Raw genomic sequence first — 288,358 nt, 5'->3', positions numbered from 1 at the left:
CCATCGGAGGGGTCTCCGATCGGGGGGTTTTAACCCCTTCAGTTCCGTGATCAAACATGATCATGGAACTGAAGCGGTTCCGTGACGGTGCCGGCTGAATCGGCACCCCCCGCGGCGAGATCGGGGGGTGCCGACGTCTCTAACATGGAGCCTGGGGTCTGGCCAGTGACCCCAAGCTCCAAGAGACCCCCAATACCTGGTTGATCCTGCCGCTTTAAGAGGAAGTCAGACGCAGGCAGCCCCTGCGTCTGACTTCCTCCAGATGCTGCAAGACACTGACAGCTGTGTCCTGCAGCGTCTAATAGAGAATTAATGATGCTTTTATCAAAGCATCACTAATTCAAGTGTCCTAAAGGGACACATGAAAAAGTAAAAGAAAAAAAGTGAAAAATAAATAAAGTGTCTGATAAAAATGAATAAACTTATAAAGCCCCAAAATTCCCTTTTTTCTATAGAAAATGAATTATATTAAAAAAAACCTAAAAGTTAATAAAAACAATACATATTTGGTATCGTCGCGTCCGTAACAATCTGAACAATAAAACTGCAACAATATTTAATGTATACGGTGAACGTCGGAAAAAAACCCCGCAAAAAACCCGCCGGAAGTAGTGATTTTTCGCCATCTCACCTTACAAAATATGCTATAAAAAGTGATCAAAAAGTCATAATCACCGCACAACAGTACCAATAAAAAGCGCACATTGTCCCGCAAAAAATAAGCCCCCAACCAACACTGTCAACCAAAAAATAAAAATGTTACGCCTCTCAGAAGATGGCAATACAAAAAACATTGATTTATGTCCCTAAATGTGTTTTTATTCTACAGAATTAGTATCGCATTAAAAAATAACATAAATGAGGTATCGCTGTAACCGTACCGACCCGCAGAACAAAGGTCACATGTTACTTATACTGTACGCTGCATGGCGAAAAATTTAAGAGGTAGAATGCAATGCCAGAATTGATTTTTCTTTAGAAAATCCAGCAAAAAAGAGTTAATAAAATGTATTCAATAAGTTGTAAGCACCCAAAAATGGTGTCATTACAAAATGTATCTCATCCCGCAAACAACAAGCCCTTATATGGCCGCGTCACCAGAAAAAATAAAGAAAATATAACATCTAGTAATGTGAAGACAAACAACCCCAAAATCGCCAAATTATTAGAACACAACTGGCTGCGGCAGGAAGGGAATATATAAGCTGTGCGAGCGGATATCAGGGGACACCTCAGATTTAGAGCTTATGAGCAAAAAGACAACAGAAGTGACCTCCAGAGTGACCCCCAGAGTGACTCCCCCAATCATAGGAGCTACTGGGACATAGTAGGGAATTTGGTGTTTGCAATGTTCTCCGCACAGCTTATATATTCCCTCTTCGCCATCCGCTGTGCAGTCACGTCTGGGATACTAATACTCACTACACCCCCTGAGAAATTCTTTGAGGGGTGTAGTTTTCAAAATGGGGTCACTCCTTTGGGGAATCCAATTTTCTGGTACCTTACAGGCTCTACAAACATGACATGGCATCCAGATACCAAACATCTGAATCTGTGCTCCAAAAGCCGCATCACGCTCCTTCCCTTCTGCGCCCTGCTGTGCGCCCAAACTGCAGTTTATGACACATGTATGACACATGTATGATACTGGTGTACCCGGGATAACGTACGTAATGTCATATGTGGGTATAAACTGATATTAGGGTACAGCCGGACACAGAAGGGAAGAAGGGTTATTGGGTTTTTGGAGCACAGACGGTTTGGTTTTTGAATGCCATGACACTTTTGCAGAGCTGAAGCGCCAGTAAAGTGGAATCCCCTGATATGTGACCTTATTTTGGAAACTACACTCCTGAAGGATTTCTCCAGGGGTACAGACAGCATTTTAACCCCCAAATGTTGCTATAACTTATTATCCATAAATGAATACGAAGCTGATTGTGAGAAGTGAAAATACCAATTTTTCCAGGAATCCGTCATTTCAGTGCGTAATATGTTGTGCCCGCCTTGTATCAGAGATGAAAGCTCTAAAAGCTGTTGTGCCCGGGATACCCGCTTACCAGTGTTTGGAGTGTGTATCTCTGCTGACATAAGTCGGGCACAACATATCAGATACTGAAATGGCGAATCTCTGGAAAACTTCATTTTTAACTTCTCATTATCAGCCGCAATTTCATTTCTGGAAACCAAATAAATGCAACACTCAAGGGTTAAAAATGCTCGCTACACCACTTGATAAATCCCATCTGTGGGCTAGTGTCCAAAATGGCGTGACATGTCTGCAGATTCCACTTTATTGGCAATTCAGGGGCTTTGCAAAAGTGACGTCCAAAAACCAAACTGTGCTCCAAAAACCAAAATAGCGCTCCTTTCCTTCTGTGCCCGGCTGTGCCCAAACAGCCATTTCTACCCACATATGGCATTAAGTCCGTTATCCAGGGTACACCAGTGTCATACATGTGGGCATACACCGCCATTTGGGTACACAGCAGGGTGCAGATGTGAAGGAGCGCTATGTGCTTTTGGAGTGCAGATTTAGATTGTTGGTGTTTGGACACCATGTCATATTTGCCGAGACCCTAAAATTTCCCCTACAAAATGGGGTCACTTCTTGGCGAATTCCAGTTTACTGTCACCTCCAGGGCTCTGCAAAAACAACATGGCGCCCCAAAAGTCCCTCTAACTCTGTACCCCAATAGCTAAAAAGCGCAGTGCTCCTTCCCTTCTGCGCCCTGCTGTGTGCCCAAGCAGCAGTTTACACCCACATATATAATTTTCTGCCCCTCGGGATGGCCCCTTAATAGTTTTAGGAGTGCAGGTCTCTGACAACACAAAGTGGGTGCAACGTATTGGGCACCGAGATGGCAGATTTCTTTAAAAATTTCAATTTTCATTCTGTACATTAATTTTTGGGAAGCATTTTTAGGCTCAAAATGATAATACCCCTTGATACATTCCTTGATGGGTGTAGTTTTTAAAATGGGGTCACATCTGAGGACTTTCCATTGTATTGGTACTTTAGGAGCTCTGCAGATACGACATGGCACCTGAAAACTATTCCAGCAACATCTGCCCTCCAAAACCCAAACAGCGCTCCTTCCATTCTGAGCCCCACCATGTCCCCATACAGCAGATTATGGCCACATATGGGATATTGCCGTGTTCAGGAGAAATTGTGTAACAAACTGTGGGGGGCTTTTTCTCTTTTAACCCCTTGTGAAAATGAAAACTTTGGGGATAAAGGGACATTTTAGTAATTTTTAACCTACACATCCCAAGGTTAGTAAAATCTGTGAAACGGCTATAGGGTCAAAATGCTCACTATACCCCTCAATGAATACCTTAAGGGGTCTAGTTTATAAAATGGTGTCATTTATGGAGGTTTTCAATTGTTTTGGTAACTCAAATCTTGTTTGAATGTGCAATGGGCCTGAAATATCTGCAAGCAAAATGTGTGTCTTGAAATCCAGTTGGTGCTCCCTTCTTTTTGGGCCCTGCCGTGCATCCGTACATAGGATTAAGGCCACAAAGTGTACATTTTTGAACACGGGAGAAATGGGGCCATCTATTTTGGGGTGTTTTTCTTCATTTTCATGGCTTGTGTGCAAAAAAACTGCCTTTAAAATGACTCTTTTGTGTAAAAAATATGAGAATTTTTTGTTTGACGCAAATTCTTTTAAAACCTATGGGGTCAAAATACTCACTATACCCCTCAATGAATACCTCAAGGGGTCTAGTTTATAAAATGGTGTCATTTATGGGGGTTTTCAATTATTTTGGTAACTCAAATCTTGTTTGAATGCGCAATGGGCCTGAAACATTTAGAAGCAAAAATTGTGTCTTGAAATCCAGTTGGTGCTCCCTTCTTTTTGGGCCCTACCGTGCGTCCGTACATAGGATTAAGGCCACAAAGTGTACATTTTTGAACACAGGAGAAATGGGGTCATCTATTTTGGGGTGTTTTTCTTCATTTTCATGTGTTATGTGCAAAAAAACTGCCTATAAAATGACACTTGTGTAAAAAATATGATTTTTTTTTTTTGTTTGACGCAAATTTTCTCAAAACTTATGAGGTCAAAGTACTCTCTATACCCATCAATGAATACCCTAAGGGGTCTAGTTTATAAAATGGGGTCATTTATGGGTTTTAATTGCTTTGGTAACTCAAATCTTGTTTGAATGTGCAATGGGCCTAAAATATCTGCAAGCAAAATTTGTGTTTTGAAATCCAATTGGCCCTCCTTAACTCTTAGGCCCTACTATATGTGTGTACATAGGACTAAGGCCACAAAATGAACATATTTTAACACGGGAGAAGTGGGGTGATATATTTTGGGGTGTGTTTCTTCTTTTTGATGTGTTGTGTGCAAAAAAACTGGCTTTAAAATGACACATATTTGAAGAAAATGAAAATGTCATTTTTTTCATCATTTGTAATAATTCTTGCAAAACAATATTTATTTGATCAAAATACTCACTATACCCCTCAAAGATACCTGAAGGGGTCTAGTTTTACAAATTGGGTCATTTAATGGGAGGTTCTGTCATTATTCCACCAATTCCTGTCTGCAAACATCGCTTGGTACAGGAAAAAATGACAAAATCAAAATTTCCAAAATTTGCTTATAAACTTGATAAACTTGTAAATTGTCTAAGTTACTCAAATATGCTAAAATTATTTCAAATATGCTTGAAACACAAAAGGAACATTTGGAAGTATATAACTACTAACTTTTTTGCCCTGTATTATTGTGTATATGTGAGATATTGCAGCTAAAAATGGAAAACATTGAAAAATTTTCAAAATTTTCAGCATTTGCTAGTTTTTAAATAAATTTATGCAAGTTATATCAGACTAATTTTATCTTCTCAGTAAAGTACAACATGTCACGAAAAAAGAATATCAGAATCGCTTGGATGCGCTATACTGTTACAGAATTATTCACTGATAAAGTGACACAGGGCAAATTTCCAAAATTTGTCTTGGTCATTAAGGTCCAAAATAGGCTTGTCACTAAGGGGTTAAATAGCTCCACAACTTTATCTCTGACCTGTCTGGTTAGTTCTTTGGTCTTCACTATGCTATTTGTTCACTAGTGTTCTCTGAGGCCTTTACAGAACACGTGTATTCATACTGAGACTAAATTACACATAGCTGGACTCTATTTATTACAATTTATTACACTGGATTTTATTTCGGGGTATCAGAGTACAGGGGGCTGAATCCTTTTGCACTTCCCACTTCTCAGATATTTATTTCATTCAAATTTTGAAAACCATGTACCATTTTCGTTAAACTTCACAAATATGTGCTACTTTGTTTCGGTCTATCAAAAAAATCTCAATAAAATACATTTAAGCTTGTGGCTGTTTGGTGACAAAATGTGAAAAAATTCAAAGGGTATGACTATTTGTGCAAGCCATCAGTCCTGTATGTTTGCACAAATAGATTACTAAACAGCTAGATAATGTAAAATTGAGTTTCAATATTCCCAAATAACCTGTAATAACCTGTAATCTCAAATGGCATAACAATCCAAAATATCATGATGCTTTGTCATATCTATAAGTTTGGATCAAAACTTCATTTGTAGGAATATATGTGGATTTCCAGTGATGAAGCATTCTCAACCTAGTTATAATAAGTATCTTACATGACCAAATTTTGAGAGGTATTAGCGTATGTGGCACCTTCAATAACAAAATAAATTTCATGTGGGATGTTTCAGATATCACCGTAAACACTTCATTCCCATAAGTTACAAAAAAACAGGGAGTTGCGTTAGATCCAGTAGATCCCTGCAACCACAATTCCTCCAGCATAACATTGAGGTGGTGGCATGCATTGAATGGATCCTAACTAGGGTATAGTACCATCTAAGATATACCTTCATGCTCGATCAATTATGGGTGCTGCATTTGGAGAATATATGTAGTAGAGTAAAAGCTGTTTCCCATTGGTCTTCAAAGAAATGCATGCCTAAATCTTAGTCCCACAGTTTATAAGGGTATGGCAAGTGAAAATTATTATAGTCATGTAAGAGGGCATAAAGTGGTTTCAGTCGCTTAACTTGGCTGTTCATTAGAAGCAATGCCTTCAAGCAGCGCATTGCTCCTGAAGTGTTTAATTGAGCCAGAAAATGAGAGATTTGTAAATGTTTAAAGAATTCCCCCACGGGAACATTATATTTTTCCATCACTTTGCTAAATTGAAGAAGGCATCCCCCTTCATCAACTGAGCTAATGATATAATACTTTTGGTTATCCAAGGCTTCAGATTCAATTCGGGCATAGCGTCTTGTATAAATGATAAAGACAACTCCTAAATCTTAAATGAATGTGAAGGACGTGGTAATGAGCGAAACTCCTTCTAGAATTTGAGTAACACCTAAGAGAGACGTAAAGGCTGATGCTGAAGAGGAGTATTCCATAACATTAATGTCATCAGTGTGGAATGGGAAGTCTCCCTCACCTGTTCGTTCTCAAGTTGCATCCAAGGTTTCATTGGGTTACTTCTCCACCATTGTTTTGCTTGAGATATCACAGTAGCTAGTTAATAACTCTGGATTCCGTGAGTCCTAGCCCCACAGCCAATTTGTGTTTACACGTATAGTATACATAGTTTACATATATAGTAGCTGTTTTGTCAATCTGGGTTTCTTTTCCAGAACATTAAGAGTAATAGGAAATAGGAGTTCGGGAGGGCAAAAGAGAGGGTATAATAGTATAGCCTAGGTAGTCATTTTAAATGCTGCTACTCTACTCAACCACAACATTTCAATCTTATGAAGCAACAGAGTTTCTGCCTTAAAGAGGTTTTCCAGGTTTTTTTTTTTTTTAAATATGTTGAGTGAAAAAAAGGTGGGAAAAAAAATCATATTCATCTGTCCCCAGTACCTCGGTGTCCTCCAAGCGTGGTCCGGTTCGTCTTCCCCTTCTTCTCATGGGTCTCTTTCTGAGTTCCGCTGAAGCTATTAGTTGGCCTCAGTGGTCACATGACTGCTGAGACCAATCAGTGGCCTCAGCAGGCCTCAGGAGGAGACCTGTGATGTTGCAGGTAGCAAAATTGCATGCTATTTGCTGAGGAATCTGATTGACTTCAGCAGTCACTGAAGGCACTGTGGCACTACACATCAACATTGGACTGAGAAGACTGGACCATGCTAGGAGACACCGATGCACTCGGAAAAGTTGAGTATGATTTCTTAACAAAAATTTTCACCTCCCCCAGCAACATTTAAATAATTAATTAATGTCCATTTTTCACAGGACAACCCCTTTAAGAGAAGACACCAAGGGCATATAGTTATATTTAAACAAAGTACTGTGTCACAGTGTAAGTTGGATTCGCAAGTTTATGATCTTTTTTTTTCAAAGATTTTTATCCAAAATATGTAGAAACATACAAGAGAAAATAACAGTGAGAAGTAAGCATTTACAGAGTGACACAACGAAAATCAAACATATTCTGTTTAGTAGAGAGCATAGTCTCTGGTGACTCAGGGAGATGAAGCGGGTTCAAGGGACTAACCATGATATACCTGGTGCGTATTTCAATCGGATGGAAATTAAAATGATATCTAGTGGAGGGTGGGGGGAGGGGCATGAGTGAGTGTGAGGAATCTTTTATTCGGTTGTGATGTAGGTGGAGTTTGTGTGAATTCCAAGTGAAGTGAGAGCAGACTGCAAGTTTGTGATCTTGTCATGATGCCATAGTGATCATGTAATAGAGTAATAGATGGCTTCACCAGACATGATTAGAGGAAGAGACTGTGTCCTTTGTGTGTTAAGTTTATAGTATGGATTTGACCGAAGTCACCTATGATGACCATTGCTTTTTCAAATGACCTCTCTGGATCAGTTAACAATAGTATCATATCATATCTTCTGCATCATTGCCCACTTGCACATCTTTAACTCCCTCTTGTGTCCTCAGAGCCTGTGCCTATGGTTCAACTGATAATATAAAAATTAACTTAATTGAAATGCATCAGAAAGCTCTCCATTAAAAAAACTTAAGTTGATGGAGCTGAGTAACAAGCCTTTATCAATTGCAAAATAGAACCTCCAAAATCCATGTTCTGCAGTGTCATGAATGTGTAGTTGCAATTAATCAGTTCAAGTGCCTTCTTGGTATCAATGGGCAACAACACCGTAGCAGTCCCTTTCATGTTCACCCTTCTGAAATTATAGGGCAAATGTCTTTCTCCTATAAACCACACCTGATCACCTAATATTTAATCAGGTAAGTAGTAGAGATGAGCGAACAGTGTTCTATCGAACACATGTTCGATCGGATATCAGAGTGTTCGCCATGTTCGAATCGAATCGAACACCGCGTGGTAAAGTGCGCCAAAATTCGATTCCCCTCCCACCTTCCCTGGCGCCTTTTTTGCACCAATAACAGCGCAGGGGAGGTGGGACAGGAACTATGACACCGGGGGCATTGAAAAAAATTGGAAAAAGTCATTGGCTGCTGAAATCAGGTGACCTCCATTTTAGACGAATAGTGGATTTCAAATCCGGGTCATATGAGAATGTGAACTTTGTGACTATGAGACAGGGATAGCTGTACAGGCAGGGATAGCTAGGGATAACCTTTATTTATGGGGGAATGTTATTAAAAATAACTTTTTGGGGCTCTATCGGGTGTGTAATTGTGATTTTTGTGAGATAAACTTTTTCCCATAGGGATGCATTGGCCAGCGCTGATTGGCCGAATTCCGTACTCTGGCCAATCAGTGCTGGCCAATGCATTCTATTAGCTTGATGAAGCAGAGTGTGCACAAGGGTTCAAGCGCACCCTCGGCTCTGATGTAGGAGAGCCGAGGGTGCGCTTGAACCCTTGTGCACACTCTGCTTCATCAAGCTAATAGAATGCATTGGCCAGCGCTGATTGGCCAATGCATTCTATTAGCCCGATGAAGTAGAGCTGAATGTGTGTGCTAAGCACACACATTCAGCACTGCTTCATCACGCCAATACAATGCATTAGCCAGTGCTGATTGGCCAGAGTACGGAACTCGACCAATCAGCGCTGGCTCTGCTGGAGGAGGCGGAGTCTAATATCGCTCCACACCAGTCTCCATTCAGGTCCGACCTTAGACTCCGCCTCCTCCGGCAGAGCCAGCGCTGATTGGCCGAAGGCTGGCCAATGCATTCCTATGCGAATGCAGAGACTTAGCAGTGCTGAGTCAGTTTTGCTCAACTACACATCTGATGCACACTCGGCACTGCTACATCAGATGTAGCAATCTGATGTAGCAGAGCCGAGGGTGCACTAGAACCCCTGTGCAAACTCAGTTCACGCTAATAGAATGCATTGGCCAGCGCTGATTGGCCAATGCATTCTATTAGCCCGATGAAGTAGAGCTGAATGTGTGTGCTAAGCAGAATGCATTGGCCAGCGCTGATTGGCCAGAGTACGGAATTCGGCCAATCAGCGCTGGCTCTGCTGGAGGAGGCGGAGTCTAAGATCGCTCCACACCAGTCTCCATTCAGGTCCGACCTTAGACTCCGCCTCCTCCAGCAGAGCCAGCGCTGATTGGCCGAATTCCGTACTCTGGCCAATCAGCACTGGCTAATGCATTGTATTGGCGTGATGAAGCAGTGCTGAATGTGTGTGCTTAGCACACACATTCAGCTCTACTTCATCGGGCTAATAGAATGCATTGGCCAATCAGCGCTGGCCAATGCATTCTATTAGCGTGAACTGAGTTTGCACAGGGGTTCTAGTGCACCCTCGGCTCTGCTACATCAGATTGCTACATCTGATGTAGCAGTGCCGAGTGTGCATCAGATGTGTAGTTGAGCAAAACTGACTCAGCACTGCTAAGTCTCTGCATTCGCATAGGAATGCATTGGCCAGCCTTCGGCCAATCAGCGCTGGCTCTGCCGGAGGAGGTGGAGTCTAAGGTCGGACCTGAATGGAGACTGGTGTGGAGCGATATTAGACTCCGCCTCCTCCAGCAGAGCCAGCGCTGATTGGTCGAGTTCCGTACTCTGGCCAATCAGCACTGGCCAATGCATTTCTATGGGGAAAAGTTAGCTTGCGAAAATCGCAAACTGACAGGGATTTCCATGAAATAAAGTGACTTTTATGCCCCCAGACATGCTTCCCCTGCTGTCCCAGTGTCATTCCAGGGTGTTGGTATCATTTCCTGGGGTGTCATAGTGGACTTGGTGACCCTTCAGACACGAATTTGGGTTTCCCCTTTAACGAGTTTATGTTCCCCATAGACTATAATGGGGTTCGAAACCCATTCGAACACTCGAACAGTGAGCGGCTGTTCGAATCGAATTTCGAACCTCGAACATTTTAGTGTTCGCTCATCTCTAGTAAGTAGCCAGAAAGTCTTATGACTCTAATTTTGACATATATGATATCTGTTAAGCAGAGATATGGATGGATGGAAGTTCTTAGGAGCTTCAGGGGATTTCCCTGGCTTAGGGAGGGTAACAAAAAGAGCTTGCTGGTTTTCCTCAAAGAAAGAACTGGTAGAGACCACCAACTGTATCATGGTGCACATATATGGGCAAAGGGTCTGTTGAAACACTTTATAATATTTATTGGTCAGGCTATCTGGGCTCAGTGACTTCTTGGAAGTCACAGTCCGTATATCTCTGTTCCAGAATAGGTGCATTAAGAGGAGCAGAATGTTCATCTGAAAGATTACATAGGTATACAGAAGACAGGAAATCTCAAATTTCCTTGAATGTATGCAAGGAAAAGGGATCTGATATCAGGTTGTATAGAGAGGAGTAGAAATCCCTATACCTATTAGCGAACTATAGTTTCCCTCAAGTTTGTAAATGAATAAGATAAGGTATTTTTGTTTTTTAATTGTGGGGCTTGAGACAGGATGTAAGAGCCTTACTATTAGGAATATAATACATAGATTTAGTTGTTTGTTTGTTTGTTTTTAAAGCTTTCTCATAGCTATGGAATAAGAAATGTCACAGATGATGCTTCACGGACATTCACTGTTGTTCCTGGACTACAATTGGGGATTTCTTATTAAGCTCTTCCAGGCCTTGACTGTCTCATCAATGAGAGCAGTCCTGTGTTTCTTTTCAATGTGCCCAATTTGATAAAGGAACCCCCTATAAACAATTTGTGGCCATTCCACAAAATGAATTGAATAGGTGTCAAGTGGACATTCAGCTAAAACAGTCCTCAATGAGTAAGGCATTAGCTGCTATCTGTGAATATACAGATATTAAATTTATGGAGTGCAGGGTAACATCTATCCCTTAACATTTAAGTAGCCAATCTTTATAACCATACTGTCAATGAGTAATTGCAGTTGGCTGGCTAGAATTTAAAATGATAAAAAATTCCAATCTATCATGGCCTGCAGTAAGAAGTGATCTACATCTTTCCACTCAGGGGAGTACAATAATATAGTAGTAGCAATGGTGCACACCTAAATATGAACACATTTTCCCAAAGCAATAAATATATGCTTAAAAGCCTAAATTTATTACAAAATAATAGCGTAGTCCCGTTACATTTGTTTCAAGGGTACCAAATCAGACAGAGAAGAGAGCCAAGTACCATCTGGATTGGAAGAATTTAATCTCTTCAGGCCCACAGGAAACCCCTGACTGTAATCCTCCCCAGATGTAGCAAACAAGCGTTATGCTTGTTGCAGCACACTAGTTGCTGCGCCATTTTGGCCATGATCTGAGGGAAAAGTAAAAGTCAAGCAATTTAGCAAATTTAACCTCTGGGTTTCCTTCACTTAGCCATGGCTGAGAAGACAATACCGGGTTTTTGACGGGTTGAGATTACTTCCTCCTCATATTTTAATGCCATCTCATAAGGGGTTCCCTTCCTTTCATCCTTTCTCCATGCTCATTGGAATGCCAGTAGAACCAGAAGATATAGATCACCACGTTTCACCATATGTTATAGCAAATGTTCTTTATTGATGTCGAATAAAACACAACACATTTTGGGCTATCTGCCCTTTTTCAAGTGTATGAACTTATATAGTTAATTATGAAGTCTGTCATTCCGATAAATCAGAACGACAGATTTCTTAATTAACTATATAAGTCCTGGAGCAGAACAAAGCCATGGTGTCGTGTTGGCGTTCATACACTTGAGAAAGGGCAGATAGCCCGAAATGCATTGTGTTTTAACATATGGTGAAGCGTGGTGATCTATATCTTCTGGTCCTACTGGCATTTCATTGACACCCAGGGTGGCACGAGTCCTGCAGCTCCAACACTTAGGGAGGAAGCCCCTTACAAAGTGGTTCAAAGGCTCTATAGTGGTTGTGGTCATCACAACCACGTAAGCTGAAAGGCTCTCATTTAATACCTTTATCCACTTACCTTATATTACGTCACCATATACAGCTCGGTGCCGTTCGCTGTTTTTGTCGCTATTTCCCCATGCACATGTTATGGTGATTGCCATGGAAGACAAGGACCCTCAGCCTTATCCAAGGTACAGAGCAATCTTGCTCATACACACGATAAGTTTTTTGTGACATTACTGGAAATCAGATTAGGCAGCATTCTAAGGACTTCATCCATCTGGATCAAGTGGGATTTGTCCTGACAAGAGAATCTTTACCTGAATACTCTAGACTTTCTCTAACGAACACCATGCAATAAAACATTGGGTTCCACTGATCCTACTCTCCCTGGATGTGGAGAAAACTTTAGACTAGGTGGATTGGAACTTTCTTGGGACTGTCCTATCTCAGGTAAGGTAAGAGCATAATAGGATGAGTCGTATTAAAGCCCTCTATGATTCCCCCTAGGCACAGATAAGACTTAATGGCACCTAATCACTACCTTTAACTGTTTATACAAATCATTATAAGTCAGCTCTTCTCTACATATGCCTTGTATAATCCTGGAGCTGTTTCTGAGTGAGAAACAGATATAGCGCATATTCATTCTCCACTTACTTTGCAGTGTTTGGTGGTTAATTTCCACCCACCATCTCGGAGAGTAATGAAAACTACAGATAGAGCCTACAGAAGAGAAAGTGCTAAAAACTGCAAAATATAAGTCATAAAATAGCCAGATATGTTATTTCTCATCTGCACACAGCCGCTCATCCTGATAATTCAAATCACATTTTCTTATTTATTTCTACCTCTATTTGGTTTACACTACTTGCGTTCAGCATCATTTTCTGAATCTTTTACATTATTTTATCCTACTCTAGTTAGTTAAGTTATTTTAAGCTTACCCTTACAATTTGCCTTGTGACCTGAATGTCAGGAGAGTCTATGAAAAGAAAGCAACCGCTGCAGATTTTATACTTTGTACAACTTGAAGTCAAGAAAAAATATATATATAATTCCAGATTGGCATAAATTCCAGATGGTCTGTTCTAATTAAATAATTCATTAGGGCCTCATTTCTACTGCAGGCAAAGCAAGATATCTTACTTGCTGCATAAGATGAACATGATCATGGTGAATATTTTCCTACTGCATGCTAATTGCTTGATTAACCTGGAGAGATGTAATCTTAAGAACTAGTAAGCATTGTTAATCTTTAACAATGAACTCCAAATAGGCTTACTGAAAAGAACAATGCAGTTAAAAATGTATTTTATGCACATGGGACATTTTTTATAAATTTTTCCTTTAAAATTTTAAAAAGTGAATTCAAATAGTTTATAGAAAAATAAAAAGTGCACAATCTGCCAAGTGTAGTCCCTACTTAGATTTACCCAATATTTTTATAGTCATTAACTAGGTAATAAAATCTCACTATAAAAACTCAAAGGAAATAAGTTATATTAAGAATCATTAACTTGTATGTTTCCTTCGTAACTGTTGGCTTTAATTCTTTAATTACAATAATGTTTATCTGATGTAATTTATAGAGAAAATTTTGTAGGAACACGAATAACAAACTAAAATTATTGGAGGAAAAATAAAAACATGAAAATGTTAGCCGAATTAGTGCTGGACTTTGCAAAAACTTTGAAATTGAATGAATCTGAATTTAATTTTGGCAGGATCAAACTGGTTAAAATTCTAGCTGCCATGTTAATGCACTGAGAAAGCAGAGAAGAAAAGTGACATGACCTTGGGAATAAGGCAAGTTTCCCTGAAATTCCTTACTAGCGAGCTTCATGACAAGGGACGTCCATCTATGGGGAAGTATAAGAGTATAAGTTTGGGGTCACTAATGACTCAGAGAGGAGATATCATATTCATTTTATGGGGAGAGATAGGAGCAAGTCAGACTGGGAGAAATAGGAAATACATACAGTACAGACCAAAACTTTGGACACACCTTCTCATTCAAAGAGTTTTCTGTATTTTCATGACTATGAAAATTGTAGATTCACACTGAAGGCATCAAAACTATGAATTACCACATGTGGAATTATATACTTAACAAAAAAGTGTGAAACAACTGAAAATATGTCTTATATTCTAGGCTTTTCAAATTAGCCACCTTTTGCTTTGATTCCTGCTTTGCACACTCTTGGCATTCTCTTGATGAGCTTCAAGAGGTAGTCACCAGAAATGGAGTTCACTTCACAGGTGTGCCCTGTCAGGTTTAATAAGTGGGATTTCTTGCCTTATAAATGGGGTTGGGACCATCAGTTGTGTTGTGCAGAAGTTAGGTGGATACACAGCTGATAGTCCTATTGAATAGACTGTTAGAATTTGTATTATGGCAAGAAAAAAGCAGCTAAGTAAAGAAAAACGACTGGCCATCATTAGTTTAAGAAATGAAGGTTAGTCAGTCCGAAAAATTGGGATAACTTTGAAAATGTCCCCAAGTGCAGTCGCGAATACCATCAAGCCCTACAAAGAAACTGGCTCACATGAGGACCGTCCCAGGAAAGATCTGTGTTAAGGAAAGTGCAGATTCTGGAGATGTTTTTTCAGGTGACAATGACGTTTGCATGTGAGACATTGGATATGCAGGGTGAAGGAAAGGACTTAGTCAAACATAACCCTGGGGAAGCGGGCATACTGCCTTGGAGTTATGATAAGGCCTGAGACTTCAATGGAGAAATCAGGGACAGATCTATTAGATGGTGGAAACAGCAGTAGCTCCGTATTTGAGAGATGCAGTTTCAAATAGAGCCAAGCATGATATTTGAGACAGCAGAAAGACAGTCGCTGGTGTTCTGTATTAGTACAGTGGTGATGCCAAAGGATAACAGATATAATTAGGTGTCATGAGCATAAAGATGGTATCGGAAGCCAGATCTGGTGATGGTTTGTCCAATGGGAGAGTGTAAAGAAAGAAAAGGGGGCCTAGGACCAAGCTCTGAGGAACCCCAATGGCAAGGCAAAGAGACAGAGCCTGCAAATGATACACTGAAACTGTGGTCTAAGAGATAAGAGGAGAACCAAGATAGTGCGGTGTTCATGAGTATGATAGAGCAGAGCATAGTGCTGAGGAGTTGATGGTTAACACTGTCAAATGCTGCTGAGAGATCCAGAAGAATATGAAAAGAATGGTCACCACTAGAGATGAGCGAGTAGTTAAATACTCGATATTCGATATTCGTTTCGAGTAGCCCCTCAATATTCAACTACTCAAATTGAATATCGAATCCTATTATACTCTATGGGGGAAAAATGCTCGTTTCAGAGTTAGGCAACATTCGATCAAATTGAACTTACGAAGTCCACGAGTGAGGGTCAGGCTGGATTCTCCAAGAAGTCTTCAAAGCGGCCATTTTCTTGTAGCGCGGGCATGCGCAGTTGGCTCTGCCCAGGCCCGATGTCTGGCCAAGTGAATTCAGAGCCGGAAGATGCCATGGGGATTCTGCGCGGAGAAGACTTCTAAAGGTAGGAGAAGAACCAGCATTGATTGGCCGACTGTATAGCATTCGGCCAATCAACGCTGGTTCTGCATCAAATTTTTCCATTCGAATAGCGAGTGGTACTCGATCGAGTACGAGTATTTCGAATACCTACTCGATTGAATACTACTCACTCATCTCTAGTCACCACTAGATTTAGCCATCAGGTGATCATTGGAGAATTTTGTCAGGGCCCTTTCAGTAGAGTTTGGAAGGCAGATTGTAAGGGGTCAAGAAGAGAATTAGCAGAGAGATAGCAAATTAGACGAGAGTAGACAAAGCAATCCAAGATTTTTGAGATGAAGTGGAGGTTAGAGACATTTGATAGCAGCATAGGACGGGTCAAGGGAGGAATTCTTCAGCGGGGTGATGACAGCATGTTTGATAAAGGATGGAAAATTTTCAGAAGAGAGAGAGATTAAATATTTCAGTAATGTGAGTTGTAACAGCAGGAGACAGAGCCTGGAAATGGTTTGAGGGGAAAGAGTCACTACTGCAGGTCGTAGGGCGAGAAGAAGAAAACAGTTGAGAGACTTCCTCTTTTGTAACTGGTTCAAAAGAAGAGAATGAACAGTCTGAAATGTGATAGGTGAGGGGATCAGTACTATGGTAGGTGAGGGAATCAATGTCACCTGTGGATTGGGCAGTTATTTCCTGATGGATCTTATCACTTTTTAATGGAAATAAGTGGCCAGGTCATCTGCACTTAGGTCTGTGGATGGCGTCTGCACCTTGGGTGTGAGTAATGAGTGAAATGTTTCAAAGAGCCTTTTAAGGTTACAGGTGAGAGAAGAGATGAGAGCAATGAAATAGGCTTGTTTGGTGAGGCGAAGGGCAGAACTATAGGTTTTCAGCATAAACTTGTATAGGAGGAAATATGCAGGTATAAGCGATTTTCTCCACAGACATTCAGCACACATAAAGCTGAGGAAAACGTGTCTGTGACGTGTGCAAGGGTTGCTGCCTCCTGCATCAAACTTTTCAAGTGTAGGGGGGAGCCACCTCATCCAATGCACTTCTAAGGGTTTCATTATAGTGACTGGTGGACAGATTGGGACAGGAAAGTGAAGAGATGGAGTACAGAGAGGACTGTAGAGTATCTGAGAGGCGCTGGATGTTAATAGCATGTAGATTCCTGCATGTAGGATGGGTAGGTGTATCCTGTGAAGGGGAAAAAGTACTGATGGTGAAAGACAAATAATATGATCAGAGAGGGGTGAAGAAAAGTTATTGTGATAATGTGATAATTTCTTATTTCTATTCTGCAGATAATTCCATGTCTTATAGTAGGCTGTCCACTTCTTTTCTGTTTGGCTGTTTTTTGATGGTTCTGCAACTATTCCATACAATAAAAATGAAAAATCAAATGTTATCACACTATCACACTGCTGTTTCTTGAAAAAAACAATAGATTTAGAAGCAAATGATTTTCGAAATGATTTTGAAAGCACAAAATATGGATTTTATCCAACTAAAATGTACTTAATAAAACATATATGCAGTTTCTAGTTGTCTTTAGTTCGTTCATGTACAACTGGTAGCGTTAATGGCATATAAAGTGTTTAGCAATTTCTTTTACTTAAGTTATCTAATTTATCATCTTTTGTTTCTTAATAAGATGAATTTGTTTGAGTCTTATACATTTTTGCATCCCAGCTTGGAATACTTGCGCATTAAAAAATAATAACCATTTGTACTAAATGATTTATTTGCAAAGTACACTTATAATTTGGCTCCATCTGCTAGGGTGACAATAAGGGTTAATTACTTTTCTTGTATTGTTAAACAATACTGAATACTTATTCTTAAGGCTCACGTTGCAACACTAATTTTTATCAAAAGCAGAGATATACACTCATATAGATTGTATTTTGGTGCTAATTTGAACGACTTTGGATTTGCCTTAGGTTCTTAGTGTCTTAATCCAGCAATTACAGAGCTAACAATCACAGTGTGATCTGCCTATAATATTATATTGTACTGCTTGGCAATTTATTGGAATTGTCAATCATTTCTTGCATTCATTTGAATTGTGGCATGTCCACACTGCAGTTTTCACTGCAAAGTGGGCATGGGATTCTCTAGAATCCCATCCACTTTGGCCTTACTGTAAAACGCTGTGATTTTTCCAGCAGTGTTTTTACCTAAGGCTACATGCTGTTCAGCTAAGAAACAAAGATCTGATGAAGGGGTGGAGCATCCTGTATACCCAGAAACAAGTCATCTGAATTAAATAAACTATTTATTCTCTTTAAAGAAGTATACCTCCTGACCATTGTTTACTTCCGAGTGAGCGCGTTTCCGATTATTGATTGTTATATCCAATACTTACCTGTGTACATCTCACCGACTGTATGTCGTGAAAGGTTAACACTGCCATATGTACTGTATGTATAAATTCCCTAGATCCAGAAGAAGCGCGGTTAATCTTGTCTTTTTCACTTGAACTATTTTTAGCCTTCGTCACATTACATTTAGTCCCAGAAAAACCCAGCAAACTACATTTTCCAAATCTGAAATTTCTCACTGTATGTGGTGTTTTGAAGGTGTTTTTCATGACACTTTGTACTTCATGATAGTGGTAAACTTCAGTTGATTTTGTTTGCATTTCTTCATTAAAAATAGAAAATTTGGAAAAATTAATAATTTTCAAAATCTAAAATACTCTTTCTAATATCTCTGCTTTACTTGAGTTGTAATTTTATTTGACACCATCATGATTATTTGCATTTTATTTTTACAACTTTTACTCTGCCTTGAAAATCACATGGTAATTTTGTCCAGCAGGTCATTAGGATTACAGTAATACCATATTTACAGTGGTTTTATTAAGTTTTACTGCTTTTACTAAGTGAAACATTATTTTTCAAAAATAAATAATTTCCTTAGGGTCACTGTATTCTGACGTCTACAACTTTTTTTATTGTATTGTTTATGGAGCTTTGGCAGGGATTTTTATTTGCAGGGCAAGTTGCAATTTTTATTGGTATTAACAGTCCTATGAAAAAGTTTGGGCACCCCTATTAATCTTAATCATTTTTTGTTCTAAATATTTTGGTGTTTGCAACAGCCATTTCAGTTTGATATATCTAATAACTGATGGACACAGTAATATTTCAGGATTGAAATGAGGTTTATTGTACTAACAGAAAATGTGCAATATGCATTAAACCAAAATTTGACCGGTGCAAAAGTATGGGCACCCTTATCATTTTATTGATTTGAATTCCCCTAACTACTTTTTACTGACTTACTGAAGCACACAATTGGTTTTGTAACCTCAGTGAGCTTTGAACTTCATAGCCAGATGTATCCAATCATAAGAAAAGGTATTTAAGGTGGCCAATTGCAAGTTGATCTCCTATTTGAATCTCCTCTGAAGAGTGGCATCATGGGCTACTCAAAACAACTCTCAAATGATCTGAAAACAAAGATTGTTCAACATAGTTGTTCAGGGGAAGGATACAAAAAGTTGTCTCAGAGATTTAACCTGTCAGTTTCCACTGTGAGGAACATAGTAAGGAAATGGAAGACCACAGGGACAGTTCTTGTTAAGCCCAGAAGTGGCAGGCCAAGAAAAATATCAGAAAGGCAGAGAAGAAGAATGGTGAGAACAGTCAAGGACAATCCACAGACCACCTCCAAAGAGCTGCAGCATCATCTTGCTGCAGATGGTGTCACTGTGCATCGGTCAACTATACAGCGCACTTTGCACAAATAGAAGCTGTATGGGAGAGTGATGAGAAAGAAGCCGTTTCTGCACGTACGCCACAAATAGAGTTGCCTGAGGTATGAAAAAGCACATTTGGACAAGGCAGCTTCATTTTGGAAACAAAAATTGAGTTGTTTGGTTATAAAAAAAGGCGTTATGCATGGCGTCCAAAAAGAAACAGCATTCCAAGAAAAACACATGCTACCCACTGTAAAATTTGGTGGAGGTTCCATCATGCTTTGGGGCTGTGTGGCCAATGCCGGCATCGGGAATCTTGTTAAAGTTGAGAGTCGCATGGATTCCACTCAGTATCAGCAGATTCTTGAGAATAATGTTCAAGAATCAGTGACGAAGTTGAAGTTACGCCGGGGATGGATATTTCAGCAAGACAATGATCCAAAACACCGCTCCAAATCCTCAGGCATTCATGCAGAGGAACAATTACAATGTTCTGGAATGGCCATCCCAGTCCCCAGACCTGAATATCATTGAACATCTGTGGGATGATTTGAAGCGGGCTGTCCATGCTCGGCGACCATCTAACTTTACTGAACTTGAATTGTCCAAAATACCTTTATCCAGGATCCAGGAACTGATTAAAAGCTACAGGAAGCAACTAGAGGCTGTTATCTTTGCAAAAGGAGGATCTACTAAATATTAATGTCACTTTTCTGTTGAGGTGCCCATACTTTTGCACCGGTCAAATTTTGGTTTAATGCATATTGCACATTTTCTGTTAGTACAATAAACCTCATTTCAATCCTGAAATATTACTGTGTCCATCAGTTATTAGATATATCAAACTGAAATGGCTGTTATAAACACCAAAATATTTAGAACTAAAAATGATTAAGATTAATAGGGGTGCCCAAACTTTTTCATAGGACTGTATTAGTATAGACTTTTACTGCCATTTTTGGGGGAGGCGAGGTGATGACATTTCATTAATTTGTTTATTGCAATATTTTTTTCTTATTTATTTTTAGATAGTGCAGACTTATATACACATGGGGGTTACCCAACATGTTTGTTTAATTTATTTTGCTTACATTATGTATTTTTTAAATTAAAATTGAACTTTTTATTATTTATTTTTACCTTTTTAAACATTTTTTTTTTTTTTACCTTTTTCCACTCCCATAAGGGGACTTGAACCTGGAAACTGCTGATCCCCAAAGCAATGTACTGCATTGTATTGTTGTACATTGTGCATAGGCTCCCTTTGCGCAACGGGAATAGGTAGCCAGAGGGGTATTGCTTGGTCTCTTGGCTGCCTTGAAAAATCCTCAAACCCTGCAATCTCATTGTGGGGGGGATCCAAAGGGTGGAAGGTGGGGGGTGAACTTTCCCCCAAACCACCAAGATTCCATAATTGCTATGAACATACCCATATAATACAGAATCCTCTCCTACTAAAATAACTTTTGGTGGCTGGAACACATAAAATAAGCATCCTCCTTGTTGACCTTCCAAACAACACTCTCTGACAGTGTGGTTCTCCCCAATGTTGTGTAGACACAACATATCTGCCTGTAATGGGTCTAAGGCTAAGGCCCCACATTGCGGAAACACAGCTTTTTTTGTTGCAGATTTTGTTGCGGTTTTTTGAGCCAAAGTCAAGAATGGCTACAAAAGGAATGGGTACTCTAAAAAAAGTTCTTATACTTTTCCCTTCTACTCAATCCACTCCTGACTTTGGCTCAAAAAAACTCAACAAAACCTGCAACAAAAACAGCTGCATTTCCGCAATGTGAGGCCCCAGCCTTACTTGGGTTTTTCAATTACTGTCTGTTATACAAGGTAACAAGACGCATATAGTATATATTCACTTTGATTTAATGACATGTTTACTATATAGTCACATTTATTTTATATGTTGTATTCATTGCATCATTATGATTGTAAATGGTATTTAATCATGTTTTAATAATTGTGGTGCTTAAAAGGTAAATGGACAACTCATTAGTGCAGGTCATTAGTACATAGTGCAATAGTGTGATTGGTAATAACATCTACACTCCTTGTAGTGATTGTCCGGACGCATGAAACAAATGTACATCATTTTCTAACAAGTGGTTAAAGAGGTACTTATAATACCGTAGCTCTTACTGAAACTATTCCTGTTGACTTTATATAGTCGCTCTGCTCAAATTAATCATGCTATTTTATTATTAATAATCCTGTTCTAATTTTTTTCCTACTCACTAATGACTTTATACAATAATATAAAAAAATAAATAACACTTCTGATCAAGTGTGTGAATAAGAATTAGAATGAACTGTAATAAAAACACGTGCATTCTGTGAATGGTAAAAAATCATAACTAAGCAAAGGATTGAAAATAGAGAGATAACTAACTTTAGTTTGATACTTAACCCATTAGATGATCATTTTCAATAGCTTTAGCTATTGTATTAGTAATTACACTGTGGTAAGTTATCAGACTAAGGGTATCAATCCTTAATATACAAGTTTAAGAAGTTGTTCTGTCTTGTGCGATGCCAAGCACAATCGCTATACAAATGGACAGTGCTGTGTTTGTGTTTTGTGAAGAAGCTACATCGCCCACTTGTACTTTGAAGTCTCTACAAATAGCTGAAAATCAGGAGTCCTGGATGTTACCAATTAATAAGCCTTGAAAACTCCTCGAGGGTAAGGGTAAGTTCACACAGAGTTTTTCAGTCAGGGTTTTGATGCTGTATCCGCCTCAAAACACTGACCAAAAAGACGGCTCCCATTGAAATCAATGAGAGCTGCTCAGATCTTTTTCCTGGGAGCCGTTTCTTCCGGCTCCCGGAAAAAAGAGGTGAGGTGCTCATTCTTCAGGCCAAGTCACCTCACAATTCAACCTGAAGACACATCCTCCTCCAGACTAGGCCCATTCATTGGGCCTAATCCAGAGCAGAGTGTGCAGCTGGATACTGGTGCAGTGCACCGGCTTTCAGTCGCGGCTACCCAGTTTTTGGATTGGAACCTGAGGCGGCCTCCAAAAAACCTGTGTGAACTTACCCTAATGCTGAGGTTGTGGCAAAACCAAAGTCTGGAATAAATTTAGCAGAAGGGAGAAGTTTGCATTCCTAGTACCGCCACTCTTGGCTTTGGCACAAAAGCAGCAAAAAAAGCAGTTTTTCCACAATGTATGACCCCAGCCTTAGGCTAAAGTGTTCCTCAGCAAAAAAAAAGCACTGCAGGAAAAACCACATCAGCATCGCATTGTGGTTTTTTGTGCTGCACTTTTTGCAGAAAGTCTGCAAAGTTTCCTCTGCAGACTTTCTGCTTCAATTATACCTATATGGAAACCGCCAGCATTTCCATAAGTATAACTGACTGCAATAGTTTTGGAAAACATAGCATGTCCGCTGCACGTATTTTATCACAGTGTGGGAATGGGATTTTCTAGAATCCCATCCACTACACAGTGACTATAAAAGGCCATGTTTTTTTCCTTGGCATTTTCCTTGCGGGCAAGCCATGGCATTTATGCCACATGGGGATGCAGCCTTAAAGAGTAACTATCATTTCAACTGCACGGTGAACGCTCAATTCACTGAAAAATCTCTCTTCAACGTGAAGACATTTAGAGTTCACAGATCAGGCTACATAGAAGAGGAAGGTTAAAGACCCATGTAGCATCCCATAGCAAAAAAAGACGAGGAAAAACTGGGGCTGCAGCACTTTCCACAGAAAATGCATAGAGGTTTCCATGGGGATGGGATTACTTTGCTGTAATTGTAAAACACAGATTTTTTTCCATTGGCGTTTATGCTATGTTGGCCCTGGCCAGAGAGGGAATGTAGAGAAGGAGGAGCCAAGTAAGTTAGATGCAAGCAAAGACACAATATACATGAAGATTTCTTGCACTTTTTATAGCAATTCTTAAGCAGTAGAGATGAGCGAGTAGTATTCGAAACGGCAGTTTCAAATAGCACACACCCATAGCTGGAAGCAAAGCTGCATTAATGCCACCTTGCCACCTTACATTGTACAGAGCCAAAAGCTTCTGGCTCCATACACTGTATAGTACTGATTGCATCAGCAGTCTCAAACAGATATTGATATCTTCTGCTAATGACAAGCAATAAAAAAAATCCAGGAAAATCCCATCCATATCCATATGTGAGAAATATTCTGCTTCCTTAACCTTGAGAAAAGGTTGCCTGAAATGGAATACTGTAGAACCTTTGGTATTCAAAAAACATACTGTAGTGAAAAATGAATGCTGGGTGTATATACTTAAATCTACAAACATATTTATTATCTTCAACTGCAGATACAATCAATAATGCTTTGAGGGAAAATTACTAAACCTATTATTCATTTTTTTCTAAGCTACAGACATTACAAGCCAAATTACTTACCATCTGTTTCTTATGTATGCAATGTTTTGTTTTCACTTTAGTCAAAAGCAACATCTGTAGGCTTCTAAATATTTGCTAAAGCATTTGATGATGATAATTCTTAAGAACAGAGAAAGATAGACTTGTGATGTACAGTATCGCTTCAGCTTATAAAACAATTACATACCAACCTATTTATATAACAAAAAAATGTAAAAAGTAAGTTTTGTAATTAATCTGAAGAATTCATGCTATTGTTAATAAGCAAGAGTAGAATCCGGAGATAGAAAAGTATATGTTAATTAAGCCCCAAAGGATAAATAGTTGAAGTAGTTCTTTTGACAGATCATGATTTCCAATTATATCACTGCAATATGATAAAATGTAACATTACCATTTACCAAAATCTAATTTTAGCATACAAAAAAGGTTTGAAAGATAGATATTTTGATTAGTTCAGAAAAATATATCTTAGTACTTTTGGCTCTACCATGATGTCATTGACTTTTTGGGGTAGTACTGATGTTTTTTGTACACATTCTCATTTTATGATTTTTATATACTATAAATATAGTGACTAGAGATGAGCGAACAATAAAATGTTCAAGGTTCGATATTCGTTTCGAGTAGCCCCTCAATATTCGACTACTCGACTCGAATATCGAGCCCTATTATAGTCTATGAGGGGAAAATGCTCGTTTCAGGGGTAGGCAACGTTCAATCAAATTATACTTACCAAGTCCAGGAGTGAGGGTCGGGCTGGATCCTCCAAGCAGTCTTCTCCTTGCAGCGTCCCCGCGACGTCTTCCGGCTCTTCATTCACTCTGCCAGGCATCGGGCCTGGGCAGAGCCGACTGCGCATGCCTGCACTACAAGCGGGCATGCGCAGTCAGCTCTGCCCAGGCCCAATGCCTGGCAGAGTGAATGAAGAGCCGGAAGACGCCGCAGGGAAGCTGCACGGAGAAGACTTCTAAAGGTAGGAGAAGAACCAGCGTTGATAGGCTGACTGTATAGCATTCAGCCAATCAATGCTGGTTCTGCATCAAACTTTTCCATTCGAATAGCGAGTAGTACTCGATCGAGTATGAGTATTTAGAATACCGTAGTATTCGATCGAATACCTACTCGATCGAGTACTACTCGCTCATTTCTAATGGTGATGTTTATTAGTTTACCACTTTGGTTCTATCTCTAATCTTACGTGGTTTTAGAGTAGGTCATTACAATGTAGTCGCTGTGATGATTGCCATATAAAGAGCACAGAAAGTAAAGAAAAATTTACCCCATAGTGCTATTATATAGGAGGTTACAGAGAGATAATGACCTGTATTAATGTGTACAAGCTACTTAGAATAAGATAAAAAGCTTCATACTTAGCTTATCACAGTCTCTGCTCTGCCTGTTTCTCTTCTTTCACTATTTCCTGCTCGCCCCTCCATCTCTCCATAGATTTCTATGTAAAGTTATTTTACACCTCTGAGACCTACTGTATCTCTTATTCTAGCAAGACACAATTCAGTAGATATTTCAGATTGAAAGTTAGTTCACTGGAGTTGTTAGATAACTGGAGAAAAAGGCATTTTTCTCTGATTAAATATATTACAAGATTTCTTATATTTGCTTGAAATATTAATTTATATGCAGTGGGTTTTTTTTAATTAGCTACATTAGTTAATGTAAAATCTACCTTATACTTTTTTTTTTTTTTGTTTTTTTGATTACTGAACTGAACTTTTACATTTAATTATCAACATAATGTGATACATAATGTGAGACATTAAGTAAACAATTGAAAAATTAAAGCACAGTTAATTGCAATAAAACTATAGTAGTTATAAATACCTGCTTCATAATAACAAGCAATGTTTCACTTAAACATTCTATACTGTATATTGTAGTCAGTGCTAATTAGATATGCTCACTGTCGAGTTACATGAATGTGTGTTATATGGTAGGTCCAATAGCTTGCTTTTTGGCCATACAGTACTGAACCTCTCATTTTCTCTTGGGGTCTTGGAATCTGCATGAGCCTTACCCTGCATTACTGTGTAGGTTAAAGTCTCATTCAGATATCAGAAAACTAAGAAAAATTGAGATAGATTCCGCCTCAGAGTTTGGCGTCTCCACTGTAGCTTACATTCACCGATCAATCTGAGATGAATAGGAATGAGCAGATGAGTGTTTCGCTCTGTGGGTTCAGCAGCTGTTCAGCGTCAGTATCTATGGCTAGATCAATCAGGATACTTATGTATCAAAGCTTCCTGCTTCAATATATAACTCCCATTGAAAATAATAGAAGGCAGAATTAGGCTGGAATCTGGAGCTGATTTGGAGGTGGGATTCATTTCAGAATCAGTGCCAAATTCCTATATGAAGAAATCCTAAAAAAAAATCTTCAAAAGGGTTATCCACTTTCTAATATTGAATGTGCCAAGGAGTATGTTTTTCTTTTTTTTATGCTACACTTTCCACCCGACCCTCTGGAGTTTGTTGTAATCCTGAGAGCCTTTAGATTGAGGAGTTAGTAGACTGTGAATTTAATGGCTAAATGCTACACCTATGGTTTAATTGCCACCCTGTCCCCATTGCCTTTAATTTTACTTATATAGGACTGCTGCTTTTACACATTAAGAAGGTAGCCCTGTATAACAGAAATGTCTGCTTTACATGGAGGAAGTGGAAGCAGTCGGTGTAAGTTACAGTTTCATTCAAATGTTAACTTACATAGCCGTGCTGCCTCTCCCTCTATGTAAAGCAATTCTGTGCAAAATTACTTTACATAGGACTAATGTACATGGAGGAGCTACTTGTGCTGGCCCTGACTATTTGTATTGACCCTACCTATAAAATGGGGCCACTATTTTTTTTTCCAGGGCCAATTTCAGGTACGATCTGCCCTTGCCCCTCAGTGCTATCGCCATGCTGTTTGCAGTTTACATGCTCCATTATTCCATACTGTACATTATGTCAGTTGCTATAGTTACTATCACTTCCACCACTCAGTCAGACATGTCCTGTGGTATGGTCTATCACAATATTCCATACTGTATTGCCAATCAGCCAAACATAACCATAAGACTAGTCCATAATGTTCTATTATTGCACACTGTTGGTGCCATACTGTTGGCATAAAGAAAAATTATATTTAAAAAGGTCTCCAACTAAAAAAAAAAGTGTCATTCCTTCTTTCAATAGCAAAGCCATTTTGAAACATAACACTGGTGAAATGAACACCTGAATTTCAAGCACTAGTAACGAAAAGGAGGTGTCCCCCAAAACAAACAATTAAAATTTAACCTTTATTGGGATCTTTAAAAACTTGTGTCCCTCAAAAACATCAGCCACACTGACAATACTATGTGACCCCTCCAGTGGATATGTTCGGAGAAACAACAAATAAATATTAAGGAATCAATATCCTCATGCAGTGCGGTCCACCTATCTCAACATCTAAGTCTCAAAGGGTGTGGTGGAATTCACTCTGGTGTATGTTTAAATCTCCCCATACACTACATCACACCCATAGGTAACAAAAGTGGGCCCACTGTTCAAACAATTCCACAGATAGGTATTAGGGGCCAAGTAGCTGCTTTACAGGGGGTGAATCAGCAATGCTTGACCTCCATGTTCCATCAATAAGTCTGGGTCGACTGGACAATCATTTCTAGTGAGGCCATATATAAAAATACACCTTTCCTAAGCGATTCATACATTCCCTGTATTAAAGCCATTGGCCCTTAAAGTATCCTAATAATGTTGCATTGGGTGTTCATGTTCTACGCGTTTCACCTCCTAACTTCTAGAGGCTCATCAGGAACAAAAATCTACCCTATGTGGATTAGATGTGGTAAAAACTGCTGTTCCTGGGAGTGTAGCTTGCGCATGGAGCTGAGCGGCCGCATGTAGTGTGTGCTCCGTGCTAAGCCGAACACATTATCCTGCTTCCAGCCTGCTGTCCTGGTCCCTGGGTCCTGCTACCTACGCTGCTCACCTCCGGCACTGCTCTGTTTGTCGGCGGTCCTCTGCGGCGCTGCTCCTCCAGCGTGGAACGTCCAGACAGCTTGCGGCCTGCTTCTCCAGCACAAGGCCGCTGGCTATCTTCCTCCTCAGCTCCTCTTCCGGTCTGTTGGCGCAGCGCGCTCTCCAGGATGCTGCAGGGACTCTGCGGTGGACTGTCTCCCGGCTTGTCTGCACACTGCTGCGGTGGCCCTCCCCCGCCTGGATTGTGGGACTCTGCCTGGGCCCGACGCCCGTCTATCTGCTGCCTGGTGTTACACTATGTGTGAATGCTCTGTGGACACCTATGGCTGATAGGGGTAATGCACAGCAGACAATAGTTACAGCAAAGAAGAGACGAACTTACAGTCAGTTGCAGCACAGCTGGGTAGCGTTCGGCCGGTAGTAAAAGGCAGGTTGTGTAGCACTAGAGGTTTTCCTGAAGAGAGACTGAATCAATCAGGGGGAGCTCATGTGCAGCTGAGGGGATAAGCTGAAGGGCAACAGCCGGGAGGAAGACAGGTATCTAGATGCAGGTATGGTAGGAAATGGCAGAACTCTGGAACAAGAGAACCACAGGACTCTTCACAATAGAGGCGGAGAGCTAGAGGCAGCCGAGACAAAGATCTGACTGATACTCAAGCAGGGAGGAACACAGGTGCATTCATTAATATAGCCTCAAGAGCAGGCAAGATGGCCACCGAAGCTATAGCGGCCATCTTACAACGAGGCAGACTTGCCCACAGACAGGTGAAACGTAAAAACAGAACTGGATCCTTACACTACCCCCACCTTAGGAGTGGCCTCCGGACACCCTATGGGCAGGCTTGCCGGGATGTCTTCGGTGGAACCTGGACACCAGACGGGGAGCATTTATATTATCAACAGGTTCCCAAGAATTTTCTTCAGGCGGGTACCCTTCCCACTTGACCAGATACTGTAATTGGTTCCTATGGATTCTAGAATCCAGAATCTCTTCCACCAAAAATTGTTCCTCACCATCAATCAATACTGAATCGGGTGGTTGGGCAGCGCGTCCCGGGAACGGATTAGGGATAGCAGCCTTCAATAGGGAAACATGGAATACTGGATGGATTTTCATGGTGTTGGGGAGCTTTAATCTAACGGCCACTGCACTGATGATGGCACTTATCTTAAATGGTCCTACAAATCTTTGCCCCAGCTTCGGGGAGGGTACTCTCAGTTTTAAATTTTTTGTAGAAAGCCAGACTAAGTCTCCAACTTTGAATATGGGTTCTGGTCTGCGGGACTGATCCGCTGATCTCTTATATCTCTCCTGAGCTGCAGTCAAGGTTTCCTTCAACACTTCCAAGTTTTGCTGAATGATTGCCACACGTTCCGTAACTGCCGGTATGGTGACATCACTTGGCAGCCTGGGAAAAACTTTGGGGTGGAACCCCAGATTGGCATAGAAGGGTGACACCTTTGTAGAAGCACTCTGGGAATTGTTATAGGAGAATTCTGCCAGAGGAAGGAGATCCAGCCAATCATCCTGCAAATGACTGATGAAACAACGCAGGTACTGTTCCAAAGTCTGATTGGTCCTCTCGGTCTGGCCGTTTGACTGCGGATGGTAGGCAGAGGACAAGCGGACTTTAATGTCTAATGCTGAACAAAATCCTTGCCAAAATCTCGCCATGAATTGCGCTCCTCGATCTGAAATGACTTCGTCGGGGACCCCGTGCAGCCGAAAGACATTTTGAATAATTAATTCCACAGTGTCTTTAGCAGTTGGTAGTCTGGGGTAAGGTATAAAGTGGGCAGCCTTCGTTAATCGATCAACCACAACTAGAATGGTATTCATACCCTTAGAAATAGGTAATTCGACAATAAAGTCCATAGATATGGATCCCCATGGACGAGAAGGCACTGGCAGAGGTTGTAGCAATCCAGTCGGAGCAGACCGAGGTGTCTTACATCTGGCACAGATGACACAAGAACGGACATAGTCTTTAACATCCCTCTGATACCCCGGCCACCAGAAGAATCGTGAGAGGAACTCCTGAGTCTTCTGCACCCCTTTATGACCTGCCACCTTGGAGTCATGCATCAGTCTTAGTACTCTTAGTTTGGCAGACTTAGGCACGTAGAGGCATTGGCCTTGGAACCATACTCCATTTTTAAAGGTCAGATGAACGTCATTAGCCGGCTGGGACAAGAGAGGATCAGTGACATAGGCTTCCTTAAAGGCGTTAATTAAGTCTTCATTCTGTATCACTCCCACCACATTGGCGTCGGGTACTATAGTCTCAAATGAGGGAGCCGAATCCGATTCGGTAGAGAACATCCGGGAAAGGGCGTCAGCCTTGCCATTACGGGAGCCCGGTCGATAGGAGATGATAAAATTAAATTGGTTTAGAAATAGGCTCCAGCGAACCTGTCGGGGAGAAAGACATCTTGCGGATCGGACAAACTCCAAATTACGGTGATCGGTGAGTACGACAATCTGCTGAGAAGCCCCCTGCAAATGATGCCTCCATTCTTTGAACGCGGAGATGATCGCCAACAGTTCCTTGTTTCCGACATCGTAATTCCTCTCAGCAGAAGATAACTTTCGGGAGAAGTATGCACAAGGGTGCAAGAGACCCTTCTCTCCCGTTCTCTGAGATAAGACAGCTCCCACGGCACTGTCTGAAGCGTCCACCTCTATTATAAATGCCAACTCCGGATCAGGATGTATTAATACTGGGGCGGATGTGAACCTTGACTTAAGGCGAGTAAATGCCTCCTGGGCTTGGGGTGTCCAACGGAACACTGTCCCCTTCTTGGTAAGTTGGGTAATGGGACTGACAATCTCTGAGAAGTGCTTAATAAAGCGCCGGTAAAAGTTGGCAAAGCCTATGAAACGTTGTACCTCTCGGGTATTCTTCGGGACCGGCCAATCCATGATTGCTTGGATCTTACTGATATCCATATACAATCCTTGTTGTGAGATTACATAGCCCAAAAACTGGATCTCAGTCTTGTGGAACTCGCATTTTTCGAGTTTAATGTAAAGTTGGTTTACTCGTAGGCGGTCCAGAACAATCTTCACATGTTCCTCATGTTCTTGTAGAGAGCTGGAAAAAATAAGGATATCGTCCAAATACACCACCATGAACTGATCCAAGAGATCCCGGAAGATGTCATTAACCAAATGTTGGAAAGCAGCTGGGGCATTGCATAGACCAAACGGCATGACCAGATATTCAAAGTGTCCGTACCGACACCGAAAGGCAGTTTTCCACTCGTCTCCTTTTCTAATCCGCAGTAAGTTGTATGCTCCTCGAAGATCTAATTTGGAAAAAATCTTGGCATGGCGAACTCGTTCCAGAAGTTCGGGGATTAGAGGAAGTGGATAACGGTTTTTAACAGTGATTTTGTTGAGTTCCCGATAATCTATGCAGGGTCTGAGGGACCCGTCCTTCTTTTTCACAAAAAAGATTGGAGCACCTGCTGGAGATGAGGAAGGACGAATAAACCCCTTTGCCAGGTTTTCATCAACGTAGTCCTTGAGGGCCTTTAACTCCGGCCCGGCTAGAGGATAGATGTGGCCAAACGGTATTGCTGCACCGGGCAAAAGCTCAATTGGACAGTCATATGGCCGGTGTGGTGGAAGTTTATCTGCATTCTTCTTGTCACTCACGCCCAAGAAGTCAGAATAGACTGATGAAAAAAGGTTAGAAGGATTGTCAGGAACAGATGTGACCGGGCAAATGGCTGACTTCTTCTTTGCAGGGAAGCGTAACTCTCTAGTTTCCCAGTTGATAGCTGGGTTCTGCTTTTTCAACCATGGGAGGCCTAGGATTACTGGAAAATGAGGAGAGGAGATAAGCATGAAGGATAGTTCTTCCTGATGATCAGGCGGCATGGATACCCTTAGGGGTCTGGTTTCCTGATCTATTGGCCCCGATACCAGGGGGGAACCATCCACAGTCTCCATAAGCACGGGTGAGGCCCTATGTTGGGTTGCGATACCATGTTCTTTAGCAAAGGCCAGATCCATGAAGTTGCCACTAGCTCCGGAATCCACCATTGCTGAGGTGGAAATCCAACGAGTGTTGGTCCAAATCTGAATTGGCAGGAGGCAATGGGTCTCCTTCTTCCTCTTCTCCAGGTGTGAAGCCACCGACGACAGGGTCTGAATAACTGCATTCAAAGGCTGTGACGCTTCTGAGGCTTCTGATTCACAGTCAGACAAATCTCCTTCGGCCACGGCTGCGACAGTCCTGCGAGGTCGATTCGGGCAATTTATGAGAAAGTGACCGGACTCCCCACAATAGAGACATAGACCGTCACGCAGCCGGCGTTCCCTACGAGCATTACTCTCAGACCTCTGTACAACATCTAGTTGCATTGGCTCAGTCTCCTGTGGGGGCCTATTAGAAGGTTCCTTGGGAAATGCAGGAGAAAATGCTGGTGGGCTGTCCCTGCGATTCATTGCTGCCCATCTCTCTTGTCTTCGTTCGGATAAGCGGATATCAATCCGTATGCAATGGTGTACATACTCTTCAAACTTGGAGGGAGCCTCAGAACGGGCCAGTTCGTCCTTAATGGCGCTGGATAATCCTCTCCTGAACAACGGTAGTTGCGCCTCAGATTTCCAAGTCGTGTCCACTGCCCATCTCTTAAATTCCATGGCATACTCTGTGACCGTACGTCGGCCCTGTCGAAGCGCCAGTAAGTTGGTCTCTGCAGTGGCGCGACGATTAGGATCATCAAACATCAGGGCCATGCCATCAAGGAACTGAGTCAGACTATCTAGACAAGGATCAGCGGTCTCAATTAGCGGGTTTGCCCATGCTAGAGCCTTGTGTGTCAGAAGCATGATGATGCAGAGTACCTTGGCGCGATCATTTGGAAATTGACCGATATGTGCATCAAAATAGAGTTTACACTGGTTTACAAAGCCACGGTACTTGTCGCGGTCTCCACCAAACCTAAATGGTGGCAATTTTGGGGGGCTCAGTACTACGGGGGGAGCTGACTTCAAAGCCTCAACCGCGGTTGTCCGTGTATGCAAGTCCTGCATCGCTTTGCCAAGATCCTGCACATTTTTGTTAGCTTGTATCTCTAGAGAATTTATCTTGGACTTTAGCGACTGCAACTCTGTATACAAAGAAGTTGTGTATTGCTGTATTCTCTTAACATGGGTCTCCAAGTCCCCAGACTCAGCGGCCTCCATCTTGTGTGGCTTGAGTATCCTGTTACACTATGTGTGAATGCTCTGTGGACACCTATGGCTGATAGGGGTAATGCACAGCAGACAATAGTTACAGCAAAGAAGAGACGAACTTACAGTCAGTTGCAGCACAGCTGGGTAGCGTTCGGCCGGTAGTAAAAGGCAGGTTGTGTAGCACTAGAGGTTTTCCTGAAGAGAGACTGAATCAATCAGGGGGAGCTCATGTGCAGCTGAGGGGATAAGCTGAAGGGCAACAGCCGGGAGGAAGACAGGTATCTAGATGCAGGTATGGTAGGAAATGGCAGAACTCTGGAACAAGAGAACCACAGGACTCTTCACAATAGAGGTGGAGAGCTAGAGGCAGCCGAGACAAAGATCTGACTGATACTCAAGCAGGCAGGAACACAGGTGCATTCATTAATATAGCCTCAAGAGCAGGCAAGATGGCCACCGAAGCTATAGCGGCCATCTTACAACGAGGCAGACTTGCCCACAGACAGGTGAAACGTAAAAACAGAACTGGATCCTTACACCTGGCTGGCCCTGTTGGGTGAGTGTAGCCCTGACTGGGGCCATCTTTCCTGTTTCTCCTGCCTGAGCAAAGACTGTCCCCATAGTGGGGTGCCTGGTCCCTGCTAGTGATCGCATGCTGCTTTGGGCCCTCAGTTAGCTTCACCACAAGTTTTTCCTACCTCTGGCTGTCTGCCCTGTTCACCCCTGATCCTGGGACCACTGCTATCTGCTTCTGTGGGCAACTCTTCTTCAGTGTTTCTATCTGCTGTGGTCTCCATCCCAGGTCACCTGTTTTTACTACTGCCCTGTTGAACATTGCCCTTGTGGATTTTGTTTCCCGTAACCGCCACCATACCTACCTCCAAAGCACGGAAAAAAGGTGGCAGCGGACTCTCCAGGATGAGTCGCCCGCAACCGACCTCGACTTCTGAACGACTTAGGAGGTTCGCCAGGTCTACCACTCCACCAGCCTCCACCTCCCCTGCTGCCTCTCCTCCTCGCCCATTCGTGGAGGTCGCCAAGCCTACCCTAAAACAGGTCACTGCTTAGTTGTTGGAAGCCACCTTGGTCGGCACTTCCTCCCTGACTGGTAAAATTGAGGAGGTCAGGATTGATCTTGGCCTGCTCCGACATGACTTTCAAACTCTTCATGGCAGGGTAAGCGAAGTGGAGGGTCGTGTTTCCCAAGTGGAGGATTCTGTTCAACCCCTCCCTGCCAAGAGTCAGGAGCTGGAGCGAGCGGCGAGCCTATGGACGCAACAGGTGGACGCTTTGGAGAACAGACTGCGTTGCAACAATCTACGAATCCTGGGCCTCCCAGAGCGAGCTGAGGGCGCTGACCCCCGCTCCTTTATTGAGAAGTGGCTGAGAGATACCCTCCCGGAGGCACATTTTTCACCAATATTTGCTGTTGAGAGGGCCCATCGAGTTCCGGCTAAACCTCCGTGCCCTCTGCTGGCTTGTCTGATTAATAGTACTGATCGGGATGCTGCCAGGTGGGCGACATTACGTTCAATGGAGCTACGGTGGCGCTCTTTCCTGACTTCTCGACTGCTCTCCAGAAGACCAGAGCGACCTTTGTAGCGATCAAGAGACGATTGCAGGAAAAGACTGTACAATACTCCATGGTTTATCCGGCCAGGCTTCGAGTCCTTCATGGCGATCGTTCTTTGTTTTTCAACTCTCCTAAGGATGTGGAGGACTGGCTGTCTCTCCTGCCCGGCTCCACACGACGCTGATTGCATGTTCCGGTGTTGGGCAGTTCCCCTGGACTGTGCATATCCTTTTGCTATTGCTGTCTAGATGGACATTATCACTGTTTATCTTGCCCAGGGACTTCGGATGTTTATATATTGTTTTTGTGTTTTCGGCTCAGCCATATAATCGTATTTAGCTCCACTGCGCTATTTTTGACAGAGTGCCCGGACTTCCATCGGTATTGGGTGCACTTTCTCCCCCATTGTGGTAGCCACGGTACAGTTATGTCTAATGTCTTTTTCTGTTTGCACTATTGCTTGCACCTTTTGTGGGAGAAATGTTATGTTTTGTTTGTGTTTATGCTTGTTTTTTTATCTGCCCTGCGCGATCTTGCCTGTGTGTCCTGCAATGTCCAGCCTGTATTGATAAGGTAATGGGTTGTCATGGCGTCACTTAGTGTTCTCTACTGGAATGTGAGGGGGTTGGGTAGCCTGCATAAAGGCTCCTCTGTTTTTTCCAGATCAGGCAGTCTAATCCCCATATTGTGTGTCTCCAGGAGACCCACTTGGTATCCGAAAATTCCAGGTGGGTACAGAAGCCATGGATTCAGTTGGCCGCTCATTCTATGCACACTACTTTCTCCAGAGGGGTGTCTATTTTGGTACATCACAATCTCAGATGGGAGTTGGGGGTGGTTGAGCGAGATCCAGAGGGACGGTATGTGTATGTCCAGGTGCTACTGCATCCGACCTGTCTGTACTCCAGTCAGCGGCCCAATTTGTAGCCAAATTCCCTGGGGCACTAGTCCTATGCCTAGGTGACTTTAACAGGGTGATGAACAATGCTCTGGACTGGTTTCACACTGGATCCTCCGCCCTCCTCTCATCCCACTCCTTTGGCCAGATTGGTCCAGGAGTTGGGGTGGCAGGATTTGTGGAGGATTCTGTCTGCTGACTCTAGAGCTTTCTCCTACCATTCTGCCCATAGACATGTCCTGTCACGTATTGATTATGCTTTTGGGAATGTGAAGACGTTCTCCCTTCTTCACTCAGCATCTTACTTACCTAGGGCGGTTTCAGACCACTCTCCCCTCTTAATCATACTGAATCATGGAGATATTGTTAGATCACATTGAACTTACCGCATACACCCCTTATAGCTCAAGCTGTTTTTACATACTGACCGGAATCCCGATCAGATCCAGGTTTTTTTGGAGATCAACTGCCCTGGTACTCCCCCTTCTCTTTTGTGGGAGACCACTAAAGCATACCTCAGGGGCTGTATTAAATCCTCTATCTCCTACGTCAAGCGGGAGTCCTCATTGCTGGAAACTAGTTTAAAGGCTCAATGTACCTCCTTAGAGGCGGCTTATGTCACCAACCCAACTGATGACGCTAGATCCCAAGGGCTACACGCTGGTAGACAATACTTACATGCCTTGCACGACAAAGCCCGTAGGTCCCTTTTTTTAATAAGCAGAGATTTTTTGAATTGGGTAACCAGTCGAGCAGTTTACTAGCACACCTGGTGCATCAGAATACGGCTTCCCCTGCTATTCTTTGTGTGCGCTCGGCCGTGGGCAACACTATTTCTAATAGCCGGGACATTCGTGGTAGATTCCATCAATATTATAGTGAGTTTAATCGCTCCCAACTTAGGACTAGTGACCAGGAATTGTATGCTTACCCTGACTCCATCCCTTTTCCCACTTTGTCTGCCGACTAGTGTGCCTTTTTGGTCTCTTCTTTTACTTTGCAGGAGTTGACGGAGGCACTGTCAGGTATGGCAACAGGGAAATCCCCGGGCCCGGATGGCATTCCTGTGGAGGTTTACGCCCAGTATAAGGATGTACTTCTCCCTGTATTGCTAGAGTGTTATAATTCTGCTTTTGAGGGCCGCAGTCTCCCGGCATCCTTTTATGATGCTACTATTATCCTGTTACTTAAACCAGATAAGGACCCGCTGCACTTCGGCTCTTACAGGCCCATAAGTCTGCTAAATATTGAATACAAACTCTTGGCCAAAATTTTGACTAATAGGCTTAACTTGGTGGTCCTTGATGTGGTACACCCAGACCAGACTGTTTTTATGCCGGGCAAATCCACGTCCAGGGGGTGACCCAGATTGGTTCGGCCTGTTCGGAGAATTGGGAAATAGCTTCTTTGGATGCAACCAAGGCCTTCGATTCGGTTGAGTGGCCTTTTCTTTTGCAATCCCTATACAGATTCCCATTTTAGGATTAAATTCCGGAACTGTGCTGCGTTGCCCCTGTCTGTAGCGGGTCATATTAACCTGATTAAAATGGAAGTCTTGCCCAAGTGTTTATATGTCTTGAGTCACTCAGCCATGTCCATGCCTCTCCAGTTCTTCCAACAGATGGACTCTCTGATGAACTCCTTTGTGTGGGGCCATTCCAGGTCCAAGTTAAGCTTGTCTACCCTCCGGAGGCCGAAACAGCTCGGTGGTGCATCTCTCCCCGACCTGTTCCTCTATTATTTAGCTGGCCAGCTTTGTTTTCTCAAACCCTGGCTCTCCTTGGGACTGCTTTCGGGGCCTGAGGCCCACCTGGCTCACCATCTGGATTTGCGTATCTTGTGGCCTGTTTTGGAACATCCCTGACTGTTTAGGCGCAGACTTTTGCCCCTTCATTCTCTGGTGGCGTAGGTCTGGAAGCAAGCCCAGAAAGTGTCTTCTTTCTCTGACGTCCCTGCGGAGGCCCCACTATGGGACAATCTTGGTTTGCCCGACCTCCATAGATTGCCTGATGCCCATTCCTGGTCCCGTTATGGTGTGTCCTCCCTATCAGATTTATACGAGCAAGGTGTCTTTGTTACATTTGATTCCCTAGTCTCCTCACGCAAGATTCCTCGCCATCAATTCTTTTGCTTTCTCCAAATACGGCATGCCCTCTCCTCCATATTCCCCGCTCAGCCATGTACTATCTCTGAATACCCGCTTATTGGTGTGCTCCGTTCCCAGGGTCCAAGGGGCCTGATTTCCGCTCTTTATGAGCATTTAATTTATGCAAAGGTCTCATTGACTGAGGCCCCAGCCCTGGTATGTTGGCGCACCAATATCCTGGAGCTAACAGATGACACTTTTCAGGATGTTCTGGAGTCTTCCTTGTACGTTTCACCAGTCACAAGAAAGTAGACCCCTATAATGGGGTCCGTGTGCTTTCCATTCGGTTTCCACACAAATCATGTGGAGAGAAAAGTTCTGCAAGCAGCACTTTTCTCTCTGCGTGATTTGTGCAGAACCCGAATGGAAACCACACAGACCCCATTATAGGGGTTTATTTTCTTGTGACTGCTTACACATTAAGCTGGGGTAAGGGCCACAAGAAAATGACTGTGGGCATGCACAGTCAACCCTGCCCTACGCCCGACGGCAGAGCCGACTGCGCATGCCCAGAAGTTTGAAGCCAGCGCTGGAAGAAGACAGAGGGAGAGTCCTATCCAGGTGAAGATAAAGGTGGCACTGGAGAGTTCTCTCACAGCAATGGGGACACCCCAGTGCTGTTTGAGCACTGGAGACCTCCCCCAGTGTTGTGAGAGAACTCATTTGCATACAGAAGAAAGACAGTATTTTTTCTGACTGGTGGTGCGGAGAAGACATCTTAAGGTAGGAGAAGAATAGCCTTTCTTAAGGCTATTCCTATGTGTTAGGGACAAAAAAAAATGCTTTTTAATGATCAATCCCTTTAAAACATAGAAGATGCCCCTTTTATTATAATTACAGTCTTAGGTGAAGATGGCGGAACACTAGAAGACTAGTTTTATTTCTTTCCCATAAAGCAGAATAACATAAATCATGACACAAATTATATACTTCAAAAATAACTCTAAATAGTTACTTAAATAGTTATAAGAATAGCATCAAAGTTACTTGAAAGTAAAAACAGCTATAACATTGATATCTTTTGTGACTAAGCTAATAAGGTGATTTTTTTCCTCCTCTTTAGACAATAATTTATTTGAAGACATACACATACACAAACACCCCAAACAATAGCAGGTAAAATTGTCAAGAAAAGTAAGTAATCTTTCAGTAAAGTATCCCCATTAGACATATTTGAACATCTTTCATGTTTAATTAAGTCTCAAAGCAGCTGCAGTGATATTGCAACCCATTGCCTCTGGGCAACAGTAAGATGACCTTGTTCTGTAATTATGGATTTTATTCAAAGGCATTATTAAGAAATATTTTGACGTGCAATTCTGTCAGGGCAAGATGTTTCCTTTCAATTCTTAATGGATGTTAAAAAAAAAATCCACCTGTAAATGGAAAGCTATGAAAATTATAAAGTCAGAATTAATAACATAAAACAAAGTATGCTTTTTGATGTCACTGGAAAGTACATCACAGTCTAAGGCCAAATTTATATAGACAAGTCATTGAAAATCAAATACAATACAACATTACATTGCAAATGCAGAATAAGGAAGGGTTCACACTACCGTTGGATTCCATTATGAAGGTGTCCGTTTAACACAAAAAAAACAAAAAAAAAACCGGACACCTATCATAATGGACACAAACCGACACTATAAGTCCATTGCCAATAGACTTCAATGTTAAAAAAAATAATGGACATTTGCCACCCGTTTTTTCTAACAGACAGAAAAGTCCTGCATGTTGGATTTTTTTTATCCGCTGGAAAAAAACAGACTTGGGTGTAAACGGACACAAAAGGACACAATTGGACACTAACAGACACAAGATAAAATCCTAATGACATGAATGGAAATTTTAACGGATCACCTAGTGTTCATTGCTAAAATCTTGTAACGGACAATAGCTACGGACACTGCTGACAGTCACCAATGATAGTGTGAACGCCCCCTAAGAGAACACACATTTATTATGCAGTACTGAAAAATTAGGACTATTAGGACAACTCTTTTCCATATAGTACTGTATGTTTTATTGGACATATGGACATTGCTTTCTCCAATTACCACTGTAGAATACGTAATGGTTTACTTACCACATGTAGTATTAAATTAATTAAGGGAGGATTGAAATATTCAGTGCCAAATTTACCAATAGGCTAACTAGGCTTCAGCCTAGGGCCTCAAGATCAAGAGGGGCCTACAATCAAATTGTTAGCAACATTAAAATTACACTATTCTAAAAACTGTGAACACTAAAACACAGCCGAAAATAAGGAGAAATTCTACGCATATGACTAATAAACAAACATAAAAATGTATTGGTTAAGATTGTGGCGGAGCTACCACCAGAGGGCAAACAACTTGCCCGCGACATACAAAAACCGGAAGCTGACGTAAGTCACTCTCTCTTCTATTTTGTATTCGACGCAGTGAGCAGCAACGAAGGATCGTGCTCTCAACAATAAAGTATTTGTTCAGCTAATCTAAGAATGAGTAAAAGATTTGAAAGTGGCGCTTGCAAACGCAAAAAAAAAAAAGCTACAAGAGTATGAGGCAAAGAAGCGAATGCCGATTACTGCTTACATGCATGTGCCAACTAGTACTACTCAATTGGAAGCAATGCAGCACGTTGTATGTGAGGACACGGCTGTTGCACCAACTCGAAGTGAAAATATAGAACTAATTCAAGAGCAACTTACTGAACACGAATATACAAACGAGCCACAAGAAAATAATGCTAATATTCAGAATTTTTTTCAGACAACTAATGAGAAAAACCATGTTCAAGATGTTGCATATTGATATATATCATAGTAATGATGTATTTTATTATCGCTCATGTAATTTACAAACTTAAAAATGGGAGGTGAAAGGGTCTCATAAGTGGAATAGCCTAGGTCCTCTTTTCATCTAAATCTGGCACTGGTAATATTGATAATAATTAGAGATGAGCGAACACTGTTCGGATCAGCCGATCCGAACAGCACAATCCCATAGAAATGAATGGAAGCACCTGGCACGTACGCTTTTCCGGCAGCCGGTTGCTTAACCCCCCGCGTGCCGGCCGCTTCCATTCATTTCTATGGGAGCGTGCTGTTCAGAACGGCTGTTCCGAACAGTGTTTGCTCATCTCTAATAATAATAAGATGCGTCATCAATGGGGTAGGATACCTGGGACCTCCACAGATCAACTGGTAAATGCTGCTTCCATTTCACAGAACAGTGAAGTCTTGTGGCTTGTTTTCAAGTAAATTTGGCTGAGCTGAAATAGCAAGTACAACCCCTACACAGTGTATGTCACTATGACAAGTATTAATTGCAGGCTCTTCAAGCAGTTAATGAGTAAGGGGGTCCAGGGTGTTGGATCTGATATTGATGAAATCAATATTATAATCTCTGAAAACACATTTAATTTTTATGAAAACCCATTTAATTTTTCTGTAGGGCGTTATAGTCATCATAATGACATGGTGTAAGCAGATGAGAATAAATCGAAACAGTGGCAGTGGACAAATATCTCCCTAAAAGAGATGGCCACCACAGTGTCAAAAATAACCTCATTTCTTAAGGAATAATTTTTTTCTTACTATTGATCAGTTTTAGACCACTCACTGAACAGTTTGTGTTTATAATAAACTCCATATACACAGTAATATATGCAGAATACCCCCTTTAACATTTAAAATGCTCAAAAAGATGTTTTTTGCTTACACGTGAAAGTTATATTGTGAATAAAAAACAATTTTATCTAAAAACTAGCCCATTTTGATGGCTCATAAGTGCTACTGGCTTGTTATTTCAAAGAAATATTTGTGGTTGTGTGTCTAGTTGAAAAGTGAAGAAGTGAGTTTCCAAAACAAAAAACATCAGAAATAAACATGCAAATGTCTGAATATGTCAGGTGAAGATGAGATCAGAGTCAAATACAATCCCAAGATAGGTGATGTACCACCTTATTCTAATAGCAAGACCACAGACAGAAATGGAGAGATCAAGGTTAGTTTGGTTAGTAGACAGCGGAAACTCGAGAAGTTCAGTTTTTGAAAGATTCAGCTAAAGAGAAGGCATGATGTTAGAGACAGCAGAGAGACCTATTCTACTAGGCCTACCACTCATTATTGCCTGAGAGGTTGTCAGGTAATGCCATAATCCAATTCAAGTCGTGGCGGTTATTATAGTTCACCAGAGATGAATCGCAAGGTTTTGGTTTAATTAATAATCAAACATTTTGGTATACTTAGGTCGAACCCGACTTGAAGGAAATAAGTTCATTCAGTTCATGTCTATATATTAGTATATGCATATATAGATGGATATCTAGATAGAGTAACAACACTACAAAGTACAGTAGTAGTGACAACATGAAATATAATTAACATATATGAGTCTTTCTATGAGTCTCTACATCTCTATGTACACTACAGATACTTTAGTCCAGGTCTGGCAGGAGATCTGTCAGGAGACCATCAGCAACCTAATCAGGAGCATTGTAGGGAGGTCATACAGGCACATGGAGGCCACACACACACACACACACACACACACACACACACACACACACACACACACACACACACACACACACACACACACACACACACACACACACACACACACACACACACACACTACTAAGCCTCATTTTGACATGCTTTAAGGACATTACATCAAAGTTAGATCAGTCTGTAGTGTGTTTTTCCACTTTAATTTTGGGGGGACTACAAATCCAGACCTCCATTGGTTAACACATTTGATTTCCATTGATGATTTTGTGTGATTTTGTTGTCATCACATTACTATGTTAGTACTTAAGTACTAACAGCTAAAGATATCATTGACATATAGGATTTATTATAGGAGAACACTTTGGATTCGAGATTGAAAAAGAAGAGGATCAAAATGGAAAGAGCTTCACAAGTCTCAAAAAGAGACATACTTTATAGAAGTGTTAAGGATGGAGGTTAAATACATATTATGTTTACACAAAGAAACATAAAGGTCTTCTCCAGAAAATAAATGTTGTTTGTATAATGAAATATTATACAATTTTCCAATATACTTTCTATATTAGTTTCTCAGTTTTCTCTGCTTGCTTTCATTTATTGTTTATTTCCAGTGCATAACAATGAGCCCATGGTCATGCGATGGCCACACAGGTGTATACTTGTTATAGTCACGGCAGAATAATATGAGCTTATGAGCTCTGTCTTGTAATGAGCTATGCACTTGTGTGTTCCTCACATGACCATGGACTCTCCTATCACATGACCATGGACTGTCCATCACATGACCATGGACTGATTTGTATCAATTGGAAGACAACAATGAATTGCAGCAAGCAGAAATCTGAGGAAAAATATTGGAAAATTACATGACTTTTCTTATACACACAACAAGTTGTATAATTTATTTGTTGAAACTGAACAAATCCTTTAAGTAATTCAATGACACATATAATGTCAAACATAATGTATTTAATAGAAATGTATGTCACAAAAAGAAGATTTGTTAAACAACTTAGTAGTAGTAAAATTGGTAATAAAGCAAAGCACAACATTTAAGCATGAAACATAAGATGCAAAGGCAAATCAGTGAAATATGAAGGAGATTTCTACATAGAAGAAAATCATGCCAATACCAACAAGTTCTGAAGGTAATTGAAAGTGATAGTGAGGTTCTTAGTAAACTGAAAGGTTTGAAAAGAGCACAGTGAATAACTAAGTAAAGATCCTTAGAAGATCAACATGAATGATGGAGCAATTACAGTCTGGCAAAGACAGTTCTCAAGGGGCACAAGACTGGAATAAGTCACAATACTCAAGCACTGTGTGAGCTTCCATGTAGTCTTAAGGCAATTTACTCATCTTAGACATTTCTGGTATGTCCATAGGCATATCCACAAGGTACCCAGCTCTCTTCAATTTACTTAAAAGGAACACCAAACAGAGATAAATATGTAACCTGTGGATATGCCACAAATATCTAAGCTATAAATACCCCTTTAAGTAAGCTCAAACAGGAGGCAAGAAAGTTCCTGTTGGCAATAATTTTGACTATATTGACCATTGACAAATTACAGGGAATAATAGCAGCCCCCAATATAAAAGCGCTGCACATATTCTTCATAGTAAATGATTAAGTCTGAGAAAATAACAGTCCTAGGTTGGAATCTGTTTGCATAGGTTTCCTCCAGGTTCTCTGTTTCCTCCCATACTCCAGAGACATACTGATAGGGAATTTAGATTCAGAGCCCTATATAGGACCATGACTGATAATGTCTGTAAAGCGCTGTGGGATATGACGGCTTTATAAGAGAAGTAAGAGAACTAAATAAATAAATACTCATGCATAGGGTACTGATGTAGGCTATGTCAGAGTTTATGTTGCAGTTTCTGTCAAAAATAGCCAACAAAAAGTTTGGTCCAAGGTAAAAAAAAATGAAATTGGGTCAATGTGGTTCCTCTGGATCTGTTCCTGTCTGTCATATTCAGGATCTGTTGCTGTCTGGACAGCATATCATCACATTATAATTAATGATCCATGTTAATACAAAATTATTGTGCTATGTAAGTGACGGTGGTTGATAATATTTTTACCATTTTGGTGAGATTTCTTCTGTTACATTGAAATCACATGAAGAAAACATATCCTGTTAAAGAGAGAAACCATTTTGCATAATGCCCCTAAAATGTCCATTCTTCTACTTTTTTTATTTTACAGATTGGACTATAAAGAATATTCGTTTAGCATTGTACAGAAAGGCACCATGTCCACAGATGGCCAGGAAAATGGATTACACCTTGATTTATTATGTCACTGGATAAGAAAACAATACCTCTTCTAAATATTGATAAGTTGTATTTGAAATACAATGTTCTTTGCTTGCATTTATTTCATTTTTTTTCTGACAGCTGCTGCTCAGGAATTTATGTTCTGCACTTTTAAAGAAAAAACATAGATAAGACTACGACTACAAATACTAATATAACACAATGTACTGTGGAGCAGACTTATCAAGGGCAGCTCATCAGAGTTGGGGTTGGTTATGCAAGAAAAAAATTGTGCGCCTCTCATATATTATCTGTTTTAGACTTGTTTCTTTTTTGATACACTTTTTTTTTAAATTAATTTACAAAGTATAATAGAGCATGGAAACAATAGTATATCAGTCGAAGGCAATTCAGTTAAGTATGATACTGTGACCTGGACAGTTGTCTGCCACTATACATGGTACAGTATGGTTCATAAGAGAAAATTAACATCATTTACAAGTTGCAGATTTAAACTTATTGTACATAAGCAGTTACATAGTTGCATAGTTACACAAGTAGATGAGGTTGGATAAATACATCAGTCCATCAAGTCCAACCTATAACCCTACAGTCCCCTACAGTATTGATCCAGAGGAAGGCAAAAAACCCATAAGGCTCATACCAATGGCCCCATTTCAGGGGGAAAAAAAATCCTTTCTGACTCCAATCTAGTAGTCAGTATAAAAACCCTGCATCAACGTATCCTTAAAATCTAGAGTCCATAACCTGTAATATTGTTCTTTTCTAGAAAGGCATCCAGGCCCTCTTTAAACTTCCTGGTTCAGAGAGTTCCATAGCCTCACTGTTCTTACTGTAAAAAATCCCCTTCTATGTTGGCGGTGAAATTTACTCTCTCTCCTCCAGGATCTTCCACCAGATATATAGGAATGTTCCAGACTCTTGTTTGCATCTCTATCAGCTTTAGCTTATGAAACTGTAGATAGATTTTAGTGTAACTGGGGTTGAATACCAACTGGAAAGTACCTTGTAATATTTTTAATGAATCTGTATGCACCATAAAGTAGTCTTTAGAATAGTGTTGATATCTTCCCCAATATTGGTGAGAATCATTTGTTTTCTGGTCTTTGATAGCAGTCTTTTGCTAAGCTATTTGTGATTTAGAAACTCTTTGAACCATGAATGGATTTATGGCTTTGCATATTAGGATATATTTTATAATATTAAGTTGTTGGTATGATAGAAGGTTTTGCAACACTTTTAAGGAGAGTTCCTTTTTGCTCAAGGAAAGCTATGTGTGATCTGGTACTGGGTTTTATGGTTGATGCCTCCCTATGTACAACTCCAATTCCAATAAAGTTTAGACAATATAAAAAGTAGAGAAAACAAGAATGCAATGATGTGGAAATCTCTTCTTAGAACGAGATTTTATTCACAATAAAACAAAGAACAGAAGTTGAAAGTTTTTCCACTACATTAAAAAAAAAAAAAGTTAACTCGTGTAGAAATTGATGACATCAACGCATCTCAAAAAAGTTGGGGGAGGCCAGATGTACCATTTTGTAGCATTCTCTCTTCTTTATACAAAAGTCTATTAATATCTGGAAGTAAGGACAGCAATTACTGGAGTTTTGGGGAAGAATGTAAAAGTGTATTATGGAAAGGTGTACCTTACCTGTTGTACTATTAGATTCTGGCCATAGTACCCATTCAGCAGCCGATCGGGTGTCAGCTTTACACAAGTATGACCATGGCTTTCTACAGTGGTGGTAGCCACTAGGCAGCTGTGGAAACACATGTGGCAGAGCAGCAGGGCATAATATGATGGATCGGGCTACAGGACATGTCTCGTCTATGAATGAGTACTGTGAGCAGAGGGAGGGATCATTCCTCCCCGCTGACACAGCACAGCGCGATAGGCACTGCTATGCAGAAGGACGTTCCTTACAAACTGTCAGAAACGCCCTTATGCCTGTGAAGAGCTACGGTACCGGGACCAATAGCTCTTCACCCGGGGCACAGATTGGGAAAGCTGACAGTGCACTGAATTCAGTGCAGTGCCGGCTTTCTAGCGGTGTATAACACCGCATGTGCTCAAATCCATGAAAGGTCCTCTTTAAGCAACTATATATATATATATATATATATATATATATATATATAAATGTCTAATAGAATTTAAGTATCCACCTGTCTATTGCTTCACTCGGTGGTAATGTCTAATGCTGACTGTACAATATATGAACTTATTGTGATAAAAAATAAAAAAGTTGTGAGTTAATTTCTGATGTTTGGAGGTTTTGCAAATGATAATATGCTTGAAAAAGGACATAATACATTAATAGAGGGCAGATATTCATGTCAAGTTAGGGAAATAATGTCTATAGACTGTCATAAATATTGTGTGGCTAGATATTAAGTGGTTAAGCAACCATAAAATACTGTTCGGCAGAACTGACCATGTTATTATTTGTTCATGCACTGATGGAGAAATTGTTCAATGGTGAAGCTATAAATTGTGTGAGTAAGTGAAGTAATCTTCACTTAAGCTTTGTTCATGGAGTTGTTTTTTAGGATAAATTACAGTTAATAGTGTGACAATAGACATTCACTTCTATATAAGATCAGGAATATAATATTTTCTTATTAAGACGTTGATCTATCAAGCACACTCAACTTCACATCAATAATAAAACTTCATCATATTAATACTTCTAACTAGTAGAGATGAGAGAACCTGTCAAATTCTTACATTTTTTAAAAATCGGTCCATTTTGGGCGCAGATGCCTGTAGTGTCCACATCAGCCATTGGGACATACAAGTAGAGGCAGGAACTTATCAGTGCTCATATTCTTAATCACATTATAAGTACTTACTCATTGTTTGTAGATATATTTGCGTTTGTACATGGAGTCAAAGGAAACATTTGCTGATTCACTCACCCATCATGTTTGCCAATCAGCCATATATCAGACTTAAGCTGACTTGGAGCTGCCACACAGGGGACAATGCCAAGTAATGACTATGGGTAACGAACAGTATCCGGTGTTTGTTAACCTCTTTAAAAACACATTTACTGCACTGTTGGATTTTTTATGCTTTTTAAAATTATAAAATGATCCAAATATGAACCTTCTTTAGGAGATGACACCTTCCAGTGTTTATACACACAAATTTAAAAAAAACAGACCCAAGCTTACTGAACAAATGAACAAATTTTAGAAAAAAACAAATTAAACAGGTGGTGTATATAACTACTATGGCTATGGAGTTGGTCAGTCAAACCACCAACTCTGACTCCTCCATTTTTCAACAGTCTGACTCACTTTTTAACTGCACCTCCAACTTTCAATCCTTCATAAAAAGGTGACATAACTATTGTTTATGAGTTTGTGTTACTTTTTTGGAAAATGTTAATAAAAAATCCTCGAATAAAAATATCTGACAGTCATAGTTAGTCAGTAAAGATCCACTAATTTGTTAAAAAGTAATTGGATTCCTATGAGATTAACTATAGAAACTTTACATCCAATGAGTTATACAATATTAATAATTGTACAATATAATAAAAAATAAACATTTCATTTTGAAACGGGTAGTTTTTTCAACTTCAACTCCACCCATCATTGGTCCATAACTACAACTCCACAGCCCTAATATATAATTCAGTTAGAAAAAAAAAAAATAGCCAGGTTATCCAAGATAAGCAGATAAAAAAAAGTATTTGGCTAGAAGAATATCTGTTACATAGTGGATGAGGTTGGATGAAAACACAGGTCCATCAAGTCCAACCTGTAACCTTACGGTGTTGATCCAGAGGAAGGCAAAAGAAAAAAAAAAAACCTCATGAGGATGATGCCAATTGCCCCATATTAGGGAAAACAGTACAAGTATTGTGGACGTATACTAATCTCCATGACCCCTACACTATATTATTTGTGTACTGTTTCCTATCTTTTTCAATCTGTCTTAGCCCTTCTCTGATTTCTCCATGATTTCTATTTGGTGGCTGGTTTGTGCAAAACAAAACACAAAAAAAAATTGATTTGTTTGAACCTGAATTTTTTGCAAAATTTTTAGATAATGAGAACTGTTCAACTTATAATCATAAATCAACTAATAATCAGAAATATAATATGACTAGAAATTTGATGAGCAATATTTGTGAATGCTTAGTACTGGCTACTACATTAGATATTATCTGTTTCCCTTGCTGATTTAAAATTCAGCAACCAAACTGTAATTTGACCACATATTTTGGTTCAAAAAATCCTAAATGTACATTTTACACCAATATTCTAAAATGAGGTTTCTATAATTATTATGTACTTATACTGTAGGCCATATTGTATAGCAGTAGGAACAAAAGTGCAACAATAGTAGTTCCATAATGTGTGTGAAACTACTGTGTTAACATAACATGTTCCAACTACATATCAGCTCCAGGGCAGAGAAATATACAATAGCTCATACTGTACATATTCTGGTTGCTAGTTTTGATTGAAAATGACATAGTTTGACTGATGCCAAGCTGATCTTTCATTGTCTGTTGTCACCGTTCCAAAAATTCAGTACTCTTTGACATTTTGAATAAATCTAAGTTGCTAAATAGCACTTTCTAAGCAATTAGTCAGCCGTAAAATACTAAAGTCTTGAAGCAAACCAGTCATTTCAGGATAGACTAATGTGTGTGTACATGAGAAGTACCTCTATTTCTGATCATTATATAACTGATATTCTGTAGTTTTTAGCAGTTCCCCTCTACCTGCTGTAAATGACATTTTTAGTCTTCTCTGAACTGATAAGTGGAGACTAGCTGCCTGTCACAACCTGAATTCTGGTAATAAAATTGTGTATTTTTCTGGTGGGGATTTGATCCGGAGTTCTGGGGTCTTCGGGTGGTTTCCTTGCCATTAGTCCATTCTGTTTGTGCATTTGGTATTGGCCTTCAGAGTATGCTTGAGGTTCTCTGGAGCGAACCTCAGGTGTTGTTCGTTGTCATCCTATGGGACGATTCTGGGGCCTTTATTAGGAGGAGGGCTGGCTTCACTAGTTGCCGGTTTTCGTTGTATCCTACATAGAATTCGTGGCTCAGGGAGGAGGAGTGTTTTTAGAACTTCAGCTGACTTGGAAGTGGTGTGAGTGTTGCTTTGTGTGTGAGTCTGGTTTGTCCCTCGACACTTCCACTCTGCCTTGTCCTACAGTTCTGATTGCCTGCCACTGTCTTGGTGTTTGTAAGGAAGTTTGGGTTCCAGTTTGTTTTGTCCCAGTCCTGTGTTAACCCTTTCCTCACCTCTCCACTGTTTCTCTCCTCATTTTCTTGTTACATATTGTGTTGTGCTGCATGTCTGTTGTCCAGCACTTCCCATCCTGTTTTGTCTCCAGCCGCACCTTGGTTTCGGTAGGGGTGACCACCTTAGTATCCCCAGTCCCTTACTCTCTTGTAGCTCTCGCCCTATCTGTCAGCTAGGCCTTCGTGTTAGAGAGCCAGGAGCTGTCGGGGCCAAGGCTAGCTTGGGAACAGCTGACCAACACCCGCAGGCAGGGCCTAGCTAGCCGCCGTAGTGTCAGGGAAAGTTTCCCTCCGCTGTTCCCTTAGCGGTGCAGTCTGCAGTCCGAATTTTTGGTCTAGACATAGACACGATCATATAGCCGTCTCTGTAACTCAGATATAGCCACAGGATCATGTAGGGCATATATAGAGAGCAATGAAGTGTACCAATGTGAATAAATTGCTTAGGCTGTGAGAAAAAACTCTAGGGTCAGATTAAAAGCTGTGTATATATATAAAACCCTTCCAAAATACATGACATGCAGAACGCAGACAAGTCAAAAAACAACAAGGGAGGTCAGCTAGCCAGGGGTCAGTAACAGTCGAGCAATACAGTGTCAAAATATAAATCCAAAAGAGTAGTCTATAGGGAAAGCCCGAGGTCAAGAATCAGAATACAAGAATAAAGAGCAAAAGAAAAGCCAGCATGCACAAGGCAATAGCAAGCACCAATGCAAATGTGGCCAAGAATAAATAGGGAGGAAGAACTCACCCTGGAGTTGATAGGTGGATAGGCAGTCAATCACAGGGCAAGGCTAAACTTAACCACTTAATGACAGAGACAAACAAGGGCAGAAGACGGGTGTGGAGGAAATTCAATTACAGAACTAGAGCCGTGTTCACACAGTGCAACCAAAAACTCTAAGCAAGGAATTAAACTGCACACGCCTCTTGTACCGCACCATGCGAGCAGAGGATAGTGCAGTGACCCGAACAGGCAGAGATGTTACAGCAGCATTTTTCACAGTGAATTAGCCTGAAAAGAGGAAAAGAAGTATTTCTCTCTGATAAGATATATTACACAGTTTCACTCATCTCTAAAAATTGGAATAAAAAACTGATTGATCAAAGCATTAGACATTCCTCAAAATGGTATAACTAAAAAGTACATCTGACTCCACAAGAAAAGATGCTCTATGCATTACTGTACACGGAAATATAAAAAGTTATGGGGGTCAAAATATTGCAAAAATTTTAGATTTTTGTAAAGGGATTAAAATGTAAATAAAACTATATATATATACACACTTGGCATCCCTGGAAACATACCAAAACATAGCATATAGGTGACATGTATACTATCTACCAATAAGTATTTGGACACCTGTGGTCCGAGCAGCACGAGCTGCAATTACAGCTTCAACCCTCCGAGGCATGCTTTCTACATGTCCTTGTATGATGGCTAGTGGTATTTTATTCCACTTGGCTTGGAGAAGACAGATAAGTTCTTTCACCAATTTTGGATGGCTGCTGCACCCCTTAGTTTGGTGATCCAACTCGTCCCAGAGGTGCTCGATAGGGTTCAAGTCTGGGCTCTGGGCAGGCCAGTCCAGTCGGTTAACCTGATTGTCACTGTACCAAGCCATGGTAGACCTCGCTACATGACAGCTGGCATTGTCATCCTGGAAGTAACATTGGTCCAACCCATAGAACCACCATAATGTAGGAAGCACATTGTTATCTAAAATAGTGCAATAGGCATTGGTATTGAGTTTACCATGCACTGGGACCAACGGTGCCAGTCAATACCAGGAGAAATACCCCCAGACCATAACTTCACCTCTGACGAATTTTACTGGGTGTCCAAATACTTATTGGTAGACAGTGTAAGTTAGCTGAGTGAATGTTGTAAAAGCAAAGTCCATAAAGTTCAGAAATGCAGTTTTTCTCTAATTCCATTCCTATTCTGAATTTTTTTTCTACCTTCAGAGGAGGATTTTGTCCCGCAAACAGTAAGCACAGTGGTGTAACTAATGTCTTGTGGGCCTGGGTGCAATCTTTTCTCCAGGCCCCCTACCTCATGCCTACAGTGAATTTTTGATAGTGATGGTTACGGGGGGCCAAGGAGTTTAATCAACCTTACTGTGGTTTGGGTAATCTGTGGGTCTCCTTGGCTTATGGGCCAGATGGAAGCTGCAATATCAATACTGATGCCAGTGCTTATGGGCCGCTTAAGGCTTCTGAGCCCCTGTGTGACTGCACCATCGGCACCCTCTCAAGTTACACCCCTGATTAAGCTCTCATATTGCTCTGTGAAAGGAAAAATAAAAATGCTATGAGGTTTAGAAGGCAGGGAATCAAAAACAAAAAATTTAAATTTAAAAATTCCTCCGGTGGGAAGGATATTCCATCTACTATAACATATAGGATGACAATGGTCAAACAATGAAGGAAATACTATATACACAAAATATCCTTTAACCCCTTAACGACCGGCCCATAGGGAATCTACGTCGGCACTTGCAGGTCCTTCCTGACTGCCCCATAGGAAAACTACGTCGGGCAGTCAGGGAAGGATTCCCTGTAAGTGCCGACATAATTGGATGGGATTTTAGCTGTATCTAACAGCTAAGACCCCATTCCATAACCCCCCATCGGAGGGGTCTCCGATCGGGGGGTTTTAACCCCTTCAGTTCCGTGATCAAACATGATCACAGAACTGAAGCGGTTCCGTGACGGTGCCGGCTGAATCGGCACCCCCCGCGGCGAGATCGAGGGGTGCCGATGTCTCTAACATGGAGCCTGGGGTCTGGCCAGTGACCCCAAGCTCCAAAAGACCCCCAATACCTGGTTGATCCTGCCGCTTTAAGAGGAAGTCAGACGCAGGCAGCCCCTGCGTCTGACTTCCTCCAGACGCTGCAAGACACTGACAGCTGTGTCCTGCAGCGTCTGATAGAGAATTAGTGATGCTTTTATCAAAGCATCACTAATCCAAGTGTCCTAAAGGGACACATGAAAAAGTAAGAGAAAAAAAGTGAAAAATCAATAAATAAAGTGTCTGATAAAAATGAATAAACTTATAAAGCCCCAAAATTCCCTTTTTTCTATAGAAAATGAATTATATTAAAAAAAAACTAAAAGTTAATAAAAACAATACATATTTGGTATCGTCGCGTCCGTAACAATCTGAACAATAAAACTGCAACAATATTTAATGTATACGGTGATCGTCGGAAAAAAAAACCGGAAAAAACCCGCCGGAAGTAGTGATTTTTCGCCATCTCACCTTACAAAATATGCTATAAAAAGTGATCAAAAAGTCATAATCACCGCACAACAGTACCAATAAAAAGCGCACATTGTCCCGCAAAAAATAAGCCCTCAACCAACACTGTCAACAAAAAAATAAAAATGTTACGCCTCTCAGAAGATGGCGATACAAAAAACATTGATTTATGTCCCTAAATGTGTTTTTATTCTACAGAATTAGTATCGCATTAAAAAATAACATAAATGAGGTATCGCTGTAACCGTACCGACCCGCAGAATAAAGGTCACATGTTACTTATACTGTACGCTGCATGGCAAAAAATTTAAAAGGTAGAATGCAATGCCAGAATTGATTTTTCTTTAGAAAATCCAGCAAAAAAGAGTTAATTAAATGTATTCAATAAGTTGTAGGCACCCAAAAATGGTGTCATTACAAAATGTATCTCATCCCGCAAACAACAAGCCCTTATATGGCCGCGTCACCAGAAAAATAAAGAAAATATAGCATCTAGTAATGTGAAGACAAACAACCCCAAAATCGCCAAATCATTAGAACACAACTGGCTGCGGCAGGAAGGGAATATATAAGCTGTGCGAGCGAATATCAGGGGACACCCCAGACTTAGAGCTTATGAGTGAAAAGACACCAGAAGTGACCCCAAAGTGACCCCCAGAGTGACTCCCCCAATCATAGGAGCTACTGGGACATAGTAGGGAATTTGATGTTCCCAATGTCCTCTGCACAGCTTATATATTCCCTCTTCACCATCCGCTGTGCAGTCACGTCCGGGATACTAATACTCAGTACACCCCCTGAGAAATTCTTTGAGGGGTGCAGTTTTCAAAATGGGGTCACTCCTTTGTGGAATCCACTTTTCTGGTACCTTACAGGCTCTACAAACATGACATGGCGTCCAGATACCAAACATCTGAATCTGTACTCCAAAAGCCGCATCGCGCTCCTTCCCTTCTGCGCCCTGCTGTGTACCCCAACTGCAGATTATGCCCCATGTATGCCACATGTATGACACTGGTGTACCCGGGATAACGTACGTAATGTCATATGTGGGTATATACTGCTATTAGGGCACAGCCGGACACAGAAGGGAAGAACGGTTATTGGGTTTTTGGAGCACAGACGGTTTGGTTTTTGGATGCCATGACACTTTTGCAGAGCTGAAGCGCCAGTAAAGTGGAATCCCCTGATATGTGACCTTATTTTGGAAACTACACCCCTGAAGGATTTATCCAGGGGTACAGAGAGCATTTTAACCCCCAAATGTTGCTATAACTTATTATCCATAAATGAATACGCAGATGATTGTGAAAGGTGAAAATGACCATTTTTCCAGGAATCTGTCATTTCAGTGCATAATATGTTGTGCCCACCTTGTATCAGAGATGAACGCTCTAAAAGCTGTTGTGCCCGGGATACCCGCTTACCAGTGTTTGGAGTGTCTCTGCTGACATAAGTCGGGCACAACATATCAGATACTGAAATGGCGAATCTCTGGAAAACTTCATTTTTAACTTCTCATTATCAGCCGCAATTTCATTTCTGGAAACCAAATAAATGCAACACTCAAGGGTTAAAAATGCTCGCTACACCACTTGATAAATCCCATCTGTGGGCTAGTGTCCAAAATGGGGTGACATGTCTGCGGATTCCACTTTATTGGCAATTCAGGGGCTTTGCAAAAGTGACGTCCAAAAACCAAACTGTGCTCCAAAAACCAAAATAGCGCTCCTTCCCTTCTGTGCCCGGCTGTGCCCAAACAGCCGATTCTACCCACACATGGCATTAAGTCCGTTATCCGGGGTACACCAGTGTCATACATGTGGGCATACACCGCCATTTGGGTACACAGCAGGGCGCAGATGTGAAGGAGCAATATGTGCTTTTGGAGTGCAGTTTTAGATTGTTGGTGTTTGGACACCATGTCATATTTGCCGAGACCCTAAAATTTCCCCTACAAAATGGGGTCACTTCTTGGCGAATTCCAGTTCACTGTCACCTCCAGGGCTCTGCAAAAACAACATGGCGCCCCAAAAGTCCCTCTAACTCTGTACCCCAATAGCTAAAAAGCGCAGTGCTCCTTCCCTTCTGCGCCCTGCTGTGTGCCCAAGCAGCAGTTTACACCCACATATATAATTTTCTGCCCCTCGGGATGGCCCCTTAATAGTTTTAGGAATGCAGATCTCTGACAACACAAAGTGGGTGCAACGTATTGGGCACCGAGATGGCAGATTTCTTTAAAAATTTCAATTTTCATTCTGTACATTAATTTTTGGGAAGCATTTTTAGGCTCAAAATGATAATACCCCTTGATACATTCCTTGATGGGTGTAGTTTTTAAAATGGGGTCACATCTGAGGACTTTCCATTGTATTGGTACTTTAGGGGCTCTGCAGATACGACATGGCCCCTGAAAACTATTCCAGTCACATCTGCCCTCCAAAAGCCAAATAGCGCTCTTCCCATTCTAAGGCCCACCATGTCCCCATACAGCAGATTATGGCCACATATGGGGTATTGCCGTGTTCAGGAGAAATTGTGTAACAAAATGTGGGGGGCTTTTTCCCATTTAACCCCTTGTGAAAATGAAAACTTTGGGGATAAAGGGACATTTTAGTAATTTTTAACCTACACATCCCAAGGTTAGTAAAATCTGTGAAACGGCTATAGGGTCAAAATGCTCACTATACCCCTCAATAAATACCTTAAGGGGTCTAGTTTATAAAATGGGGTCATTTATGGGGGTTTTCAATTGTTTTGGTAACTCAAATCTTGTTTGAATGTGCAATGGGCCTGAAATATCTGCAAGCAAAATTTGTGTCTTGAAATCCAGTTGGTGCTCCCTTCTTTTTGGGCCCTGCCGTGCATCCGTACATAGGATTAAGGCCACAAAGTGTACATTTTTGAACACGGGAGAAATGGGGCCATCTATTTTGGGGTGTTTTTCTTCATTTTCATGCCTTGTGTGCAAAAAACTGCCTTTAAAATGACTCTTTTGTGTAAAAAATATGAGAATTTTTTGTTTGACGCAAATTCTTTTAAAACCTATGGGGTCAAAATACTCACTATACCCCTCAATGAATACCTCAAGGGGTCTAGTTTATAAAATGGTGTCATTTATGGGGGTTTTCAATTATTTTGGTAACTCAAATCTTGTTTAAATGAGCAATGGGCCTGAAACATTTAGAAGCAAAAATTGTGTCTTGAAATCCAGTTGGTGCTCCCTTCTTTTTGGGCCCTACCGTGCGTCCGTACATAGGATTAAGGCCACAAAGTGTACATTTTTCGAACACAGGAGAAATGGGGTCATCTATTTGGGGATGTTTTTCTTCATTTTCATGTGTTATGTGCAAAAAAACTGCCTATAAAATGACACTTGTGTAAAAAATATGATTTTTTTTTTGTTTGACGCAAATTTTTTCAAAACTTATGGGGTCAAAGTACTCTCTATACCACTCAATGAATACCCTAAGGGGTCTAGTTTATAAAATGGGGTCATTTATGGGGGTTTTCAATTGCTTTGGTAACTCAAATCTTGTTTGAATGTGCAATGGGCCTAAAATATCTGCAAGCAAAATTTGTGTTTTGAAATCCAATTGGCCCTCCTTACCTCTTAGGCCCTACTATATGTGTGTACATAGGACTAAGGCCACAAAATGAACATATTTTAACACGGGAGAAGTGGGGTGATATATTTTGGGGTGTGTTTCTTCTTTTTGATGTGTTGTGTGCAAAAAAACTGGCTTTAAAATGACATATATTTGAAGAAAATGAAAATGTCATTTTTTTCATCATTTGTAATAATTCTTGCAAAACAATATTTATTTGATCAAAATACTCACTAAACCCCTCAAAGAATACCTGAAGGGGTCTAGTTTTCCAAATTGGGTCATTTAATGGGAGGTTCTGTCATTATTCCACCAATTCCTGTCTGCAAACATAGCTTGGTACAGGAAAAAATGACAAACTCAAAATTTCCAAAATTTGCTTATAAACTTGATAAACTTGTAAATTGTCTAAGTTACTCAAATATGCTAAAATTATTTCAAATATGCTTGAAACACAAAAGGGACATTTGGAAGTATATAACTACTAACTTTTTTGCCCTGTATTATTGTGTATATGTGAGATATTGCAGCTAAAAATGGAAAACATTGAAAATTTTTCAAAATTTTCAGCATTTGCGAGTTTTTAAATAAATTTACGCAAGTTATATCAGTCTAATTTTACCTTCTCAGTAAAGTACAACATGTCACGAAAAAACAATATCAGAATCGCTTGGATGTGCTATACTGTTACAGAATTATTCACTGATAAAGTGACACAGGGCAAATTTCCAAAATTTGGCTTGGTCATTAAGGTCCAAAATAGGCTGGTCACTAAGGGGTTAAAATGTAAACCAAGTGAACTCCTCACATTCACAACTGGAACTGAATTTGCTTTCAAAAATATAAAACAAATGAGAATAATAACATTAAAATCAGGGCTGCATTCTTTCAAAATGAATTCAGGAGCCTGATGTCAGAAATGTACTGTAAGCAGAATATTAAGTACATGTAGAACAGAAACCAATAAAGGTCAGGACAGCACAAGTCTAATTTTTATATTTTAGGTACATTACTTTGTCAAGCAAGATTTCGCTAAATAGAGGGTTTTTCTTTTTTGCAGTGTTGTTCTAAATAATGAAAGGATCATAATGTATAATATGCAGAACTTCAGCCAGATTGAACATCAGGCAGTACACAGAATGGTGCAATTTTAAACACATTTGGATGTTAACTTAAAGTAAGTGTAAACTAGGCGCCAGGCCAAAGACATTGGCAGAAAACAAGACCCACAGTTTGCCAAAGCACTGCCAATAGTTTAATGCAATTTCTACATAATGTGGCATTTTCTAATTTTAAATAAGATATAGAACATGGTCTAAAAATGATTGTAATAATAATAATAATAATCACATGACTTTTATATGTTCTTGTTACAAGACTTAGATATCCACAATATATTCATGATTATTTTGACAAGAAAGGTAAAGTAAATTGTCTGTGGAAATCACATAAATGATCCGAGTATCTGTTTTAATGTATCATAACTTACAAGGATATTCCTTATCTTTATGTTATTAGGGAATATAGCTATCGGTGGGGGTCTGGTGGACCTGGATGGTATATGTATTAAATGGTCAGCCTTCACTGTAGGTCAGCCGGTTTTTTAAAATCGGACACAGAGTCGGACATGCAGTACTCTGTGTCTTTTTTTAAAAAAACGGTTTCGCGGCTGAGAGCATAAAACGCTCACCACCGCTCACGGCCGGACCCGCTCTGACAGCTTTCCATCTTCTGCATGCAGAAGCCGGAAAGCTGAGAACGAAGACCCGAACGTTAGTGTGAACCTAGCGTAAGTTGATATATTTCCTTCTCCATTTAGGATCATCTCCTACTCCTTGCCTTTAATCTGACTAATTGTTTGCATTATATGAGTGTCCAAATTCAGCCTCATATATAGATAGATTGATAGATAGATAGATAGATAGATAGATAGATAGATAGTTAATTGAATACTCCCTCCCTATTCATGCATGCCTCAAAGTTGAAGGTGTTATTCCACCTCATTTTTTGCTTACCAGGACTTTGGGAAGGGACTTCAGGCTCCTTTGCAGATGCTGGGGGTATTTGTAGTACCTTGTGACAGAGGCCATTAGAAGCCAAGGCTGCTGTGTTTTGTTGCAGCTCCTCTTCTGTGTAGATGAGTGAAGTGGTTCACTTTCTGGTGCCCCTTGGGAATCTCTGCAGTCCTCCCAAGTCATTGAACAGTGGAGATGAATGGATAGATCGTCAATCCAACGGGAGTAAAGGGACTGTTAGTATATCATTCACCAAGTGAGGTGGTAAGGAGGAAAGGCTGGTGTCAACACCAGCGCCTTCTTGATTCATCAGAAATTATGTAAAGAAATCCATGAGCCATTTTGGGGGCCCTTTTTTCCACCTCTTAGTCATTCTAAAGAGGTGGGTGACCATGGTACTCACTGTCCAAGTCAGTTGTTCTGTTTGTGCAGGTGAGAGAATGCTGGGTGCAAGTAGATGCAGTGTGTGTAGAGGAGCGATGTTAAACTGCAGATATCACACATCAAGTTCAGGCTATGCCCCCCATGAGTGTCTTTTCTAATCTCCCTCCACTCTGTATAGACTAATATGGAGAAAGTAACTGCCTGAAAGTGGAGAAGAAAACATATTTCTTTAGTAAGATGAGTTACAAAGTTTCTTATAATAACCTGTGCTATTCTTTTAGCATACCTCCAGTTACTGATTATTAGAGATGAGCGAACACTAAAATGTTCGAGGTTCGAAATTCGAATCGAACAGCCGCTCAATGTTCGTGTGTTCGAACGGGTTTCGAACCCCATTATAGTCTATGGGGAACATATACTCGTTAAGGGGGAAACCCAAATCCGTGTCTGGAGGGTCACCAAGTCCACTATGACACCCCAGGAAATGATACCAACACCCTGGAATGACACTGGGACAGCAGGGGAAGCATGTCTGGGGGCATCTAACACACCAAAGACCCTCTATTACCCCAACATCACAGCCTAACAACTACACACTTTACACACTCAATACCACCTCTCTGACAGTAGGAAAACACCTTGAAACATGTGTATTTGGCACTTGCAGTGAGGAGAGCTTGTCACCAGCAGTGAATTTGGCCCTTGTAGTAAGTTGAGGTTGGCATCAACATTTGTTTTGAAAATCAGGGTGGATTGAGCCTCTAACCAGCAGAGTTGGGGCAAATTCATGGTGGAGGGAGCCTCTAAAAACCCCAGTTTGGACCAATTCATGGTGGAGGGAGCCTCTAACCAGCCCAGTTTGGGCAAATTCATGGTGGAGGGAGCCTCTAACCAGCCCAGTTTGGACCAATTCATGGTGGAGGGAGCCTCTAACCAGCCCAGTTTGGACCAATTCATGGTGGAGGGAGCCTCTAAAAACCCCAGTTTGGACCAATTCATGGTGGAGGGAGCCTCTAAAAACCTCAGTTTGGACCAATTCATGGTGGAGGGAGCCTCTAAACAGCCCAGTTTGGGCAAATTCATGGTGGAGGGAGCCTCTAAAAACCCCAGTTTGGACCAATTCATGGTGGAGGGAGCCTCTAAAAACCCCAGTTTGGACCAATTCATGGTGGAGGGAGCCTCTAACCAGCAGAGTTGGGGGAAATCAGGGTGGAGGGATCCTCTAAAAACCCCAGTTTGGACCAATTCATGGTGGAGGGAGCCTCTAAACAGCCCAGTTTGGGCAAATTCATGATGGAGGGAGCCTCTAACCAGCCCAGCTTGGGCAAATTCATGGTGGAGGGAGCCTCTAAAAAACCCAGTTTGGACCAATTCATGGTGGAGGGAGCCTCTAAACAGCCCAGTTTGGGCAAATTCATGGTGGAGGGAGCCTCTAACCAGCCCAGTTTGGACCAATTCATGGTGGAGGGAGCCTCTAAAAAACCCAGTTTGGACCAATTCATGGTGGAGGGAGCCTCTAAAAACCCCAGTTTGGACCAATTCATGGTGGAGGGAGCCTCTAAAAACCCCAGTTTGGACCAATTCATGGTGGAGGGAGCCTCTAAAAAACCCAGTTTGGACCAATTCATGGTGGAGGGAGCCTCTAAAAACCCCAGTTTGGACCAATTCATGGTGGAGGGAGCCTCTAAAAACCCCAGTTTGGACCAATTCATGGTGGAGGGAGCCTCTAACCAGCCCAGTTTGGACCAATTCATGGTGGAGGGAGCCTCTAAAAACCCCAGTTTGGACCAATTCATGGTGGAGGGAGCTTCTAAAAACCCCAGTTTGGACCAATTCATGGTGGAGGGAGCCTCTAAAAACCCCAGTTTGGACCAATTCATGGTGGAGGGAGCCTCTAAAAACCCCAGTTTGGACCAATTCATGGTGGAGGGAGCCTCTAAAAACCCCAGTTTGGACCAATTCATGGTGGAGGGAGCCTCTAAACAGCCCAGTTTGGGCAAATTCATGGTGGAGGGAACCTCTAACCAGCCCAGTTTGGGCAAATTCATGGTGGAGGGAGCCTCTAAAAAACCCAGTTTGGACCAATTCATGGTGGAGGGAGCCTCTAAAAACCCCAGTTTGGGCAAATTCATGGTGGAGGGAGCCTCTAACCAGCCCAGTTTGGACCAATTCATGGTGGAGGGAGCCTCTAAAAAACCCAGTTTGGACCAATTCATGGTGGAGGGAGCCTCTAAAAACCCCAGTTTGGACCAATTCATGGTGGAGGGAGCCTCTAAACAGCCCAGTTTGGGCAAATTCATGGTGGAGGGAGCCTCTAAAACCCCCAGTTTGGACCAATTCATGGTGGAGGGAGCCTCTAAAAACCTCAGTTTGGACCAATTCATGGTGGAGGGAAACTCTAACCAGCCCAGTTTGGACCAATTCATGGTGGAGGGAGCCTCTAAAAACCCCAGTTTGGACCAATTCATGGTGGAGGGAGCCTCTAAAAACCCCAGTTTGGACCAATTCATGGTGGAGGGAGCCTCTAACCAGCAGAGTTGGGGGAAATCAGGGTGGAGGGATCCTCTAAAAACCCCAGTTTGGACCAATTCATGGTGGAGGGAGCCTCTAAACAGCCCAGTTTGGGCAAATTCATGATGGAGGGAGCCTCTAACCAGCCCAGCTTGGGCAAATTCATGGTGGAGGGAGCCTCTAAAAAACCCAGTTTGGACCAATTCATGGTGGAGGGAGCCTCTAAACAGCCCAGTTTGGGCAAATTCATGGTGGAGGGAGCCTCTAACCAGCCCAGTTTGGACCAATTCATGGTGGAGGGAGCCTCTAAAAAACCCAGTTTGGACCAATTCATGGTGGAGGGAGCCTCTAAAAACCCCAGTTTGGACCAATTCATGGTGGAGGGAGCCTCTAAAAACCCCAGTTTGGACCAATTCATGGTGGAGGGAGCCTCTAAAAACCCCAGTTTGGACCAATTCATGGTGGAGGGAGCCTCTAAACAGCCCAGTTTGGGCAAATTCATGGTGGAGGGAACCTCTAACCAGCCCAGTTTGGGCAAATTCATGGTGGAGGGAGCCTCTAAAAAACCCAGTTTGGACCAATTCATGGTGGAGGGAGCCTCTAAAAACCCCAGTTTGGGCAAATTCATGGTGGAGGGAGCCTCTAACCAGCCCAGTTTGGACCAATTCATGGTGGAGGGAGCCTCTAAAAAACCCAGTTTGGACCAATTCATGGTGGAGGGAGCCTCTAAAAACCCCAGTTTGGACCAATTCATGGTGGAGGGAGCCTCTAAACAGCCCAGTTTGGGCAAATTCATGGTGGAGGGAGCCTCTAAAACCCCCAGTTTGGACCAATTCATGGTGGAGGGAGCCTCTAAAAACCTCAGTTTGGACCAATTCATGGTGGAGGGAAACTCTAACCAGCCCAGTTTGGACCAATTCATGGTGGAGGGAGCCTCTAAAAACCCCAGTTTGGACCAATTCATGGTGGAGGGAGCCTCTAAAAACCCCAGTTTGGACCAATTCATGGTGGAGGGAGCCTCTAAAAAACCCAGTTTGGACCAATTCATGGTGGAGGGAGCCTCTAAAAACCCCAGTTTGGACCAATTCATGGTGGAGGGAGCCTCTAAACAGCCCAGTTTGGACCAATTCATGGTGGAGGGAGCCTCTAAACAGCCCAGTTTGGACCAATTCATGGTGGAGGGAGCCTCTAAAAACCCCAGTTTGGACCAATTCATGGTGGAGGGAGCCTCTAAACAGCCCAGTTTGGACCAATTCATGGTGGAGGGAGCCTCTAAAAACTTCAGTTTGGACCAATTCATGGTGGAGGGAGCCTCTAAACAGCCCAGTTTGGACCAATTCATGGTGGAGGGAGCCTCTAACCAGCAGAGTTGGGGGAAATCAGGGTGGAGGGATCCTCTAAAAACCCCAGTTTGGACCAATTCATGGTGGAGGGAGCCTCTAAACAGCCCAGTTTGGGCAAATTCATGATGGAGGGAGCCTCTAACCAGCCCAGTTTGGGCAAATTCATGGTGGAGGGAGCCTCTAAAAAACCCAGTTTGGACCAATTCATGGTGGAGGGAGCCTCTAAACAGCCCAGTTTGGGCAAATTCATGGTGGAGGGAGCCTCTAACCAGCCCAGTTTGGACCAATTCATGGTGGAGGGAGCCTCTAAAAAACCCAGTTTGGACCAATTCATGGTGGAGGGAGCCTCTAAAAACCCCAGTTTGGACTAATTCATGGTGGAGGGAGCCTCTAAAAACCCCAGTTTGGACCAATTCATGGTGGAGGGAGCCTCTAAAAAACCCAGTTTGGACCAATTCATGGTGGAGGGAGCCTCTAAAAACCCCAGTTTGGACCAATTCATGGTGGAGGGAGCCTCTAAAAACCCCAGTTTGGACCAATTCATGGTGGAGGGAGCCTCTAACCAGCCCAGTTTGGACCAATTCATGGTGGAGGGAGCCTCTAAAAACCCCAGTTTGGACCAATTCATGGTGGAGGGAGCTTCTAAAAACCCCAGTTTGGACCAATTCATGGTGGAGGGAGCCTCTAAAAACCCCAGTTTGGACCAATTCATGGTGGAGGGAGCCTCTAAAAAACCCAGTTTGGACCAATTCATGGTGGAGGGAGCCTCTAAAAACCCCAGTTTGGACCAATTCATGGTGGAGGGAGCCTCTAAACAGCCCAGTTTGGGCAAATTCATGGTGGAGGGAACCTCTAACCAGCCCAGTTTGGGCAAATTCATGGTGGAGGGAGCCTCTAAAAAACCCAGTTTGGACCAATTCATGGTGGAGGGAGCCTCTAAAAACCCCAGTTTGGGCAAATTCATGGTGGAGGGAGCCTCTAACCAGCCCAGTTTGGACCAATTCATGGTGGAGGGAGCCTCTAAAAAACCCAGTTTGGACCAATTCATGGTGGAGGGAGCCTCTAAAAACCCCAGTTTGGACCAATTCATGGTGGAGGGAGCCTCTAACCAGCAGAGTTGGGGGAAATCAGGGTGGAGGGATCCTTTAAAAACCCCAGTTTGGACCAATTCATGGTGGAGGGAGCCTCTAAACAGCCCAGTTTGGGCAAATTCATGATGGAGGGAGCCTCTAACCAGCCCAGTTTGGGCAAATTCATGGTGGAGGGAGCCTCTAAAAAACCCAGTTTGGACCAATTCATGGTGGAGGGAGCCTCTAAACAGCCCAGTTTGGGCAAATTCATGGTGGAGGGAGCCTCTAACCAGCCCAGTTTGGACCAATTCATGGTGGAGGGAGCCTCTAAAAAACCCAGTTTGGACCAATTCATGGTGGAGGGAGCCTCTAAAAACCCCAGTTTGGACCAATTCATGGTGGAGGGAGCCTCTAAAAACCCCAGTTTGGACCAATTCATGGTGGAGGGAGCCTCTAAAAAACCCAGTTTGGACCAATTCATGGTGGAGGGAGCCTCTAAAAACCCCAGTTTGGACCAATTCATGGTGGAGGGAGCCTCTAAAAACCCCAGTTTGGACCAATTCATGGTGGAGGGAGCCTCTAACCAGCCCAGTTTGGACCAATTCATGGTGGAGGGAGCCTCTAAAAACCCCAGTTTGGACCAATTCATGGTGGAGGGAGCTTCTAAAAACCCCAGTTTGGACCAATTCATGGTGGAGGGAGCCTCTAAAAACCCCAGTTTGGACCAATTCATGGTGGAGGGAGCCTCTAAAAAACCCAGTTTGGACCAATTCATGGTGGAGGGAGCCTCTAAAAACCCCAGTTTGGACCAATTCATGGTGGAGGGAGCCTCTAAACAGCCCAGTTTGGGCAAATTCATGGTGGAGGGAACCTCTAACCAGCCCAGTTTGGGCAAATTCATGGTGGAGGGAGCCTCTAAAAAACCCAGTTTGGACCAATTCATGGTGGAAGGAGCCTCTAAAAACCCCAGTTTGGGCAAATTCATGGTGGAGGGAGCCTCTAACCAGCCCAGTTTGGACCAATTCATGGTGGAGGGAGCCTCTAAAAAACCCAGTTTGGACCAATTCATGGTGGAGGGAGCCTCTAAAAACCCCAGTTTGGACCAATTCATGGTGGAGGGAGCCTCTAAACAGCCCAGTTTGGGCAAATTCATGGTGGAGGGAGCCTCTAAAACCCCCAGTTTGGACCAATTCATGGTGGAGGGAGCCTCTAAAAACCTCAGTTTGGACCAATTCATGGTGGAGGGAAACTCTAACCAGCCCAGTTTGGACCAATTCATGGTGGAGGGAGCCTCTAAAAACCCCAGTTTGGACCAATTCATGGTGGAGGGAGCCTCTAAAAACCCCAGTTTGGACCAATTCATGGTGGAGGGAGCCTCTAAAAAACCCAGTTTGGACCAATTCATGGTGGAGGGAGCCTCTAAAAACCCCAGTTTGGACCAATTCATGGTGGAGGGAGCCTCTAAACAGCCCAGTTTGGACCAATTCATGGTGGAGGGAGCCTCTAAACAGCCCAGTTTGGACCAATTCATGGTGGAGGGAGCCTCTAAAACCCCCAGTTTGGACCAATTCATGGTGGAGGGAGCCTCTAAACAGCCCAGTTTGGGCAAATTCATGGTGGAGGGAGCCTCTAAAAACCCCAGTTTGGACCAATTCATGGTGGAGGGAGCCTCTAAAAACCCCAGTTTGGACCAATTCATGGTGGAGGGAGCCTCTAACCAGCAGAGTTGGGGGAAATCAGGGTGGAGGGATCCTCTAAAAACCCCAGTTTGGACCAATTCATGGTGGAGGGAGCCTCTAAACAGCCCAGTTTGGGCAAATTCATGATGGAGGGAGCCTCTAACCAGCCCAGTTTGGGCAAATTCATGGTGGAGGGAGCCTCTAAAAACCCCAGTTTGGACCAATTCATGGTGGAGGGAGCTTCTAAAAACCCCAGTTTGGACCAATTCATGGTGGAGGGAGCCTCTAACCAGCCCAGTTTGGACCAATTCATGGTGGAGGGAGCCTCTAAAAAACCCAGTTTGGACCAATTCATGGTGGAGGGAGCCTCTAAAAACCCCAGTTTGGACCAATTCATGGTGGAGGGAGCCTCTAACCAGCAGAGTTGGGGGAAATCAGGGTGGAGGGATCCTCTAAAAACCCCAGTTTGGACCAATTCATGGTGGAGGGAGCCTCTAAACAGCCCAGTTTGGGCAAATTCATGATGGAGGGAGCCTCTAACCAGCCCAGTTTGGGCAAATTCATGGTGGAGGGAGCCTCTAAAAAACCCAGTTTGGACCAATTCATGGTGGAGGGAGCCTCTAAACAGCCCAGTTTGGGCAAATTCATGGTGGAGGGAGCCTCTAACCAGCCCAGTTTGGACCAATTCATGGTGGAGGGAGCCTCTAAAAAACCCAGTTTGGACCAATTCATGGTGGAGGGAGCCTCTAAAAACCCCAGTTTGGACCAATTCATGGTGGAGGGAGCCTCTAAAAACCCCAGTTTGGACCAATTCATGGTGGAGGGAGCCTCTAAAAAACCCAGTTTGGACCAATTCATGGTGGAGGGAGCCTCTAAAAACCCCAGTTTGGACCAATTCATGGTGGAGGGAGCCTCTAAAAACCCCAGTTTGGACCAATTCATGGTGGAGGGAGCCTCTAACCAGCCCAGTTTGGACCAATTCATGGTGGAGGGAGCCTCTAAAAACCCCAGTTTGGACCAATTCATGGTGGAGGGAGCTTCTAAAAACCCCAGTTTGGACCAATTCATGGTGGAGGGAGCCTCTAAAAACCCCAGTTTGGACCAATTCATGGTGGAGGGAGCCTCTAAAAAACCCAGTTTGGACCAATTCATGGTGGAGGGAGCCTCTAAAAACCCCAGTTTGGACCAATTCATGGTGGAGGGAGCCTCTAAACAGCCCAGTTTGGGCAAATTCATGGTGGAGGGAACCTCTAACCAGCCCAGTTTGGGCAAATTCATGGTGGAGGGAGCCTCTAAAAAACCCAGTTTGGACCAATTCATGGTGGAGGGAGCCTCTAAAAACCCCAGTTTGGGCAAATTCATGGTGGAGGGAGCCTCTAACCAGCCCAGTTTGGACCAATTCATGGTGGAGGGAGCCTCTAAAAAACCCAGTTTGGACCAATTCATGGTGGAGGGAGCCTCTAAAAACCCCAGTTTGGACCAATTCATGGTGGAGGGAGCCTCTAAAAACCTCAGTTTGGACCAATTCATGGTGGAGGGAAACTCTAACCAGCCCAGTTTGGACCAATTCATGGTGGAGGGAGCCTCTAAAAACCCCAGTTTGGACCAATTCATGGTGGAGGGAGCCTCTAAAAACCCCAGTTTGGACCAATTCATGGTGGAGGGAGCCTCTAAAAAACCCAGTTTGGACCAATTCATGGTGGAGGGTACCTCTAAAAACCCCAGTTTGGACCAATTCATGGTGGAGGGAGCCTCTAAAAACCCCAGTTTAGACCAATTCATGGTGGAGGGAGCCTCTAAAAACCCCAGTTTGGACCAATTCATGGTGGAGGGAGCCTCTAAACAGCCCAGTTTGGACCAATTCATGGTGGAGGGAGCCTCTAAAAACCCCAGTTTGGACCAATTCATGCTGGAGGGAGCCTCTAAAAACCCCAGTTTGGACCAATTCATGGTGGAGGGAGCCTCTAACCAGCAGAGTTGGGGGAAATCAGGGTGGAGGGAGCCTCTAACCAGCAGAGTTGTGGGAAATCAGGGTGGAGGGAGCCTCTAACCAGCAGAGTTGTGGGAAAGCAGGGTGGAGGGAGCCTCTAACCAGCAGAGTTGGGGGAAATCAGGGTGGAGGGAGCCTCTAACCAGCAGAGTTGGTGGAAATCAGGGTGGAGGGAGCCTCTAACCAGCAGAGTTGGGGGAAATCAGGGTGGAGGGAGCCTAGTATTAGCAGAATTGTGCAACGCTTATGGTGGATGAGTATGAGGATGCGGAGGAATTGGAGAGGTTGAGTACAGACATGGAGTTTCATGTTGGGGTGTTTTACACAGGTGGGCACAAAAATGAAGGCTCTATCCAGTGGTTGTTCATTTTTATCAAAATGAGCCGGTCGGCACTCTCAGCTGACTGACGGGTGCGCTTGTCAGTGATGATGCCACCGGCTGCACTGAACACCCTCTCAGATAGGACGCTGGCGGCAGGACAGGACAGCACCTCCAAGGCATATAGGGCAAGTTCAAGCCACAGGTCCAACTTCGACACCCAATACGTGTAGGGCGCAGAGGGGTTGGAGAGGACAGGGCTGTGGTCGGAAAGGTATTCCCGCAACATGCGCCTATACTTCTCACGCCTGGTGACACTAGGACCCTCCGTGGCGGCACTTTGGCGAGAGGGTGCCATCAAGGTGTCCCAGACCTTAGACAGTGTGCCCCTCGTTTGTGTGGACCGGTGAGAACTTGGTCGCCTACTGGAGGAACTGCCCTCCCTGCCGCCAACGTCACATGCTGGAAACATCTCCATCATATTCTGCACCAATTGCTTGTGGCAAGCATTGATGCGATTGGCCCTCCCCTCTACCGGAATAAAAGAGGAGATGTTGTTTTTATACCGGGGGTCAAGGATAGCAAAGATCCAGTACTGGTTGTCCTCCATGATTTTGACAATACGCTTGTCGGTTGTAAAGCACCCCAACATGAACTCAGCCATGTCTGCCACAGTGTTAGTTGGCATGACTCCTCTGGCCCCACCGGAAAGTTCAATCTCCATTTCCTCCTCATCCTCCATGTCTACCCATCCGCGCTGCAACAATGGGACAATTCGAAGTTGCCCGGAAGCCTCCTGTATCACCATCACATCATCGGACAACTCTTCTTCCTCCTCCCCCTCCTCCTCCTCCATTAAACGCGATGAAGCGGACAGATGTGTGGACCTACTCTCCAGCTGTGACGGATCGGATGCTATCCCTGACTCCTCTGTGTGATCTGAGTTATCCCTGATGTCAATCAGGGATTCTCTCAGAACACACAAGAGCGGGATTTTAAGCCTCACCATCGCATCCTTAGAGCTCACCCTCCTTGTGGACTCCTCAAAGACCCGTAGGATGTCACAAAGGTCTCTCATCCATGGCCACTCATGGATGAGAAACTGAGGCAGCTGACTTTGTGGCACCCTAGGGTTTTGTAGCTGGTATTCCATCAAAGGTCTCTGCTGCTCAACCACTCTATTCAACATCTGAAACGTTGAGTTCCAGCGTGTGGGGACGTCGCACAAAAGCCGGTGTTGTGGCACATGCAGGCGTTGCTGGAGAGATTTTAAGCTAGCAGCGGCTACTGTCGACTTGCGAAAGTGGGCGCACATGCGCCGCACTTTCACCAGTAGCTCTGGAACATTGGGGTAGCTCTTTAGGAAACGTTGCACCACTAGGTTGAAGACGTGGGCCAGGCATGGAACATGGAGTCCGGCAAGCTCCAGAGCTGCTACCAGGTTTCGGCCGTTATCACAAACGACCATGCCTGGGCCCAGGTGCAGCGGCTCAAACCATATTGCCGTCTAATCGAGGAGGGCATCCCTCACCTCGGAGGCAGTGTGCTGTCTGTCCCCCAAGCTGATCAGCTTCAGCACGGCCTGCTGACGTCTACCAACGCCAGTGCTGCAACGTTTCCAACTCGTAGCTGGGGTCAATCTAACAGCGGAGGAGGAGGCGGTGGCGGAGGAGGAGGCGGTGGCGGAGGAGGCGGTAGAGGAGGAGGAGGAGGGGGGTGTTCTTCTCGTGTCCCTGCCAGGAATGTTAGGCGGGGAGACGAGGTAAACCTGGCCAGTTTGGGAAGCAGTCCCAGCCTCAACTACATTCACCCAGTGTGCCGTCAGTGAAATGTAGCGTCCCTGTCCGCATGCACTTGTCCACGCGTCGGTGGTCAAGTGGACCTTTGTGCAAAGCGCGGAACTAAGGGCCCGCCTGATGTTGAGTGACACGTGCTGGTGCAAGGCGGGGACGGCACACCGGGAGAAGTAGTGACGGCTAGGGACGGCATAGCGAGGTGCCGCAGTTGCCATCAGGTCCAGGAAGGCGGGAGTTTCAACAAACCGGAACGCCAACATCTCCTGGGCCAGCAGTTTAGCGATGTTGGCGTTCAAGGCTTGCGCGTGTGGGTGGTTAGCAGTGTATTTCTGCCGCCGCTCCAATGTCTGAGAGATGGTGGGTTGTTGTAAAGAAGTGCCTGATGGTGCCTTTGATGGTGCAGGAGAAGGAGATAAGACAGGAACAGGGGAGGATGAGGAAGAAGTCAACAAAGTGGCGGAGGCAGATGAAGTGGTGTCCTGGCTCGTCCTCTGGAGTGCATCGCGAGCACAGTCAGCAGTGGCAGTGGCAGAGGCAGAGGCTGTGGCAGAGGCAGTGGCAGTGGCGTGAACGGCAGGCGGCCTTTATCCTGCCGTTGCTGCCTGCCACTGATTCCAGTGCTTGGATTCCAAATGACGGCGCATTGAAGTGGTGGACAGGTTGCTTTTCTCAGAGCCCCTAATCAATTTCGAGAGGCAAATTGTGCAGACAACACTATATCTGTCCTCGGCGCATTCCTTGAAAAAACTCCACACCTTCGAGAAACATGCCCTCGAGGTGGGAGTTTTTCGGGGCTGGGTACGAACTGGAACATCTTGGGAGATTCCGGGTGTGGCCTGGCTTCGCCTAAGCTGCTGACCTCTGCCTCTGCCTCTAGCTACCCTTTTTGGTGCTGCACCTGCCTCAACATCCACACTACTTTCCCCGCTTGACATCCCCCCTGTCCAGGTCGGGTCAATGTCCTCATCATCCACCACTTCCTCTTCCAACTCCTGTCTCATCTCCTCCTCCCGCACAATGCGCAGGTCAACTGGATGCCCTGACGGAAACTGCATCACATCATCGTCGATGAGGGTGGGTTGCTGGTCATCCACCACCAAATCGAACGGAGATGGAGGAGACTCTAGTGTTTGAGCATCTGGACACAGATGCTCCTCTGTTGGGTTCGTGGAATCGTGACGTGGAGGGGCAGGTTGAGGGACAATGAAAGGAGCGGAGAACAGCTCTGGGGAGCAGGGACAGTTGGGGTTATTGTTCTGTGAAGCTTGGGAATTTTGGGAGGAAGGAGGACAAGACTGTTGGGTAATAGGAGGAGAGGAGGCAGAGTCTGAATGGCTGCTGGACAATGTGCTGTAAGCGTTCTCCGACAGCCATTGCAAGACCTGTTCCTGGTTCTCGGGCCTACTAAGGTTTGTACCCTGCAGTTTAGTTAATGTGGCAAGCAACCCTGGCACTGTGGAGTGGCGCAATGCTTGCTACCCCACAGGAGTAGGCACGGGACGCCCTGTGGCTTCACTGCTACCTTGCTCCCCAGAACCATTCCCCCGACCTCGCCCACGGCCTCGTCCACGTCCCTTTCCGGGAGCCTTGCGCATTTTGAATTCCCAGTCAGAAACTGGCACTGTATGGCAGTAGCAAGAAATGAGAGTATTTGTAACCCCAATATATTCTTTGAATTCACAGTCAGACAATGGCACTATATACCAGTAGCAAAAATTGTGGGTGCACGTTACCCCAATATATTCTTTGAATTACCAGTCAGAAACTGGCACTATATGGCAGTAGCAAGAAATGAGGGTATTTGTAACCCCAATATATTCTTTGAATTCCCAGTCAGACAATGGCACTATATACCAGTAGCAAAAATTGTGGGTGCACGTTACCCCAATATATTCTTTGAATTACCAGCCAGAAACTGGCACTATATGGCAGTAGCAAGAAATGAGGGTATTTGTAACCCCAATATATTCTTTGAATTCCCAGTCAGACAATGGCACTATATACCAGTAGCAAAAATTGTGGGTGCACGTTACCCCAATATATTCTTTGAATTACCAGTCAGAAACTGGCACTATATGGCAGTAGCAAGAAATGAGAGTATTTGTAACCCCAATATATTCTTTGAATTCACAGTCAGACAATGGCACTATATACCAGTAGCAAAAATTGTGGGTGCACGTTACCCCAATATATTCTTTGAATTACCAGTCAGAAACTGGCACTATATGGCAGTAGCAAGAAATTAGGGTATTTGTAACCCCAATATATTCTTTGATTTCCCAGTCAAACAATGGCACTATATACCAGTAGCAAAAATTGTGGGTGCACGTTACCCCAATATATTCTTTGAATTACCAGTCAGAAACTGGCACTATATGGCAGTAGCAAGAAATGAGGGTATTTGTAACCCCAATATATTCTTTGAATTCACAGTCAGACAATGGCACTATATACCAGTAGCAAAAATTGTGGGTGCACGTTACCCCAATATATTCTTTGAATTACCAGTCAGAAACTGGCACTATATGGCAGTAGCAAGAAATTAGGGTATTTGTAACCCCAATATATTCTTTGAATTCCCAGTCAGACAATGGCACTATATACCAGTAGCAAAAATTGTGGGTGCACGTTACCCCAATATATTCTTTGAATTACCAGTCAGAAACTGGCACTATATGGCAGTAGCAAGAAATGAGGGTATTTGTAACCCCAATATATTCTTTGAATTCACAGTCAGACAATGGCACTATATACCAGTAGCAAAAATTGTGGGTGCACGTTACCCCAATATATTCTTTGAATTACCAGTCAGAAACTGGCACTATATGGCAGTAGCAAGAAATGAGGGTATTTGTAACCCCAATATATTCTTTGAATTCACAGTCAGACAATGGCACTATATACCAGTAGCAAAAATTGTGGGTGCACGTTACCCCAATATATTCTTTGAATTACCAGTCAGAAACTGGCACTATATGACAGTAGCAAGAAATTAGGGTATTTGTAACCCCAATATATTCTTTGAATTCACAGTCAGACAATGGCATTATATACCAGTAGCAAAAATTGTGGGTGCACGTTACCCCAATATATTCTTTGAATTACCAGTCAGAAACTGGCACTATATGACAGTAGCAAGAAATTAGGGTATTTGTAACCCCAATATATTCTTTGAATTCACAGTCAGACAATGGCATTATATACCAGTAGCAAAAATTGTGGGTGCACGTTACCCCAATATATTCTTTGAATTACCAGTCAGAAACTGGCACTATATGGCAGTAGCAAGAAATGAGGGTATTTGTAACCCCAATATATTCTTTGAATTCATAGTCAGACAATGGCACTATATACCAGTAGCAAAAATTGTGGGTGCACGTTACCCCAATATATTCTTTGAATTACCATTCAGAAACTGGCACTATATGGCAGTAGCAAGAAATGAGGGTATTTGTAACCCCAATATATTCTTTGAATTCACAGTCAGACAATGGCACTATATACCAGTAGCAAAAATTGTGGATGCACGTTACCCCAATATATTCTTTGAATTACCAGTCAGAAACTGGCACTATATGGCAGTAGCAAGAAATGAGGGTATTTGTAACCCCAATATATTCTTTGAGTTCACAGTCAGACAATGGCACTATATACCAGTAGCAAAAATTGTGGGTGCACGTTACCCCAATATATTCTTTGAATTACCAGTCAGAGACTGGCACTATATGGCAGTAGCAAGAAATGAGGGTATTTGTAACCCCAATATATTCTTTGAATTCACAGTCAGACAATGGCACTATATACCAGTAGCAAAAATAGTGGGTGTATATAGCCCCAATCCTATTGCTAGGGCACTTGCAGGGTATTTCTGAGGTGAAGGTGGGGGGGGGGCACACCGTTGGAACGGGGATTTGGGGTGTATATATGGGGTATACGGGAATACACTGTCAGTGTATTCCATTCAGGATCCTGGGAAAGCTGGGTGGGAGGGGAATCGAGTAATGGCGCACTTTACCACGCGGTGTTCGATTCGATTCGAACATGCCGAACAGCCTAATATCCGATCGAACATGAGTTCGATAGAACACTGTTCGCTCATCTCTACTGATTATAACTGGAGAGATGCTTTACAATTAGTGACACCAGATGGTTGCAGTTTTGAGTTACAATAATATTGACTAATATTTCATTAAAATTACAAATATTCTATATTCTGTTTGAGCACAAATCTACATCATGCATCCATGACTACTGTTAAAGGGGCTCTATCAGCAAAAGTATGCTAATAGAGCCCCACATATGCGTGAATAGCCTTTAAAAAGGCTATTCAGGCACCGTAAATGTTATATTAAACCCCGGTCCCGTTTTTAAATAAAAGTGCACGATGGGCGGGGATAAACGATGCAACATCAGCTTCGGGCATGCCTGCCTCTTCTGTCTTCTTGGAGCGACGCCCTATGGTTCAGTGTCTTCTAGCATCTTCACTTTAAATCCCGCGCCTGCGTAGTAGAACTTCCCTCCGAAGCGCTACTGCGCAGGCTCACTCGCGAACTGCCATTAAGTAAAATGGCAAGTGATTCTGCGCAGTAGTGCTTTGGAGGGAAGCGCTACTACGCAGGTGCAGGATTTAAAGAGAAGAAGCCAGAAGACACGGAACCAGAGGGCGTCGCTCCAAGAAGACAGAAGAGGCAGGAGTGCCCGAAGCTGATGTCGCATCGTTTATCCCCGCCCATGGTGCATGATAGGTAAGTTTTGCATATATGTTTTAATACTTTTATTTAAAAACGGGACCGGGATTTAATGTAACATTTACGGTGCCTGAATAGCCTTTTTAAAGGCTATTCACGCATACGTGGCGCTCTATTAGCATCATTTTGCTAATAGAGCCCCTTTAACAGAATATATAATGTACTCCTATTCTCAGATTTAATTTGTAGATACATACCACACACAGGACCTAAATCACTAACAATAACTACACAAAGGAATAGGGAATTCTTTGTATTCTCTTTTTTCAATTGTGCACAAATTCAACTTTTCAAACTCAACTTACTGATCTTCTATAGCCAAGCCTCTCCGCTATGTCATTTGTGTAGTCTTCTTCTGGCAAGTCTGCATTTGGAATTTAAATTCTGCACATGCACAGTTGGTGTTGCCATTGAGCATACTGTAACATTAAAATGCCTGAAGGGGGCCACACGGTGGCTCAATGGTTAGCACTGACGCCTTGCAGAACTGGAGCCCTGGGTTCAAATCCTGACAAGGGCAAAAAAAACATCTGCAAGGAGTTTGTATGTTCTCCTTGTGTTTGCATGGATTTTCATCCCATACTCCAAAGACATACTGATAGGGGAAAAAAAAATGTACATTGTGAGCCCTATGTTGGGCTCACAATCTACATAAAGAAAACAAAAAAAGAAAACAGTAAAATGGCTGAACAGACATGTGCAGTTGGATCTGCCCAAAGCCCAATGGCAGAGCCGACTGCAGATGCACGGAATTTAGATTCTAAACGTAGACTCGCCAGAAGAAAACTAGACGAACGACGCAGAGAAGAGGCGAGGCTGTAGAAGGAGTCATTGCTGGAGAGTATTCAGGAAGAACAGGGGCCTCCCGTGCCATCTGGAGATTCATTTGTATACCAGGAGAAACCGGTATATCAATGGAATGGCAGGATGGAGCAGAAATATAAAGGGGACGAATAGCCTTTCTTAAGGTTATTCTGATGTGATATTACCTTAAAAAGGATTCTAATGATAGAATCCCTTTAATTTATTTAGAATTATATGTAATAAGCATCACACACATTAGAACAAATCTCAAAATGTATCCAATCTGAATGAATAATTTTAACAGATTAAGGGGAATGTGTGAATAAAAAGTATAGGCAGTTTTCTATAGGTCACTAGTTAATAGTTGTCCTTTTGCATCATTTTGCATAGTTTTCCATTGTTTTGAAACAGCTGGGCAAGTTTACTAATCCTAAAATGTAGACAATGCAAATATGTATTTGGAGGGGAACTAGTAAGCCATTTATGCTGTTCTAGAAATTTCAACATTTTGATATATGCAGTATTGATGTTCTTAGATACATAATCTATAGGTACAGTGAATACAGTCAGAAAACTGGAACAAAAAATATCCAGCAAAATGGATATTAAAAACTGAGACTTTGATGGAAAACGGACGATTCTATCAAAATTGATATTTTTGCTAGTTATTAATGTCTATTATTTATTTTAATAAAATGGTCAAAGTAGATTCTGTGGGAAGTGTTTATTGCATTAAAGAGATCTGAGTGTGTGTTTTAACTGTTTGCATGCCTGTGGGCTTATTCTGAAGTCCACTTTTAATAGATGTATGCTGTCTGTGTTCAAATTGTACAACATACAAATCCATTTAACCCCTTAGCGACCCATGACGTAACTGTACGTCATGGGTCGCATGGGGATGTATGGAGCGAGCTCACACGCTGAGCTCGCGCCATACAGGGCAGATGCCGGCTGTATCGTACAGCCAGGACCAGAGGCATCGTCTAATAGAAGTGCTGCGATTTTCCTATTCACTGCAATACTGTAGTATTGCAGTGAATAGTATGAGCGATCAGACCCCCTAGGTTTCAAGGTACCTAAGGGGTCTGATCATAAATGTATAACAAGAAAAAAAAAAGTTTTAAAAGTATTGAAAAAATTAAAAAAATATAAAAGTTCAAATCACCCCCTTTTCCCTAGATCAGCTATAAAAGTAATTAAAGAACATTAAACATAAATATATTATGTATCCCCGCGCTACAAAATGCCTGAACTATTAGAATATTAAAACATTTATCCATTACTGCGAACAACGTAGCGGCAAAAAAAAAATAAAAATAGCCAAATAGCGTTTTTTTCAACACTTTGCCTCCTATAAAAAATTGAATAAAAAGTGATAAAATCATCAGATCTTTCCCCAAATGGTATCAATAGAAACGTCATCTTGTCCTGCATAAAAAGACACCCCAACCAGCTCCATACATGTAAATATGAAAAAGTTACAGGTGTTAGAACATGATGACACAAATTGTTTTTTCTATTTTGCAAAGTTTATCATTTTTTTAAAAGTATCAAAACATTTCAAATACTATATAAATTTGGTATCACCGCATTCGTACTGACACGTAGAACACAGGTAACATGTCATTTGTACCAAACAGTGAACGCTGTAAAAATTAAACCCATAAGAAAATGGCGCAAATGCATTTTTTCTCCAATTGCACCTCATTCTGATTTTTTTTCCAGCTTCCCAGTACATTGCACAGCATATTGAATGGTGCCATTACAAAGTACAATTTGTCCCGCAAACAATAAGCCATCATGTGACTCTGTGAACTGAAAAATGAAAAAGTTATGGCTCTTGAAATGTGAGGAGGGAAAAACGAAAATGCGAAACCAAAAAATGGCCTGGTCCTTAAGGGGTTAATTTCATATTTCTAAAGGATTAAAATTGAGATTTTTCAGTAGCTACTACCTTTAAAACCCTTCCCAACGGAGGCATTTTTTGATTTTTGAATTTTTTTTTTTTGGCTCCCCATTTTACAAAACTCCAAATATGTAGGGATGTATTGGTATGCCCTCACTATGAATTCAAATCATAAGCAAAAGTATTAACGTGAGAACTAAAACATAGCTTTTATTAGTTGTGCAAATAAAACCGTGCATAAATAAATGCATAAGTGCAAGGCATAGGAGCTACCAGTTTACTCTGCCGCCAGCATCTCAACAACATCAATCTAAAAAATATATACATGGAAGGTGGTTGTTGAGAGACGGTTGTTTTTATGGATGCATAGGGCATTAGACTATGTACATGAGCATTGATGTGTATTTAGGGGAGGACGGGACCCAACAATAGGTAGATCCCCCTGACATCAATAGAGGCTGTGCCCAACTTAGTTCATCCGCATTTTTGCACGGTTTTATTGGCACAACTAATAAAAGCTATGTTTTAGTTCTCACTTTAATACTTTTGCTCCCCATTTTACAAAACCCATAACTTTTTTATTTTGCCATTCACAGAGCCATATGAAGGCTGGGAGGAAGAATCAAATACAGCAGGATGACAAGAAGTAAGAATCAGAGATTCAAGAAATGAAATTGAAAAAGTATCAACGAAACCTTCAAGACCTCTTCAATGATAGAGTTTACAAGTGGAGAAAACCAATGGGAATGAATCGATCTCTTTCAGCTTCAACCCACTCAATCGACAGAATCAGTGTCCAACAATCTGACATCTCCCTTAAGTGATGGTGAAAACATATGATTAACACGTGGCAATCAGTGAACAAGAGGAAACATGTGGAGAATCTGAGACCGGAAGAAAAGCAAGAAGTAAAGGTGATTAACCTGTCACAGCATCCACTTACTGATGATCAAATATCTGTCTTGGGACTGGGATTGACGTTTTGCCTGACTGCTTGCTTTAATAAATTTGTTGATAGAAATTATATCTTTTTGTTAGCTAGGAAGCCATTGTTAACTAAACATCTTTGTCTGTTTTCATGGCTCAGGAGGTGCTCCAGATATTAGAAGATCTACAGGGTTGACCATTTATATGGATACACCTAAATAAAATGGGAATGGTTGGGGATATCTACTTCCAGTTTGTGGCACATTAGCAGATGAGAGAGGGAAAACTTTTCAAGATGGGTGGTGACCATGGCAGGCATTTTGAACTCAGCCATTTTGGATCCAATTTTATTTTTTTTTCAATGGAAAGAGGGTCATGTGACACATCAAACTTATTGAGAATTTCACAAGAAAAACAATGGTGTTCTTCTTTTTAATGTAACTGTATTCTTTCATAAGTTATTAACAATTTTCTCTTTTTTTTCCCAGCCATTGACATGTCGCAGAGGTTAACACGTGAGGAGTGGATAAAAATTGTGTTGATGTCTGATGAACGCAGTACATTGCAGCAGATTTCAATGCAAAACACCTCCGAGACCACCCATATCTCATACAACAGTTAGCAAATCCAAAATGGCTAACTTCAAAATGGCCACCATGGTCACCACACATCTTGAAAAGTTTTCCCCCTCACATATGCTAATATGGCACCCTGTATTATTGAAACAGCAGGTGCAGGTGGGCAGTTTTCCTTTGCCTAAGAAGAAAAAAATCAACCACAGTTCAACCCTTGACACTATCCCTACACGTTGAGATCTTTGTAGGATTCACATGTGAGGCCATCATGCAAATACCTGAATGAGGGTATTCTGACAACTTACACAGATGACAAAAACATGTGCTGTCTGAACTGAATCGGATGAAAGACGTAGTATTTTAACCTGCTCACAAGGGTGGAAAAGTACTTGTATGGCTGAACAGAAGCTTTTCGTCAACTTAAGGACACCCACTGCTACAAAAGGCTGACTTCCAATCCAACAAAAACTTTTACAAGGGAGCATCAAATTATTTTACAGCAAACTCTGGATGACAGTCTCATTTCTAAGCTGATTTTTGTGGGGCTGCAATCCCTCTCACCCAGGGCTCTCAGTGAAAAATTGGGAATTGGATGTTTCCTATGGATGCATCTGGTGCCCTAGTTTATGCTTACCTTCATCATTTATATAATTTTATTTTTGTTTGTAGGAATATATAGTTGAATTGTTTTATGGGTTTTTTTTTCAAAATCTTTGTCACTAGAGATGAGCGAACACTAAAATGTTCGAGGTTCGAAATTCGATTCGAACAGCCGCTCACTGTTCGTGTGTTCGAACGGGTTTCGAACCCCATTATAGTCTATGGGGAACATATACTCGTTAAGGGGGAAACCCAAATCCGTGTCTGGAGGGTCACCAAGTCCACTATGACACCCCAGGAAATTATACCAACACCCTGGAATGACACTGGGACAGCAGGGGAAGCATGTCTGGGGGATCTAACACACCAAAGACCCTCTATTACCCCAACATCACAGCCTAACAACTACACACTTTCCACATTCAAAAGAACCTCTATCAAAGTGGGAAAATACCTGGAAACCTTCTTTACTCCCCAAATGGATGGACACAAACCCCAATTTAAGCTCAACAAACAGTAACAACCACCCCTTTAAACCATGACAACCACAGATGGAATAGGCAATGGGAAATCCTTTAGTCCTCACCCACAACTGTCATTGTGTGTGTGTGTGTGTGTGTGTGTGTGTGATGTGGTAAGACCTTCCAAAATTGACTTTTCTAGCCCTTAACATGAGCCCTTCCAAACAAAGTTACAGGACCTTAAGCTGAGCTACCAGTAGAGATTGAAGCCCTTGGCATGAGTAGAGCCTTGCACCAGCAGTGTTTTTGGCCCTTAGGGTGAGTTGAGCCTTGTACCAGCGTGTGTCCCTTAACATCAGGCGGGCCCTAAGTTCTGCGCTTTGCACAAAAGTTCCACATTAACTAGGCTGAGTGGTACAAACCTTAGTAGGCCCGAGAACCAGGAACAGGTCTTGCAATGGCTGTCGGATAACGCTTAAAGCACATTGTCCACCAGCCAGTCAGCCTCTACCTCCTCTCCTCCTCTTACCCAACAGTCTTGTCCTCCTTCCACCCAAAATTTTCAATCTTCCCAGAACAATAACCCCAACTGTCCCTGCTCCCCAGAGCTGTTCTCCCTTCCTTTGACTGTACCGCAACCTGCCCCTCCACGTCGCGATTCCACGAACCTAACAGACGAGTATCTGTGTCCAGATGCTCAAACACTAGAGTCTCCTCCATCTCCGGTAGATTTGGTGGCGGATGACCAGCAACCCACCCTCATCGACAACGATGAGACGCAGTTGCTGTCAGGGCAGCCAGTTGACATGCGCATTGTGCAGGAGGAGGAGGCGAGACAGGAGTTGGAAGAGGAGGTGGTGGACGACGAGGACACCTGGACAAGGCGGATGTCAAGCTGGGAAAGTAGTGCGGATGTTGAGGCAGGTGCAGCACCAAAAAGGGTAGCTAGAGGCAGAGGTCAACAGCTTCGCCAAAGCCAGGCCAGACCCGGAATGTCCGAAGATGTTCCCTTTTGTACCCAGCCCAGAAAAACTCCCCCATCGAGGGCACGTTTCTCGAAGGTGTAGAGTTTTTTCAAGGAATGCACCGAGGACAGATATAGTGTCGTCTACACAATTTGCCTCTCGAAATCGAGTAGGGGCCCTGAGAAGAGCAACCTGTCCACCACTTCAATGCACTGTCATTTGGAATCCAAGCACTGGAATCAGTGGCAGGCAGCAACGGCAGGACAAACGTCGCCCGCCGTTCATGCCACTGCCTCTGCTCACAGTGCTGGCGATGCACTCCAGAGGACGAGCCAGGACATCACTTCATCTGCCTCCGCCACTTTGTTGACTTCTCCCTCATCCTCCCCTTTTCCTGCCACTTCTCCTTTTGCCCACGCCATCATGCGCCTCTTCCCAGCAACTCCCCATCTCCCAGGCCTTTCATTTCATGCTAAAGTACAGCGCAACCCACCCACATGCCCAAGGCTTCAACGGCCTCATCTCCAAAAATCTGGCCCAGGAGATGCTGGAGTCCCGGTTTGGGGACACTCTGCCCTTTTTGGGCAGAGTGTCTACTGCGCCACCTCACTGTGCCGTCCACACCAGCACTTTCCCCCAAACATGAGGCGGTCCCTAAATTCAGCGCTTAGCTTAGCTGGGAAGAGGCGCATTATGGTGCAGGCCAAAAGGGCGGATGAGGGTGAACTCCCCAATGTGTCACAGACGGATATGTAGGTGTCCTTGCATCATATCCTTGCACCATACTTGGCTGGATTGGACTTTCATTTTGTGCCAAAAAGTGGTCAAGACAGCGATCCCTCAGCTAATCCCATTACACCATCCGTTGCCAACTGCAGCACTGAAATTACTATCTCTGGAAGTGGTCCAAAATCTTTCTCTGCATTTAGCCAGGCTCAATGCTATGGTAGGCTCCAGGGTTCTCTTAATGCATATTGCATGGGGGACTCAGATATGTTTCTCAGCACTGAGACCACCACTTCTGAGATCCCGAAGGAAGTAGGCAAGAGATGTGCAGTGCAGAAAAAAAGATGAGAAAATAAGTGTAGGCTGTAGAGCACAGAGGAATCGGAGAGGACAGAGCTGATGTCGGCCAGGTATTCCCAGTCAGAAACTGGCACTATATGGCAGTGGCAGGACTTGAGTGTATTTGTAGCCCCAATATATTCTTTGAATTCTCAGTCAGAAACTGGCACTATATGGCAGTAGCAAGAAATGTGGGTATTTGTAACCCCAATATATTCTTTGACTTCCCAGTCAGAAACTGGCACTATATGGCAGTGGCAGGACTTGAGTGTATTTGTAACCCCAATATATTCTTTGCATTCCCAGTCAGAAACTGGCACTATATGGCAGTGGCAGGACTTGAAGGTATTTGTAACCCCAATATATTCTTTGCATTCCCAGTCAGAAACTGGCACTATATGGCAGTGGCAGGACTTGAAGGTATTTGTAACCCCAATATATTCTTTGCATTCCCAGTCAGAAACTGGCACTATATGGCAGTGGCAGGACTTGAAGGTATTTGTAACCCCAATATATTCTTTGAATTCCCAGTCAGACAATGGCACTATATGGCAGTGGCAGGACTTGAAGGTATTTGTAACCCCAATATATTCTTTGAATTCCCAGTCAGACAATGGCACTATATGGCAGTAGCAAACAGTGGGTGTATATAGCCCCAATTCTATTACTAGGGGACTTGCAGTGTATTTCTGGGGTGAAGTTGGGGGGGGGCACACCGTTGGAACGGGGATCGGGGGTATATATAGGGTATACGGGAATACACTGTCAGTGTATTCCATTCAGGATCCGGGGAAAGCTGGGTTGCGGCGATTGAGCCCGTCAGTGCCACGTTACACTGACAAGCTTCTCCCTGGAATTGAAGTTATATGTAACCCCAATATATTCTTTGAATTCCCAGTCAGACAATGGCACTATATGGCAGTAGAAAAAATAGTGGGTGTATATAGCCCCAATTCTATTGCTAGGGGACTTGATCCTGGGAAAGCTGGGTTGCGGCGATTGAGCCCGTCAGTGCCACGTTACACTGACAAGCTTCTCCCTGGAATTTAGCTCTTATAAGAGCTGTTGGTTGTCTTCTCCTTCCTATCCTAGCCTGTCCCTGCCTACCCAGAATCTAAGCCCTAGCTAAATGGACGGAAACCTCCGTCCCCGGTGAATTGCAAGCTCAGAATGACGCGAACCTGGGCGGCGCTGTTCTTTTAAATCAGAGGTCACATGTTTTCGGCAGCCAATGGGTTTTTCCTACTTTTTTCAACGTCACCGGTGTCGTAGTTCCTGTCCCACCTACCCTGCGCTGTTATTGGAGCAAAAAAGGCGCCAGGGAAGGTGGGAGGGGAATAGAGTAATGGCGCACTATACCACGCGGTGTTCGATTCGATTCGAACATGCCGAACAGCCTAATATCCGATCGAACATGAGTTCGATAGAACACTGTTCGCTCATCTCTATTCGTCACTAATGTATCTTTTTGTCTGTATTTGAACCCTACAAATTGTGCAGTGCTGCAGAATATGTTGTTGCTATATAAATAAAAATTATTATTATTATAATAATAATATTAAATAATCATATACAAATTTTTCCACTTCCCCTTGAGACGTGATTTTTTTAATCAATTTTTTATCAATATATTTTTCACTTTTATCCTGTTATTTCTCTCCTGGTTATTATTAGGAGTGGTACTACTCGGGGACAACTGTGAGTACCTCTATAAATTTGATGTGTGCTGACCTCCATCTCACAGCCCGGCTGGGGCCATCCCTATAGTATACCTCTTTATTGGTGTTGATTACTATTCATGTGCATTTATTATCTATTGTCTAGATGTATACATACCGATATATCTTTACCTACTGTATCCTGTATTATTTATATTATATATGTAATTTGTACATATTTAATGATTTATTAATTACATTTGAAACTTATGAGTACTGTCTTTTTATTTATTTGTTTATTTATTGGAGTGCATGAATTTGGATTATATCGACATCTTTACAACTATTTATCTTTATCAGATTATTTTACTTATGTTCTGGGGTATCAATCTCTGCCCCTTCTGTGTTTTAAATGAAGGTGCTTTACTTGTATAAATATATTATTTTGCTATTTTAGTTATTTGTAAGATATTCGGTATGTTATTTTTAATAGATGCATGCACAGATATCCATTTCTTTTCATATTTTTAAAGTCTTAAAATTGAGAGTTTTCAGTAGTTGATACCTTTTAACCCCTTTCCAACACAATTTTTTTTTTTAATTTTTGCTTTTGCCTTCCAAACCCTATAACTTTTTTATTTTACCATTTACGGTGCCTTATGAAGGCTTAATATTTGCAGGACAAATTGTAATTTGTAATGGTACCACTAATATTCCATATGTATTGAGAGGCTGAAAAAAATGGTTTGGAATTGGAGAAAAACTGCATTTGTGTGATTTTCTTATGCTTAGTACACATCTACGTTAGTATTCCGTCCAGGGGAGTCCACATGGGAGCCCCCCAAATGGAATACCGAACGCAACTGCAAGCGCTCTGCACTGAAAGCAGACGGACCCCTGCGGAGATCTGGTGGCAAGCACACTGATCCCATTATAACCTATGGGGTCCGTGTGCTTTCTCTAGCACACCACTTGCAGTTGCGTTTGGTATTCCGTTTGCGGGGACCTCATGTGGACTCCCCCAGACGGAATACAAATGCTGATGTGAACGAGGCCTTAGTTTTTATGTCATTCAATGTGCAGCCAAAATGACATGTCACCTGTATTTTATGGGTCAATACGATTCCTTTGATGCCAAATATATATATAGTTTTATTAATGGTTTACCCACTTAAAAATATTCAAAAACTTTGAAGAAGAAATTTTTTCTTACAATTGACATAATCTGACCCATAACATTTATATATTTCTTTGTATGGGGATGAATCTTTTTTTGCAAGATACTTTTTAGTTATACTATTTGGGGAATGTCTGTTCCTTAGATCACTTTTTATTCAAATTTTAAAAGAGGTCGAAACAACAACAACAAAAAAAAGACAGTTTTGCTTTTTGATTAACCCCACCCCCCGCTACGGCATTCACCATACCACCTAGTAATAAATAATCCCTATATTCCCTTTTTGCTCTTTGCCATGCTATTACATTGCAGTTGGGGTTCAATGCTGTAAAAGTATGATCTGTAATGATACGGGCACAGGAGTTGTCCCAGCAGCATTACTTCTAGCACTCGGCTGTATTACACAGCCAAGGCCTGAGACTAACTGCCGAAGTTAGAAAATATTTGCAAGATCACAACCCCCTCCCACACCTCTACCCCGAGAGGCTGCCATGGAAATGTACAATATTACAGTATATGGTACTGCCAATAAAACATCTCAAGTTCAAGTCCCCATCTGGAAGACTTAAAAAGTTAAAAGTAAAAGTTCAAAAAGTTAAAAGTAAAATATAAAAAATGCACAAATTTTAATTTAAAAACACAAAAGAAAATAAACAAATGTGCATATCAATCAGCCATCCAAAAATAGCAATATTTATCCTAACATAAATATATATATATATATATATATATATATATATATATATATTATTATTATTATTATTATTATTATTATTATTATTTGTTGTTGTTCTTGATAGAAATATTGTCATCCCTTGGCATTTCAGACCTGGCCATTTCCTGGACCTCCTCATACCTCACCAACTGCACATTTGGCGTCTCCCACTCGCCATGCCCTCTTTCTGTAGATGTCACCCAAGGCATCCGTCCTAGGATGACTCCTGTTCTCGGCCTTGGCCAACTGATACAATCTAATCGTTTTCAATATATATTATATATAGTGAAAAATGTGTAACTGATGTAAGAAAAAAGAGGAAAATATTAATAGAACCAATGGTCCTCCTTAATCAATACTACAAACCACAACAATTTACAATTTATCCAGAAATGGCTACATCAGTATGTTCCAGACACACTCTTTTTAACATTACAATATACCTATACAGTATACAATAGCAAAAATCAAAGCTAACAACGTCACCCTTCTCTAAAATCTAGAGCTACATTTAGAAAATTGGATCACCTATTCCAAAAAAGAAATAAAACTAACCATCTCATTTAAGCCTTTTGTGTAAACAATTTGTAACAACATAATCCATCTACATTAGGTTTGAGCAAGACTTTTGTGTATATTACTTCCTTCAAATCCCTAAGGACACTTTATTAATCTCTCTAAATCTCAAGAATCTCCAATTCCCTTGATGATGAGCCAAGAAATGACACGATATCGGTTTAATTTGTAACAGTCCTGGTACTTCACTGCAGCTTTGATATCTTGTACATGTTAAAGTATCCTTACAAGTAATTCATGGGAGGTAAGACCCACATAAATTAACTGGCATGGATATACTAGTATATAAAATCACAGGAGAAGTACAACAGGTAATATGGTAAACATTCTTGTATTTCTTAGAACTACAGATGGAAGAACCTGTCAACATTTGTTTCATTTGAGTTTTGGGTGGTCCTGAACCAAAAATTGTTTCAGGAAAAAATAAGTTTAGTACGAACCACAGTTTAAAGGGAATAGATTGTGGTGATTTGGGGCACTAAACCACTCGCTGGCCCTTATGGACTGGGAATATAGTATCCCAAATAGCCTTGTTACAAAGTCATCTATGCCCACAATAAAAAGAAAAAGGCGTTATACTCACCCCTACTTCTGTACTCCTCATGCTGACACAGGTCTTTATTGAAGTCACCATACTTGGCAGTGAAGTATTGCACAGGCACTGAGAGCATCAGAGATGAGTCCAGTGAGATAGATCAGACTCATCTATAGGTAAGTATAAAGGTTCATCTCTCTATTTATAAAAATTAATTTCTGTCTGTCTGTCTGTTCTCTATTGCAAACCAAACAACTGTACCGATCTTCACCAAATTTGGTACAGAGATACTTCAGGTATACGGGAAGGTTTAAGATGAGACTCCCACTCGCTCGGATGTACCGTTGCTGAGATACAGCATTCCAAACACAATGCCCCCCAGCCAATACAAATCTGCAAGTCTTTCACTCATATTCCAACTGCAATACATATGGTCACTCCACATGCACAATACAACACTGATATCCAAACTGAGATACACGCATCAGAGGATTAGATACACAGATCAGCACACAGTATCACATGCCAGAGGATTAGATACACGCGTCTGCACACAGTCCCACACACCAGAGGATTAAATACACACTTCTGCACACAGTTCCACACACTGAAGGATTAGATACGTGTGTCTGCACACGGTTCCACATGCCGTAGGATTAGATACATGCGTCTGCACACAGTACCACATGCCAAAGGATTAGATATGCGCATCTGCACACAGTTCCACACACCAGAGCATAAGATAAGCACGCCTGCACACAGTACCATATGACAAAGGATTGGATACGAGCATCTGCACAAAGTTCTACACGCCAGAGGATTAGATACATGCGTCTTCACACAATACCACACACCGGAGGATTAGATACACACCACTGCACACAATACCACACAGGGAAAGATTAGATATGTGCCTCTGCACACAGTACCACATGCCATAAGGTGAGGATTAGATACCTGCATCTGCACACAGTACCACATGGGGCAGGATTAGATACATGCTTTTGCACACAATACCACGCACCACAGAATTACATACGCATCTCAGCACACAGTACCAAATGCCAGAGGATTAGATACGCACGTCTGCACACAGTACCACATGCCATAAGATTAGATACGCACAACTGCACACAGTTTCACTTGCCAGAGGATTAGATATGCGCCTCTTCACACAATACCACACGGGGGAGGATTAGATACGCACATCTGCACACAGTACCACACGTCGGAGGATTAGATATGTGCACCTGCACACAATACCACACCAACAAGGATTAAATACTTGCGTCTAAACACAGTACTACACGGGGAAGGATTAGACACAGCTTTACTCCAGGTATCCATAACAACTGATCACAGGTTTTTCACTGATATCCAAAATGAGATACACATAATCATATGACACTTATGGACATACACACAAACAACTGTTAGGATTGGGTCCCCTTTTAGCGCACAGCGCCGCCAATCTAACTCTCGCCCTCGGCCTCGGGTAGTGAGGTGTCTGGAGTGTAAGTCCAGCTTCCGGCCTATTGAGCATGCTCAGACTTTTTGGAGCTGCTCACAAGCTAAGTGCCACTTCATCCCTACTGAGCATGAGCGGTGAGGTCATGACTAGAGATGAGCGAACACTAAAATGTTCGGGGTTCGAAATCCGATTCGAACAGCCGTACACTGTTCGACTGTTCAAACGGGTTTCGAACCCCATTATAGTCTATGGGGGGAAATGCTTGTTTCAGGGGTACGCAACATTCGATCAAATTCTACTTACCAAGTCCATAAGTGAGGGTCGGGCTGGATTCTTCTCCCTGTGCAGCGTCCCCGCATCCTCTTCTGGCCTTGAATTCACTCTGCTAGGCATCGGGCCTGGGAAGAGCCGACTGCGCATGCCCGCACTACAAGTGGACATGCGCAGTCGGCTCTGCACAGGCCCGATGCAGAGCCGGAAAATGCCGCGGGGACGCTGTGCAGGGAGAAGACTTCTAAAGGTAAGAGAAGAACCAGAGTTGATTGGCAATGTATAGCATTCTACCATTCAACGCTGGTTCTGCATCTGCAGCTAGTAGTACTCGATCGAGTACAAGTATTTTGAATACTGTAGTATTCGATCGAATACCTACTCGATTGAGTACTACTCGCTCATCTCTAGTCATGACCACCGCCCCTATTGGGCGGGGACTTGCCTTTAAATAGTGAGCCGCCCGGTAGCTCCAGTATTCAGGCAGGTGTCAGACTAGGCCTCTGTTTGGGGTTTCCTTATCCTCTATCTGCTCTATAGTTTAGTACCAGTAAATCCTGAACTGCCAGCTTTACACCAGCAATAGACACTGTTCCAGCCTGTAGAGTTGCAGCAGGTTTGGTCTCTCAGATAGCCTCTCCATACTGTCAAACTTCCTTTACTCTCCTGGCTGTAGCAGAAGCATGTTTAGTTGCTGACCTGGGGTGACTTTTAACCCTTGGCAGCCTTGCTGTTTCAGCTGTACTGTGCACCTGTCCAGTGAGGTTAACTGGCAGGGCTTTCTTGCAGCTTCTTCACTTTAAGTATTGCGTCACTTGTCTTCCAGTGCAGTTTTAACTGGTAGCACATAGTTCAAACATACAGCCACCCACTATTGGGCCTGTGGACCTCACTACAATGTCTTGCAGACTAGAGGTTCTGTTGTTTAAAATTATTATTTTTTAAATATACACAGAACCGTAACAACAACATACAAAATATACCAGTGCAAAATTGGACAATTCTTATGGGGCCACTACACGAACATAAAATGTAAGATACCCGTGCAAAGCCGGGTCCTCCTGCTAGTAATTTATAAATTGTCGACACAAATGGTTTTAGAACAGGGCAATTTAGGACACTAAACCTCTGGTCTATAAGGACCTATGGATGGTTTAGTGTCCCAAATTGACCTAACAGGTTCCCTTTAAATTGGATGACAACATAGTGTATGGCACTGTTAAGCTACTAGGAACCTATAATTTCCAGCTTTCTAAGGCAAACACAGCCAAAGTTATGTAAAAGTGATATGCATGTATACGGAAAATTTAATGGTAAGCTGGGGACACAAACACCAAATTTAATCATACACAGCCCAGCCACTCAATTTTATGCATTTTAACATTTAAAGTGTTGCAAAGTTACACTTTTTTTGGGGGGAAGGGGGGGGGGGAGTCGGAGGTTAGACACATACATGGTAGTTATATTGTCATAAGCAATGGTGGTATAGAACAATTATCCCGTTTTGATGAGTTGTAAGTGCTACAAGATTGTTGTTATTTGGGAGACAATGTCTCAATGACTGTGTGCCTGATTGAAAAGTGATGAAAAAAATCTACCATGTCTGGATGAGTAGTGACAATGGCAGTAGCAGTAGCAGTGGCAACATGAGTGGCAGTAAGGTCCCCCCCCCCCCCCTTAAGTAAGAGTATGGCCCTCCCCTTAATTTGGTATGCAACAAAAAAAAAAAAAAAAAATGCTTATGAAAGATTTTTTTTCTTTTCAGATTAGTGGACTCCATCACACTGTTTATTTGGGTGAGCAAACAAAACAAAATTAAAACAAATAAATAATGGAGAACTGTGTTCTAATTCTACTCGTAGCTGTACTGGAAATTTTAGAGCATTCAGTCCTCTGTATCATACAGTGTTAATAATAGTAATAACACATCCCCTACTCTGAACATCCCTGATATGCCTCATGTTCCAGCCCACGCAAATATATACACTGAATATGACATCAGCACTGTATGTCAGGCGGCTCCAGAACATCAGTGTGACTCACAAGATATATATCTTTTCTGTATTTTTATTGTTAATTTTAAAAACCAAATAATTTGGAATATTCTGGTTAAATCCAATTCATGATGAATCAGTTTGCCCATTTCTATTTAGAACCTACAAAAATTATAAAAGGTAATAGTTCTTTGCATCATTGAATAAGCACCACAATGGCCACAAGGATAGATTTGTATTTTGAACCAATAGAACTAAAAATATGGCAGGGGTGTGGAGTCACCCTTGACCAAAAAATTCTACAAACTACTGGATCTATGTGGGGTAATCAAAGGAAGTTGCCAAAAAAGAAAATATGCACTCAGCCACTTTGGGTAATACAGTCCAAATATATGGTAGACTGGTAACTTACAGTTTTTGTAGAGTCGGTGTTCAGCTAGGAGTCTGAGTAGATGCGCAGGAAAAGAAGCTCCCTCCGGCTGGAGCCGTAGCACAATGCAGACAAAGAAAAGGAAATCCGGCACCCAATGAAGTGGTAGATTTAAAACTTCATTTTTATTGTAATTCTTTTAAAATGTGGACATGTCAGGTATGCAAATGGTCCAAGTGCAGAGGTGGTTTCAGCTACACTGATGCATTTCGGTGCTATAGAACCTTAATCATGGCATGCGCGTCGGCGTAGCTGAAACCACCTCTGCACTTGGACCATTTGCATACCTGAGATGTCCACATTTTAAAAGAATTAAAATAAAAACGAAGTTTTAAATCTACCACTTTATTGGAGTCTTGGGTGCCGGATTTCCTTTTCTTTGTCTGCAATCAAAGGAATTGCCAGACTAACCTCATTGTCAATATGTAACATAAGCCAGTAAATATACTGTAAATAAAAAGCCTGAAAATATCTCAGGCCATTGGGCATGATAATCAATAATCAATCTTACCTGTTGGTCCTCTTGTTTTTTCTTCTTGGGGTTGAGTAATAATTTTTTGTATTCCTGGCTCTCATCCATCCCTTGAAAATGTCTGTAAGCAACTAAGTCTATCAACCATATCTTGAGCCTCTTGTTCAAATGAAAATCCAGTTGAACAAATTCAATGTGCCTTTAATAATTGACCAGTTGACACAGCGCTGAAAATCAGTGGCATAACTAAAGTCTTGTGGGACCTGGTGCAAACTTTTTTCCAGGGCCTCCTACCCCCTCCCTGAAGAAAATTTGTGCGTGGCCTCAGGAGCCCAGAAAAGGTGAGTATATGCCAGGGTCCCTTTCCAATAGCAGTCCCCATTCCTGACCGCTATCATAGTGGTCCAGGGCCCCAGCCATTTGCAGTTGGCTGGGGCCCCATACCCCACCAGGCCCGGCAACGGTCACATCCCCTACGACCACGATAATTACGCCATTGATGATAATGGGGCGTAAAAATGAATTCACTGATGTTTCCTTCCTGAATACTGGGGTTGAGCGATCGTGTTTGGAAAAGATCGGATTCCGATCGGCGATCAAGAAAATTTCACGATCGCCATCGGAATTCCGAACACGATCTTTTTATGTGGGATCAAGATCGGTGATTTTTCCCACAATGCATTGCTTAGCCTTCACACTGAGTATACGCTGTATATTCAGTACAACTACATTTAGCCTAAAACAGGCCAACTACCACACAAAAGACAACATTATTCTAAAATGTATAAATTTATTGAAAAATATATTAATAAGTAATGAACAAGAATTCAGGGATAAGTGGTGCAACCACAGTAAGTGCAATGAGATACATACAATTAGGCTTCCATGAAACAATATGCTTTATACTGAGTCAATGCAATATTTAATACAAGGGAACTCTCCATGAGTCGAAGAAAAAAGTTGTCATTTACTATCTTTGAATTAATACATGGAGAGACCTAAATGGCTAACAATTACTAAGAACCAACAGCATCTTCATTTAGTATTGCAGACACATAGAAAAGCATTTGAAATGATTAGGCATTACCTTGTATGTATATCATACACCAGTACGCGCCCCGACGCACGTTTCACCACACAAGTGGCTTCATCAGGGGGAGAGACTGTATATTCAGTGTGAAGGCTCCACTGCAGTTCCATAGGAATGAATGGAAGCAGCCGACACACAGCCTTAACCCCCTGCACGCTGGCTGCCTCCATTCATTCGAATGGAAGGCTAAACTAAATCTCTAGCAGCTACTTACCTCTAGAGATGGCTGCTCCAGTGCCCTCCTTCTTCTTGCCTCGCTGCCCCGCCTCCCAGGTTAGTGTTTAAAGCGCTAGGTAGGCGGGGCTAACCTGGCAGGGAGGGGGCAGCGAAGGAAGAAAAGCAGCATGGAGCAGCAGCAAGGCGAAGAATGAAGGCACGGGGCACAGGACCAGCCATCTCTGGAGGTAAGTGGACACCAGGTGGGACTAAGTAGCCAGAGGATTAAAAAAAAATCCTCTGGCTACTTTAGTGATTCACTACACAGCGTGGATTCTAACAATTGTTAGATTCCATGCTGTATAGTGAATAGGATTGCTTTTAAAATCCGATCTCCAATTAATAAAAAAAATCCCATTGACTTGCATTGGGATCGGAATTGGGATCGAGATCGGGTTTGAATGAAAAATGATCGGAAATCGGATTTTAAAATCGATCCTGAAAAGTCAAAATCGGCTCAACCGTACTGAATACAGTATATCTGTCATAATAGAACCATCAACCATCTTACAAAGTTTCAGATCCAAAGATTCCATCTCTTACTGACTAATTTTAGATGTTAAATAAATATTCAATTAATTTTTTTGCAAGTTCATCAAGAATGTCTGTCTGCAATTTCATCAATTCCCTTTGCCAAACAAATATGATGTTGACGATGAAATATATCAAAACACAACCATTGTCAGCAACAGGGATCAATATGTCCTGCTCCCAACATCCTAAAAAGAGATTTGTATATGAGGGCCCATAAGTTGCCTCCATAGCCACTTGTAAAGTCTGTAAATAATAATGATCAATAAAAGTGGGATAGTTTTGGTTTTTGCATATGGATTTTTCTTATTGGGGTATACATAACAATAAGACAAGAATTATAAAGTTTTATGCGTTATTTTATTTATTTATTTAATTGTCTTGTTTCATTCATTCATTCATATGTTAGTATGTAGGTATACTTTTTGTTTATTTATATATTGCATGAATTATATATTATTTACTCAGTTCTATAGGTTATAGGGGACACCAGGGAGTGATGTGGAAGATAGCGCACATCTCTTCCATGTGCCCAGTAACAAGGATCTCTGGGTAATATTAATTAATGCCACTTGTATGGCAGTGTGTGCGGTATTTAAACCCTTCCCCAGCACTGTCCCAGGGCCCCTGATGAAGCGTGTTGTGAAATCTAAGAGGTGTTAGGTATATTGGACTAATATTCAACTGGTGGGCCAAGTGAATGGCTACACGTCCCACAGTTACTGCATCTCTTCCCTTATATCTATGTACCCCTGCACCTTCTCCAAATCTAAGTAAGGAATTGCCTACTGGAACCAAAATGAACCCCAATTAGTACCAGGATGACCTCCAACCATGACATTCTAGGTCCCCGCTGCCCCAGATAATGGTGACCATTAATCACCCTACGGCAGCCACTTTGTCAACCCCTCATGATTCCTGCTTTCCACTGCCCGAATTATGCCTTGGCCCTACCTATACCCCCTCTGAGGTTTTTACCTGAACTCCTGACCACATCCTGTTGGGTGCATCTGTCCCAGGTCATCGCCACTGAAGACTGAGGCTTTGCTCCCCACGCTTGACCCTGACCATCAAATCCATGCTTGCCTGTACCTTGACCTGGCTTTCTGTCCATCAACATCTCTGCACACTGGAAAGCGCTATGGATGCTGTGACCCCTATATATGATGCCTGCTACCAACCTCCAACCTCTTGTCCATTCATGCCTCTCCACACACCGTTTAGTACTCTGACTGCTGTGTCCCCTTATGTCTGTTACCTGTTACCTGTTACCTACTTTGAACAACTATCAAGCCCATGACCTCCCCAGAACCAGCAAAGTCCCTACAGGAGATTATGCCTTTGACCAGACAAGCCTGTTTTCTCTCTGATCTCAACTCCTCTCTGAGGACTACCCAGTCCTAGCCACATCAAGCTCCTCGGCCCTCCGCTGCCAGCTCCACCCAGGTGATCAATGTGGCCCTATGTACCTCATTCTGACCATATATGCTCTTCCTTTCAGACCCCCTCTACCTGCCTCTCTGCTCCATCTACCTTGGCATTCTTGTTGCTTCCTGCCTCCCTGATATGTGGCTATGCTCTGTTCTGCCTCACTCAACCCTCAGACCACTGGGCCTATGTTTGGTCATGACACAAAACGACGACAATGTAACCCATGTGACATTATGCTGGCATCACTTTAAGTCAAGACTCTGATGTGACTGCTGAGGCCCAGTCACAGGCTTCAGTAGTCTCTGACTTCAGTTACAATGTGTCTGTGAATAGAAGAGGCATGGAAGACCGGAGCCCAGGAGAGGTGAGCCCCACTGCTTATTATGTTTAATCACATCCCCTAGGACTCCGCTGATTATACTCTAGGGAGTGAAGGAACCAATCCTGCATTAGTGCCAGCTTGAATTTCGGCATGTTCACTTTAAAAGACGCACTGACTTTTTCCCTCCAATATAAAGTGAAAAATATGATAAATAAGCAGCATATACTGTAAGTGGTTTAGCAGTCATTTTCGTGGTGTAGACTGTCTTTAATTACCTCCAAGCTTGCTTTTTCATGTGGTTGAAGTTTCAATTCTTTTTTATCACTTTCACTTTTGCAACTTCTTTGAAAATTGTATTGTCAAAACAATGCATCAAACAATTCTCTATGGGCTATTCATCCCTTTTTAGCTATCACCAAGTCATGTCTGCCTGGTTACCAGCTAACATTCTTGGACAGCATGTTAATTTCTAACTGTCAGCACATGAATGGAACATGTTTTTATCACGGAAATGGCATGACTTGGCAGAAAGCTGAAAGCACGCGATCTCTGATGCATGCTGAATACTATGCTAATCTCTCACTTTATTAGAACAGCTGCAATAGAGAAAAATGTTAGATAAATGCAATATCTTATAATCACAGTATATATTTCTATATATGCTGAGAGCTGCATCAGTTATGGTTTTTCATATTTATATCTGTTTTCTTAACCTCTTTTCCGCAGCCAACTTTGAACTTTATTACAAATCTGACATAAGTCCCTTTATGTAATAACTAGCTGGTACCCGCGACTTCGTCTGCGGTGATTGTAGCAGTGGGTATATACAGGCGCGGGTAAGGTTTTCGTACTGTGTATAAGGTATGGGATATGAAATGTAACTTTGTATCTTGTTTTTGCTGTAATTCAGAGAATACGTGAGACTTTTGTGTTGCAGTTACTTTGTATTAGAGCTGCTATATATACGGTGTTGTGAGAAACTTTACATAGTGACTTTGGGACAGAGGTATTTGAAGTTAACCCCTTCCCGTCGATGGCATTTTTTGATTTTGGTTTTTCATTCTTGATTCCCCTCCTTCTAAACCCCATAATTTTTTTATTTCTCTGCTCCCAGAGCCATATGAGGTCTTAATTTTTCTTGGGACAAATTTTTCTTCATGATGCCTCCATTATTTATTCTATATAATGTACTGGGAAGCAGGGAAAAAATTCTGAATGGGGTGGATTTGACAAAAAAATGCATTTCTGCGACTTTCTTAGGGGCTTTGGTTTTACGGCGTTCACTATGCAACCAAAATGACCTGTCCCCTGTATTCTGTGTTTCGTTACGATTCCGGGGATACCAAATTTATATGGTTTTATTTACATTTTGACCCCTTAAAAAAATCCAAAACTGTGTTAAAACATTTTTTTTTTGAAAAGTCGTCATATTCAGACAGCCGTAACTTTTTTATACGTGCGTGTATGGGGATGTATAGGGCGTCTTTTTTTGCAGGATCGGGTGTACTTTGTAGTTCTACCATTTTCGGCAAATGTTATTGCTTTGATCAGTTTTTATTCAAATTTTTATCATAATCAAAAGAGTGAAAAAACGGCGGTTTGGCACTTTTGACCATTTTTCCCGCTACGGCGTTTACCAAACAGGAAAAATATTTGTATAGCTTTGTAGAGCGGGCGATTTCAGACACAGGGATACCTAACGTGTATGTGTTTCACAGTTTTTAACTACTTTTATATGTGTTCTAGGGAAAGGGGGGTGATTTGAATTTTTAATCCTTTTTATTTGTTTTTATTTTTTTTTTACTTTTTTTTAAACTTTTTTTTTTGCATTTATTAGACCGCCTAGGGGTATTGACATGGGTGGGGGGTGTCGCGGATTGTCAGAGCGGTGGGGGTCGGCAAACATGGCTGCTCCGGAGCGTTAAAGAGAGCCTCCTGGAGTATCGTTATGGGGAGGGGCAAAGTGGTAAAGTATATGTATATGAGATTGTGTGGGGTTAGGGGCGAGGCTGTAGAGGGTAATATGAATTTTGTGGCTTGCTATGGTCCAAAGTGTGTGAGATTGTAGAGATGGTGGTGTGTGTTTGGGATTTGTGGGGGTCCTGGCACAAACGTATGTGCGCTATTGTGACGAAAAGTAGCCTATTGCGCAATCGAGTGTAGTGACTATGTTTGTGGAAAATTTCAGCCAAATCGGTCGAGCGGGTTTTGCGCGATTGAGGAACAAACATCCAAACATCCAAACATCCAAACACACAAACCCACAAACATCCAAACTCACAAACTTTCACATTTATAATATTAATAGGATAACTTCATAATTAGAGATGAGTGAGTAGTACTCGATCGAGTAGGTATTCGATCGAATACTACGGTATTCTAAATACTCGTACTCGATCGAGTACTACTAGCTGTTCGAAGTTAAGATTTGATGCAGAACCAGCGTTGATTGGCAGAATGCTATACATTGCCAATCAACGCTGGTTCTTCTCTTACCTTTAGAAGTCTTCTCCCTGCGCAGCGTCCCCGCGTCCTCTTCCGGCTCTGAATTCACTCTGCCAGGCATCGGGCCTGGGCAGAGCCGACTGCGCATGTCCGCTTGTAGTGCGGGCATGCGCAGTCGGCTCTGCCCAGGCCTGATGCCTAGCAGAGTGAATTCAAGGCCGGAAGAGGACGCGGGGACGCTGCGCAGGGAGAAGAATCCAGCCCGACCCTCACTCATGGACTTGGTAAGTATAATTTGATCGAATGTTGCGTACCCCTGAAACGAGCATTTCCCCCCATAGACTATAATGGGGTTTGAAACCCGTTCGAACAGTCGAACAGTGTGCAGCTGTTCGAATCGGATTTCGAACCCCAAACATTTTAGTGTTCGCTCATCTCTATTCATAATGCATTTACCTATGCAAGAGAACATGGGATTGTTTTTCATGAACAGTGTACTTAATGTCTGTGATAAATTCTGTATGTTACACTTTTGCATTTTTAAATGTATTATAAAATGTAAAATAATAAAAATTTTCAAAATTCTAAAAGGTTTATGCAGAAAAATGACATCATATTAAATAATGGCATCTTTTCTAATACATGAATACATACTGTACATCACTTCTATCTTTGTTTTTTACAAGGTTTACCATGAAGGATAAACTATGTCCTTGTTTGAAAGTGTGGGTTGTATTGGCATGAAAATGTCGAATATGTACAATATATAAGGATTTTTTTTCACCAGGGAGTCTCACGGCTGAGAGAGTGACATTCCTCATTTTGTGAACCACTTAGCTTACATAGTTGCTATTGACTGTGGAATATCAGGGGTTAAACACCTGCTGTCAGGTGTAAAGGAAGATGACAGCTTATAATTGATATCCCGCTGTTGACAGAGATAGCTCAGTTCCTAAGGTGGCCCCGTCCTCCATCATATCTGCAAAGTGCAATGCAGGAACCTTTGTGTGTCTGTACTATAGATGTATGTTGCATTTCAGAAAGGGATTTAACCATTTCTGCTCATTTACTGTCCACTGTCTAAAGGTTATAGTCAAAAAAAGTAAAAAAAAAAAAAAAAATCAGAATTCAAACGAATTTATATTATAAAATAATTTAGCTAATTCATGAAATATAATTCATGGTATGCAAGTTATGAAGTACGTAGTCCTATGAGCAAGTCATTTCATCAATATTTGTTTAATAAGAGTTATGGCCAATGCATAATTGTGCAAATTTCACTCCAAGGAATCAGACTTGTTATTCATCATAACTAGGGTTAAGCGATCGGGATCGGAAAAGATTGGATTCTGATCGGCGATCGAGTAAATTTCACGATCGCGATCAGAATTCCGATCCCGATCTTTTTAGGCGGGATCGAGGTTGGAGGATATTTCCCACAATGCAACAATGGAACACATCAGCATATGTGAACCAGACATAACACTTACCTGCACAGAAGTGCTGCCGCTGGACCGGTCCCCCTGTCCTGTTCTTGCCTCGCTGCCCCCGCCTCCCAGGTTAGTGTTACAGACCTTGGAAGAAGGCAGGGCTTGTGGTTTAGGAGAGTGTGGGCGGGTACTGGGAAGGGAGCACTACACAGCATGGAGTCTAACAATTAAAGCGTTCAATTTTTAGACTCCGTGCTATGTAGTGAATAGGTTCGTTTTTAAAATCTGATCTTTGATTATTAAAAAAAAAATCCCATTGACTTGCATTGGGATCGGAATTGGGATTGGGATCAAGTTCAAATGGAAGCATTGGGATCGGAATTGGGATTGGGATCAAGTTCAAATGGAAAATGATCGGAAATCAGATTTTAAAAACGATCCTGAAATTTCAAGATTGGCTCAACCCTACTCATAACGTATTGCTACAACTTCTTTAGAGCACAGCTCTTGGGCTAAAAAAATGATGCATTTTTGGTTCTGATTATGCTGATTTCAAAAACCAGGAGTAGATTGAGCAGAAGGGAAACATTTACTATTTCTTTTGTAGCCACTGCTGGGTTTGACTCTGCAACAAATCAAAATCAGGCATTTCAAGCAAGGGTTGTATGGACTATAATTCTTCTCATGCGTCCCGTGGGGCTATGTCCATATACAACATGCTCAATGGTTCACGTCAACCTCAGTTGTAATGGGATTATTACTGTAACACACAGCAACAATGCTTCCTCCCTCTCCTGATTATCTAAAACAGGAGTTGATCAGATGTGCTCTAAAATATGGATTGGATGCCTATATTTGATTGTAGAGAGATTCTAGGTAGTTGTATCCCTCCTCAATTCAAACTATATTCCAGGAGATCCATGGCATGAGTTTTTTTGGCTGAATTGCTGCATGTTAGCTATATATCTCCTAGTGCAATGAATAGTATCTGATGGACTGGTGTAAATGACACCACAAATGGACTCTGGAGCAGAGGAACTCACTCTATGGGATGACCTTCATGCTTCTCTACCAGGCAGTATCTAAAGCAGACACAGATGTATAGTCACAATTTTTTAATTAGAATGCCTGCTATCTAAATCTTACACCTCTTATAGGGCTGGAAAATGCCTACACCAATAGGCAGATACCACATCACTGAGACATATCGGGCTGCCAACCAATCAGCTAACACCAATCCAGGGTGACACAAGTATTGTCAAAGATATATTATTGTCAAGGATATTATTTATACTTCAACATTTATACTTCTGTTGGGTCCTCCGCCATGGCGTTCATGTCCCAAAGTAAGTATACTCAGGTACCTACCAGCTGCTCCAGGGCCTTGGACAAGTCAAGTTGACCCAATTAGAGGATGTGCACTTCAGGGAGTAACGTTAGTCCCAACGCATTTTGTTTAGTACTGGATTTCATTGGAGTACATGATGCAAATATACATATCACAAGTTAAGCAGTGCTTGTAACCAAAACATGGTTTTGTGACAAGCTATCACAAAGTGATATGCTAACTATCCTATTTGTGTCTACGCGCGATCACACAATGGGGGATGGTTAATTACCACCTTTCCAAGATTTTCTTTGAGCATGTTGTGATATGCTGAACTGGTTTCAAGAGAAATTGGAATACTTAATGAAATTCAAGATCAGATAAGTATGGACACATTTAGAGATGTGTTCATCAGCCATAACATTAAAGCCTCATATTGTATTAGTCACCCTTATGGTGTTAAACAGCTCTAAAAGACTGGGGCATGGACTATATAAGACTACAGAAATTATCTTATGGTATCTGGAACCAAAATGTGAGATGCAGATCTTTTAAGACCTGTAAGCAGCTAAATGGGGTCTCAGTGACTTGTTTTTGCAGGATATACTTTTCAAATTTGATTTTTTTTTAATAAGAAACTCACAATCTATGGTCTCATAGCTGGTGAAATCACTTGAAAATCCTTTCTATTATGAACCCCTATCTAACTAATAAGAAGAGGAAATAATCATGTACACATGAAAGATATTGTACAATTTTTGGGACTTTCTAACAGTCCAATACGAAGACTTTAGGCAATTTTTTTGTTTAAAATCTGCATTACAATTTATTTTGTCTTGGGATAACATTAGACTTTAAAGTTAAAAGATACGTTTGCAAAAGGTTCTTATTCCTAAAAATTCTTTATCGTATTTCTACTGCATCATTTTGGTTAAGTATTGGTTCCTTGAATAGTGTCTTTAGAAGGAAAAATGGGCTTTTATTGCACTTAAGAAATTGTTGTTATAACAGTCCATGGAGTCTCATCTTCCTCTTCGTTGGTGACCGCTATATGGGGGGGTGGGGTGGGGCGGGTGTATTGGGATAAATATAACAGTCCATGGAGTCTCATCTTCCTCTTCGTTGGTGACAGCTGGACACATATTGGGCAGCGATCTCCACAGTGGCCTCTTCTTCTCCCAGTAGGATGTAGAGTTTCCTCTTCTCGTCTGCAGATATGAAGTCTGGGATGTGGGCAGAGAGTCTTTGGTAGTAGACGGCCCTCACAGCTGAGTATTTGGTGCAGTGTAGCAGGAAGTGGGTCTCGTCTTCTAGGGCCCCCTGGTCACAGTGCTGGCACAGTCTGTTCTCCCGTGGCTTGTACATCTGCCTGTATCGCCCCGTCTCTATCTCTAGGTTGTGGGCGCTCAGTCTGTACCGGCTCAGGGTCTGTCTGTGCTTGGGGTGGCGTATTCTCTCCAGGTAGGTGGCCATGGTGTAGTCCCTTTGTAGGGATTGGTACACGGTGAGTTTCTTGGAGTTATTTATTTCGTTTCTCCATTCTTCAATGTACCGCTCTTTGTTTGCCTCCGTGGTCGCCTTTATCTCAGCCTTGGTTATCATCTGTTGGTGTTTTTGGTTTGGTGGTTGGCTGTTGTTTGGTTGGTGAATGTCTGGTTTGCTCGGGTGGCTTAGCCAGGCTTGGTGGTGGTAGGAGTCGGGCTTGCTCCCCTGGATGTGTGCCTGGAAAGCTAGCGCCCTCTTCTGTATGGTGAGCCATAGGGGGAGTCTGCCTAGCTCTGCCCTGCAGGCTATGTTGGTGGTGTTGCGATGGACATGGAGCAGGTATTTGCAGAACTCCAGGTGGAAGTTCTCTGTTGGGCTGGAATCCCACGTTGACTGGTCTGGGTAGGTGGCTGGGCCCCAAACCTCACTGCCATAGAGAAGGATCGGGGAGATGACTGCGTCAAATATCTTCAGCCAGACCCTCACCGGTGGTTTGAGGTGGTACAGTTGTCTTCTGATGGCGTAGAAGGTTCTGCAGGCTTTTGCTTTCAGGGTTTCTATTGCTGCTTTGAAGCTTCCTGATTGGCTGAGCTCCAGCCCCAGGTAGGTGTAGCTGTTGGTTTTCTCCAGTGTGGAGCCGTTCAGTGTGAATTGTGGGGTGGTGGAGGCTTTATTGTGGCCCTTCTTCTGAAATACCATGACTTTGGTCTTCTTCTGGTTGATGGGTAGGGCCCATGTGGTGCTGAATTTTTCCAGCACTGACAGGCTTTCTTGGAGGTCTTTCTCGGTGGGGGCCAGGAGTATGAGGTCGTCGGCGTATAGCAGGAACTTCACCTCTCGATTGTTCAGGGTGAGGCCTGGGGTTGGTGAGGCCTCCAGGGCTGTAGCCAGTTCATTGATATAGATGTTGAAGAGCGTTGGGCTCAGGCTACAGCCTTGTCTCACCCCTCGGGCCTGTTGGAAGTATGCTGTCCTTTTCCCATTCACCTTCACACTGCACTGGTTTCCGGTGTAGGAGCTCTTGATGACGTCGTACGTTCTTCCTCCTATTCCACTCTCTAGGAGTTTGAGGAGTAGGCCTGGGTGCCATACTGAGTCGAATGCCTTCTTAAAGTCCACGAAGCAGGCGAATATCTTGCCTCTTCTGGTGTTGTGGACGTGCGTCTTGATGAGGCTGTGCAGGGTGTAGATATGGTCTGTGGTGCGGTGGTTTGGCATGAACCCTGCTTGGCTCTTGCTGAGGACCCCGTGTTGTGTGAGGAAGGTGAGGATTCTGTTATTGATGATGCTGTTGAACAGTTTCCCCAGCGTGCTGCTGACGCAGATCCCTCTGTAGTTGTTGGGGTCATATTGGCCCCCATTCTTGTAGATGGGGGTTATGAGCCCTTTGTTCCAGTCTTCGGGGAAGTGTCCAGCATTGAGCACGAGGGTGAATAGCTTTGCCAGTGCCGCGTGTATTGCTGGAGAGCTGTATTTGATCATCTCTGGTAGGATGCCGTCAGGGCCACTGGCCTTTTTGCCTTTCAGCAGGACTATTCTTTCCTGTATATCTTTTATGGTGATTGGTGAGTCCAGAGGGTTCTGGAAGTCTTTGATGACTTTCTCCATGTCCCTCAGTTTGGTGATTATCTGTTGCTGTTCTGGAGTTAGTTCTTCTTCTGGGATGTTTTTGTAGAGACCTCTGAAGTAGTTGAGCCAGATATTGCCATTTTGGATGTGGAGAGAGTTTTTCTTGGGCTTTGTGCCCATGTGGTGCCAGGTCTCCCAGAATGAGCTGTCCTGGAGGGAGTCCTCTAGTTGCTCTATTTTGTGGGAGAGGTATCTCTGTTTCTTCTCTCTGAGGGTGCCCTTGTATTGCTTGCATAGATTGTTGTAGGCTTCCCTCACCTCCTTGTTGTTGGGGTCCCTGTGTTTTTGGTTGGAGGCTGTTCTTAGGGTATGGCGTAGTGCTCTGCAGTCGCTGTCGAACCATTTGTGGGACTGTTTGTTGGTTTGTCTTATTGGTTTGGTTCGTTTCAGGCCTGCTAGTTCTGCTGTGGTCTGTAGGATGTACTTGAGATCCTTCACAGCTCTGGTGACTCCCTGTTGGTCTGGCTGATAGGTGTTTATAACTCAACTCATAGAATTTTTTTTTTTTCCTGCAACTAAAGTCTGTATGTGACCAGCCAAGAAGGAAAAACACATTTCTAAGGGGACATTCACACTAGCGTCACTGTCCGCCCTTTTTGAATCCGTTGAAAAGCCAGGCCAAACTGCTTGGAGAAAGCTTGCTGACTGTCATTTTTTGCAATGCATTGCAATAATCCAAACTCTACTGTCAAGATACAAATCTTGCTCACAATTACAATCAAGTCCAAAAAGAGCAATGAGAATGATAAAACTTAACCTTTAATATTCCTAGGTAAAAATATAATAAATATAGTGCACATAAAAAAGTCACACATGAGGCAAAGACCTAAAAAACGTTTAAATATCAAAGTCAAAGGAATGATCAAAAGGGACACGGCAGACCCAAAAGGTAACCAACCCACTTACCCCACTCCAATGTAATACTTAGAAAGGTCCGGAAGGGAATAATGTGACCTGGAAAAAATTCTTAGAAATAGGGATGAGCTATAGACCAGTCCCTATACTAGACAGAATTGGATAGGAGGGACTAAAATCACCCTAAAGCCTGTCACAGGGTCACTGCCCTAATTAGCCAGTGCCCTGTCTGGAACCTCACTCTAGGAAGGGGAGCACAAACTTTTAACCAGATGATACCACATTCCATCTAAATTGCACAAATTCTTCCCAATCGCTTCTCCGAGGTGTTGGCACATACTACTGCATGTCTTCTGGGAATGCGCTGGGGTGAGAGATTTTTGAGAGGGAGTCCATCAAGTGATTTGCAAAGTTTTCCAGGTTACCCCTCCTTGCACACTGGCTTTCTTCCTACTCCACCTCTTGGATTACTTGCTCCACACTTACCATAAATCCTCTTTACGGCACATGGGTAACGCTGCCATAGCATGCATTCCTTCCTTCCTCCATTGAATTCATAGGATGGAGGATATCCAGGGGATGGAGAATCTCACTGCATCTCTTCGGGACGTGCATGGGGCTTTCATCAATGCCTGGACACCTTGGATCTTCTTTCAGGGTACCCAGGATTATAGAGATCTGATGAGCTGAATCTCACCTGGCAGACCCTGCTTCCCTGGAATGGTTGCTGTGGTTCCTAGTTTCTGGACTACCCTGACCCCCCTGCCACCATGCTTTACTGTGCCGTATCCATTCTCATTTGTTTGAGATGTTTGTTTTTGGCACTTGTTTGCAGTTTGCGTTCATGTTTTCTATTGTGTGCTTCTTTGCTTTAAATGCTATAAATAAAGAATTTATACAAAAAAGGATTTTAGTGAAGTTGGGGATGAGGTGCGATAGGAGCAGGTCAAGCGCACATCTGTCGAGGTGGGATTTTTAAGTTAGGATGGTGAGCTTTTCATTTGTAATGGTGAGAAAGCAGGTTATGGAGGAAGAGCACTGAACAGTTGAGTACAGTGGTTGTAGGGGTGTAGGTTGAGGTTCCCTTTGATGGTGTCAATTTTGCTTTTGAAAGAAGAGGTAAAGACTTCTGCTGAGATAAGTAGGCTAATTTAAAGGAATTAAATAACAGTTTGATGTTGCAGAATAGGGAAGATATGAGTGTGGTGAAATAGGCCTGTTTTACCGAGGTGCGTGGATTCTTGAAGTTTAGATCTGCCTCTTTATAACTGATGAAGTCTTTCTTGGAGTGGCTTTTTTTCCAAAGACGTTCTGCAACCTTTGAAGCATGTCTCAGTTGTTTTTTTGTCTAGACTGCGTGCCAGGGTTTTGTTGTGTGTGTGAGGGTGGCTACCGAGTATAGGGCTAAAGTCATGGTGTTGTTGTAGAAAGAAGTGGCACCATCTATGTCTGAAGTGAGGATATGCCAGAAAAAAAGGTAGAATTGAGTCACAGGGTGTGTAGATCTCAATGTGGTTATGGTTCCTAGAGGAACATGTTAGTTTCTGGATTGGTGGGTTTACCAAAGATGAAAGGAATAGAAATGAAAGTAAGTTGTGGAAAGAAAGCTTAGTAGGAGTTGTAGAGAGGTTAGGATAGGAACATAGGAGGGCGAAGAACAAATCAAGTGTGTGTGACAGCTGAGGCAGTGGAGGACATTTGTTTAGTTGTAAGAAAAAAGCAATAGTACCGCACACTCAAGATTTGTTCTAGTGTGGTGCAAAGCAGATATAGGGTTCTTCAACCCCACAGTAAAATGTAAAAAGATTCTGCTGAACACACTTACTTAGATAAGGTGCAATAATTTATTGGAGAAGTGAAAAAACAAAAAACATTACAATTGTTACACCATGGACATAGGGCAAAACGGGCATGTAAGGAAAAACTAGATCGGAAGATAACGTTTCGGTCTTGCGACCTTCGTCAGTATGCTGTGGATAACATGTTTTGGGCTGTCCTTTATTAGATTGCTTCTGATGAAGGTCACAAGACCAAAACGTTATCTTCCAATCTAGTTTTTCCTTACATGCCCGTTTTGCCCTAAGTCCATGGTGTAACAATTGTAATGTTTTTTGTTTTTTCACTTCTCCAATAAATGATTGCACCTTATCTAAGTAAGTGTGTGTAGCAGAATCTTTTTACATTTGTTAAGTTGTGACATAGATAAGTCTTTCTACATAACAGAGAGTTACCTTGTTTTGGTGATTTTATGAATTAATAACAAATCTTTCCTTCTTGTCTTATAATATAATATAAAATTGACAAACATACAGTAACTGTAATCACTATTAAGACTCCTGCAGCGTTTTCCTGATTAGGAGTAAAAAAAAAAAGAAAAAATAGGAAATACCTTATTTTTCTTTTAAAATTCTTTTATTAAATTTTCCTGAATAAACAGATAGTGATCTAAAATGTGTTGCTGGAAGCACCAGACAGTATAATAAAATACAATGAGGAATGTGACATGAGATAATCAGTGGTTACCCAAAATAACAGGAAAACAATAAAGTAACATATTTGATGTAAGTAAAGCAGGAGAAAAAAGAAAAGTAGAGAAGAGAGGGCAAAGAGGAAGCGATAGTAGTCAGAACAGAATGAAAAGGTGAAGGTGGTGGGTGGCAGGTGAAAAGGATTTCCTGGCAAGTTTTTGAAGACCTTATTTTTTTTTTTTTATTCTGTTTGAATCAGCAGATACAGTGGAAGTTAGTCACACAAAATGTAAGAGTGGGATCACATTTTGTGTTTAATCATCTTACATTCATAGACAGTACCATAGTAGACATCTACCCAGTGACTAATAACGCTGCAAGAAATCACTGTAAAGTTGTACCATGGAAAAATCTTATAGTTTTATAATCTTATAACTCTAACATGGATTGAAATTTGATCAGTTGGTCACTAGATCTGAATAAATCTTCTTTGTGATCTTATCAGGTGACTGTAGGGGAGAATAAGCAATACAAAATCTGTTGCGAGATTTATGACACATAGCCTTCCACTTTCAGAAAGTAAAAAAAAAATAACGCTTTTATAGAAAATATTAGCAGTTGGTCAGAGGTATATAGTGAAATAGTTACATTGTGTTTAAGAGGTTATTCAGGGCTTTGTGCCAGGTAGACAGTTATTGTTTTTTGTAAAACAGTGGTTTTGTGGAAAAGGTTGCAACTTTGTTATATTAAAGTAGGCCCATCTGTTTAAGCTAGTCAATTTCTTCCACAACTGAGTGTCAAGCATACATCATTATAAATTTAGAAATAGTGAAAGCTTAGGGTAGGCAATCTTCAGCATTCCAACTGCTGTGAGACTACAATTCCCAGCATGTGTATTTGCTCTGCTGTTCTTGGAGCTCCCTTGGAAATAAATGGAGCATACTGGGACTTGTAGCTTCACTACAGCTGGAGTGTTTAAGGTCTCTTACCCCCTGTTCAATTTTGATCTCATTATTGATTTTCTTGTACGGCTGGTAGTATGTATATTGTAAATTTATTAAGTACTACTCTCTGGAGAGTTGGAGTGAGAAGATTAATAAAATACAGCCTTCCACTGTCAGAAAGGATAAAACATAGTAGCAGTTTATCAGCAGTATACAGTGAAGGAAGGATTCTGTGATGGAAGCTGTCATGATTACTATATGGGGCATCAAGAGAGTATATAAATGGTTCTAAGTTTATATACACTGATATGTTACACTGAACAAATCTTCACATAGGTCTGGTTTTGCTTTCATTTTTTTTTTTATCATTTGCATATCATAAACATATCTATTGATCCTATGGTTTTCTTACTTTATCCTGTAATGTTTCCAAGACTTTTCTTTATTGGTGTTTAAATTCCAATGCTGATGAATGTATTAATAGGATTCTTTTAATCTTAGGCAATTGCATCCACGTGTCATACATGTGTAAACCTTCCCCATAATGTACAGATGCTTCCACTAGCTTTAGTCTCTCTTACTCTTTATGTCACAGATGCCTTAGACTCTGTATATAGACATTGTAGTGAAACAGGAATAATTACATTTCTATTTTTTATGGGCATGATTGTCATATTTCATTGTAGTCCTGTATGTGCTTGTACTGAACTTTGTCTGATATTTATCTGATATATATTCCGCATTTGTTTTTTTTGTTTTTGTTTATTGTTTTTTAATTTGTGAATATTAAAGTATAACTCCCATTTTTTTTTTTTTTGCTATTACTTTTGGTGAACATTTTTGTTTTGCATTTTATTGACCTATCTAAAGTCTTTTCTAATAGTACACCAGCTGTAACATTCTATGCTGCATATTAAGTTCAAGTTTCCGACCGTGTATTTAACTACCTCTGTGTCAGGTTCTGTTATAGCTAATACTTCAATCTTGGCAGCATATGAAAGCTAAGGAGTTATAAAACTGAAGATAGAGCCATTTGACGTGACCATACTCTCTTTGGTAAATGCTCCAGCTCTACATACTGCATTGAGTACAGATGTACAAACAAAGTCTCCCTGGCAATACTAAGGCATCTTGAAGATGATGGAGGGATGACCGCTGGCTGTGAACGGAACGGATGGCACACAGGCTTCCGCAGCTTCATTCAAGCAATGAATTGGAGCCGCGGAAGCACGGCATTAAAAAAACACGGATAGTACACTGAACTCACACATGGTTATCTGCATAACCTTAGTTTGCATTGCTAATGGCTAGAGATGAGCGAGTAGTGAAATATTCGAGATTCGATATTCGTTTCGAGTAGAGCCTCAATATTCAACTACCCGATCGAATATCGAATCTCATTATAGTCTATTGAAAAAAATGCTCATTTCAGGGGAAACCACTATTCGACTAAAGGAGAGTCATCAAGTCCATGAGTAGCAGGAGGAGAGTGTTTAGGAGGAGCGCTGTGCAGTTAAAGCACACGGACCCCATTATAGTCTATGGCAGGGGTCCTCAAACTTTTTAAACAGTGGGCCGGAGGCAGAGCAGGTCGCACAGACATCGGGAGCGGTACCCTCCAATAGGTAAAGTGAAGTGCGCTCCATAGCCTGGCCCGAGCTCCCCAGGAGCTTCATTATAAATGCACGCCTGCCTGCGTTGTCAGTGGGGCCAGACAGAAGTGCTTGGCGGGCTGCATGTGGCCCTCGGGCCGCAGTTTGAGGACCCCTGGTCTATGGGGTCTGTGCGCTTAAACTGCACAGCGCTTGCCGTTGTGCTGATATTCCATTCGGGGGAGGGGTCCTCCTGAGGACTCCTTCCGGATGGGAGGCAAGCGCTAATGTGAACTGGCTTTGCTCAATCTGCAGAACCAGCATTGATTGGCCGAATGCTATACACTGTATAACATTCGGGAAATCAACGCTGGTTCTGAATCAAATCTTTACTGCGAATAGCGAAAGTATTCGAACGAGTATGAGCATTTCAAATACCGTAGTATTCATTCGAATACCTACTCAATCGAATACTACTCGCTCATCTCTACTAATGGCAACTTTACGTCCTCTTTTCTAGTAAATCATAGTACAAAATTGATGACCACATACCCCTTGACAATAACAAAAACTAAATAAAATAGGAGAAACACGTTAATAAAATAAATTATTGTCTTAACTAATTTTTCTTTGGATTGAAATTTATCAAATATTTATTGGGAGGAAATTTATTATAGATCACGTGGACTTTCATAACAAATAGCATACTTGTGTATTTGTTTTCCATTAACCAATCTGCATATTTAGAGTGACATTTGGCTAATAGAAGAGTACAAATATCCTGATACTTTGCTGCACTTAGACAGATGAGCATAGATTATTAATGTGTATGAGATATTACAATGCCATGAAAGCTGACCTGAAGTGCTGTTGTATGATTTTGCATGATCTAACAGTGTAAAATAATGCTAAATCATGAGACAAGCTCTAACTACTTCCCAACATTGCACTGCCTATTCACATATAATACATTTTTTTTTTACCTAGGACAAGAATAGGGGTTCTGTAATATCCCTGGAAAACGCAGTAGGGGGTCCCCTCTATCACTTGCAACATATGACTTCTTTCCTTGCTGAAACTTGCCTGGCTATATCTAAACTTATTAGCATGGCTGTCAGGCTTGTGATGACCAAGATTCATTTATTAAAGTACATTGCATGTGATCTCCTTGCCCTGGTGTTGTGGCTGTCATTGCCAGTAACAACAAAGCATAGGTCATTACCAGCAATCACACTCAGGACACCAGGGCAAGGAGATCAGAGATATCCCACTTACATTTATTACATAATCAGCCTAATGAATGTATGAAGGCTCCTCCGATCACGAGAGAGCAGATACATTTGATTATTATCTAGCATTGACAGTTGAAATACCAGCAGAAAGGGGAACTTTGGGGGCTAATTCTAGACAATCAGGGGTTAATCAATATGTAGATTACCTAGACCAGGGGTCTCAAACTCGCGGCCTGCGGGCCGCATGCGGCCCCCCGAACAATTTTGTGCAGCCCGCACAAGCCTAGGGACACCGGATCCGAGTTGAATACATTGCGAGATGATCATATCCACTAGCCGCTACGTTCCGGCTAGTGGACATATAGGCGCGATGTGATGACGTCACATCATCACATCGCGCCTACAGGTCTATTAGTGAAACTGCAGAGCGCGGCGGGGGAGCGTTGGATGGTGAGTATAAGTGTTTTTTTGTGTGTTAAAGAGGACCTTTCACCATTTTGCACACAGGCAGTTCTATATACTGCCGGAAAGCTGACAGTGCGCTGAGTTCAGCGCACTGTCGGCTTTCCCGATGTGGGCCCAGTGTGAAGAGCTTACGGTCCGGTACCGTACCTCTTCTATGGTCAGAAGGGAGTTTCTGACACTCGCGCTGTACTGTGGAGTGGGGAGGAACTCCCCCCTCACTCCCTGATAATACTCGTCTATGGACGAGTACTGCGAGCAGAGGGAGGGGGCTTTCCTCCCGGCTCTCACAGCACAGCGCGATTGGCTGTGCTGTGAAGAAGGATGTCTCTGACTGAGTGTCAGAAACTCCCTTCTGACCATAGAAGAGCTACGGTACCGGACCGTAAGCTCTTCACACTGAGCCCACATCGGGAAAGCCAACAGTGCGCTGAATTCAGCACACTGTCAGCTTTCCGGCAGTATATAGGACTGCCTGTGGGCAAAACGGTGAAAGGTCCTCTTTAAACATTGAGGTGGAATGAAGGGGCTCATGACACTGGAGGCAGACGAAGGGAGGGGGGAGAATGGCATGACACTGGGGCAGAAATGGAGGGACATGAATCTGGGGGAAGAGATGGGGGGACATGAATCTGGGGGCAGAGATGGGGGGACATGAATCTGGGGGCAGAGATGGGGGACATGAATCTGGGGGCAGAGATGGAGGGGACATGAATCTGGGGGCAGAGATGGAGGGGACATGAATCTGGGGGCAGAGATAGGGGGACATGAATCTGGGGGCAGAGATGGAGGGACATGAATCTGGGGGCAGAGATGGAGGGGACATGAATCTGGGGGCAGAGATGGAGGGGACATGAATCTGGGGGCAGAGATGGGGGGGACATGAATCTGGGGGCAGAGATGGAGGGACATGAATCTGGGGGCAGATGAAGGGTGTATATGTAACTGGGGGAAAGATGGAGGGGGGACATATAGTTTACGGCTGACTGTAGGAGGATTATACAGTGTGGGGGCACATGAAAAATGAATGGGCTGAGTCAACATAAAAGTGGGTGGAGCTAAATTTGCCACGGTGCGGCCCGCCGACAGCCTGAACACCAGGGAAAGGAGATTTTGGACAGTGTAGATACATTTATTACATAATCAAAGTTTGAGGTCTCCTCTATACATTCAAATAAAAAAATTCCAATTCAATCTGTACTGGACCAAGAACAGACAGTTTAGTCAATTTGCACAGAACTCTTTTTGTACGTATCTGGCATAATTTTTCCAAAAACTATCCAAAACCCAGTGAAGTTATAAACACTGTCTCTGTAATGCAGTTTTTGTTGCATAAAAGTGGTTCAGTACACTCTGGGGGTTTTTTTCCCCACACCAAACCAAAAAATCCCAGTGAAGTTATATACACTATACTAGTTCTACTACAATTATTTTTTTTGTATAAAAGTGGTGCGATAAACTTTGTCCTTTTTTTCCTTTGAAACACCAAAACCACCAAATATGTTACATTAGTAAATCTACAATTTTTGTTATTATAAGAAGATAGAGCTCTTGTGTTAACGGGAGGTGTCTATCAAAGAGCTCTCATAGAAGTTGCACCCAAAATGGGGTTATAAAGGGTATGGTCAGTAGTTATGTTATATGGAGCCATCTGGGGAATTACATCTCCTGCACACATTTTGGATTGTAGGATTCAGCTTATAAAGAACTTCTGGGGCATAGTACCATAGCATAAGGAAGTTAATTTGTTTTTCTTGGTACTGAGCACAAAGTGACCAAATGATTGATCATAGGCCCGACCATTCCACTGCTTTCACCCTACTTCCCCATCACCTTTTGATGTTTTTCTGATATAATTTCCTGTATGTAGACAATTTTTACTGATGTCACTGTTGGGAATTTTAGATTGATACAAAGATGACAATTTGAGTTGCATTAAGTGGCAAAACATAAATTGTGATATTTACTTTTAATTTCTGAAAATATTACTTCTCTTTAAGATAGCTACACAAAAAATACAATATATTAGTTTGTCTCAAGAGTAAAAAGAGGTGACATAAAACAGATATTGCAACTTTAACTGTTTGACAAATTGTCAGAAAATCTTAAAGCAAATGTAGGCACCTTACTTGAACTTTCTTTAATGTATTACAGCAGAATTTTCCTAATCAATAAAGATAAGTGTCAGCAGTATATTATTTACACGACTGATAACATGAAATCCTATTTTCAATATAGTTCACTCACAATTCATATTCCTAATTTTTTTCTATTTACCAGTCGTCCATGTATTATTCATACTTCAGCCTTTTGTTACCTTCATAACTATTTAGTGTACAATAAAATTTGTATAATGTGATTAGATTTGTAGATTCATTTTTAATTTATATAAAAATCAGAAAATGCAAATCTGAATAATAAAGTCATGTGACTATAATTTTCTTTGAATGCTAACTTTATTGTATTTGTCTCTATACAGTTATTTCCATTGCTGCAAACATTATATATGCTATAAATGTCTTATGTTATCAAGGTGTTAAGTGTACATGGGCAAATCATAAAAAAAATCTGTTCTACCTTGATTTTCCAATGTGCAATGTATTCAGATTTTCTGTAAAACTTCAAGAAAGTGGTTGCTAGTAACAATGGGGGTCTCATTTAGATACATTGACAGTAAACAGACAGAGCAAAAGAATGAGACGAAAATATGTGAAAGATGGGCTAGACCAGGAACAGAGGTAGGATGACAAACAACTGACAAGGTGAGAACATACCAAGGTCAAAAAACCCGTACAGTAATAGGCAGCAATCCAGGCAAGATAGAGAGGGGTCATGAGCATACAGTATACTTTATCTTGTACAGAGACAGGTACATGGTAACAAACAACTTTTGTAAAGTAAAGAGAAAAGTGAATGGTGTAAGATAATATAACAAATGTACAAATCTAAATCTGTCATTTTCTTATGAAATATTCCTATACGGACAGTTCTAAAGTAGATTGGACTGAAGTAGGCAGTAGAAAGGATGATGTAGCAAGAGCCCTTGGGGATGAGGATCAAAGTGTGTCTGAATGAGTGAAGATAGGATCTGGAAGTGATCTGGAAGACAAGGTTTGTGAATGTGAGTGGGACATTAATGCTGGAGACACATTGGACATTAAGGTCTTTGTAAGAGACTGTATAAGGTGTCAATCTCCTCCTGATCCCTATGAGATAAAACTTTCCTATAAGAGGAAACTTAAGTCATCCATCACTTTGTGCAACTCTTCACACAGAGTTTTTTGGTCAGGGTTTTGGTCAGGCGTTTTTTGAGGCGTGTTTTAGAGACATTTTTGAATGTGGCCATGCATTATCTTCTTAAAAACGCCTCACTGTTTTTGAGGTGGTTTTTGTCAATTCTGCATCAAAAAATGCACCAAATTCCGCGTCCCGATTTTCCAACTCCCATTGACTTGCACTGATTTTTTTCAGGTGTAATCGACCTGAAGAATGGAGATGTCGATTCTTTTTTCCGCTAGAAAAAAATTGTAGTGAAAATACTAGAAAATACTGCTAGTGGAAAACAATTACAAGCGGCTCACATAGGACTGTATGGTGAGGCGTTTTTTTAGAGTTTTAGAGTTTTCCTTAGAATAATTTTTACCCTTTTAAGGACGTTGGGTAGTTTGTCCGTTAATACTTGATGACTTTTTTCATATTTTCTTTCCCCGCCATTCATAACTTTTTGATAACTATGTGATAGCTTATCCTTTGCATGCTGAGTTGTACTTTCATTTGCCACCATTTTTGGGTACATATAATTTTTAAAATAGATTTTATTTACATTCTTTGGGGGTTCATGTTAAAAACCCACAATTCCATCTTTGCACTTTATTTTTATAGCTTTCACTCTGCATTGAAAATGACATTTGTCACAATGTGACTTTGTCACAATTCTACAATATAAAGAGAGAAAAAGAAAAGGTGGCAATACTAAGACCCATTCATAATTTATATTCACTATGGAAGGATCAAAAGCAGAATGAAAGGAGAGTATGGCATAGAACAAGAAATGTCTTAACGGTGGTGCTCTTCATCTCAAACAGATACACATAATGCTAACAAAACCCGGACATATTGTAAAGCAGTTCTTTATTCCATATTGGGGTAAAAACAATACACGAGGGAGAGAGTGGCTGCATAGTAGAACAGGCCAGGCATCAACCGTTTTGCACTCAATCATCTCTTCTTCAAGCCATACATGTGCTAACAAAAAATGAGCCCAACCGGTCTATTTATATTACATTCATTATCAAACTCAGATGTCAGAAGACACCAATAGAAACAACCAGGTTGGTGTCTCTGCTTCCTGCCTAGAAGCTTATATGCTGACTAGTAGAATACCTGCAGCTTCGCTCGCGGAAAATATGTAAAATTGTTGGTTATGATAAAGTAAAATTTTCAGTGTCACACATAAATTGCCATTTTCAGAGTGCTACAGTAAATCTTTTATTTTTTTCCACTTTAAATTTTTATTATTTTGGCATTTTACTAATTTGTCGTAACATTGATGTGAACATCAACTTTTTTTTTAATTTCAACATTGTTATTGATTTTATATATTCAATACATATTATGTAGTATAAACTATTACAACTATTTTTTAACTTTTTTTTATAAAAATTTAAATTTATGTCCCTTACACAAACATATAAAACCTATACACCCAATTAACAACATAGTGCAGCCCTCCCCCCTCCTTCCAAAGTGATCTAGAGCTCACAGACAAAAGACTAATTTACAGTTATATAAATATCTATTGTAGTTGCTTTTTGGTAAAAAATGTTTCCGATTTTACCTTCAGGTGCATACCTGTATACGAAAAGATTTTTGGTGATTGACCTTGTGCTTTGTTTAGGGTAAGTTCACACAGGCTTTTTGGACCTGAGGCGGTCCAAAATACGGATAGCTGCAACTGGATGCCGGCGCAATACAAGGGCATCCAGTCGCGCACTGTGCTCCGGATTAGGCCCAAATGAATGAGCCTAGTTGGGAGGGAGTGTCTTCAGGTGGATGCCATGAGGAGAAACAGCCAGAAGAATGATCATCTCGCTTCTTTTTCCAGGAGTTGGAATAAAACGGCTCCCGGAAAAAAGAACTGACCAGCTCACATTGATTTCAATGGGAGACATCTTTTTGGTCAGGATTTTGAGGCAGATATGACTCCCCATAGAGCTCTATGGGTTCCATTCGCTTTATTTCTCCACTTGCGGGAAAAAAAAAGCTTCCTTCAGGCGGATTGCGCCTGCAAAAAACGATACAGTCAATGGGTGGCGTAAAATCCATGTTGCGGATTTGGGCGCAGAATTGGCAAAAACCGCACGGAAAAAAAACGATGGTGTTTTTTTCAAGGCTCAAAACAAAAAAGACTCAAAAAAATGCTCCAAAAACCTCTTCAAAAAACCATTTTTTAATTCCTGAAGCGGATTTTTTCCTCGCCAAAAAACTCCGTTCTAGCAGAAAAAAGAAACCATTGAAGTCAATGGGAGGCTTTTTTTCAGCGCTGAAATTTCACACCAAATTCCTCACCATTTTCCTCTGTGTGAATGGACCCATACTATGACCTGAAGGAGCTGACATCTCAGTAATTAAAACCACCTCACAGGCAGACTTGTGTAGTTGCTCATAGCAACCAATCAGAGTTCAGCTTTCGCTTTACCTCAGCAGCTTCAGTGATGAAACCTCCCTGTATAGTCAGCAATAATGACAATCTCACTATCAGGCAGTTTTCACCTGACCAATATGGCTGCTCAGTAAGGCTGTTTGCTCACTACAGTATATTTTATGGGTCTCTGGGCCATGGATTCTACAGCTACATAGACTTATATGGAGCTGCAAAATTCACAGCTTTGTGCACAAAGAAGTCTATGGAACCGCCAAATCCATGCCCGGAGGCCCGTGAAAAATACTGCAGTGTGCAAGCAGCCACTAAGGAGACCAGACGTGTTTTGTCAGTGCATGCATGTATGTGTGTGCGCACGTGTGTGGTCCGTGTCTGTCATCGGGTCCAATATCATCCTCCTCATGAGCTATGAATACAGCACAGCGAAATGCGTTGAGGACAATCTATACGCACATGGGCAGAGCAACAAATAATATGCTATCTTCCCCTTTAGAATTGAGATTGCAGGCAGACATGCTATAGACAGGTAGACAGACTGCTACACAGTATAGTGAGTTCAGTCTATAGACTAAACCTGTTGATTTATCCGCGTCTGCTAATACATCATTATTGGCCACATCCTGTTCTTATCCCCTAGATACTATCAGCATTGGCTTATGTTTGTATTCTCAGCCCATAGATACATATATGCTGAAGTGTGTGTGTGGGGATATTTATGCCAATATAAACAGGCACAGTCAAACTATTGCCTATGTTGGGAAGAATCTTTTACCTGTCCATGCATGTCACCTTTATAGCAGGTGATATTTATAAACAATTTTGACATTAGTCATATGAGACCAGTCTGATGACTATAGACTATATGGAATATATATAGGAGTATTAATAGGCTTGGATGACATCATTCTGAGCATGTTCAGATCTATCCCATGTTGATGTTTTAATACACATAGGGGTTTTTCTTTATTTTAATAGACACTAATTAAAAGTTATGTTTTATTTACTCTATCTGTGATAGTGCCAATACTTTTGTCCACCCCCATTTTTATGTTTGCTGTGCAATTATATCCAATTTGGCTTTTTGACAATTCTTTTTGTGGTTTTCCATCGAAGACAAATTAAATGAAGATAATAATACCAAAGAATTTGTGATTGCAACCATTTTCTGGAAGATAATGAGTATTATAATGACAGAATTGCAGGGGCGCCAATACTTTTGGCTAACACTGTATAATGGACAGTAACTGATAGACATCAATTACTGTCCGTTTGTGTCCATTATGATAGGTATTCGTTTTTGTTTTTTTTAAACAGACACATTCTATGCGGACACCAATGGTAGTGTGAACCCTACCTAAGTGTTACATTTTCTGCTTTTAAATAATTTTTATCTCAATAACTGTTTTGCACAGTTTGTGTTTCTCTATAATTTTTTTATTTTTGAAACTGCTGTTTGTATCTTGCATTAAGGCCTATTTAATAGTTTAATATTTTCTACACATTATTATTCTAATTTTTTTTTAATACTTCCCCAATGTGGCTCCACGCACTAAGAAGGATCTATTGTCATGTCTGGGGAGCTAGATTTCTAATTTTCTCTTTGGTAGGATACAGCCATCCCTTCACCAAGATAATTTTCTGTAGAATGCTCTGGCATTGTCCAATCAGCAATGAACAGTGTTAGAGCTCCTTAAGGAAAACATAATGATACAGAACTGTGTCACAGAATAACACTTATATAATTACCTAGCTAGATTAATTGACTAATTAGTATACAGTTCACCGAAACTAATGCTGCCCCTAACAGGAGAGTTATAAATGTGTCCTGGCTTACCTGTACTCCTAACTGTACAATATACTGATGTTATGTGATATTTACTTTTTGAAGATATTATTTCTCAATATTGTATCACAAAATTAGATACTATATTTGTCTGTATACACCACCCAATTGTTATGTAGTGCTGTGAGCTGCATTGTTTCAAAGATTTGGTTAGTATGCTGCATTGAAATGGTATCATAAGAAACTGGAGTCATAACCAGTCATGCCCTTTTCTATCCTTTGGTTGAACTTAACTATGTAACTATGTACCTAATATGTTTTTAAAAATTAAAAATGCAATTATTAGTAATCCAGATGAAAGGTTCTAATTTATTATTATTCTTAGGCTGTATTCACACAGAGTAACGCCAGGCGTTTTTTGTGTGTTTTTTGCACATAGCGCCGCGTTTACGCCGCGTAGCGCCGCGTTAACGCCGCGTTAACGCCGCGTTAACGCCGCGCTATTTAGCGGTGGCGTTTCCCGGCGTTAACGCGGCGTATACGCGGCGTTAACGCGGCATAAACGCGGCGCTATGTGCAAAAAACACACAAAAAACGCCTGGCGTTACTCTGTGTGAATACAGCTATATTCTTATGGTAGAGTTGGAAGGGACCTCAAGGGCCATCGGGTCCAACCCCCTGCGAGTGCAGGTTTTCCTAAATCATCCCAGCTATATGTTTATCCAGATTCCTCTTGAAGATTTCCATTGATGGAGCACCCACCACCTCCCGTGGCAGCCTATTCCACTATTAAGATGAGTATAAATCACAAAAAATATAACAGTGGTACTAAATTATTATTAAAGTTGTTACAAAACTGGAACTGGAACTGGAACTCTGTTGTTAGGTTGAGACATCATTAAAGGGGTATTCTCATGTACATAATCTTATCTATATTTGTAATTAAAAATTCTGCAAAGTTTTAAAGATTTTCTCTAACTTTCTTAGTGGTGTCAGTCTGTTGTCTTGATCGGTTGCCAACGGATAAGAGCACTAATGCTGAAACTTTCTATGGTCTGGGACTTGTCAGGAACTCAGTTATGATTTTCTTATTGTAGCTGGGTTATCATTCAGGGACACTACATGTATCAGAAGATATCCTGGCCACAATAAAGAAATCATGGCTGATTTTAGAAAGTTCCAGCATTCATGGTCGTATCCACTGGCAACCGATCAAGACAACAAGACTGTGGCCACAAGCTATATAGAGAATATCTTTAAAACTCTGGGAAAAAAAACAGTAATTACTTATATTTGCAAAAATGTTTAACTTTTAATTATCTACAAATTTAAAAATAATTATGTACATGGGAATATCCCTTTAACTAACCCTAACATGATATGATTTAATTTTCACTGTTTCAATATATCAATATATCAAGAATAAATATAAGCAATCCAATCATACACTAAAAGGGGCAGAGATACAATTGATGCAAAAATATAACACACAAAATACTGATGTGGCCATAACAGTTGCAAATGAGCAGAAAAGATTTAATGCTATAATCCAAAAATTACATGTAGAAATATTACCGTGTTTCCCAGAAAGTAGGACACCCCCTTGAAAGTAAGGCATGCAGGGGGGGGGGGGGTTCTGTTAAATTGCCTAATATAAGGCACCGCCCGAAAATAAGGCATGCCAAAAATCTTTGCAGCCGACTGAACACTGTGCGATGTGCACAGGAAATCCGGCCTCTGCTGTTTTGTCCACTGTCCCTGATGCTGTAGGATGAGCTCTCGCAGCTCATCCCAGAGGCAGAGGCAGAAGCTGGCATACAGAAGCGGCAGTGGCTTTCCTATGCACACAGAGCACAGAGTACAGCATCCAGCCGGCTGCTGTCAGTGAAGTGAGGATCGCTAAGCCACGCCCACGAAATGCCTGCTAAGCCCCCCCCGAAGGCTCGCTAAGTCCCGCCCACCACTGCCGGGATGAACAGCAGCACCAGCGCTGCTAGGAAGATGGGAAAGGTAAGTATGATACCTCCCCCCCTACCCTACCTACAACCGGCAGTCATGCTGACGCTCTGCTAAGGAAGTGCCGGTATGACTGCCGGTTGTCATAAGACATCCCCCCAAAATAAGACAGGTCATATATTTAGTACGACAATTTAATATAAGACACTGTCTTATTTGGGGGAAAACACGGTACAAATGCTTTAGTGAATTCTTATTATGGTGAAAAGTGGGATATATTTTTAAAACATTCTATTATTCATTGGCAAGCATGTATTCAGAGGCAGAAATAGATACTTCTTCCCATATAAACTACCTTTTATTAATCATATTTTTTGGATTATAAGAAATACTTTTAGGCAATAAAAAAATCCAACAGTGCTATACCTCATGATTGCTTTAATAAAGTACCTTGCCAGATCACTGAATTTGACTTTGTGTAATAGTTCCCACCAAGCTAAGCAGCTCTGACACGACCTTTTGCCTCAGTTCTGTGTGAACACACATGGAGCTACGCATTTTATAGTAAAAGCTACTATTAACCCACACTCTTTTTTAGTAAAAGATTAAAACAATAGAATTCCTGGTGGTCTTTTAATAAGTGCGGTAGGGTGCAGCTACATCACCTTGTACACATGGCACACTGGCTGTATACTGATACTGCTAAAGAGCAGGGTTCTATTCAGTTATATATACGAGTAAGTATACAACATACACGATCCTGCTATGGGACATCTGTGGGTCTCTTAATTCATTGATTTTAGCTCTTAAAATTCCTAATAATAAAATTACATTTTGGAACTGCATACTCTTTGTTTCATTAAATAAATAAATAAATACTTTAATAGTCCCACCATGGGGAAATTCAGTGTGCATAGATAATACAATAATAATACAAAATGCAAATACAAAAGCTCCACAGTAGAGGCATTACAGTGATAATAGGTACAGATAAAGGTAAAGAAGATAGTAGGAGGGATATCACAACTTACGGATCTTTCAATTCTCTGTTTAGCGTAATCTCCACTTAACTCGGTGTTGGTCTTACAGCCTAACCACAGCAGGGTGGAAGGATCTCTGGTAATGCTCCTTCTCACACTTGGGGTGAAGCAGTCGGTCACTGACAGTACTGCCCAGTGCTATCATGGTCTCATACATGGGAAGGGAGTTATTCTCCAGCATGGAGATCACCATGAACAGTAACCTTCTGTCACCCACCACTTGTACTGGGTAAAGGGAACTCCCCAGGACAGATATTTTAGTATTACATAAAATAGGGATGAGATGTAGCAGCGCTGTGTCAACTCTGCTATACCAGAGATGTAGCAGTGCTGTGTCAACTCTGCTACATCTGAGATTGGACCACAATGGAGACTGCTGTTGGCCGATCTTAGACTCCACCTCCTCCAGCAGAACCAGCGTTGATTGGCTGAATGCTGGTCAATGCATTCCTATGAGAAAAAGTCAGCTCCTGCATAACGCAAGCTGACAGGGATCCCGACTAGCATATAATGGGCTGCCACGAGATAGAGCCCCAAAGAGCTGTTTGAGTAAGATTCCTACCTAAATAAAGGTAATCCTTAGCTAACCCTGCCTGTACATCTATCCCTGTTAGAGATGAGTGAACACTAAAATGTTCAAGGTTCGAAATTCGAATCGAACAGCCGCTCAATGTTCGTGTGTTCGAACGGGTTTCGAACCCCATTATAGTCTATGGGGAACAGATACTCGTTAAGGGGGAAACCCAAATCCGTGTCTGGAGGGTCACCAAGTCCACTATGACACCCCAGGAAATGATGCCAACACCTCTGGAATGACACTGGGACAGCAGGGGAAGCATGTCTGGGGGCATCTAACACACCAAAGACCCTCTATTACCCCAACATCACAGCCTAACAACTACACACTTTACACACTCAATACCACCTCTCTGACAGTAGGAAAACACCTTGAAACATGTGTATTTGGCACTTGCAGTGAGGAGAGCTTGTCACCAGCAGTGAATTTGGCCCTTGTAGTAAGTTGAGGTTGGCACCAACATTTGTTTTGAAAATCAGGGTGGATTGAGCCTCTAACCAGCAGAGTTTGGGCAAATTCATGGTGGAGGGAGCCTCTAAAAACCCCAGTTTGGACCAATTCATGGTGGAGGGAGCCTCTAAAAACCCCAGTTTGGACCAATTCATGATGGAGGGAGCCTCTAAACAGCCCAGTTTGGGCAAATTCATGGTGGAGGGAGCCTCTAAAAACCCCCAGTTTGGACCAATTCATGGTGGAGGGAGCCTCTAAAAACCCCAGTTTGGACCAATTCATGGTGGAGGGAGCCTCTAAACAGCTCAGTTTGGGCAAATTCATGGTGGAGGGAGCCTCTAAACAGCCCAGTTTGGGCAAATTCATGGTGGAGGGAGCCTCTAAAAACCCCCAGTTTGGACCAATTCATGGTGGAGGGAGCCTCTAAAACCCCCAGTTTGGACCAATTCATGGTGGAGGGAGCCTCTAAACAGCTCAGTTTGGGCAAATTCATGGTGGAGGGAGCCTCTAAACAGCCCAGTTTGGGCAAATTCATGGTGGAGGGAGCCTCTAAAAACCCCAGTTTGGACCAATTCATGGTGGAGGGAGCCTCTAAAAACCCCAGTTTGGACCAATTCATGGTGGAGGGAGCCTCTAAAAACCCCAGTTTGGACCAATTCATGATGGAGGGAGCCTCTAAACAGCCCAGTTTGGGCAAATTCATGGTGGAGGGAGCCTCTAAAAACCCCCAGTTTGGACCAATTCATGGTGGAGGGAGCCTCTAAAAACCCCAGTTTGGACCAATTCATGGTGGAGGGAGCCTCTAAACAGCCCAGTTTGGACCAATTCATGGTGGAGGGAGCTGCTAAACAGCATTGATTTTAGCTCTTAAAATTCCTAATAATAAAATTACATTTTGGAACTGCATACTCATTGTTTCATTAAATAAATAAATAAATACTTTAATAGTCCCACCATGGGGAAATTCAGTGTGCATAGATAATACAATAATAATACAAAATGCAAATACAAAAGCTCCACAGTAGAGGCATTACAGTGATAATAGGTACAGATAAAGGTAAAGAAGATAGTAGGAGGGATATCACAACTTACGGATCTTTCAATTCTCTGTTTAGCGTAATCTCCACTTAACTCGGTGTTGGTCTTACAGCCTAACCACAGCAGGGTGGAAGGATCTCTGGTAATGCTCCTTCTCACACTTGGGGTGAAGCAGTCGGTCACTGACAGTACTGCCCAGTGCTATCATGGTCTCATACATGGGAAGGGAGTTATTCTCCAGCATGGAGATCACCATGAACAGTAACCTTCTGTCACCCACCACTTGTACTGGGTAAAGGGAACTCCCCAGGACAGATATTTTAGTATTACATAAAATAGGGATGAGATGTAGCAGCGCTGTGTCAACTCTGCTATACCAGAGATGTAGCAGTGCTGTGTCAACTCTGCTACATCTGAGATTGGACCACAATGGAGACTGCTGTTGGCCGATCTTAGACTCCACCTCCTCCAGCAGAACCAGCGTTGATTGGCTGAATGCTGGTCAATGCATTCCTATGAGAAAAAGTCAGCTCCTGCATAACGCAAGCTGACAGGGATCCCGACTAGCATATAATGGGCTGCCACGAGATAGAGCCCCAAAGAGCTGTTTGAGTAAGATTCCTACCTAAATAAAGGTAATCCTTAGCTAACCCTGCCTGTACATCTATCCCTGTTAGAGATGAGTGAACACTAAAATGTTCGAGGTTCGAAATTCGATTCGAACAGCCGCTCAATGTTCGTGTGTTCGAACGGGTTTTGAACCCCATTATAGTCTATGGGGAACAGATACTCGTTAAGGGGGAAACCCAAATCCGTGTCTGGAGGGTCACCAAGTCCACTATGACACCCCAGGAAATGATGCCAACACCTCTGGAATGACACTGGGACAGCAGGGGAAGCATGTCTGGGGGCATCTAACACACCAAAGACCCTCTATTACCCCAACATCACAGCCTAACAACTACACACTTTACACACTCAATACCACCTCTCTGACAGTAGGAAAACACCTTGAAACATGTGTATTTGGCACTTGCAGTGAGGAGAGCTTGTCACCAGCAGTGAATTTGGCCCTTGTAGTAAGTTGAGGTTGGCACCAACATTTGTTTTGAAAATCAGGGTGGATTGAGCCTCTAACCAGCAGAGTTTGGGCAAATTCATGGTGGAGGGAGCCTCTAAAAACCCCAGTTTGGACCAATTCATGGTGGAGGGAGCCTCTAAAAACCCCAGTTTGGACCAATTCATGGTGGAGGGAGCCTCTAAAAACCCCAGTTTGGACCAATTCATGATGGAGGGAGCCTCCAAACAGCCCAGTTTGGGCAAATTCATGGTGGAGGGAGCCTCTAAAAACCCCCAGTTTGGACCAATTCATGGTGGAGGGAGCCTCTAAAAACCCCAGTTTGGACCAATTCATGGTGGAGGGAGCCTCTAAACAGCCCAGTTTGGGCAAATTCATTGTGGAGGGAGCCTCTAAACAGCCCAGTTTGGGCAAATTCATGGTGGAGGGAGCCTCTAAAAACCCCAGTGTGGACCAATTCATGGTGGAGGGGGCCTCTAAAAACCCCAGTTTGGACCAATTCATGGTGGAGGGAGCCTCTAAACAGCCCAGTTTGGACGAATTCATGGTGGAGGGAGCCTCTAAAAACCCCAGTTTGGACCAATTCATGGTGGAGGGAGCATCTAAACAGCCCAGTTTGGGCAAATTCATGGTGGAGGGAGCCTCTAAAAACCCCCAGTTTGGACCAATTCATGGTGGAGGGAGCCTCTAAAAACCCCAGTTTGGACCAATTCATGGTGGAGGGAGCCTCTAAACAGCCCAGTTTGGGCAAATTCATGGTGGAGGGAGCCTCTAAACAGCCCAGTTTGGGCAAATTCATGGTGGAGGGAGCCTCTAAAAACCCCAGTTTGGACCAATTCATGGTGGAGGGAGCCTCTAAAAACCCCAGTTTGGACCAATTCATGGTGGAGGGAGACTCTAAAAACCCCAGTTTGGACCAATTCATGATGGAGGGAGCCTCTAAACAGCCCAGTTTGGGCAAATTCATGGTGGAGGGAGCCTCTAAAAACCCCCAGTTTGGACCAATTCATGGTGGAGGGAGCCTCTAAAACCCCCAGTTTGGACCAATTCATGGTGGAGGGAGCCTCTAAACAGCTCAGTTTGGGCAAATTCATGGTGGAGGGAGCCTCTAAACAGCCCAGTTTGGGCAAATTCATGGTGGAGGGAGCCTCTAAAAACCCCAGTTTGGACCAATTCATGGTGGAGGGAGCCTCTAAAAACCCCAGTTTGGACCAATTCATGGTGGAGGGAGCCTCTAAAAACCCCAGTTTGGACCAATTCATGATGGAGGGAGCCTCTAAACAGCCCAGTTTGGGCAAATTCATGGTGGAGGGAGCCTCTAAAAACCCCCAGTTTGGACCAATTCATGGTGAAGAGAGCCTCTAAAAACCCCAGTTTGGACCAATTCATGGTGGAGGGAGCCTCTAAACAGCCCAGTTTGGACCAATTCATGGTGGAGGGAGCCTCTAAAAACCCCAGTTTGGACCAATTCATGGTGGAGGGAGCTGCTAAACAGCATTGATTTTAGCTCTTAAAATTCCTAATAATAAAATTACATTTTGGAACTGCATACTCATTGTTTCATTAAATAAATAAATAAATACTTTAATAGTCCCACCATGGGGAAATTCAGTGTGCATAGATAATACAATAATAATACAAAATGCAAATACAAAAGCTCCACAGTAGAGGCATTACAGTGATAATAGGTACAGATAAAGGTAAAGAAGATAGTAGGAGGGATATCACAACTTACGGATCTTTCAATTCTCTGTTTAGCGTAATCTCCACTTAACTCGGTGTTGGTCTTACAGCCTAACCACAGCAGGGTGGAAGGATCTCTGGTAATGCTCCTTCTCACACTTGGGGTGAAGCAGTCGGTCACTGACAGTACTGCCCAGTGCTATCATGGTCTCATACATGGGAAGGGAGTTATTCTCCAGCATGGAGATCACCATGAACAGTAACCTTCTGTCACCCACCACTTGTACTGGGTAAAGGGAACTCCCCAGGACAGATATTTTAGTATTACATAAAATAGGGATGAGATGTAGCAGCGCTGTGTCAACTCTGCTATACCAGAGATGTAGCAGTGCTGTGTCAACTCTGCTACATCTGAGATTGGACCACAATGGAGACTGCTGTTGGCCGATCTTAGACTCCACCTCCTCCAGCAGAACCAGCGTTGATTGGCTGAATGCTGGTCAATGCATTCCTATGAGAAAAAGTCAGCTCCTGCATAACGCAAGCTGACAGGGATCCCGACTAGCATATAATGGGCTGCCACGAGATAGAGCCCCAAAGAGCTGTTTGAGTAAGATTCCTACCTAAATAAAGGTAATCCTTAGCTAACCCTGCCTGTACATCTATCCCTGTTAGAGATGAGTGAACACTAAAATGTTCAAGGTTCGAAATTCGAATCGAACAGCCGCTCAATGTTCGTGTGTTCGAACGGGTTTCGAACCCCATTATAGTCTATGGGGAACAGATACTCGTTAAGGGGGAAACCCAAATCCGTGTCTGGAGGGTCACCAAGTCCACTATGACACCCCAGGAAATGATGCCAACACCTCTGGAATGACACTGGGACAGCAGGGGAAGCATGTCTGGGGGCATCTAACACACCAAAGACCCTCTATTACCCCAACATCACAGCCTAACAACTACACACTTTACACACTCAATACCACCTCTCTGACAGTAGGAAAACACCTTGAAACATGTGTATTTGGCACTTGCAGTGAGGAGAGCTTGTCACCAGCAGTGAATTTGGCCCTTGTAGTAAGTTGAGGTTGGCACCAACATTTGTTTTGAAAATCAGGGTGGATTGAGCCTCTAACCAGCAGAGTTTGGGCAAATTCATGGTGGAGGGAGCCTCTAAAAACCCCAGTTTGGACCAATTCATGGTGGAGGGAGCCTCTAAAAACCCCAGTTTGGACCAATTCATGATGGAGGGAGCCTCTAAACAGCCCAGTTTGGGCAAATTCATGGTGGAGGGAGCCTCTAAAAACCCCCAGTTTGGACCAATTCATGGTGGAGGGAGCCTCTAAAAACCCCAGTTTGGACCAATTCATGGTGGAGGGAGCCTCTAAACAGCTCAGTTTGGGCAAATTCATGGTGGAGGGAGCCTCTAAACAGCCCAGTTTGGGCAAATTCATGGTGGAGGGAGCCTCTAAACAGCCCAGTTTGGGCAAATTCATGGTGGAGGGAGCCTCTAAAAACCCCAGTGTGGACCAATTCATGGTGGAGGGGGCCTCTAAAAACCCCAGTTTGGACCAATTCATGGTGGAGGGAGCCTCTAAACAGCCCAGTTTGGACCAATTCATGGTGGAGGGAGCCTCTAAAAACCCCAGTTTGGACCAATTCATGGTGGAGGGAGCCTCTAAACAGCCCAGTTTGGGCAAATTCATGGTGGAGAGAGCCTCTAAAAACCCCCAGTTTGGACCAATTCATGGTGGAGGGAGCCTCTAAAAACCCCAGTTTGGACCAATTCATGGTGGAGGGAGCCTCTAAACAGCCCAGTTTGGGCAAATTCATGGTGGAGGGAGCCTCTAAAAACCCCCAGTTTGGACCAATTCATGGTGGAGGGAGCCTCTAAAACCCCCAGTTTGGACCAATTCATGGTGGAGGGAGCCTCTAAACAGCTCAGTTTGGGCAAATTCATGGTGGAGGGAGCCTCTAAACAGCCCAGTTTGGGCAAATTCATGGTGGAGGGAGCCTCTAAAAACCCCAGTTTGGACCAATTCATGGTGGAGGGAGCCTCTAAAAACCCCAGTTTGGACCAATTCATGGTGGAGGGAGCCTCTAAAAACCCCAGTTTGGACCAATTCATGATGGAGGGAGCCTCTAAACAGCCCAGTTTGGGCAAATTCATGGTGGAGGGAGCCTCTAAAAACCCCCAGTTTGGACCAATTCATGGTGGAGGGAGCCTCTAAAAACCCCAGTTTGGACCAATTCATGGTGGAGGGAGCCTCTAAACAGCTCAGTTTGGGCAAATTCATGGTGGAGGGAGCCTCTAAAAACCCCAGTTTGGACCAATTCATGGTGGAGGGAGCCTCTAAAAACCCCAGTTTGGACCAATTCATGGTGGAGGGAGCCTCTAAAAACCCCAGTTTGGACCAATTCATGGTGGAGGGAGCCTCTAAAAACCCCAGTTTGGACCAATTCATGGTGGAGGGAGCCTCTAAACAGGCCAGTTTGGGCGAATTCATGGTGGAGGGAGCCTCTAAACAGCCCAGTTTGGGCAAATTCATGGTGGAGGGAGCCTCTAAAAATCCCAGTTTGGACCAATTCATGGTGGAGGGAGCCTCTAAACAGCCCAGTTTGGACCAATTCATGGTGGAGGGAGCCTCTAAAACCCCCAGTTTGGACCAATTCATGGTGGAGGGAGCCTCTAAACAGCAGACTTGGTCGAAATCAGGGTGGAGGGAGCCTCTAACCAGCAGAGTTGTGGGAAAGCAGGGTGGAGGGAGCCTCTAACCAGCAGAGTTGGTGGAAATCAGGGTGGAGGGAGCCTCTAACCAGCAGAGTTGTGGGAAAGCAGGGTGGAGGGAGCCTCTAACCAGCAGAGTTGTGGGAAAGCAGGGTGGAGGGAGCCTCTAACCAGCAGAGTTGTGGGAAAGCAGGGTGGAGGGAGCCTCTAACCAGCAGAGTTGGTGGAAATCAGGGTGGAGGGAGCCTCTAACCAGCAGAGTTGGGGGAAATCAGGGTGGAGGGAGCCTAGTATTAGCAGAATTGTGCAACGCTTATGGTGGATGAGTATGAGGATGCGGAGGAATTGGAGAGGTTGAGTACAGACATGGAGTTTCATGTTGGGGTGCTTTACACAGGTGGGCACAAAAATGAAGGCTCTATCCAGTGGTGGTTCATTTTTATCAAAGTGAGACGGTCGGCACTCTCAGCTGACTGACGGGTGCGCTTGTCAGTGATGATGCCACCGGCTGCACTGAACACCCTCTCAGATAGGACGCTGGCGGCAGGACAGGACAGCACCTCCAAGGCATATAGGGCAAGTTCAAGCCACAGGTCCAACTTCGACACCCAATACGTGTAGGGCGCAGATGGGTCGGAGAGGACAGGGCTGTGGTCGGAAAGGTATTCCCGCAACATGCGCCTATACTTCTCACGCCTGGTGACACTAGGACCCTCCGTGGCGGCACTTTGGCGAGGGGGTGCCATCAAGGTGTCCCAGACCTTAGACAGTGTGCCCCTCGTTTGTGTGGACCGGTGAGAACTTGGTTGCCTACTGGAGGAACTGCCCTCCCTGCCGCCAACGTCACATGCTGGAAACATCTCCATCATATTCTGCACCAATTGCCTGTGGCAAGCATTGATGCGATTGGCCCTCCCCTCTACCGGAATAAAAGACGAGATGTTGTTTTTATACCGGGAGTCAAGGATAGCAAAGATCCAGTACTGGTTGTCCTCCATGATTTTGACAATACGCTTGTCGGTTGTAAAGCACCCCAACATGAACTCAGCCATGTCTGCCACAGTGTTAGTTGGCATGACTCCTCTGGCCCCACCGGAAAGTTCAATCTCCATTTCCTCCTCATCCTCCATGTCTACCCATCCGCGCTGCAACAATGGGACGATTCGAAGTTGCCCGGAAGCCTCCTGTATCACCATCACATCATCGGACAACTCTTCTTCCTCCTCCTCCTCCTCCTCCTCCATTAAACGCAGTGAAGCGGACAGATGTGTGGACCTACTCTCCAGCTGTGACGGATCGGATGCTATCCCTAACTCCTCTGTGTGATCTGAGTTATCCCTGATGTCAATCAGGGATTCTCTCAGAACACACAAGAGCGGGATTGTAAGGCTCACCATCGCATCCTCAGAGCTCACCCTCCTTGTGGACTCCTCAAAGACCCGTAGGATGTCACAAAGGTCTCTCATCCATGGCCACTCATGGATGTGAAACTGAGGCAGCTGACTTTGTGGCACCCTAGGGTTTTGTAGCTGGTATTCCATCAAAGGTCTCTGCTGCTCAACCACTCTATTCAACATCTGAAACGTTGAGTTCCAGCTTGTGGGTACGTCGCACAAAAGCCGGTGTTGTGGCACATGCAGGCGTTGCTGGAGAGATTTTAAGCTAGCAGCGGCTACTGTCGACTTGCGAAAGTGGGCGCACATGCGCCGCACTTTCACCAGTAGCTCTGGAACATTGGGGTAGCTCTTTAGGAAACGTTGCACCACTAGGTTGAAGACGTGGGCCAGGCATGGAACATGTTGGAGTCCGGCAAGCTCCAGAGCTGCTACCAGGTTCCGGCCGTTATCACAATCGACCATGCCTGGGCCCAGGTGCAGCGGCTCAAACCATATTGCCGTCTCATCGAGGAGGGCATCCCTCACCTCGGAGGCAGTGTGCTGTCTGTCCCCCAAGCTGATCAGCTTCAGCACAGCCTGCTGACGTCTACCAACGCCAGTGCTGCAACGTTTCCAACTCATAGCTGGGGTCAATCTAACAGCGGAGGAGGAGGCGGTGGCGGAGGAGGAGGCGGTGGCGGAGGAGGAGGCTGTAGAGGAGGAGGAGGAGGGGGGTGTTCTTCTCGTGTCCCTGCCAGGAATGTTAGGCGGGGAGACGAGGTACACCGGGCCAGTTTGGGAAGCAGTCCCAGCCTCAACTACATTCACCCAGTGTGCCGTCAGTGAAATGTAGCGTCCCTGTCCGCATGCACTTGTCCACGCGTCGGTGGTCAAGTGGACCTTTGTGCAAAGCGCGGAACTAAGGGCCCGCCTGATGTTGAGTGACACGTGCTGGTGCAAGGCGGGGACGGCACACCGGGAGAAGTAGTGACGGCTAGGGACGGCATAGCGAGGTGCCGCAGTTGCCATCAGGTCCAGGAAGGCGGGAGTTTCAACAAGCCGGAACGCCAACATCTCCTGGGCCAGCAGTTTAGCGATGTTGGCGTTCAAGGCTTGTGCGTGTGGGTGGTTAGCAGTGTATTTCTGCCGCCGCTCCAATGTCTGAGAGATGGTGGGTTGTTGTAAAGAAGCGCCTGATGGTGCCTTTGATGGTGCAGGAGAAGGAGATAAGACAGGAACAGGGGAGGATGAGGGAGAAGTCAACAAAGTGGCGGAGGCAGATGAAGTGGTGTCCTGGCTCGTCCTCTGGAGTGCATCGCCAGCACAGTCAGCAGTGGCAGTGGCAGAGGCAGAGGCAGTGGCAGAGGCAGTGGCAGTGGCGTGAACGGCAGGCGGCCTTTGTCCTGCCGTTGCTGCCTGCCACTGATTCCAGTGCTTGGATTCCAAATGACGGCGCATTGAAGTGGTGGACAGGTTGCTCTTCTCAGAGCCCCTAATCAATTTCGAGAGGCAAATTGTGCAGACAACACTATATCTGTCCTCGGCGCATTCCTTGAAAAAACTCCACACCTTCGAGAAACGTGCCCTCGAGGTGGGAGTTTTTCGGGGCTGGGTACGAACTGGAACATCTTGGGAGATTCCGGGTGTGGCCTGACTTCGCCTAAGCTGCTGACCTCTGCCTCTGCCTCTAGCTACCCTTTTTGGTGCTGCACTTGCCTCAACATCCACACTACTTTCCCCGCTTGACATCCCCCCTGTCCAGGTCGGGTGAATGTCCTCATCATCCACCACTTCATCTTGCAACTCCTGTCTCATCTCCTCCTCCCGCACAATGCACCGGTCAACTGGATGCCCTGACGGCAACTGCGTCACATCATCGTCGATGAGGGTGGGTTGCTGGTCATCCACCACCAAATCGAACGGAGATGGAGGAGACTCTAGTGTTTGAGCATCTGGACACAGATGCTCCTCTGTTAGGTTCGTGGAATCGTGACGTGGAGAGGCAGGTTGAGGGACAATGAAAGGAGCGGAGAACAGCTCTGGGGAGCAGGGACAGTTGGGGTTATTGTTCTGTGAAGCTTGGGAATTTTGGGAGGAAGGAGGACAAGACTGTTGGGTAATAGGAGGAGAGGAGGCAGAGTCTGACTGGCTGCTGGACAATGTGCTGTAAGCGTTCTCTGACAGCCATTGCAAGACCTGTTCCTGGTTCTCGGGCCTACTAAGGTTTGTACCCTGCAGTTTAGTTAATGTGGCAAGCAACCCTGGCACTGTGGAGTGGCGCAATGCTTGCTGCCCCACAGGAGTAGGCACGGGACGCCCTGTGGCTTCACTGCTACCTTGCTCCCCAGAACCATTCCCCCGACCTCGCCCACGGCCTCGTCCACGTCCCTTTCCGGGAGCCTTGCGCATTTTGAATTCCCAGTTAGAAATTGGCACTATATACCAGTAGCAAAAATTGTGGGTGCACGTAACCCCAATATATTCTTTGAATTCCCAGTCAGACAATGGCACTATATACCAGTAGCAAGAAATGAGGGTATTTATAACCCCAATATATTCTTTGAATTACCAGTCAGAAACTGGCACTATATGGCAGTAGCAAGAAATGAGGGTATTTATAACCCCAATATATTCTTTGAATTCCCAGTCAGACAATGGCACTGTATACCAGTAGTAAAAATTGTGGGTGCACGTAACCCCAATATATTCTTTGAATTACCAGTCAGAAACTGGCACTATATGGCAGTAGCAAGAAATGAGGGTATTTGTAACCCCAATATATTCTTTGAATTCCCAGTCAGAAACTGGCACTGTATACCAGTAGTAAAAATTGTGGGTGCACGTAACCCCAATATATTCTTTGAATTCCCAGTCAGACAATGGCACTATATACCAGTAGCAAGAAATGAGGGTATTTATAACCCCAATATATTCTTTGAATTACCAGTCAGAAACTGGCACTATATGGCAGTAGCAAGAAATGAGGGTATTTGTAACCCCAATATATTCTTTGAATTCCCAGTCAGAAACTGGCACTGTATACCAGTAGTAAAAATTGTGGGTGCACGTAACCCCAATATATTCTTTGAATTTCCAGTCAGAAACTGGCACTATATGGCAGTAGCAAGAAATGAGGGTATTTGTAACCCCAATATATTCTTTGAATTCCCAGTCAGAAACTGGCACTGTATACCAGTAGTAAAAATTGTGGGTGCACGTAACCCCAATATATTCTTTGAATTCCCAGTCAGACAATGGCACTATATACCAGTAGCAAGAAATGAGGGTATTTATAACCCCAATATATTCTTTGAATTACCAGTCAGAAACTGGCACTATATGGCAGTAGCAAGAAATGAGGGTATTTGTAACCCCAATATATTCTTTGAATTCCCAGTCAGAAACTGGCACTGTATACCAGTAGTAAAAATTGTGGGTGCACGTAACCCCAATATATTCTTTGAATTCCCAGTCAGACAATGGCACTATATACCAGTAGCAAGAAATGAGGGTATTTATAACCCCAATATATTCTTTGAATTACCAGTCAGAAACTGGCACTGTATACCAGTAGTAAAAATTGTGGGTGCACGTAACCCCAATATATTCTTTGAATTCCCAGTCAGACAATGGCACTATATGGCAGTAGCAAAAATAGTGGGTGTATATAGCCCCAATTCTATTGCTAGGGGACTTGCAGGGTATTTCTGGGGTGAAGGTGGGGGGGCACACCGTTGGAACGGGTATCGGGGGTATATATCGGGTATACGGGAATACACTGACAGTGTATTCCATTCAGGATCCTGGGAAAGCTGGGTTGCGGCGATTGAGCCCGTCAGTGCCACGTTACACTGACAAGCTTCTCCCTGGAATTTAGCTCTTACAAGAGCTGTTGTGGTTGTCTTCTCCTTCCTATCCTAGCCTGTCCCTACCTACCCAGAATCTAAGCCCTAGCTAGCTGGACGGAAACCTCCGTCCTCGGTGAATTGCAAGCTCAGAATGACGCGAACCTGGGCGGCGCTGTTCTTTTAAATTAGAGGTCACATGTTTTCGGCAGCCAATGGGTTTTGCCTACTTTTCTCAACGTCACCGGTGTCGTAGTTCCTGTCCCACCTACCCTGCGCTGTTATTGGAGCAAAAAAGGCGCCAGGGAAGGTGGGAGGGGAATCGAGTAATGGCGCACTTTACCACGCGGTGTTCGATTCGATTCGAACATGCCGAACAGCCTAATATCCGATCGAACATGAGTTCGATAGAACACTGTTCGCTCATCTCTAATCCCTGTCGCACAGTCACATAGTTCACAGTCTCATATGAACCGAATCTGAAATCCACCATTCGTATAAAGTGGAGGTCACCTGATTTAGCCAGCCAATTACTTTTTTCCGATTTTTTTTTTATACCTACATTGTCGTAGTTCCTTTCCCACCTCCCCTGCGCAGTTATTGGTGCAAAAAAAAGCGCCAGAGAAGGTGGGAGGGGATACAAATTTTTAGTGCGTTTGCCGCGTGGTATTCGATTGGAATCAAATATCTCAAACAGCCTGATATTTGATCGAATACCAATTCGATTGAACGCTGTTCGCTCATGTCTAACAATAATGTTATATTTTTATTTACATGCATAGAGATGCTGCTATATGAAATCATGCTGTTTTGTTACCTATTACATTAACCAATACAATTACTTAGATCATCCATAAAGTTTACTTAGTAAAAAAAATTTTTTTTCCTATTTCCCGTTTTCTAAAATCAGGATAAATCTTAGTGCCTGAAAAATCTGGTAATTTCTGATGATATGTAGTATGGACATATACAAAAATATTTCTCATCTTTCGTTTTTACCATAAAGCTACTATAAATGGAATTTCTGAAACTTGCACTGCTCTTTTTTATCTTTCATAACTGATTTTGAAGGAATGTCTTTATTTCTGTACTGATGGTGCAAGCCGAGGGATTATGAAGCATTATGTTGGGCTCAATGACTTTGTACTTCTCATAAATCAAAGAGAGCCTGAGGAGCAACCTAGTGTGTGGATTATACATCATTTTCTGAACTAACAGTTCACATTTGTCACTAAAAATAGAGGAAGGAGAGAAGAAAGAAAGAAAGAAAGAAAGAAAGAAAGAAAGAAAGAAAGAAAGAAAGAAAGAAAGAAAGAAAGAAAGAAAGAAAGAAAGAAAGAAAGAAAGAAAGACTATAACATTCAGCAATTTTAGCACAACAAACATGTTATTTTCCTAGTTGGTTATTAAACTCATAATGATCTGGACAGAAATATCTATCATGGATCAGTGCCACCTACTAAATTTTAGCTTGAACCTGTTCAAATAAACAATTGCTGCAAACTTAACATTCAACACCAGGGTGAAAACGTTGCATCTGTATGTTTTTCAATAAATAAAACCATCTGGATCCATTACTTTGGACTTACATCAACTCCCTCCTAAACTTTGCTACTGTCTTTCCTCCCATTTTTTTTTTTTTACTTTAACTGTACAAACTTTATTTTTTTTTTTTAATTATTTATGGATATTATTGAAATTTAACAGGAATTCAATCAGGAACAACATCTGCATGGAGTTTCCCAATTTTCTGGGTACTCTGGTTTCTCCCCACATTCAAAAGACATATCGCTAAGGGGTTTAGATTGTGAGCCTTACTAGGTACAGTGAGTGATGACAATGTGCAGCATTGCAGAATATGTTGGTTCTATATGAGAAATAAATATATGAGTATTGAATTCAGTCTTATGCATACGTCTAAGCACAAGGCTAAACATGTTCAGGCAAGAGAACCTGGTAAATCAATAACAATGTACAATAATATACTAATAACAATGTACAAATACATGAAGGGACAATACAAAGAACTTTCTAAGGATCTTTTTACTCCTAGGTCAGTGACAGTGACAAGGGGACTTCTACTACATCTGGAGGAGAGAAGGTTTCACCAGCAACATAGAAGGGGATTCTTCACAGTAAGAACAATGAGGCTCTGGAACTCTCTGCCCCAGGAAGTGGTGATGGTGGATTCACTGAACAAGTTCAAAGAGGGCCTGGATGCCTTTCTTGAAGAGAAAAATATAACGGGTTATGGTCTCTAGATTTTAAGGACACGTTGATCCAGGGTTTTTATACTGACTGCCGGATTGGAATCAGGAAGGAATTTTTTCCCTGAATTGGGGCAATTGGCATGAGTCTCATGGGGTTTTTTGCCTTCCCCTGGATCAATACTGTAGGGATTGGTGTTTGGTTATTAGCAGGTTATTAGCAGGTATGAGATCTACATTTTTGAGTATAATATCAGTTTCACCAATTATATTTTTTATCTTATCACAATCCTCCCATAGAATTTACCAATAACATTGTCCATTACATGATATACTAATTTAGAAATCATGTTCTTAATATTTTGTTGTTTTTTTAACCAAAAATAGTAGGTCCGCACTCCTCGGGTTCCATAAAATATAACTTTTAATAAACCATTAAAAACTCACACAACATAGAACACTTTGTGAAAAAAGTAGGAAAAAGACACATAGTGTTTAAAACCGCCGACGCGTTTCGAAGCTTAACAGCTCCTTAGTCATGGCATTACTAAACATTTTCGTATACCCTTATATACGTAACATAGCAGCTGTATAATCAGTAAAGTAGACACACCCATAATAACAGTCCCTTTCGCTTCCAACCATTTTCTTAAATTATAAAGACAATCCTTTTCTAGATAGATTTATAAGCTACATTCACATTCTACATTGCCTTTTTCCATTTACTTACATCATTCCTATATTTCCATTCTTTATTTGCTTTGATAAGCAGGCTCCTATACCTCAATCGTTCGTCTCTCCGTCCCACGTGACGCTTTACAACCTATCCTATTGCATCTTCATATCCAGCCCCTTGGAGCCTTACTAACTTGCTATTCTCCGGTCACGTGGTTGATTTTAACCAATTACCGTACATTTCAAACTATTCGCTATACTGCGGAACATATGAAAGCATGAAATTATTGTATACATAATAACTTTACTGTGCCGTTAGATTTAGTATAATACTACATAACTAATAAGGGAATCAGATTGAATCAATTTACCATCTAAACACAATTTATCGTATATGATATATTAAACTAATAAATGTAACTCAGATCCGTTCTTATATTGAGTCCCAACGGTATTCTACAGTTAAACTTGAGAATATAAAAAGCTTCCCTTTTCAACAACCTCTCTTTATGGTTGCCCCCTCTGATGTTATCCCTTACAATTTCCAACCCATAAAAACGCATGGTGTGAATTCTTCCTTGGTGCATATTGGAGAAGTGTTTTGAGGCTCCCGACATAAGTTCTGTTTCTCCCTTTTCACAATCTCGCATGTGTTCTAAAATCCTGATGCCTAATCTCCTCCCCGTACACCCAACATAATCCAACTTGCATTCCACACAAGTAATGCAATATATGACCGACACGGTGTTACAGTCAATCCTATCATATATTATTCCACTAAAATCAGACGCATTGCTTTTATATTTTTTAGTGACCCACATTTTCGCACAAGTCTTGCATTTTGGGAACCCACATTTCACATTACCACCTGCTGACTTTGATTTTTCTTCTATTTCAGTATAGCAACTTGGGGATAAAGATTGTCCTAATGTTTTACATTTCCTTGTTGTAAACTGTATTCCATCTTCTAATATTTTGTTTGTTATTGGATCTAACTCCAAAATCGGCAAATTTCTCTCCACTATATTCTTGATTTTCTTAAATTGGGGACTATAGGCTGTACTAAATACTAGCTTTTTTTCTTTTATAACTTTGTTTTCCTTTCTCGTACCCCTAATTAGTTCTTTTCTCTCCCTATCTTTAACTTTTTCCTCTGCTCTTTTAATCGTCCATTCTGGATATTTACGCTCCCTGAGTCTTTTTAGGGTTTCTTCTTTTTTATTTTCGTACTCATCAGCTTCGCTATATGCTCTTTTGGTCCGAATTAGCTCACCCACTGGCACACCTTTGATTGTGTGCAGTGGGTGGCAACTGTCAGCTCTCAAAATTCCATTCCCAGCACTGGGTTTTCTGAATAGAGCTGTAGTAACTTTCCCCTCAGAAACGGACCCTCTAAGGGTGATATCCAAAAAATCTATTTCTATTGTGTTATATGAAAACGTGAATTTCAGACCATGTTCATTCTGGTTCAAATACTGAATGAACTCTGGTATGGGCGCTACATTTCCGACCCACACAATGAGTAGGTCATCAATGTAGCGCCCATACCAGAGAAGAGAGGAGACGAAAGGGTTACTGTCAACCAATACATATCTCTCCTCCCAATGAGACAAAAACAAATTTGCCAAAGATGGCGAAAACGGGGCGCCCATGGGCGCTCCGCATATTTGTAGATAGTATTTATTATTAAAGAGGAAGAAATTATGACGAAGGAGGTAAGAAGTGACAGTAATGATGTATTCACAAACTGGAGCTACAAACCTACTATATTTATATAGGTGGAATGCTAGCGAGTTCAATGCGTCTGAGTGTGGTATGCTTGGGTAGAGAGAACTTATGTCACACGTCAACCAGCTGTAGTTCTCATTCCATTTAAATTCTTCAAAGCATTTTAATACTTCTCGACTGTCTTTGATATAACCAGCCGTCCTTGCCACCAAGGGTTGGAGTATACTGTCCAGCCATGCTCCCATTCTCTCATTGAGAGAATTATTGCTGGAAATAATCGGACGAAGCGGTAAAGGCAATGTATTTTTGTGAAGCTTTGGGAGCCCATAAAAGACGGCCGTAGTAGGCGTCTTATTCTGCAAAAATTCTCCTTCTATTTCACTAAATATTCCAAGGGATATTCCCTCATCAATCAACCCCTGCAGAGCCTTCCCAAACTCCTTTGTAGGATTATAGGTCAACTCCTTATAGGTTTTAGTATCTCCTAGAATGGTATAACAGCTTTCCAGATAGTCACTTTTCTTTAAGACAACTGTCTTTCCACCTTTGTCCGATTTTTTGATTATTAAATCTTTGTTCTGTTTAAGATTTTTAAGAGCTGTTCTTTCTTTATATGTTAAGTTGGAGCTCCTATAATTTTTGGTGTTGATGTCTAGTTTCTTTAGGTCATCTTCCATTTTACTTTGAAACAGAGCAAAGCTATTTGCCCTCGATTTTATGGGGTAGAATTTTGGATTGTTTCTTTCAACAGGAATATAATCCTCTACTTTTGATGTATTATCTTCCTCATATATTCTATTTATTAGCTCGTTTGTGACTATGTGTTCAACAACAGAACTATCTAGTGGCATAGATGTCATGTTTTCAGTTACTATATTATTACTTACTTTAATTCTATTCTCACCCTCTTGGTTCTCATCAAAAAAGTGTTTTCTGACCGTAACTGCCCGTACAAATTTATTAACATCCATGATGGTTTGCATAAGATCAAATTTGCTATCAGGTGAAAAATTCAATCCCTTTTCCAATAATTGCATTTCCCCAATAGACAAAGGTGATCCTGACATGTTAACTACTGATGATTCTCTGGATATATTATATTCATTTTCTGTTCTCTCTTTTATTTCAAAACTATCCTTTGAGTCATTAAATGTTGTTTCCATGTCCCTCAGCGTTTCGATCTTGTTTTGTAAGTATTCCTTCTTTCCGGTTCTATTGCGTTTTCCTCCTCTCCTCTTCCTTTTCTTAAAAAAGGTTTCTCTTTGGACATATGTACATTATTCCCATGATTTTCTGTAGAATCTGAAGAAAATTCCAATGTGTGTCTAGAGTTCGTAGCGTATGAAGTTTCAGTCGTATCTCTAGTTGAATTAAATGACACATTATATTGTCGATTTCGCCGTGCACCCGTTCGCCCCTGTGTCTTAAGTATTGACTTGGGATATGGTGAGGAGGTAAAAAATGAGGCAGACATAGTAGACATCGAAACTTTAGGATATACTTTATCATTTTTATAGTCCTCGATATCTCTTTGGAATTTCTTCTTTTTATTTTCCATTATTTTTTTCTCCAGATTCTCTATATTTACTGTAATTTTTTCATCCATATTTTTCAGTGTCATATTCAGATTAACCTTGTCAATCTTGTCTTGTAATGAAATAAGTTCTTCCTGTATTTTGATAATTTTCTTTTGTTCGAAACTTACTATAAGCTCCATTAATTTTAGGGAACAATTGGTGAGTATATGGTTCCACTTTTCCATGAATGTGTCATCATACACAAACGTCGGGAGTTTCCTGATTCGCAAGCCCCGCGGCACCATCTCTTTTTGGATGTATTGATTTAAGGTAGTATGGTCCCAGAAGATTTTAAGTTCCTGGATCAAAAGTTTTTCTTTTTTACGAATGCAATCTTTGATTGCTAAATCTGGTTCCATATTCTCTTCTACTTCCTGACCAAATACTGCTGCTATTTTTCTGTTACGTTTATCACCATTAAACTCCATTATACAGAGCTAATACAATCGGTGAATCCAAACTAACACAGTCCAATATATTTCACAAATGCAAAAGAAAAAAGTCTCGATCTCACCATATGAGTAAGCTCCAGGATAACCCTCCGGGTGCACGGCCTTTAACCTCCGGACTGAATGAGGCAACTCCACAGCTGAATCTTTAACCAAAAATAGTAGGTCCGCACTCCTCGGGTTCCATAAAATATAACTTTTAATAAACCATTAAAAACTCACACAACATAGAACACTTTGTGAAAAAAGTAGGAAAAAGACACATAGTGTTTAAAACCGCCGACACGTTTCGAAGCTTAACAGCTCCTTAGTCATGGCATTACTAAACATTTTCGTATACCCTTATATACGTAACATAGCAGCTGTATAATCAGTAAAGTAGACACACCCATAATAACAGTCCCTTTCGCTTCCAACCATTTTCTTAAATTATAAAGACAATCCTTTTCTAGATAGATTTATAAGCTACATTCACATTCTACATTGCCTTTTTCCATTTACTTACATCATTCCTATATTTCCATTCTTTATTTGCTTTGATAAGCAGGCTCCTATACCTCAATCGTTCGTCTCTCCGTCCCACGTGACGCTTTACAACCTATCCTATTGCATCTTCATATCCAGCCCCTTGGAGCCTTACTAACTTGCTATTCTCCGGTCACGTGGTTGATTTTAACCAATTACCGTACATTTCAAACTATTCGCTATACTGCGGAACATATGAAAGCATGAAATTATTGTATACATAATAACTTTACTGTGCCGTTAGATTTAGTATAATACTACATAACTAATAAGGGAATCAGATTGAATCAATTTACCATCTAAACACAATTTATCGTATATGATATATTAAACTAATAAATGTAACTCAGATCCGTTCTTATATTGAGTCCCAACGGTATTCTACAGTTAAACTTGAGAATATAAAACATTAGGACAATCTTTATCCCCAAGTTGCTATACTGAAATAGAAGAAAAATCAAAGTCAGCAGGTGGTAATGTGAAATGTGGGTTCCCAAAATGCAAGACTTGTGCGAAAATGTGGGTCACTAAAAAATATAAAAGCAATGCGTCTGATTTTAGTGGAATAATATATGATAGGATTGACTGTAACACCGTGTCGGTCATATATTGCATTACTTGTGTGGAATGCAAGTTGGATTATGTTGGGTGTACGGGGAGGAGATTAGGCATCAGGATTTTAGAACACATGCGAGATTGTGAAAAGGGAGAAACAGAACTTATGTCGGGAGCCTCAAAACACTTCTCCAATATGCACCAAGGAAGAATTCACACCATGCGTTTTTATGGGTTGGAAATTGTAAGGGATAACATCAGAGGGGGCAACCATAAAGAGAGGTTGTTGAAAAGGGAAGCTTTTTATATTCTCAAGTTTAACTGTAGAATACCGTTGGGACTCAATATAAGAACGGATCTGAGTTACATTTATTAGTTTAATATATCATATACGATAAATTGTGTTTAGATGGTAAATTGATTCAATCTGATTCCCTTATTAGTTATGTAGTATTATACTAAATCTAACGGCACAGTAAAGTTATTATGTATACAATAATTTCATGCTTTCATATGTTCCGCAGTATAGCGAATAGTTTGAAATGTACGGTAATTGGTTAAAATCAACCACGTGACCGGAGAATAGCAAGTTAGTAAGGCTCCAAGGGGCTGGATATGAAGATGCAATAGGATAGGTTGTAAAGCGTCACGTGGGACGGAGAGACGAACGATTGAGGTATAGGAGCCTGCTTATCAAAGCAAATAAAGAATGGAAATATAGGAATGATGTAAGTAAATGGAAAAAGGCAATGTAGAATGTGAATGTAGCTTATAAATCTATCTAGAAAAGGATTGTCTTTATAATTTAAGAAAATGGTTGGAAGCGAAAGGGACTGTTATTATGGGTGTGTCTACTTTACTGATTATACAGCTGCTATGTTACGTATATAAGGGTATACGAAAATGTTTAGTAATGCCATGACTAAGGAGCTGTTAAGCTTCGAAACGCGTCGGCGGTTTTAAACACTATGTGTCTTTTTCCTACTTTTTTCACAAAGTGTTCTATGTTGTGTGAGTTTTTAATGGTTTATTAAAAGTTATATTTTATGGAACCCGAGGAGTGCGGACCTACTATTTTTGGTTAAAGATTCAGCTGTGGAGTTGCCTCATTCAGTCCGGAGGTTAAAGGCCGTGCACCCGGAGGGTTATCCTGGAGCTTACTCATATGGTGAGATCGAGACTTTTTTCTTTTGCATTTGTGAAATATATTGGACTGTGTTAGTTTGGATTCACCGATTGTATTAGCTCTGTATAATGGAGTTTAATGGTGATAAACGTAACAGAAAAATAGCAGCAGTATTTGGTCAGGAAGTAGAAGAGAATATGGAACCAGATTTAGCAATCAAAGATTGCATTCGTAAAAAAGAAAAACTTTTGATCCAGGAACTTAAAATCTTCTGGGACCATACTACCTTAAATCAATACATCCAAAAAGAGATGGTGCCGCGGGGCTTGCGAATCAGGAAACTCCCGACGTTTGTGTATGATGACACATTCATGGAAAAGTGGAACCATATACTCACCAATTGTTCCCTAAAATTAATGGAGCTTATAGTAAGTTTCGAACAAAAGAAAATTATCAAAATACAGGAAGAACTTATTTCATTACAAGACAAGATTGACAAGGTTAATCTGAATATGACACTGAAAAATATGGATGAAAAAATTACAGTAAATATAGAGAATCTGGAGAAAAAAATAATGGAAAATAAAAAGAAGAAATTCCAAAGAGATATCGAGGACTATAAAAATGATAAAGTATATCCTAAAGTTTCGATGTCTACTATGTCTGCCTCATTTTTTACCTCCTCACCATATCCCAAGTCAATACTTAAGACACAGGGGCGAACGGGTGCACGGCGAAATCGACAATATAATGTGTCATTTAATTCAACTAGAGATACGACTGAAACTTCATACGCTACGAACTCTAGACACACATTGGAATTTTCTTCAGATTCTACAGAAAATCATGGGAATAATGTACATATGTCCAAAGAGAAACCTTTTTTAAGAAAAGGAAGAGGAGAGGAGGAAAACGCAATAGAACCGGAAAGAAGGAATACTTACAAAACAAGATCGAAACGCTGAGGGACATGGAAACAACATTTAATGACTCAAAGGATAGTTTTGAAATAAAAGAGAGAACAGAAAATGAATATAATATATCCAGAGAATCATCAGTAGTTAACATGTCAGGATCACCTTTGTCTATTGGGGAAATGCAATTATTGGAAAAGGGATTGAATTTTTCACCTGATAGCAAATTTGATCTTATGCAAACCATCATGGATGTTAATAAATTTGTACGGGCAGTTACGGTCAGAAAACACTTTTTTGATGAGAACCAAGAGGGTGAGAATAGAATTAAAGTAAGTAATAATATAGTAACTGAAAACATGACATCTATGCCACTAGATAGTTCTGTTGTTGAACACATAGTCACAAACGAGCTAATAAATAGAATATATGAGGAAGATAATACATCAAAAGTAGAGGATTATATTCCTGTTGAAAGAAACAATCCAAAATTCTACCCCATAAAATCGAGGGCAAATAGCTTTGCTCTGTTTCAAAGTAAAATGGAAGATGACCTAAAGAAACTAGACATCAACACCAAAAATTATAGGAGCTCCAACTTAACATATAAAGAAAGAACAGCTCTTAAAAATCTTAAACAGAACAAAGATTTAATAATCAAAAAATCGGACAAAGGTGGAAAGACAGTTGTCTTAAAGAAAAGTGACTATCTGGAAAGCTGTTATACCATTCTAGGAGATACTAAAACCTATAAGGAGTTGACCTATAATCCTACAAAGGAGTTTGGGAAGGCTCTGCAGGGGTTGATTGATGAGGGAATATCCCTTGGAATATTTAGTGAAATAGAAGGAGAATTTTTGCAGAATAAGACGCCTACTACGGCCGTCTTTTATGGGCTCCCAAAGCTTCACAAAAATACATTGCCTTTACCGCTTCGTCCGATTATTTCCAGCAATAATTCTCTCAATGAGAGAATGGGAGCATGGCTGGACAGTATACTCCAACCCTTGGTGGCAAGGACGGCTGGTTATATCAAAGACAGTCGAGAAGTATTAAAATGCTTTGAAGAATTTAAATGGAATGAGAACTACAGCTGGTTGACGTGTGACATAAGTTCTCTCTACCCAAGCATACCACACTCAGACGCATTGAACTCGCTAGCATTCCACCTATATAAATATAGTAGGTTTGTAGCTCCAGTTTGTGAATACATCATTACTGTCACTTCTTACCTCCTTCGTCATAATTTCTTCCTCTTTAATAATAAATACTATCTACAAATATGCGGAGCGCCCATGGGCGCCCCGTTTTCGCCATCTTTGGCAAATTTGTTTTTGTCTCATTGGGAGGAGAGATATGTATTGGTTGACAGTAACCCTTTCGTCTCCTCTCTTCTCTGGTATGGGCGCTACATTGATGACCTACTCATTGTGTGGGTCGGAAATGTAGCGCCCATACCAGAGTTCATTCAGTATTTGAACCAGAATGAACATGGTCTGAAATTCACGTTTTCATATAACACAATAGAAATAGATTTTTTGGATATCACCCTTAGAGGGTCCGTTTCTGAGGGGAAAGTTACTACAGCTCTATTCAGAAAACCCAGTGCTGGGAATGGAATTTTGAGAGCTGACAGTTGCCACCCACTGCACACAATCAAAGGTGTGCCAGTGGGTGAGCTAATTCGGACCAAAAGAGCATATAGCGAAGCTGATGAGTACGAAAATAAAAAAGAAGAAACCCTAAAAAGACTCAGGGAGCGTAAATATCCAGAATGGACGATTAAAAGAGCAGAGGAAAAAGTTAAAGATAGGGAGAGAAAAGAACTAATTAGGGGTACGAGAAAGGAAAACAAAGTTATAAAAGAAAAAAAGCTAGTATTTAGTACAGCCTATAGTCCCCAATTTAAGAAAATCAAGAATATAGTGGAGAGAAATTTGCCGATTTTGGAGTTAGATCCAATAACAAACAAAATATTAGAAGATGGAATACAGTTTACAACAAGGAAATGTAAAACATTAGGACAATCTTTATCCCCAAGTTGCTATACTGAAATAGAAGAAAAATCAAAGTCAGCAGGTGGTAATGTGAAATGTGGGTTCCCAAAATGCAAGACTTGTGCGAAAATGTGGGTCACTAAAAAATATAAAAGCAATGCGTCTGATTTTAGTGGAATAATATATGATAGGATTGACTGTAACACCGTGTCGGTCATATATTGCATTACTTGTGTGGAATGCAAGTTGGATTATGTTGGGTGTACGGGGAGGAGATTAGGCATCAGGATTTTAGAACACATGCGAGATTGTGAAAAGGGAGAAACAGAACTTATGTCGGGAGCCTCAAAACACTTCTCCAATATGCACCAAGGAAGAATTCACACCATGCGTTTTTATGGGTTGGAAATTGTAAGGGATAACATCAGAGGGGGCAACCATAAAGAGAGGTTGTTGAAAAGGGAAGCTTTTTATATTCTCAAGTTTAACTGTAGAATACCGTTGGGACTCAATATAAGAACGGATCTGAGTTACATTTATTAGTTTAATATATCATATACGATAAATTGTGTTTAGATGGTAAATTGATTCAATCTGATTCCCTTATTAGTTATGTAGTATTATACTAAATCTAACGGCACAGTAAAGTTATTATGTATACAATAATTTCATGCTTTCATATGTTCCGCAGTATAGCGAATAGTTTGAAATGTACGGTAATTGGTTAAAATCAACCACGTGACCGGAGAATAGCAAGTTAGTAAGGCTCCAAGGGGCTGGATATGAAGATGCAATAGGATAGGTTGTAAAGCGTCACGTGGGACGGAGAGACGAACGATTGAGGTATAGGAGCCTGCTTATCAAAGCAAATAAAGAATGGAAATATAGGAATGATGTAAGTAAATGGAAAAAGGCAATGTAGAATGTGAATGTAGCTTATAAATCTATCTAGAAAAGGATTGTCTTTATAATTTAAGAAAATGGTTGGAAGCGAAAGGGACTGTTATTATGGGTGTGTCTACTTTACTGATTATACAGCTGCTATGTTACGTATATAAGGGTATACGAAAATGTTTAGTAATGCCATGACTAAGGAGCTGTTAAGCTTCGAAACGCGTCGGCGGTTTTAAACACTATGTGTCTTTTTCCTACTTTTTTCACAAAGTGTTCTATGTTGTGTGAGTTTTTAATGGTTTATTAAAAGTTATATTTTATGGAACCCGAGGAGTGCGGACCTACTATTTTTGGTTAAAGATTCAGCTGTGGAGTTGCCTCATTCAGTCCGGAGGTTAAAGGCCGTGCACCCGGAGGGTTATCCTGGAGCTTACTCATATGGTGAGATCGAGACTTTTTTCTTTTGCATTTTGTTGTTTTATTTACAGTGTTAGTTTGTGATATACAGCGTTGATTTGTATTAAGTAGAAATAATGATTTTGATTACATAAAGTAATTAGAACACTATTTTATAATTCAATAATTGTTGCTGCTATTACATGCTCTGCTAATACGTCTTCTGCATAATTTTTTTTGATATTGTGTTCTTATTACAACTCTTCTCATAGCTTCATAATCTAATATAAAATAGAAATCTTTAATCAGTTCTTTGGAGTAGAAATGTATCAGGACTTAGATGACTACTTCTTATTTTTCAATGGCTATGTCATTGCATAAGACATATCTTAAATTTCTCATCAGTTTTCCATTTCAGCGTGCTAAGTTCCTCAAGAATTCTACACAATTCTGATCTCCAACTGTGATGGCCGCAGCTTAACACAGCTCCGCATCACACATTGCATCTAGTGACTCACAGAAGTCTTCCACAGTGAGTACCCTCAGCTACCCGCATATAGCCATGGCTAAGAAGGGGAAAAAAGGGCCTCCAAAGCAGCTCATTTTTTCATGGTGCCTACCAGGGGCCATACCAGAATCCGTCACTGTCAAGGAACTTGTTCCCTACCTAAACAAATTATTATGGTTTTGCTGCCCCAATGCTCTGATAACAACTTGATTATTGATAGAGATGAGCGAACAGCGTTCAATCAAGTACATGTTCGATCGGATATCAGGCTGTTCAAGATGTTTGATTCGAGTCAAACACCAGGTGGCAAACTCACTAAAAATTTGATTCCCCTCCCACCTTCCCTAGCACTTTTTTTGCTCCAATAACTGTGCAAGGGAGGTGGGACAGGAACTATGACAACAGAGGCATCGAAAAAAAATCGGAAAAAGTAATTGGCTGGCTAAATCAGGTGACCTCCACTTTATACGAAGAGTGGATTTAATATCCGGTTCATATGAGACTGTGAACTATGTGATTGTGAGACAGGGATAGATGTACAGGCAAGGATAGCTAGGGATTACCTTTATTTAGGTGGGAATGTCACTCACACAGCTCTTTGGGGCTCTATCTGGTCGGGATCCCTGTCAGCTTGCGATATGCAGGAGCTGACTTTTTCCCATAGGAATGCATTGACCAGCTTTGATTGTCCAAATGCCATACAGAGTACAGCATTCGGCCAATCAACGCTGGTTCTGCCAGAGGCTCGTCTGTGAGGAGGCAGAGTCTAAGATCGGACCAGAATGGAGACTGCTGTGGACTGATCTTAGACTCCGCCTCCTCTGCAGAACCAGTGTTGATCGGCCGAATGCTGTACTCTGTATGGCATTCGGCCAATCAATGCTGATCAATGCATTCCTATGCCGAGATGTAGTAGTGCCGGCCGTGCGCTCAGCACTGCTACACAGCAATCAATGCTGGTCAATGCATTCCTATGGGAAAAAGTCATCTCCCGCATATCGCAAGCTGACAGGGATCCCACGTAATACAGTGACTTGGGCATGTTAGATGCCCCCAGACATGCTTCCCCTGCTGTCTCAGTTGCATTCCAGGGTGTTGGCATCATGTCCTGGGGTGTCATAGTGGACTTGGTGACCCTCCTGAGTTGAATAGTGGTTTCCCCCTAAACGAGTATTTATTCCCCATAGACTATAATGGGGTTCGATGTTCGATCGCACAGTCGAGTATTGAGCGGCTACTCGAATCAAACTTTGAACATTTCATTGTTCACTCATCTCTAATTATTGATAGAGTACACCTACCAACACACCAAAGAGCACATACCAAGAGATACAATAGCTCATATACATTTATTTCATGCTAAACACAGTCTTATAATGTCATCCAGGAAAATCTTCTCTCTACTGCAGCCTTTCGCAGAAGTCAAAGTATTCACAGACTTGTCAAAGGCTACCATTGCAACCGTGCACTGATCACCACAATATTATGACAAAATAAGGGGCAACATGGTGGCTCAGTGGTTAGCACTACAGCCTTGCAGCGCTGGAGTCCTGGGTTCAAATCCTGCCAGGAACAACAACTGCAAGGAGTTTGTATGTTCTCCCTGTGCTTGTGTGGATTTCCTCCCATACTCCAAAAACATACTGATAGGTAAAAATTTACATTGTGATCCCTATATGGGGCTCCCAATCTACATACAAAAAAAGTAGAAAATTGTGAGACATGTGCAGGGGCAGCAAACTGTTTGTGGCAATCTAAATATTTATCATGATTAGAGATGAGCGAGTACTATTCGAAATGGCCGTTTCGAATAGCACGCACCCATAGGAATGAATGGAAGCAGCTGGCACGCAGACTTTGCTGGCAGCCGGCCGCTTAACCCCCTGCGTGCCGGCTGCGTCCATTCATTCCTATGGGTGCGTGCTATTCGAAATGGGAGTTTTGAATAGTACTCGCTTATCTCTAATCATGATGCCTCAACAGATTCTACCTACAAGGGAAAACACCATCCCCCACAGTAAATCCCATGGCTCAGACAGGAAGAGCTGTATGATGTATGGTGATACTTCAATGTGTCAGAACGAGGGTATACTTTTTTCTATACTAGGCATCAATCATACTAGGATTGATATGTTTTTGGAACATAAAGATCTAACGTCAGGTCACAGCTGTGACATTGGCAATATTACACGATCAGACCATGCACCGATCACAATCACTAGCAACTCTCCAAGGGATGGGGGCCTCTACCACTTGGTGCAATAACACTTATGGAATGTCTTTGAAATCAGTAACAGAGAGTTTATAGAAATTGAGGAATTTTTTCCATTAATGTCCCTTCAGTAGAAAGTCAGTTTAGTCTCTGGAACTCACATGAAGCATATACTGTATCCAAGGGCTCCTGATTCAGAATGCTTTTGACGTAACAGAATGCGTGCTCTGAAGGAGTTGCTCCTTTTAATTGAAACCCTAGAGAACCAGCATAAAGCCACCCATTCTTTAATTTTATCAGATTCTTTGAGAAAAGCTAGATAGGAACTGAAAAATCATTTATTGGTAGACTTTGAAAAACACACAGAGAAGTAAAGCATCTTGTTATTGCTGTCATAGTAAAGCCAGCAAACTTATGGCCCAAAAGAGTCAAAGTGGCTAGAGTTAAATCTAGAACCCCATTTCCAGTTGCAAAATCATCCAACACTAAACTATTTCATCCTCAACAGATGAATTTAGCTTGTTTTTTTCTAGGACTATACAATTTGAAAGTTGACCCAGAAATGTCACAATCTTCTGGTTCACAATTAAGTTAATTTCTAGACGCTTTGGCCCTACTGTCTCTCTTAGTGGAACAACTGTCTTCACTAAATACCCCAATCACTAACTTAGAGGTTGAGAGTACTATTAACAGACTGATATTGAAAAAAATCCCATGGACCATGGATGGTTTTTGGGGGGAGAATATTAAAAAAAATTTAAGTCCCTTCTCCTGACAATTGGTAAATTCTCAGCAGAGATGTTCTCTGCAACTATAATAACCCTCCCCAATCCTCCACCTCAAATTATTATCCGATATCCTTACTGAACATGGATGTCAAGTTGTATGCCAAGGACCTTGCCAATAAACTTTTATATATATTGCCCTCCTTTATTATGGGCAACCAGGTAGGCTTTACTAAGGGGAGACAGGCCCCTGATGGCACAAGATGGCTGGTGACCGGGGTGGAGTCTGACCGCGTGACTGAATGGCTGTGTTCCCTTAGGGCTCCGCAGTTCATAGCCTATTTCACCGCTTCTCTCCAGCATTATACACCCGAACATGGTCAAATATGGCAAAGAGAAGGGCCAGGATCTCCTGAGCACCCCAAAAACCGCTAAACAACAAGGTATGTTGCAAACTTACCTCAAGAAGAAACCCGCGCTGTCTCCTGCGAGGTCCTCTAAGATGGCGCCGTCTCTTTCTCAAAGCACGGAAGGTATGGAGGACTCTGATATGGAAGACCCAGCTGCAACGGCTAAGGCTGATGAAGGTACTGTGGCTATGACACAAGCCTTTTTCCAACGTGCACTAACTACGGCACTAGGTCCAGTAATGGAACAGTTGGCGGACATTAGAGGAGTGATGGAGTCATTAGGACTCAGAGTTTCGGGCCTAGAGTCAGCCTGCAATACCATCTCGGCGCACACTGAGATTGCTGCGTCACAGCTAGCTGTTCATAAGGAATACATTGATAGGTCTCTTCTACTAATAGAAGATCAAGAGAATAGAGGTAGAAGGAGGAATATACGTATCAAAGGGGTGCCGGAGTCTTGGGCTCCAGATGAACTAACTAAAATGGCGTCGCAGCTTTTCACTGACTTGCTGGGGGCAGAAAGAGCAGCACCAATTATCATTGAGCGTATACATAGGGCTCTTCGGCCGAAACCTCAAGTTGGAGACCCTCCCAGGGACATTATATGTGGCTTATTATCTTATCTTGATACAACAGCTATCCTGTCTGCAGCCAAGCAAAAACAAAAGATTTTAGTAGGTGAAGACGAAATTCTGATTTATCAAGACATAGCTCCTTCCATATTAGCCAAGCGCCGAATATTGCGACCTCTACTGGAAGTTCTGAGATCACAGGGAATACAGTACGCATGGCTCTATCCCTTCGGTCTTTCATTCTCCTGTAATGGGAAGAGACTAGTTGTTTCTACGCCACATGACCTACCGGCGGTGTCTAAATATAGACTCTATTGATATTCCTTCTTGGATGCCGACCCCTGATTTACAAGATTTTCCGACATTACCGGATGATTTTGAGCCGCAGACGCAATTGAGGCAAAAGTCTCCAAGGCATAGGAGACTTTTTCACAAAAGCCGTATGTCTCTTTCTCAATGAGTATTGGAATTTGTGGACATGCACACGTTCAGAATGTTTATTGGTCATCTTAATGCTCTGACCTTCTATAGTGTGACGTCAGGAATTGCTATTGAATACTCTGCTACTTAGTCCAGGTCCTCCTGATGTTGCAACTGGACCTTTATTCTTGCCTTAATCATTTGCATACTTACCTGCTTTCACTTTGCCAGTGTTCGGTTGTATTCTTCAGTTTACTTGTTATTTCTTCACTTCCATTGATATCCCAGCAATTATCTGTTTTGTATTTCATAGAGAAGCGGTGATGGGCGATACCCGATCAGATATTGTATACCCGCTAACCGTATTGTATCCATAGGTGCATTTATGGTCCTATTCATACTATAAATGGACATGTGATCTGATTTATAGTATTATTTGTTTTCATTACTGTTGTACACAGTTCCTGGTCTACTCTGTTCTATCTCTCTGATACTTGCTCTTCTTTTCTCTTTCCTTGCTCTCTCTCCGCCACCCCCCCCCCTCCTCTCCCCCCCCCCCCCCTTCTTTTTTGCTCCTCTTGCCTCCCCTACTTCCCCTGGGTACTATTTGATACTGTGGTACTATAGTACGAGATTTGCATTTAGTGGCAGAGATGACGGACATCAGGGTGACCTCCTTAAATGTTAACGGGATGCTGACCCCACAAAAACGGCATTCTGTCTTACAAATAGCAAGGAAACTGGGTTCCCAAATTCTTATGTTACAAGAGACGCATTGGAAGCGAGATAAGACACCCTCACTACCTAAAAAAGCATTTCCTCTATGGTTTTGCGGCTCTCACCCCACTTCTTCAACTAAAGGAGTGGTTATTGCTATTCATCATTCGGTTCCAGTCACCTTGACTCAGCAAATGTGTGACACAGAGGGTAGATATGTCTTTTTGAGAGGGAAAATTGCCTCTAGAGAGGTTACCTTAGCTAATTTATATGCACCCAACCATTCGCAAATACCTTGGTTAAAATCTACTCTCTCAACACTAGGCGCTTTTGCAGTGGGTGAGGTGATACTAGGAGGAGACCTGAATCTCCCCTTAAATTCCCTGTTAGATTCTTCTACAAGCCGCTCTGTACACTCTCAGAAGGCATTAAGGTCAGTCCATACCTCTTTACAATCTCTGAAATTGATAGACGCATGGCGTCAACTCAACCCGTCTGTGAAAGACTTCACCCATTTTGCCCTGAAGAATAACAGCTACCACAGAATAGATTACATTATGTGTTCCTCGAGCCTTTCATCTAGCGTAGTTAGAGCAGACATTGGATGTAGTGTGGTTTCTGACCACTCACCGGTCACGGTCTCGTTTGATTTTCGTGACATATCGCCCAAACAGTGGACGTGGCGCTTAAATGAGCACTTATTAGAAGATTCAAATTTTGTGACAGATTTGAAAGAGCAGTTGAAACACTTTTTCTCCATCAATATTTCACCGGATGTTGCCTTAGGCTCAGTTTGGGAGGCCCATAAGGCCTATGTAAGAGGCCTATTTGTAAACAAGGCCACTGCAGTCAAGAAACACACTAGGAAAGAGATAGATAGTATTATGCAACAGATAGCATTTATAGAAAAGACTCATAAGCAACATAGACTTAAATCTTTATTACCAGAACTTACGTCCCTTAGGGAACAATTGAATAGGATTCTACATAGACGAGTGACTAGAAGCCAATTCTTTTTTAAGTACAAACTTTATGCTCATGGAGACAAAAGTGGCAAGTTTATGACACATCTTATCAAGAAGGCTAAAGAGAAGTCATATATAAATAAGATTATGGATCCTGCTGGTGTCCCTCACCACTTCTCTGAGGAAATAGCAGAAACATTCAAGATGTATTATAGTGAGCTTTATAATTTGAGATCACAGGAAACACCGCTAGACATGGAAAAACGCTCTTCTATGATTCAGAAGTTTCTTAGTGAATTGTCTCTTCCAACTTTAGATGAACATTTAGCGCAGTCCTTATTAGATCCTATTTCGCATGAAGAGGTTAGGCTTGCCCTCGCGACGTTCCCTAAGGGCAAAAGTCCTGGACCCGACGGTCTTCCTATCTCTTATTATAGATGTTTCGCAGATGTTTTAGTTCCGCATTTCTCCACGCTCTGCAATGACTTGCTCACTGGAGGCTCCCTAGCTAGACAGACCTTAGAGGCTCAAATCACGTTAATCCCAAAAGAGGGCAAGGATGCTACGCTCTGCAGTAATTATCGCCCTATATCATTGCTTAATGTTGATCTAAAGATTTGGGCGAAGATCCTGGCTCTGAGACTACGACCCTTGGTACCTAAACTTACCCACAATGAGCAATCAGGCTTTGTCAAAGGACGTGAAGGGAGAGATAATTCTAGGAGACTACTCCATGCAGCACAGCTAGCGAAAAGTAAACGTATACCTCTCCTTTTCCTCAGCATCAATGCTGAAAAAGCTTTCGATCGTGTTGATTGGAGTTTTATGCAGTTAGCTTTGCAGAGATTTGGCATTCCCGAACAATTTGTCACGGCTATTTTGTCTTTATATTCGCAACCACATGCATGAGTCAGGGTGAATGGACTTCTTTCCAATTATTTTGAAATCTCCAACGGAACTCGCCAGGGGTGTCCTCTCTCGCCCACCTTATTTGTATTGTCTCTAGAGTCATTGTTATGTGCCGTTCGTCAATCGGCAGACATAAAGGGTCTCCCAGTAGGTGATAAGGAACTTCAATTGGTAGCATTTGCAGATGACGTATTGTTCTTGATCACTAACCAATCGGATGGCTTATTAGCCTTGACGTCTCTCTTACAGAGATATAGTGAGTTGTCGAATTATAACGTAAATTTTACTAAGTCTGAGATACTTAATGTTACACTATCTAATGACCAAGTCCAGAAGGCAAAGACTGGCTCTCCTTATAAATGGTCTTCTAAATCGCTCAAATATTTAGGTATTTATCTGACGCCTAATGTCAATGATCTCTATACTGTAAATTTTATTCCCCTGGCGCGAGAACTTCTGAAAATGCTATCTCAGTATGACCTTCCTTACATCCCTTGGTTTGGCAGGAAACATGTTTTGCAGACTTATGTTATTCCAAAATTGACTTATGTTTTGAGAATGTTACCCATAGAGCTACCCACATGCTTCCTCCAGAATTTGATTACTGCTTTCAGGTCATTTGTTTGGAAGCAGAAGTCTCCAAGAGTAGCGTATAAGACTCTTATTTTGAGAAAGGAGGAGGGGGGGATCCAGTTCCCAGATGTACTTACATTGTACAAGGCAAACTTGCTCAGCAATTGGATTGATCTGGTGTCACCACCTAAAGATTCTGTTTTATGGCATTTGGTTCTAGAAACTTATGGTGTAGACGTGAAACGTAAATTATGGCTTCCACACCTTCTTGTCTCCCTTCCTGATGATGTAAACTTGACGCTTAGAGGCCCCTGCCTTATTTGGAGAGAGATATCCAAAAAATTTAACCTCCTTCCGTCTAAAGCAATCCCAGCAGATGTTGTCCCATATTTATTTCCGGACCCTAAACAAACTTACCTGGACCTTTGGAGTGCGTTAGGTGAAAGGAGATTGGGGGATCTCTTCTCTCTATCCTCCCCGATTTCTAGAGATGATCTTCAGGACATGATCCCCAACGCGAAGCTTACCTTCTTGCATTATATGCACTTTGTTAAAACTCTCACTGATGTTCCTAACCGTTCTAATCTATTTAGGGACTCGTCACCACTAGAGAAAGCCCTCCTGACAACCTCAAAATCCATGCGGACACTAAAAGTTTGCAAACGATATGTTGAATCAGCGAAATCAGTGGAACCACCTGACTTCTTATTGTCCTGGGATAGGGAGCTTCGAACTTCTTTGTCTGAGGAGGACAAGTCGTTCATACTGAAACATTCACATGGATTTTCTTCATGTACAAGGTTGCAAGAGCTGCATTATAAAGTCCTTAGTAGATGGTACAGAACGCCAGATTGGCTGCACAGACGAGGTTTAACAGACTCAAACTTATGCTGGAGATGTGGAGTAGAAATTGGCACCTCTGCCCATATCTGGTTTGATTGCGCATTCATTGCACCCTACTGGGATAAGATTCGGGACATAATGTCTGAAGTCACTAACCAACCTGTTCTATTGACACCTGAGCTAGTCTGCCTGTCCTGTCCGTCACCAAATTGGAAACCCTCCAAGTCAAATCTAAACACACACTTAATAGAAATAGCCAAATCTCTCATACCGCTTTATTGGCTACAACCTAACGCACCGCCCATTCAACAGTTTCAGAACAAAGTTGACTTAGTGGTGCGATTTGAAGAATTATCCAGTTGGTCTACCTTCACTCATCATAAATTTCTCAAACTATGGTCGCCCTGGTTATCCTACCGGAAAACGACAATTCACGCGGATACACTCTGAAATAGCTACAATCTTCTTTGTCCCCTGAAAGGTCCAGATCTCCGTTGACATTATATGTGAGGCCTCCTACTATCTAGTAAATACACCATATCTTCCCCTCCACCCCCCCTCCCAATCCCTCCCACCCTTCTTCTTTTCTCTGTACCTCTAACCTCTTCTTATCTCTTTGCTTCTCTCCTCCATTTTCTTCTTTGTTTCCTCTCTCTTCCTTGTTTCATTCTAGATAGATAATACTTACCTCTATGGAAACCGTAATAGAGATAGACAGTAGAGACTTGTTTTCTATTTGATTGCACTCATTTCATTGTATTTGATATGCAATTTGCTTACCCTGTGGATCACAGTTTCTGTATTTACTCTACCTCATTTTGCTATTGTAAAATTCTGTAAAATGTCAATAAAAATTGAATATAAAAAAAAAAAAAAAAGATGGCTGGTGACCCTTATTGCAGTAGCGCGCTCGGGTTGGACACCATCTCTTCTTTTGTATTTGGCTGCAGAGAAGGCATTCAACAAGGTGTACTGGGGTACCTCTTTGAGGTATTGCACAGATTTGGATTCCCTATTTTTTCACCCATATCAGCACTGTACTACTTGGCTTCAGTGAAAGTTCTAGCTAATGGAGTGATCTTTAGACCCTTTGCAACTACAAATGTCACTTGGCAGGGGTGTCCTCTTTCTCCTCTAATATTTTCACTGGTCATGGAGCCCCTTGCCAAAGGCCATTCCCTCCTATGCTATTCTTTCTGGCATCCAGGTGGGTCCCAAGGACCACATGATCAACTTATTTTCTGACAACATGATCCTCTCACTATCCTATTTGGAACATACTTAACATACTGTTTTGCAGCTTTTGTCATGCTATAACCTGCTACAATGTCAACACATCCAAGGCCCAAATATTGGGGCTAAATCTTTAAGTTTCCACATTCTATACTCTATTTTGGAATTAAATCGACCCCAAAATCCCAGTGACCTGGTGAAAGCAAATTTTCTGGGACTAATATCCACCCAGCAATAAAGACTCAATAATTTAGCTAGATTTTAACATAGTTGGATGTGAAGAATATTACTTTATAAAATGTTGATTCCCAAGGATACTTTACTATGTAAGGGGGCGTTCACACTACCGTCGGTGTCCGACAGGTAGTGTCCGCTCCTAGTGTCCGCTCAAAATCTCGCACGGACATTAGGAGCAGACACTAGCTGTGTCCGTGACACCTGTCATTCATTTAAATGGGCATCGGGTGCGTTCTTTTGCACTCCGTGCCCTTCCTTCCCTCTCCGCATGTAAAGATGTCCGACTTCTCAAGCGGACAGAAAAGCCCGACGTAGGTTTTTTCTGTCCGCTTGAGAAGTTGGACATCTTTACATGCGGACAGGAAGGACGGGCACGGAGTGCAAAAGAACGCACCCTATGTCCATTTAAATAAATGACAGGTGTCACGGACACAGCTAGTGTCTGCTCCTAATGTCCGTGCCAGATTTTGAGCAGACACTAGGAGCGGAAACTACCTGTCGGTCACCGACGGTAGTATGAACGCCCCCTAAGAACTCTAGTAATACCAATAACTCAGTGTCTTTAACAACCTTCACAAACAAATGAACACATTTATATGGAACCACTCCAAAATGAGAGTAGCCTTCTCTTTAATGTCCAAAAGAGGAACCCATGGGGGTATACGGGTCTGTGAGTTCCAAGCTGATACAGTTACTACCTAGCCATTGCCTTTGGCAAGATGACATTCTGGACTACATCTGACCATGATATTCTTTGGCCCACTATGGAGGTGAGATGTTGGAGAGACTTATTATTATCTGTGCCTATTTCACAGATGCCCTCATCCACCCTGCCTGCAGTTATAGCCACCATGGAGGCTAGGTGTTTGGTCTGTTTTGTCAAAGATAAACCGGTCCCACTGGTGTCTCAAAATACACCACTGGCTATCTTGCTTTCTAAAATATTCCACCTTTCCCTGGATATATGGGATAAATGTGGTCTTCAATATCATGGACTTATTTCAGGTTGATGCACTTGTGCCTTTCCAAGCATTACAAAGCAAATTCTGAACTCCTTACCTTGGAAGTATTTTATTTATGCTAGAATCACATCATAACTGCTTAAAAACCCATTATGCCAATTTTTTCTACCACAAACGGCGACAGAATTTCTGCAATCATCTATGTCTATCACAGCAACCAAAACCCTATATTAAACGGTGACTAATAATTGTGTTTAAAAAACAAACAAAAAAACAATAATTTTTTTAAATAGACTTGTAAGCGCTTGCGAGCAGGGATCTCAGTCTCAATGTGTGAATTGACTATTTCTTTGCAATGCATCTTTACTAGAGATGAGCGAACACTAAAATGTTCGAGGTTCGAAATTCGATTCGAACAGCCGCTCACTGTTCGAGTGTTCGAATGGGTTTCGAACCCCATTATAGTCTATGGGGAACATAAACTCGTTAAGGGGGAAACCCAAATTCGTGTCTGGAGGGTCACCAAGTCCACTATGACACCCCAGGAAATGATACCAACACCCTGGAATGACACTGGGACAGCAGGGGAAGCATGTCTGGGGGCATAAAAGTCACTTTATTTCATGGAAATCCCTGTCAGTTTGCGATTTTCGCAAGCTAACTTTTCCCCATAGAAATACATTGGCCAGTGCTGATTGGCCAGAGTACGGAACTCGACCAATCAGCGCTGGCTCTGCTGGAGGAGGCGCAGTCTAAGATCGCTCCACACCAGTCTCCATTCAGGTCCGACCTTAGACTCCGCCTCCTCCGGCAGAGCCAGCGCTGATTGGCCGAAGGCTGGCCAATGCATTCCTATGCGAATGCAGAGACTTAGCAGTGCTGAGTCAGTTTTGCTCAACTACACATCTGATGCACACTCGGCACTGCTACATCAGATGTAGCAATCTGATGTAGCAGAGCCGAGGGTGCACTAGAACCCCTGTGCAAACTCAGTTCACGCTAATAGAATGCATTGGCCAGCGCTGATTGGCCAATGCATTCTATTAGCCCGATGAAGTAGAGCTGAATGTGTGTGCTAAGCACACTCATTCAGCACTGCTTCATCACGCCAATACAATGCATTAGCCAGTGCTGATTGGCCAGAGTACGGAATTCGGCCAATCAGCGCTGGCCAATGCATTCTATTAGCCCGATGAAGTAGAGCTGAATGTGTGTGCTAAGCACACACATTCAGCACTGCTTCATCACGCCAATACAATGCATTAGCCAGTGCTGATTGGCCAGAGTACGGAATTCGGCCAATCAGCGCTGGCCAATGCATTCTATTAGCCCGATGAAGTAGAGCTGAATGTGTGTGCTAAGCACACACATTCAGCACTGCTTCATCACGCCAATACAACGCATTAGCCAGTGCTGATTGGCCAGAGTACGGAATTCGGCCAATCAGCGCTGGCCAATGCATTCTATTAGCCCGATGAAGTAGAGCTGAATGTGTGTGCTAAGCACACACATTCAGCACTGCTTCATCACGCCAATACAATGCATTAGCCAGTGCTGATTGGCCAGAGTACGGAATTCGGCCAATCAGCGCTGGCTCTGCTGGAGGAGGCGGAGTCTAAGGTCGGACCTGAATGGAGACTGGTGTGGAGCGATCTTAGACTCCGCCTCCTCCAGCAGAGCCAGCGCTGATTGGCCGAATTCCGTACTCTGGCCAATCAGCGCTGGCCAATGCATTCTATTAGCCCGATGAAGTAGAGCTGAATGTGTGTGCTAAGCACACACATTCAGCACTGCTTCATCACGCCAATACAATGCATTAGCCAGTGCTGATTGGCCAGAGCACGGAATTCGGCCAATCAGCGCTGGCCAATGCATTCTATTAGCCCGATGAAGCAGAGCTGAATGTGTGTGCTAAGCACTCAGTTCACGCTAATAGAATGCATTGGCCAGCGCTGATTGGCCAATGCATTCTATTAGCCCGATGAAGTAGAGCTGAATGTGTGTGCTAAGCACACACATTCAGCTCTACTTCATCGGGCTAATAGAATGCATTGGCCAGCGCTGATTGGCCGAATTCCGTACTCTGGCCAATCAGCACTGGCTAATGCATTGTATTGGCGTGATGAAGCAGTGCTGAATGAGTGTGCTTAGCACACACATTCAGCTCTACTTCATCGGGCTAATAGAATGCATTGGCCAATCAGCGCTGGCCAATGCATTCTATTAGCGTGAACTGAGTTTGCACAGGGGTTCTAGTGCACCCTCGGCTCTGCTACATCAGATTGCTACATCTGATGTAGCAGTGCCGAGTGTGCATCAGATGTGTAGTTGAGCAAAACTGACTCAGCACTGCTAAGTCTCTGCATTCGCATAGGAATGCATTGGCCAGCCTTCGGCCAATCAGCGCTGGCTCTGCCGGAGGAGGCGGAGTCTAAGGTCGGACCTGAATGGAGACTGGTGTGGAGCGATCTTAGACTCCGCCTCCTCCAGCAGAGCCAGCGCTGATTGGTCGAGTTCCATACTCTGGCCAATCAGCGCTGGCCAATGCATTCTATTAGCCCGATGAAGTAGAGCTGAATGTGTGTGCTTAGCACACACATTCAGCTCTACTTCATCAGGCTAATAGAATACATTGGCCAATCAGCGCTGGCCAATGCATTCTATTAGCTTGATGAAGCAGAGTGTGCACAAGGGTTCAAGCGCACCCTCGGCTCTGATGTAGCAGAGCTGAGGGTGCACAAGGGTTCAAGTGCACCCTCGGCTCTCCTACATCAGAGCCGAGGGTGCGCTTGAACCCTTGTGCAGCCTCGGCTCTGCTACATCAGAGCCGAGGGTGCGCTTGAACCCTTGTGCACACTCTGCTTCATCAAGCTAATAGAATGCATTGGCCAGCACTGATTGGCCAGAGTACGGAATTCGGCCAATCAGCGCTGGCCAATGCATCCCTATGGGAAAAAGTTTATCTCACAAAAATCACAATTACACACCCGATAGAGCCCCAAAAAGTTATTTTTAATAACATTCCCCCCTAAATAAAGGTTATCCCTAGCTATCCCTGCCTGTACAGCTATCCCTGTCTCATAGTCACAAAGTTCACATTCTCATATGACCCGGATTTGAAATCCACTATTCGTCTAAAATGGAGGTCACCTGATTTCGGCAGCCAATGACTTTTTCCAATTTTTTTCAATGCCCCCGGTGTCGTAGTTCCTGTCCCACCTCCCCTGCGCTGTTATTGGTGCAAAAAAGGCGCCAGGGAAGGTGGGAGGGGAATCGAATTTTGGCGCACTTTACCACGCGGTGTTCGATTCGATTCGAACATAGCGAACACCCTGATATCCGATCGAACATGTGTTCGATAGAACACTGTTCGCTCATCTCTAATCTTTACCTATAAATTGTACAGTGCTGTGGAATATGTTGGCGCTATATAAATAAAATATATTATAAAAAGACTTAGGAACCAGATTTGAGATAAGACACTGGAAAGAGACGCTTAAATAGCCCAAATATTCCATCCACAGCACGCACCTCCCACTGGGAACAATACTGTAAACTTTTCCTGACGTAGTATTACCCTCCTACTACCCTCCGACTAGCTAAATATTACCCCAACAGTACTACTTAATATTGGAGAGGATGTGGCGAGCTGGGTTCGCTGTTACATATACGAGTATTCTGGCACTGCCCGATAATTTGGTCTTTTGGTACCACTGTTTTTCCCTTATTGGAAAGATTAACATGTGATAATATTGTTAATACTCATGCGATGGCCCTGCTACTACCGGGTATTCATTGCTTGCTGACTCAAGATAGGACTATATTGTGCCATGTTCTCAATGCAGCACGCCTATTAATAGGATGGAAAACTAACTCATGCCCTACAGTGTCAGAGCTGATATCAACGGTAGTAGCAAACTGTCAATTTGACCAAATCTATGTGAGTCGGAGTGTAAGACTGAACTGTTTTCTTACCTCATGTGAGAAATGGATATGAGTCTCCCCCCTCCACCCCTCGCTGTTTGCTTAATTTGACATCTTATATGCCTACTAGACTTCAGTCTCTTTGTTGGTGAGAGTGCAGACTCCATTCTCCACTAGGAACTCACCATAACATTGGTTGGTTATAACACTATTTTAAGTGGAACTAAAACTATATCTTTAAATACTAGTTACCACCATTGAAATTCAGGTTAGGCCTACATTCGGTTTTCCTTTCTTAGAACACCCAACCACCACTCACTGGTAAACTTACATCACAGTCTATTGCTTCTAATATGTGTATTGTATATATTGTATTTGATGAATGAGCACTTTTATCTTTGTATGCTTGCATTGTTTTGTATACAACTCCATTATAATCCATTTTTTACTGGAAGTGTACCACCACAGACTGTATTTACTTTCTATTATTTTATTGAATACTCTTCTATTGTTTTACCTGATTTTATGTTAAATAGAGATGAGCGAACAGTAAAATGTTCGAGGTTTGATATTCGTTTCGAGTAGCCCCTCAAAATTCGACTACTCGAATAGAATATCGAACCCTATTATAGTCTATGGGGGGAAAATTCTTGTTTCAGGGGTAGGGGTTCGATCAAATTATACTTACCAAGTCCACGAGTGAGGGTCGGGCTGGATCCTCCGAGCAGTCTTCTCCTTGCAGCATCTCCGCGGCATCTTTCAGCTCTGAATTCACTCTGGAAGGCATCGGGCCTGGGCAGAGCTGACTGCGCATGCCCGCACTACAAGCGGACATGCGCAGTCGGCTCTGCCCAGGCCCGATGCCTGGCAGAGTGAATTCAGAGCCAGAAGACGCCGCGAGGAAGCTGCACGGAGAAGACTTCTAAAGGTAGGAGAAGAACCAGCGTTGATTGGCCGACTGTATAGCATACGGCCAATCAATGCTGGTTCTGCATCGAACTTTTCCATTCGAATAGCGAGTGGTACTCGATCGAGTACGAGTATTTCGAATACCGTAGTATTCGATCAAATACCTACTCGCTCATCTCTAATGTTAAACACAATAAAAATCTAATGATATAAAAGAAAAGAATACTACAAACTGTATGGTAGTATGAAACTCTGCTCATGTGATATTTTACTATACCACAGCTGGAAACTTCAGTCTGTGTCAAAATGACAATTTTATTTTTTAAATAAATTTAAATCCGGATGCTTATATCTAATATGTCACAAAAATGTAAAATGTATTGTTCTGTCACAAGATTTCATATAGTGCCATCAAAAATTGGCATATTGTTCTGTGTCAAACATTTAGACAGAGCACCAACATTGGCATATTGTTCTGCAGAAAATATTGTGTACATGTGACTTATTTTAAATGTATGTCCTTGTGCCAGTAGCATGCTACTACTAGAGATGAGCGAACACTAAAATGTTCGAGGTTCGAAATTCGATTCGAACAGCCGCTCACTGTTCGAGTGTTCGAATGGGTTTCGAACCCCATTATAGTCTATGGGGAACATAAACTCGTTAAGGGGGAAACCCAAATTCATGTCTGGAGGGTCACCAAGTCCACTATGACACCCCAGGAAATGATACCAACACCCTGGAATGACACTGGGACAGCAGGGGAAGCATGTCTGGGGGCATAAAAGTCACTTTATTTCATGGAAATCCCTGTCAGTTTGCGATTTTCGCAAGCTAACTTTTCCCCATAGAAATGCATTGGCCAGTGCTGATTGGCCAGAGTACGGAACTCGACCAATCAGCGCTGGCTCTGCTGGAGGAGGCGGAGTCTAAGATAGCTCCACACCAGTCTCCATTCAGGTCCGACCTTAGACTCCGCCTCCTCCGGCAGAGCCAGCGCTGATTGGCCGAAGGCTGGCCAATGCATTCCTATGCGAATGCAGACTTAGCAGTGCTGAGTCAGTTTTGCTCAACTACACATCTGATGCACACTCGGCACTGCTACATCAGATGTAGCAATCTGATGTAGCAGAGCCGAGGGTGCACTAGAACCCCTGTGCAAACTCAGTTCACGCTAATAGAATGCATTGGCCAGCGCTGATTGGCCAATGCATTCTATTAGCCCGATGAAGTAGAGCTGAATGTGTGTGCTAAGCACACACATTCAGCACTGCTTCATCAAGCCAATACAATGCATTAGCCAGTGCTGATTGGCCAGAGTACGGAATTCGGCCAATCAGCGCTGGCCAATGCATTCTATTAGCCCGATGAAGTAGAGCTGAATGTGTGTGCTAAGCACACACATTCAGCACTGCTTCATCAAGCCAATACAATGCATTAGCCAGTGCTGATTGGCCAGAGTACGGAATTCGGCCAATCAGCGCTGGCCAATGCATTCTATTAGCCCGATGAAGTAGAGCTGAATGTGTGTGCTAAGCACACACATTCAGCACTGCTTCATCAAGCCAATACAATGCATTAGCCAGTGCTGATTGGCCAGAGTACGGAATTCGGCCAATCAGCGCTGGCTCTGCTGGAGGAGGCGGAGTCTAAGATCGCTCCACACCAGTCTCCATTCAGGTCCGACCTTAGACTCCGCCTCCTCCGGCAGAGCCAGCGCTGATTGGCCGAAGGCTGGCCAATGCATTCCTATGCGAATGCAGACTTAGCAGTGCTGAGTCAGTTTTGCTCAACTACACATCTGATGCACACTCGGCACTGCTACATCAGATGTAGCAATCTGATGTAGCAGAGCCGAGGGTGCACTAGAACCCCTGTGCAAACTCAGTTCACGCTAATAGAATGCATTGGCCAGCGCTGATTGGCCAATGCATTCTATTAGCCCGATGAAGTAGAGCTGAATGTGTGTGCTAAGCACACACATTCAGCACTGCTTCATCAAGCCAATACAATGCATTAGCCAGTGCTGATTGGCCAGAGTACGGAATTCGGCCAATCAGCGCTGGCCAATGCATTCTATTAGCCCGATGAAGTAGAGCTGAATGTGTGTGCTAAGCACACACATTCAGCACTGCTTCATCAAGCCAATACAATGCATTAGCCAGTGCTGATTGGCCAGAGTACGGAATTCGGCCAATCAGCGCTGGCTCTGCCGGAGGAGGCGGAGTCTAAGGTCGGACCTGAATGGAGACTGGTGTGGAGCGATCTTAGACTCCGCCTCCTCCAGCAGAGCCAGCGCTGATTGGTCGAGTTCCGTACTCTGGCCAATCAGCGCTGGCCAATGCATTCTATTAGCCCGATGAAGTAGAGCTGAATGTGTGTGCTTAGCACACACATTCAGCTCTACTTCATCAGGCTAATAGAATACATTGGCCAATCAGCGCTGGCCAATGCATTCTATTAGCTTGATGAAGCAGAGTGTGCACAAGGGTTCAAGCGCACCCTCGGCTCTGATGTAGCAGAGCTGAGGGTGCACAAGGGTTCAAGTGCACCCTCGGCTCTCCTACATCAGAGCCGAGGGTGCGCTTGAACCCTTGTGCAGCCTCGGCTCTGCTACATCAGAGCCGAGGGTGCGCTTGAACCCTTGTGCACACTCTGCTTCATCAAGCTAATAGAGTGCATTGGCCAGCGCTGATTGGCCAGAGTACGGAATTCGGCCAATCAGCGCTGGCCAATGCATCCCTATGGGAAAAAGTTTATCTCACAAAAATCACAATTACACACCCGATAGAGCCCCAAAAAGTTATTTTTAATAACATTCCCCCCTAAATAAAGGTTATCCCTAGCTATCCCTGCCTGTACAGCTATCCCTGTCTCATAGTCACAAAGTTCACATTCTCATATGACCCGGATTTGAAATCCACTATTCGTCTAAAATGGAGGTCACCTGATTTCGGCAGCCAATGACTTTTTCCAATTTTTTTCAATGCCCCCAGTGTCGTAGTTCCTGTCCCACCTCCCCTGCGCTGTTATTGGTGCAAAAAAGGCGCCAGGGAAGGTGGGAGGGGAATCGAATTTTGGCGCACTTTACCACGTGGTGTTCGATTCGATTCGAACATGGCGAACACCCTGATATCCGATCGAACATGTGTTCGATAGAACACTGTTCGCTCATCTCTAGCTACTACCTCTCAATTCAGACATTACAGACAAGATATCACTCATTGTTTTGCATCTAATTGCTTACAGTACCATGTAAATTTTAATGACCTTTTTTTTTTTATCACTTGCTGCTCCAATCTGATACGCATCAGCAAAATAATATGCACTACCTGAACAACCAGTTTTAGTTATACCTGGACTGTGCCTTCCGTTAGCCGATACCCTTAATCTTGAGTGCATGAGCTTTTGGGTCAACAGACTGGATCAGTGGTAGTAACTATTTCAGTTCATTATGGGAGTACTGCCTTATCCATCCTCTGGTATACTGTCAGAGAGACTATTCTGCATGCCAAGTGGAATCTTCTACCCCATTGCACCAGTTCTCCTGAATGCATTACACTGGTTATGCAAATTCCACAGTTTCAAGCTTGCTCTAGAAACATCTCTCTAGACAGGCGTATCACATGTCCAATGCAAATACTTTTACATTTACTTACACCCAATTAACCCTTCTGTGTTAACCACTTCCATCACAGGACATGATAACTTTATCTAACCCTGCATGACTAAGCACTTTAGATCTGTACTTAGGGCGGGCTCACATCTGCACCTGGTCTTTGGTTTAGCCAATCTAGCCGGTTTCCATCTTCTGCCCCACAAAACTGGACAGGAGACAGAAAGCCAGCAGTCTGTTTTCAAAACCATTCACTTCAATGGGTTTGTAAAGGTGACCGCCCATGTGTGTCTTCTGCCTGTCTACGGGGAAACTGCTCCTGCAAGTCCGACTTTGTGTCCGGCTCAAAAAAACGGTTTGCCCGTTAGAAGACGCACACAGGCGGTCACCTTTGCAAACCCGTTCAAGTGAATGGGTTTGAAAACAGACCACCGGGTTTCTGTCTCCTGTCCAGTTTTGTGGGAAACTGTTCGGATTGGCTAAACTGGAGACCGGGGCGCAGATGTAAACCCGCCCTTACAATGATGGCTGGACCACTGCATAAGCACTTTTGCCTCTTGTGTCACCCTTTTACATCATAGATTGTAACTTCCTGCATGTAAGATCCTTACTTATGAACCCTGTATATAAACCATATAATTTCTTTATGTTGGCACTATATAAATAACAATGTATCATTATTATTAGTTTTAGTATTATTATATTCCCACCAAAGATAACGAGTGAAAACATTACCACTGTGATAATGTATCAGTGAGGGATCTGAGCAGATTTTTACACATCTCGACCTAATGCCAATGAATATACATGCCATTGTTGACAGTGGAAACTAGCTATTTATCACCTGGCCAGAGATGACACTGCTGCCGTCAGCCTTTCCCACCATGTTTCATACTATACTGCTGCCTCTGCAGCCACCACAGCTACCCCTACACAGACATACTTAGGTAGGTATAACCCATTAATACACATGGACACACAACATAACTCATGATTTTTCTAGTATCTTTTGGTTGTATGCCAACGTCTTTTTCAAACAGATTTTAAATGGTACATTTACATTTTCGCTGTGTATTTTTTATGGAAACATCTGTTAAGCAGACATTTTAATAGCTCAGCCTATTTCATTTATAGTCACAATTTCTGCTGTTAAGGTCTCTAAATGGAGGAAGAAATCAGCATGAATTCAACATTATTGATTTTCTTTGTCGAGAAAGTGTTTTTTAAACATGCCTGTAAAACCTAAAGCAAGGTAATATATTTGCACCTGTATGTTGTGCTGTCATAAAGTCAAAATATAGGAGGTCCAATTCATTTCTTGCATCTCAGGACTATTGTTTCATCAGATATGCGTTTACATGGGAGGGCACACCAGTGATATGTAGTGAACAGCCATCTGCACTTACAATATTGTATACAAATAATGAATTGTGTCAAGATCATGAGGGTGAGAAGACTATGTGTCCAGCACTGGCATGTCCAAAGTATGTCTGAGGTGGCCAAAGGCTACCTACTGTTGCTGATAAAGTCTTAGTATTGCCATTGACCACCACGGTTGGAGTGCTGGCAGCAGCCTGTGTCCTCACATACTGTACTGTTTAATAAATTAGCACATTTTGAAATCTTCAGAAAATAAAATCTCCGATTTATTGCCAGGAATAATTTTGAGGTCTATGGAATAGATTAGTTGCCTAATATTAGTATGATTGCTCGGCCACAAGATGATTATGAAAATGAGGGTCTAGCGCCCCATTATATGAATAGAGAAGTGGTTAGGCTGCATGCTGCCAAAATCTTAAGGTCTATGGGAGTACCTATAAGAACAGGAATGAGTCTTCCTGCCTCCTTTCTTGTGCTCGGTAAGTTTTATTTCTCACTGCATAACCCATTAAAATATGATGCCTACTCAGGAGTTGAGCTGGCACCATAACAGGGCCTGTAAATAGAGACATCTCAGATCATAGACACAACTTCTCAGATGCTGAACCCGTAGCATCTGATAGGAGACTTTAATAGTTGCCGAACTTTTCCTAGACCACATGGCTCCTGTGTTTTAAAGGCCTCAATAGGAATATTTGTATACTACAAAAATTTTACTATAGACTGAAATACCAAATCATTGCAGCATATTGTATAATTAGTCTGATGATCATAGGTCTCCCTGGGTCGTGTTAAAAAAAATAATAAAAAATAGGGGGGCCACACGGTGGCTCAGTGGTTAGCACTGTAGCCTTGCAGCGCTGGGTCTTGGTGTTCAATCCCACCCCGTGTTTGCATGGATTTCCATCCCATATTCCCAAAAAAGACATACTGATAGGGAAAAAAATGTACATTGTGAGCTCTATGTGGGCTCACAATCTACATTTAAAAATAAATAATAATAATTTTTTTAAAAAAAGTTCAAATCACTTTTTTTAGAGAACATATATAAAAAAGAACATATAGACATGGGGCATCATTGTGTCACAAAATGCGTATAGTCGTAAAAAAAAATCTAAATATCTGAATTAACATTTTTTTCTCTGTTTTACTTAAAAAAGAAAGAATATAACACAATCCCCACAATCCCCAAATGGTATCAATACAACTACAACTTACCCCCAAAAAAATCATGAACAGCTCTTATACAGCTCTGTTCGTAGAAATATATTGTCGTAATTGTTGTCACTTGCAGAATATAAAAAAAATGTGCCATGTTTTCCTTATGGAGAATGTTATAAAAATTAAAGAAAAAAACAGGACAAGAGAGAACAAGAGAGACATGAGAAAACAGGACAATTGCCTTTCTATTCCACCCCATTCTGTAGTTTTGGAAGTTTCCCAGGACATGGGAACCGAATATTGAATTATGCTATTATAAATTTCAATTGGACTAAAAAAGTTAATCCATAGATGATCCAGAACACGTACTGATGCACCAAATGTCAGACATATGTGAGCAGACAATGTATGGGTGCTGTGAGAAGGTGACATGCAGAGTGCTGGAAGCTCACTATATCTCTCCAAGGTTTTTAACTTTATGTGTGATCTAGGGTGGGTCTTGAGTAGGCCTCAGCTCCAGGTGTAAGTCCTTGGCTCATTACTTGGCCAGAAAAAGGCAGCAGATCCTGCAATCCAGTGCAGATCCAAGGAGTGAGAGGAGGTGTCTGGGTCTGTCCTGTAACTCTGAGTCCGGTGAGACAATATTGTGCTTGTTTTATTATTGCGCCTGGTAGTAAGCTACATGTATAGTTAGGTTATCATTTCTGTTTAGTTAGTTGCTCAGACGAGCAGGATTGTGTTTTGTTTTTGCCTGAAGTTAAAGTTGTATTTTGTTTTGCTCATTTTGTGCCTAAAGTGAATGTTTATTTATTTTCCTGTTTTTTGTTTTTTTTTCTAAACAAACCAGTTTGGTCTGAACCACTGCAGTACCTTCCCCATAGAACTCATACAGAATCAAACTGAGATTATTATTTAGCTTAATTGTATAATACCATCATATTCTGCAACACTTCTTGGACATTGTCAATCACTGTTCCATATAGAGTTCACAATCTACATTCCAATCAGTAAGCCTTTGGTGTGTGGGAGTAAATTGGAGTACCTGGAGAAATCCTATGCAAACATGGGGAGAACATACAAACTCCTTGCAGATGTTGTCCTTGGCAGGATTCAAACCCAGGACTCCAATGCTGTAAAGCTGCAGGGCTAACCACAGAGCCTGTGCTGCCCAGGTTCACAAAATAAATGCAAAAGTGTATTATGACACAGTGTGTAATCCTTCTGGGCTATCATAACCAAGTTTTGTATGTTTTTTTTTTTTTTAATTTGAGCCTATGTTGACTGTTGGATTAGTTATTGTGGTGTACAATTTCCATATGTTATCAGCATGAGCTTGTACTCTGTATACCTACTGAAATTTGATAACAGCAATTATATTTACAGTACTTGGCAAAAGTTTTAGACAGATGTGAAAAAAATGTTGCAAAATAAGAATGGTTTCAAAAATAGAAGTGATAATACTTTAGTTTCTTCAATTTTTAAATGTAAACTGAATGAACAAAAGAGAAATCTACAGCCAATCAATATTTGGTGTGACCATCCTTTACTTTCAAAACACAATCAATTCTTATAGGTACACTGGAAGATTTTCAGCAGGGAATCGGTTCCAAATCTTGGAGAACTAACCAGAGATCTTCTGTGGATGTAGACTTGCTCAAATCACACAGACTCTATGCTGAGATCACGACCCTGTGGTGGCCATATCACTTCAAAACTGTTCCTCCAAAGAGAGGTGACACCAAATATTAATTTGAGTTAGATTTCTTTTTGTTCATTCACTTTGCATTTTATTAATTGACAAGTAATAAACTATTAACATCCCTATTTTTGAAGCCATTATTTCTTTGCAGCAATTCTTCCACACTAAAAACTTTTGCACTGTATTTTCTATACCAAAAACCTAAAATAAAAATACAGACTACATCCCTTGTTCCATTTCGACAATTTAACAAACACAAACCACCATTTTCTGTAAGTGTTTTCTTAAAATAAAAGGGGCTTGGAGTGATAAGCAAGGAAAAGTTCAAATGAACATTTTGGGTAACCAATTTCTTCCTACTATATGTAATATAATGTGCATGTACAGTATGTCTCCCTTACATATCCTCTTGGCTGGACCAGTCCTGATAAAATTGGTTGACTAAATTGGAGATCAGTTAAGGGTGAACACATCTGTATACTTTGTTATTACACTTTATGAAAAATGATATTATCTCACAAGAAATGTCTCACTCCAGAAATTCCATAGGTGTTTTTAAGAGTACTAGTTTCATGATAACCTATTTGGATTAAATTAAATTCTAGTGGAGGAAAGATAGCTTTTAGAGATATCGCAGTATGAGTAAGACATAAAACTCAGAAAATCCCATATCCTATATTGCAGTTTAAATGCCAGACTGAAATGTGTAGAACTGAAAAGTATAACTGTGGAGCCCTGGTTTTATTGTGAAACTTAAGTAACCCATTATTTAGTTTGCCTGATTTTAAAGGCATGTCTATTATTACAAGTAGGTTTATGATTATAGTACAATATGATGGATAGCATAATGGGATGTTATTTGAAGAATGTTATCTCTTTCAGTGATATAACATAGTTTATATGTAACTAAATGTGTCAGCCCCAGTTACAGGGGAAATCAACAACAACAACAAATACTGTTAAAATTCCTCCTAAGACCTTATGGTGGGAGGAAAGGGTATATATGCTCCAGTATATGGAAAAAAAGAAAAAAACATGTAAAAATAACTAAAATAAAGCTCTATGTGTCATTAAAAAATTATCTTAAAAACTCCAGCAAAAAAAAAAGTTATAGCCCCCTAAATTACATGCATGAAATAAAAACTAATGCCAGATTCACACCAGCAATTGGGATTCCATCCTTCAGATATGCTTGGGGATCTTAAGGACAAAAACCCTGTCCACTTAAAGGAATTCTATCATTAGAATCCCATTTTAAGCTAAACCCACTTTTGAATAGCCTTACGAAAGGCTATTCTTCCGCTACCTTTAGATGTCTTCTCCGCTGTTCCTTAGATATCCCTGTTTTCGTCCATATGCTAATTAGTTTTCTTGCAGGACTGGGGGCGGTCCCCAGCACTCAAACAGTACTGAGGATGTCCAGCGCTGCCTTCTTCTTGCCTCCTCCGCTTATTCTTCCTTGTCCCGTCACACCATTTCCCTGTGGCCAAATAGGAAAGAAGAGGCAGGGATGGTGAAAAACAAGAGAAAACTAATTAGCATATGGATGAAAACCGGGATATCTAAGGAATGGCGGTGCAGAGAAGATGTTTAAAGGTAGGGGAAGAATAGCCTTTCTTAAGGCAATTCAGATATGGGTTTAACTTAAAATAGGATTCTAATGATAAAATCCCTTTAAAAAGTGATTACATGTGAAAACCTGTATAGCTTTATTAATCTCACTCTAAAGACTCTAATATGTAATATTTAGATGACTTTCAGTCTGCATTTCAATACATTTGTATTGTAGTGTATTATTCTTGTCAATAATATAATGTCCAATAGGCAGCAGCTCACTCTCTAACCACTTAGGTGCTGCAGTCAGGGTTAATTGGGCAGGATCAAGATTACCGCCAATCCTGGACATTAAAACCAGAGTGTCGGCTATATATCACAGCTTGCACCTACAATAAAGGTGCAAGTAAAACTCCTGTTCACATGCCATCACTGTGACATACTATTATGTCAGTGTATGGGAACTGCATAGTTGCTGTGACATATATTGCATTGCAGGAAGAAGTTAGGCTAGGTTCATACTAGATCTGGCTCTCTTTTGTTCAGGTCCGTTTGGGGCAGACCACTAAAAAAATTGATAAACATGGACACTGCAGACCTCATTGACTCTGTACCAGACTTTTTGCTCTGCCAATTTCCAGCAAACACTGCAACAGAGTCTTCAACACAAGCTTAATAAGTACATGTTAATTGTAATTTCGCTGGCCAAGTTATAATGGCCTCTAAATGCAATATTTTCAATATATAATGACTTTTCTAGACAATTGTAACTTGAAGTTAGACTAAACCTATGGTGCTTGGCTGGAGGTTCCAACAAATCAGCATGGCCATTTCATTGATAAACCTCTGCACTGACTGGCTGGCAGGTAGCGACTCTGTACAGTATAGTGCAAAACTCCATGTTCTGGGTGGCTATGTATACTTTCAGGATCCTGTCACCATCATAAAAAGTGTTTTCCCGAAGCTCTTCATGAATAATGATTTGTTACATCTGAATTAGTTATATAATGGTTTTCTCTTCAGAGCTAGAACTAGCGCATTTTTTTCATAGAATTATGGTCTCAAGTTACAAAGGTTTCAATTTACAATGGTTGTCCTGGAACTTGAGAGACTACAGTATACTGTACAGCCAAAATGTCACTGCAGTGTCTAAAATCAGAGACAACTACAATTCCAATCTTCCCATGGTGTACAGCATCTTCATTAAATGTAGCTTAAAGAGGCATTTAGGCATTACTACTTATCATATATTAATATTTATTCTTGTTTGAAAATGGCATAAGACCTAAATATCTAGATAAATGCTTTACTTTATGTATGTGCTATAGTGCATATTTTACACGTCTTTCCACATAGTACAGTTTAATATTGCTATTATTTTTCTGTTTTGCATACAATATTTTAATTCCCATATAATATATATCATGTTTGCTTCCTACATCCAAATTAAATGATGTGCTGGAATAAAACTTTGTTACTAAATTGCTGTCTTTTAGTCATTTTGTTAAAAGCTTGGCTTTGCCTTCTGTCACTGAGTTATCCATAGCTGCAGTCTTTCTTTGGCAACCTCTGAATATGCCAATGCAGCAATGGCTTTTTAATAAAATGTGTCTGAATATCTGGAAAGACCTTTTGATTATGTTGTGCTCGGGCTTAATATGTTGTGCGGAGCTTAGAGACATTTAGGGATCGTATTAAATGTTAAACATGTAAAATCATTTGGTGCATATCTGTATTTTGTTCAAATTATATCTATCAGCAAAATCATTATGTTGGATATGATCAGAAGGGTTTACTTCTAGACAATTTTCACAATATATATCCAAAATTACTTTTTACACAGTATTAGGGAAAATAATTGGAATGAAATGCGTTGAACCACCTCTTTCTTTTATGAAACGATTTCTTAAGGATTACTTTACTTATACTTATGTATACAAAACTATATAAAAAAAGATAAAAAAAAAAAGCACCTCACTAGGTGCAATGATACCAAACTTCAGCTTACTGCCATAGGATGTTGTTATGGTTAATTCATTGTGCAAGTTGAAAGAGGGTCTGGTGCCTTTCTTGAATTGGTAAATAATACAGGTTTTAGATTTTTGCTTGATCCAGAGTTTTATACTGGTTGCTGGATTTGGAATCAGGAAATATTTTTTCCTTCATCTAGATCAACACTGCAGAGTGAGGGTGCATTCACACTAAGTATAGGCTGAGCTGATTCTGAACGTAAAACATGTTCAGAATCAGCGCGTACAAATTGAAATGAATGGGCTGCTTTTTTCCCTATTGGTTTCAATGTGATACGCGCATATCACATTGAAAGGAATAGGGAAAAAAGCAGCCCATTCCTTTCAATGGGGAGCGCACGTAAGCCGGCTCCCATTGAAATGAATGGGATCTGCTTTGTACGCGCTGATTCTGAATGTGTTTTACGTTCAGAATCAGTCAGCGTTTACTCAGTGTGAATGCACCCTTATAGGTTGGACTGGATGGATTTGTATATTTATCTAACCTCATCTACTATGTAACTATGTCATTCTCATCATCATCCTGCTGTGACTAAGATAATAAGTGAGCCATACTGTAAGGATTGGAGTCAGGGTCAGGCAGTGCAAAGTGACACAGCTGGGAAAGCAACACTGTGCAACTAATGACAAAAGGGGTCGTAGGCCCTGAGGCTAGAACTATGCTGTAGATCTGAGATGAGGCAGACCAATGCACTTCCTAATTGAAGTGCGCCTGCCACGACTCCTACGCTACTGTCCAGGCAGCTAGGGTCAAGGAAGAGGAGGCCCTGAAAGTGCTAGGGGCTGAAGTAACGAAGGTCACACCTAAGCAGAAAGCACGGTGTAAAATGCAATGCAAAACCAAAGACAAAAATAGCATGGAACAAGTCCCAGCAAAAACACAGTAGAGAAGGCGAGGTCGGACGAGCAAGAGGTCAAGCCAGGAGATAAGAATAAAGTACCGAATCAGAAGACAAGGAGTAGTCAAATACAAGCCGGGTATACAATAACCAATAAACAGACAAAAAGACACACAGACAGGATATCTGACAGAGCAGGAGACCAGGAAACACTAAGTGAATGGCTGGCAAGGATCCATGCCTGGGTGGGGTTTAAATAGCAGCAGAGAAAACACACCCACAACACCTATGATGGCTAATGGCATGGAGAACTGAGAGCAAGGAAAAGATTAACCCTTAATCACCTAAGCACAACCAAAAGAACTCTTAATACGTCTCCCGGGGAGGTGCCGCGCAGCAAGGAGACCGCGGCGACTCCGTATCCTGACACATACACTCCTTATTCTCATCTGCTTCAGTTCCCTTTTTGTCCACTAGAGGCACTGTCACATGCTGCTGCTATTACTACTTGTATAATTGGTGGCAGATGATATGGCACAGGCCACCCAACAGGTGTCCTTTTAGGTCTGTATGTCAATATGGGTCATCATTGAGTATATATTAATAACCTTGTTCCCATTTTCATATTTATATGCATGTATATGGTATAGACCCTCTCTGTTGAGAGGTTGAGGACAAATCAAAATGGTGCATCTAGCTTCATATCGCTAGTACACATGCACAAGTCGAACCGTGACAATTTTTTCCACTTCCAGTTTTGTCTCTGCGCATGGGCAGTGTGACTGCTAAGACATCGAACAACATGAGCAGTTTTTCTTTGCAACATCTGGATCCTATCAGGTATTTATCATAAATTAACATTGGCACCTGGGCGTAATTGCTCACCAGGTATCATTTAATGTAATATTTGTGCTCAGAATATGCCCATGTTATGTATAATGGCACATAATTTACTACATATTTATATTCACTTGCTTTGATATTTTATATGTATTGCATTTTTTTCGCTCATGATGTGATTTAAACACTGGATTATGATATGATTTCTGACTAATTTAGTTTGATGATATACACACACTATATATACACTCACCGGCCACTTTATTAGGTACACCTGTCCAACTGCTCGTTAACACTTAATTTCTAATCAGCCAATCACATGGCGGCAACTCAGTGCATTTAGGCATGTAGACATGGTCAAGACAATCTCCTGCAGTTCAAACCGAGCATCAGTATGGGGAAGAAAGGTGATTTGAGTGCCTTTGAACGTGGCATGGTTGTTGGTGCCAGAAGGGCTGGTCTGAGTATTTCAGAAACTGCTGATCTACTGGGATTTTCACGCACAACCATCTCTAGGGTTTATAGAGAATGGTCCGAAAAAGAAAAAACATCCAGTGAGCGGCAGTTCTGTGGGCGGAAATGCGTTGTTGATGCCAGAGGTCAGAGGAGAATGGCCAGACTGGTTCAAGCTGATAGAAAGGCAACAGTGACTCAAATAGCCACCCGTTACAACCAAGGTAGCCAGAAGAGCATCTCTGAACGCACAGTATGTCGAACTTTGAGGCAGATGGGCTACAGCAGGAGAAGACCACACCGGGTGCCACTCCTTTCAGCTAAGAACAGGAAACTGAGGCTACAATTTGCACAAACTCATCGAAATTGGACAATTGAAGATTGGAAAAACGTTGGCTGGTCTGATGAGTCTCGATTTCTGCTGCGACATTCGGATGGTAGGGTCAGAATTTGGCGTCAACAACATGAAAGCATGGATCCATCCTGCCTTGTATCAACGGTTCAGGCTGGTGGTGGTGGTGTCATGGTGTGGGGAATATTTTCTTGGCACTCTTTGGGCCCCTTGGTACCAATTGAGCATCGTTGCAACGCCAAAGCCTACCTGAGTATTGTTGCTGACCATGTCCATCCCTTTATGACCACAATGTACCCAACATCTGATGGCTACTTTCAGCAGGATAATGCGCCATGTCATAAAGCTGGAATCATCTCAAACTGGTTTCTTGAACATGACAATGAGTTCACTGTACTCCAATGGCCTCCACAGTCACCAGATCTCAATCTAATAGAGCATCTTTGGGATGTGGTGGAATGGGAGATTCGCATCATGGATGTGCAGCCGACAAATCTGCGGCAACTGTGTGATGCCATCATGTCAATATGGACCAAAATCTCCGAGGAATGCTTCCAGCACCTTGTTGTATCTATGCCACGAAGAATTGAGGCAGTTCTGAAGGCAAAAGGAGGTCCAACCCGTTACTAGCATAGTGTACCTAATAAAGTGGCCGGTGAGTGTACTTGTATACATCACTATCTTGTTGCTTGAAAAAATACTCTGTCACCCAAGAGCTCATACAAACCTGAAGCCAGCCCTTCTTTTCACCCTTCTCTTGTCAATTGTAAGCCGTCATAGGTAAGGTCCTGAGTTTATTTTACTATGCATGTAAACCAGGGCCATTGAATTAATCTAATCTAAAAATAAATATTAACAACAATATAATAAATATTAACAACAACAACAAAGTTATTCCTTGTCAGAATGTGTTTAGATTAAATGTCCATTCAGAAAACTGCATGCAAAATGGAAAATATATTAAAAAGTAGAAAGTGTATCTGGCTACGTATTAACTTCTCCATGCGGACAAGCAGCAGCCATCTTACTTTTATTGTTACAATTTATAACTATAATAAGAGTTTTGTTTACAGTCCTGATCAACTCTCACGTTCTGCGTCTTTTCCTATTGACCTTTAGGATAACAGCCCATAGGTATTGCAGATAATGTATTTCTGTAATGTGGTCACAGAATGCTCATTACTTTTATGAAACCTACCAACAGACATGTTATCTCCCTGGTGTTTTATAGGACAAACAAGATATTTGAACGCGTGCTTTTGGGCAACCTGTTTTGTTTGAGGACATTTACGGCTTTGCTAAATAATTGCTAAATGTGTTTTATTTCCTTTTATACGTTCTATTTGCTTGTTTTATTGTATAAAGCTAGTAAGTTTAACAAATAGAGTCTGTTTCAATAAATGCTAAAATTGAGGAAATATTGTCACACTGATCCATCTGACAAAATCTCTAAGATACTGCCAAAACATGTTGTGCTTAGTTATATAGTACTCTACAAAATTTTAAATCGCTATGGAAAAATGCTGTGAAATAAGAATATTTTCTAATAGAAGTGCAAATAGTTTATTTCTCTATATTCAGTGTGGCCACCTTTATTCTTCAAAAGAACATCAATTCCTCTAGGTACACTTGAAGGAATTCAATTCAGATCTTTTGTGGAGGGAGCTCAAATCCTTCTATGTCTTCATGTAATTCCAGACAGACTTGATGTTGAGATCAGGTCCCCAAAGTGTGGCTATTTACACTAAGTAAACTGTTCAGGTTTCAATTTTTCCAGGCATGAACAAAACTGAGTAAAGGAAAAAGAAGAGGTAAGAGCAGCAGATTATATAGTGTGACAATGCAAAACTTGGCTTTTTTTTCATAGAATTAAAATACCTGAATCAGCTAAAACACACTAAAATACTTTGGGACTGTGGCCCTAGAAAAGTTTTAAGTACTGTAGTTACCACCCAACTTGTAATGGAAAGTTATTCAGTATTCCCAATATGGCAAATATATTGTTGTGAGGCCAATATGTCAATTTAAAGGGGTTGTCCAGAATAAACTGATAATTAGCCCCTAAACTAAACTCCCTCCCCTCACCTTGTGAAGGTAGACCATGTCTATTCTTATTTTTATACATGCTTTATACTGCTTAAGAAATTATATTTTTCTTTGTGCAACGTTTATACATTAAGATGGCGCCTGTATCCAGTACCACACCCAGATGCTGACGCACATGATCGTCATGTGGTTTACAAGAAAGACAGTATCATTTCCTGGGAACTCGAAAGCTAAAAGATGTTGAAATTTAAGAGCCAATGACTGATCGCCAGTGTATTCGGATACAAGATGTATATGCTTACAGCCTGCCGTTATCTTATCTTTCTTGCATTCCTGTATAAAAACTGTAACTTCCTCAATAAACCTCAGTTCTGTGTGAACAGGCATCACGCTCGTTGCATGGACTGGGATTAACCCTGACATATGTGTCAGAATTCATTCTAGTCAGCGCGCACATGCATGATTGATTTGGAGCAGGTGACTGACCACTGTAAGTGACCCGTACTCTGGCGGGGATTCTCCCTCAACAAGTGGTGCCGAAACCCGGGATTACGGCCATAGGACCACCGCGGATGACCGACCCGCGCCGGACCCTGGACGTCGGACGGCGTCTCACCGACCCGAGGCCTGATCACCCTCATTAGAGTCACGGTAAGTGTATGCATATTCATATGAATATGTGTCATTTGCTTGTGACTGTCGGTGTGTCGTTGTCTGGCTGACAGGTGATCCAGTTGGATCGATTGTCCAGTCTGAGTGATACGGATGGGTGGGTCCTAGAGCCGTAGTCTGAACTTGTTTTTCCTCACGGTATATATATATCACCGAGTGTTCAGTCACCTGTGGTGCTGCAGATTCCAGGAAGTGAATTTCTTGCCCTCTTTGATGTAGAGTAGTGCGTGTGATCTTTTGGACGATTGCAGCATTTGGTCTGGGCACGGGCCGTCAGTAAAGAGGACGGGTGCTGTAATTTATTTATTTATTGATCCCTAGCATAAGGCCATCAGGGAGTAGACGGGTGCTGGTGGATTGCTTTATTCTCCTTATTCTTTCCTTTCTGATATTGCCCAGTGACCGCAACCTTTGGTCAGCGGAGGACCTGTCAGCAAGAGTCTGAGACCGGTAAAGGTGACTTTGTTGGTGGTTGTGGGGTCACATATCTGCCGTGCGCACGCAGATAAGCAATATTGGGACCGTAAGAATGTTGCGGTTGTTCAAGAGGGAACATGTTCTGCCTGACGGGGCACAGACTGCTGTTGATTTAGTTCGAGTCAGGGAGGGCAAGAAATATGTGAAAGAAGCTTTGAGAATGTATAAACTGGCTGAGGTGCCTCCTACGGCCGATTGCAACCTAGTATGTGGAGAAAAATGTTAGAAGAGTCACGGGGAGTGTTAGAAGATAAAGGTTTGCTGGAAGCTGCCCAAGCTCATTACAGGGTCGCAAGGACTCTAGAACGTGAGGGATATGAAAATGCTGAACCTTTGTTTCTTTGTTTGGTTATCTGAAACTTAATGGTAAAAAGAATATGCCGAGTATAATTGCTTGTGCGCCACTGCCCTAAAATGGCGCCGAGAGTAGTGGAGATGGGTGGATCTGTGACGTCTGTAGGCAGCTGAATCCTGATTTGCAAGATGTCTGTGTAGCCTGTGGATCTCCCCGCCCATGCCCCTGTTGTCTCATCTTCCGGACCAACGCCCAGGGATGGCGGAAGTGAGGTTATGGCTGTTCCTACTGGCAGCCATGTTAGTACACCCAGACCAACATCTCCGGCCCCCACCGTCCCTCAGATCACGCCCCCTTTATCCGGTGATTCCAGTGATAGCCACATCCAGTTCCTATCACAAACCCTCAAGCCCGGAAGAGGTCAAACCCCCGGTAGCCCCCTTTCCGAGTGTCTATGCCCAGTTCAGCTATAAAAGACCTCACTGTATACCATTATTATGATGTTTAGAGGATTATCCGTTCAAAACTTTGGTTGGGATCTAGTAAAGAAAAGGAAAATTGGGAAGGAAGGAAATTTCCCTTAACGTCAATTATAGTTTAAGAGATTCTGAACACTTGTGGTAATTACTAGAGTGAGGTTTGCTATGAAAATAAAAAATTGTGCAAAAATATTAATGTGTAATTTTGGTGTCAGTATACTAACTGCTGTTTGAGTTTTATTCCTATTTTTATTTCTGTAGAGGGCAATCAAAGCATTTTAATTGACTGCCAAGAGCTTCAAGGTCGTTTTATCTCATAGACTGCCAGATGCTGGAGGACGCGCAGAGAAGACGAAACTTGGCTTTGTGCCAGCACCAGAGACAGTCTATGTATTGTATCAAAAGAAGTGATTTGGTACAAACAAAAAGGTTAACCTGAGTAACGTATAATGACAATGTGTATATAGGGATATCCAAGCATATGATGTAATGGTTATGTTTTGAATTATTGTCTGTTATTGTCTTTCAAACTGTTGTATCCACAAAAGAGCAAAAAGGTGATAGTGAAAAGTTTTGAATCTTCACAGCGTGGGTATGGGAGGTCACGGAGGGGGAGACGGCCACTCACCCTCTGTCGCCTCGCCAACCTACAAGTTGGGGTTTTACCCCAAGTTAAAATCTTTGTGCAAGAGTTCAAGGCACACAGAGCTTGGATTACTGGTATCATCTATGTATTACAGAGAATATTCTGATTTTTACTTGTTTGTTTATATATCTATGTGTTTATGTTCTATTTATGGGAATGGGGAATAATGAGATGAAATTCCTTCTTTGTGTCTTATCCCATAGTTATGTGTTGAAACCTATGTTGGAATTTTATATCCCGTTATGTTATGCTAATTATTCTAACGTGTCTTCTTCTTGTCTAAAAATTTACCATAAGAGATCAGAATCCTTTTCCTGAGCTGACTCAGATCACGGTTATGAGGGAAGGTAACTCATCTGGTCTGTGCTGTATTTTAATCTTTGTATATTATTCTTTATAATTTGTATCATACAGAAGTGTGCACAATATCACACTAGCTTCTGTTCTCTTCTTATGTAGTCACTGATCCCACATAGAATTGTCTTAGTAAAGCATTTGGTGTTGCCTTCTTTAAAGCCGTACCCGACCCCTTAAGATAGTTGGAAAAACATATAGTGCTATAAGAGGGGTACGGTAGAAGGTTTTTCTTGTTAGGACTGTGTTGTTAGCAACATTTTGATCTTAAAAGTAAAATTTTAGGTAAATTCTGATAATCTGGAATTTTGAGACGTCCATCCAATAATCCGGAATATAGTGTGAAATTGTGTTAAACATGTATTTTAGTCAATGAGTGGTCACAATGTGTTAGATTATGTGAATCGTGAAATGAATGGTTGAAAAATGTTGATGTAATGAAGAGATGCCAGAAAGTGGCAGGAAACAGGAGGTTTAAGTATGTTGCCTAAGTTTAGGATGTCAAAGAGATGGAACTTGGAATGTTGAAACATAAAGTGATGTGATAATATGCATATAATAGGATGGGTATCAGATTTTAGGGTGAAGCAAGTGGAAAGATTGCTCCAGCAAGTGGAAAGGATTGTGCAAGAAAGTGAACATAGGTTGATGTAAGCTGATTGAAACCAGGATTGTCCCCCATTGTAGGAAAACCGTTATTAAAACTTAGAAACTCAGTAAGGTGTCCGAATTTGAAAACGTGTGTGTGTATGTTGATTGATAAAAAGACGTAGAACAGATTATCTTTGTCATGATGTTTTGATTTTAGGAAAAAGGAAAAAAAGAGAGAAAAATTCCTTTGAGTCTATACGAAGTGAATTAGAAGTCACTCCCATACCTGTTGTGTAATGTTCTGTGTGTATGATTGTGCTGTGTGACCAGGAGATTGATTGGATCCCTCCGTTAATGTTCCTGCTTTCTCTGCTGATATATATATATATATATATATATATATATATATATATATATATGTGTGTGTGTGTTCTGAATATGTACCTAACCTTATTGCATTGATATTATGAGATTGTACAAATGTGTTTCTGTTTCTTTAAGAGAGATTGCTGAAGTCTGTAGTCCTACACAAGACACAGCTATGAGATACAGGGGGGGATACCCAGCCGCAGCTATGAGTGGGATAGGCAGATATGTGAGCTGCAGCATGATAAGATAATATTGGCTCTTCTTGTATTGTCTAGCTTTGACCTTGCTGTATATCTCTCTCACAGAACATGAAGTACTTGTACTTTTGAAAAAAAAAAAAAAAAACGGAAGACCAAAAGCCATTGCTAATGAATATTGAAATTAAATGTTATTTTTCCTCAGGTCCAGTCAGTCCACGTAACATTAAGATTGTGTTAAAGTTCATTTCTCTGACAAGTCACATTTGCTTGCTGCATTGGAGGGTTTTTGTTTTGTTTTGTTTTGTTTTTTTGTTTTTTTTTCCAGGGGGGAAAGACAGCACAGCCATTGTTGTTTGTTCTCCAGCACGCCCCATCCTATTTGTTACCGTTGGCAGCTGCACCTATTCTTTCATCAGGGGTGACCATCTTTAGTATCCCAGTCCTTAGCCTCTTTCAGCCCTCACCCCACCTGTCTGTTAGGTCTTCGTGTTTAGAGAGCCAGAAGTTGTCGGGGCCAATTTTAGCTTGGGAATAGCTGACCAACACCCGCAGGCAGGGCCTAGTCAGCCAGTAGCGCCAGGGAGAGTTTTCCTACCCCATTCCCATAGAGGTGCATGCAGCATTCAGTATATGGTTGTTTGGGTATTGACACAACCGAACCATGATGTTGTCAATATCTTCAAGGGGGGGGGGGTGAAGAAGCCTAAGATAACTGATAACTTAAGGAAATTTTGCTGATATGAATCTATTGATAACTTTTTGATTGAGCTCTATTATAGATGGTCTTATATTTGGGAAGGATGGTGAATCCTGCATCAGATATGCCACAGCCACCGTATATGAGGTAAACCAAGCGTAAGGAGACCTATTATGGGACTCCACGGGTCTCAGGTGAACTTGAAGCTATCGCTTGAACATGGTACAACGTCTGAGGGTAGGTGTTGGATATAGTAGAATTATGGTCCGATCTGGAGGGCAAGAACTTTTGTGTGATGGAGACCCTGCGGCTGCTCATAGGTTGGTATAGTCAGAAGTCATGGCACACACCAAGGCTGATATGAGAGAAAGTAGAGGTAGCATGTGGGCAGACACTGCCATTAGCCCAGCTGCGGAAGCCTAGGGGACATGTTTTACTGATAAGACCCAAACCTTTTAGCTCTCTTTCCAGGTTTTATGACACTGATACACCGAAGATGGTCCAGGAGGAGAGGAGACTTGGAAAGAGGATGTACAAGTCCTGGTGTCTGGTGGTAAGAGAGTATGTACTGAGAACATTGTTCCCACTTATGGCATAAGCAGCTTCTTACTAAGTGTACTGTTTAGTAGTAGCCATGTGTGACCTGGTGAGCGGAGGATGGGCAGCTGCAGGATTTAGCATCACTATAGTCAGATATATATGTGAGCCCGCACGGCATGTGCTAGGCCAGAGAGCCAGGCCTGAAGCCCTTGTACCTGTTCCAGAGATTGCAGGTTGAGTATATACAGTGAGACGGTATGAGTACGTGCTTGTGTGTAGTTGTCTCCCTTCAGGATGGCTTGGGGCATATCTGGTGAGGAAAAACCATCACAAACAGTCCGTGTACAAAGTCCACTAGTTCTGGGGCAGACGTGTCTACGCGTGTCATTATTGGTTACCTGAATCTATTGTCCATAAGTATGCGGTGTGTTTCACACTAAATTGAAAAGAGGAAAATTGATATTTAGCCCTGTTTTTGGATTGTATTTTTATAAACGTTCCAGATGTAATATGTTGTGCTGACTGACTATGTGACGAATCATCAAAGACATATGATTAATGTATATTCTTGAGTTTTTCCCTTTTTCCTCCAGATTCTAAGTCAGTGGAAGGAACTTATAAACTAAAACCCAAAGATTGGATGGTGATAAGGAGATATAGGAGATTCAATGGTCACTTCCGGTTCCTGTTGATCGCCAGTACAGCTGTGAGAGTACAAGGAAAACCTTAAACCTTTGCCCACTTGATGATGTTCTTAAAAATAAATGGGACAATAAACTGTTAGAGGATATGGACCTTGAGAAGAGGAAATTTGAAGACTGTTGGATATATCTGAACTTATACTTCTGTTATGTTTCTATAGTTATTATATTCATATTGTTTATAGATCTGACAATAGTCAATGTACATGCTTTTTATAAGATCTGAAGGGTATTTTCTTACAGTCCGGTAGTGAGAGATAGGGACAGACATCCCACCCTGCATTCCCTTTGTCTGGAGCTGTTTCAAGGGGGGACTATTAAGGTCATGTGTATATACATGCTGGTAACCATACCTGTTTTACTGCCAATGAAACATCTGGAGTCAAACTAGGCATATTTGGCTGACTTCTGCATGGAAAACTCAACCACACCCTCCTCCTCTCTCCAAAACCGACTAGCTATAGATATGATCACAGAAGAAGGAGGTGGAGTCTGCTCCATGATTGGTGAAGAATGTTGTACTCAAATTCCAGATAACACTGTGTAGAAATTTCAGGGAAAGAAAAATATAATTTAGGGGGGAATGTGTAGGTAGACCATGTCTATTCTTATTTTTATACATGCTTTATACTGCTTAAGAAATTATATTTTTCTTTGTGCAACGTTTATACATTAAGATGGTGCCTGTATCCAGTACCACACCCAGATGCTGACGCACATGATCGTCATGTGGTTTACAAGAAAGACAGTATCATTTCCTGGGAACTCGAGAGCTAAAAGATGTTGAAATTTAAGAGCCAATGACTGATCGCCAGTGTATTCGGATACAAGACGTATATGCTTACAGCCTGCCGTTATCTTATCTTTCTTGCATTCCTGTATAAAAACTGTAACTTCCTCAATAAACCTCAGTTCTGTGTGAACAGGCATCACGCTCGTTGCATGGACTGGGATTAACCCTGACATATGTGTCAGAATTCATTCTAGTCAGCGCGCACATGCATGATTGATTTGGAGCAGGTGACTGACCACTGTAAGTGACCCGTACTCTGGCGGGGATTCTCCCTCAACAACCTAACTTCTAATTTACTTCAATAATAAAAAAAATCTAGAACTACCCATATTCCTGGAGAGGTTGTGTGACCACTCCAGGGTCAGTTTATGATAATCCGTTGATGTTCCATTTCACCGCCTCCGAAACAGAACATCACCATCACTCTTCCCACTCCCCTATCTCCTGCAATACTTACCAAGCCTTTCTGTGGCCATGGATGGCTCCTCTTTGTCTTCCTCTCTTCTAGCAGTGGGCAGAATAGGTTAGCCAGGAGGAGGACGGGGAGGGAGGGCCTAGTAATGGGTGGGACCGCTAGTCAGTGAGAGGGGGATGGGCTATGCTTAGTGATATGGATGGTTTTCTAATGGAGTGAGAGAGGAGGGGGGTGCTGAATGAGAAGGAACTAGTGGAGAAGCTACACAGGAAGCTGCACAGCAAAAATATAACACCCTGTAAACAAACACAGAGGATACAGCAGCAACCAGAGACTCCCAGAAATCACTCCAAGCACTGTTAAAGGTATATGGGTAAACTTATTAACCCATCACTAGCAGCACCATCACACCTTGCTAAAAAAAAATTCTGCCCGGAAAACCTCTTTAATGTTTGTTATGCCTTAGTGTATATATAGAAAAACACACTATAAAACCAGCACCAGTTAAAAATAAGTGTGTGCCAGGAAAGATAGAATTCCTGCTTAGGGCTCGTTCACATCTGCGCCCGGCACTCCGTTATGCAGGTTTCCGTTTCCTGCATAAAACAGAGCTGGAGACGGAAACCTGCCAGAGTCTTTCTCACCCATTCATTTGAATGAGTGAGAAAGCTGTCCGGCCGTGAGCGGCGGTGAGCTTTTTAGGCTCTCCGCCGTGAAACCGGGTTTTACAATCCGGACACAGAGTCGGACATGTAGTACTGTGGTTTCCGTCTTCTGGCATGCAGAAGAGGGAAACCATAGAATGGAGACCCTGAACGCAGGTGTGAACCTAGCGTTATCTAGAGCGGGTGTCTCTTTATTGCTAATTATTGCTAATAAGTGCAATATTAATTACCAAGTATATGACAGCTGCCTTAATCCTCTCCACGCTAACAATTTAGTGTGCTCTATGTAATACCCACCACTGAATATTAAAGTGGACTGTAGAAAGAGTACTGTACATATGTGTGAACACTGTTGTATAAAATGATGAGTACATTACACTTTATCATTCTGATGTTTTCCGGTTATGGAGAAAGATAATGCATGGCTCATTTATCTCACTAATAATAACTGTGACTGTAAGATGAAGACTTACGTGTTTATATTGAAATATTTACCCAGCAGATGAATGCTTTAACGGGAAAAACTTTACCCATGTTGACGAATTAAATATTTCATGGTAGACACTGAATAAGGTGCCAGTGTTATTGAATGATAGGCCCATTTCTTTCTTTTATTGGAATTCAGCTTGTTACTTTTACATAATTAAATTGATAGTCCAAGTTTGCCAAGTAGATGTTTGACAGACACATATAAAAGGGCAGCTGAACACTTCTAGAATCCAAAATTTTAACGTATGCAATAGGTTTGACACTGAAAGCAGCCTGGGAAAACAGCTGTCCAGGATCTTCGGTGGATCAGAAGAAGAGCCGTTGCCAGGCTGTGACTGATGACTTGCTTTGATTAAAGCTTTACATTCAAGTGTCACCCTATGATCTAGGAATCTTGAAAAGTATATAATAGGCATCAGCTTGTATCTGTCTTGTATTATGAGGAATAGCAGCTCAATGATGTCCGATGCCAAAGAAATCATACACAGATGAAAACATGTAAGAATTACTATGTACTTGGTGCACACTACAGTAATTCTGCAAAGGAGGTCTCCTGTATGATTATATCGGAATAACTATAAGCTTAAATGACGTTCAAAAAATATTGTACAGTGTCATATGATACACTGAGAAATGTCACCCGTGATTATTATATCTCTTGACTCACCTGTTAGTACAAGGAAGACAACAAAGTGAACCAGCGTCGACACAACGTGTAAACTAATATAATAATATAGACCTTGGAATTTAAAGTACAGTAGAGTTCCCAGGACCTCTATTAGGGTTGGTTCACATCTGATTTTGTATTCCGCCAGGGGAGAGTCCGCATGGAGATCCCCCGAATGGAATACAAATGCAATTGCAAGTGCTGTGCTGTAAAAGCACACAGACCCCATAGACTATAATGGGGTCCATGTGCTTGGCGCGCACTGCCCACACGAATCATTTGGATAGGAAAGTAGATTGGGAACTACTTTCCTATCCACATGATCCCTGTGGAGATCTGGTGGCAGTTTGCGTTTGGTGTTCCGTTTGTAGGGGGAAGGGCTCCACATGCCGACTCCCGGACAGAATCTAAACACTGATGTGAACGAGGACTTAGATGTACTAGTGATTTGGTAGTGATCTGTGCTATTTTTTTAATTGCATAAAACACTCAAACTTTTGGGATGTGTTTACATTTTGCAGTCATAGCAAGTTTGTTGGTTCACTGTATATTTATAAGTTAATTTTAATTAGTAAAAAACTGCATATGGGTATCTAGCCACTAGCTCTTAATCTGCTGCCTGAGAGCCAGGGACGTAGCTATAAAGTATGCAGTGGTTGTAGTCAATAGGGGGCCCCACACCCTGAGAAGGCCCCATAACACATGAAATATATCATTATTCTAAGTGGAACAAGGTTAAAGTGGCACCCTATGACAGATTTTGCATCAGTGTCCAGGAGCTTCACACTTCCTCTCTGCTTCCTCACTACTTTTGTGATCTGTTTGCATGGTGCAATACTGCATGGTGGCTATGGTGTGGTGTTTTTGGCATGGTCTGGCCCATGGTCTGTCAGCTGTTGGTCTACTGGTCTCCAACCCTTCATCGCTGCAGGTGCTGTGTTGTGGTGGCAGCGGTCATTGAGGGCAAAGAATGCATCCAAAACCTCATGTTCTCTTTTAGGCTAAGGCCCCATGGAACAAAAAAAGTTCTTCGATTTCCAAAACTGTGCTGATTTTGGAAATTGCAGTGTGTTCGCACTTGGTTTTTTACTGCAAATTGGGCATGGGATTTGCTAGAATCCCATCCACATTGCCCTGATTGTAAAATGCTGCAATTTGTCCGTATGCGGCCCCAGTCTTAAAGTTTTGCTTAGCAGCGATAGATCATTGTGTAACATGCAGAACTGCGCTCCACATCTTTTTTTATACAATATTGGTGTAATGGGCAATATAGTTCACTCAGCAGTTTCTGCCAATAGGTAACTTTACATAACAAGGAGAATAGACTTTTTACAATGGTGATAATTATATTTAATAAAATGATGAAAAGTAAAGTTATGAGGAAAATAAAGTAAAAATAATACATCTTATGAGATAATGACGGCTATTGAGTATTTAATTGAACATTCTCTTACAATATGTATTTTTAATGGCACCTTAGTCACTCTCTCATGGTTGGTGTGCATTGTGCCGATTAGCCTAGGTGTTTCAGTGCACTGTTGAAAGGTGATTAGAATTTGACATTGTAAAGGACTTTCCATTATATTTCTACTGTATATTCAGTGATTTAGTTATCAGCTGCTTTTTTCTATTACTGTTATTACTGGAGTAATTCCACTGAAGCCATAACACTTCAGTTATGTATGTGTATAATCGTAAAGACACAACCATATATATACATTTACTTCTGGAATATTATAGGTAAATCTCATCTACAGATGTGCACTAGTGAACCTTCATTTGACATGTGACTCATAAATGACATTTTTGCAGTAGGCTTATGAGACACATAGTGCAATGTTTCAGATCTGATTTGAATATATAGGATGTCTGGAAAATAAGTACACAAAATGAAAGGGTGGATTTTAGCCAATGTATGAAGCGTTTTTTATTAATGAACATGTGACCGGAAATGCACCATGGCGGCGCTGTAGGTAGACTGACACAGTGCATTTCTGCAGGATGATTTGCCGGTATTGCTCGAAGACGTGCCTTTAAACATGTGGGCAAGGATTTGGCTCCAGCAGGATGGAGCACCACCCCATTTTGTCGCATCGACCGTGAACACATAAACAACTGAATGCTGAATCGTTGGATTGAACACGGCAGACCTGTGCTGTGGCCCCCTCGCTCACCGGATTTGACCCCTCTTAATTTTTTCTTATGGGGACATGTCATGTGCATCAGTCCATCTCCCGGCATTGCAATGCTTACATCTAGACAGACGGCCAGCACTTCTATCAATTCTTGTAATAAGTAACAGTGATTAAACTGATTTCCCATTAAAGCACTTTCTCTTCTTCATTTCTCCTTTCACATGGCGCAGCGAGGGATAGGAAACCGACATCTCGGTCCACCTGCAGCGCCACAACGGTGCATTTCCGGTCACATGTTCATTAATAATAAAAAAAAACACTTCATTTACCGGCTAAAGTCCACCTTTTCATTTTGTGTACTTACTTTGCGGACACACACACATTATATATATATATATATATATATATATATATATATATATATATATGTTCATTTCAGTAAAAACTGAAAAAAAAGATGCATCTCAATAAAACGTACACTTTTCAAACCCTTTCATGGGTTCATAGTCATGACTAAGAAAACGGTTCTAGAGCTTGTGGCTCAGAAGTTAGGTTTTAATGTTACTGCTCCCTCTGTAGTCTCCTGGAATGTAAACTGTAATTTAGCTAGCTCAAGCCCTGAACAGGTTTTGTTCAGAACTGTGAAGGTGCACCACATTTTCCCATGGTGGGACTATTAAAGGATTATCTTATTGAGAATTTGTTAGGTCAAAAATGCCTTCCAAATCAATAATAGGTCTCTTAATAGGAGTAGAAACACAATCTGATGAAGCAATTGTAACATCTCTCTGATGATCAAATGGTTAATTCTAGTCTCGCCTGTGTGATTGACAGCCTGTCTACCAATCAAGCCTAGGGAGGATCTTCCTATATACAAGCCATTAGCCCACACAGCCATGACTTTGTCTCTGCTAAGCTCCTCTGTCTGATACTATTATATTACTGACCCCTGGTTTCCCTTTTCATGATTCTCTTGTATTTTGATTCTGTACTGCGTTGCTCAACTGTTAGTGGACCCTTGGCTAGCTGACCTCCCTTTGTTGTTGTTTGTTTTTCTTCGCTTTGTGTTGTCACCTATACAGGAAAGGCTTTGTCGACCAGATGTCCTCTGCCGTCTAGGGCAGTGAGGCAAGCAGATAGGGGCAGCGGTGGGTTCAGCTTAGGGCTCACTGTCGTGTTGTGCCCTTTCCTCCAGGGTTTTCTAGCAACTACTGGGGAATTGCTCCTCTAGCAATTCCCTTACAGCAATGCAGAAATAATCATCTTGTTATGGATATGCAGATCAGTTTAATAGGTGCACTGGGGCCAGGACTGGATGTACTAGCCAACTGCAGACAACTGTGATCTCGACAAAGTCTACAAATGTCAACTACTGGTATAGTGGAAACATTGATCACTAATTTCAGAGGAAAGCTGAAGCATTTCCAGCTGTCTTTGGGCAAATTTGGCATATCAGACCCCATCTTGCTGCTCTTTCAGGCTGATTTGCATATCTATAAAAAATAATTCTCTCTGTACTCCTTCATTGGTTTATAGCCGCAAAGGTACCTTATTGGCACTATGTGTTTGGAAGGCGTTATGGACCTGACAAACTCATTTTCATTTCTATTCTGATAAGATATAAGATACATATAAAAGTAATGGAAGAAGTTTTGTAAAAAGTTAAACAAAATCTGTAAATGTTAGTAACCTTAAATGGCTCTTGTGCAGAACTGCAGTTCATGTTTAATTCTTCAGCAGCTTTATCTCTGCCAAATACATTTAACTGAAACTAAGACATTTCAAGTAAAATTATTCTTTTTAAATCCTACTTGTGACATTACTCACTGTAGATACAGCAAATCTCAAGCCTGATTAGCCCTAGGAGAAATTATCTAGTGCATGTCTAATATTAAAGATGGGAGATCAGAAAACATTCGAAATGGCAAAAGCACTACACTTATTAAAGTTTCGACAATTTTCCATTTCAATGGGAATTCCTTTGGCTCGTGTCCAAATAAGGATAATGAATGACTATTCAACAAGGCACAATATTTTAGGAGGGTGACAATCATGTTATTACCATAAAGGTATTCACACTTAGGAATTATTCCATACTTTACCACGGCAAGAAATATATAATAAACTTATATATAATCCAGAACTTATCCTAATAAATAAAAGGCAAGCTTTGTTGCCAACAACAGAATTTTTCTCTGGCTACAGCGGTAACATACTGTACCCGCTTCAGTCAATTGGGTCGCAGAATGAAGCAGACAAACATACTGCAATCAGTAACTACTGATCCCTGGCTTCTCAGAGTGCCTCTCATCATCCTGCATGTACTATTCTCATAAATGTATTATTTCACATGTATAACTGTATTTATTGGAACAGTTTACGTCTAAAATGGTTTATTCCCCACAGCATAGCTTTCATTTTATCGTCATAGTTTAACCCTTTCCTGATGTCGGGTGTTTAAAAGATGGTCACCACTTGGGAGCCAGGTTTATACAGCAGACACCCAGCTCTAATGCCTGCGATTGGTGCCCACACTGATCGCAGGCATTAACCCCCTCGGGTTACTTTGGCTAATGCAGACTTGTGGCAGCCAGGCGCCATATTTACTTATTCATTTTTATTATTAAAATGCTTCTATTTGGTTACCTTAATAAACACTGTGGACAATTTTTACCATTACTCCTCTGTGTGTATGTTATTTATTTCTTTATGAGTAGTGCAATATTCAAGAAGAATGGGCACTTGTAATGGCATCTTTCATGCCCTTTGCTATTATCATAACAATGTTACCTAGAGACAGAAAGTAATGTAAAGCAAGTGCACACACATAAAGATCTGCTGCAATAATAACAATATTTTCACCATTATTCTTATTGAGTTAGCCCATGTGGGTGCAGTGTATCTATTCATGTGGGGGCATGAAGTCACTGCAGGAGACAAAGATTACTTCTATATACACTGCCATCCCCAAAAAAGGCAGTTCTCATTATTGAACCAGAAAACACAGCACATACTTGTTTGTAGGTGCAGATCAAGCATTCAATTTATTTAGTGGTATTGTAAAACAGCTTCAAGCTTGTAGATAATATTATTTTATTATACACATTAGGCCATAGCCACTGTATATAAATGTTTACAATGATGTACTTTAAAAAAAAAGAAAATATGATTGTAGCATTTACCACCAATAACTACATTGAATGTATAAGTTTAATTCAAAGCATAAATCATTGAATTGATGGCATGGATTTCGTTTGGTCATAATTTTTATTACTACAATTGGCTGTAGGCGGTTGGAAAGCCCCCAGAGCTACTTAAATATACCTTTAAGCCACCTGCTAATATTAGATGGTGCTTATGAAAACTGCCCTGTAGTAGCTTACATGTTCAGCAGTATGCATGGTAGATTAAACCTTATGGTTTCAGACAATTATTTGCTAAGGAAAAACAACATTACTGGCTGTAACAGGGTCATGTCAATGAGAGTCATCCTTGGAATTCACCCTTTGGTCAACTTCTTTTGGAGTGGTAGGTCCTCAAAGTGGACAAAATATAGTCAGATACATATGTACCCTCTGTTATCATTCTGCCTGGGTATGTCCAGATACGTGTGTCATGAGATTACATAGTGTTACAAGACAATATTGCTTTGTGATAATGTATGTGTATCTATATGTGGCTACTCATTGCTACTCATCTTGTGAATTATGTGCATGCCAATTATATTGGTTTAATGAGAAATTGGAGTTTTTAACCAACTTAAGAATACATTTGTATTATTACTATAGTAACAAAGGTAAATGATTATAGTGTCTGAAAGGTTGTGTAGGCCACTAGAGACAGCATTTTGATAATGATTCTCTTTTTTGATGTAATCTATATTCAAGTGACTTGCAAGACCTTCTTAGACACTGCACTAGGCATAACACAGTGTATTTTTTCCACAACATTTACCAACAAAAATTTTAGGAGGATTAGGAGGAAAACTGAAACTTAACTTTAACTTCATGTATGTTGAATTTCCCTACTTTAAAATATCTTCATATGACCAGTAACTGGGATCATGAGTAGAGATGAGCGAGTAATATTCAATCGAGTAGGTATTCAATAGAATACTACGGTATTCGAAATACTCATACTCGATCGAGTACCACTCGCTATTCGAATGGAAAAGTTCAATGCAGAACCAGCACTGATTGGCCGAATGCTATACAGTCAGCCAATCAACGCTGGTTCTTCTCCTACCTTTAGAAGTCTTCTCCGTGCAGCTTCCCCGCGGCGTCTTCCGGCTCTGAATTCACTCTTCCAGGCATCGGGCCTGGGCAGAGCCTACTGCGCATGCCTGCTTGTAGTGCGAACATGCGCAGTCGGCTCTGTCCAGGTCCGATGCCTGGCGGAGTGAATTCAGAGCCAGAAGATGCTGCGGGGACACTGCACGGAGAAGACTTCTCGGAGGATCCAGTCCGACCCTCACTCGTGGACTTGGCATTTTTCCCCCATAGACTATAATAGGGTTCAATATTCGATTCGAGTAGTCGAATATTGAGGGGCTACTCAAAACGAATATCGAACCTCGCACATTTTACTGTTCACTCATCTCTAATTATCATATATCTTAGAATAGAGTGGAGTATCAGAAAAAACATAGTTTATAGTCATTTACTCTCTTAGATGCCATAATCTCTAGTGACTGGATCAACACTTTAGGGGATTGTAAGGTTATAGGTTGTCATCTACTATGTAACTATGACTGTAATACCAATGGGCTGGAATAAAAATTGTAAGCTCACTCTTATAACCCGTTAAAGGCCATGTACTATAAATGTATGATTTAATCAATGTAGTTTCTTTCTTTACATCTAATAGATTAACATTGACTTGAAATGAATTATTTATAGTGTGCACATCAAGGTTAGAAAAAAACGTATATATCAAAACAGATATATGAAGAATCTTATTAATTGAGGAATGTTTCCATTAATACACTCTGGTATTTCAAGGTGATCCGTGCTGCTGTATAATATATGAGTTGAACTTTATGAACTAACATGTAAAGTACTATTTATAGAATAGAATAATAAGTAAAAGCTGCAGCTCCTTGATGTCTAATGCAAAGCTATGGTTCTTTTGATTTTAACGAAGAGGAAGTTTGCATTGGGAAACAAACCATTTACAGTCTGAGCATTGCAGATGGAAATGCTGGTTGTTCCATTCACTTCTACCTGAAGTAGAATACTTAACTACTGTTATAACTCTGAGGGTGCTGTTATACAAGGAGTACCCCCAGGACACAGATACTTGTCTTTGTTCTTTATGGAAACCTTGTGCACCTCAGCTTTATCTGTATCTTAATTGTGCATAATATTCTAAATCATTTACAGATTTTTTCATGCTTTTTGACAAACACAAGTAAACTTGTCCTCACTTTGGTCTTTTAACTGTTCTATTAGGTTTTCAGTTTATTCCACCTGTATACAAAAATGTGCAGAACAGACGATGCTGATTTTCTTTCTAAAATACCTATTTCAAGAACTATGTTTCCACTTGCATTGAAAACATTGCAGTAACACAGGAACATTGTGAACCACTTAACACAAAACTGGGACCTTAGCATTATTCACAAACTCTAAAAACTAAATCCAGGGAATGCAGAGCCAAGCTTTTTCACAAGCAATTAAACTGATTATGCTTAGTCATTTCATCCAAGCAATACTTTCCTAAGAATACACATTTTAATAAAAATCACCAAAATATGAGGAATATTTAATGTACATTATTCAAAGCTCTCACTAAAAACTTCAACAATATTTAAGACCACTCATTGGACTCTTAAAATGCTCAGGATTTTCCAATGAATAGATTCTTGTTCAGCTGTATCTTATCCTACAAAAGCAGACTTCAATATGTTTAGCTTGTGCTGCTTTATAAAATGCTTAGAGATCATGCTCAATATGATAGATTCGCTTTATTAAAACTTGAGGAAAGCTATAAGTAGATGCATCTATACTTCACCCCAAAATATGGAACAAGAATAGGGGTAATGGAGTGCTGATGGATGGAAATATAATGTGCCCAGGTCCTGGTAATGGGGTCAAACTGTTCTGAAACCACAATTGTGTCTAAGAGCACAATGATGGGATACACTCTGTTTGAGGTAACCTTTAGTCACATTGGTGTGGGGATTGTTCATCCCATTATGCAGTGCTTAGATGTTTTTATCTGCAGTGACTGTTTTTCTTCCTTATTTAATCCATATACTGTTTTTCTTTGGCTCTGTATAGATTATATAACTCTCATTTATATCCACGGCAATTTATGTCCATTGTACATTTATTTTTAAACATTTGTACATTGTACATTTATTTTTAAATCCTTTAGAGGTTACAATATTATGATATATTCTCATTAAACGAGTTTTCTGTATTTTCATGACTATGAAAATTGTAGATTCACACTGAAGGCATCAAAACTATGAATTAACACATGTGGAATTATATACTTAACAAAAAAGTGTGAAACAACTGAAAATCTGTCTTATATTCTAGGTTCTTCAAAGTAGCCACCTTTGCTATGGTTACTGCTTTGCACACTCTTGGGATTCTCTTGATGAGCTTCAAGAGGTAGTCACCGGAAATGGTCTTCCAACAGTCTTGAAGGAGTTCCCAGAGATCCTTAGCACTTGTTGGCCCTTTTGACTTCACTCTGCGGTCCAGTTCACCCCAAACCATCTCGATTGGGTTCAGGTCTGGTGACTGTGGAGCCCAGGTCATCTGGCGTAGCACCCCATCACTCTCCTTCTTAGTCAAATAACCCTTACACAGCCTACAGGTGTGTTTCCATTACACAGCCTAGAGGTGTGTTTAGGGTTATTGTCCTGTTGAAAAATAAATGATGGTCCAACTAAACGCAAAATGGATGGAATAGCATGCCACTGTAAGATGCTGTGATAGCCATGCTGGTTCAGTATGCCTTCAATTTTGAATAAATCCCCAACAGTGTCACCAGCAAAGCACCCCCACACCATCACACTCCCTCCTCCATGCTTCATGGTGGGAACTAGGCATGTAGAGTCTATCCGTTCACCTTTTCTGCATCTCACAAAGACACGGTGGTTGGAACCAAAGATCTCAAATTTGGACTCATCAGACCAAAGCACAGATTTCCACTGGTCTAATGTCCATTCCTTTTGTTCTTTGGCCCAAACAAGTCTCTTCCGATTGTTGCCTGTCCTTAGCAGTGATTTTCTAGCAGCTATATTACCATGAAGGCCTGCTACACAAAGTCTCCTCTTAACAGTTGTTGTAGAGATGTGTCTGCTGCTAGAACTCTGGGTGGCATTGACCTGGTCTCTAATCTGAGTTGCTGTTAACCTGCAATTTCTGAGACTGGTGACTCGGATGAACTTATCCTCCACAACAGAGGTGACTCTTGGTCTTCCTTTCCTGGGGAGGTCCTCATATGAGCTTCATATCTTTGTAGCGCTTGATGGTTTTTGCAACTGCACTTGGGGACACTTTCAAAGTTTTCCCAATTTTTCGGACTGACTGACTTTCATTTCTTAAAGTAATGATGACCGCTCGTTTTTCTTTACTTAGCTGCTTTTTTCTTGCCATAACACAAATTCTAACAGTCTATTCAGTAGGACTATCAGCTGTGTATCCACCCGACTTCTGCACAACACAACTGATGGTCCCAAACCCATTTATAAGGCAAGAAATCCAACTTATTAAACCTGATAGGGCACACCTGTGAAGTGAAAACCATGTCCGGTGACTACTTCTTGAAGCTCATCAAGAGAAAGCCAAGAGTGTGCAAAGCAGTAATCAAAGCAAAAGGTGGCTACTTTGAAGAACCTAGAATATAAGCCATATTTTCAGTTGTTTCACACTTTTTTGTTAAGTATATAATTCCATGTGTTAATTCATAGTTTTGATGCCTTCAGTGTGAATCTACAATTTTCAGTCATGAAAATACAGAAAACTCTTTGAATGAGAAGGCGTGTCCAAACTTTTGGTCTGTACTGTGTGTATGTATATATAATATATATGTCTACCTACCAATAAGTATTTGGACATCTGTGGCAGAATAGAAAAACGACACTTATTCATTTTCAATAGTTGGTAGACCCCAGCAGATGTTTCCTTACGGATGGTATTGGTCGACACAATACTCCTGGATGCCTGTTGAAACTCCTGGTGTATGTGAGCCATCGGTTGGGTGCGGTTTCTCTGGCCAGCACTCACTGGTCTCTAACTCCCAGTTTCAGGGGTCTGCCGGCTTGGAGCACATTTCGGCAATCACCGTTCACTTTCAGTTCATAATCACATTGGCCACTGTCGATTTTGGGTAATTCAGTTTGCTTGTTATGTCCCTTAAGGATAGACCATTTCTGTGGTACCACACAATTGCCCCTTTCTCAAAATCGGACAACTCTGCACTTTGTGGCCTCTTGCATGCGATTAATGCCAATGCACTAATGCCAGTGCTGTTTCCTATTTAACAGCAGAAGGCATGACTGCAGATATCTTCATTTGCATGGGTGTCCAAATGCTTATTGGTAGACAGTGTATATAGAACAATTTATGCAGTTCTCCAAAATAGTGAACAAAAATATTGAGTGGATTTATTCTAAACAAAATGTTTCAGTTCAAAATCAAACATACAGTGCAAATTTGTGCATTTATATAGTGACCACTGGCATAATTAATTAACCAATTACAGCCAATTATTATTCAATTATATTCAATCAGTGTAAAAAATATACGATACAGTTCATATTTAAGAATTAAAGTGCTTAGTGAATAAATGACAATAATGTGCCCATATTAAAGTGCAACAGTCACCATAGATTCATAGAGCAAGACCAAAACACTTATAATTCATAATAAATACATTATCAAGTGAAAGCAAAACACAAGTGAATAATTTTCTCTCCACTATCTGTAACTTGGTCAGATCCCCACTCTAGTAGTCAAATAATCTTTCACCTGCTGCACTCCAATGTGTAACAGGTTGTGCAGCGTATATTCAGGGTGAAAGGGAGGAGCAGCCACTGTGCATACGTGCACCAGCACCACAGATCCATATATATATATATATATATATATATATATATATATATATATATATATATATATACACTCACCGGCCACTTTATTAGGTACACCTGTCCAACTGCTCGTTAACACTTAATTTCTAATCAGCCAATCACATGGCGGCAACTCAGTGCATTTAGGCATGTAGACATGGTCAAGACAATCTCCTGCAGCTCAAACCGAGCATCAGTATGGGGAAGAAAGGTGATTTGAGTGCCTTTGAACGTGGCATGGTTGTTGGTGCCAGAAGGGCTGGTCTAAGTATTTCAGAAACTGCTGATCTACTGGGATTTTCACGCACAACCATCTCTAGGGTTTACAGAAAATGGTCCGTAAAAGAAAAAACATCCAGTGAGCAGCAGTTCTGTGGGCGGAAATGCGTTGTTAATGCCAGATGTCAGAGGAGAATGGCCAGACTGGTTCGAGCTGATAGAAAGGCAACAGTGACTCAAATAGCCACCCGTTACAACCAAGGTAGCCAGAAGAGCATCTCTGAACGCACAGTACGTCGAACTTTGAGGCAGATGGGCTACAGCAGCAGAAGACCACACCGGGTGCCACTCCTTTCAGCTAAGAACAGGAAACTGAGGCTACAATTTGCACAAGCTCATCGAAATTGGACAATTGAAGATTGGAAAAACGTTGCCTGGTCTGATGAGTCTCGATTTCTGCTGCGACATTCGGATGGTAGGGTCAGAATTTGGCATCAACAACATGAAAGCATGGATCCATCCTGCCTTGTATCAACGGTTCAGGCTGGTGGTGGTGGTGTCATGGTGTGGGGAATATTTTCTTGGCACTCTTTGGGCCCCTTGGTACCAATTGAGCATCGTTGCAACGCCAAAGCCTACCTGAGTATTGTTGCTGACCATGTCCATCCCTTTATGACCACAATGTACCCAACATCTGATGGCTACTTTCAGCAGGATAATGCGCCATGTCATAAAGCTGGAATCATCTCAGACTGGTTTCTTGAACATGACAATGAGTTCACTGTACTCCAATGGCCTCCACAGTCACCAGATCTCAATCCAATAGAGCATCTTTGGGATGTGGTGGAACGGGAGATTCGCATCATGGATGTGCAGCCGACAAATCTGCGGCAACTGTGTGATGCCATCATGTCAATATGGACTAAAATCTCTGAGGAATGCTTCCAGCACCTTGTTGAATCTATGCCACGAAGAATTGAGGCAGTTCTGAAGGCCAAAGGGGGTCCAACCCGTTACTAGCATGGTGTAGCTAATAAAGTGGCCGGTGAGTGTATATATATATATATATATATATATATATATATATATATATATATATATAGGCCCCGTTTATACAGCTCATTAACTTTAAAATACAAATACCCAAACTCTACAAGAAGCATCTGACTCGACATAAATCATAATTTGTTAAACAATAGCCACAAAAGAATTCAAAGTTCATGTGGATCAATTTCCAAATTGTGGACTATAAGAAGAAAGTGAAAGGTGGTATGCCTTCAACCAGACAAGAGAAACCTCTGATATGGAGGAGCAGGACTCCAATCCCACGGTTATGCTGGTCTGGGGGTGGTAGATTACCATCCACAGCCTCTGTAGCTTCTCCCCGTTTACTTCAAGCAACAATGATTTTTGCTACTGAAAGAAAAACATGTGATTTATACTAAAATCTGATTCCAAATATGAACTCAGAATTGTCTGACACGTCTAGATTTTAAGTCATACAAGTAAAGCTTATTCAGTTGTAATATTAATGCAATACATATTGGAAATATTCCAATGGATGTGCCCAGACCTGTCCGGCACCAAAACTTCACACTTTCGTCATCGACACACCAAGTTAGCAGCATATTATCCAATGTAAAGCGGTGTCTGTTTCTGTACTGATGTAAATGGTTTTATGGTGGAGTTAGTTGGTGCACATGTTCCTGATAAATGGAGGTCAATTGGAAATGATCAAATAGTCAGAGCATAAATGGAAAATTTGTGCTGACCTGAAATTGGTAGCACTGCTGCTTGGCCTTCATTAGGGTACACAAAGCATATGAGTTTCTTGCGCCTATGGAACAGTCATAATGACAACAATCATTACAAAATGAGACAGTGGTCTCTCAAATTTGAGCACTTAGGGTCTGTTCACATGGAGGAAAATGGTGTGGAATTTGGTGTGGAATTTCAGCACACAAAATTCCTCAGTTGGTCAGTACAATGTACAACACAAATCACTGGTTGATCCACTTCAAGTTTATCTTTCACCACCTTCACATTAAACTTGGTTTAAGGAAAACATTTTGTAATTGCACTTGAACGTGATGGAAATGGTTTCCAGTATTTGAAGAAGTTTATCACACTGAAAACTGAGGCTAAAATAAAGGCTGGAATTTTAATTGGCCCCAAAATCAACAAACTAAAGCATGATGACACATGCAGAACAAAACTCAACCCTCTGGACCTTGCAGCTTGGAATATATTTGTGCTAGTAGTAAAGAACTTCCTTGGGGACAGACGAGCTGAAAACTCTGCTGAATTAGTAGACAACAGGCTTACAGCATATGAACAACATGGCTACCGAATGTTATTGAAAATGCGTTTCTTACATTCCCATTTTGACTTTTTCCCACCCAATTTGGGACACATAAGTGACAAATATAGAGAGTGGTTCCATATTTCTACAATGGAGAACAGATATCAAGGCCACAGGAATCCCAACATTATAGTTTTTATAATGGGAAAACATTAGCGTTCACAAAAACAAAAGCAGATGCCTGAAGCACTTTTAACAGTCCTGGGCCTTGCTTAAGTAAAAACGAAGACTTTTTGAAAGTTTGTTATACCATTACATTGTCATACACTGTTTACTAGGAAAACTTTGATGTAGATCAGGAAATTGCTGGAGTAAAACTTGTTCTATTCAAAATTAGGCAATGCTTTCCAAGTACTTAATTCATTTAGGTATACTTATGCATAGCAAAATTTCCTGACGTGTAACAAAAATTCTGACTTTGGATTTGGAATCCACACATTCGATTTAGTATAGGACAAATGTTTTTTGCCCAGTAGCAGATGAAAAGTTTTTTTTTTTTTTTTTGTTTTTTTTTTATTGTTGTGTGGTGTTACAAGACTTTTGGGAAAGCCACATCATCACTATGGGTTCTTCCAACACCTTCACCACATCTCAATAATATGCTCCAACCATTTTTACTTATTAATCAGATGGGAATGAATCTCAAAACCTAGGAAATGAATAAAATTATATCTCATAAAATAAACATATTTTTTTAGAGGAGAGAGCTTAAACAAATTTTTTAGTAATCCATGTCTAGCCCTCAATACAGATTACATGGAGTAGATTAAGCCAGTAGATTAAAGTCAATATTCATTCCCCTAGGTTATAAAATTTTCAAATGAAAGATTCATTCAAGTTCTTTCCTCTTTAATAATTTATTTTAAATCCAAAGTAGCTTCCCATTTATATACATAAAATTAAATTATATAGACCTCTAAGGGTATAGATAACACATTCACTGTCACATGTTAATGAATATTAAATTCTTTACCATTATGCACAAAGGAATCTCCCTTCTCCATTAGAACGTAATTCACACAATTTAGACATGAAAAACATAATTTCCGTATTGATCTTAGAATCCCCTACTACATCAGGGTTTTAAGGGAACTGACATCACAACTAACTAACTTATTCTTCAAATTATGTGAATAATAGTATGAGAATAGTTAAGGATTTTTCAATGTGTGTATGTTAATAGTTTCTTTGGTTAATTGTTGACAATGTTTGTAGATAATGTGATCTTCTCTTTTCTACCGGATTGTCCCAACAAGGTTGACCTCTCTATTCTATCCACCTACCTTCGACTTTCATCCAAAACCCAATTGGGATAACCTCTTGTCAGGCAATTGCCCGCTGAGCAATTCCCCAGTAGCTGCTGCTGAAACCTGGGAGAAAGGGGAACGATGGAGACAAGGAGCCCTAATGCTTGATCTACCCCTATTCCCTACCTACTTGCCTCAATCACCCTAGGTGGTAGAGGACAACTTGGCAACAGTCCCTTCCTATAATGCAAGTGATTACACAAAATGCGGACAAGACAAACAAACAGGCATGTTTAATCAAGAAAGCCAAGAGTCAGAACCAACCAGGCAGCAAAGAATAAAATCAGAACTAGAAGAAAGAAAAAACAAAGGTTAGATCTAGATAATAAGAGAAACAGTGTAATGCTAGCATGCTTAAAGAGACTAATAGCAAGCATGGCCATTTTTGGGTAGCCGCTCTTGCAGTTCAATACAGGAGACGTCCGGCGGCCATTTTGGGGTGGCCTCTCTATGCTCCTGTATAGAACTACAAGAGCAAGAGAAGCCAGAAGAGGCGGAGTTACTGCAGAAGAAGGAGGCGGCGCAGGAAAGAGCTCTCGGGCAGCAATGGGGATGCGCTCAGATGCCTTTCAGAGCTGGGGCCCACCCTCATTGCTGCAGAGAGCTCATTTGCATACCGGTTAAAACCGGTATTTCTATGGAACAGTGCGGCGGAGACCACGTCTAAAGGTAGGAGATGAATAGCCTTTCTTAAGGCTATTCCGACGTGGTAATTAGAAAAAAAGTAGTTTAATGGTAGAATCCCTTTAATAACCAGAGGAACTTAGAGCATTGGCCGGACTGGTACACTGCAACAAATTCTCAGCGGTGCTAAAACAACAGGAGGCCCAAGAGCAGAGGATCATAATTCGACATGCTTCCTGTGACGGAGGATGGTCCAGATGTTTGAATGAGAACACCTCTCTTCTGAAATTTCTTGGCCATACGATTCAACTGGGTAACTATTTGTTCTTTTGAACTTATTATATACGTTTAATTCTCAAATATGGACAAAATGGTAAAGATTTCAGCATTGTATGTGGATGTCCACTATTATATCCTCAATATATTCATCTCTCTTAGTTTCACATACAAATTGGTAATTCACCATTGTTCATTGTTACCAACACATCTAGGTATTACATTTCCTGTTCTAATAACAAGGTAAATATAATTTCATTATCAACATTATTCAAAAAAGTCTTTGTTCTCCTACGATGGCTTTTCCACCTCTCCATTAATACCTAACCAGTTAGGGAGTCACCTCATGGAGTTCTTTGTACTGACTTTTCTAAAATCAAGGAAGTTCCATGACCTATACCAAGACTACTCCTAAAAGTATTGACCTAGTGGTTCCCTGCAGTGAAGTCCAGATTCCTGTATAGGAATAAAGGGAGAAACTTAGCAACACCCTCAAGAGAAGCCAAATTCAGACCTGTTATGTGATATAATGGATGTGAGCTTCACACATTTGTATGATGCTGTAAGGCTTTCCATCTGCATCTGCATCTGAATTTTTGGAAGTGACTGTTTCCTAGTACATACATACATACATACATACATACATACATACATACATACATACTCTGCCAGCCCTGATTTGGTCACAAAACTCAGACAGCTTAAAAGTGTCATTTGGATGTTACTTTGATGAAGTAGATGCAAGATGGATAGCATTAAACGTATGAATTTTTATATATTGCAATTGGTAACTCTCATTGGAGCAATTTGTTTATACAACCTCAAGGAGTATTTACCACATTTCCTAACAAAGCATTGAGATCAAAAGTTTAATTTGTAAAGTCTAATTGTAACACTGTGCCATCAGGATTTAGTGTAAATTGTGACACTGTCCCATCAGGATTTACTGTAAACTGTGACACTGTGCCATTAGGATTTAGTGTAAATTGTGACACTGTGCCATCAGGATTTAGTGTAAATTGTGAAAATGTGCCATTAGGATTTAGTGTAAATTGTGATAATGTGCCATCAGGATTTAGTGTAAATTGTCACACTGTGCCATTAGGATTTAGTGTAAATTGTGACACTGTGCCATCAGGATTTAGTGTAAATTGTGACACTGTCCCATCAAGATTTACTGTAAACTGTGACAATGTGCCATTAGGATTTAGTGTAAATTGTGACACTGTGTCAGCAGGATATAGTGTAAATTGTGATAATGTGCCATTAGGATTTAGTGTAAATTGTTATAATGTGGCATTAGGATTTAGTGTAAATTGTGATAATGTGCCATTAGGATTTAGTGTAAATTGTGACAATGTGCCATTAGGATTTAGTGTAAATTGTGATAATGTGCCATTAGGATTTAGTGTAAATTGTGATACTGTGCCATCAGGATATAGTGTAAATTGTGATAATGTGGCATTAGGATTTAGTGTAAATTGTGATACTGTGCCATCAGGATATAGTGTAAATTGTGATAATGTGGCATTAGGATTTAGTGTAAATTGTGATAATGTGCCATTAGGATTTAGTGTAAATTGTGACAATGTGCCATTAGGATTTAGTGTAAATTGTGACAATGTGCCATTAGGATTTAGTGTAAATTGTGATAATGTGCCATTAGGATTTAGTGTAAATTGTGACAATGTGCCATTAGGATTTAGTGTAAATTGTGACAATGTGCCATTAGGATTTAGTATAAATTGTGATAATGTGCCATTAGGATTTAGTGTAAATTGTGATAATGTGGCATTAGGATTTAGTGTAAATTGTGACAATGTGCCATCAGGATTTAGTGTAAATTGTGATACTGTGCCATCAGGATATAGTGTAAATTGTGATAATGTGGCATTAGGATTTAGAGTAAATTGTGACACTGAACCTTCAGGATTTAATGTAAATTGTGCCAATGTGCTATCAGGATTTATCATAGATTGTGACAATGTTCCATTAGGATTTAGTGTAAATTGTGACACTGGGGTATAAGGAGTTAGTGTAGATTGTGACACTGTGCCATCAGGATTTAGTGTAAACTCTTGAACTTTGTCCAAGCTAAAGTTTTCAGAGAGTAAAGAAATGATCTTTTTGTTCTTTGGAAAATGTAATTTACAGATATTTCTCAGCGACCATGTATTTATTATATACATCCTCCTCAATGCCAGTGGCCAGTCAGCAGGTTATCGCTATTACTGCCTCATGCTTCCCCTAGCTCTTTTATTCACTAGTCTCACATATTAGCCACCATCTTCTCTCCATAGGAGGCGCTCTAGATTGCCTCAGGCCGCGGTTTCCATGACAACCACCTGCCCGCCACAAGCCGCCAGACGGTAACAGCAGCCAATTTACAGATATTTCTCCCCAATGTGCATATAAGCGTGAAAGACTAGTTTGTTAGAGAGATATGGAGTTGAAGATGATAGATAAAAGACAATAGTGATGTGAGTCCCCTATGTCTAGACTCATCTGTTCTCCATCATGCCTCATTGTCTCCTTACCAGCCACGGTTTCTTCACTACCCTAGTATCTCTATGCAGGGGCGTAAGCAGGAGTGCATTACTGCAGGGATGCCCTATTGTTGGAGAATGGGTCTATCATGGGTGGCTTTTGTTAAATATTTTTTTGCGACTCATACACAATTAGATATAAAGCTCTAATGAAGTCAACTTGGTCACAAGGGGTTGTTTAACAAAAAATGTAGAAAAATGTAAAAAATTAAGAAGAAACATTACTCATCCTTTGAACATCCCACCATTTCAGCAATGTCCTTCTGTCCTAAACATGATAATCCGATCCCAGCCAGTCAGTATGTGATAATGCCCTGTTGAATGGTCACATGACTGTTGCGTCCATCTCTGATCATAGTGGTCAGGTGTGGATGTCATCACTTCCAGATGAGAAGGAACCAGGATTGGTGGGGAAGAGAGCAAAGAGAGCTGAGACATTTACAGGGGCAAAATATTTTTTCATGTCATACAGTTTGCTCAATGTATTTATTTATTTTTTCTTCAGTTGGATATCCCCTTTCATATATAGATACACAGGTGTTGTTATGTCTGTGTTTTTATCTATAAGCAGCCATTTGGACATTTAGGACCTTGTAGTTATGGCAGACTTTCTGTGTCCTGATTTATTTAAGACTATACTCCTGCTTAGAGATGAGCGAACACTATTCGGAACAGCCATTCCGAATAGCACGCTCCCATAGAAATGATAGGTTCATTCATTTCTATGGGAGCATGCTATTCGAAACGGCTGTTTCGAATAGTGTTCGCTCATCTCTACTCCTGCTTATTGCCAGGGCTGCCGATAGGCCAGTATTACTGGTACTGGTGTCAGGGGCCCGGCCAAATTGAAAACTGGTGGGGGCCCGGTTTTGGCCCGCCACCGTGTGCCGGCCTCCTGGCGCCTGCACCAGTCATTCAGGGCCGGCGTCAGCGCAGGGCATAGTCGGGCAAGTGCCGGGGCCCACAGAGCCTCTCGGGGCCCCCGGCACTTGCCCGCCCCGGCACTTGCCGGTCCCGATTTCAGCTGATCGGCGTCCGTTAGACGCCGATGAGCTGAATACTTACGCGATTAAAGCAGGAGCTGTGACAGCTCAGCTCCTTCTTTAAACGCTGCTGTCCGGCTTCGGCGTCTGTAGGCGCGATGTGATGATGTCATCACATCGCGCCTAAATTATTTCAGTGGCGTGAGAGCGGAGCGGCGGGTGACACGAAGCGATGGAAGAGGTAAGTGAAGGGGCCCATGAAACAGGGGGGCAAATGAAAGGGAGGGGGGGAACGGCATGGCACTGTGGAAGATGAAGGGGGTGGGGAGAGAACGGCATGAAGCTGGGGCAGATGAAGGGGGTGGGGAGAGAATGGCATGACACTGGGATGAAGGGGGGGGAATGGCATGACACTGGGATGAAGGGGGGGGAATGGCATGACACTGGGATGAAGGGGGGGAATGGCATGACACTGGGATGAAGGGGGGGAATGGCATGACACTGGGATGAAGGAGGGGGGAGAATGGCATGACACTGGGGCAGATGAAGGGGGGGAGAATGGCATGACACTGGGGCAGATGTAGGGGGGAGAATGGCATGACACTGGGATGAAGGAGGGGGGAGAACAGCATGACACTGGGACAGATGAAGGGGGGAGAATGGCATGACACTGGGATGAAGGGGGGGGATGGCATGACACTGGGATGAAGGGGGGGAATGGCATGACACTGGGATGAAGGGGGGGATGGCATGACACTGGGATGAAGGGGGGGGATGGCATGACACTGGGATGAAGGGGGGGGAATGGCATGACACTGGGATGAAGGGGGGGAATGGCATGACACTGGGATGAAGGGGGGGGTGGCATGACACTAGGATGAAGGGGGGGGAATGGCATGACACTGGGATGAAGGGGGGGAATGGCATGACACTGGGATGAAGGAGGGGGGAGAACGGCATGACACTGGGGCAGATGAAGGGGGGAGAATGGCATGACACTGGGATGAAGGAGGGGGGAGAACAGCATGACACTGGGACAGATGAAGGGGGGGAGAATGGCATGACAATGGGACAGATGAGGGGGGACATGAAACTGTGGGCAGTTGAAAGGGGGAGAACAGCATGAAACTAGGGACAGAGATGGAGGGGGGGACATGAAACTGGGGGCAGAGGAAGGGTGTATATGAAACTGGGGGAGAGATGGGGGGTATATAATTTACAGGTGACTGTAGGAGGATTATACTGTGTGGGAGCACATGAAAAATAAATGGGTGGAGTCAACAGAAAAGTGGGTGGGGCTAAATTTGTCGCGTGGGGGGGCCCAGACACGTAGGCTGTATGGGGCCCCAAAATTCCTGATGGCGGCCCTGCTTATTGCCATTAACATCTATGCTGCTGATGTTAAATAAAGCCTTCATGGAAAGAGCCCTGTAATACTGCTGGTAAGTTCATTTTCCACACCTCCCCCTGATAACACCACACATGCTTTTCTCTTCTACATAAAGAGCGACTCCATCACTCAGCTAGAAACACTTATCTCCTTCTGTACTTGCAGTAGAATACTTGTAGATAGTCTTACTAGTGGCTTGGACAACTTCCCCACTTGATCACCAGAGGTCACGTGTTTCCTCTCACAAGTTTCAAAAAAAGGCTCCAGTGCAAATTCTGTAATGGGGTAACAACCTTGTGCCATTTAGAATAGTGGTTTATTTTATGTGGCAGAAGAACCTTTGTGGCCCTCTCAGGGATGGTTCACATCTGCTTATGTATTCCATCCTGGGAGAGTCTGCATGATTTGTGCGAGCAGTGTGCGGCAAGCACGCAGACCCCATTATAGTCTATGGGGTCCATGTGCTTTTACAGCACAGTGCTTGCAATTGCATTTGTATTCCGTTCGGGGGGTCTTCATGCGGACTCTCCCCGTACGGAATACAAAAGCAGATCTGAATAGGGCATCAGAGTCCAGCACCTAGTAACAACTGCTACCGCTTCTCCCCAGATAGATAAGCCTTGCATGCAGGGGTTGTACGTTATTTTCTCAGCTGAGTAATATCAACTGTTTTGTGTCTTCCTCTACCAATGTTGCTCGTAGAAGAAATTCCTCAACATTGGGTTAAAGTAGTAATAAGTCAAATAATGAGATATTACTTGTCTCAAGGAAAAGTATAAGTGTGTTGCAATAGTCCCTGAATGGAGCTGTGTTGCAACTCTCTGCAAACAGTCAAGATAATAACATCTTTACACAGGTAAAAGTGATACTGATCAATTTATGTATAGTCACCAAGGGCCCCAGAGACTGGCTATCGACCCATCACAATCTTAAGGCATATCCTAGCAATATGCTATGACAATTCTTGCTTGTTCCTTCTTCTTCCAACACTTATCAGCTGATGATAACTGAGGGGATGATAAGTGCTTTTCATTACCTTTACATTGTTGGTATTGGTGTAAGTAAATAACAATGTACAAATGTGATGTTTCAATCACTTCAGCAACAAAAGTAATCAAGAATTTTCTGGAACCTGAAATGTTTCACTGTAATTCCTCCATCAGGGCATTTATTTTTTGACAATTGAGAATTTTTCATTTTATTATTTTCCTCTCTACAGAATGTCTTATTTTAAGAATTTTCAATGAAGACAATTTATCATTTTTATTTTAGATGCAATGATATCTGAAGTCATTTAATTGCAGTGAACATAATTGGCGGATATGATATTTCGAAGCAAAAACTTGTTAAAAAAAGTCATATTATATTTTACTTGTCTTGCTTTAGATGTGAAGATCAAAATTGAATAAGGAAAATAAAGCTTAATAATGGAAATACAGCCTATATATAAAATCAGAGCAGATACATACATACATGGCTGCTGCCTACAAGTCTCAGATGATATCCACGCCCTTATTCATGGCATCATCATTGTTATTACTCATTGGAGTGGTACATGAGTATTTTCCAAAACATGTGGGTTATCAGTTACCCCTTACTTATATATTGTATTAGGTTTTATAAAAGTACAAGCTCACATAAGAGACCACAGTGAAAGAAAAATAGAAGGCTGTTCAATGAGGCAGCTAAAGCACTTGCGTTCCTTCCCCAGGTTGCATGTACCACATCTGGAGCTACTACCAGATTTATGTGAGGCTACATGATTCATGCCTGCTGTACCCCAGGCAAAACTGCACCAGTAGCAGGAAAACCTATTCATAAGGATCCATTCACACGGAGGAAAATAGTGAGGAATTTGGTGTGGAATTTCAGCGCTGAAAAAAAAAGCCTCCCATTGACTTCAATGGTTTCCTTTTTCTGCTAATTAGGATTAGGAATTAGGAATTTGGAATTAGGAATTTGGTGTGGAATTTCAACACTGAAAAAAATGCCTCCCATTGACTTCAATGGAACCCATTGAAGTCAATGGGAGGCATTTTTTTCAGAGTTGAAATTCCACACCAAATTCCTCACCATTTTCCTCCGTGTGAATGGACCTGAAGGTTACTTACTAACTTCAATGACTTTAGAGGGACTATATTTAACTGCCAGTAGTTGGCGAGTATGAAAATGTCTTGGTTTGTGTGGATTCATTCAAGAACTAATGCCAATCACTTAGCAAAGAGACTGATAGCTGAAGTGATGTATAATATTAGTGTCCTTAGAAGGATATAAAGTAACAGGTGACCCTTAGGATTTGGGTATATAGCAGGCTGCATATAGGTAAAAAGAGAACATAAAAAGGCGGCAGGGCTTAGCCCTTTGATATTTGATTACACTTCTCCCAGTTTATAGCACAGGTGCAAATTCAGATTTGAGAAAGAGCACACCTTATGAAAATGCATAGATTTATGAGATTTATGACTCTATTCCATACCTTCTAGAAACCTGAAGTCAGGAGACTGGTTGTATGCAAAGCATCAAGTAAGGCTGGGACCTCACGTGATGTAAACGCCGCAGCAAAAACTGCAGCATTTTAAAATCACAGCAAGTCCAGTTTCATTAAAAATTGTGTGCAAGTGTACCTAGAAGAATTCATGGTGTTTTGAAGACAATGGATGGTCACGTATCTTATTCATTTGATTCAGACTTCTTTTTTTGTTGGCATTTTGTTAATTGAAAGAAAATAAACTATTAAAACTTCTATTTTTGAAAGCATTCTTACTTTTCCACACCTGCCTTAAACATTTGCACAACAATGTATAAATATGTAATTAATAAACACAAAATAAACAATACAAAATTTAAAAAAAAGTATCCGTTTATTGTGTGCAAAACCGCATTCACATTTCTAATTTAATACAGCAATAAGTCAGGATTTTGTTTTTCATAGTCAAAATCCAAGTTGCTTAATACCCTTTGTGTAAACATGTCATACTAGAAAATATGTTTCTTGGTCAGTATGTTTTTAGCGAGTATGTTAGTAAGAACAAATAGCAATAAATCATAGAGGGTGGCCGGAGGAAAGCAGAGAGTTAGAGAACATTGTGATCTTTTGGGACCATGTGTAACTGCAATGAATGTTTTGTAGCTAATCAACTGTATTCAATATCACTATAGGGAAACTACTGTATGCAGAGCAAAAGAATGAGACAGAGTCTGTGCAGGCGTTGGGAGGAAAAATATTAAAACATTTAAAACATTTGCGACAGCTTGTTGACAGGTGGTCCATTATTTCCATTAGTTGTACAATCTTTAGAGTCAGTTTGATTATAGCATAAAAGTAGCTGTGCGTAAAAAAGCATTTTCTGATTCAGGAAGAGAAAGGTTACAGTAGAAATAGTGGGAGGGTTTTGTTCTTAGCAGCAGTGTGGAAAAAAATTGGAATGGAAAATAGCTATGCAAAATGTAAATGAGGAGGGGAGGCTTTTTGTTGGAAAGAAAATACTTTCAATTCTTATCACATGCCAGTTAAATGTCACGATGGCAAGATTATCTTGAAGGTACAAAAATACCCTGTTTATTGGCAGAGCTTTATTTAAGGTTGCTCTCAGAAATTTCAATTAGAAGATACTAATTTGATTCCTACTATACTACAGCAACCAGTGGTGTTCTCTGATCACTCATTAATGGCAATTAAAAGGGATCTGCTCCAATCTGCGTTATATGCAGGATAGAAAAAGGATCTGTCCAATCTGTTAAATACAGGGTATAAAAAGGAATCTGCTCCAATCTGTTACATACAGGATATAAAAAGGATTTGTGCCAATCTGTGTTATATGCAAGATATAAAAAGGATCTGTCCAATCCGTTACATACAGGGTATAAAAAGGAATCTGCTCCAATCCGTTACATACAGGGTATAAAAAGGATCTTTCCAATCTGTGTTACATACAGGATATAAAAAGGATCTGTCCAATAAGTGTTATATGCAGGATATAAAAAGGATCTGTTCAAATCTGTGTAATATGCAGGATATAAAAAGGATCTGTTCCAATCTGTGTTATACGCAGGATATAAAAAGGATTTGTGCCAATCTGTGTTATATGCAAGATATAAAAAGGATCTGTCCAATCCGTTACATACAGGATATAAAAAGGAATCTGTTCCAATCTGTGTTACATAGAGGCCATTATGCCTCCTATCTTTTTAATCCTAGACAAGCAACCACAGCTATCTGAAATGGAATATAAGTACATACCACATTTTTCAGGACTATAAGGGTGCATGCACACTACGTAACGCCGGGCGTGTATGAGAGCCGTACACGCCGGCGTTACAGCAGGGCTGCCGAGCACTTCCCATTCACTTCAATGGGAGCGCTCGTAAACGCCGCTGTTACGAGCGCTCCCATTGAATTGAATGGGAAGTGTTCGGCAGCCCTGCTGTAACGCCGGCGTGTACGGCTCTCATACACGCCCGGCGTTACGTAGTGTGCATGCACCCTAAGACACACTTTTTTCCTCATAATTTGGGAGGAAAATGGGAGAGCCTTATAGCTTAAATGTGATTGTTTTGGCTGCGGATGGGAGAGCAGGAGCAGGGTCGAGGCATAGCTCCACTCCTGCAGCTGCTCGCTTCCTGCAGTGGCAGGAGTAGGTTGATGTGTGTGTTCTGAGTTATGAGAACAGGGTGTCCCATCAAAACCATTATGGCATCTGCCGTGCTAGTACAGTGGATGCCGGGTCTGTAAAGATGATGGAGGCCGCTCTGCTGCAGAGCGGTCGACATAGGTACCGGGTCTCTGTTGTAATACCCGCGATCAGAGTCCACGCTGATTACGGGTATTACTATTTTAAAAGGGCTCTCTAAAGTGTGAAAATAGCCCCTGGGGCCGGTCCCCAGTGACCCCGTACCTTATGCCAGGCCTGTCATAGGAATGTTACTATTGCAGCTGGTGTATGACCAGCCGAAATAGTAATGTACATAATCACCCATAGACTGAAATTCAGTCTATGTGACTTGCAATCAAATGATTGCAGGTTCAATCCTCTAAAGGGGGCTAATAAAACAATAAATAAAAAAAGTATAACAAAAATTAAAACTTCTAAATCATCCACTTTCTCTAGAATACATATAAGATTTGAAACACATACACATTAGGTGTCCCTGTGTCTTAAAATGCCTAGTCTACAAACTTGTAAAAATATTTTTTATGTATGGTGAATGTCATAGCAAAAAAGAAAATCATAAGTGTGAAACCGCCACTTTTTCCACTGTTTTGCCTCATTTGAGTAAATAGTGGTTTAAGCAAAAGACATTCCCCAAAATGGTATAACTGGCCCCACAAAAAAAAAAGGTGTTTTGGGGCAACATGGTGGCTCAATGGTTAACACTACAGCCTTGCAGCGCTCGAATCCTGGGTTCAAATCCTACCAAAAGCAACATCTGCAAGGAGTTTGTATGTTCTCCCTATGTTTGCATAGATTTCCTCCCATTCTACAAAGACATATTGATAGGAAAAAAATGTACATTGTGAGCTCTATATGGGGCTCACAATCTACATAAAAAAAAAGTCTTATGTATCCTTGTACAGCTGCAGGGTCACCTGTCAATGTGGCCTTGCAGCTGTTCCTAAACAACAACTAAAACAAAGGTGTGTCTTATAGTCCGAAAAATGCAATAAATGTAAACAGAAAGTATTTATTAAACACAATTTCAGGTAGACACTTTCCTAGAGTCTAGAGTCTATTTCTTATGTCAGTTTCCCCAGATGACAGTGATATACTATAGATATACTGGGTAATTTGTATTTTTATGAAAATAAATTATATAATTATTAATATATATTTTTATATTTTTGCAGCAGTACAGTTTCTGAATATAACCCACTTCTTATTCCCTTTAACTCTAGGAAGGCAGCATCATAGCATAGCCAATGCCACTCTTGGCATAGGCCACATTTGTACACACTGTCACAGTGTGCTATTCACTTGCCTACACACAGGAGTTTCCCATACTTTGTGGTATCTCGGTCTTCAGGAAGCTGTTCAGGGTCACAATACCACATGCGCCAGGTGACCAAGCCAACTCAGCCCTGCAGCCAGTGTTTATTAAAGTTGAGAGTAAATAACATGTATTGTGTGTGCATTTTACACAACAGAAGGAAACTCTATTCCCTGTCTTCCCTACTGGTTTCCAGCAATAACAACAACAGTCCTCAGTTCAGATGGGGAGAAATGCTGACAGTTTTCATCAGGTTTTGACCATCTTATATGCATATGGGTCCCTCCTTACCTCTCCTCTGGTCTGCATATGTCCAGGTATAATGTGTGTGTCCTGAAATGAGAAGCTATTAACAATATCATATCACAAAGTGATTTAAAGGGAACCTGTTCAGGACTGGGGATTTAGTGTCCCATATTGGCCTATTTCCTATTGTAAAGCACCCATGATTGTATTAACAAAAAACAAACCTTTATACTTACCTAGAGATGAATCCAACGAGTCTTATCGGACTCATCCCTGACCCTCCTAGCGCCTGCGCTGTTCTTCAATGGATTTGTTGATATATAACCCGGCTTCACTATGCATGGGCCTGATGAAAAGCTCCACCACATTGAAGCAAAGGTGTACTCCATACTGAACTATGCTGTCTTGGGGAGTACAGCCTATGAGTGAGTAACAAGCCTTTTCATTCTTAATGCGTCTGGATATTGCATTATATCAGGGCAATTCTGGACACTAAACCCTTGGTCCATAAGGACCATAGGTGATTTAGTGACCCAAATTACTCTGATAGGTTCCCATTAATATTATAAAGTAATGCGTTATCTGCCCTATATGTGCTTCAAGTGCAGCCATCCAATCACTGTGTTATTACTAGAGATGAGCGAACAGTAAAATGTTCGAGGTTCGATATTCGTTTCAAGTAGCCCCTCAATATTCAACTACTCGAATCGAATATCGAACCCTATTATAGTCTATGGGGGGAAAATGCTTGTTTCAGGGGTAGGCAACGTTCGATCAAATTATACTTACCAAGTCCACGAGTGAGGGTCGGGCTTGATCCTCTGTGCGGTCTTCTCCTTGCAGCGTCCCCGCGGTGTCTTCCGGCTCGTCATTTACTCTGCCTGGCAGAGTGAATTCAGAGCCGGAAGACGCCACGGGGAAGCTGCACGGAGAAGACTTCTAAAGGTAGGAGAAGAACCAGCATTAATTGTCCGACTGTATAGCATTTGGCCAATCAATGCTGGTTCTGCATCGTACTCAAACGAGTACGAGTATTTCGAATACCATAGTATTCGATCGAATACCTACTCGATCGAGTACTACTCGCTCATCTCTAGTTATTACGTGTAGTCCTTCAAGGGAGTTACTAGCATGTTACAATATTTTATTGAATTGGCTTCATGATAAAAATTGAAATCTTGTTAACACTAAGTAAGAAGTAGCCAACTACCACCAAAATTACTTCTGTATCACCTACGTACTGTTCTAATCACTTATGTACTGATGTTGGTATGTACAGTTAGAGGCATAGTAAACTTTCTTGTGTCAATGTTTAATCCTGCTGATGAGAATATTGTCTTAATCTGTATGGAACATTGAAGGAATGACTGCGATTGCTGGAGTACCTGTGATCAGTGTGTATCAGGGCCTGTCAATCTTTAAGATGGGGTCGGTGCTGCTTGGTTAACACAGGCACTTAAAAAGTTCTCCAGCAATGGTAACATGGTGGCTTAGTAGCTAGCACTGCAGCCTCGCAGCGCTGGAGTCCTGGGTTTGAATCCCACCAGGAACAACATCTGCACGGAGTTTGTATGTTCTCCCTGTGGATTTCCTCCCATTTTACAAAGACATACTGATAGGAAAAAAAAAAAAAAAAAAAAAAAGTACATTGTGATCCCTATATGGGGCTCACAATCTACATTAAAAAAAAAAGTTCTCCAGAAGACAGACCCATGTGCTGGCTAACTCCTCTATGCTACACAGTCTTAGGGCAGCAGAAGATGTAAGGATACATAGCATCTTATGATTTCATTCAGAATGTTTTTGTATAAGTGTCAAATTACTCATAAGGACATTTTGTGAGTCTTGCTTTTCCCACATGCACAGTGAATGACAGCTTTTCCTGTAAAGCTTGAATAAAGGGATAGCTGCTAACCAGCAGTGTGTGGGCAGCGAAAGCAAGTACGAGTGGCTTGGGTCTGATTCGTTACAGGTCAAACAAGTTAGTATAGAACCAAAGAGATGAGGGAAGGTTATTATAAAAGGTTATTATTTTCATGTTGTCTGAGATGAATCACCATTTGTTCAGTTTTGTTTTAAGCCAAACAACGTGGGATATTTGGGTTGAACCCAGGTCATGCTGAAGTGGTTTGTCCATCTCTATAGTATTCTCCTACATATATTTCGAAACTCAGTATACCCCACCCCCAATCCTATGTTTCCTTTAGACCAAATAGCACAGAAGACGTTACACAGCCATTTTAATATACATTTACTCAAAAAATATCCATAGAGTCTCAACAAGATCCATATCGCAAATCTATATATAGACTTTGCTGCCTTCTTTAAGAATAGATCAATAGTTTAGATTTTCATTCTAACCAGTAATTTTTTTGTTGAAACGCTGAGTACTGCAATGACACCATTGGCACATTAAAGATGTTATATACACATTTGCAGCATTCAGAGGTGGGAAGAAGATAAAAAAAAATTCAAATCCAAATTTACATCTAACAAGGAGTTACATTCCACTGTAAAAGGCATTCTGTAAAATATTAATGCTATGCTGAGATAAATGAGCAACAAACTATGAAACCATGCGACTTGCTGTACATTATGTCTAATTTACATTCATATGTGTAGAGCATCAAAAGGTTCTTTCATTGACCCCATTTAAAAAGACATTTTCAATGTTTGTAGCATGCTGTGCTAAGTAATGTGAGTACAATGAACTTATATGAACTTGACTAATACTACACAAATCATCAAAACTAATTAATGGACATAATATGAGTTTCAGAAATGATCCTTCCAATAATCTTTATGGCAAAAATATATCATAATAGACAACCAATAAAAACTATTATAGACAAACTGGAAAAGACTCACTAGATTGGACGTAAAGTCAGTAATGGTTCAGGAGTAGAGATGAGCGAACACTAAAATGTTCGAGGTTCGAAATTCGATTCGAACAGCCGCTCACTGTTCGAGTGTGTTTCGAACCCCATTATAGTCTATGGGGAACATATACTCGTTAAGGGGGAAACCCAAATCCGTGTCTGGAGGATCACCAAGTCCACTATGACACCCCAGGAAATGATACCAACACCCTGGAATGACACTGGGACAGCAGGGGAAGCATGTCTGGGGGAATAAAAGTCACTTTATTTCATGAAAATCCCTGTCAGCTTGCGATTTTCGCAAGCTAACTTTTTCCCATAGGAATGCATTGGCCAGCGCTGATTGGCCAGAGTGCGGAATTCGACCAATCAGCGCTGGCTCTGCCGGAGGAGGCGGAGTCTAAGATCGCTCCACACCAGTCTCCATTCAGGTCCGACCTTAGACTCCGCCTCCTCCGGCAGAGCCAGCGCTGATTGGCCGAAGGCTGGCCAATGCATTCTTATAGGAATGCAGAGACTTAGCAGTGCTGAGCCAGTTCTGCTCAACTACACCGTGTGCCGGTCAGCCCATCTGATATAGCAGAGCCGAGTGTGCACTGCTATATCAGATGGGCTGACCGGCACACTCGGCTCTGCTATATCAGATGGGCTGACCGGCACATCAGATGTAGCAGAGCCGAGTGTGCACACTCGGCTCTGCTACATCAGATGTGCACACTCGGCTCTGCTATATCAGATGGGCTGACCGGCGCATCAGATGTAGCAGAGCCAAGTGTGCACACTCGGCTCTGCTACATCAGATGTGCACACTTGGCTCTGCTATATCAGATGGGCTGACCGGCACATCAGATGTAGCAGAGCCAAGTGTGCACACTCGGCTCTGCTACATCTGATGTAGCAGAACCGAGTGTGGATATAGGAATCCATAGGAATGCATTGGACAGCGCTGATTGGCCAGAGTACGGAATTCGACCAATCAGCGCTGGCTCTGCTGGAGGAGGCGGAGTCTAAGATCGCTCCACACCAGCCAATGCATTCCTATGGATTCCTATATCCACACTCGGTTCTGCTACATCAGATGTAGCAGAGCCGAGTGTGCACACTCGGCTCTGCTACATCTGATGTGCCGGTCAGCCAATCTGATATAGCAGAGCCGAGTGTGCACATCTGATGTAGCAGAGCCGAGTGTGCACACTCGGCTCTGCTACATCTGATGTGCCGGTCAGCCCATCTGATATAGCAGAGCCGAGTGTGCACACTCGGCTCTGCTACATCAGATGTAGCAGAGCCGAGGGTGCACTAGAACCCTTATGCACACTCGGCTCTGCTACATCAGATGGCTCTGCCTTGGCCAGCCTTCGGCCAATCAGCGCTGGCTCTGCCGGTGGAGGCGGAGTCTAAGGTCGGACCTGAATGGAGACTGGTGTGGAGCGATCTTAGACTCCGCCTCCTCCAGCAGAGCCAGCGCTATTGGTCGAATTTCGTACTCTGGCCAATCAGCGCTGTCCAATGCATTCCTATGGGAAAAAGTTTATCTCACAAAAATCACAATTACACACCCGATAGAGCCCCAAAAAGTTTTTTTTAATAACATTCCTACCTAAATAAAGGTTATCCCTAGCTATCCCTGCCTGTACATCTATCCCTGTCTCTTAGTCACAAAGTTCACACTCTCATATGACCCGGATTTGAAATCCACTATTCGTCTAAAATGGAGGTCACCTGATTTCGGCAGCCAATGACTTTTTCCGATTTTTTTCGATGCCTCCGGTGTCGTAGTTCCTGTCCCACCTCCCCTGCGCTGTTATTGGTGCAAAAAAAGCGCCAGGGAAGGTGGGAGGGGAATCAAATTTTTTTGGAGTTTGCCACGTGATGTTCGATTCGAATCGAACACATCGAACAGCTGATATCCGATTGAACATGTGTTCAATAGAACACTGTTCGCTCATCTCTATTCAGGAGAAAAGCCTTATATACACTAATGTTGAAAATGGTGGTAATTATGACAGATGAGAAGGTCCATTATTATTGTCCATTTCTCGTGAGTGTGAACACATTTTCCATCCATTTTCTGGCTATATTTCTGTATTTACCATTCATTTGTCATCTGTTTTTACTGTCTATTAATAAATGTATGTACGTATGTATGTATTTACCCATAGACCCATAGACCCACAAATGGAACATGTCCTATTTTTTTTTACATTATTCACTCTCTGTTTAAAAAACAAACTAACAAACATAAAAACGGACTTGACCTTCATATAGATACACAGACAAGCAAAAGGGTAACAATCTTTTGAACTTTTGTCTTTCATGTTCCATATCTCACCATCTACTACAGCTTTGAACATGAGACTACCTTCATTTTATAGACACTGATCTTGGCTATCTCATACATAAATATGACTTGTAATTATTTAGCATATGATTAGTTATGCAGATTCTTGTCATGTAACTGCATTGTTACTGTTTTGCTCTTGGTGGTGGAAAAATTGTTTTCTTCTTGTATACTACAAACTACAACCTGTTGTCACATTCTCTAATATCTCAGTGTGTTATTAGGTGGATTCCCAAATGAAAGGTCACTGGTTCAAATCGAGGATCAGCCATGAAGAAGATTTGATGCACAAAATAATAGATGTATCTAGCAACCATGGAAAGATCCAAATTAAGTTAAAACTTAGCTTTTATTCATTCCAAAGTACAGTCCATAAAAAAAACATTGTGAGATACTACGTGTGAGATAAAAAAGATTATTTACAAAAACCTACCAAGATGGAAAAACGGACCAACATATGTGATACTGTGCACAACCCGCCGGAAAAACAGAAGATCAAGGCGGGGAAGAGCCAGGACAGGAGGACGTCGCTGGAAGAAGAAAGAAGAGGAAGGAGTGACAGTAAGATGACATCGGACAGTGCAGGACCGCCCACCGTGCACGGGTAAGTATCATTTGAATAATCGTTTTTAGGGTATTATTTTAAAATGGGGGGTAAAATAACATTAGCGGTGCCTGAATAGCCTTTTTAAAGGTTATTCAGGCATATGTGGGGCTCATACAGCATAATTTTGCTGATAGAGCCCCTTTAATGTCTGGATTCTATTGATGATACATTAAAAAAAGAAACACTAAATTCAATATAAAGGAGAGTGCAGTTTGAGGTGTGGAGTTGATACTGAAGTAGTTTTCAAGGTGCTTAGCGAGAAAAGTAAGGTTGTCCTCAGAATCCAAAAGGGACTCGTTAAGTCTCCACGTCCTCTGGGGGGAGACAAATGTGTGAGTCTCAAGGTAACGACCACTGGAGCATGATCAGGAATAGTTATGTTATCAATGCGGGAAGAAACCACATGGGCTAGGAGCGATCGGTGGACCAAGAGGTAATCTAACCTGTGGAAGGTTCCGCCAGGAATGAAGAAGAATGTGAAATCCTTGTCCTTTGTATGTTGCATCCACCACAAGTCCAGCAACTGCATATCCTGAAGCGCAGACATGAGTTTCCCAATGGACCGTTGAGTGAAGATTTGAGTGGACGAAGCGCTGTTTGGCTTTTGGAGGGAAGATGTGGGTGGAATAATTTTCAGATGCCATGTTGCATTTGCTGAGGCCCTAAAGTACCAATACAGTGGAAACCCCTCAAAAGTGACCCCATTTTAGAAACTACACCTGTCAAGGAATGAATCAAGGGGTATTATCATTTTGAGCCTAAAATGCTTCCCAAAAATTAATGTACCAAATGAAAATTGAAATTTTTAAAGAAAGATGCCATTTTGGTGCCCAATACGTTGCACCCACTTTGTGTTGTCAGAGACCTGCACTCCTAAAACTATTAAGTGGGCCATACTGAGGGGCAAAAAATTATATATGTGGGTGCAAACTGCTGCTTGGGCATACAGCAGAGCTCAGAAGGGAAGGAGCACTGCGATTTTTAGCTATTGGGGAACAGAGTTAGAGGGACTTTCTGGGTGCCATGTTGTTTTTGCAGAGCCCTGGAGGTGTCAGTAAACTGGAATTCGCCAAGTAGTGACCCCATTTTGTAGGGGCAATTTTAGGGTCTCTGCAAATGTGACAAGGTGTCCAAGCACCAACAATCTAAATCTACACTCCAAAAGCACATATCGCTCCTTCACATCTGTGTACCCAAATGGCAGTGTATGCCCACATGTATGACACTGGTGTACCACAGATAACGTACTTAATGCTATATATGAGTAGAAATGGCTGTTTGGGCACAGCCGGGCACAGAAGGGAAGGAGCACTATTTTGGTTTTTGGAGCACAGTTTGGTTTTTGGACATCATGCCACTTTTACAAAGCCCCTGAATTGGCAATAAAGTGGAATCCGCAGACATGTCATGTCATTTTGGACTCTAGCCCACTGATGGGATTTATCAAGTGGTGTAGCAAGTATTTTTAATCCTTGAGTGTTGCATTTATTTAGTTTCCAGAAATAAAATCGCAACTGATAATGAAAAGTTAAAAATGAAAATTTTCAAGAGATTCACCATTTCAGTGCACAACATGTTGTGCCCAGCTTATGTCAGCAGAGACACTCCAAAAACTGGTAAGCGGGTATCCCGGGCACAACAGCTTTTAGAGCATTCATCTCTGATACAATTCGGGCATAACATATTACGCACTGAAACGACAGATTCCTGGAAAAATTGTCATTTTCACCTCTCACAATCAGCTTTGTATTCATTTATGGACAATAAGTTATAGCAACACTTGGGGGTTAAAAATGCTCTTTGTACCTCTGGATAAATCCTTCAGGGGTGTAGTTTCCAAAATAAGGTCTCATATCTCATCAATCTCATAAGTGGGATTCCACTTTACTGGCGTTTCAGCTCTGCAAAAGTGTCATGGCATCCAAAAACCAAACTGTCTGTGCTCCAAAAAACAACTAACTTTCTTCCCTTCTGTGTCTGGCTATACCCTAATATCAGTTTATACTGCATATGACATTACATATGTTATCCTGGATACACCAGTGTCATACATGTGTCATACATGTGGCATAAACTGCAGTTTGGTCAAACAGCAGGGCGCAGAAGGGAAGGAGCGCGATGCAGCTTTTGGAGTACAGTGTCAGATGTTTGGTATCTGACACCATGTCATGTTTGTAGAGCCTGTAAGGTACCAGAAATGTGGATTCCCAAAAGGAGTGACCCCATTTTGAAAACTGCACCCCTCAAAGAATTTATCAGGGGGTGTAGTGAGTATTAGTATCCCAGACGTGACTGCAAAGTGGATGGTGAAGAAAGAATATATAAGCAGTGCAGAGTACATTGCAAACACCAAATTCCCTACTATGTCCCAGTAGCTCCTATGATTAGTGGAGTCACTCTGGGGTCACTTTGGGGGTCACTTCTGGCATCTTTTCCCTCATTAGCTCTTAATCTGGAGTGTCTGCTGATATTTGCTCGCACAGCTTATACATTCCCTTCCTGCCGCAGCCAGTTGTGTTCTAATAATTTGGCGATTTTTTTTTTTTTGTGTGTCTTCACATGACTAGATACTATATTTTCTTTATTTTTCTGGTGACGTGACCATATAAGGGCTTGTTCTTTGCGGGATGAGATGCATTTTGTAATGACACCATTTTTGGGTACCTACAATTTATTGAATACATTTTATTAACTCTTTCTTGCTGGATTTAAAAAAAAAAAAAAAAAAAATCAATCCTGGCATTGAGTTTTACCTTTTTAATTTTTTGCCATGCAGTGTACAGTATAAGTAACATGTGACCTTCATTCTGCGGGTCGGTACGGTTACGGCGATACCTCATTTATATTATTTTTTTTTTTTGCGATACTAATTCTGCAGAACAAAAAACACATTTGGGAACATAAGTCAGTGGTTTTTGCATCGCCATCTTCTGAGAGGCGTAACATTTTTATTTTTTGGTTGACAGTTTTGAAGGACAATGTGTGCTTTTTTTGGTACTCTTGTAGGGTACATATGACTTTTTGATCACTTTTTATAGTTTTGTAAGGTGAGATGGCAAAGAATCATTACTTCCAGCAGGTTTTTTCCATTTTTTTTTTCTGACGTTCACTGGGTACATTAAATATTATTTCAGTTTTATTGTGCAGATTGTTACAGACACGACAATACCAAATATGCATTGTTTTTATTCATTTTTAGTGATTTTTTTTTATATATAATTCATTTTCTATAGAAAAAAAGGGATTTTTGGGCTTTATAACTATTGATTTTTTTTCATACAATTTTTTTTTCCACTTTTTTTTTTACTTTTTCGTGTGTCCCTTTAGGACACTTGAATCAGTTGATGCTTTGATGAAAGCATCAACTGATCTGTATTATAGATAGCAAGACACGAGCCACGACACATAGAGGAAGTGAGCTGATGTAGACACATTGCTCACTTCCTCTTCTCAGCGGCAGGATCAAGCAGGTAGCAGGGGGCTCCGGCAGCCTGGGGTCACTGACCAGACCCCAGGCTGCCTGTTACTGATACCGGCACCCCCCGATCTCACCGCGTGGGGTGCCAAGGGGCAACCAAACATGGCGGAACCCTTTCGATCACGCCGTGATGTTTGATGGCACAATCAAAAGGGTTAAAACGTCCAGTCAGAGCTGAGTTCGACTGGACGTTATCGAGGCAAGTGTTAGATGTTAGTAACACCTAACACCTGCCCCCGATCCAAGCCAAGGGGGTCTCTGAAGATCGGCCATATTTTTACAATAGGCTAGTCTTCAGAGACCAGGACCGCCGGATGTAATTTTAAGGCCGGCGGCCCTTATCCGGTTAATCATAGCTATAAGCCTGTGGATATGATTAAGAAGACTTTGTGTCTTCTCCGAAATGCGTCAGTCTTTCCTTGGCATCGCATGGAGGTTTTTAGGACCTTGTACACTTTTAAAAATTCTATGTATATGTCGATTTGATGAATGAAAAGTTACGTTTTAATGGAATAACCGGATGCTGTATTTCCTCTTGCTGTCTTCACTCTGCCTCTAGCTGAGGAAGCTTCATTTTCTGTACAACGGTTATACTCTCCAAGGACGGTGACAATCATTATATTGTGAAGAATATCATGAGTGGGCTGTGTTTCGCCCCTTTTCCATTGACTGTTTACTTTTTATGTATACCATTTTGGGGAATGTATGATGTGTTGTTCGCTTTTTATTCAATTGTTTTGGGAAGTAAAACAGCCATTTGACTCCTTTGATTCTTCCGCTACAGTGTTCATCGTTCAGCCTGTGATAGAACCATATTGAAGTCAAGCCTAGGAGCCTTCAATAGGATCACGACTGTCTAGGCAATGAATTGCCACCCCTAGATATTTAACACACATTACACTGACGTACATTATCCAGATATACATATTTTATATTTACACTCTTTCACCTTTTCTGCAGGTTCTGAAGATCTTTCACAGGCAATTCAGGAAGACTTGAGAGCACAGCAATAGATGGAAGGGCTAGGAACATCTCTTCAGTCTCAGCCAACACTGCAATGTACATGTCCCTTTTGCCCTTCGTCTCCGTCCCAACAGTTGAATCAGGAGAGTGAAGAGGAATGCATTGGGGTTAGAATTATCTCTTATACCTGCTGATCAATGGGAGGATAGCAGGGCTGAGGAGATGCAGACTACTGACTAAAGCAACAGATGCACCTCAGGCTGGAATGGCACTATAGAAGCACATTTAGTGCAGGGTTTCAAGTTCAAATCTGACATTCACACTACCATTGGTGACTGTCAGCATTGTCCGTTGCAAGATTTTAACTAAGGACACTAACTGAATCGTCAGAAATCTGTTAAAATTTCCATTCATTTCAATGGGATTTTATTTTGCGTCCGTTAGAGTCTATTTGTGTCCATTTACGCCCAATCCGTCAGAAGTCTGTTTTTTTCCAGCAGACAGAAAAAATCTCATATGCAGGACTTTTCTGTCCGTTAGAAAAAACGGACGGCAAGTGTTCATTGTTTTTTAACATTAAAGTCTATGGGCAATGGACTTATAACGGACAATAACTAATAGCCATTAGTTACTGTCCGTTATTTTGTGTCCATTGTTTTCTGTACATGCTCAGAAAGCAGTAACAATACAAAACAAAAAAAAAAAAACAGACAGTATAAAAAAAACGGACACTAACTGACAGTAACTGATGCTGACACTAACTAATGCTAGTGTATCCATTTTTTTAATTGAACCATTAAAAGGATCAGTTAAAAAAAAAAACAGACACATTAACATCAGTCAGGACGGGTTCACACCTGCGTCTGGTCTCCATTTTGTGGGTTTCCGTCTTCTGCCCAAGAAACTGGAAAGGAGACGGAAACCCGGCAGTCAGTGTCTTCTGGCTCTGCGGCAAAACCATTTTTTTTTTTTTTTTTTTAAATCGGACACAAAGTCCACACTCACGGGCACTTACTTTGCAAACCCAGTCAAATGAATGGGTTTGAAAACTGACAAGACAAGACAAAAAAAGAGAAACCTGCAAAGCGGAGATCGGATACAGGTGTGAACCTGCCCTCAGTGTCCGTTAATGTCTATTATAATAGGTGTCCGTTTTTTGTTTTTTTTTAACAGACACCTTCATAATAGAATTCAATGTTAATGTGAACAGTGCCTTAGGGCAGCATTTGCATGGACTTTGTGTGTGTTGTACTGGTATGCTAAAAACTTACTGATAAAGTAAATTGGCTAACCATAAGATAACAGCTGACCCTTGGGATATTGGAGATGAGCACCTATACAGCAGCCACTAATTCTACAACGCTCCATGTGCCTTGAGTCCATTTTGTGAGAAAAAAAAGCATTGAAAATGTTTAGCGTTATCATTTACTATGTGATCAGAAAACTGTTAACAATGTTACTAAGTACATTACGACAATAAGTACCTCTGGTCCTGAAATGAAGATTGCTAAAGTGCAGGTAATTTGAAAGTACTAGACACCCATCTGGGAAAATGTATACTCTTTTTACTTTTTATAAATATATTTACATTGGTATCTCACCCCGTCATAAAATATTATACAGTGTATTCTGAGGGTTGGTTCACACTAGCACTTGTATTCTGTCCGCAAGGAGTCCGCATGGAGACTCCCCACATGGAGCCCATGGACTATAATGGGCTCCGTGTGCTTGCCACGCACTGCCCATACGAATGAATTGTGTAGGCAGTGCGCGGCAAGCACACGGAGCCCATCATAGTCTATGGGCTCCATGTGCTTAACTGCACAGCGCTTGCATTAGCGTTGGTATTCCGTTCGGGGGGGGGGGTCTCCATGCAGACTCCTTGCGGATGGAATACAAGCGCTAGTGTGAACCAACCCTAAGATAAATAGGCTCACATACAATTGCTAAGTAAATAACAAGGTGACTTTATTGAACAATATGTAAAGGCTAGACAAAGTAATACAACGGCATATACATATCTAATAAGAAGCAAACAAATAATAACATAAGCAGACAACTGTCTCTGGACCTTAGGAAGCCTCATGGGTGGACACAACTGGATATAAAACAGCTGGATATAAGGGGAGGAATACTAAAAGGCTACAGTAATATTCTGTAGCCATAGTATTTTAGAAAAGTGCTGAAGAGATCACCGTTCCAAGGTGATAACAAGATTAGCTATGACTTCTTATAGTCAAGGTAGAAAGTGAGCAAATATTCTTATTTAATCAGAAAGTGTCCCTAGTTAGTAAAATAGCAAGGAAATACTAGATGGAAAAAAATCATGTTGCTTACTTGTCATTTACCTTGTATTACAAAAGTGACTCATGACTTTATTCAACCCATAATGATATGGAAACCACTTGGATTTACAACGTGTAGGTACTACAGTGTGTTACAAAGTATCACTCATTCGTGAAACCTTCAGTATAAAATATATTTTGACATGTCGTCTATTCCTACTTCCTCTCTGCCAATTGTGTTGGCAGATTATATAAAAAGGAAAATTCAGCACAAATATATACTCAAGTATCAAGGACTTGCTTAATCCCTTAAACAGGAAAACTCTGCTGGAGAGACAGTGGAGATCGGGGTTCCCCATTTCACATGTGGCGGTAATGCCCTAAAGCTCATTTATTCAGTAACAATTCACAGCAATTAATTTCTCAGCTACTAAATAGGAGGATTTCTCCTGATATAGTTATGGTACTATGTTCCCTAAACATTCCTAATATTTTAGATAAAAACTGTACTGTTAACTTAGCTGTTATGCTTATTGTATAACCGGTAACTGGAAACCATTTCTGACCTCTTGGGGAGCGACAAATCAACAAAAAAATGGGGCAGTCTACATGCTGAGTTTTAAAGTCTCTCAACAGAAAGTTATTGAAGACCCCACAGCCTCTATAGCATCCAAGTTCAGCTGAATTGCAGTGTTGAAAATACTCCATTTTGAAGTGAGGATTGTAAGCGCACACTCCACAATGTACCTGGTTCATATAAGTCTGTAATTGAAGATATTTTTCTGATAGTTGAGTCGACAACTGGAGTATGGTTTAAATTGGCTCTATCAGCAAAATCATGCTGCTAGAGCCCCACATATGCGTGAATAGCCTTTAAAAAGGCTATTCAGGCACCGCTAAAGTTATATTTACCCCCCAGTTTTAAAAAAATACCCTAAAAAAGAATATGATCAACTTACCCATTGTGCACGGTGGGCGGGCATTCAGGGTCCGCCATCTTCTTCAGCCACGCCTCCTCTTCCTGCGATGTCCTCGGGTCCCGTCTAACTCGTGAACTGACATTGCTAAAAAATGGCCTGGGCGCATGCGCAGTAGCATGCTGCTTCCACTACGGCTACTGCGCATGCGCCCACGCCATTTTTATCAATGTCAGTTCGTGAGTTAGACAGAACTCAAGGACATCGCAGGAAGAGGAGGCGTGGCTGAAGAAGGCGGCGGACCCTGAATGCCCGCCCACCGTGCATGATGGGTAAGTTGATCATATTCTTTTTTAGGGTATTATTTTAAAACTGGGGGTAGTTTAATATAACTTTAGCGGTGCCTGAATAGCCTTTTTAAAGGCTATTCACGCATATGTGGGGCTCTATAGCATGATTTTGCTGATAGAGCCCCTTTAAGAAGGTTTCATCACATGTGGAAGGTCACATCGCCAACTACAAATGGCATAAGAGGTCCATCAATTCCAGGTGTTGGTGTTCAATCCAAAATTTACAGAGTATACTCTCCATGTCAATGCAGAGTCCTTGAAAATTCTGGAGTCATAGTATGCCCCAATGTCCACAGCCACAAATCAATACTGGACATCAGTAATGGCCATCGGCACAATCTAAAGTGCTTCATATAATTGTTGAACAGGAAGCCACTCCTTGTAGATTTCTGGATGTGCTTTCCATCAACTGCTCCTACACAATTTGGAATTTGCATCTTATCCCGAACTTGTCTGCAATTTCATGATTTACAGGATGAATAATGGGAATAACACGTTGTGTCCACCTACGGTATGTATGGTTGATTAAAAGAATCAAAAGAATAAAAAAGAATTGTGAGATGGGTTTCAGGCACGTTTTTTAATGTATAAGAATAAATATTTTATGTTTGATTCTGATCACACCAATTTTAGTGATAGCTTGTTATATAATATGTGTAATAAAATATACTTATTTTTTACATATTATTGCATGTGACATCATTGCTTCAATATGTGTATACATGTCAACATGGCTAAGTAGAAGACTGACCCCATGACAACACATTTACTGAATTATATTATTATGCATTTACTGCTCATGTCTCACATTTGGTGATTTTAACAGAAATTCCTAAATGGAATAAAAACTTTTAAATAAGGCTTTATTCACACAGCGTAACAGCTGTTTTTGTAATGGCTGTCACATGGCCATTTTAAGAAAACATTGATTTCAATGTCTCTATTCACATGTCTGTTTTTTTGACAGACAATTTTTCACAGTATGTTTCCACAATGTGTGGATGGTTTATAGTATGTGGGGTCCTGACCTTAAACCTATTTTTTTTTATCTAATATTATCTAATATTATCTAATATTTTTTTTCTAATATTGGAAAAAAAAACAAAAAACAGTACCTCTTGACAAGATGAAAAAATTACGTCAACCAGGCCTATCTAGGTCTTTATGTCTGTAACGGAAGTTGTATTTACTAATGCTAGGTTCACAACTGCATTCGGATTTCCTTTTGGGGGGTCCGATTGGGTCTGCTTAAGTCCCCAACCTCACTCTCAGGCCCTGCGCATGCACCTGACCGATTACTTCCGAGATAATCTAGGCTTGGTGGACTTTTCTGCAGTTCTCTGGGAAACCCATAAGCCTCTAGGTTGAAGCGGGATAGGTAGGCTCAGGAGCAGCCTCTCTGAGCTCACAGTCTCTCCCTTACTGCTATCCTAGCAGCGTGTCCATCCCTGGGGGTCCTATGCAGCCTTGTTCTTGCCCAGGCGGACTTCTTTGATCTGGAAACCCATCATGTACAGTGACTTCTCCTGTGTTTCCACCAATGGTACTTTGAATGGGGTAATAAGTCCATACGTTGCTGGCTAGGACCCTCAGGGACCACCATGTAGCCTCCACCCAATATTCTGTTCACGACCCTTCTAGAGTTCTTCAGCATCATCCAGATGCTGTAGCGCTTGCATTTAATTCCTACTACTCCAGACTGTATAGCTGTCCTGCACTGATGGCCACTTTCAGTTCACATTCTACTTGGCTGATTGCCATTTGCTGTGTCTATCCCCTAATGCTCTAGCCTCCCTGAACTCCCTTATTACTAGCAAGAAGTTAAAGGGGGTCCTGATGGACCTCCCTATCAGTAAATCCCCGGGAGCATAAGGCTTTTATTATTATTATTATTATTATTATTATTATTATTATTATTATTATTTTTATTTATTTATTCATTTATTTTTTTTAAAATGTAGATTGTGAGCCCGACATAGAACTCACAATGTACATTTTTCCCTATCAGTATGTCTTTGGAATATGGGATGGAAATCCATGCAAACACGGGGAGAACATACAAACTCCTTGCAGATGGTTTTCTGCCCTTGGTGGGATTTGAATACCAGGACTCCAGCGCTGCAAGGCTGCAGTGCTAACCACTGAGCCACCGTGTGGCCCTTATTATTATTATTATTATTATTATTATTACGTTTTCAAAGGCGTATTGTCCGCTCACCTTCTGAACCTCTTTAACTCTTTCCTCACTGGCTCTCCAATCCCTCCAACTATTTTACACTCTCTCTTCACATTGATTTCCAAACTGTGTAAGAATCCCCAAAACTGCGCTAATTATTTCCCGATAGCCCTGTTAAACACACATCTGAAACTCTTCACCAAACTTCTGGCTATTAAGATAACTGCTTGGCTCCCCCTTTGTATCCACAAAGACCAGATGGCTTGGTTCCCTGTTGTCAGGGCTGTGACAAAACCAGGAGGACTGTGGACTTAGTGGCTAATCATTACTCCACTCCAGCTCTCCTCCTGAGCTTGGACGCTGAGCAGGCCTTCGACCACCTATATTGGTCACTCATGCAGGCTACACTGAGGGCATTTGGGTTCATGGGGCCCTTCTTTGCAATGATCCAGGCCCTTTATTTCCACCACTCAGCGGCGGTTAAACTCCCCCATACTTCCTCGCCTTCTTTTCCTATCCATCATGGCACCAGGCAAGGCTTTCCCCTCTCTCCACTTATTTTTGCTCTAGGCATTGAACCTCTGGCAGCCAAGATACAACCGAACCCCAATATCAGGGGAATTAAAGTCTGCGATAGAGAATTTTAAGTTTCACTTTTCACTGAGAACGTGCTCCTCACTCTCACTACCCCTCATACTACCCTCCCTAATTTTCTGCATTTTTTTACGGCCTATAGTGTTTTCTCGGGCTACAAGGTGAACCTTTTAATAACTGAGGTGCTTTCTCTTAATATCCCGCACGATCTGCACACTCTCCTCTGCGAGAATTATGACTTCCAGTGGCGGACATCCTCTATTCGCTACCTGGGGATCCAGATATCCCTTTCCTACATGACCCTGTACCCAACTAACTATCCACAGCTGTTTCACGAACTGAGAGCCCTCTTGGACAGTTGGCAGCCCTTGCCCATCTCTCTCTTGGGGAGAATTGTCACGATCAAGATGGCACTCCTTCTGAAACTTTTGCATTATTTTGAGACACTCCTGGTTGTAGTTCCTTGGATAGACTTACAAAATTTACAGAGGCTTATGGAGGCTTGGCTGTCCCACATCTTTTACACTACTATTACGTGGCTCACCTGTTTCTACATCCCATTTTGGGCAGCTAGGCTGGCATATACCAAGTGGGTTGAGATCGAGAAACTTTTTCTGGCACCCATACATCCCAATGCACGTTTGTGGGTTGACTCCATCCAGTGGCCCCTTCCCCCTACCTGCTTGGCCTTATTCCTTTTACTAGGTTTATCTGGTTTGCTTGCAGTGTTAAGCTCTCCTTGATGTCCACACACTCCTCAGTGGTATCTATTTTGTATAACGCCTATCTCCCAGACAGCCTGACTTCTGCCATGGTCAAGCTGTGGTCTGAGGTGGGCCTCTTCCAGATCGTTGATACGGTCAACCCTGCATCATTGGCGCTCAGGTGCTTTGTCTAACTCACGGCCAACTTGAACCTCCTGAATGCCGAGTGGCTCCACTACTCCCAAGTCCATTTTGCCTACTCCCTTCATGGGTCCTCTAAGGTATCACTCCCCATGTCTTTCAAAAAACTTTGCCATGCAGGTATGTCCACAAGGGTCTCATCTCCTCAATCTAAAATCTCCTCAATGAACTACAGATTTCAAGAATTATCAAAATCCTACTGACAAACAGCGTATAATATTTATATCTTAGGTACTTATATAATTTATGTTAAGTTTAGTGTTCCTTTAGTCCTTGAAAAAAATATCTATTGGCAAAATAAGTTAATGGAGAACTACTAAGAACATGCATAAACATAAACTGACCTTTAATATTTCAGGCTATTTGATTTTTCTAAACATTGTTCAATTGCTATTGTTGGATGGTATTTACAGTATAGAGAAGCAAGACATGCATTGATTCAAAAATTGTGTGAATTCTTTATCAGCTGCAATTTATGTAATTTACTTTACAATAACCATCTATCTACAGTACAGTATGTGCCTGTGAATTTAATGAATGTTCTACTAACAATATCCATAGTACTAAACTGTTGATATGTAAATAATAGGTGTAATATTTGCAGGTTAAAATAGAATTTTACCATTTCATTTTCTTTATTTGAATGTCATTTTCCAGGTTTTTTAGTCGCATTTTTCTTTTGCCATCGTTTTCAGCGACTAAGACATGTCATACATTCAACTAAATTCAGTATATAAATGCTGTAGGCATAGACATTTCTGTAGCTAAGCAAACGTACAATAGCACTCAAAAATGTAATGAAATCAGTATAAAATAAGTATAGAAAACAATAAATTGTCTTTATATATTCTATTTGGGTTAATGTACTTGTCAAGATATCAAAATAATAATTCAGAAGACTGCACATAACATTGTTAACCATGTGCATTCTCCTTCAACAAATTCTATAGCAATGATTAGACTGCAAAGAAATGTGCTTTATGTACACAGTGTAGTATACTATTTCTTTCTATAAGTAATCTTCAGTTTGTATTTTCTAATATTACAGTAAAGACAAGTAAAGGTTTGGCAGTTTAGATTTACACTGAAGCCAGGGCCCCATGTGGCATAAACGCCACGACAGAAACTGCAGCTGGGGCCTGACGCTAGGTTCACACCTGCGTTCTTCTTTCCGTTCTGTGCTTTCTGTCTTCTGCATGCCAGAAGACAGAAAGCACAGACCGGGTCCGGCCGTGAGCGGTGGTGAGCGTTTTATGCTCTCCGCCGCAAAACCGGATTTTTTTTATCCGGACACAGAGTACTGCATGTCCGACTCTGTGTCCGGATTATAAAACCCGGTTTCGCGGCAGAGAGCATAAAACGCTCACCGCCACTCACGGCCGGACATCTCTCTCCAGGTTTCAGTCTCCTGCCTCTGTTTTAGGCAGGAAACGGAAACCTGCATAACGGAGTTCACAACGCTGATGTGAACGAGCCCTGAGCCGGAAAATGAAATGTTTACTGCAGAACTTGAGTTTGTGCTGATCAAAGCAGTGTTCTCTACCTGTGCTAGGATGAGCTGTTCCTTTGAATGGTGAGGATGGTTCCATTTTATTTTTTTCTGGAATACTTTATATTATATAGGACCTGGAAAAACTCTAGCCTTCAACTTTGGCTTACAGATTCTTTCTGCAATTTAGGCTAAGGTCCCAGGTAGCGAGCCGTAGAAAATGTAGGCAGAAAAGACCATTACAGAAATGCATCACATTTGTTTTTCCACAATGTTTTTCACAGAAAGTCCACAGCGTTCTCCTTTGTGGTCTTTCTACCTCTATTACACCTATATAGAAAACGCCAGCATTTCTATAAATATAATTGACAAGCTGCTGACAAAATGTTAAATTTCACAAGAGAAATTGCTGTTTCGAATATTTATTTGTAAATGAATAGTTCAGGTGAACGTAAGAAACTTTGTAATATATCTTATAAGAGGAAAATGGTCCTATCTGGTGTTATCAGCCATTTTCTGCCTGGGAAACTGCTGAGGTTAGTTAGAGAAAACATTCTTCATTGAAGACAAGCTGCAGTTCATGCAATCCTATGGAGGGGGAAGATGGGTGCAGGAAGAGGAGTGTATGAGAATCAGGGTGAAATAGACATCCTGGAGACGATTACAGAGTTTAGAGATTTATTCACATTTATACAACCTGGTAAGACTTGCTGAAAACTGTTATATTAAGTGATATAATAGCAATACATCTTACTATGTCCTCCGGTAGTTTGTTCCTCTCTGCTAGCTTCTGCGTCACTGGGCTCCTCCTTCTGCCTCCCTTCCTCCTCCGATAGACCTTATTGGTCTTCTTACAGTTTAGTGAACAGTTTGCCATGCAGGAGAGGAATAGATAACATATGTGTCAGCTGACTGACTGGCCACACAGAACATTCAGCTAGACCACTCATTTGGTTGTATCATTATAGAGTGGACACATCTGGGCTATATATCATCTAACTTCAAAGCTTATTTATCAGAGGAAATTATTCAATGTGGAGATACTCTCAGTCACCTTTAATATCTTGAGATATTTTACACACTCATAGAGATGAGCGAGTACTATTCGAAACTCCAATTTCGAATAGCACGCACCCATAGGAATGAATGGACGTAGCCGGCACGCAGGGGGTGGCGTGCCGGACGCTTCCATTCATTCCTATGGGTGCATGCTATTCGAAATTGGAGTTTCGAATAGTACTCGCTCATCTCTACTCACTCGCATACTATTAGTGTCTGTGTGTGAAACTGAGAACAAATAAGGAAAGAATATTATTCCCTACCCTTTTTAGAGGCAGATGATTGTCCCACCCCACTTATTCACCACATACCTACAGTGTTGGCCAAAAGTATTGGCACCCCTGCAATTCTGTCAGATAATACTCAGTTTCTTCCAGAAAATGATTGCAAGCACAAACTCTTTGGTATTAATATGTTCATTTATTTTTCTTACAATTAAAAAACACAAAAGAGAATGAAAAAAAAGTCATTTTACAAAAAAAACTCCAAAAATGGGCTGGACAAAAGTATTGGCACCCTCAGCCTAATACTTGGTAGCACAACCTTTAGACAAAATAACGTCGAACAACCGCTTCCGGTAACCATCAATGAGTTTCTTACAATGTTCTGCTGGAATTTTAGACCATTCTTCTTTGGCAAACTGCTCCAGGTCCCTGAGATTTGAAGGGTGCCTTCTCCAAACTGCCATTTTGAGATCTCTCTACAGGTGTTCTATGGGATTCAGGTCTGGACTCATTGCTGGCCACTTTACAAGTCTCCAGCGCTTTCTCTCAAACCATTTTCTAGTGCTTTTTGAAGTGTGTTTTGGGTCATTGTCCTGCTGGAAGACCCATGACCTCTGAGGGAGACCCAGCTTTCTCACACTGGGCCCTACATTATGCTGCAAAATTTGTTGGTAGTGTCCAGACTTCATAATGCCATGCACACAATCAAGCAGTCCAGTGCCAGAGGCAGCAAAGCAACTCCAAAACATCAGGGAACCTCCGCCATGTTTGACTGTAGGGACCGTGTTCTTTTCTTTGGAGGCCTCTTTTTTTTCCTGTAAACTCTATGTTGATGCCTTTTCCCAAAAAGCTCTACTTTGTCTCATCTGACCAGAGAACATTCTTCCAAAACGTTTTTGGCTTTCTCAGGTAAGTTTTGGCAAACTCCAGCCTGGCTTTTTTATGTCTCTGAGTAAGAAGTGGGGTCTTTCTGGGTATCCTACTCTGCAGTCCCTTTTCATTCAGACGCCGACAGATAGTACGGGTTGACACTGCTGTACCCTCAGACTGCAGGGCAGCTTGCACTTGTTTGGATGTTAGTCGAGGTTCTTTATCCACCATCCGAACAATCTTGCGTTGAAATCTCTCGTCAGTTTTTCTTTTCCATCCACATCTAGGGAAGTTAGCCACAGTGCCATGGGCTCTAAACTTCTTGATAAAATTGTGCACGGTAGACACAGGAACATTCGGGTCTTTGGAGATGGACTTGTAGCCTTGAGATTGCTCATGCTTCCTCACAATTTTGCTTCTCCAGTCCTCAGACAGTTCTTTGGTCTTCTTTCTTTTCTCCATGCTCAATGTGGTACACACAAGGACACAGGACAGAAGTTGAGTCAACTTTAATCCATTTCAACTGGCTGCAAGTGTGATTTAGTTAGTACCACCACCTGTTAGGTGCCTCAGGTAAGTAACAGGTGCTGTTAATTACACAAATTAGAGAAGCATCACATGATTTTTCAAACAGTGCCAATACTTTTGTCCACCCCCTTTTTTATGTTTGGTGTGGAATTATATCTAATTTGGCTTTTTGACAATTCTTTTTGTGCTTTTCCATTGAAGACAAATTAAATGAAGATAATAATACCAAAGAATTTGTGCTTGCAATCATTTTCTGGAAGAAAATGAGTATTATCTGACAGAATTGCAGGGGTGCCAATACTTTTGGCCAACACTGTAGGTCTATTTTAATTCATATTTATTAAAAGTTATATTTTAATTGCTACTACAGTGACTTTGTTTTTTGATAGCAAGTACCCATATGTTACTTGTTATAGTTATAGCTATGGACAGCACAATAATCCCCAGCAATCACAATAATTGCAAAAAATGAATATGTACCATTGTACTCATGACTTGTAAACAGCATTCTGAACAAACATGCAAACCACATACAATGCAAAAACAAGTTGAGAATATTACAATGCTACTATTCCATATTTTATTCCCTGCCTGCTGAGACATTTTTCTGAGACATTTTTGACTCCAAGACTTCCAAACTTTTTTATTTTTCCGTTTAAAGAGCCATATGAGGGCTTTATGTTTGCAGAACAAATTGTTTTTCATAGTGGTACCATTTATTATTCTGTACGATGTACTGGAAAGCTGGAGAAAAATTCTGAATGGGGTGGAATTGGAGAAAAAGTGCATTTGTGCATCTTTCTTACAGATTTCGTTTTTACGGCGTTCACTGTGCAAACAAAATGACATGTCACCTGTAATCTATGTTTTGGTATGATTCTGGGGATACTACATTTCTTTAGTTTTATTTACATTTTAACAAAAAAAATAAAATATATAGACTTACTGACCTCAGCAGTTTGCCAGGCAGGAGATGAGTTCATAACAGTAGATAGGAAAATTTTCCTCCGTTAAGATTTGTTGCTAGGATGTTCTTTAGAAAGAGGGCTCTAGAGTTCACAAGGGATTTTTAGTGGATTATCTTTGCCTAACATGTAACGCTGGGTTCACACCAACATTCAATCTTCGTTTTCAGGTTTCTGTCATGCCGAGTGCAGCCATGAGCGCCGGTGAGTGTTTTATGCGCTCTGCGGCGAAACTGTTTTTTTTTTGTTTTTTTTAAACCAGACACAGACTCGGACATGCAGTACTCTGTGTCTGGTTTAAAAAAAAATAAACTGTTTTGCCACGGAGCGCATAAAACACTCACCGGCGCACACAGACAGAGACTTTTCAAGCCCATTCAAATTAATGGGCTTGAAACATGCCGGCAGGTTTCCGTCTCCTGTCCCTGTTTTGTGCAGGAAACGGAAACCTGCAGAACGGAGTACGGGCGCAGATGTGAACGAGCCCTAAGCAACTTTTTAAAATGTTGAATAGCTATTGAACAGGCACACACCTATGCACCATCTAAACCATGCACACTATTTGAAAAAAGGTGCAATTCGATGGAAAGCTTTAGAAATATGGCACATGTACTTATTTGGTGTGCGCAATATAAGATGCACAATATGAATAAATTCACACCAAAATTCAGGCACAAAAGCAATGATAAATCAGCTGCAGTGTGTCACCTACTGAACAGGAGTCTCAACTGAATGCTCCACTAGCTGGTGAAGAGCTTCTTTATATAATTGATGGAAACATGAATTCTCCTGTTTACTATAAATCCTTGAAGGATATTCAATTATCAGTCAGTGAGCTGAAGCTCAAGCACAATTTCAGTATATAGCAAAACTTGTAGATAAAGCAAAATAAAGTTTTGGTGTTTTTTAAATTCTAATGTCTAATTTTAATGGCTTATCCTCTAGCTACATTATGAGGCACAAACTGAAAATAAAATTATATGAAATATCTAAGACTTATTACATTGCTACACAAAAAGTGATATGGGATACACATAATGCTGATTATAAATGACATAAAAATAAGCATAAAACTGTTCCAGTATATCAGTTAAATAGACAGTAAATTTATAAAAAATAGATTTGGGATGAGATTAAAACAGTTTTGGAAACACAAATACGATATGCATGGACAACAGCAACATTGCAAACTGCAGGTCTTGCAAAAGATCGGTGAATAAATGTAGCCAATGACACATGGATTGTATAAACTGGCACAAACAGATACAGTCCTATGAAAAAGTTTGGGCACCCCTATTAATCTTAATCATTTTTAGTTCTAAATATTTTGGTGTTTGCAACAGCCATTTCAGTTTGATATATCTAATAACTGATGGACACAGTAATATTTCTGGATTGAAATGAGGTTTATTGTACTAACAGAAAATGTGCAATATGCATTAAACCAAAATTTAATGGGTGCAAAAGTATGGGCACCTCAACAGAAAAGTGACATTAATATTTAGTAGACCCTCCTTTTGCAAAGATAACAGCCTCTAGTCGCTTCTATCTATCCTTATGGTCGCTGAGCATGGACAGCCCGCTTCAGATCATCCCACAGATGTTCAATGATATTCAGGTCTGGGGACTGGGATGGCCATTCCAGAACATTGTAATTGTTCCTCTGCATGAATGCCTGAGTCGATTTGGAGCGGTGTTTTGGATCATTGTCTTGCTGAAATATCCATCCAACTTCGTCACTGATTCTTGAACATTATTCTCAAGAATCTGCTGATACTAAGTGGAATCCATGCGACCCTCAACTTTATACAAGATTCCTGGTACCGGCATTGGCCACACAGCCCCAAAGCATGATGGAACCTCCACCAAATTTTACAGTGGGTAGCAAGTGATTTTCTTGGAATGCTGTTTTTTTTTGGACCCCATGCATAATGCATTTTTGTATGACCAAACAACTCAATCTTTGTTTCATGAGTCCACAGGACCTTCTTCCAAAATGAAGCTGGCTTGTCCAAATGTGCTTTTGCATACCTCAGGCGACTTTGTTTGTGGCGTGCTTGCAGAAATGGCTTCTTTCTCATCACTCTCCCATACAGCTTCTCCTTGTGCAAAGTGCACTGTATTGTTGACTGATGCAGAGTGACACCATCTGCAGCAAGATGATGCTGCAGCTCTTTGGAGGTGGTCTGTGGATTGTTCTTGACTGTTCTCACCATTCTTCTTCTCTGCCTTTCTGATATTTTTCTTGGCCTGCCACTTCTGGGCTTAACAAGAACTGTCCCTGTGGTCTTCCATTTCCTTAGCATGTTCCTCACAGTGGAAACTGAGAGGTTAAATCTCTGAGACAACTTTTTGTATCCTTCCCCTGAACAACTATGTTGAACAATCTTTGTTTTCAGATCATTTGAGAGTTGTTTTGAGTAGCCCATGATGACACTCTTCAGAGGAGATTCAAATAGGAGAACAACTTGCAATTGGCCACCTTAAATACCTTTTCTCATGATTGGATACACCTGGCTATGAAGTTCAAAGCTCACTGAGGTTACAAAACCAATTTTGTGTTTCAGTAAGTCAGTAAAAAGTAGCTAGAAGTATTCAAAACAATAAAATGGTAAGAGTACCAAAATTTTTGCACTGGTCAAATTTTGGTTTAATGCATATTGCACATTTTCTGTTAGTACAATAAACCTCATTTCAATCCTGAAATATTACTGTGTCCATCAGTTATTAGATATATCAAACTGAAATGGCTGTTGCAAACACCAAAATATTTAGAACAAAAATGATTAAGATTAATAGGGGTGCCAAAACTTTTTCATAGGACTGTATATACTGTGGCATAAGATCTGAGCTTATACATGTTTCTGTCTGTTTCTATAGTATTGATGTTTCTATTATACATTTTTTCTCTAACAGTATTATGATATTAAGCCAAGAACTGTACTGGGTTATAATATGTAATGGTTTCTGCAATAGCTTGTTTTATTGACACAAAGGCTGTTTGCCATGTTCTAAACCATTCCCAGAGTGCATTCATGTGAGTTAATTGTCTTGGTGGATCACATACATCATATAAATGACTACAGAATTTTGAAAGGTAATTAACCACTCTTAAGAAGCTCTGAACAGAACAAACATCCCATGGTCCACATTAAAGTCATCTCATAAAATGGCAGAATTATAGCAAGGCATTATTTCTCCTAGATTTATATAGCCTCTTCAAGGTTTTACTTATAGTTGTCTTTATACCTATTATTATTATTATTATTATTATTATTATTATTACCACAAAGAAGAAGAAATAGTTAAGTAGATAGTTCATTATAAATAAGACTATGTTCAAAACAACAGATTACTGCTATTTTTTAATTGATAGACAGACAGACAGACAGACAGATAGACAGACAGACAGACAGACAGATAGACAGATAGATAGACAGATAGATAGATAGATAGATAGATAGATAGATAGATAGATAGATAGATAGATGAGAATATGAGCCAAAAAACTTTTATCAGGATCTCTCCCTCTCCCTCTCCCTCTCTAGAAATTTGGAATTATATGACCAGATGACATTTTCCTGAAGCTCACTCCTTTACACTTCATAGGAGACAGACAAGACTCTTCTGTTTCCTTTAGGCCAGGAGTTAGGACTGGACCGTTGTTTTTTTTTTGGCCGGTCTGTGGGGTGGGGTGGCAGGTTGGCCTCAGTAGACACAGCTCCTGGCATAACATATTATGTGGGGCGTGGTCGGGCAGGGCAGCAATTTAGTCATAGTGGTGGGACCCTTGTCTACATCGATGTACAAAAGATCCCCCCAAGCAGCCCCTGCTTTACTGCGCTGTTTGGTGTATGGCGCTGCTAAGTATTGGTGCTGTACACTGGAGCTCAATGTACAGTGCTGCTACTCCACATGCAGAATTTGCTCAAAAAGGAGCAGGATTATGTGTGTCCAGCACTCTTTCCCCTCCTCCTAGCTGTATGGCCTGCAAGTTGGAGAGGGGGGAGCTCTTGATGCTAATAAGCAGCTAGATATAATGTTAGTGTGACACCTGCAGCTGTGTTGTGGTGGGGCCCAGAAGCTGATTTGTTGGTTAAAAAAAAAGAAAAAAAAGCAAATAGTTAAAAATCATAGCACCCTTCCTTAATAGCAGCAGTGGCCATGTTAAACAGCAGTAGCAGTCATCTTCAGTAGTGCCCATCATCAGTAGTAGCAGTCCTGCCTCCATATGACCAAAGCCCCGCCCCCACCCCATCCCCACCCTGCCCTGTCGGGACATGGATAAATGGTCTTGCTTGAAGCCGGTCCCTGATGGGAGAAAGGTTGGTGACCACTGCTTTAGGTTATATTCACATGACAGTGGAGAGAAAGGGCTATGAAAACAGGATGAAACAGACTGCAATTTTACATCTCCTTAGGCTACATTTTGCCGAATCCCTTGCAAATTTCAGTCTATTCATAAAAACTAACAAAAATTTACTGTTTTCCACATCCAAACCTCCACCCTCTGTAAAACCTCCCAATCCTCAGCGTAGCAGTGCTTGCAGTGCTGAAGTCCTGGGTTCGAATCCCGCCAGGAACAACATCTCCAAGGAGTTGGTATGTTCTCCCCGTGTTTGCATGGATTTCCTCCCATTCTACAAAAGACATACTGATAGGAAAATAAATGTACATTGTGAGCATTATAGGGGCTCACAATCTACATAATTTTTTTTATTATTTTTTTTAAAGTTGGTTCATCAGCTACTGGTAGTATCCATTGTGTGATGATCCAGTACTGCATTATGGTTTGCATCATTAACAGAAAACATATGGGGATATGAACAGAGTAAAATTAAATTTCCATCAACCCATTGCTCTTCCACCAATCCATCCCAATCCTCGGTCACTGCATGCAAGTTATTTTTGCAGTAATAACATATTAGTATGTTTTACCTGCTGATTTCATACTTTAATTTCCTGTACATGCTCTTCTTCTTGCTCTGCTAAGTTAACAGCAGTTCAGAGATATTATTTATAGAAACCACATGAAAAAGTAGAAAAATCAGAAAAAAAGAAAACAGCTTTGAGTTTTTTGCGCGTGCTCTGGGACCTGTACTGAGGTCACTCTACAATGAGAAAGCAGTTTAAGGTCATTTGTTCTCCATCATTTATAGCCAATAGTGTGTACCTAAGTCACCTGTTTCAAGCTTTAGAACATGTTTACATGTCAATGATTATCTCAGGATTTAAGCATACAATTTGCCCAAAGTCCTTTTGTTACCCAGTAATATTCTTCTAGCAATGCATATGAATAAGGTTTTATAACCTATTCACATTTATAACCCATTCACATGCTCCAGAAAAAGTTTCTACGGAATAATGAATGTGCTGTGGAGTCTTAAAACGACAGCATGTGTATTATATCCGTGGATTCGACATATAAAAGCTTAATAAGCTGAACTCGAAAACAGAATGGATAGATGGATAAATGTTAGACGGATCTTTTTTATACGCCATTTAGTTCAACTATTATACAGTAAATGTTAGCACAAAAACAGAAATATTGAAGATATTTGATTATGGTGAATAATTAGATTCATGTTGAAGGTTCACTATAGATAAAGTGATAAAACAAGAATCTGTATAGAGTAAATAAAAATTATAAAAAATGTGGAATTACAGAACATAAAAATTTACATTTCAAAGGGGTATTCCCACGTCGCATACTCACCACTCTTCGCTGCTGGAAAATCTTCTTTCTTCCTGCTTTGTTGCGTCATTGGTTGGTGGGGTTACATATGCAAAGCCAGCGGCTTTCTATGCCGCTGGCTCTGCGTGCGCGCTCCCGATGCAGCATTGTGAAGACCAGTCAGTTCCCCAGCCTTCACAATGCCGATACAGACCCGTCATCCACTGTAATAGAAAGGCGGATGCCGGGAGGTTAGACGCCAGAACATCGCTACGCTCCTGCCCTGCATGAAGCCAGCAGCGGCAGGAGCGATGCTGCTATTCCGCTCCTCTGCTCCCCCCCTTCCCCCGGAATAGCAGCATCGCTCCTGCCGTTGCTGGCTTCATGCAGGGCAGGAGCGTAGCGATGTGCCGGCGTCTAACCCTCCCTGGCATCCGCCTTTCTATTACAGCGGATGCCGGGTCTGTATTGGCGGCTCCTTCCCCCCAAGGTGTATAATTACCCCCCCCCCCCCCCAGGGCCAGTCCCCACCGACCCCATACCTGTACAGTTGCAGGCTGGCTCCTGCGCAGCGATATCGCAGGAGCCGACCTGTTCCAGTGACAGCCGGGAGCCTACTGAAGGCTCTCAGGCCTGTCATGGCTATATTAGTATTGCGGCTGGGTCTATGACCAGCCGTAATAGTAATATACAGAAAGTCCCATAGACTACAATACAGTTGTATTGATGTCTATGGGAACTGCAATCAAATGACTGCAGGTTCAAGCCCCCTAGGGGGAGGGGGGGACGACTAATGCTCCCGTGCACTTGGCCTCTCCTCCCTCCCCCCTCACAGCAGGCAGCTACGTCACTGGACTTTTGACCAGATAAGTCAAGGGATGTTGTAAACAATAATTGAATAAAGTAAGATAGTGGACAAGCAAAGCAGTTTTGCTGAGGCAATGTATTTAGAAAAAGTCTTACATTCACATTAACAAGCAGTATAGATAGGATCCTTGTGATGGGACAACCCCTTTAATTTTTTTTTTTTTTTAAATTAATGACTAGTTATTGACTAGTTATTTACTTAATGCATCTTAATGTATGCATCTTCAGGTCACAATCCTAATTTCCAAGACTGACATGTGTCACCTAATGTGATAACTGTGAGATGCTTTATCTTACCCAAGTGATTTTGAGATTGTTTTTTCTGTTGATGCAAACTTTGGTCAATATTTGGTGGAAATTTTGAAAAATTCACAACTTTCAAAATGTGAACTGTTCTGCATTTTAGACAGTCAGACCACCCAAATATATTAATAAACACAATCTATCATATCACTGCTTTGTGTTGGCATCATCTTTTAATTGTCTTTCAGTTTATTTTTAACATTAGAAGACTTACAAGTGTAACAGCAATTTTCCAAAGAAAGTTTCCCAAACCCATTTATTTACTGATCACTTCAGCTCTGAAAAAGATTTTAAGGCTAAAACCCCAGGTAGCATTCCAAAGTAAAAAAAAACTCTGCATGAAAAACCACGGCAGCAATGCATTATGGTTCTTCCAGTAACACTTTTCATAGAAAGTCCAAAGAGGTCTCCTCTGTTGACTTTCTGTTTCAATTATACCTATAGGGAGACCACCGGTATTTCTATAGGTATAAATTACATGCTGCGATTTACAAAACCACAACAGTTTTGGAAATCACAACATATCCACTGCGTGTATTTTCCCACAATGTGGGGATGGAATTCACTAGAATCCCATCCACTTTGCAGGAACTGTAAAATGCCACATTTTTTCCACAGTGCTTCCGGCATTGACAAACCAAAGTGTTTACGCCACATGGGGCCCCGGTCCAAAGGCTTAGGTATAGACAGAGGATGGTGCAAAATGAAAATTTTTATTTTGCCATATAAATGCTATTTTGGTGCCGTTATGTCATGCACAGCTTTTGGAACTGTGAAGTCAGTTCTCCAGTTATTATACTGTTTCCTTATTTTGGAAAGACCCTTCATAAGGACCTAATCTATTTCCTAGAAATACAAGCACCGTGCGCATTGGTGGATTAAGTTGGTTATTTACAATGCAATTGCAGAGGCTCTGAAATAAAATAAAATAACTGGCCCTCAAATATGTCCTCCATTTTAGAAACTATGTGCAAAGTGAAAATTAAGCAATTTCATTGCCCTGTATGTTGTTCCTACTTTGTGTCAAAAGAGACTTGCACTCTTAAAATTTTAAAAGTTATCCTGGGCACATAAAAGTTGTGTTGCAGATGTTCGTGTAAACTACACCCGCAAATGAATTTGACAAGAAATGTAAAGAGCATTTTTAACCCTTAAATGTTAATTTTCCAGTAATGAATGCACATTTTTCCAGAGATACCCCATTTTTTTCCAGAAATACACCCATATAAGTATCAGCAGTGGAAACTGTTAAGTGGTTATCCCAAGTGTAACAACTTTTGTAGTGCTCATCTCTGACACAAAGTTGGCATAACATACTGCACAATGAAATGATATATTTCTGAGAAAATTGCAGTTTTTACTTTTCACCATCAGTTGCGCATTCATTTCTGGAAAATAAATTTGTGCAACACTGTGTGAGTAAAATTGCTCACTATATAAAATTGCTTCAGGGGTATTGTTTCCAAAATGGGGTCAGATGTCAGGAGTTTACACTTAACTGGCATTTCAGGGGCCTGAGGTCTAAAAAACAAAAAAAATGAGGTCTAAAAAAACTGTCTTGATTTGTGGTCCAAAAACCAAATAGTGCTTCTCCCTTCTGTACCCTGTTGTGTGCCCAACTGTGTGTTATACCATCATATGAAATTGTTAAGGGGCTATACTGGTACAACAATGTAGTATATGTGGGCATAAATTGCCATTTTGCACACAGCAAGTTGTAAAAGGGGCAGAGGCACTATGATTTGTTTTTTGGATGCCATTTCACATTTGCAGAGCCCCTATGGTGCCAATAAATTGGAATCTTCTAGGAAGTGACCCCATTCTGAAAACTGCATCCCTCAAAGTATTTGTCACGAGGCGCATAAGGAAAAATATATCTTTGTACTGTATTAGCCAGTGGATATGAAATATAAAAATTGAGTCTTCAGTAGTTGATGCCTTTTTAATAGCTAACAAAAATGATGAGAGATTGCAAGCTTTCGAGACTACTCGGTCACTTCATCAGGCATAGTATGACACAATTTCTGAAAGCATGGCATACTTATACACAAAAAGGCAAAGGAATCAAGTGGCAAGTGATGGAAAGCAGTACACACACAAATAAATAAGTTTAAAAAATTATCACAAATTAGGGCTACGACTAAGGGGCTAGAGCGCCCAGAAACGCGTCAGCCATGATTATTTATTAGACACTTTTGGGGAGTTTGTTCACTGGCACTTTTTTGTACTTGTAATCATTTATTTTAAATAATGAAATAAAGAAGAAGTTTTATAAAATAAAGGAGTGCGGACCAACTTTCCTCTTGTATCTGTGTAAAAAATTATCAGTTAAAAGAATGGCTCTCTGAGTTTTATGATCCCTTTGATTAGTGATTAGAGATGAGCGAACAGTAAAATGTTCGAGAGTTCGATATTGGTTTCAAGTAGTCCATCAATATTCGACTACTCGAATCGAATATCGAACCCTATTATAGTCTATGGGGGAAAATGCTCGTTTCAGGGGTAGGCAACGTTCGATCAAATTATTCTTACCAAGTCCACGAGTGAGGGTCAGGCTGGATCCTCCATGCAGTCTTCTCCATGCAGCTTCCCTGCGGCGTCTTCCGGCTCTTCATTCACTCTGCCAGGCATCGGGCCTGGGCAGAGCCGACTGTATAGCATTCGGCCAATCAATGCTGGTTCTGCATCGAACTTTTACATTCAAACAGCGAGTGGTACTCGATCGAGTACGAGTATTTTGAATACTGTAGTATTCGATCAAATACCTACTCGATCGAGTACTACTCGCTCATCTCTATTAGTGATGTGATGCCTAGTTGTGGTAAAATGACAAAAAACCTTGGGAAAGATTTAACCCCATCTGGAATGCGTCAAAGGTCGTCAGGAGGTTGTATTCCCATATTCTTCTGTCTCTCTTTGATTTGAAATTTCCCATTAACACCACCATCTTCACGTCATTGATGATATTATGATTTTGATTGCAGAAGTGTTTTGGCACAGGGAGGTCCATTCTCTTCTCTGTAATCGTGTGACAGTGTGAATTCATCCACATCCTGAGTGTCTGCCCTGTCTCTCCTACATAAAGCCCGCCTGTGGGGCATTTGGTACATATTATTAAATATGCCGCATTAGGTGTGGTGCAGGTGTAGGTACCTGGAATCTTGTAGTCCTCATTAGAGTTGGGGGTCTTTATCTTGTCAGTAGTCAGTATGTGCAGTCATGTTTTTCACTTTTCTGTCTGCACGGAAATATTCCGGTTGTAGTTGGAGGTGACAGTGGGCTCCTAATGATCATATTTCTGAGATTAGGTGGCTGTCTATAGCAAAGGAGAGGTAGGTCTGCAAATATCGATTTAAGACGGTCGTCTTTTTGCAATAGTGGATGTAGCTTGTGTGTGATTCCTCTCAGCATCTCCAGGTGTCAGTTGTATGTGATGACCAGAGGTACCCGATTATTCTCCTGTTTAGTAGAGATGAGCGAACACTAAAATGTTCGAGGTTCGAAATTCGATTCAAACAGCCGCTCACTGTTCGAGTGTTCGAACGGGTTTCGAACCCCATTATAGTCTATGGGGAACATATACTCGTTAAGGGGGAAACCCAAATCCGTGTCTGGAGGGTCACCAAGTCCACTATGACACCCCAGGAAATGATACCAACACCCTGGAATGACACTGGGACAGCAGGGGAAGCATGTCTGGGGCATAAAAGTCACTTTATTTCATGGAAATCCCTGTCAGCTTGCGATTTTCGCAAGCTAACTTTTTCCCATAGGAATGCATTGGACAGCGCTGATTGGCCAGAGTACGGAATTCGACCAATCAGCGCTGGCTCTGCTGGAGGAGGCAGAGTCTAAGATCGCTCCACACCAGTCTCCATTCAGGTCCAACCTTAGACTCCGCCTCCTCCGGCAGAGCCAGCGCTGATTGGCCGAAGGCTGGCCAATGCATTCCTATGGGTATGCAGAGACTTAGCAGTGTTGAGCCAGTTCTGCTCAACTACACCGTGTGCCGGTCAGCCCATCAGATGTAGCAGAGCCGAGGGTGCACTAGAACCCTTATGCACACTCGGCTCTGCTACATCAGATGTAGCGGAGCCGAGGGTGCACTGGAACTCTTATGCACACTCGGCTCTGCTACATCAGGTGTAGCAGAGCCGAGGGTGCACTGGAACCCTTATGCACACTCGGCTCTACTACATCAGATGAAGCAGAGCCGAGGGTGCACTGGAACCCCTGTGCACACTCAGCTCACGCTAATAGAATGCATTGGCCAGCGCTGATTGGCCAATGCATTCTATTAGCCGATGAAGCAGAGCTGAATGTGTGTGCTTAGCTCAACTACACCACCGGCGTAGTTGAGCTAAGCACACACATTCAGCTCTACTTCATCGGGCTAATAGAATGCATTGGCCAGCGCTGATTGGCCAGAGTACGGAATTCGACCAATCAGCGCTGGCTCTGCTGGAGGAGGCGGAGTCTAAGATCGCTCCACACCAGTCTCCATTCAAGTCCGACCTTAGACTTCGCCTACTCCGGCAGAGCCAGCGCTGATTGGCCAAAAGCTGGCCAATGCATTCCTATGGGAATGCAGAGACTTAGCAGTGTTGAGCCAGTTCTGCTCAACTACACCGTGTGCCGGTCAGCCCGTCAGATGTAGCAGAGCCGAGGGTGCACTGGAACCTACCAGAGTACCAACCACAGTTGCCTACCAGAGTGCCAACCACAGGTACTTACCAGAGTGCCAGCCACAAGTGCCCACCAGAGTGCCAACCACAGGTGCCTACCAGAGTGCCAACCACAGTTACTTATCAGAGTGCCAGCTACAAATGCCATCTAGAAGATCAGTCGCAGATTTTATTCTTTCCTTCACTTGAGACTCTTTGGGTTTTAGGGGCAGAATTTCTTAATAAACCTAAGCACTAGTCTCCCCAGTGATTCCCTGCGATGGTGCTCAGCGGCAGGTGCTGGAGGATGAGGTCTGCCTGTTTATGCTGAGCTGTCAATTCTTTATCAGATTTTTTGTGCTGCTGACTGGAAGCCGCGGGCCCCGAGCTGCACTGTCACTGCAGAATGTGGCCGATCAGCCCACACCCAAAAAGTGCACGTACCGACAGATCAGGAAGATCGCTCTGAAAGACAAACAACGCACCAAGGGTTCCAGTGCACGCTCGGCTCTGATGTAGCAGAGCCGAGTGTGCATAAGGGTTCTAGTGCACCCTCGGCTCTGCTACATCTGATGGGCTGACCGGCACACGGTGTAGTTGAGCAGAACTGGCTCAACACTGCTAAGTCTCTGCATTCCCATAGGAATGCATTGGCCAGCCTTCGGCCAATCAGCGCTGGCTCTGCCGGAGGAGGCGGAGTCTAAGGTCGGACCTGAATGGAGACTGGTGTGGAGCGATCTTAGACTCCGCCTCCTCCAGCAGAGCCAGCGCTGATTGGTCGAATTCCGTACTTTGGCCAATCAGCGCTGGCCAATGCATTCTATTAGCCCGATGAAGTAGAGCTGAAAGTGTGTGCTTAGCTCAACTACGCCGGTGGAGTAGTTGAGCTAAGCACACACATTCAGCTCTGCTTCATCGGGCTAATAGAATGCATTGGCCAATCAGCGCTGGCCAATGCATTCTATTAGCGTGAGCTGAGTGTGCACAGGGGTTCCAGTGCACCCTCGGCTCTGCTACATCTGATGTAGCAGAGTCGAGTGTGCATAAGGGTTCCAGTGCACCTTCGGCTCTGCTACATCTGATGGGCTGACCGGCACATGGTGTAGTTGAGCAGAACTGGCTCAACACTGCTAAGTCTCTGCATTCCCATAGGAATGCATTGGCCAGCCTTCGGCCAATCAGCGCTGGCTCTGCCGGAGGAGGCGGAGTCTAAGGTCGGACCTGAATGGAGACTGGTGTGGAGCGATCTTAGACTCCGCCTCCTCCAGCAGAGCCAGCGCTGATTGGTCGAATTCCGTACTTTGGCCAATCAGCGCTGGCCAATGCATTCTATTAGCCCGATGAAGTAGAGCTGAAAGTGTGTGCTTAGCTCAACTACGCCGGTGGAGTAGTTGAGCTAAGCACACACATTCAGCTCTGCTTCATCGGGCTAATAGAATGCATTGGCCAATCAGCGCTGGCCAATGCATTCTATTAGCGTGAGCTGAGTGTGCACAGGGGTTCCAGTGCACCCTCGGCTCTGCTACATCTGATGTAGCAGAGTCGAGTGTGCATAAGGGTTCCAGTGCACCTTCGGCTCTGCTACATCTGATGGGCTGACCGGCACATGGTGTAGTTGAGCAGAACTGGCTCAACACTGCTAAGTCTCTGCATTCCCATAGGAATGCATTGGCCAGCCTTCGGCCAATCAGCGCTGGCTCTGCCGGAGGAGGCGGAGTCTAAGGTCGTACCTGAATGGAGACTGGTGTGGAGCGATCTTAGACTCCGCCTCCTCCAGCAGAGCCAGCGCTGATTGGTCGAATTCCGTACTCTGGCCAATCAGCGCTGTCCAATGCCTTCCTATGGGAAAAAGTTTATCTCACAAAAATCACAATTACACACCCGATAGAGCCCCAAAAAGTTATTTTTAATAACATTCCTACCTAAATAAAGGTTATCCCTAGCTATCCCTGCCTGCACAGCTATCCCTGTCTCATAGTCACAAAGTTCACACTCTCATATGACCCGGATTTGAAATCCACTATTCATCTAAAATGGAGGTCACCTGATTTTGGCAGCCAATGACTTTTTCCGATTTTTTTCAATGCCTCCGGTGTCGTAGTTCCTGTCCCACCTCCCCTGCGCTGTTATTGGTGCAAAAAAAATCGCCAGGGAAGGTGGGAGGGGAATCAAATTTTTTTGGAGTTTGCCACGTGATGTTCGATTCGAATCGAACACATCGAACAGCCTGCTATCCGATCGAACATGTGTTCGATAGAACACTGTTCGCTCATCTCTACTGTTTAGTATTGTATATTAATAAATCCGGTCTTGGTATTCTTGTGGCTCTGGCTATTTGGTTTTCAACCGTTCTTGGATGATAACCCTGCCTCAAGAATGTATTTTTGAATGGACCTCCCTGTGCCATAACACTTCTGCAATCAAAATCATAGTATCATCAATGGCATGAAGATTTTGGTATTAAGGGGGAATTTCAAATCGAAGAGAGACAGAAGAATATGGTAATAAAACTCATGATGACCTTTGATACATTTCAGAGGGGGTTAAATCTGTCCCATGGTTTTATGTCATTTTACAACAGCTAGGCATCACATCAGTAATCAAAAAGATCATAAAACTCAGAGAGCCATCCTGTGAACTGACAATTTTTAACGTATTTATTTGTGTGTGTACTGCTTTCCATCACTTGTTGCATCTATCATGGACAATAAAGGCAGTATGCACTACACTATCCGCAGATCAGCTGTCCTTAGTGGTGACCATGGACCCATAACATCACTGAGGAAGTGGGGAGTCCCCCAGATACTATGAGGAGGCCCAAAAGAAGCTAGGAAGGTATGAATTTCTTTTTATTTTATACACTTCCTCTGGGTCTCCACCTATTATACTTTGAAGTCTAAAGAGACCCCAGAGTATAATAATAAAGCTTTCACTCTGATATAATTTCGGCTGTGTTTACCTTCGAGAGCTAAAAATGAGATCGATAGGTTCCTAGAAGCCCTGAGAGTGTTATACACTATGTTTTAAGCCAGTTTGGTGCATCTTGAAATTATTTGACCTAAAACAAATCTTAACGTAAGCCACCCAAACTCGAAATGAATCTTGTGAGGTGCGCCTATCTCTACTAACAAGTAGTGATTAGGATTGAGCCGATCTTTAGATTTCAGGATCTTTTTTAAAATCTGATTTCCGATCATTTTCCATCTGAACCTGATCTCGATACCAATTCCGATCCCAATGCAAATCAATGGGATGTTTTAATAATCGAAGTTCAGATTTTAAAAATGATCCTATTCACTACAGAGCATGGAGTCCAAAAATTGAACGCTTCAATTTTTGGACTCCACGATGTGTAGTGATTAAAAAATCCCCCGGCTACTTAGTCCCCTTCACTTACCTGCACAGAAGCGCTGCCGCTCCCCGTTCTTCTCGCTCCTCTTCTCTCTAATCCTCAGGCCTTCAGAGCGCTGTGCATGCCCCCGCCTCCCAGGCTATTGTTAGAGATGCTGGGAGTAGGCGGGGCTTGTGGTGGCTTAGGAGAGTGTGGACAGATACAGGGTGGGGAGACGTGAGTGCATAACTCACGTCTCCCCTCCCAGTACCCGCCCACACTCTCCTAAGCCACAAGCCTCACCTTCTCCCAGCATCTCTAACACTAGCCTTAGAGGCGGAGGAACGCACGGCACTCTGAAGGCTTGTGAATGAGAGAGAAGAGGAGCGAGAAGAACGGGGAGCGACTCCGGCAGAGATTCTGTGCAGGTAAGTTGAGCGATCGGGATCGGAATTCCGTTCCTGATCTTTTTCACGATTTTTTAAGGCAGTATTGGAACCCGGTCACGATCATGAAAGTTACTCGACCGCCGATCGGGATCCAATCTTTTCCAATCCTGATCGCTCAACCCTAGTAGGGATTAATCAAAGATGAGGATTCCTACAGTTTTATAGTAAACAGAGAATCAATGCACTTATTATACAGTATGATACTTGGCTCAAATTTACATTTGACATATATAATCCTACTACAGTTAAAATCTGATCTTAAATATGGAGGCATTTAGAGAGAGTATGCTTCAATTAGCATGTATGTACACTATGTGATCAAAAGTATCCAGACACCCCCAAAAACATACGGTTTTTCATATTAGGTGCATTGTGCTGCCACCTACTGCCAGGAACTCCATATCAGCGACCTCAGTAGACTTTAGACATCGTGAGAGAGCAGAATGGGGCGTTCCATGGAACTCACGGACTTCAAATGCGGTCAGGTGATTGGGTGCCACACATCACGCAGGTCAATGCCAAACGACGCCTCGCTTGGTGTAAGGAGCGTAAACATTGGACGATTGAACAGTGGAAAAAACGTTGTGTGGAGTGATGAATCACGGTACACAATGTGGCGATCCGATGGCAGGGTGAGGGTATGGAGAATGCCTGGTGAATGTCATCTGCCAGCGTGTGTAGTGCCAACAGTAAAATTCGGAGGCAGTGGTGTTATGGTGTGGTCGTGTTTTTCATGGAGGGGGCTTGCACCCCTTGTTGTTTTGCGCGGCACTATCACATCACAGGCCTACATTGATGTTTTAAACACCTTGTTTCCCACTGTTGAAGAGCAATTCGGGGATGGCGATTGCATCTTTCAACACGATCGAGCACCTGTTCATACTGCATGGCCTGTGGCGGAGTGGTTACACGACAATAACATCTCTGTAATGGACTGGCCTGCACAGTCCTGACTTGAATCCTATAGAACACCTTTGGGATGTTTTGGAACGACGACTTCGTGCCAGGCCTCACCGACCAACATCAATACCTCTCCTCAGTGCAGCACTCCGTGACGAATGGGCTGCCATTCCCCAAGAAACCTTCCAGCACCTGATTGAACGTATGCCTGCGAGAGTGGAAGCTATCATCAAGGCTAAGGGTGGGCCAACACCATATTGAATTCTAGCATGACCGATGGAGGGCGCCACAAACTTGTAAGTCATTTTCAGCCAGGTGTCTGGATACTTTTGATGACATAGCATATATGTCTGTTTTTTATTGCAATTTTTTTAATCAAGAAAAGGTAAAACTAACCACTGCTTTTTTGTTTAAAGAACTTTACTACGCAATGTTATATCTTTCAGCTTTCTGTGAATGTTGCATATGTTCAAATTACGAGAATATGAATCATTAATAAATAATAGTGTACAGTATTCCTTTGCCTCATTTTATTTCTTTGGCATTTTCCAGTTTCTTCAGTCAAGTGTGTTTAAGAGATTTTGTGCTTTTCATTTGTGGCCCAGTCTTCTAATACACATTTGTTGTATATGGATTCAGTCTTTTGTCGACGTAACTATTAAGATCAAGCATTCTGCAAGTATTTACAATTGGAGCTCCCATAGACCAGGTCTTTTTATAAAGTCACTGGGCTTTCAGCAGTCTCAGCATTTCATCATAACACATTTCGCCAGATGGTTCTTCTGCTAATGAATCTATGTAATTGAGTTCATGTTCCATTCTCCATCCCATACACTATAAAAAAAGTTTGGGAAATAAGCATCAACAAGCTTTTTCCTGAACTCCCTGAACTACAATTTTTTTTCTACCAACCTTCTGAATGCCCATATCTCTTTTAATGTTAAAATAAATATGTACTACATATATTTCATATTACCACAATATTACAGACATACTTGCTCATATTTTCTGCTCAGAGTATCACTAATAAGTTATATGTGCTGTATTTTCATTTTTATTTAACCACTTTAGAACCAAGTTCAAGAAAAGACACATTTTCTGTTTTTCTCATGTGTGGTTTTGAGGACTGCAAAATTTTTAACATTTGGGCTATTCAACTAAGTTTTTTTGGTGACGCATAGGGCTTTATTTATATATTGTTTTTATTTTTTAACCATTTTTAATTTTTTCTTATTTCCAGGAAAAAAGAGGAGGAAAACGCATCTGTTTTTCACATTTCCCTTTTTTTCTTTTAATAGCACGAAGGGCTACTAAAAATTGTTTCGTAAAAATAAAGAGGCAAAAATATTTATTCCTCTCTGTTATGGTAATTTTTATTTTGTAGTGTGTCTTTGTTTATTTTATATTGTGTGATGGGACTAGAACCTGTGATGTGGGCATGGTATTGGAGTATTATGTATTTATTTGATAATTTTACTTTAATTTTTACTTTATTTATTTATTTACTTATTTTTACCTTTGGGGGCATCTGAATACTATATATTTGGTGGGGGGCTGATTTCCCCTGTAACTGGGGCTGATACATTTAGCCCCAGTTACAGGATGAATGCAGCCTCCTGCACATGATTGCTAAGCTACTCTGGGTCCAGTAGGATCCCCGATGGATCACATGACTATTGGGTTAATGGGAGATGCATCATGGCAGCTCCTATAGCTCTGTATACAGCAATCTGGAAAGCAGAGATATTAATATACTATCCCTGCCTTCTCTAGACGAGCTCCAGCTTCTGCAGCTGCACGTTTTTGTGCAGCTGCTTAAAACTGCAAGGACGTACCCTGTATGCCCTTGCAGAACATAAGAATCAATATTCATATGTAAATACCCAATGGATGGTCTGGAAGTAGTTAAACAAGACCAGAAACAAGGTGGGAGAACTGCTTGTATAAGTTGTTGCACTAACATGCTGTCAGTGAGCAGAAACAATACACAATGTGTGCTCAGGTAAAGAATAAGGCTAGGTTTATTTTCCACTGTCTATCGTTTAGCCAAGATCAACACGGGTTTATACCTCTTGAAGTGTTCCCTCATATTATTAGGTATTAATAGTCTTACGCAGAATATTAGCCTCTATTTGAACTATTATCCAAGCCGGTAACTGGTCCTATTTACTTACTGTTCCTGGCAGTGGACGGTATTGGTAAGTGACGCCACGGGCCCCATAAAGATCATTATTATACTGCAGAGGAGCCGGGGATAAGTAAGTAACATTGTTTTTTATGTTGGTACCCCCCTTTGGTCTCTGATTATTATACTCTGGGATCTGAAAAGACCACAGAGTATAATAGTTGTTCATTGATGTCCACAGTGGGGCATAATAGTGTGTGCAGGGGCCACTATGGGACATAATACTGTGTGCACGGGTCACTATGGGACGTAATACTGTGTGCAGGGGTTACTATGAGGTATAACAGGGGCCACTATGGGGTATAATACTGTGTGCAGGGGCCACTATGGGGCATAATAGTGTGTGCAGGGGCCACTATGGAACATAATACTGTGTGGAGGGGTCACTATGTGGCATAATACTGTGTGCAGGGGCCACTATGGAGCATATTAGAGAGCACAGGAATGGGGGTTAAGTCGGGGTCTTCGTCAGGCGTCGGTCAGGGGGCCCCATTTCAAAAATTTGCCACGGGGCCCCGCCGTTCCTAGTTATGCCACTGCTGGAGAGTCATACTATTTGAGGTAATTTGCTAATTGTCGTTTATCTCATGACATATCTTTATTTAGTACTTCGTGAAAAGGAAGAGGAGGCTCCAGAAGAAGTTATTATACATGGTGTCTAACCTACGGCCTGCCTTGATCTGGTAAAATTTTCAACTGCCTCACACTTTTCAAGCTTTTCATTTTGATTTCAACTGACTAGAATAGTATTTTTAAATAAGTCATTTTCCAAGTCGATCAGCAACCTTCTGTCTCATTGAAGTGAACAGCACTTTGCTTTTTTCCATGTTTATGACTGTCAAAGGAATTTTACATGTTCGTGACCTAGTATTTATATCCCTGTGGTCTTAATGCTTCTAGAAAGCAGGAACAATAAAGTGTTTTGACCAAGCAACAAAACTCTTTGCCCTTTATAAAATATTCTGAAAAACACATTCATTCACCTCTAACATGTCATTAGGTAATGTTCACTTGTAGCTCATGCCATGACTGGACTAGCATTTTCATCAGTAAAAAAAAAAAAAAAAATGAAATAATAATAATAATAATAATATTATATATATATATATATATATATATTCACAATTTGAAGACTTTCAAATGGTGTAAAATCCAGCTTCAAACCAGGTATCACGTAAGAAGATTTCTTAAAACATAACTTTTATTTTCGGGTCAAAAAAATAATAAAAATGTTACAAAGTAACATGGAGTAGACAAAAAAGTCAAAGCATTGTGAAAGGCTACGCGTTTCTGGACAAAGCGTGTCCCTTCTTCATGGCCTACTACTACAAGTTAAAAGGTACGTATAAATAGAAACACCTAAGTTGACCACTCCTCTCTTTCTACTAACCCTTTCTATTCCAAATACAAAAATGCGTATATATATAAATTGAAAACATATGAAAATAACATACAATATAATAAACAAATCCATACAACACAATATAATATAACTGTAATGCTGTAATGATCGGAAAAGACACACTTACTCAAGCAAATATATGCAAAACATTATCAAATTTAACTCTAATTTTAATATTCAATTTAAAATTACCCAACATCTATAATAAATCCAACCTGAAATCAAAATACCATTATCCGTTGTTTTTCAAGCATTAATGTGCTCTGATGACTTCCCATATCTTCAATAATCTATTCCGCCCAAAACAACTAGTCCGGTAACCATGGCAACCCGCCACATGACGTATACCAGGAGGGGCGAAATAACACATGACAAGTCACATGTAAATCATATGACTAGTCATGTGATCGAATCTAAACACAAAGCCAATACTTACTATAGCACAATAAAACCTGAGCAATAGTTATGTTACATGAACCTAATTTTCTGGGGCTCCACACACTATTAATTCAAACATGCAATCATGCTAAAAATACTTACTGTGTGCGGAAATCAAAAAGAATAGATGTATAATACGCTAAAGAGAAGCATGCCGGACAACACTAAACAAAAATACAATTAATAAATATAAGATAAATCCGACCGTACATTTAGTCCCTTCGGATATCTGGAATTCAAGTGCATTATCCAGTATGCCTCTCTTAACATTAGCTTCTTCCTCCAATTTCCCCCTCTCAATGGTTTATTTACCTGTTCGATAGCATAATACAACAGAGAACTCGTATCTCCTCCATGTACAACACAGTAAGTATTTTTAGCATGATTGCATGTTTGAATTAATAGTGTGTGGAGCCCCAGAAAATTAGGTTCATGTAACATAACTATTGCTCAGGTTTTATTGTGCTATAGTAAGTATTGGCTTTGTGTTTAGATTCGATCACATGACTAGTCATATGATTTACATGTGACTTGTCATGTGTTATTTCGCCCCTCCTGGTATACGTCATGTGGCGGGTTGCCATGGTTACCGGACTAGTTGTTTTGGGCGGAATAGATTATTGAAGATATGGGAAGTCATCAGAGCACATTAATGCTTGAAAAACAACGGATAATGGTATTTTGATTTCAGGTTGGATTTATTATAGATGTTGGGTAATTTTAAATTGAATATTAAAATTAGAGTTAAATTTGATAATGTTTTGCATATATTTGCTTGAGTAAGTGTGTCTTTTCCGATCATTACAGCATTACAGTTATATTATATTGTGTTGTATGGATTTGTTTATTATATTGTATGTTATTTTCATATGTTTTCAATTTATATATATACGCATTTTTGTATTTGGAATAGAAAGGGTTAGTAGAAAGAGAGGAGTGGTCAACTTAGGTGTTTCTATTTATATGTACCTTTTAACTTGTACCTTTTTGCCTGGACAACCCCTTTAACGCTATATCTGTAAGACCTTAGAGGATTGCACCAAAAACATGAATTTATGAATTAATCCTTTATTTTTCAGAATTCTGAAGAAGACAGTATTATCTTATACTTACTGTATATTAGGTATATCAATAAAATCTAGGTAAAAAAAATAATAAAACTACCGTATTGATTGAAAAAGCACTTATTGCGAACCATCAGAGGTGTATGGTTCATAGAGAATCAACTAAATTTCCCATGATAGCTTTTTAAGTAGTTGTGTGTAGAATTGCTCAGTCTTTCCTCCAGTATCTTCTATCAGGTCATGCTCTAATGATCCCTTGACAATACTCACATGAAATTGAGTGAGCTAGTAATGATCACATAATTGAAAACACTGGGGGATTCCAGCTTTTGCTATCACTAATTAACATGAGAATACTTTGCCTATGCTTCCCTTTGAATCATAATTGATGTATGAGTTAAGTATTGGCTAAACTGAGTGTATTGCACCAGTTAAAACCTTACAGTTTAATTTTCTACTAGAACGGTCAGAAGTGCAGCAAACATAGATCCCTACAGGCAGTTATTTGAGATCGATAAACATTTAACAGAATAAACTAGTGTGTTTTACATACAGTAGTATAATACGCCATACCTCCTACTTTTCTGGATACAGAACATTAACAATGCTCATTGATTGATTGATTTTAAACAATCCAAAAAATAAGGTCATTAAATTGCTTTTTTTTTCCATTTGTATTTCCTGACAAAGATGTTAAATGCTGCTTGGAATCATTACTCTAGATTTGAGCAGCATGCTTATGGTTTAGCAGAGAGCCTTACAAAGTGTACCCACACAAATGTGACATCCAATTATACCATACTCATATGCCATGTTGCTTGAAGAATATGATAGAAATTAACCTAATAAAGTCACCCATTTTCAATTATCAGAACATTTTTTGTTATTAGTCAGCTGCTGTCATCTGTCATTGCTGGCTATGTTTTTGTGACTGTGTTATCAGTCCATGCAAGCTTCATAATTAACTGAAGCCTTAATAAGGAAAACATGTTTATTTTAAGATAGCAAAGTTACCAAGTGTCTGGATTTTTTTTTCTAAATTTTATCTTAGTCATGGTGCAGAGTATGTAGGTATAAAATCTATAGTATCAAGAATATATACCATGTTCTAATATATCATTTTATAGGTATGCAAGTCAATCATATGTGAAAAAAATTCCCTCTCCCCAAGGAACTACAGTGATACCTCGGTTCTCGAACGCCTTGACTTTCGACCAAATCGGTATTCGAACAGGAAATTCGAGAAAATTTTGTCTTGGAATCCGAACAAATATTTGGAACTCGAACAGCCGAACGTCCGAGATTAGCCGAGTTGAGCCGAATGGCGTTCATTCGGCCCAGCGCCTTGCCTGCGTCATCATTGTGAGTCAGTGAGAGAGAGAGAGTACTGCACTGTACTGCAAATTACTGTACTGTACTGTACACTGAATTTAACCCTTAGACATGGGTCCAAAGAAAGCCAGAAGTGGTAATGCAGACAAAGGTAAGCGGAAAGCTGTGAGAACAACGATTGAACTCAAGAAAGAAATCATTGGCAAATATGAACAGGGCACACGTGTGTCGGATCTGTCTGCAGAGTATGGCATGCCAAAATCAACCATCTCTACCTTCCTTAAGAATAAAGCTGTTATAAAGGCTGCCAGTGTTGCCAAAGGTGTTACACTGTTAACTAAGCAAAGGCCTCAGATAATGGAGGAAATGGAGAAGCTGCTCCTTATTTTCATTAAAGAAAAAGAGTTAGCAGGTGACAGCATCAATGAGGTCGTTATTTGTGAGAAAGCACTCCAAATATTTAGTGACCTGAACACAGAAACACCTGGTACAAGTGGTGAAGGTGCTTTCACGTTTAAAGCCAGCAGAGGTTGGTTTGAGAATTTCAGACATAGAAGTGGCATACATCGCGTCACTAGGCATGGGGAGGCAGCTAGTGCAAACCAGGAGGCTGCTAATAGCTTCATAAAAGAATTTAGTGACTATGTCAAGGCAGAAGGGTTTGTTCCTGAGCAGGTCTTCAACTGCGATGAGACCGGATTATTCTGGAAAAAAATGCCAGCCAACACCTACATAACCAAAGAGGAAAAAGCACTACCAGGGCACAAACCTATGAAAGATAGGCTTACTCTTTTGTTTTGTGCAAATGCAAGTGGTGATTGCAAGGTAAAACCCTTGCTTGTCTATCATTCTGACAATCCCCGGCCATTCAAAAGGCACAATGTCATGAAGAGTAAATTGGCTGTGATGTGGCGGTCTAACACCAAAGCTTGGGTTACCCGACAATTCTTTACAGAGTGGGTGCGTGAAGTTTTTGCACCTCGAGTGAAGGAATACCTGACAGGAAAAAATTTGCCATTAAAATGTCTATTAGTGATGGACAATGCTCCTGCTCACCCCCCAGCTTTAGAAGAAGATCTAGTTGATGACTATAGCTTCATAAAAGTAAAATTCTTACCCCCCAATACAACCCCTATTCTGCAACCCATGGACCAACAGGTCATATCCAATTTTAAGAAATTGTACACAAAGGCCCTCTTCCAGAAGTGCTTTGAAGTGACAAATGACACACAGTTAACTCTGAGGGAATTTTGGAAAGAACACTTCAACATCCTGAATTGTGTAAACTTGATTGACACTGCTTGGAGTAATGTCACTCATCGCACATTGTATGCTGCATGGCGAAAACTTTGGCCCGAAAGGGACAGTGAGGCTTTAGAACCTGAGTCAGCTCCTGTCGTTGATGAAGATGTTGCTGTGGTTGATGATGTTGTGGCCATAGGAAAGACCATGGGCCTTGACATTCAACAAGATGACATCAACGAACTTGTGGAAGGTCACGCTGCTGAGTTAACCACCGAGGAACTGATGCACCTACAACAACAGCAGCAGAAGGATATGGTTGAAGAAATTTCTTCTGAAGAAGAGGAGAGAGTGGAGGATATTTCTAGTGGCCTTATTCATGAAATGTGTGCTAAATGGGCAGAAATCGCCAATTTTGTTGAACAACATCACCCTGATAAAGTGGTAGCAAATAGAGCAGTTAACATTTTTAATGACAATGTTATGTCCACTTTCCGCAAAATTTTGCAAAGGAGAAAAAAACAGCAAACCATTGACAAATTCTTCCGTAAAGAAATCAGACAAGCAACTGCAGAGCAAGATTCTGATTCTCCTCAGCAAAAGAGACAGAGAACAGAAACACCCAAAGAGCAGTTACCCTCTGTTTTTATTGAAGAGGACTTCCCATCAGAACAATAACCATCCCCCTTCCCTCCTCCCTCCACTTTCATTCCCTCCTGCCATAAAGGTTGGCACAGGTACAGTAAATGAAACACAATTTACTGTACTGTACAGTACATTTTATTTTTTTTGTTTTAATAAATACACTTTTATTTCTTATTTCTTGTTGAGACTCATGTTTTTCTACATATTATATACAAATTAGGCCAGTAAATAGGCATTTTCTGGGGCTTGGAACGAATTAATCCAGTTTCCATTATTTCCTATGGGGTTTTTTTGTTTCGGTTCTCGAACAATTTGGTTCTCGACCGACCTCCCGGAACGAATTATGTTCGAGAACCGAGGTATCACTGTATTGGTATTTCATCTTATGCTAGGTTCACACTAGCGTTCTCCTGTCCGTTCTGAGCTTTCCGTCTTCTGCATGGCAGAAGTCGGAAAGCTCAGACCGGGTCCGGCCGTGCGCGGCGGTGAGCGTTTTAGGCTCTCCGCCACGAAACCGGATTTTTTTATCCAGACACAGAGTACTGCATGTCCGACTCTGTGTCCGGATTATAAAACCCAGTTTCGCGGCGGAGAGCATAAAACGCTCACCGCCGCTAACGGCCGGACATCTCTCTCATCCATTCAAATGAATGGGTGAGAGAGACTCCTGCAGGTTTCCGTCTCCTGCCTCTGTTTTAGGCAGGAAACGGAAACCTGAACTACGGAGACCCGAACGCTAATGTGAATGAGCCCTTAATGTTATGTAGGAGACTGATAAAATTATTACTTCAAATTATTATTCCGTAATAACAATAAAATAAATTTTATGTAGCACAAAAATCTGCAGCACTGTACAATTTGTGCAATTTTATTCTTCTAAAAGTAGTTCTACAAGCCATGAGTTCATGGGGTCTACTTAGTTTTTCTCACACACCTTCACCATTTTAACTTCATTTTTAAGACCTCGTTCACATCTGCGTCAGTAATCCGTTCAGAGGAGTCCACATGGGGACCTCCCTGAACGGACTACCGAACATATTTGCAAGCAGTGTGCAGTGAAAGCACCCGGATCCCCATAGACTACAATGGGTCCATGTGCTTGCTGCAAGATCTCCGCAGGGAACATGTGGACAAGAAATTATTTCACAATATATTTTCCTATCCACATGACTCGGACTCCTCAAACGGATTACCGAATGCAGATGTGAACCAAGAGTAATTAAGCAATGGAATCTGTGGTGTGTTATTCTGAGGTTATACTTTCTTAATCTTAAAGTATAACTGTCCTTTCACTTTTTTGTTACCATTGTGTAGGGATGGATTTTGCTGAACATTTTTAAATCAACCATTGTACTTTCTTAAATCACATTTTTTTTTCCCCACAGTGTTTTTCATTGTACCTTCACAAACTTTTCCTCTACAAAATTTCTGCCTCTATTACACTGACTTGGAAAATTCCAGCATTTCAGAAGTATGAGAAGGTGACAGGAAGGATGCTGGATTCCTTGGCTCATTACTAGGCCAGAAAAAGGCCGCAGATTCTGCAATCCAGTGCAGATCCAGGGAGTGAAAGGGGGTGTGTGGGTCTGTCCTGTAACCGAGTCTGGTTAGATAAAGTTGTGCTTGTTTTGTTCAAGTGGCTGACAGTAAGCCACATGTATAGTTAGGTTAACATTACTGTTTAGTTAGTCGCTCAGACAAGCAGGTTTTATTTTGTTTTTGCCTGAAGTTAAGGCTGTATTTTGTTTTGCTCATTTTGTGCCTGAAGTCAACATTTATTTATTTTCCTGTTTTTGTTTTTTTTTTCTTTATTAAATAAACTGATTTGTTACATATTTTGTTTCTCCCTCTTGACTGTTTGGGTCCACATCACTGCTTCTACTGAACTACCTTCCCCACAGAAGGTATAATTAACATGCTCCAATTTTACGCTTCAACTGTTTTTTCTGCAATGAGTGGACAAGATTAACCAGAATCCCATTCACTTTGCAGATACTGTAAAACACAATGCTGTGTTTTTGCAACATGGGGCTTCAGCCCTAAATTTTTTCTCGAGCATCAAAATAACTAAGCATTGCTAGGAAGTTCCATCCATTATTCATCCTGTATTGCCAATATATACACATATAATAAATATAATAAATGTTAAAAAGAGAGGCATGTCACCTCAAATTACTTTTTTCCTCGGTTTCACACCACCTAGGAAAATACTTCTGGTGTTATTTGAATGCCAAGAGTCACAGCTTACATACACTACCAATAATGTAGCACTAAGAGAAAACAAGAAATCACACGTTAAAATTAAACCAGGAATGTGATTTTTATATTTTGCTAATATTGCTTCTGATCTCCCCCCACCGCCCAACAGAGCTCATATTGTGTCTATTTGTTGTCATATTTAGTTTCTTATTAAAACACTTTCTTCTACTATGACTTTGTGGATAAAGGACTACAACATGGCAATGTCTCTTCCTACCGTCGCCAACTAAGTTAAGGTTCTCCTGCATGTGCCTTTTACTGAGGAGGAAGTGTCTGCAGCAAACCATTCCTCCATGTCGGACCTGGATGGGTTTCCTACCATGCTTATAGGACATTCTTTTCCCTACTATGGTATTTAACAGGGTCAATGGCGCCACACCGTTCACTAGCCAATCCTCTGATTACTGTCCTCCTGAAACCTGATAAGGATTTGACCTGCTGTGCCAGTTACTGTCCAATCTCCCTCATCAATCTCAATGTCAAGTTATTTTCTACATTATTGGCCAATCGTCTGTTCCCTGTGATGTTGACTTCACCAAAGGCCTGAGGTGCAAGATGACTGTACAACTCTCCTGATTATTTCAGCAGCACGCACTGGTGGCTGCCCTCTGTCCTTCCTCTCCATTGACACCGCTAAGTGCTACACTTGCACAGGTGGGTCCGGATTTTCTGGGTAAAATCCTTTCCCTATTTGATGACACCTCGGCCAGAGTTCTTTCTTCCTGCTCAAAAGCTTAGTGGGGTTCTCCCAGTGTTATACAGTAGAGATCCAGTAACAATGCCTGCAAACAGTCTTCTCACCCTTCAGATGCCTCATTCAACCGAGGTTTATGAGCAACCCCAAGTTATTGATGATCGATGTACCCAGGAACAAGTTTGGAGGATTTTGATTTCTCAAAATGATAAGCAAAAGCTATGCTGCGCTTCCTAGGTGACATAGGGAAGTTTCTGCAGTTACATCAGAAAATTATAATACCAAACACTGATGTACAAATAAAACTTAACGTTTAATATAACACCCCTAAAAAATGTCAACAGGAGTACTCCTTCCTGAGACAATAGATTAAAATGTGGCCAGATCTACATACCACCATACAACATATTTGTAATCCCACAGGTACAGATAACGGGACGAAGCAGCATGAAACCACAATAACAAAGGTAAGTAAATTAGTTGGATCTTACCAGTCACGTGGTCATGGAAATCAACTGAAGAGGAATAGTGCTATCACATAGTCCTAGTGATAGAAGGGCTAATACTATCCCTATTAAGCCCTTTATACAATGTCCCTCTATTCCCCAATGACTCCCGCCCTAACAAGGGCAGTCCCAATCTGACCCTGGTCAAAAATAGTTTCCCTATGCAGTCCCTATGCTGCGTTTCAGGGTGTATTCACACCCATCATCAGGGGACCTGACTAAGCTGATAAAGATTTAAAAAATTATGAACTCATTCCCAAGCACAACTGTGCAAATGGGAGGTGAAAAGAGAATGCCTTAAGCACAGTGGTGCATAGATAGGCATCAAACCGGGTTCTCAAAAAACAATCAAGCATTCCTTTTTCTTGCTAGACATTAAGTGGCAGTGGCAATCAGCATAAATGTAACACAAGCCTTATATAGATGAACAACCCATGTCCATGGACGACACGAGATGCAGCTTCCTAACTTCCGAGGCCCGCGAGATTGTCCTTAGTTCTCACGCCTGCATACTACTCTCTCTCTCCCCCCCCCCCCCGTGCTGTCTCTCGAAACATTACTGGCCATCTGCCCATAAGTCACTACCTCCTCCCTAGACACAAAATAAGATAAAGTTTAACATAAACACATTAGCTATACCTGCACCCAAAAATGTCTGTGAAATTTAAAAATAATATCACATATGGCCACATCATCAAGTGAAAATGGGTAATATTTGAAAAAAGAAATATTTCTGCTTCTAATCAGAATGTGTGTTTAACTTAAAGTTAATATTTATTCTCAATAATTGAAACACTTTTACATTTCAAAACGAAAATGAATAATTCACAGAGAACACAAAGCATTTACAGGTAAACCATAATAAGCCAATTAATTTCTTTCACTGAATTTAATAATAAAAGTTGTCCTTTTTACTTTTGTTTCTGTTTTACATATTGTCTCTCTGAAATCTAAGATGTACATGCTCTGTTTGACCCTACATGCTGTTGTATATCCAAGTGTTGACATGCACAGTATACTTACACATCATCTGTTCTAAGGTGCTAAAATTTTACCCTACTTACTATACACCACATAAATGTGTATAAATGTGTATATACTAAAACGTGTGAAAACCAATGTTAATTTTAGTTTGACATTAGTGACATGAAAACACTAAAAACAGTCTCACAAAAGTAGCAACTAGTAGTGGAATTTCCGGTAAGACTATTTGATTTACACATTTAAATTTAAAAAAAAAAAGTACCTTCATAAAAATCAAATACCGTAAAGGGTGAAAAAAGAAAATATATTCATGTTCATAAGCCGGCTTTACGTGCGCCCCCATTGAAGTGAATGGGAAGTGTTTAGAAGCGCTCGCGTGTACGGCTCGGAATGAGCCGAGCACTTATGCGGTGTGAAGGGGCCCTTAGATGTGAACTGTGGCTCGCAACCTTCTTTCTACTTCATCCTCAAGGTCTTCAGTGTGGTTGAAGCCATGATTCTGTATAGGCCAGTCAAATTCTTCTCAAACTACCCTTGCCCAACCATATTTTTATGAACATGGCTTCGTGCGCTGGGGCACAGTCATCCTGGAACAGAAAAGGCCCTTCCACAAACTGATCACACAAAGCTGGAAACAATTGTCTTGTTATCCTGAAGCATTAAGACTTCCTTCCTTGAAAAAAAGCGGATTGAGAAAACCATGAAAAAAACAACCCTATACCATTATCCTCCTCATATGCATCTGTAATATTTTTGTCCTTCTGTACTGAACTTTTAAGATAATTTAAGATGATTTCATCGATGTGGGCAATTATATACCGCTAAAAAGTTCAGCACACTATCAACTTTTCCAGTAAGCGCTCTGGTGCTGTTAATTTCGGAACCAATATCTCCCTACTGTTAGAAGTGCGGGCCTTACAGCCTAGTGTCATTGCTGTAAGGAACGCCCTCCGACAGCACAAGTCTATGGAAGAGTATTGATGGTGCGAGGTTGTAAGGCCCGCCCCTTCTGACAATGGGGAGATATCAGTGCTGAAATTAATGGAACCAATATCTCCAGCGCCCTGTTGGCTTTCTAATGGTATATGATACCGCACATCGATGAGGATGTGAAAGTCCCTTTTTAAGTATCTCTCCTACTCTCGTTCTGATGATTATTGAGCTCCTTGATGTTCTCCTTGGTTGCCAAGCTTTGTGGAGAATATCCACTGTGGGCGGCACTCAGCGTTTGTCATGTCTGATGATCCTACTGCCGTTCCTGCTTCACAGTGGGTAAGGGCTGGAATTGTCAAAGCTGAATTATCATGGCATTACATCTAAGTACCCTGTCCTACCATCTAGGGCAGGGGAACTGTGATTGTTATCGCAAATCCTGCGGACATTAATCCATTTTGAAACTCCTCCTGATGAACAGCCCATAATAGGGTTAGGGAAACATGTTATTTGATGTGAGGTTGGGCAGAGACCTGTGGGAGGATTTAAAGTGGTGTATATTTAGACCACACGCACTATTGAAAGGTCCAGCCACCCACATTTTGGTGTTTTTAGGACTTAATTTATCCTTGATATAATTGTTTTAGCGGATCCAATAAAAGTTCAATTTTAGTTACTCCTTCAGTGAACTACTGAATTATCATGCTGCAACCTCATGGCTGAGCATTAATACTACAGATGGTGTGCTTTAAACATATGATATATAGTATGATCATCAAGGATAGGATCAATATCAGAATCATTGGTGTTGGTCGCGCTGGGTGCCAAATAAACAGCATAGCAGGTAACTGCAATCTAAAAGAAATGGCTTTATTCAGATTGTAAATGGTAGTTGGAACAAAAATACCAAACAAACTCAAAGCAACAACCACTCCCACATTTCAATGCCCGCTTAATCTTATATCCTTCCCTTACCCTCATAAACCTATGACTTTATGTATTGTTATATCCTATTGTGGGCAATGTTTACATTGAAAAGTACTATAATACTGCACCTTTACCTGTATCATTTTGATGTTGCTGGCACTTTAACCTCACAGTTTCCCTGTTATTTATGTGTATGATGTTGTCTTCATGTGTCCTTACATTTTTAACTTTGGATACAAAATAAACTTCTAAAGTTTTATTGAAATGCAGGTGTGATTTTTGCTTTTTTAGTTTGTTCTATATATATCCCATACCTTATTATGTGTTACTGGTCTCTGTATGTTTTAACAAAAATAACAAAGCAGCTTAGCCCACACACAGGACAATACCTCAATTTTTGTACCCTGACTAATTGCTGAGAGCAAGATGCTTTACTAAGGGTTCTTCTCAGCAGTCCAGGCTTGGACTGGCCCAAAGTGATACATTTGAATCCTCTAGTGGACTTTGGAGCAATGATGGGCCCCTATCACAGGAAACTGTACTGTACATACAGTACACAGTATCTTAACCAACCTATGTATCCATATAGTATTTTGGGTAAATTTTACCTACTCATTTACTGATTACATAGACACTTCAGGTGAATAAAATGACATCTAGACAGGCCAGCCAGTGTCCTCCTTCCCTGGTCCACACCTTCTTAAAGTTGCCCCAGTCACTGTGCAGCTACTTGACGCCTGCTGCTATGTCAGCACATATTCTTGGCTCATAATGCCCTGACTCTAGGCAAGAACCAGTCAGGAGGAGGGGATAGGGATACAGTAATAGGTGTGCCACAGTAGTCCTGATCCCACTGCTGCAATGTTCCTTTTACTTGAATTGGAACAGCGATGTACACACTGCTTGGGGACTAGAAGCTCATCTAGGTTCCGGATATTGCACCCCGGCAGATAACATACTAATGACCTATGCTGTGGATAGGATATTAGTATGAACATTTGATTTTAAAACCCCTTTAAGAAACTATATTCTATCATACTGATGTTTAAGCCTGAAAATCCTATTGACAAAAAAAACATTTATCCCTTATAAATCAGCAATTGTTATTCTCTAAATTACTATCAGTTCTTGCTCTCATCTTAACCAAGCCTTTACTTTCTGTTATCTATGGTGTTTTGTGCCTTTAAAACTGCTACAGTAAAGGCCACTCTGGTCGCTCAACAGTCAGTGTTAGGATATGGTCGCATGTTGTGGAAACAAAACTTCTTTTGTTGCAGATTTTGCTGCGTTTTTTTGAGCCAAACCTAGGAAAGGCTACAAAAGGAATGGGAAATATACAGGAATTCTTACACTTCTCTCTTCTGCTCAATCCACTCCTGACTTTGGCTCAAAAAACGCAAAAAAAGCTGCGCTTCCGCAATGTGGGGCCTCAGCCTAAGCCTTAGTGGTGTAGTCCACCATTTAAAAACTGATAACTTACCCTTTATACTAGGTTCACACCTGTGTTTGGGTTGAAACCTCATCAGCATAGACTATGACGGGGTCTGCCCGAAAAATGTGGAGAGAAGAAGACTGCTTGCATCACTTTTCCCTCTGCATTTGTAAAGCGGAATGGGGACCGGAATACCTAAGCGGGGATCAGGCACAGGTGTGAACCTAGCCCAAGACGGGCATCAATTTCAGATCCGCTTTGTTGCGCACGCACCCTAGTCTTGACAGTGGCGGTTATGGTTACTGCAGTGGTGTCCTATTCAAGTCTAGGGAACACGGCTACAGTGCCAACATAACACTGCCATCACACAGCACAATACCCTGCATGTGGTCAATGCCAAGCTTTGAAAGTCCGGATAAATTACTATTATGTCGTTGGTCCCAACAATTGAAAGTAGAAGTTTTATCTTAAAGGGGCCATGTGGGGTGTATAAAGTGTATTGCATCTGCTTTATAATACCAAATGGATGACATTTCCACAATTATCCTCATGAGCTCATCCGTATAGTCAGGCAGTCAGGACTCTATTCCGGTCACGTAATTCACTCCTCTCCTCGTCCACAAAATACGTATAAAAATTGAGCATGTGCCTCCTCTTTGCTCCACCCACACAATCGTCATAGAGCACGTGACAATTCCTCTCACCATTGTTCCACCCACCTTAGTGCAGAGAGACCTCGTCATAGGTCATGTGACCGTATCTCGTGCCTCATCTCTGCAGTAGCCTGTAGTGACTGCAGCATGTTCAGTGTGTGCAGCTGCTGCCGCTGCTGGGAAGCCATAGAGACAGTGTATTGTGTGTCCTGCCGTGCTCTCGTGCCTTCCGCCCCCTCCCCTTCTGCTCTGCTTGCTCAGGGCTGAGTGCCGTGTTCTCATTGATTTACAGCTCTTCTGGCTGCCGGATAGAGGTTTGCAGTGTGGTCACATATCCTCCTAATGTATGTGACGTGGGTAGTGGTAGCAGCTGCAGACCCTCCTCAGTAATGCACACTTGGCACAGCTACGCGCTCATGTTCACATTAGCAGAATGTCTAGTCTCAGTAGGAGCGTCTACCAGCTTCCCATATCCATACAGCTATACAGACAGAGCAGAGCCAATAACAGGAGTGTAACGTATAAGGGAGCATTCACACCCTGCATTCTGGAGCTTCTTCACACGTGCAGTAATAACTAATATGGAGGATTATACCGTATGTACATGGCTGGTTGTAGCCCGCTACATAGCTGTGTCTATTGTATATAATTGCGGACGTCCTGCAGCTGCTATCACTTGTCACAACTTTAGGCTGTATATACACAAGTCTAAAAGAAAAACAACAAATGTTTTCTAGAATACAATTCATATTTTTGCAGACCAGTGAATTAAATGTCGGCCTTCATTTTGTCAGCAAAGAGCGGTTTGTTTTTTGAGGAGATGAACACCTCTTCATGAATGCAGCAGCTCTGGTGCCAGGCCAGGACACTGGAAGCTGGAATAGATACGTGATCATGTGCACCAGTAAACTGATGTAAATCTTCTTAAAGGGAGCCAATATATTGGATTATTTTGTGCCTACTTTCCTTGTTTACATCGTATGGCTTGCCTTTGTTTGTTTGTGTTTACGAATTTTGAAAACTTAAAACCCGTTTACACCTAAATGTTCTTATAGGGGTTGTCCATACAGGCGCTGTTGTGTCACACGTGACTGTTGAGGCCCATCAGTGGCTTCAGATTTGGCTGGAAAAGTAGAGGTGATGTCATTCACATACATCACCAAATCCTTTCCTGTGCAAATCACTTCTGGTGGGAAAGGTAAGGCGCCTTCACAAATGGACACATGGACATGCAACTTCCACAACACTTTCCCTTTCATGAAACTGGTATGGGAGATTCAAAAACACTGGTAACAACAGTTATTGTTACAACAGGGGTTTAGAATGTACTAAACTTTTTTTTGGGCGGACTGTCAATAAAAGAACATGTCCAATTTTTAGCTATTTTTACAGAACCGTCAAAAGACTCAAGTCTATGGGCGATTTGTGAAAATGGGTAACAGACAAATGCAAAATGACTGTTAACAAAACTAATCATTTTTATCAATGGCCAATGGTTATCAATGGTCATGTGAATATAGCGTTTTAGTTTTTTTTTAATTGGCCATTACGGGCCCTATTTACTTGTCGATCCTGGACATAATACTGTGTGCAGGGGCCACTATGGGGGATAATACTGTGTGCAGGGGCCACTATGGGGGATAATACTGTGTGCAGGGGCCACTATGGGAACATAATACTGTGTGCAGGGGCCACTATGGGGGGATAATACTGTGTGCAGGGGCCAGTAAGGGACATAATACTGTGTGAAGGGCATGTCAAAAGTTCGCCACGGGGCCTCGCCATTCCTAGTTACGCCACTGATGAAACGCTCCATTTTTCATCAGGAAGCAAAACTAACGGCATTGACTACTTGGGACTGGTGGGGTCTAGAGATGAAATTCTAACCAGAATCAGTGGAGGGGCACCTATTAATTGAGGTAAAGAGCTGGTCTCATTGGAAGTGGTGAAAGGTCCTCTTTAAGGGAGTCTGTCATTAAGAAACTCAATCCAGCTACAATACATTGTAGGGGACATTACACTGAGCATCATCATACATTTAGGATCCATTCACACGGAGGAATTTGGTGTGGAATTTCAGCAGTGAAAAAGCCTCCCATTGACTTTAATTGGTTCCTTTTTCTGCTGAATTTCCACAGTCTCCCATTGAAGTCAATGGGAGACTTTTTTTTCACTGCTGACATTCCACACCAAATTCCTCAACGTTTTCCTCCGTGTGAATGGATCCTTAGATCGTCCAATAGATGCATCATAAGGGGCAGGAATCCCCAGGAACACATGCAGGATTTCAACAAGCAGCATTACAGTATAGTATAGTATAGTATACAGTAGTATAGTGCAGGGGTAGCATTTCACTCTTTCAGAGCAATATTTCTAAGTTTGCAACTCTCTGTTTTGTAGCTTCAATGTTCCGTGTGTGTGTGTGTGTGTGCTTATACATTGGACTAGCTAAAGATATGATGGTGCTCAGTATTATGTCCCCTATAAAGTAAAAGTACTGTGACTTGTTTGTATCAAGTTTCCTACTTACAAACTACCTTTAAAAAAAAAATTCAAAAACAAGCAGAATGTCCCTTCCATTGGCTTTCAGGTTATTTTAATCGGAAGAAAATCAGCATGTTGCTTTATATTTCAAACTAAACAAACTACTCTTTTATCTTCCATCGTTAGACCCGTAGAATGACCTGAACAACAGATTGAGGTAGAAAGATATATATTTTTCCCTGAACAACAGAAGAATACTGATCAGTGTTATACATCATTATATTCATTAGTTCTCATCAGTTTCCTTCAGTTCTACCAGGTATCTTTTTTTTATGAAAAAGATGCATTTACGATGCATTGTTTTTTCCATCAAAAATGAATGGCCAACAGAGTCTACTATCTATGTTGAAATGTTCCTTTCTAACAGATCCATTGATGGATCTATAAATAATGGACACTTAAACATCAATCTGTATTAATTTTCTAATGGTAAAAAAAAATGGATCCATAAAAAGCTTGAATTCAAACTGTAGTGACAGAGTGGCATTGAAAAACTGAAATCTGACAAAAGTGACCTTGCATTTGTTTTCTTAATATTACACTAAGTCATGACTGATAAATGAAACCAATTCTTTCTGTATCAGTCATGCTGGCAGTTTTGCAGGCCATTGAACTGATCCTCGAACTGTAAAGCTGTTGTGTAAACCTACAGGTGTAAGTAATTCCCCAGAATTTTAATTTTTTTTGTAAAGTTTGGTATTCCCGGAATCGTACCGACCCATAGAATACAGATAACATATCATTTTGGCCTCACATTGAATGCCATAAAAATGGAGCCTGTAAGAATGTCGCAGAAATGCATATTTTCTTAAATTCTACCCCAATCTGAATTTTTTTCTACTTATCAGTACATTGTGCAGAATACTAAATTGTACAATTGCATTTTAATACATTTAACATTTAATAAAATACAATTTATCCCACAATCATTAAGCCCTCATATAGCTCTGTGAATGGAAAACTAAAAAGTTATGGAGGTTTGGAAGGCGAGAAGTCCAAAAATGAAAATTGAAAAATGGCTGTGGTAGGAAAGGGTTAAAGAAATGTGTTTTCTTTTCTACTTTTCTGGCCGAATTACTTTCAACATACAAGTCTGAAGAAGGGAAGGGCAGGATGAGGATGCTGTAAGAACACAGATAACTGCTGCTATAGTCTACTATTCTGGTAGTGAGGGAGAACTCTCCTGATACTACTATTAGAGATGAGCGAGTAGTATTGGATCGAGTAGGTATTCGAACAAATACTACGGTATTCGAAATACTCATACTTGTTCGAATACTATCACTATTCGCAGTAAAGATTCGATTCAGAACCAGCGTTGATTTGACAAATGCTGTACACTGTATAGCATTCGGCAAATCAACGGTGGTTCTGCAGCAGGCTCGTCCTTGCTAGTCAGGAGAGCTGGCAGCTGACTTTTTCTCATAGGAATGCATTGATCAGCATTGATTGGCTGAATTCTATACAGTGTACAGCATTCGGCCAATCAACGTTGGTTCTGCCAGAGGCTCGTCTGTGAGGAGGCGGGGTCTAAGATCGGATCACAATGGAGACTGCTGTGGTCCGATCTTAGACTCCGCCTCCTCACAGACGAGCCTCCGGCAGAACCAGCGTTGATTTTTTTGTTAGGGGCTTTATTTGTCAAACCTGAAAGTGTTCCAAAGAAAAACTATTATTGGAGCACCTTATGTAGGGTCGTCTATGAACCTAAATGATGGATTTCTTAAGGTATACTGTTTCTGTGACCAAATCTTTGTATGTAAACACTGGCAAAACAAAAAAAGTCAAAGCTTGATGCTAGCGACAAATTACAACAAAATAGTTTTCAATCGGATTTGGGAGAAAGGTTTGGGTATACAACCGGAAATACATTTGTCAAAGTTCCCCTTTAAACTTTTGGGGGGGTTAATAGGAAAGAATATGTTGATGGCATTTGTTTTTTTTTTTAACCACTTCATTACTGGGCCAATTTGTGGTCAAGGACCAGACACATTTTTAGTTTATTTTGTATGTGCAGTTTTGAAGGCTGTAACATTTTTCTCATATGTCTCATTCAACTAATTTTTGCGTCTTTTTTCAGGGACACATAGGGCTTTATTTTTATGTTGTTTTTATTTTCAAATGTGTTTTAATGGGAGCTTATGGCAAGGAGACACATCTATTCCAAAAGGTTGATTGTAAACTGCTATTTGATTCAACATAACATAATTAGAGATGAGCGAGTAGTACTCGATCGAGTAGGTATTCAATCGAATACTACGGTATTCGAAATACTCGTACTCGATCGAGTACCACTCGCTGTTCGAATGTAAAAGTTCGATGCAGAACCAGCATTGATTGGCAAAATGCTATACAGTCGGCCAATCAATGCTGGTTCTTCTCCTACCTTTAGAAGTCTTGTCTTCCGCTTGTAGTGCAGGCATGCGCACTCGGCTCTGCCCAGGCCCGATGCCTGGCAGAGTGAATGAACAGCCGGAAGACGCCACGGGAACGCTGCAAGGAGAAGACTGCACGGAGGATCCAGCCCGACCCTCACTCGTGGACTTGGTAAGTATAATTTGTTCGAACGTTGCCTACTAGAGATGAGCGAGTACTGTTCGGATCAGCCGATCCGAACAGCATGCTCGCATAGAAATGAATGGACGTAGCCAGCACACGGGGGGTTAAGCGGCCGGCCGCCGTCAAAGCGGAAGTACCAGGTGCCTCCATTCATTTCTATGGAGCATGCTGTTCGGATCGGCTGATCCGAACAGTACTCGCTCATCTCTATTGCCTACACCTGAAACGAGTATTTCACCCATAGACTATAATGGGGTTCGAAATCTGTTCGAACAGTGTGCGACTGTTCGAATCGGATTTCGAACCCCAAACATTTTAGTGTTCGCACATCTCTAAACATAATATAATAAAAGTTTAATATACTTAAGCTGGGAATGGTGGGATACCAGAGAAGTCTTAAGTTTGTTGGGCCAAACAGATATGAAGCTTCTTAATAGGATACTAGTTCAGATAACTTGTGCAATGTCCAGCAGTTCCCCACAGAACAAGTTTCTATACGACACAGACACAGGTAGATGTGAGGGATTGAGTTTGGTAAGAGAAAGCCATGGATGGCTCGGTAATACAGTCAGGAAGATTAATTCCCTCTGATTTGTTTCTATTGGTGTTTGTCAGTTGTAAATTTGTTACATACCTAGTCAAGATATTTTTTAGAGGTGATTCTATAGTTTTCACGTTTGCCTATGTTATTCAGCTTTGAAGTCCCTTTTTCACATAAATAACCATTTTACTCATATGCAAATGAGAGTAAAGGTCCTTTTCCTGGGAATCTAGAGCCGGCACCAAAGCCCAGTCAAGCTAAATTATCCCCCAAGCACTTTTGCATATGAAAATGTTATTTACATGGATATAGGGCTCTGAACATGAATAACAGCCATAGTTCAAAACTATAGACTCACCACTACAAGGTACTATGATTAGGTATATTGACAATTTATTGTTGCTACCTTTAAGCCTTAAGGACGTTTTTGTCCCAAAGGGACACGAAAAACAATTTCCTCAAGTTCTGGCTAATTATATCACTATGGTTTGTATTAGATGATTTTTGCATATTGTACAATAGGTCTTAATTAGATTTTATTTGTGCTATGCAGGACATGAAAAGGGTTTTATTTGACTTAAGTTCTGTTTTTCTTTTAGTGGGTGGAGGAATAATAATAATAATTTCATTTTATTTATATTGCGCCAACATATACAGCAGCACTGTACAATTTGTAGGGTTCAAGTACAAACAAAAGGATACATTACAAAGAAATAGTCACTTCACACAATGGGACTGAGGGCCCTGCTCACAAGATCTCTCAATCTATGAGGTAGAGGGGGTAACACAAGAGGTAGCAGGGGTGGCGTCGGAGATAGCATTGTTTACACAAACATAAAATTGTATGAGCCGTCACCAGTCGTGTCCTTTAACGTGCAGTTGGTGCCCGGACATATAAAGTTAGTCTGAAATGGCATCATATCCTGTAGAATAATGCAGGAGCATGAACAGAGGAGGGATTGTTTTAGGGATTCTAACTACAGAAGGCTTTACATTAGGAATTGTGAGAGGCCTGTCTGAAAAAATGTGTCTTTAGTTTGCACTTGAAGTTGTAGAAATTGGGAGTTAATCTGATTGTCCAAGATAGAGCATTCCAGAGAAGTGGTGCAATACAGAGTTTCCTTGAATAAGGGAAATTTCAATGGACTTGTCAAAAGCTCCCCATAACCATAATAAATAAGGGGGACAAGGGACATCCCTGACATGTTCTGTTATTTGTGTGAAAGGTTTTGGAGAGGAAAGGAATGCAGAAGAAGACCTCCTCCAAATCCTCCTTTGTGAATGGTCGAGTTAGAGAGTCAGACTAAGCATCTATTATTTGAGGGAGTTGGAATAAAATGGTTAAAAAACATTTTCTATTCCAGAGGAGTTAGTTTTCTTTCTGGACGGAAGTACTATTTCTGTGATATAGAATTTCTCTTTCTGATTTTGTACTATGGAGGAAAAATGTTATGAAAAATTTCAATAAAAACCCTTTGAATTAAAAAAAAAGGTGTGTATTGTACCCTGAAAAAGCAGTGTGGAAGAGGCAAGTCTCTGGAAAATTGAAAAGATGGCATAGATGTGGTAATCATCACAGAAAGTAATATATACTGTAGGACAACCGAAGCTAGAAGAGGCAAATGTGTTTGGAAAGAAATAAGTAATCAAGTCTTTGATATGACTCATGAGTGGTTGAGAAGCAAGAATAAGGCTAAGTGCACATGGAGTTTTTTGGATTGGAACCTGAGGCGGAGACAGCCTCAGGTTCCGATCCATAAAACGTGTTGCGGAACTGAAAGCCAATGCACGGCAGCGGCTTCCAGCCGCGCACCCTCCTCCGGATCAGGCTCAATGAATGGGCCTAATCCAGAGGAGGGATATATTCTGGCGACTCGGCCTGAACAATGGACACGTCCGTTCTTTTTTCCGGGAGCCGGTTTTGCCTGAGCGGCTCCCATTGAAATCAATGGGAGCCGTCTTTTTGGCCCGGGTTTTGAGGTGTTTACGGCCTCAAAACCCTGACCAAAAAACTCTGTGTGAACTAAGCCTTATCCTTACCCTTTGGCTAGATTCAAACAAGGTGCAAAACATCTGTGAAAAAAGTTTATCACGGCTATCTTGCATCTGAGGAGCACCCGTTTTCACGGATGCCCCATACTTTTTGAGTGTATGGAGGGATCCATGAAAATGGCCAAAGACAGGATATGGCTGAAATTTAAATTTTGTGACATGGACCGTCAAAATAAAGGTCATGTGAATAGCCCCCATTTACTGACAGTGAAATTGATGCTTCCATGTGACGCCTGTTAAAAAAAAGAAATCAACAGTATTCACTGTTGTGTGAATGTAGCCTTATAGTTCAGTAGTTTCCATGTGTTTTCTGAAGTCTACTGAATATTTTATTGTAGACAATTTTTAAAATATGTTATAACCCTGTAGAGTTGATTAATGTGTTCATGGGAAGATTCAAGTCTGCTTCCATACTACAGATGCTTTCCCTGAACATTTCAATTGTATACACACGTGGGCAAAATTGCTAGTACCCCTCATTTATTGAAAGAAAAACAGACAATGGTCACAGAGATAACTTGAATCTGACAAAAGTAATAAAAATTAATAGAAATATAAATTGTTGACAAACCACAAAGCTTTTGGGAGAATGTCCTATGGATAGATGAGATAGACAAAAATCTAACTTTTTGGCAAGGTACATCAGCTCTATGTTTACGGACGTAAAAATGAAGCATATCTTGAAAATAACATTGTCCCTACTGTGAAACATGGAGGAGGCTCTGTTATATTCTGGGGCTGCTTTGCTGCATCTGGCACAGGGTGTTTTGAATCTGTACAGGGTACAATGAAATCTCAAGACTGTCAAGGGTTTCTAAAGATAAATGTGCTGCCCAGTGTCAGAAAGCTTGGTCTCAGTCGCAGGTGATGGGTCTTGCAACAGGATAATGATACAAAACACACAAATAAAAACACCTAAGAATGGCTAAGAGGAAAACATTGGACTATTCTGAAGTGGCCTTATATGAGCCCTAACCTAAATCTTATTGGGCATCATAGGAAGGCGCATGAAAACATGCTGTCTGTAAAAGGCACCCTTCAAACCCGAGACAACTGGAGCAGTTTGCTCATGAGGAGTGGGCCAAAATACCTGTTGTGAGGTGCAGAAGTCTCATTGCCAGTTACAGGAATCGATTGATTGCAGTGATTGCCTCAAAAGGTTGTACAACTAAATATTAAGTTAAGGGAACCATCATTTCTGTCCTGGTTCATGAGTTTTATTTTTTTTTTTTTAATTCTGTTGAATCGAAAAGCAATGTCTGACTTTTATTTATTCATTTTCATGGAATTTTTATTTATTATTATTTAGACAGATTCAAGTTATTTCTGTAACCATTGTGGCTTTTTCTTTCATTAAACAAAAGGTACCAACCACATGTGTATAAGGTGTGAATGATCCAAGGAACCTGATCAATATTAGGAGCATGTTAGGAAGCAGCCTACAAGGTAGCTCAGTTTAACAATAAGTTTAAATATTAGTTATAGAATGCTTTAAGGACGGGTTCACACTACCATTATTCAATGTTTGTTGCTTTCATCCATCCCAGGATGACAGCAATGGACATTAAGTGACAGATGGAGCTCCCCCTCCATTGGGTGTCTGAGTGCATTCACAAAAGTAAACCTGATGGGAGACAGCATCATCATGTTATTGACATTAGACTCAATGGGAATGGACACAGATCTAATCTTTGTGTTTACTCAGTAGCCTCTAAGATAGAAACAAGTAAGGTGAAGAGGCTTCCCTAACAATTGACTTGTCCTAAAATACCTTTCACTATTTACATTACTTGGTTTGCAGGTTTCTGGAGATGGGAGTTCTACTGTTTCTGACTTGATTAAAACCTGATGAAAAGTAGTTGAATGCAAAAAAAAAAATAAAAAAAAAAATAATAATAATTCGACTAGCTGATTTTAAATTGACATGTATTAATAACTTCACCCTGCACGGTCTTGTGAGTAGGCAGATGTTAAAGAACTCAGCAACCTTGTGGAATGGAGATCGGTGGTCAATCCCAGAGGAGATGCATGTAACACTAGAGAATAACGGTATTGATTTTCTTATTATATATAGTCTACAGAGTGTAATCCTTAGTTATCATATTATAAAAAATCATCAGGATGAAGGAGAAACCCTTGAATAGCTTTGTACTCTACTTTTCATATAATAAAGTGAAAGGTGATCTGTCTAGGGCGTGCAATAACCTAGTAGTATGTTCTTGGGTTGGAAAACTGTTCTATATGTCCATATGGGAAAAGGATCTGCAGCAAGTTATCTTATTGGCTTATTGTTTCTTTTTAGTTATGGGGAAAGGTAAATGGATGTAATCCATTATAAGAGACGGGTTGTAATATATATTATATAATGGATGTTTTGACTGCACTCTCTGCTCTCTCCTCAATTTGTCTCGATAAAAAAAAAAAAAAAAAAGAAAGAAAGAGAGAAAGAGACTTCCTGTTCACACTTAAGAAGCTGTATCAGATGGAAAGTCTGTTGCTGTTCTATTGACATACAGTCCTATGAAAAAGTTTGGGCACCCCTATTAATCTTAATCATTTTTAGTTCTAAATATTTTGGTGTTTATAACAGCCATTTCAGTTTGATATATCTAATAACTGATGGACACAGTAATATTTCAGGATTGAAATGAGGTTTATTGTACTAACAGAAAATGTGCAATATGCATTAAACCAAAATTTGACCGGTGCAAAAGTATGGGCACCTCAACAGAAAAGTGACATTAATATTTAGTAGATCCTCCTTTTGCAAAGATAACAGCCTCTAGTCGCTTCCTGTAGCTTTTAATCAGTTCCTGGATCCTGGATAAAGGTATTTTGGACAAACAATTCAAGTTCAGTTAAGTTAGATGGTCGCCGAGCATGGACAGCCCGCTTCAAATCATCCCACAGATGTTCAATGATATTCAGGTCTGGGGACTGGGATGGCCATTCCAGAACATTGTAATTGTTCCTCTGCATGAATGCCTGAGGATTTGGAGCGGTGTTTTGGATCATTGTCTTGCTGAAATATCCATCCCCGGCGTAACTTCAACTTCGTCACTGATTCTTGAACATTATTCTCAAGAATCCGCTGATACTGAGTGGAATCCATGCGACTCTCAACTTTAACAAGATTCCCGGTGCCGGCATTGGCCACACAGCCCCAAAGCATGATGGAACCTCCACCAAATTTTACAGTGGGTAGCATGTGTTTTTCTTGGAATGCTGTTTCTTTTTGGACGCCATGCATAACGCCTTTTTTTTATAACCAAACAACTCAATTTTTGTTTCCAAAATGAAGCTGCCTTGTCCAAATGTGCTTTTTCATACCTCAGGCAACTCTATTTGTGGCTTCTTTCTCATCACTCTCCCATACAGCTTCTATTTGTGCAAAGTGCGCTGTATAGTTGACCGATGCACAGTGACACCATCTGCAGCAAGATGATGCTGCAGCTCTTTGGAGGTGGTCTGTGGATTGTCCTTGACTGTTCTCACCATTCTTCTTCTCTGCCTTTCTGATATTTTTCTTGGCCTGCCACTTCTGGGCTTAACAAGAACTGTCCCTGTGGTCTTCCATTTCCTTACTATGTTCCTCACAGTGGAAACTGACAGGTTAAATCTCTGAGACAACTTTTTGTATCCTTCCCCTGAACAACTATGTTGAACAATCTTTGTTTTCAGATCATTTGAGAGTTGTTTTGAGTAGCCCATGATGCCACTCTTCAGAGGAGATTCAAATAGGAGATCAACTTGCAATTGGCCACCTTAAATACCTTTTCTTATGATTGGATACATCTGGCTATGAAGTTCAAAGCTCACTGAGGTTACAAAACCAATTTTGTGCTTCAGTAAGTCAGTAAAAAGTAGTTAGGGAATTCAAATCAATAAAATGATAAGGGTGCCCATACTTTTGCACCGGTCAAATTTTGGTTTAATGCATATTGCACATTTTCTGTTAGTACAATAAACCTCATTTCAATCCTGAAATATTACTGTGTCCATCAGTTATTAGATATATCAAACTGAAATGGCTGTTGCAAACACCAAAATATTTAGAACAAAAAATGATTAAGATTAATAGGGGTGCCCAAACTTTTTCATAGGACTGTAGCTGTGGAGAACAGCCACCATTAAGAAGATTACCTTTACTACAATTTACATAATGTGTCTTTCCTGCACGCCAGAAAGTAAAACATTTAATGTTCTTCTTCAAAAATGCTTAAGCCCCATTTCTTAAATTTGCTATGGCTGCATATCTTGTAGCATATTTTCATAAGGATGCAATCATTAGTTCCTTTCTCAAATAGATGTGGTTTACTACTGCTTCGATCTGACAATGGCTACCAGAGTTGGGCCATGAGTCAAAGTCAAGCTGTGTTTTGGCACACCAACTTTTTTTTGTTGCAGATTATGCTGTGCTTTTTTTTAGCCAAAGCAAGCCAAGAATGGCTACAAAAGGAATGAGAAATATATAAGAAGCTCTTATACTTCTACCTTCTTCTCAATCCACTCCTGGCTTTGGCTCAAAAAAATGCTGCAAAATCTGCATTAAAAAAAAGCTGTTTTTCTGCAACGTGGGACCTCAGCCCAAGAAACTTCATTACTACATAGTGGAACAGTCCAAACTGAATTTCTCCTGTTCTTCATCCTTGTTGCCTTCTAAGATCTATTAGGACTCACAGCTCTTGAAAATTCCATCACTTAGTCAGTTATTTAGGCATTAAATTTGATGAACAACTTACTAATTTTCTATAAGGATCTCTCTATCACCCTGTTTCCTCATCGAATTTAGTTAGGTTCATACCTTAAATGTATTATTTTGTTTTATTATGTAGTTCATTACTCATTGTATTTGTTGTTAGTCTTTGCCATTGTGTCTCTAATTGCTGTTAGTATACCCTTGGCATACCCAAGACATTATTAAGCACTGTCCTATTTTTAATTCTGGTGGTTATACTCACTAGTTGTCTAAAGGACCTCTTATGACTGCCTTGAAGAAGACCCAAGGAGTTGCGAGCAAAATCAAAGGGTGATCTCCACTTCTCAAGTGTCTGTCAATGAAACCATCTTTGCAGATGTCTTGAATTTTGGAACAATGTTGCTACCTCCTAGCACCTCCTAGCAGAGGAAAGTGGAAGCCAGGATGGACTATTCATAGGGGTGATGCTGAGAGGATCCCAGACAGCTTCTTGATGTTATTTTCTTGCCATCTTTTGTGGCAAGGAGGCTGAATGGGATAGCCATTGTAAAGGAATATTATGCTATCTGATGTTCAACTCTAATATGGCAGATGTTGACTTTAATATCAGTAAGCTCTTTAACCACTGAGTGTAATGCTTTACACAACAGGGTCTTCTTGAGGCTGTGTTTGCTGTATTTTGGCAAAGTACACGTGTAAAAAATACACGTGTAAAAATAAGACTCCTATTGACTTCAATGACATTTTACACGTGTATTTTGATGTGTATTTTGACGTGTATTTTGATATGTTTTTTTACACATGTAAAAAAAAGTCATTGAAGTCAATGGAAGCCTTATTTTTACACATGTATTTTTTACACATGTATTTTGCCAAAATACACGCGTGTTTACTCCGTGTGAATGGGCCCAAAGGCCCCACAGCTCGTCCCGCAGCAATAAAGTGCTGCAGAAAAAAATGTGGCGGCAACACATCACGGTTCTTCCCGCAGCAGTTTAGACAGGATGTTCGCAGAGTTTTCCTCCACTGACTTTTTGTTACAATTATATCTATGGACCAGCACCGGCGTATAATTGACATGCTGCGATTTCCAAAACCGTGCCATTTTTGAAAATGGCGGTGTGTCCTCAAGGCCCTTTTTTTACAGCAAAGTGGGCATGGTATTTACTTGAATCCAATCCACTTTGTCTGTACTGTAAAATGCTGTGATTTCTCCCACTGTGTTTCCAGCTCGTGGATCCCCTGCCTTATATGGCTTCTGAAGATTGGAAGGTGCTGCAGTAGCAAGACCAAAGCAAGCTTTGACTTTTGGCCACAGCTCTATATGTCTCCTTATGTCTGCTTATGTTTTGCTGACCGAAATGATTCTGTATGGGGGCAACATGGTGGCTCAATGGTTAGCACTGCAGCCTTGCAGCGCAGGAGTCCTGAGTTTGAATCCCACCAGGAACAACATCTGCAAGGAGTTTGTGTGTTCTCCGTGTTTGCATGGATTTCCTTCCATTCTACAAAGACATATTCATAGGGAAAAAAAGGTACATTGTGATCCCTATATGGGGCTCACAATTTACATTAAAAAATGCTTCTGTATGAAAGTGGTTTTAGGTCTTTTTAACTACAGGAGTGCAAACCAAAAACACATAAGGTATAATGGAATGATTTGCTCCATTTCTGTGTTTTAACCTGCTTTGGGATTTTTCTTAAAATCACTGATTCAAAACACTGATGTGTGAATAAGGCCTTAGGCACAGCAAACATGCTGCTGAATTCCCATTTGGAAATTTCAGTACTGTTTCCAAGAAAACCATCTAAAAAAGATTATAGCCTTGAAGAGCAACATGTTATGCTTGATATATTGCTGCTGATATATTGCTGCTGATCCAAATAAAAGAACATGCAGTTTCTAGTACAAATCTAGATCACACTATGTATTCTCTCATTGTATACCCACTCAACACTTCACACCTTCACAACTATTTCATTGGGTTTGACTGAAGTTTAAAAACTGATGAACCAAGTTGACCACAGGAGCACACATGGTTCTATTTCCAAAATTGACTCTGCTAAAATCTACACAAAATAGATTAATAGAAAGTCAGGGGACACAAATTTGGAAGTTTCATTCTATAGTCTCCTATGTATGGGGTGCTCATTGCTTTTTTTCCAATGGTATTTTAACTGCCCACTCCATTTGTTCTTTGGTAGTGGCCTCTAGCCCTCTGCTGTTGTATACACATGTAATAGAGGGTATTTGACAGATAGCTCTCTCATGTGTATGGGTGGCTTTAGACACTTTGAAACTATCAACACCATAACACAAGCACAGTACCTCAGCAAAAATGGCTGCCACAAATTTACCTCTAAGGCTGGGTTCACATCTGTGCATGGATCTCCATCGCTCAGGTCCAACCGAATGATGAAGAGCTGGACCACTAAAACCTGTTTTAGTATGGTTACCTGTGGACACCAAAGACTATATTTGGGACTGCTGTTTTTATTCTGAAACCAGTGGAGAAAATAGTCTTCCTCTGATTTTCTGCGTTTGTATTCCACTTGGGTGGTCCCCATGCGGACTCTCCCTGGACGGAATACAAAAGCATATGTGAACAGGGACAAGAGTTGTTTTCAGAGTACCGTCAACCTAAACTGTGTACCAAATCAAAGGAGACATTTTCAATGATTTTCATTCAAGACAAATATTGCAAATGGCAAATTTTCCCAAGCACATTGAACGGATCCCGTTAGGGTATGTTTATATAGCATAGGTGGAAGCTAACAATTATGAAGCTTGTACAAGGCTGATTGAAGAGATATCAGCTTCTGAAATCCAGGGTTCTTTTTGGTACATTTTTGCAAAAATTATAGTACGTTTAAACCCTTAGGGGAACTAAGAATGAATTAAAAAACAACAACTTTTTTTCACATAAAAATGAACAGCAAAAACATAATTGACAACCTGCAACCTATTCTAGAATATAATGGTTGCATGCTGTTGCAACCCTACATAGTTGTATGAAAAGGTGCGGAGGGGCTTTCCAGCATATTGCAGTTCTCTCCTTTCCTGTCTCTAGTATGGAGTAAATATTATATTTTCTGTCACAATCACCTATTAATGTTGCATTATTAATGTGTTTGTATGGGCAGCACATTGGATCAGCAGTTAGCACTTTGGCCTTGCAGCGCTGAAATACAGGGTTTGAATTTGACCAAGGCCACGAGCAAGGAGTTCTCCCTGTGTACTTGGGTTTCCTCCCACACTCCGAAGATATACTGAGCAAATGGTATATTTTGGTGACAATCAGCCATTAATGATGTGTTATTGATGTGCATCATTAGGAAATATAGATTGTGAGCCCTATATGGGACAGTGACTAGCAATTGTAAAGCAGTGCAGAATTTCGTGGCACTATATAGGTAAGGCTACATTCACAGCTGCCCCAGACAAACCCTATAAACTGGATTCATAGGATGTAGTTGTAGTGGGGTAACCAGCAGCTAATACACTGTGCAATACAGTAGTAGCATAATGTATGACTTTTCTACATATTTCACAACATGTTGTGACTGAAGTCCAAGACAGAGACATAAACATATACAGGTGTATATATGTGAATGTATGAATTTAGAACTCAAGTTGCAAAAAAATTGTGACCCTGTGTAAAATGTAAAGAAAACAAGAATCCAATTTTATGGGATATAACGGTATTTTATTCAAAATAAAACAGACATTAAAAGTTAAATGTTTTTTCCATTTCACTTGAAAAAATGAATTAATTTAGAAATTGATGGCAGCAACACATTTCCAAAAAGTTTGGATAGAGTTAACAAAAGTCTGGAAAAGTAAATAGCTTTATGGAAAAACAGCTGGAGGGTCAATTGTCAACTTAGTCATATGGCCGTGCTTTAAAAGAGCATGACAGTGAGGCAGAGTCTCTCAGACACAAAGATCGCCAGAGGTTCAGCAAACTTTGAAAAGATGTCTAAAAATTGTACAGTAATTTTAAGGGAAAGGGAAAAGGCTGACAGGTTGTATTGGATGTATATCATCAATGGGCCCTTGGGTTGAACTATGTTAACGACATGCATGAATCTGTAATACATATCACTACATGGGATATTTCCAGAATCTTTGTCTATGAACACAATTCAATGTGTAATGCATAAATGCAACTTAAAGCTGTATTGTTCTGATCCTACAGCAGACAATACTAGAACAACATTGCTCTTCCAAATGTCTTACAGCTGGCCTCACTTTCCAGACTTTTACAGAGTGTTGTAAAAAGAAGAGCAAATGCTACTCAATGGTAGTAGACATGACACTGACCCAAATTTATTTGAGATGTTACTGCCATCAATTTCTAAATTATTATTATTATTATTATTATTATTATTATTATTATTATTATTATTATTATTATTATTTTTAATGGAAACATATTCTGTTTCATTGCAATAAAATATGGTTATATGCGATTTCCATATCAATTCATTCAAGTTTTCCCACAGCACCCCAATGTTTTGAAGTTGGGTTTTATATAGTGTGTGTGTGTGTTTGTATTTTTCACCATTTTCTCTCAAAAAAAAAAAAAAAATGAAAAAAGTGGGCTCATAATGTCAGGAATTCCCTAAAATAGTATATGTAAAAATATATCTTGTTTAAAAAAATAGATGCCTTTGACTCCTCCGAACACAGAAAAAAAAAAAGGTTACAGGGGTCAGGATATAGTTACAAATTTTTTTTTTTTTTGCATTTTTCGAAGTTTTGGACTTTTGTAAGGGGATGAAAACATGACAAAAACTATGCAAGTTTTATATGCTTTGATCATGTCGACCCAAAATGGCGCCAACCCAGCTCTAGCATCTCGGTACACTGTATATAATAGTAAATGGTACCATTATGAAGTCTAATTTATCCCATTCAAAATAAGCCTTCATAGGACAAAATAAGCCCTTATAATTGGAAAAGTACAAATGTTATGGCTTTTGGAAGGCAAGGAGTAAAATGCAAAAATGAAAAATGGCTGAGGTGGCAATGGTATCAGGAGGAACTTTCACCAACTCCAATAATATGCATTTTTTTTTTCATAGGCTCCACTAGTGCACTGGAATTTCATCTCTAGCCCCCACCATTTCTCTCTGGACCAGTAAACCAAAACGTGAGCCTGGTCTTGAAAGATTTGCTCATCTTCCAACTTCTGAGCTTCAAACCTATTAACCTCAGCAGAATAACTGTGTCGCGTGTCAGATTGAATCATATAAAGCATTCCTCCACTAAACTCTGAAGTTGTGAAAATGTGTTCTGTGGTGTGGCAAAACACAAAACTTCTTTATTCAGCAGTCTGATGGATGGGTCTGGATTTGGTAACTACATTGTGTCGGCTATAAAGTTTGGTGG

This window comes from Leptodactylus fuscus, chromosome 2 (assembly GCF_031893055.1).
Source record: "Leptodactylus fuscus isolate aLepFus1 chromosome 2, aLepFus1.hap2, whole genome shotgun sequence".
Taxonomy (NCBI): domain Eukaryota; kingdom Metazoa; phylum Chordata; class Amphibia; order Anura; family Leptodactylidae; genus Leptodactylus; species Leptodactylus fuscus.
This window is presented reverse-complemented; position numbering follows the sequence as displayed.